The 288,358-nt window shown below is 38.5% G+C and overlaps 4 protein-coding genes across 7 annotated transcripts in view; 3 read left to right on the top strand and 1 right to left on the bottom strand.

The window, feature by feature from the left end:
• Window positions 1–15,415, top strand: part of SNCAIP (synuclein alpha interacting protein) — a 109,239-nt gene extending 93,824 nt beyond the window's left edge. For 2 of the 3 annotated variants that reach the window (XM_087926912.1, XM_026714643.2), the window contains exons 9-12: window positions 2,230–2,322; window positions 4,727–5,777; window positions 8,840–8,910; window positions 14,694–15,415. In XM_087926912.1, the coding sequence (XP_087783038.1) occupies window positions 2,230–2,322; window positions 4,727–5,777; window positions 8,840–8,910; window positions 14,694–14,778 (1,300 nt within the window). In that variant the 3' untranslated portion in view covers window positions 14,779–15,415. The remainder of the gene's footprint in view (window positions 1–2,229; window positions 2,323–4,726; window positions 5,778–8,839; window positions 8,911–14,693) is intronic. The other variant, XM_087926913.1, reaches the window with a different exon arrangement.
• A 147,217-nt stretch (window positions 15,416–162,632) lies between these two features.
• SNX2 (sorting nexin 2) lies at window positions 162,633–186,634 on the top strand. The gene is given in 16 exon segments (XM_026720417.2): window positions 162,633–162,778; window positions 166,696–166,813; window positions 169,063–169,226; window positions 171,133–171,199; window positions 171,366–171,409; window positions 171,500–171,641; window positions 175,851–175,929; window positions 178,680–178,755; window positions 179,969–180,082; window positions 180,299–180,392; window positions 181,739–181,944; window positions 183,641–183,703; window positions 183,705–183,785; window positions 185,754–185,834; window positions 185,943–186,014; window positions 186,175–186,634. Coding segments are annotated over 16 exon segments (1,560 nt in total). The 5' UTR covers window positions 162,633–162,670; the 3' UTR covers window positions 186,226–186,634.
• A 3,284-nt stretch (window positions 186,635–189,918) lies between these two features.
• On the top strand, window positions 189,919–258,796 carry SNX24 (sorting nexin 24). 2 transcript variants are annotated; one of them, XM_026720439.2, is made up of 7 exons: window positions 189,919–190,128; window positions 230,171–230,254; window positions 234,524–234,628; window positions 253,815–253,909; window positions 254,714–254,746; window positions 255,810–255,874; window positions 257,727–258,796. In XM_026720439.2, the coding sequence occupies exons 1-7, from the start codon at window positions 189,994–189,996 to the stop codon at window positions 257,795–257,797; spliced, it is 588 nt and encodes a 195-aa protein (XP_026576224.1). In that variant the 5' UTR covers window positions 189,919–189,993; the 3' UTR covers window positions 257,798–258,796. The 2 variants fall into 2 exon arrangements, with proteins under 2 accessions (XP_026576224.1, XP_026576229.1); XM_026720444.2 differs by having other exon boundaries at window positions 255,810–255,948.
• PPIC (peptidylprolyl isomerase C) lies at window positions 258,673–275,941 on the bottom strand. The gene is made up of 5 exons (XM_026720427.2): window positions 275,769–275,941; window positions 263,447–263,560; window positions 262,005–262,098; window positions 261,124–261,308; window positions 258,673–260,431 (listed from the first exon to the last, which is right to left on the bottom strand). The coding sequence occupies exons 1-5, from the start codon at window positions 275,877–275,879 to the stop codon at window positions 260,297–260,299; spliced, it is 639 nt and encodes a 212-aa protein (XP_026576212.1). The 5' UTR covers window positions 275,880–275,941; the 3' UTR covers window positions 258,673–260,296.
• Between the last annotated feature and the right edge of the window lie 12,417 nt (window positions 275,942–288,358).

Here is a 288,358-nt window from a genome sequence, read left to right as displayed (position 1 = left end):
TAATTTACTAAAGAAAAAAGTTACAAAAGACTAATTCACACACACACACGCACACACACACACAATGTTATGCAATTAAATCATTTTTAAAAATAGTCTTTTTTAACAGTAGGAAAAGGGGGAAATAAAATTAAATTCTGGCAGTAAAATCTTTGCTTAAATATAGAAAAAGTGATCACTTCTCTAGAGTATTGTATAGCTGACAGCAAAAGAAAGTCTTCCTATGATTATAGTATTGGTTCTAATTCTTGAAACAGTTGCCATTTAATGGAAAAGGGCTTTTTTTTTTTTTAAAGGGTTCATGTAGAAAGCTTGCAGTTTTATTGAACAGAAATTTTATTGGAAAGAACCAACAGATTGATTCTTCTTCTTGATTCTGTACCTGTTTCTTTTAGACCTCCAAGACATATCAAGACACCGATCTGATTGATATATGAGCATGGTGCTTTATGATAGTATGAAAAGTGAAAGTAACAGGGTTTTTTTCAGAATATGGGACGAGAATGCAAATAGTATCACGTAGCATGGACTAACCAATCAGTGCTGTGCAGAACTGGTTTCTGATACAAACTTTCTCCTCAGTACTTTGTTTTATTGAAAATGTTATGGCTGACTGGAAAGATTTGGGAACATTGCCATAGACATTTCACCAAGCAAATGAGCAGTGAAAGGATTTTATTTAAATGTCATGCTGCCTGAAAGATATAGTTAATTAGAATTGGGTACCCTGTTTGGTTTCCTCAGATGAGTTCCAATCTTCACTAAATGTGAATTATTATTATCCTTACTCTCAAAATTAAAATTATGTGTTCATAATTATTCTTGAAGTTCTGAATATATCTTTTAAATATTGTTAATGAAAGATAAAATAAGGGTCATGTTTTAAAATAAAATATATAATCTAGTATAGTGGTGGCAAACATTTTTTGGCTCCCGTGCCAATAATTGCGTGCATGCTCGTGCCAGCACCCGGAAGGCAATATGTACTGGGCCCCACAACAGCGCGCCACGCGTCTGCACATGCGTACAAGATCCCCTTGTTTCTTAACTTTTTACATTCCAAATCAGAATGGGACAACTCACTACAGCCAACCCACCACAGGACCTCATCCCAGTCAATTTCCCCTGGCCAACTCACCACAGGACCACTCCCCACAGAATAATTTAATGTGGGTAACTCAAGAGAGGCACAAGTAGAATTGCAATTCATCCCAGCTTCGAGGGCTTCTAACTTGATATGGTTCAAAACTAAAGCAAGACAAGGCTTGCTGCAATTCACTTGACCCTCTTTTGAATTATCCTGTGGTAAGTCATCCCTTGGCAAAATGGGCAGGTCAAATCGGCTGGGGTGAGTTAGCTATGACTCTTCCAAATTGTTTACATTAAAAAATATTTGGAAAGGTCCATCATTTTAAAAAGCAGGTAAAGAATTACTCACTCCATTCTGTGTACAGGTAGTCCTCGAATTACAACCGTTCAAAGTTACAATGGCACTGAAAAAAGTGACTTATGACTGTTTTTCACCCCTACGACTGTTGCACAATCCCCGTGGTCACATGATTAAAATTCAGATGCTTGGCAACTGGTTCATATTTATGACAGTTGCAGTGTCCCAGGGGCATCTGATTACCCTTTGTGACCTTGTAACAGAGTCAACGGGAAAACCAGATTCACTTTAAACAATTGTATTATGTGTTATTCAAATATTTTTTAAGTCTTTCTGCTAATATTGAAGCAAAAATTTTATAATCTGCGTTTAATAAGTAAAAAAAAATTTTTTTTAAAAATTTAAATTAACTTTTCTTTCAAGTCTTTGGAAAAAGAAAAGTACTGCCAAATTTCAGTGACTCTGGTTTAATCAGACACCAGTAAATTCCTAGCTGCAAATGCCAAAGCCCTGGCAATCCGTTGCCTAAAATTCTAATCTCACAGTTTACACCAACATCACTGCTAGTAATAAATAATATATATAATGCAGGCAACTTTCAGAAGGTTCAATAAAATGATCAAAGTGCTGTCCCAAGGATTAGAAGCAATTTGCAGAACAGAGATCTCCTTTGTGTATGTTGGCATTTGTAATATGTTCTCTCAGTGCAGCCCTTAAATTATAAATGAGCAGGGCCCTTTTTAAAGGGATGTTTACTAAAACAATTGTGCCTCCTTTAGTACATTGATGGACAGCTTTTCTTTAGGAACAAAAATAGCGTAACAATGTAATATTTCTTCCAGACAGACAGTAGAGCGTATGGGTTTGCAGAATCAGCTCCAGGAGCTTCTAGAAACTCAGAGGGCAAATGGCAAATCACAGACAACATCTTCAAGGTAACTAGGCTTATAAAAGTGGGGTTTAATTTCTGAACAGTTATTTCTCATTCTTAGCACACAACTAATTATGCTTCAACTAAAATTTTAATCTGAGTTTAAAAATGTAACAGAAATATCACACAGTAGAAATTCATATTGAATGCAAAATAGAGAAGAGGTTCTGATATGTCAAATGCAAAACTATTTTTATTTGCTTCTACAGAAATCCATAATATAAAAAAGGAAAACTTGAGAAAAGGCAGTAATTTCTTCAATATCATGTATCTGTAGCATACATAAAGTTTTGAGAAGATCCAAGCTACTAAACTGTATCTAAATCCACATTATTTGGTTTTGTAATGAGTGTAGTTAATCTGGTGAGTTTAATGTCAGGTGCAAGGAATCAGAACAACATTAAGAATTGACTAGACCAGTATGTCTATTGCTATTCACCTATTTACAAAAACCTCAGCAGACTAGCTGTAATCACTATATACCGTGTTTCTCATATAATAAGGCTGTCTTTTCGGGGGTGACTTAATTCCCCCCTGCATCCTCGGGTGGGCGGGTATCGTCAGCATGGATGTCAGCCTCGGCATCAGTGGGGCACTTCGCATCAGAAGACCTTCCGCCGCCATTGCTTTCCCTTCTGCCCGTGCCACCGCGGCATTTGCAGCATTGCCACAGTGTTTGCGCAGACACGTGGGGCTGGCCAGGGCTCCTCCCTGCAACTGGAGTGCTGCCTGAAACACTCGGCTTCAAGCGCTCTTGTCGCCGCCTTCCCAGGCATCGTTTGAAGGTAAAAGCCCATTCTTTTAAAAATGACGCCCTACTACAACAAAGCCTCCCTTGCCCAAGAGGGCAGCCCAACCCCACATGGGGAGGTGAATCTCCTGGGGCCACAGCGCAGGACCAGTCCACCCTGGGAGAAGCGCTTAGCTGCCCTCCCTGCCTGGTGCCGAGCAGAGCGTGAAGAGCCTCACCTGGGGTGCCCCATGCAGCTGACAGGCAGGCCCTCCTACCCGGCGGTGGAGCTCTGGCCAAGGCATTGGGTGCCTCCCTGCCAGGCCCTCCACTCATCCCACCAGGGCTGCGCTGGAGCCGAACGGGCTAGGCAGAGCTGGGGAAGCGAGCCATGGGTGCACGCATGCCTGCCAAGTGAAAAAGCTGGGCTGAACTGAACTTGGCTTCCCGTGTCCCTCCAGCCCGACCCTGAAGGGGCTACTGGGAGAGGCTGCCCAAGGCAGTGATAGCGCCTGCCCGTCTGCGGACAGGGAGGTGAGGCGATGGCAGTATTGCTTGCCCAGCCAGCGGGTCCGCGGCCACCCATCCTTTCTGCCCCTTGCCCAGCTCGTCCCCGTCCCCACACACCTCCAAATGTGGCGGCAGCTCCAAATGTGGCGGCGATGCTCTAAATGCCGTGGTGGCACGGGCAGAAGGGAAAGCAATGGCAGCGCAAGGTCTCCCAATACGAAGTGCCCCACCAACACTGAGGCTGACATCCATGCCAATGCCACCCGCCTGCTGACCTGGCCTGCAGGCAGCATCATACCCGGGTCTGCAGCAAAAATACTTGGCGAGAGTAGGGAGGTTGGTGGTGAGGCATGGTGTCTGCCTGCAGGGCGCTCCTAACGGCAAGCCCACTCGCCCTTCCCCCCATTTTGCATGTTTTAAAATAGGCCTAAATTTTGGGGGAGGGGCTTAACTTCATTTTATGCCTATAAAACATTCTGGGACTTGCTAATGGGGGGGGGGGTGTATTGTTGGAGAAACACAGTAGAACAACCAGATAAGCACTCCAGGGTTAGGGCGTTCTGCTCACCATCACTTCTTCTCCCCCAGGGATTCAGATTAGCCAGTCTCTTAACTCTCCCCCCACCCCATCCCACTTCAGCTGCAAATTCCACCACACCAATGTAGTTACCATCCAAAGTGTAAATTTTAATATTCTATCCAAATTCTGGTTATTGCTAAGAATTCTGACCTAATATTTGATCTGCCCATCTGGAGACACTCTATGCCAAGATGGAGAAGGCTGCTTCAGACCACTTGTTTAACCTCTTCATCTAAACTTCCTCAGAATGTTGAGAAGCAGCCTAATATGTAAAAATGGAGTGGAAATAAGTTATGCTGGCTCTCCTCATATTACATTTGAATATAATGGAGAGAAGAAGAAGCCTACTGTACAAACATCTATGGTAATATAAATGTTTATTAGAAAATTATTCTGTGGGAGATTAGCCAAAACTGGAAATAATAGATCCTAGCTTGCAAATAGACTTACATTCTTAAATGTAGCACAAATGTGCAAGGCAATAGGAATGCATAGGAAAGGGGGAGAAAATGTAATGGAAACATCGATGTTGTGTCTGTATAATTTTGATTGTGGTCTTCTGTACTAATTTTTTTTTCTCCATTGAAGTTCACCATCATCACCCATTTCTGGCAAACCTCAGTGGAAACAATATGACACAGATGATGTGACTCCACCAAAAAATAAACTGAACACTCCTGATGGGATTCAGATTCATGGCAGTGCAGGAACTCAACACCCTAATCGGCCCAAGATGAAAGAGGAGGAATCTGACAAAATCCTGCGCCAACTGCTGGGGAAAGAAATCTCTGAGAATGTCTGCATGCAGGAAAAATTGTCCTTAGAATTTCAGGATGTTCAGAATTCTTCCAAGAATACAAAGAAGGTGCCGTTGGAGAAAAAGGAACTGAAATTGGCAAGATTGAAGCATCTAATGCAGAGGTCCCTCAGTGAATCTGACACAGATTCAAATAATTCAGAAGACCAAAAGAACACACCTGTTAAAAGAATTGATAAGCCCAGGCCACGGCCTATAGTGGAAAATACTGAAAGCACTGAGAATTTGCATCTCATGATTAAGAAACATGCTTTGGCATCCGGACGCCGGTTTCCTTTTGGAATCAAAACCTCAAAATCAGTGGATGGTCACAGCCCTTCTCCCACATCTGAAAGTAGTGATCCTGATAATGAATCCCACTATCAGACTGGAAACGTGTCTCAAAGCCAGTCTGCGGGAGACCCCAGTCAAGCCAATCCTGATACCACAATTGCTCCCAAAGTAGCCACGAGTCCCAAGAGTGCCCTCAAGTCTCCCTCTTCAAAACGCAGGACTGCTCAGAATTCAAAACTCAGAGTGACATTTGAGGAGCCCGTGGTACAGTTAGAGCAAACAGAGATTGGTTTAAATGGAGAGAAGGACAAAGAGCAGAATAAATCTGTTCCACGGCCAATACCTAATGCTGACACTGGGGACCAGCAGAAACGTCCATTTGGAACATTTCGATCCATAATGGAGACACTGAGTGGCAATCAGAACAATAATAATAATTATCACTCTTCAAGTTTAATCAAGACCTCATCACCCTTTACCTCATTAGGAAGAAAAGCCACAGATAGCAAGGGAAATTCAGCAACTTCTACAAAAGGAAAAAATAAACCAGTGAGTTATTCTAAGGGTTGAGGGAATCCTTGTGCTTTCATCAATAATTTCTGCCAAAAATGAATGCCCAGAATAATGATATATGCATTGCAGCTTTAAATTAATATCAGCTCATCATCACTGGGGAAACTTAGGAGAGGTAAATGATGATGTGGGAACATCTGGAAGGAGGCAAGAAAAATTTGGAAAGGGTGTAACACAAAGATTTCTGATTCAGCTTTTTCAAAATGTGGATCATAATGCAGACTTTTGTATTTGCTTGGATGAAGTGATATCAGTAAAAGCCAGCTTGCATTCTCCAGTGCAGAGAAGAAATATTAAGGGTGTTTTGTTTTATATATAGGTCAGAGATGAAAGGAATAGCTCATCATTTTGCTTTGGTAGGAATTTAGACTAGGAATAGTTTTTATGTAGATGGTTCTTAAAATCCAAACCTCTCAGCAAAAGATAAAATATTCTATATTTCATATACACACACAGAGTGAGGTAATTGGATAAGAGTAGTAAATATTTTATTTGGAATACATTATAGAAATAATATTAGGGAGGCATAGCCATGCAATGCTGTTAAACCAGAAATAGGAATACGGCCATATGAAGAAATTCTAAACTATAAATACATGAAGCATCAGAAGACCTAAGCATGGTGTTACATTCTGTTTCCCTTACCTAAATGCTGTGCTTGGCAGCTATTATAATGTGTTAAAACATTCATATGGACTGACATGTTCCAGGTTTGAATGATTTTCTTTTCTATACAAGTGCAAACCTTTCTCTTTCAACAATTTATGCTAGGAGACAAAAAAACAAACAAAAAACCAGTCATGAAGCAAGAACACTGTCTTACTTAAAGATATATTACCAGCTGTTATATAGAATTATTAAAAATAGTTTACTTGTGTTGACCATAATGTGTAAGCCATAAAGCAACTAAGATGTCATTGGTTTACAAAGATATAAGTGATGGACAAGAATAGGGTAGTTATAAAGCATTGGGTAATGCTGCACCAGAAGTGAGGCAAAAGGATCAGAATTAGGAATCTAAGGTTCAACTTTTATTTATAAGAATGATGACTACCAGTGAAAACACTCAAATTATGGGACTTGTGGAGTATATAATTTGCTTCTAGAGATCCTAGGAAAGGGAAAACACTTCCAAATAGAATTCTGCTACAGAGAGGAAAGATATGGAAGAAAGAAAAAAGAGGTATAAAAACAAGTTTTGTCTAGAATAGAGGTGTCAATAGTGTAGGGTAAATTCAACTTGCTGGCATTCTTTCCTGGATCTCAAATCCCTATCCACCGGAAATGATAGAAGAAAAGAAAGTTCAGTATGTATTTTTTGGGGAGGGGGTGGGTGGGAGAGAATGTTGATTTTAAATAGGAAAATGGCTGATGCTTAAGGCACCTTTTTCTCTATTTAAAAAAAGCAATGTTCCCAAATCTCATGTCCATTTGAGGTCTTAGTTTCATCTATTGGCGTGCAGATCAAATAATATTTGAGCCAACAGGAGCTGCATTCTCCTGATCAGGAGTTTTGGAAGGCAGCTTTGATAAAATAACTGAGTGGATCATATTTTACAGTCCCATTCCAAGAAAAAGGCAAGAATTATATTTATATAAAGAAAGTTGTTTTTTTAAAGAATAAACTTTCACAGAAAGTCAGTGTATAGTTCATTTGGTTTCAAAAATATAAGCCCAAAGATAAGTTCCTGTAGTATTGAACTAAACATTTATATGAATGAAGTATATTCTACCTCCGTATTGGTTCTAGTAATGAAGATATATGTTAAAGGACACTACGAAGCAAAGTGTACTGAAAGGCAGGGATTAATCTATAGATTAGGATTTGTTGAAAAAATATATAAATGGTTGACAGAAGTCTTTGGTCCTAAGACTTCATCAGGCATCCAAGCACCTTTTTGTTTATGTGGTACCTCTGATAACGCATTCCAACTCTTAATTGCTGAAAATAGATGTCATGATTTTCTGAAATTTCAAGATAAGAAACATTCCCAAACTACAGCATAAATCCCAAACCAGCATTTTCTAATTTTCACAACCCCAATCTCCTCCCAAAAATCAAGAGAAGAAAAAAAGGAAAAAATCTCAGTTTGTTTGGATATGATGTGCCTACACCTATTTTGCCTCACTGATTCCGTGCCTTCAGTCATTAAAAACCTGCCCATCCTGTAATAGAGATTTAATGACAATTAAATGAGAGAAATGTCAATTTGTGGTCAGGAGAATATGTATATTTTCAAGACTGCCAAGTGAAGACCTATAATTTTTTTCTCCTTTTGAACTGGGGGAGTCTGTTTTCAGGGCATTCTGTTCTGTTTATTGTCACTATGGAATGTATTAGTGAAGCATTCCATTTTTTAAAAAAATATTTGCAACATTCATTCCTCCAAACAGCATTATTTCAAAGGTACCTGGTTTCAGCTTTATTGATGGATGTGATCCAGTGCAGCAATATTAGCATTATTTCCTTTTTTATCTAATAAAATAAAGTTGTAGACACTGTCCAATGGGATTCATCCTTGTATCCTTTTGTCACCAAGGTAGAAAATTACTATTGTGTGCCAAAGGGACATCCTGATCGCTTGGGTGCAATACAAACAGCTCTCCCTTCAACCCAGGACTCTAGTTAGACACTGAAGATTTTGCATGCCTTTTTTTTTCTTCCATTCAATCATATCCAATTTGGGGAGAATAGCCTGGACAAGTCCCTGCTGTTTTCTTGGCAAGGTTTTTCAGAAATGGTTCACCATTATCTCCTTCCTAGAGGTGAGGAAAAATTGACTGGTCCAAAGTCACCCAGCTAGCTTTGCAGCCAAGGTGGGACTGGAACTCACCATCTCCTGGTCCCTAGCCTGATGCCTTAACCACAACACTAAACTGGCTCTCTATCTGCATGCTTATTCCAATGCCAAATTGCAATATAGATGTTCAGGCCATTTGTTGATAGGCTAACCTTTTTTAATAGCTGTCTGTACATTGTGCATGTGAGAAGCTTGCTGCATGGCCCTTCAATTGACAATTGCATTGCCCTTCCTTAGGCTCTTTGTTCCAGCTACACCAGTTTTTCCACTCGCATGCTGATTGAAGACCACCTCGATAACAATGCATGGTATGTTCTGATGTAGAATGAAAACATTTTTATTGCTTTTTATTATTTTCTCATTGCATCTACAACTTATAGCTGTTCACAGCTTGAGCTAATGCAACAATTGATGATAACTATAAAAGAAAAGAAAATTTTGGTCTGCTAAAAAGATACCATAAATTCTTAAAAACCATTACTAGCATTCATAGCCGAACTAGCTTAATGGTTCCATGGCACAGTATGCATAAAAAACTCATAAATTCAAAAATGCCCCTTAGTTCAGTTTGGCATCGTGTGGCGTCTTGAATGGAAGTCAAACAGCAGATGAGGATGGAAATTAAATTTCCTCTTATGCATAGGCCAAGTCTTTCCACTTATATTCAGAGAAAGTGTGCCTCATGCTCTATTGGCTCATGTCTTTCTAACTTGTCTTTGAACTCTGATTTGCTAATGCAAAAATAATGTTAAGTAGGCCAAAATTAAAGTGTTTTTCTCTTTTCATAAATGTAAATATACTTGGTTGGAACCAGACTTGCATTTCTATGAATGAAATACTACTTCTGCTTGGAGAGGAAACCAAGGTCCAAGAAATGTTTTCTGCTGGTAAACAGTTTTTGCCAAATGTCTTTCCTCCTTGGAGTTGTCAGCCCTGCCTCTCACATGGTTTTGGAAAGTTTCTCAATTCTCCAGAGTAGTAACTATATAAATAGGCTTATTGCTGTAATCACGTCATAACAATGTAGCATAACATACAGTACAAGAAGACAAAATAAGAAAAATGATAAAAAGAATGTTAGATATAAGAAAACCGGATCAAAATAAAACCAGGACTACAGTTAAGAACTTTAGAAATGCCTTCATATATTTAATTGCCAACAAAGCAAAACAAGCAGCTTAACTACTATCAGTTAAAAATATCTGCAAGTACTTGGATGTTCAAAGACAGAGCCCTTGAGTTCCTCACCATTAATTCGACCCTGATTTTGTCATCAATGGGATAGGGAGGACACAGTGACTAATTATCTCTGCTTGACTGATATCCCAAGGGTAGGGAAAGGCATATATGTTTTTCATAGGAATTGTACCAGGATGGAAATTTAGATGACTGTACTGCAACATTGGCATCCTTTTCAAGATGTCTACTTCTATTCCAAGAGCTAAGTTCCTCCAGAGATTCTTCAGAGTAGGTTTTTAAGGCTACTATAAAATCACTGAAAAGGCTCCCACAACCTTTTTCCTCTTACATTTTAAAATTCAACTGACTACAGATCTGGATCTAACTCAGAATTTCAGTTTTTACTGGACACTCATTTGGAAAAGAGGTGAACTATTACTAAAGTTGTCCCTAAGGTTCAATGCAGCCACCAGTTTTATAGTTGTTCAGATTTTTGGAACCTAGTTATTTTAGCATTTTATCACCCAATGTAACAAAGAAGTTGGCAATGATAAAACAAGAATGGCAATAACATTAAAAATTAAATAATTTTAACAACAGATTTGGGGGTAAATGTCTTTAAGTTATGAAATGTATTATAGCTTTTTAAATCCCATACATCCTATTTGCCTTTTTTAGAGAAAAATTCATATGCAACTTTAGGATAGATATATGATGGATGGATGCATAGATAGATAGATAGATAGATAGATAGATAGATAGATAGATAGATAGATAGATAGATAGATAGATGCTGGCTGGCTGATGATAAATAGCAAGCTAGATAAATCCATCTGTTTCTCAGGGTTTAATATAGCACATACACTACATGATTAAACCCTGAGAAACAAATCCATCTCTCTCTCTCTCTCTCCCCGTCTATCTATCGTCTTATCTTTTATCTGTCTGTGTTTCTAATTATATATATAATCATCTATCATCTATTATCTGTCTGTTTCTAATTATCTATCTGCATGTTTTATCTGCGATAAGTATTTTAATCACATCTCTAATACATTTCTCACGAAAGCTATTATATTACTTTTAATATCTTTGTACTTACCACATAATGAATCTATGGGGATCAATATTTGTTGTCCTCCAAGTTAGCCTGTCCATTTTGAGAAATGAATAGACTCTTTTTTTCATTAGGTATATGTGTTCAGATTATCAATATCCATTTATTATCAGCAAGCAAACTTGGTATGAATTACTTGTAGGAAAGAAGGAAGGCTACACATGGCTACAATTTGCAGCGGGCACGATATGAACTTTGTGCTTAAATAAATGCCGCTGTGAACTATAGCATCTTTACAGAAGCTGTTATTTGTACATTACTTCACCACCACTTCCACTGAAGACAGTAGCAATCTTTTAATACACCTTCAAAGGTGTAATGAAAGATTATATATGCAGAATAGAGGCTAAGACTGTCTCTGTTTTTCCCAATATGTGAAACAACTTTTTCATTTTCTCATTCATCTAAGAGCAGCTTGTTTCCATCTCTTTAGAATTTAATGTGAGCCATAAGAACCAAGTTTACAGAGTTAGGTCAGAATTTTCACAAACAATTACTTATAGTTTGATGGGAAACACTGACTATACATTATCTTAAATGCGGAACATGCTATTCTGTAAATGAAAGGTAGCTTCTGTTTGCAGAAAGTACTTGGATCCAATGAAAGTTCTTCCAGGAGAAAGAAAGGAAAATAGTTTTTTAAAGTACAGTATGGGAAATTTAAAAAACTACTCCAAAGAATGTGATACTTTCCAAAGCCTCATGGTAGTTGGCAGCAGGATAGTTGGTAAAAATAATATCACCATTGATTTTGCGGTAGAACATCCTGTGAACAAAGTAAAATTCATTGGTAGTGTTAATTCATTTTTCAGTTTCATAACTAAATGCTTTTCCTAAAAATAGGGTAAATCTTAAGTGTAAAGGAAATTTTATTTTTAGCCTTTTGTCTGCTATCTCCAGAAACAGGACTGCAAAAAGGGGGTTTTCTTAGTTAATATCACCATCCCAAAAGTGCTTGCAAGCATTATCCCAAAATGTAATATGTGTGTCTGTGGTGTGGCTTGGAATCACAGCAAACAAAATATTTGCCAGATAGAAAACATTTGAGCAAGGATGCCTTCTCAACTAGACAAGTTTAGATCATTGTGAAGATCAGCTTAGAAAGGCCACAATTAGTTTTAAATATAGAACGGGAAATCATGGTGAGTATGAAGTATTTTTCTTGCTCAGTTACTTGAAATAGAGCAAATTGCTCTTTGAAAATGTAGTATGAAACTGGGCAAAACAACAGATTTGCTATATCCAACTCAAGCATTTCTGGGTTTATTTAGCTACAATTTCTGAATTTTGATTCCTAAAATTACCAACTTGGTGTCTATATACAAAACATTTTACATATACTCAACACAGAAAAAAAAAACACAGTTTATCTAAAAAGCTTTTAAGCTGTATGGTTGATTGTTAAAACACATACTTTGCTTGCATGAAGTTCCAGAAAGAACTGTAAAAATCTTGGAATTAGTCCTGGCTTATTGAAGTAGAAAGAACAAGGTGACCTACCCTAGTATACAGCATTTCTCATAAACATTCAAACAATAATGGAGTGGACTAGACTGAAGGGGTGAACCTTCAAAGTTGTCAATTAAAAACTATTACAATGGGGTTTATCTTACAATTATACTATATATCATATTTGCAAGGAGGTGTTATGCATATATTTATGTATAAACTTAAAATAACTGTAAGGATTTAAGCAGATAACCCTCAACTCCTTCTTTAAAAATGGCATAAAAATCACAGAACATGGAATACAAGAATTAAACTATGTTTTTTTTGTGTGACAGTTCTGACCAAAAAACAAACAAATCTCACCATAACTTTTATTTATTCCAAGAACTGATGTGTTACCATACTGGATTTCTTGCATTACTCCCATAAAATAGCAGTATATTCGTCAGGGACTGTCTATATTACATGTCTTCCTAAGCATTTTTCTGTAAAAATGATCAGGATATTTCATTTATTTGTTTTCATTTGGAAATTATCTTCAAACCAGAAACCTTGAAACTATACAGGGCTTTTTGTATTGAATATTTATGAATTTGATGCAATTGTATAGAGGCTAAAAACTGTAGTAGATGAACAGAAAGACTTTATGAAATTCATTTGAACAGTAGTCTCTTCGATATATACAAAATGGCAGGGAATCAAACATATTATTTCTTTTGTTTTACATGGTTACAATACATATACAGTATGTGTATGCTTGCTAAACTCATGATTTATTGGTAAAGTTTTAAATGTTATTTATCTTATTTATAGCTTGCCTTTTTGTGCAACTCAAGGAAGGTATACATAATGTTTCTTCCTATTTTTCTCAAAATAAAAACTTTGTAAAGTGAGTTGGGCTAAGAGAAAATGGTTGACGAATAGTTTCTGTGCCTAAGGGATGATCAGCATGCACATGCTCCCAATTTCTAATCCAGCACTTTAACCACCACATCAAACTATAGCCCAGGGATTTCCAACCTTGGCAACTATAGCAGCTTGACAACTCTAGCAGGGGTGTGGACCTCTGCTACAGAGAATACTAACTGAACACAATTCTAGGAGCTGAAGTCCACAAGGCTTAAAGTTGCCACGGTTGGACACCCCTGCTATAGACAATAGTAACTGACCACATAATCAAGCAATCAGTTTAAAGAAAAGTTAATTGAGATAATTGACAAGCATTGTTCAAATTGGGTTTTGAGAACAAAGCAAATACTATATGCAAGTTTCAGAGCCGAAATTCAGCTGTCTGTCCTATTAATGCATAGGGCAGTAGCAGTGATATTATTATTTTTTTTAAAAGAGCTTCTTGAGGCAACTTTTTGGCACACCAATGTATTCAAATTTAATTAGAGAATATGGAGAGTAAAATGGAAAGTGACAGGTTCATTAGAGATTTTATGATGTTGCAATTCTTTAAGATTGTTCTTTCTACTATCAATGCGGAAGGGAGCATGTATTGAAAGTTGCCTACTGTGAACAAATTGACCTAGCCACTTTTATGTCCAAATTGCAAAACATAAAAGTACAGAGCACTGTGTAAAGTTACTGAATATTTTCGAAATATATCATGGAAGAGGTTTTAATTTTCTTTACTTACATATTCCCCGTAGTTCCTCTATAAATGCAAATTCAATTCTTAATTAACAGCTATTTATACAGTGCAAAACCAGTTTTGCAAATATATGTATAGTATACAGTTTTTAATACTATGATTGTAGTTGAATAATATAATCTTAATGATATATGCATTGGGGGATAAACAGCATATTTTTACAATTAGCGTCTACTTAGGCAGAATAAAATTATTATGAAAAAGTCTGCTTATTATTTGCATACTTTTTCATATCCACATGCATAATAGAAGAACCTCTCATATTCAAATTTAGTTCAACGTTAGAAGATCTGTTAACTCCACATAGTTTATCATTCTGAATACTATGATGTAGGGAAAAAAATTAACTGGAATTTAAAATCATTACTCATTTCCCAATCATAGATATTTATTCCAGGCTGCTTTGGTAGAAATAAATCAATTTTTATAAAAGTTGGATTTTTCCACAAGGTAATTGCCATAGTCCAAGTGAGCACACATATAGTATGCCGTAATTGTCTCTGACAGCAGGATGGATGGAGATTGGAATACAAATAATCTCTGTGGTATTTATTAGCTATAAGATTCAAATTTGTCTACATATTGATGGTCCACCAAATGTCTGTGCCAATTTAAGACTAATGCTACTTTTGGGTTATGATTAACTACATGTTATTTGATCATAAACATTTCTCTATTTTTCTTGCTAGGCATAACAGCTACAATGAAAAACCTCAGACCGTTTACAGCAAAAACTGTTTTGAAGAACCAGAGCTGCAAGAATTGTTCCTTTGACTTAACATTTCATTGGATATCATAGTCTTCCTCCAAACATGGCCTGAAATCTTCCCTCTTGGAACTTACCCATACTAATTTCACCAGCAAAATAACAAACTCTTAGGATGCCTTAAATTTGTAGCTTTTAGACAATATACAAAAATTAATCATGTATGTGTCTATGTCACTTTTTATAAAGTGTTCTGTTTAAGGCAGGGATGAAAAAAGCCATGGATTGGAAACCCAATGATGCAAGGATCCTTCCAAATAATCATCTGACCTCCATTTTTTTACATTCTCTGTTGCATGGGTATAATGTAACGTGTCCTGTATCTCTCTTTTTCAAAACCTATTTGTGTCTGTTAAAAAAAAAGAAAGAAGATGAAAGAAAGTCTCTATAACAGGGGTCCCCAAACTTGGCAACTCTAAGACTTGTGGACTTCAACTCCCAGAATTGCTGAACTAACATGACTGGAGGAGGAATTCTGGGAGTTGAAGTCCACAAGTCTTAAAGTTGCCAAGATCTCTGCTCTATAAGTACTGATCGTCGCTGAGCCCAAGACAATGGCTCCCTCCCTCCTTTTGGTCCCTATATTTTGTCACTCTTTCTGAATGTTTGTATAAAAGAAAATAAACCAGTATTAACCAAAACAAACATGCATACATGATCACATGTATATTCTGCTTCATTTCTTTTAATTATCTTTGTGATCCAATTCATTTGAAACATTTTGCTCTTAAAAAATAATCATTGGTTGATTCTGGTTAGGACGTTTGATATTAAATCATTTTATAAGGATGCTGAAGTTTTGACCTCTGATCATCATCATTTTCACCATCAAAAAATTATATAACCTAGAATAAGGATTTGTTCCACTAGTGTTCAGACAGCTTATTGAGAAGTAGATATAGAGTCCATAAAGCAAGATAACAGCTCAAAGTACAATAACATAGAATCTATCTGAGTAGATCCTCTGTCCCAAAATCAAGTGAACGTGGTCCATTTTTCATGCAGCACCTACCTAAAACGTTAATACAGCAAGGCAGGCAAAATTAAGATTGATGTTGCATTATAATCTCTAAATACAATTTTGGATGTATGTCATAAGTAATTTGGTCTAAAAGAAATAATCTATATAGAAAGGCTTTTGTGTATTCTTTCAATTCAGAATTATCTCCTGGCAATTGCCTGGGCAAGACTTCATTTTTCTTGGTAAGATTTTTCAGAAGGGATTTGTTGTCATAGAGCTGAGAGACAATGACTAGTTCAAAGCTGCCAGTTGGCTTTGTACCTAAGGCAGGACTGGAACTCATAGTCCCCCAATTTTTAGCCTGGTGCTATAATTACACTCCAAACTGGTCTTCTTAAAACTGACTTTAAAGTCTTTGCATTATTTTACTACCCAAAGATGAAGTGATATCATAGTCTTCTCTAGTTCTTGCCGTTACTCTTCCATATTCACTATCTGAGAATTCTGCATAAGACTAGGAAAAGTGGTAGTGTCATTCAATATAAATAGTGAGTTTGATTAAAGAATTAACTCAGGTCACATATTGTAAGCCATGGTTACATCAAATTGTGGTTTATTTTCTAAATACAACTGGCTAAATTACTATTTAGACTAAGCCATAAATTTTATAGTTAGTGTTGTTTCTATAACTACAATGGGTCATTAACATACTGTAACATATTCAACTAAAACAAAAACTAAACAATGCATAACTCAATGATTGATTGGATCCAGGCATGGCATTAAATTGTGATTTTCTAACTGGTTATATTGTTGGGCACCCTGACTGATAAATTATACTAACTAATCATAAAAAGTAGTAATCTAATTATACTACACTAAACATAGATAATCATGGATTAATCATTAGGAAGATCACCTGGCTTACTTTAAGTGGCATGAAGGAGTAGTTTATCTGGACTGACTCTGCACTGAGTTTGTTTTGATTTTTCCAAAAACTTTTTGAAAAAAAATTATAACCAATATTTAAGTATGTAAATGTATTGTTTTCTTTTCTCTTTGTTTTTCCGTATTTTTTCACAAGAATTATTAAAATGTTGGGAAAATACCAAAAACTTCAATAGGATAAGATTACATCTTTTTCAACAACAAATAATATTTCATATTTATTGGACTTCATTTGTTGTTGAACTGCAATGAAATTAATCCTTTATTTAAGCACATGTTTCAACAGAGTCCAAGAATTGTTCCATTTGGGAAAGAACTCAATTTTGAAATTCAATATTTTCAGAAGTCTACATTCTTTTGAAGTTCATTCCTATCCCATCACAAGTTGACATCTGAACAAAGAAAGTCTGTTTTGGTACCCTACTTAACAGCTAAAAGTATTGTTCATATTGGGAATATAAATTTAGGACTTCCAATAGACTATAGAGCTAATGTTACCAGCAACATGTGAATCTTGTCAAAATAGATTAGCTATGGCAAATTATAATGAATTGTGATTTTTATTTTTTGAAATATTTATTGTACAACATTTATGCAAGTATGTGTTTCTGTGAGTATATGTCCTGTGTGTTTTGTTTCTTTTACTATTCGTTTCTTTCTTTGTTTTTTTATATTCAGTTCATAACAAAGATTTTTTTGAGGGGAAAAAAAGGAAAAGAAGGGGGTCAGCTATTCAGAATAACTCTGACCAACAAAGGAATTGAGCTGTGGACTGAAATTGTCAGGCTCCATAGGGGAAAGCAACCGTGTCATGCTGAGGTTTAAAATAACTGGGGCAGGAAAAGTTTGGAACATATAGTGAATTTCATGAAGGTTTAATGCATTCAGATGAAAGGCTAGCATTGTACCATGGGTCAAAATCCTGAAGGATAAATAAGAAGATTGGATGAACATGAAAAACAAATTGCTGAAAGCCTGCATGTAAATAATCCTAACAAGAAGAAAAGCGGGAAAACTTTTAAGAGGGCTATAAACAGTGAGCTCACTCTCAAGCTGAAAAGCCAAAGGGAGGTACTGTATATAAAAATGCATTCATAACAAAGGAATACAAACTGGTAGCTCAGGCTTGTAGAAATGCACTTTAGGCTGAACCTCAGAGAGAGGAGGCTGGAAAGTATCCCAAATATAGTAAAAGACTTAGGAGAAATGTGGGCAGTTAAAGAAGAGTTGAAAAGGCTGTCTGTTTTGGGGTAGAAAAGTAATCTGAAGTAATAGGATGAAGACAGAACTTCTTAACACATTACTTGGGCCTTTCATCTCTGCATAGTCTCTTACAGGATTGGAAAAAGAGAGAGCATGATTCAAGATTGATAAAAGTACATAAGCCCCACCAACTGTAAGTTCAAATCAATTTCCTGGGCCAGATTACTTACCAACCAGGATGTTAAATATGGCAGAAACATTTAGAATTGCCCACTATAATCGTTGAAAAAACCCAGAGAAATGCTAAGCAGCCAGAAGACTGGAAACGAAGAAGACATGTCAGACTAAACTTGTCTCTTATTTATGACCGAGTCTGACTAGTCTGATACACAAAGAGAATGTTGTGGGTGTAATGTGCCTTGATCTCAATCTAGCATTTGTCAGAGTTTCTTATGGTGTTGTGCAAGGCGGATCAATGTGTGCTAGAGAATAGTGCAATATGCAACTGGTTAAGCAGCCACACAGAAAGGATGTGCTTATTACAGTCATCCATCTTTGGAGAGTGCAGTGGTGTGAATGAATGTAACACCTTTCTGCAACTCCTCAAGCTAGAGAGCTCCTTCTGCAGGATGATGTAGCTAAGCTCAGCAGCTGCTGCACAATCCTGGATAAAGACGGTTTTAGTCTAAGGAGCTGCTGTATTCATATCCCTGCCTGTTTCAAGGCATATTTAACTAGTGATCCACTGACGTGCTGCTCATTTTATTTGCTATTTGGATGATATAGCATCAGTACGAAGTGCTCATTAGAGGAAGTAGGGAAAATATGACATTATACAATACAATGTCTTGTGGTATTCCAAGGGTATATTTTTGTGAAGTTTTGTGCCTGATAGTCAGTGCAGACAATGGAATGAACTGCAGACCAGAAATGCCAGTGTCAGTGGCCTCTAATTAGTTTTTGGCTGTGGTTTGCTTTCCAAGCTTGTTTCAATTCAGTTTCTGAACGTTTTGTTACCAGATGAGGTAACATCAGCAGCAGGTTATCATCATAACCTCTAATTAGTTTCTGAAACCTGAAATTCGTTTCTGGTTTTTTAATAAGGAACAGATTAAAATGGCTTCTTCTCTTTAAATATCAATGCTTATAACATGAATAACATTAACCTTAAATGTATTTTAATTAATAAAGTAGGACTAGTAAACATAACTTCTAAAATCCATTGTATTATTTTATCAGTATTGGCCATTATTGTTTTAATGCAGTTTATTTTTCTTGTTATTTTATTTTTTCATTCTTAATTTTTTCTTTCTTATTTTTTGTTCTCTAAGTTGTTTGGTATAAGACTTTCTTTTTTCTTTCTCCACTTATAGCTTTACTCTAATATCTAACTAGGTTTATGAGGGAAGGCTCTGTCTTTCCTTCTGCATAATGGAATAACTTGGTGCATTTTGTGTCCAGTGAGAATCACAGGATGAGCTGCATACATTTTGTTCTGGGACAGGTGAGAAAGTGTGCTCAGAATGGAATGGTCAATTCTATTCCGAACTGTTACCCACCTGCTTCTCTGGCAGGGATACTAGAATTTCTGTGGCATTTCCAGCCCTGATTTTACTTTTCTAATTTATTCCCCCACGTTAGAGTTCACATATGTTCATTTTTGGAGCATTATCAGGTATTGAGCAAAATCCCAAGACTCTTTATGTAATTTTTCCCAACATTCTGTTGGCTTAAAAGAATAATAAATAAATGATAAAGAATAAATAAATATCTAAATAGTAAATATGAACATATAAAAATAGAGATATAAATATTTTAATAAACAATAATACTATATAAGTTACCATGTAAAAAAATTAAAAAGAAGAAAAATAAACAGAGAGACACCCCCACATTCACTCACACTGATGATGTTACCTAGTGGGTAATGAAACAGCTGTAAGAAAACTAAGCTCAGAAAGCACTAAGAACACAGTTGTATACTATTCAACCCTGAGTTACATATTTTTTTCTCATATTGGAATAAAAATAGTTATTTGCTTTTATAACTCTACTTTGTCTAATAGTATAATCTCCAATGTTAGAGATTCTGAATCACTAACTAAAATGTTAATTCATCATGAACTTTATGGACACTAATAGTGTACCATCCTTCTGGTGGCTGAAAAGTCAATGCAAAGTCAATTTTCTTTAGAGTAGTGTTTTCAAACGTGGCAACTTTAAAATGGATGAACTTCAACTCCCAGAATTCCCCAGACAGCACTTTAATTGAAAAATATAGAGGCATATATGTATAGTAAAATTGAGATCTAAAACCAAGTAGCATACTTCTTCTCCCCGCTACCTATAAAGCAAGCCCCTATTCAGTTTCGATCTAACTTCCTCAACAAAGCTTAAAGTCAAATTAAGACAATGATTCTTTAAAATTAAGTCAGATTCCTGATGGAGTTATTGTCACTGCAACTGGAAGCTTAAAAACCTTGAGACCGTGGCTGATTTTGACAAAGTGAAACAACGTTGTACCAGATAAATACCTAAATGGGAGGCTACTGGGAAAGTCTAGGTTTGTAGGTTAGGCTGGGAAGTTACAAACCATCCCAGAAGAGAATGACAAATCACTGATTCATTGATATATTTTGCATTTCCCTATTGGTCAGCTGGAGGAAGCACTGATTGGTTCATGGTATTCTCAACTGTTTGCAGTAGGCAGAAGTAAAGATGATTGTGGGTTGGCATTAGCTAAAGTTGAACTAGTTTCTAGAATTGGCAAACTCCAATACCACAAGAAGATGAGAGAGCAGAGTGAAGTAGAGTTTCTATTCCTCTCTCCCCAAAATCTGGAAATGGGTAGTTTTTCAAAGAATCTGGCATTCATTGAGCTTCTGCCCTGATACAACAGAAAAACAGATATAACTTGAAATGATAGCTAGTAATTGCCCCCAGACATTCTGGAAAAGATAAGAAACAAACACATATATACTATAACAGAATGATGTTCCTATAAAGAATCATCAATATTTTTTTTTGCTTCAGTTCCAGCTTTTTTCAGTAATGAGAGGTTGAAAAAAACCTCTATTCTGGCAAAATATTTATAGGCCCCAAACTGGATATGCTTAACATATGTGGAATCTGTTCTGAGCAGTTTTCCAGATTAGAACCAGACTACAGCTGACATGAGCAAAGCAGATGGTGGGAGGGGGGGTGTCTGTCGATCAACCCCCTTCTGTTGGGAAGCTTCAGTGCTGTTTTCTGAGCTTGTCCAATTATTATTTTATTGGGCAACAAATGTGCATTTGTTACGTTATGTGGAATCTGAGTGCCTTTCAAACAGTTCATCTTATCTGTTGCAAAGAAATCACGTTTTCTAAATAGAATTAGGTTAGAACTGGAAAATTTTGATAAAGCCAACTGCAGCAAATTGTAGGCGGATTATAAAAATATATAATCCTTCTCACAATACTGTTTCACTTCTACAAGTGACTAAATGTATAAGGGAAAGGTTGAATCCCAACAAGATGTAGCTTTACCTCACCCCTTTCCTAAGAGGTCTGTAGGGGGCATGCATAAGTGCACCAACGTGCCTACCGTCACTGTCCTATTGTTTCTTTTTTATTCGTATCCATTTCATGTATTCATAACCATGTTTATACTTTCACCTGTTATCTAATACTTGCTTGCCAAATAAATAAAATAAAACAAGATAAATATGCAAACCCAAAGATTATGGCTTGGGCTATACATCACACAAAAACTGTAACATGGTTTGTTCATAATGTAGTATGAACTATGTACCCAGGTGTTGTGATCTCTAAATCATGGTTTAGCAAAATATATGAACATTGTTAGCTGTGTTTAGACACTTGCAGAGTCCCAGGCAGGGGTGGGATGCTACTGGTTCTGCCCGGCTCTATAGAACCAGTAGCTCTGAAGAGCAGCAGACACTGAACCGGTTCTGTGTTTGCTGATGTTTCACACACACACACACACACACACACACACACACACACACACACACACACACACACACACAGGCTCTTACCTGTTTATTTCCTGCTTTTTCAATCTCAGCACTTATCAGATGCCCGGGCGGCACAGCTTAAGATGTTTTTACATGCATGCGTGCACAAAATGTAATAACCAAATTAGTAGTAACACTGGCTGAATCCCACCCCTGGTCCCAGGGTCATGTGATTCCCCTTCTTTCAAGCAAAGTCAGTGGAGGAACCAGATTCACCCAACAAGCATATTACTAATTTAACAACTTCAGTGAAAAGTCATAAAAAGGGGAGAAACTCACTTTACAAATTTCTCACTTGGCAACAACATACATTTTGGGCTCAATTGTGGTCGTAAGTTGAGGACTACCTGTACTGTATAAAGTGGTTCCAACCTGTCTTTCCTGTAGCAATGATACCATAGTTGGTTGATGAAGAGATTATGCAAAGTTTCTTGACAATATTTAGCAGTAAAAATACTGTAATAAAATCAGAGAGCTTGATAAGAAGAAATTGTGTCTGGCCTGCAGCATCTTTGTGTAATGGCTTTTCATCAGGAATTGAGAAAAAGCACCCTACCATTAAACGACTATAACTCCAGGACCCAAATTAGGCCCTGGTTCTGTTTTATGGCATTAACAATAAAAATGAACATCACTCATTCCTCCATACAGCAAAGCCATTTGTTTTATACACCTCTTTATACATTATTTTATTCTATGGTAATATATGTTTGCTTGATACACCAAAAGATATCCCCCACCCTCTGGTTCACTTGCTAAGCAAAGTCCCAGGAAGTTCAAAAAGCAGGTGCAACTTTAAAAAGTAAATGTTTCTTGTTGCTTTTAGAAATTTTGCAGTTACCATGCTTTTTTAAATGGAGAGATTGGAAGAACTAGCAAAACATGAACAGCTATTGCATTCTTGTATTATTCTCCTGTGGCAAATAATCAGGAAAATAAATACAAGAATGTTTTTCCTCTTTCCTCTACTATGTCATTCTAAACAGCAGGGAAGACTTGGTTGAGCAAGTAGAAATAGGAAATTCAGAGGAAAATGGCTGTGTAAAAGGGTTCTGCAAAAAAATCTCAAAGTAGCATTTTGCAAAGTAAGTAGTGTAGAAAGCATTCCTCCTCCAAAAGTTGTTCTTCCAGAAGACTACCAATCTGATCTGAAAGCTGCCCCTGATTAGTAGGTGAATGTGTGCCCAGGCATAGCTAATGCTTATGTCTGTGTGGGCACGTGCCAAGGACAGCCAAGGAAAACCTTTAGAGAAACCTCATCAAGCTTTCTCAAGGATGTCACACCTTAGCAGTTTGAGCAAGGACATTCATTAGTATCAAAGTGCTTTATGAGGTGCCCTTTTCAAATACCTTGTCCGTGTTCCCTGTGCAGTTGCTTGGTTTAAGCAAAAATGAAACTGAGCATGGGACAATGCATTCCTTTGACTTCAGAAAAAATGGATGTTAACAGAGCATTAAAAGTAATATTGCATAACAGGAGGAGCCAAATGGAAAAGATGATCAAGACGGATCTTCCTAAAATAGGAGATAGAAACCTATTGGAGTAGAGCAGAAGAAGCCTACCAGCTTGCACAAAAGGAATGAAGTGAAGATTTGAGAACAAAAGAATACAAAAGGAAAAGACCAGCCAGTCACAATGGAGGGATAGATAATTAGCTCAGAAATGAAGAAGCGCATTCACTACTGAAAAATTGACAAATGATTCAAAGTGCAGATTGAGCAAAAAAAGGAGAAGAAACAATAGATCATATTCCATGCCCATGCATAGCATTGTTGTTCATTACTCTGAACAACAACAAAGAGGTAGGTAATCCAGAAATGTGAGATATAAATATAAAAATAAAATATAAACATAACACACGATTCACCGCAACTTCTTTAAAAATATCATGCACCAGTAATGGAAATTGGTGAGAATATATAGGTGAAAAAGTAGTGAAAAAATTAGCAGATTAAGGTATTGTGGAATTTCCAAATACTAACTGATAAGATCTTGGTACATAGACTTAACTGTGGTTGAAAAGAAGAAATGGATATAATGATGGCACAATACCAGTTGATACTAAATAGAAAACAAAGAATTTAGGATGTGTAGTCAAAAGGTTCTATGGTGCTGAAGCAGCCACTGCTTTTCTAAATTTCATTCCCTTGGAAGTCATGGATTCCGACATTCTGTAAGTTAGCCCATGTGAGTTTCCTTGTTTCAGTAATTTTTGCTCTACATCTTCCAAATTTTCTCAACTGAAGGTTACAAACAGATACCATAGTTTTAGGTGTGTGTGTCGGGGGGTGTATTGTAAAAAGGTTCACCAATCCAAATTAGAATGCAACATATGGAGAACATAATTGATAACTATCATTTTCATTCTGTTTCACTATTAACTTCCAATTGTCCCAGAAACCTTGATTGATTGATTGATTGAATGAATGGTTGAATTTATATGGCTGCCCATATCATAAGAAGTGACTCTGAGTGGTGTACAACAAAAATAAAACCATAAACATATCAAAAAACAGTCATATTCAAAACTTTTTTAAAAGCATGAAACACACAAGAGATTAGATTAGCAAGGAAGCCATCTTAAGATCTCACCAGATTCCTGGGACACCAAGGCCTGATGACATAGCCAGAAAATAAGTAGGGATGGAGATGACCTCATTTTGGGAGGGAGAATATTCCACAAAACAGGCACTTTGGCAGAGAAGGACCACCCCTTTGGATGTACAAAGTGTAGTTCCCTGACAGAAAGGACCCAGAATCATACTTCTCCTATCAGATCTGATGGGATGGGCAGATGTAATTGAGAAGAAGTGGTCCCTCAAATAAACCTCACACCATGAAGGGCTTTAAAAGTCAAAAACATTACCTTGAATTGGACCCAGAAGCAGACTGGCAACCAATGCATTTTGCAGAGGTATAATGTATGCTATTCTAATAACTGTCAATGCTGCTGTATTTTGCACCAGCTGAAGTTTCTTGATACTTTTCAAAGGCAGCTCCATTTAGACCACATTACAGTAATCCAATCGGGAGGTGAGCAGGGTATGATTGACTGTGAACAGAGCCTGCCAATCCAAGAACAGGTGCAACTGGTGGACAACATGAAGCTGTGCAAAGACCTCCGTAGTTACAACCTGGTCTTTGAACAGGAGTCACCAAATCTAACTAACTAAGAAGGCACATGACACCCAAGGAAACAGGGCTGGAGACAGCAGTTAGCAGATACAATAATTACTTGCAATTTTTTTTACAGTAATCAACAACTCCAGGAATAATAGCAGGAGAGTAATTCCTGGATGGAAATTAGTAGAATAGGGAAAGGTTTAAATGTCCAATCCATGTTCTTTACCTCAGTCCAGGTGGTATAAGGTCTAATTTACTTCTAATTGTGATTACAATACTAGATTATTATTTTAGGACATCAATGAAAAATAACAGCAATCATTCTGGAAGAAATACAACTGCTAACTAGCTTCTCTAACCAAGAAGGGAAAGAAGACACCAGGAAAATAGGCATCCATTTTCTCTTACCTTAGGTTTGTTTCTGAGGAGGCATCCAGAGGGTGCATCCTCTCCTCACTATGTTCCTTGGGTATGAAGATTTGGCTGCAGACCAAAAACACAAGCAATATATTTTGAGAGTATGCATTTTTAATGAACTCCTGGACTTAGAGAAAGACATGACATCACCCTCTAACTCACTGATCCAGAGAGTCCTGGTGGATTTGATCTACTTTACTCATACCGAAGATTCCTATAATGATTACAAAAGGTAATTCTCAAAAAATATCTCCATACTGAATCAACCATATGGTATATTTATTGGAAAATGTAAAGCCCCTCAGGAGCATGCTCTGTCACAACAAATGATGAATTATGTGGCTTCATAAGCACACATGTCATCAAATGCACCATTGACCTTTTTACATTTTCAGGGGGATTTTCTGCTTTGTGCAGTTTCTCTGGCTTGGAAGTGAAGCAGTTTAACAATGCCGCCCTAGAGGAAACAGCTAATCAATAATTTCAGTTTTTGTTTCTGTAAAAGGTAAATGAGCCCATTATATTTCTTGAGTAAGAAAGCAAGTGGGTGTTTAGTGAAGTTTTAATAGGAGCTGGATAAAGCACACAAACATTTCCTCAGTGCCATGGAAAAGAGGAAATAAGATAGTACATTGTCAAATAAGAATTAAAATGCCTACGGGCTTTGCAAGTTATCAACTGCCAAGAAATGCTAGCGTGTCTTGTGCCAGCTCTCATAAGCTGCACTGAAAGACATGCTTACAATTTTTCCATGAAATTTGCATATCCAGCCTTTCAAAGGGGCAGGAAAGGAGAAATAGTTCTAGATTTCCCACCAGATTGAAAAGCGCTACCGAGGCAATTTTAGAATCATGCTTGCATTTTGGTAAGCCAAACATACAATCAGAACTGCACTGAAAAATTTTCCATCAGATGTCCACATTATATTTTGAAAGGATCCATTAGGTGGTTAGAAAATTTCATCTATATAATAAACCTTTTAATTTTCTGAACAAAAATCAGGCACTAAGTCTCAGGCAGATATAAAGGCCCAGGTATCAACAGTTCCTTCCCAGTTTTCTGAACAAAATCTTATTAAGAGGGCATGAAGCAAAACTGGGACTATTCATTATTTATTAGGACGTGTTCAAGAAATATGCAACTGTTTGAAATAGAGATAAACCTTTATATTTCACACACTTGATATAGCTTCAGGAGACAACCATTTAATGGTATCCTAACTATTGTTTATAACTGACAAAATATCAGTGATTAACACAAATAGGATGTACTGCTTTATGCCTTATCTGCAGAGTCCTTCCTTTGCTTTTGATTCCTTGACTGGTATCACTTTTGGGGTACATCAGACAAGAAACATGGCCAAAATGGATCTAATTCCACTTTATTGCTAGGTTATATTAACAGAATCTTGCAATTCTGAAAATACATTTCTTCCTTACCCTGCTACCCTCTACTGCCCAAGATGCTAGAGAGAATCCCTATCCACATTCCTGCTGAGGACTAAATTATCTTTTATCTTACTGTTTCCTTGACTGCATTTCTTCTCCCTGTGTTCCAAGAGTTTCCCCACATACAATTACAATTCAACAAGAATAATGTTTGATGGAAACCTGACAAAAATCTTTAGCCTGCAGATAACCCAGTGATGGGGAAAGCAAGACGAACTGTTCTCTTGTATTACTGAATCTTGAAAGAATATCTGCTCAGGTTTGTAAAAAGTAAGAGAAATATAAATAAGGACAATAACCTAATCCTCTTGCTGTAAAAGCTGTACAAATACCCAAGCAGCTTAAGTGTATGCTATAGCCCTACTGTGAAGAACCTTGTTATCAAGTCCTTGATTTTGAGAAAATTCCTCTAACATTATATCATAGAAGGTAAATTCTTCAGGTATAGCTTATTTCACTGAAATACTACAAAATATGATATAGCAATAGCAATAGCACTTAGATTTATATACTGCTTTATAGTGCATTAAAGCCCTCTCTAAGTGGTTTACAGAGTCAGCATATTGCCCCCAAAATTTTGGGTCCTCATTTTACCCACCACGGAAGGATGGAAGGCTGAGTCAACCTTGAGTCTGGTGAGATTCAATCTGCCAAATTGCAGGCCGATGGCTACAGCAGAAGTAGCCTGCAGTATTGCACTCTAACCACTGCGCCACCCAAACTCTATAATATGGTAGTACTAATCCATAGCAGGAAAAAGGCTGGGTTATGGTTCCACCTCACACCCAATCCCACTCTAGGGCGGAGAAATCAATTATCTACCTCCAAGATGAGTGAATGCATGCATGTAGCAGAATATTGCCTTCCGTGCTGCTGTTACAGATCTAAGGAATATCTTTCTTGCATCTTAAAAAGAAAGCATTATTAGGGAAGGTGTTTTCTTGGACCTCCATAGTCTGAAAGATTTCTGTTACCATGAATATTTTAATTTCCAGAAGCCACAGAGATCTTGATTCATGGTGCTGCATAAGAGTAAGATGTGTCCATATTTCTAGAAGTATTTGCAGAATTTCTAGTGTTGATAGGGGCTTTACAACTTAATATTACCAGTGCTAGGGCTGTCATGATAAATTCTAGTTTCAAAAATCAACCAATGGAGCATTTTCACTTTGTGTGCGTGTCTTCTAGTTCATGTATCTCAAGCATGCACAGACCTTAAGACATGAAATCTCTACATTTCCACAGCCTTTCAAAGGAAGAAGACAGATGAGTAGTCAATGCCCTGAAACATCTAGTAAAGGCCTTTCTTTACATTTGCGATGCCTCAATTACTTCTCAATTAGCAACTGCTCTAAATTAATACAGGGGTGGTCAATATACTCAATCCCCTAACCCAAAATATCATGTTCAATGTTAAGTTCGGGCAATGAGAGGCTGAACCAGGGCATGGATGCAACAAATACTTTATTAGAATAATAAAGGACTGAACGTGCTTGCCAAGCCTGGAACTGGCTCGCAGCGATCAGCAACTGGTTGGACCCCGCAGCCTGCTTTTATAGCTGGCTGCTGGGGAGAACCAACCAATGAGAGAGAGGGCAACCGCCCCCACAGCACGAACGGACCTGGGTGGGAACTTCTTTAAGTTCCAGGGACATAACACCCCTTCCCCCCAGATGCGAACACGCATAGTCTTTAAGGTACGCGGGAGGCTTGTGCTGGCGCCCAGAGCGGCGCAACTCTGGGGAATTGTCTGGTAGATCAGAGTCTGCAACTGAAGGTTGGACCGGTGGGGTGTCACGAACGCGTTCCTCGGTCGGTGCCGGATCGGGGCTTGTAGGGCTGATCGTTGAGGATGTGTTTCCATTGGCTGGTTCGGACTGGTCAGCCATCAGGTGGTCACGGGTCGTGTTCGGGGTCCCCGACTCGGCTGCAGGCGTGAGCTGGTCCCTGGAATTGGTGCTGATGTGGGGTTGATGCTGTAGCCCTGCACCGGTCTGCAACCATGAGTCACTGCTAACGTGAGTGTCTTGGCGCTTCCGCAGCTGATCCAGGTGCCTTCTCCAGACCCGGCCATCCTCCAGTCTGACTCTATATGACCTGGGTCCGGTGATGGCCACGACCTCGCCCGGGATCCACAGAGGGTCTCCAGCAAAGTTCCTCGCGAACACGGGTTCCTGTAAGACAAAATGCCTAACCCCGATGTGGAAGCGAGGGAGAGTCAGGCAGTAATGTGGGTGCAGCCTGTCCAATACAGTCCGCAGGCGTCTACCCATCAGGAGTTCAGCCGGGGACTTATTAGTGACTGTGCATGGGGTTGAGTGTTGGCTCAGCAAGAAACGGGAGAGTTTGTGGTGCCAGTCTTCCTTGCTGAACCTAGCCAGAGCCTCTTTAGTGGTCCTAACGGCTCTTTCTGCCAACCCGTTACTGGCAGGATGAAAGGGAGCCGTGAAGATGTGGCGGATGCCCAGATTGGCAGCGAAGCGACTGAACTCAGCCGATGCGAACTGGGGGCCATTGTCGGAAACAATTGAGTCTGGTAGCCCGTGCGTTACGAATAGGCGAGTTAATACCTTGGTGACCGCTTGCGTGGTGGTTGTGGACAGTTGTGCCACGTCAATCCATTTAGAGTAAGAGTCCACGACCACCAGGAACATTTTGCCGTGTGTTGGGCCCGCTAGGTCGATGTGAATCCTGGACCAGGGTGCGCTGGCGCTTTCCCACTTGGTGGGGGTGGCAATTGGAGGGGATGGACGGGATTCCTGGCAGGGATGGCAGGAGCTTACCCATCTGCTGATGTCATCGTCGAGGCCGGGCCACCATACGTAGCTGCGTGCTAATGCCTTCATTCTGACGATGCCAGGGTGGCCCTCGTGCAATGCCTCCAAAACTCGGGTATGCAGTGAGGTCGGGATGACCACTCGAGTGCCCCACAGCAAACAGCCCTGCAAACTGGATAACTCCTGTAGGCGGGTCTTAAAAGGCGTGAATTTGGTTTCAACATCACTGCCCGGCCACCCCCTCCTCACCCAGTCCAGTACCTGGGCGATCGTTTTGTCTGCCTTGGATTTGGCGGCAATGTCAAGGGCAGTGATGGGGAGGTCCAGTGATTGGGTGACCTCAAAGATAGCGTGGACCGGGGCCGGATCCTCAGCTGGAGCAGGTAGGGGGCAGCGGCTGAGGGCGTCTGCGTGAGACAATGTTTTACCTGGACGGTGTATGAGTCTATACGAGTATGCTGCTAGGAAAAGAGTCCACCTCATCATTCTAGGAGACAGGACTTGAGGGGTCTGTTTGTCACCTGCTAGTAGGCCCAGGAGAGGCTTATGATCCGTGACCAGCTCGAAAAGTGGCCAAAAAGAAATTCATGGAATTTCTTCACAGCTGCGACAGCTGCTAAAGCTTCCTTATCGATTTGGCTATAGTTGCGCTCTGTTGCAGAGAGCGTCCTGGAAAAAAGCGATGGGGGCCTCGGAGCCATTGGGGAGCCTGTGGCTTAACACTGCCCCAATTCCAAAAGGGGATGCGTCCGCTGCTAGCACTAATGGAAGGTTGGGGTCAAACTGAATAAGGACCGCCTCCGACGTGAGTAGTGATTTGACTGCGCGAAAAGCTGAGTCTTCCTTGTGACCCCAATGCCAAGCCGATTTTTTATCCAAAAGTCTGTGCAGGGGTTCCGCCACAGATGCTTTATGGGGCAGGAACGACGCGTAAAAATTCAATAGCCCCAAGAAGGCCTGTAGTTCCGCTTTGGAGGTTGGAGTGGGTGCCTCGTGAATTGCCTTAACCTTGGACTCCAGGGGGTGAATGCCTGAGGCGTCAATTTTATAACCCAGAAAGTCCACCTGTCTAGTGGCAATGGCACATTTTTCTTTTTTTAATTTGAGGCCATGCTGTCTGAACCTCTCTAACACTGCTCGAACTCTCTGGAAGAGTTGGGGTCTGTCCCTGGCCGAGACTAAGATGTCGTCGAAGTAGGGTACTACAACAGGGAGGCCCTGCAAAATCCGCTCCATGAGGGATTGAAAAATGCCTGGGGCAACACTTACGCCAAATTGGAGACGCTTACACCGGAAAGCACCCCTATGGGTGACGATGGTCTGGAGTTCCGCTGTTTGGTTGTCAACAGGGAACTGTTGATACGCTTGGGACATGTCCAATTTGGCAAAAATGCTGCCAGGTTCAAAAGTGTGTAATAAATGCTGAATGACGGGCACTGGGTAAGCGCTAACTTGTAAAAACTTATTCATTGTGGTTTTGTAGTCTGAGCAAATTCTCAGGCTACCGTCTTTTTTGAGGGGTGTGACAATGGGCGTCTCCCATTTGGCGAAATCTGTTGGCTCAATGACCCCTTGTTTTAATAATTTATCCAGTTCCGCATCTAATTTAGGCCGAATAGCGAATGGGACTCTACGAGGTTTTAGCCTGATTGGGACTGCTTGGGGGTCGACTGAGAATGAGATAGGGGTACCGTTATAACACCCCAGTTCATTGCTGAATACGTCTGAGTAGTCAGCGAATAAGGAGTCAGTGTCTGAGGTTGAGACAGCATGGACTCCTGTTAACCCTAGGCCGAGATGGGGGAACCAATCAAGCCCCAAGAGTGTGGGGAGGTTACCGTTAACTACCCTAGAGGTAGGTGGCCTTTGAAAGTTTTAAAATTGACAAGAAACTTGCCTCTGCCGATTACAGGAATGTCCTTCCCCTGGTAGTCCTTCAGGCTAAACTGGCACTTCTGGAGCCGGTTTCTGGATAGATTGGGCTGTAGTCTCTTGATGGTGCTCCAAGAGATAATTGAGAGCGCTGACCCCGTGTCAACCTCCATGCGACAAGGTCTACCTTCTAACAAAACGGAGAGAGAGATTTTACTAATGGCATGGCAAGCGTGCTTAGCATGGTGGCGAGTGCGACAGTTCAATACTTGCCTTTGGGGTCCAGAATGTGAAAAGGAGGGGTGCCTTTGTGCCGAGTTGTGAGCGGCCTGGCAGACTCTAGCGATGTGCCCCTTTTGTGGCAAATGTTGCAAGTGGCTCCTTGAATTTGCAGGTGGTCCTCAGGTGAGATCCACCACAGGATAGGCACAGGGTGATGTGCTTGGGTGGACTGACGCTTTCTTGCTTGGCTCCTACCTGCGGTTGTCTGGCGTGGGCGAGGCGGTGGATGTCGGCTGCATCGCTGGGGTCCTCTTCGATGACCACCTCTTCAGAGTGGACTGAAACTGCACTTTGCTTGGAAGCAGGACCTTGGATTTCGGTGGCTGAGTGTGCTGCCAGCTCTGCTGCCAGGGCTTCCTCGACGGCTTGCGCGAGGTTGAGGTCCTTCTTAGCGAGTAGGCGCCTTTGGAGGTGAAGGTCCTTGACTCCGCAGACTAACTGGTCGAGGAGCATGTCCTCCAGGTAGGTCCCAAACCCACAATGGAGAGCTGCAGTCCTGAGGGCAGCCATGTACTGGTTGATGGTCTCTTTGTCTGATTGCTTCCTCATTCGGAAAGTGAACCGCCTGGCAATCTGTGAGGGTCTAGGAGAATAGTGGTTAGTAAGGATTTCTAACAGTTCTGTCCAGGAACGTTTTTAACTCACGTGGAGCCACGAGTGCTGTGGCAGTATCAAAGACGATGGCTCCACAGTAGATCAGGAAATATGATTTTTTCGGTGCTCCCTGCATCAGCCAACCCAATTGCATCGATGTAATGGTTAAAGCGATTCTTGTATGACTCCCACTTCTCCTCATCCGGCTTGAACGCTGGGAAAACTGGGTTGGAGTTCATGATGAAGAAAAAATCAGGTTGGATAATCTGTTGAGAAAATCTCTCTGGGGCAGCAGCAGGAAGGTTTTTTGTGCCTGTGGCAGGCAAGTGATTTCAGCTCTGGAGAGGCTTTTCACAACTCTCTCTCTCTGGGTTAACACGAGGTTAGGCTGCAACGGTCGTTGGCAGCGTTTTGAAATTCGCGCCTGCGTAGGCGTCAGTGACTTGTAATACAGCACCGCGCTGTACTTCTAGGGCGGAAATTCAAATGACAGCCGTTTGAATTTCGCGCCAAAAGAAACGAGCGGCTGCGGCTCGCAGTGCTTCACTTTCCCTGTAGCTAGGCTAACTAGCGGCTACAGACGCTTCTCACTCTCGCTGCTTGCTGACCGCTTTCTCTGGCTGCGGATCAGCGTTCGCTCTCGTTGCCTGCTGACCGCTCTCTCTGGCTGCGGATCAGCGTTTGCTCTTATCGCCTGCTGATCGTTCTCTCTGGCTACGGATCAGCGGCTAGTGATTCAGCGGTTGCGTTGTGCCTCTGGTAGCCATCCCACCTTCGTCGCCAGTGTTAAGTTCGGGTAATGAGAGGCTGAACCAGGGCATGGATGCAACAAATACTTTATTAGAATAATAAAGGACTGAACATGCTTGCCAAGCCTGGAACTGGCTCGCAGCGATCAGCAACTGGTTGGACCCCGCAGCCTGCTTTTATAGCTGGCTGCTGGGGAGAACCAACCAATGAGAGAGAGGGCAACTGCCCCCGCAGCACGAACGGACCTGGGTGGGAACTTCTTTAAGTTCCAGGGACATAACATTCAACATGAGAGAAGATCAGCATTTCCCTGTGAATGATTGTTTCTTTCTACATTGCAGCCATCCACAAAATTACCTGCACCCTAGGAAGGCAAGGGAAGAGCCCATTTGGCTTCCCCACAGTAGAATCGCTCTCTGCCTTTCCAGTCTGTTGCACAGAGCTAGGTTAATTCAGTGCAACCATGGGAGGAGGGGCACCCTGACCCATGCATCTTCCAATGATGAGAGTAAATTTGACTGATGAACTGAAAAGCTGAAATTGCTATTTAAAATGTGTTGCCTTAATGCTTTGTCTGTTTGGATATGCCCATAAAACATGCTAATGGCATCCCCACTTGTTTAACATTTATTTATCACTCTTTATCATTATTATTTATATTCTGCTTTTCAGGCTGTCTATTCTCCCAAACTACCTTATATGCAAAATGCAAAGAGCTTAAATGTTATTTAAAAACCAATAAGCATACCAAGGCAGGGCAGATGGTTAGGTGGTCCTGAGGGGAGGCAGATAATTCAACTAAGCAGGCTTCTGTGGATTGAGTTTTCAGGATCACAGAAGATTTCCTCACTACAGTAATCTCCACTTGGAAGACCTTTTGAGGCAGGCAGCCCACACTCTTGATAGAGAGAGATGAAAAACACCACAAAGTACAAAGGATTTTGTTCCATAAATTGCATTGTTTCCCTTCTCCCTTCAGATGCAATCAAAGCTGTTGGCACTGGAATATGTCATTTCATGCTTGGCTACTGTAGTCCCTGGTTACTTGTTCTCTAACCTTTGACTAGAGTCAGCTAATTGGCTAGAGCATTTCAACCCATTCATGCAATATTTCAGTAACAAGCAGCTAAAATGTTTGCTTAATAATATTAGGAGGTTGTCACATCCTGTTTTCACAGGCAAAGGAAATTCAGGAATAATAGCTCTGGCTGGAATTCAGCCATTAAATTAGAGCAGGAAGATACAAACAATCTTGTAATAAATTGTTGTTGTTTACATCAAGTAGTTTTATGTTGTTTTGTAATATCCTATGTTAAAAAAAATAATCATAAGAGGCATTTATAGAAATTACTTGCTATTTCACACAAGCTAGACTGTCATTAATAGATATTTTATTTGATTCTAAATAATTAAAAGACAAAATTATAACAGCAGTAAATAACGGGTTATTTTCATCCAGGCACTTGCAGTTTCTTATCTCATACGTGTTGGGCAAGAGCTTTCTCTCTCTGAGTTACCAAAAATGAACTAATGATTACAAAGTATTTTCCATTTTAAAAAGAAATAAGTGCATATAGAGTAATAAGTATTGAAGGTATAATTCAGCCTCAACTATGTGGTATTAAAAAGAAAATAGGGACTCCTCTGATTTGTGAAAGTGAAACAAGGCACAATTTGTTCTTACATTTTAAGAAGGTTCTAAGTTGCCCATATGACAATTTGGCTCTAAACCAGGCCTGTCAAACTCGCAGCCCGCGAGTCGAATGTGTCATGCACTGGCCATGCCCACGCCCAGTTAGTGAAGGAGAAAAAGTCGTGATATGTCACGTGATGATGGTGTGATGACACAAGTTTGACACCCCTGCTCTAAACTGTTTAAGAAAATCCTATTCTGAGTCACTGGAGCAACAATTTGTATGAAATTCAGCCTATATTGCAGGCAACCACTTTCTCCTGCTGCTATGACCTTTTCAACTTTTCATTTCAGGAAAACAATTGTGAATCATTTTCCTTCTGTGTTTGGACATATATATATTTGCATACATCCACATATATACACACATTTAAGATTAGACCATCAACATGCAGATATAGACATGTACAACTACATTTAAAATGAAAATGCCCTTCTTTCTACCTGGTTGTACTCTAATAGGCTCTAAATCTCCTCGTAACAGTGATTCTGAAATAATAAGGGACTGGGATAATAGTATATCACATAGAGGATTGCTTGTTCAAAACCCAGTAGTTATTGTTATTCTTAGCATTCGTGCTACATGGTTGCAAGATTTGCAAGGTTTTGCACTGTATTTTCTTAGATCTTACAGCAAAGCATGATTTGGTAAGGGGTTCAAAACCCCACCACTCTTTTTTTAAAATTTTCCCCAAGAAAGCAATTTGCCCTCTGGGCTATTTGAGATTTGGGAGTGAACTTTTCATATCTCAAATTGCTAAAAGATCAAGGCATGGACTTTTTTCAAAGACAAACATACAAAACCAGGAGAAACTAGCTAGCTCAGGAACATGAGAATAGCATTTTAAAGCATTTTGAAACTAGCCACTTTTACATGCTAGGCAAAGATTATAACCCCCTTATCCTTTCAACATTGTTAATAAAATGAATTATAGAGCTGGGCTTGATAAACATTGACTCTCTTGCTTTTTCTTCCTTTGAAAATTACCCAATGAACTACTGGGATTAGCCTGAAATAAACTGAAATTTTCTGCCCTAAACAGGCAGAAACACAGAAAGGCTATTTAAAGGTGGAAAAGTGTTCTTTGGAAGTGAATCAGATTAATGTTCCCCGAGGTCCCTTGACAGTACAGGGAGGATTAACGGACAGTTGGGTCCATTTCTGCCCTTCAGAAATGGATGATCCATATTCTGGTAATTGGGCCCCTGGGCACTGTGAATAAAATTCAGGACTGGTATTGCCTTCACAATAGTAGGAGTAGGAATACTTTGCCTATTTCTGTCAGTCCTTCAGGATAGACCAGATTAGGAAACCGAAATTATGCAGGCTAATGTTGCAAATGAAATAGAGACTAGACTAGACTGGACTGGACTGGACTGGACTAGACTAGACTAGACTAGACTAGAATAGAATAGAATAGAATAGAATAGAATAGAATAGAATAGAATAGAATAGAATAGAATAGAATAGAATAGAATAGAATAGAATTCTTTATTGACCAAGTGTGATTGGACCACAAGGAATTTGTGTCTGGTGCATAAGCTTACAGTGTGCAAGTAATAAATCATAAATCATAGTTACAATTGTTAATCATAAGTTACAACAACAATTGATAAATCATAATATACCAATAGGAGAAAAATAAGGAATAATAGATAATAAATAGACCCCACCCCAATCGCTTTCCTTTATATTTGTGAGAACTAAGGAGAGTCTTGTCTGAGTTGCTTACTCAATGAAAAGAGCTAGGTTTCTTTAGCTGACTGTATTTCAGTAGTGGCTGTTCCTCTTATTACTCAAGGTCATTTCTTCTACCCATTACAATTTCTAGAGTATATAGCAGAAGGTCTGATCCACAACTTGCAAATTGTAGGGTTCTCCAGCTACATTTTTATAATTCATTCCCAGAAAGTCTGATGCTGAAAATTAGCTACGTATTGGTTGTACTATCATTTTTTACATGTGGATGGTGAAGAAGAAGAAGAAGAAGAAGAAGAAGAAGAAGAAGAAGAAGAAGAAGAAGAAGAAGAAGAAGAAGAAGAAGAAGAAGAAGAAGAAGAAGAAGAAGAAGAAGAAGAAGAAGAAGAAGAAGAAGAAGAAGAAGAAGAAGAAATAGTAGTAGTTATTTGGATTTCAAAAATGCCCTCATAATTTAAGTTCAGTTCTTTTGATGATAAAATCATATCAAGTACCATTTTCGTTAACCTTTAAAGGACAACCAATCCATCAATAAATAGCTGAACGTGACTACAAAAAATCTAACTTTTTTTTTGCCTGATATACTGCTGTTTAATAGTGCCACCGTGCTAAAACAGACCTGTTCAAATAGTGTATCTGTTGTGATATGTACAGAACAACCCTTGACTAACAAGGATATGCACATGGAAACATTTATGACAGTAGTTATGAATAATTATTCAGCCACACACAGCCATATACTGAATTGAGTTAAAGTTTACTTTAAGAAATAGCACAGTCCAATAAACAGTCCAGGTCATATACGTTTTACAGTCCAAAAAGATCCAATTACAAAGTCTTCTTATCGGTTGCCTTTTTCATTTCCAGTAAACAAAAATATCAAAGTATAAGCACAGCATAAACCTTAGATAGCAACAGAATGTCAGAGATAACGCATGTCAGAGAGAGCAGAATTTCATAGAGAACAAGCCATGATCTCTAGCTCCCTCTTATGGCAATCTGCAATACAATCAACCAATCAGAAAATAGTACAAATCAATACAGTGATTTTGTCTTAAAGCTACAAACATACTTTGTTGGTTTATATATTGCCAACCCAACTAATCGGTGGACAGATTCCTAACAGTATCCATTTTATTTGGGAAACAAAATGGCCACAGGCAAGCAGTGACCATTTAGAGCAGGGAGATTTATCAGCCAGAAGTGGTTAGTCACTCAAAAATGACAAACCTTTGGGATCAATGTTTGAACTTCAGGCTTAAAACTGACCAATCTTGTCCAGTTGGGACTTTGGGAAAGGACTCTGGAGACCTGTGTCTCCTGAAATCTTTAATGAAATCCTGAAAGCTGATTTCACTGGTGCTAATGGGAACAGTGTATTGCAGAAATTATTCACTTAGCCTATTCCTGTATAACCTCTAAGGAAAACAAGCCTGATCTATTCCTGCAAAGATTTTTAAAAATCAGAATAATATAACTGAATGGAAAAGGCTTGCAGCTCATTCTGCCAAGAAATATTTTTGGCCCCACTGCATAAATGCATAAAATCCACACTTTTTACTCTCTGCAGTCATTTCATAAAGTATTTCTAATTGTTTGGAACTGCCAAAGACTAGTTGCCAAAGAGAATGTATAATTTATTCCTAAAACCTGCTCATATTTTTATGCTGGCAAGAACCAGATATATTCTCTGAGAAGGTAAGGAAAAAAAAGAGTCAAAATATCAAAAAAACAGAATTCAGCAAAAAAAAAATTAAGCATTGCATATTGCTTCAACTTTCCCTACCCAAATATTAAGCACACAAATTATTATTACCTTTATTGTCAGAGTACAACATGTATACAATGAGATTGGCTGAGCCTCCCTTCACAACTCACAGTGTGGACAGAAGTCCCTAACCCAGTCCCAATCTTATTACATTATGTCACCTTGTTGCACAATGCGCCAGCCCCACAAGTTTGTCATACTATGTTGACATGAAGTTATTTTCTGTTCAGAAGTCTTGACAGCCCATGGGTAGAAATTGTTATTTAGCCTGTTGGTGCAACTGGCTATGCTTCTATATCTCCTACCCAATGGTAGGACAGTGAAGAAGTGCTGAGGGATGTGAGTCATCCCTGAGAATTTTCTTCACTCTTTTAAGGCAGCGAGCCCTAGCAATGTTATCTAGTGGTATCAGGGAACAGCCCATGATGTTTTGTGCTGTGCTTACCACCCTCTGTAATGTCTTTCTATCCATGGCTGTCAAGCCAGCATACCACACCATAATGCAATATGTGAGGATGCTTTCTATCATGGATGGGTAAAAGGAGGTCATCAGTCGTTATTCCACTTTATTCTTTCGCAAGACCCTATGGAAATGGAGTCTCTGTTGGATCTTTCTGGCCACCTGGGTTGTGTTGATTTTCCAGGCGAGATCTTCGCTGAGGTAAATTCCCAGGAATTTAAAGGAAGAAACTCTCTCCACACAGCCCACCTCAATGTAAAGTGGGGCAGGTTCCTCTCTCTTCTTCCGGAAGTCTAACACCATCTCCTTTGTCTTGCTGATGTTTAGGTGCAGGTTTTTTTCTAGGCACCAGGAGGATAATTTTTGAACCTCACCCCTGTGCACTGTTTCGTCCCCACCTGTAATGAGACCCAATATAGTAGTATCATCTGCAAACTTAATGATCACAGTGGATGGGTCAGACAATACATAATCATGTGTGTACAGTGAGTACAGATAGGGACTGAGCGCACAGCCCTATGGGGAGCCAGTGCTATGCTTCAGGGAGGTGGACATGTCAGATCCAGCCCCCACTGTTTGTGGTCGGTCCCTCATGAAGTCTTTGATCCAGTTGCAGATGGAAGAGGGAAAATTCAAGTCAGTCAGCTTTTCGATAAGGATGCTCAGCAGGATAGTATTGAAGGCTGAGCTGTAGTCAATGAAAAACATCTTGACATAGTTTCTGGGTTTCTCCATATGGCTCACTACAGAATGTAAGGCAATAGCTATGGCATCATCTGTTGACCAGTTCCCTCTGTAGGAAAATTGATGTATGTCAAAGTCTGGTGGGAGGCATGTCCTAACATGTTGGAGAACCAGTCTTTCGAAGCATTTCATCACTACTGACGTTAACGCAATAGGTCTGTAGTCATCTAGACAGTTAATTGCTGTTTTCTTGGGGGCTGGGACAATAGTGGCTGTTTTCAAGCATGATGGAACACAGGCCACTTGCATGGAGATGTTAAAGAACTTTGTCAGGACCCCTGCTAATTGATCGGCACAAGTCTTCAACATGACCCCCAGCACCCCATCTGGACCTGCAGCTTTACTGGGATTCACAGCCTTCAGTACAGCTCTCACTTCATGTTCGTATAGGGTGAGTGGCTGGGAATCAGAAGGATGGCAGGCAGAGGTTTTGGGGCCTGGTCTTTCCACCTCATAGCGGGCAAAGAAGATGTTCAACTCCTCCCAGCAACAAGGCGTCAGCATTGACTGTGTTCCTCGTGTTGCCCTTATAGTTAGTTAGGTGCTGCAGTCCCTGCCACACTTGCTTTGGGTTGTTATCTGCTACATGGTTCTCCACCTTATATTTGTATTGTTGTTTTGCTGTCTTAATGTCTCTTCTAAGGTTTGCCCTGGCCTCTCTCTATATATCCCTGTCCCCTGCCTTAAAGGCAGAATCCCGGGCTCTCAGAACTGTTTGTACCTTGGCAGTCATCCAGGGTTTACAATTCCCATAGACTGATGCACTTGTCTGTTGTTACACTGTCAGTGCACACTTTGATGTAAGTGAGTACGGCATCAATGTATTCATGCAGGTCTTGATGTTCAAAGACACTCCACTCAGTGGTTTCAAAGCAGTCCTGCAGCTGACTGAAAGCACCCTCTATCCAGATTTTAACCATTTTCATGACTGACTGAGTTCTTTCCTTAGAGGGACATACTTCAGGCATGAGAGAAGTGAAAGACGGTCGGATGTACCCAGGTGGGGAAGGGGGATTACTCTATATGCCTGTTTCAGGTTATGATAAATGATAAATATTCAAAAGGTGTAATGGGTAAAAACAATAACTTGTTATAATAACAGGAGGAAGAGCTGCAACAAGGAGAGAAGAATGAAGACACTGATCAGATATAAAACACCTGAGTCCAGAGTCTAGGACAGAACTATAACCTGAGAAAGGATCTCAGATTAGACTCTCCCTTGTTCTCACTAAGATAAAGGGAGACATTCCTATCTTTCTATGAAATTTAGTACAATAATCACACCTTAGTATCGTGCAGTCCAAGATGATGTACCTGCAGTTATCAGATCATTACCTGTCTCCACATTTCCTGCAGTATATGGAGTTCTCCTAACATTCCACCATAACTCCGTAACTCCATGGAAAGAGGCAATTCAAGCATACCGTGGATTATAAAAGAATAGCCATCACAGGGTTGTATGTATCTGTGTAAGATACATACAAATAGTCCTATAGGCATTTTTTTTGCAGGAAAACAACCAAACAGGCTGAAGTTGGCCAAAAAAAGGTTTTAAATCATGGCCATGTGATTGTGAAATGCTGGCTATAACAGAAAGCCAGGTGCCAAGCACCTGAAATGCAGTCCTCTGACCACAGGTGTGTGTGCAGTATGAGACATCCAGAAAGTATCCATGATATCAATCACTCTGAGATGTTATCTCTCCAATTGTTTTATTAGAAACAGATCTGGCATGTCAAAAGCAATTTCCCAAGTGAAAGTTTTTTCACGTGTTACACAGACTCCACCTTCTCTCCTCCCTTCTCTCCTCCCACTTCTATATTTCATAAATCATGAGAACCAATTAACTGCAACTGGAAATTCTTAATATGACATACAAAATAACCTTGAACTTTTCAACTCCTCTAACTCTCTCTCAAAAAAAATGTTGCAGCTGAATTTCAAAGCTGACATGCAGTTGTCAGAACTTCAGAACCAGTAGCTTTCAGTGAGGGGGGTTGTCATAATTTTGGCCAGTGACAAAGCAATCCATTGTTGCTTAAAATTACTACCCGTAATTCCAACCTGCTTCCCCAGTCCTGCAGCTGTCTTTTGTTGCAGCTGGAATTCTTCTGTCTTATAACACTGGAATGGATAAAAGAATCCTCCAGCAAAAAGGTCAAAGGAAGGCACTCAACAATGCAGAAAACTTACTTTTTCGTAACTCAGCCTCTCTCAACGAGGGTGTCCCAGATGTATTCAGACTGCAGCTTCCAGAGTCCCCAGCCAAAATTTTAGGAGTTGGCAATTTTGAAAATCCAGTCCCAGCATATTTGGAAAATGCCAGATAAGGATGTGAAAAAGTCATCCAGGCCTTTAAAGAAGACAAACCGGATGAAATGAAATTTATTTCAGATGTGTAATTGAAACTGTTCAAGTTTTAAACAGATGGTTCCAAAACAAAGGAGTCCTTCAAATGCTTGATGTGTGAAACAAGAAAAAAAATAAATTTATACAAAGAAAAACAGTAGAGGGAGCTGTTGTTATGCAAGTAAAATCAGCACTGGTTATCCCCAGTCCCTGCCCCAAGCTGAATTAATTATCATCAAAATATGCTGAATTTTATGTTTCTGTTTTGTCAATGCCATTAGAATGAGATACGAAAAATCATCTGCAAAGGGCAATGTGGTATGCTAATGATGTTAATAACAGCTATCACTGAAAATGATGTACCATTCATTTCATTCAAAATATTTCAGCAAGTTTTCTTTCTGTAGAACAGAATAGAAAGAAATTTAGATGGGAGACTTAAAACAGGCTTTCTGAACCCTGGTTTACATATTTTTTAATATAAACACAATATTATGAAATATTTTAGATTTTAAAAACTGTTCTACTACTTAATCTGTTCTACTTTTCAAAAATCTGTTGATCAGGAACACTTTGAAAAAATATAATTAAGTTTGCAATATTAAATTTTGAGAGATAAGTTAGAATGGCCTATAAATATAAAATATAGACATATGATTTAAACTGATTCTATTATCTGCACTTACTTGAGATGACAAAAGTGTAGGAAATTTTAAGTAAACTAGGGTTCCAACTTGGAGCAGATTCAATAAGTCTAATATCTTTGTAAAGAATTTAAATGTTGGTGCAGTGATATGACAGTAAATGTAAACCAATGGCTTTATCTTTTCATAATCCTCACTTAGGATTCTTCTAAAACAAAAAAAAAGATGCTTTAATTTGGAAAATCTGCTTCATTTAGAAGGGGAAAAACATGCTAAATGCTACAATGATGTATTTTGTTTTTCATCATCCTTTTTCAAGCGGTATCAGACATAATAACAAAATAAATTTTCTACTCTGTATTACAAAAAGTAATATTGTTTTAATTTAATTAAGGTATATTTTGAGGGCTGAAGCTGGATAATTTCTCCAGTTTAATTTTGAGCATTTATGCTTGCTTTTGAACCTGCTTTTGTTTCATTAACCATAGCAACAAAAACTTGTAGGATTAGTTTTCAAATGAATGAATTGCCTAAATTCATTTTATATAAATTTTTATAATGTACAACATCATTCAGGTTATTTATTCTCATAAAATCATTAACAGATTGGAAGTTATGACCATTGACAATAATGCAGCTAGCTTCATTAAAAAAAAATCAGGTGGTTTGAAAGTATTTATACATGGAATCCATTGCAGGAAACTTTCCTCTTAGACCTAGCAGATTTATGAGGTATTATTTTATCAGATTAAAGCTCAACAATATTTTTCCCTTATCAACTGTAATGTAGCATTTAAAAATGACTTTTTAATCTAGCATTGTGATGAATGATGGAAAGCTCTGTTTGAAATAGAATGTAAAATATAAATTATGTGGCTTGCATACTAGTGAAGAGGTGGACAGAGATCATATCATTCTGACCATTTGGATATGGAAATTTTATGCCCCACAAAGCACTTCTTTTTAAATTTTTTCCTCTACAGCATAACTCAAAATCTCTTTCCAAATTTGCCAGTGTAGTATTATTCAATAGTTGGATGAGCATATCCATAGGCATATTGGTTGTTTCTCCTTGGTTCTAGTTTTTATATAGCATTGTAACTAATTTTAATTGATTCTATTTTTATGTTTTTAGGGCCCATTAGTTGCCCAGAGTAACTTATTGGTAAGAGTGGCAGCATATACATTTAATAAATAATATTTTAACAGTCTCCTTGAAAGGAATGTCATATTTTAAACAGCAGTGCCTGTGAAGAGATTACATAACATAAAGAAGAAGAAGAAGAAATCCAAGTTTGGTTACAGGGCATTGGTTGTGGAATTGCTGAGGAAAAAAGTTAAAAGTCAGTGTTAAAAACCTGTTTTAAAGTTAGGCTAAATACTAAGAAGTATCTTTAATATATCTAATTTATAGATTAATGTGGTGCCAAGCTAGAATACATTAAGGTGGTAAGGCGGCAAGGTCTATGGGTAAGATAATGTATTGCTTTCATTAAAAAGCAATCTGCATGGACCATATCCACTAACACTAGAAACTCGGCAGCTGTCACCTTTATCAGGGAAACTAGAGCAAGCCACTACATTTTAATCACTGGAGTTTGTCAGGAACGAAAAACAGCCAGCTTCCCACAAATCAACAGACATGTATCCTGATAAGAAGAGTGAATTGGAAAAGGACAGCTATACCCCATGCAGTACAACACCGATTCTGGTGTGATCAAAGTCCGGTAATTGTAGTCGATAAATCTCCTGAATTAGACCCCAGGAAGAAACCACTCATCTTTCTACAGACAGATAGATGTTGGCAAGGGGTAACAGTCTTGGGGTAATTATCTTATTTGGATTTTCAGGTTCTGGTTATTTTTTATTTTTTAAAAAAATATACAGGCAGAAAAAGGGAATTGTTGGGAGAACAGTGGTAGGTTGTTTATTTCACAATATCACAAGAAATTTGGTTTCCTAGTTTCATTTTAATAGAGCTCTGTGGATGGAGAGATGGAGAAAGCTTAGCTCAAATAGAAGCCCATAGGCCATGGTATTTTTCTTAACTGTTCAGTTTTGAAGGGTATGAGATAAATACATGTATTTGACTACAATCTTAAAGACTGTTGAGGGATCACTAGGGTATCCCAGAAGTATTCGTTCACCAGAAAAAATGTTTACTGGTTGGATGATATTTAGACCAGGGGTTTCCAACCTTAGCAACTTTAAGACTTGTGGATCCCAGAATTCCTGAGCTAACATGACTGGAGGAAGAATTCTGGGAGTTGAAGTCCACAAGTCTTAAAGTTGCCAAGGTTGGAGAGCCCTGATTTAGACTGTAGCCCCTTCTGCATAAATTGATGATTTATAGCCATCAAGTCACTATTAACTCATGATGATGATGATGATGATGATGATGATGATGATGATGTTATCTGTTCAGTCATGTCCGATTCTTGGCAATTCTATGGGCCCGGTCTCTCTACATCTTCCAGTCTTGCACTACTTCTTTGAATTGCTCTATGCTCCAGCTGATGTCAGCTTTGATGGCGTCCATCTACCATGTTCTCTGGTGGCCTGATTTCCTTTTACTGTTCCAAACATAATTGCTTTCTCTAGTGAACTCCCCCATATGACATGGCCAAAACTCTTAATAACCATAGAGATATTCCCCAAGTTGATTAACACCAAGTACTTCTCATCAGTTAGGATGTATGGGAAAGGTTATGGATAACAATATTTACGAAGGTACTGCAGGATATTTTAGATTTTTGCAATGTTCATTTGTGAAGCTGGGTTCTTGGCAATCTTTTGGCTGTGAACACTGTGAAAAAATTACCAAGATACCATGGGTGCCATGAACTAAGAAATTTTGAGAAGTTCTGCATTTATCACTTACTAACTCGATACCTTTGCTTCGCCATGAACTATGTGGTTAGGAATAGTTTTTGGGGAGAAAAATAAGGGGAAAAAATCTGCCTCTGCCTACCAGCATCCATCAGTATTCAACTGACTAGTGTCCTATCAGTGTGTGAGAGAGTTGGGGCTGTTTGGAAACTGAAACAGAATTTTCTGTGTGAGCAAGAAGGAGACAGCAAGGAGCCTGGGTGTGGCTTAGCTCAACTGTTCTGTACTAAAGTTGCTTGGTGCTGTGAAACTGAAACTGAAACTCCTCTCCTCTGCTTGTGGAACATTTGCATTTGGAACATTTTTCTTTTCAGGTGGGAAGGGGGAGTAGAACTCCTTAGCATTAGAGCGTGTTAATAATAATATATGAAATACTAATGTTCTGATGGTCATTTCAAAAAAATCCTTTCTTAGTGAGCACCTAGAAGCCAAGAAGAACATATGTGCCAAATTTCTAGTTTGTAGGCTTTATGGTTCTGGAGATTTTGTGATGATGTGTGAATGGTATTTCACTTTTATTGGTTGCTTGTTTAATTTATGGTCATAGGCTAAAACACACAAAAGGAAAAATGGGGAAATGTACCCTGGAGATGAAGCATAGTTTTAAAACCAGGCAAAAAGAAAAGAGATTAAATTCTTACCCAGGAGCAATTTATTTAACTTGCTGGGGCAAAATTTGAATTCTGATCATGAGAGCAGAGTAACTGCATTTGATCACTGTGAAGAATGTAGAAGCATACAGAAAAGCCAGCTGTAGTTTGGATGGTCTTTAATCCTGAAAAGCCCATTTCTATAAAAGACGCAGTATTCTACTTTTTTCATCCACTAGATCAAGGGTCTTCAAACTTGGTAAGTTTAAGACTTGTGGACTTTAACTCCCAGAATTCCTGAGCTAACATGACTGAAGGAGGAATTCTGGGAGTCGAAGTCCACAAGTCGTAAAGGTGTCAAGTTTGAAGTCCCCTGTACTAGATCATCATTGGTCACTTTAAGGACCTCTTTTAAATTTTCCTCCCAGGTTAGCAGTATACAAGGTGGCATAATGGCCCAGAATTTTAAAAAAAATCTACTTTTAGATATTCTTATATGTCTCAGTTAGCTTGCTAATTTCCACACAGGAGTGGAATTATTTAAATATGGTATTTAGGTAAGGAGGAAGAATCAGTTTGCCATTCTATGTCCAATATATGTGAGCTTCTTGTTTGGCTGCCTGATCATAAATCAGCATTGGGAGGGCTTCTTAATGGACCCCCTGCCAATGCAGTTCCTTTTCCAACGTTCCTCTCCAATGAGTGGTGGAATTATTGCTCAATGATCACAACAGAAATGCTAAAAGGTATTTTTTACTGATGCGTCTTCACGCACCATCTTGACTTTTTTTTTACTGCTCCCTGTGGAAGCCAATAACTGTTTGGATATTCCTTAACCAATACTAGGAAATATGTGCCTCTAGGTCAGGGTTCCCCAACCTGAGGGCCATGAAGGGATTGTAACCAGGCCAGCAAGCACACATGCGCACACACACATCTCCTCACTCATGCAAGCAGTCGGCAAGCGCATGCACACATGCTCCATTTATGTGAGCGGAAGGTATGCATGCATGCCGCTAGCACAGATGAAGCTGTGTGTGTGTGTGTGCTCACACTTGCCAGCCACTCATGCAGAACCATCGTTTCCCACACACACACACACACACCGTCCTGCCCCACCACCAGTCTGCAAAGCCAGAAACATTGGGGAACTCTGCCCTAGGCTGTTATGTAACATTCCCCTGGTATTGCTGTCACCACCAAATATTTTCCCAGTTTGGAAGTGTTATGTTACTTTTCCAAATGAAATGTAGAGATGGTGTAAATAGGTCCAGTTTAAACAGGAATCAAAATACCTTTTATGGTTCAACTTTAAAAATTTGCTTGAAAATTGCATTTCTCTATATTGGATAAGATAGGATGGCTGTTAACAAGGCAATGCATCTATGTCTTTGCTTCTTTTGACTGAAGTGATAGTTATTTAAAGAAGTCACTTTCTCTGTTGGCAAATAAAGTTCTCTCTGACATGTCTTTCTACCCAAACCTCAATTCCTTCTCTTCTACATGACAGTTGGAGATGTTTGGACGGCTTTCCATTCTTCATCTCCTCCCTCTGGAATTTAGCTGAAGGTGCTCTGTTGTAAAATTCATTAAGTGACAGGTTTCATTTATCCAGTCATGTCTCTCTCTCTCACACACACACACACACACACAGAGAGAGAGAGAGAGAGAGAGACAGACAGACAGACAGAGAGAGACAGAGAGAGACAGAGAGAGAATTATTTGTTAGTATGTCTGTCCATCTTTAGCTTGGGAATTATTTTATGTGTTATATTATTGAAAGTGATAGGAAGGTCAGTTAATATAATCTTTGGATAAAGCTTTACATTTTGCTTGCCGGGGGAAAAAAAGCATGGAAACAACTTATGGTAATAGAAGAATGCAATGACTGTGGCCAAGTTCAGTGAATCAATGAATCAGAGACTGCAGTTTGGAGACTAACAAGTCTGAAATGAAATGTGCATCTCCCTTTGATTAGTGTGGAAAACCATACATGGCTGCATTTCCCTGCTTTTTGTGTTACAAATATTTACAAGCACAGTAGAGGTTTCTGTGATGTAGAGAAATAACTGCTTCTACAGCAGACGCTTAGTCTAGTATTTCTGTCCTTTTCCTATCAACTTTAACCATAAAATCCTGACTGAAACACTACTATTATTAAATAGTTGCTTCTACATTTTTCTAAACTGTTCATCTCATCTTCTTTTAAAGTTTGATTTCTAGTATTTTTCCTCCCATTCTTCACTTAAAGCACAGTACAATATCAACTTGTGCAGTATTCTGCAGAACATTTTCAGGCCTGCTGTTCTTTTAATTAGAAACTTCTTTTTGTCTTGACTATTTAATTGCTTCATTTTCAGTGAAGATTCAAGACTACTGAATTGGTCCTTAATTAGCAGTTCCTGTTCTCTGCTGGTATGTATTTAATTTCTCTTTGGTTTCCATAATTCACTCTCCCTCTTGCTGTCTCTCCTAAAAATTACATCGCTTCACAGCAAAGCTTCCAGAAAACAGAAACCAATTACAGGACAATTAAATGGTAATTCATCCCTAATGCTGCTCTGTGTTGACTGATCAAAAGTTGAAACTATGAGAATCAAAATTCTATTTAATTTTCAAAGGGCTTTTATTGAGCAAGGATGAAAGATCTTGACTATTGCAATAAACGTTATTTAAAGTATAGCACTATATAGTATTTGGAAACAAAATGTTAATTTCCTTTAACATCTGACAATTGAAAATCTACCTCAATAGTACCAAAAAGTGCTATTATGTAAAAAATCTCTGTACTGTAGGTGTAAAAACTGAGGTCTGAGTCCCCTTCTGGCCGCCTTCTGTCGGCTAAAAGAACTGGTGGAACCAAAAACATAAAACCTTCCTTATGCGTTGGAGAAAGGGCCATTTTAAGAAGCAAAATTGTGGTTTTGGCCTTGAAGATTTTTAATGCTCCACTTCACCCCTTAGAATTCCTGACAGCCCCACTCCAAAGAGGGGGTCACACATGATAAACTTGCAATAGTGGTGAATAGCTTGGGTGTAGGATGAGGGTGGAGGTTTGTTCTTGAAGCTTGTGAGTTGGTTTCCAAACATTTTGTTACCAGGCTAGGTAACATCTTCAGTGGAATTTAAGAAAAGTCAGTTTCAGTGTTCCATTAGTCCACAGAAGAAGGCCAGAACGGGACTTGGGCCATTAGAACCGCAACACTGACATCCCCTGCTGAAGATGTTACCTAGCCTGGTAATGAAACATTTGGAAAACACCATACCAGAAGCTCGCAGAACGAACCTCCACCCACATGATATACTGCATAAAACCCAGGATGATCCTCAAGCTGATAGAAGTTGCAAATCTATGACAGCAAGAGAGAGCAAGCCACTTAAGTTCTTGTCCTCACAGCACTTGGAAATATAATTCAAATTATTAAATCAGATTTTTTTTCAATTGTTTCAAAAACATTTCAATTCTTAATTAATCTCATTAGAAAAGGCTTCAGAATTAGAATTGGTAGAAAAAAATATTTGGATGCAAGTGACCGAGGATTCCAAGTGCAACAGAAGATGGAATTGTCTAGAGCTGCTAGGCTGAACTTTGTGGGCAAAGAGCTCCTAAGAGGGATAGAAGAGATGGGATAGAGCCTCAGCACTGAACTCTGATAAGAGAGGACTTGGACCAGGTAAGGGGTTGCATTCAGTAAGTGGTGGGCTTGTGGGAAAATGTTCACGTGTTGATACCTGTGTGGTAGTTGCAGGGACTGGTGTTAGGTTGTGACCTTGATAGGGATTGCTGTGGCTAGTGATATTTTTTACAGATTATTGATTAACAGAGTTAGAAGGGGCCTTGTAGGTCATCTAGCCCAACCCCCCACCCAAACAAGAGACCCTACACCACTTCTGACAAATGGCAATTCAATCTCTTCTTGAAAATCTGAAGTGATGAAGCTCCTACAACTTCTGAAAGCAAGCTGTTCCATTGGTTGATTGTTCTCACTGTCAGAAAATTTCTCCTTATTTCCAGGTTAAATCTCTCCTTGTTCAGTTTCCATCCATTATTCCTTGTTTGGCCTTCAGGCACTTTGGAAAATAGCTTGACCCCTTCCTCTCTGTGGCAGCCCCTCAAATATTGGAAGACTGCTATCATGTCTCCCCTAATCCTTCTCTTCACTAGACTAGCCAAGTCCTCTAACTAGTCTTCATATGTTTTAGTCTCCAGTCCCCTAATCACCCTGGTTGCTCTTCTCTGTACTTTTTCTAGAGTCTCAACAACTTTTTTTTAGTGTGGTGACCAAAACTGGATACAGTAGTCTAGGTGTGGTCTTGTAGAGGCCTTGTAGAGTGGTATTAGTACCTCACTTGATCTTGATTGCATCCCTCTGTTAATGCAATTTAGGATTGCATTGGCTTTTTTGGCTGCTGCTGCACACTGTTGGCTCATATTTAGCTGGTTGTCCACTAAGACTCCAAAGTCCCTCTCACAGTTATTGAGCCTGGTTTCACCCAGTCTATATGTGTACTTTTGGTTTTTCTTGCCTAAGTGTGGGACTTTACTTTTCTCTACATTGAATTTCATCTTGTTAGATAGGGCCCAGTGTTCAAGTTTGTCATGATCCATCTGGATCTTGAGACTATCTTCTAGGTGTTAGCCACAGGTGGGATTCAACCGGTGTTACTACCAGTTTGGTGACTACGTTTTGCTGCGTGCATGTGTAAAAAACCATCACCTGTGCCACCTGGACAACTGAGAAGCTCTGCGCGTGAGTGCACAGTGTTTGTAAAGCCTCTTTTTACCTGCTTTTTCAACCTCAGCTGAACCATGCAAAGCAGCAGAGGCTGAAAAAGCAGGAAATAAAGGATAGGTAAGAGCCTGGGCAGGTGGGTGGGCCAAACAGCAGCAACCCCAGTTCAGTGTCTGCTACTCTTCAGAGCTACTGGTTCTATAGAACCAGACAGAACTGGTAGCATTGAGCCCTGGCGTTAGCTATTCCTGCCAACTTAGTTTCATTTGAATATTTGGTAAATTTCCCTTCTATTCCCTCATCTAGGTCATTTATGATGTTACAAGCTAAACCAATCATGAAGAAAAGTACTATGCAATGCATCTGATGGATACATGGTAAGTATTGAAATAGAATCTTATGCAGTGTGAGTCTGGACAAAGGAGTGGCACATTAACAAATTGCCTTTTTAAAAAAATAGGGACTGGAATGCAGACGTATGAAGGAGCACTTGGGAGGCCATTACCTGGGGAGAGGGATCCATACACTGTCCCACTTTCCTTCTTTTCATACAGGTCCTCAAAATTGGGCCAGTGTGGCTGAAGGTTCAGGCATCTTGGACTCAGTCTGCTGCTGGTAAATGTCAGATATAAATACATAAATAAGGTATATATTTGCAAAACTGGTATTGCAGGAGAGCCACAGCCAGGGATATATAGGCAAAATAATATATTATTCTTAACTCAGCCATTTTGTGTTGAACCCAAAACTAATATGAAGCATTCAATTAATTTTCTCAGAATTAATTTTCTGTTTCTAAAGTCTGCAGGTTTAAAGCTTGTTAGAGACAAAATACCCTTTTTAAAATAAATATTGTGGACTAATATTTCAGCAGAAAAATAACAATTAATCTGTTATTATGTGTTTCAGAAACAATTATATTCGCGTCAGCATTGCAACAACTATGTAAAGAACACTGCAATACTTTATTTGGAAAGCTCATGGAACATTTCCCCTTGGCTATCATTCTCTCTTGGACTAAAAATTCTTGTAATCCATCTTCCAGAAAATTGCTTAAAGAAAATCATCCCTACTTTGTCAGCCAAGCTAAAGGAGGCACATTGGTGTTTGGTTTTCTTCTGTTTTTCAAGAAAAGATCTGAGTATTTCATGTTGATTGCTTGATTGGCTGCAGTGGGACTCTTTAAAAATACTAAAAAAAATCAGGAATCCAGTAGAAATCAAACATAAGCTGTCATCAATCATATGCCTGGGATATTAGCTGAGGTTTTTACTCAGGAAGATGCCATTAAAAGTTGAAGAAATTAATTGGTGCCATTGAAGATAATGGTCTTTTCTGACACAGTTCCTCAAATGTACAGAAAAATTATGGATAAAGCAAATTCCTTATGGGATTTTTATAGAAGTAGGCTTTGTTCTGTTATTGTTTATTGTAAATGTTATTACTGTGATCTGTTGCCCCATGATGCTTTGTCTATACTAGAATTCCATTCAGCTTCAACAAACAACAGAGAGCCTTAATCATCAGCCAAAATAACATTTATTTTTAATTTCCTTACTTTCTATATTCCTAAAGCACTCTCCAGGCACGAATCAAGTATTTAAAATTCCATATGCAAAAACATCATGCTTTTTATAGATCACAAGGATTTTATGCCTTTTCAAACAATTCTATCTTTTGAAAGCCCCATATGTAGTGCAGCTAGGTATGAGCATGGAGCTGTCTCAACGGATAACTAAGGACTCTCCCAAACTTAGTTCAATTCCTGGTGATTTCAGATTCATATCTATGTAACCTAACGAGCAATGACATGCAAATGGTCTGCCATTTCTTTTGTAAGGAGGGAATCTGGTGATGTAGCAACCAGGAGTTCCCAGTTAGCGCAGTTTTATAAACATGTCTCAGCTACTCAAGCCCACCAAGTAAACCACTGTGCATTCATTAATTCAAATGAGTAAGAGGAAAAAGGAGCCACTTCAGTGCAGCGGTTAGGGCATCAGGCTAGAAACTAGGAGGCCATGGGATCTAGTTCCGCTTTAGGCCCAAAGCCCAGCTGGGGTGACCTTGGGCAAAGTTACTCCCTTTGCCTCCTAGGAGTTACTTCTTAAAAACCTTGCTGAGAAAATTGCAGGGACCTGTCCAGGCAATCTTTAAGAAATGGACATGATTGAACAGAAGAAATGAATGAGAAAAAAGGCTAATTTTGAAACACACTAACATCAACTTTGACATGTTTGAAATAGTCTCTGTGTGTGGCTTCAATCTTGTCTACAATGAAGAAATTCTATCTAAGTCATCTCATGAGTGTCTTCTGCCAGGTAACTCAGTTCCTGAATAAGAGGTTGTGTATCTTCAGAACATAGATTTTGTTTTGTTTGAGCAATGAGAGGCTGAACCAGAGCATGAGTGCAACAATACTTTATTTTACAATAAAGGGCTGACCGTGCTTGCCAAGCCTGGAACTGGCTCGCAGCAATCAGCTACCGGTTGGACCCCGCAGCCTGCTTTTATAGCTGGCTGCTGGGGAGAGCCAACCAATGGGAATGGGGGAAATAACGCCCACGTAAAGTGAGTGGACCTGAGTGAGAACTCCTTGAGTCCTCAGGACATAACACCCTTCCCCCAGATGCGAACATGCATAGTCCTTGAGGTAGACGGGGGGTTTGTGTTGGCGCCCGGAACGGCGCAACTCGGGAACATTGTCTGTCTGTTCGGTACCAGGCTGTGATGGTCGAGCCGGCATAGTGTCGCCAACACTCTCTCTGGACTGGGCATCCTCGGGAAACACCGGGTTGGTTACTGGGGTCGAGCTCGTGGGTTGGATCAGGCTGGTCAACTCTCTGGGCGCTGTTGTCCGAGTTTGGGCTGACCGGAACGACCGCTGGTGCAGACTGGTCGCAGGGTACGATGTGGCTGGGCGGCGGATGAGGCGGTTCCCTTCGACTGGAGACTCTGGACTCTTGTTGGCAAGGGTGCTGAGGCGCCTTCTAAGCTGGTCTATATGTCTCCTCCAGACGCGACCATCCTCCAGCCTGACCCTATACGATCTCGGCCCGGTGATGGCGATGACCTCGCCTGGAATCCAAAGTGGGTCCCCGCGAAATTCCTTGCGAATATCGGTTCCTGTAACAAAATGTCTAACCCCCGACGTAGAAGCGAGGGGAGAGTCAGGGCAGTATTGTGGGTGCAATCTGTCCAATACAGTCCTCAGGCGCCGGCCCATCAGAAGTTCCGCTGGGGACTTATTGGTGACTGCACAGGGGTTGAGTGTTGGCTCATCAGGAACCGTGCGAGTTTGTGGTGCCAGTCATCCCTGCCAAACCTAGCGAGGGCCTCTTTGGTGGTCCTGATGGCCCTTTCAGCCAACCCATTACTGGCAGGGTGAAATGGGGCTGTGAAAATGTGGCGAATGCCCAGGTTGGCAGCAAAACGGCTGAATTCTACTGATGCGAACTGTGGGCCATTATCGGAGACAATGGAGTCGGGTAGTCCATGTGTAACTAACAGGCGCAGTAACACGTTGGTGATTGCTAGTGTGGTGGTCGTGGATAGCTGCGCCACGCCTATCCATTTGGAATAAGCGCCCACGACCACTAGGAACATCTTTCCATGCACGGGCCTGCCAGATCGATATGGATTCTAGACCAAGGGGCGTTGGCGCTCCCCATCTGGTAGGGGTGGCGATGGGGGAGCAGGACGGGATTCCTGGCAAATGCTGCAGGAACTTACCCAATTGACAATGTCCTCGCCTAGACCCGCCACCACACGTAGCTGCGTGCTAACGCCTTCATTCTCACAATGCCGGGTGTCCCTCGTGCAGCGCTCCAGGACTCGGGTACGCAGCGAGGTCGGAATGACCACCGAGTGCCCCACAGTAGACAACCCTGCAAACTGGACAGCTCCTGCATGCGAGTCTTAAAGGGTGCGAATTTGTTATCGACGTTGCCTCCCGGCCACCCCCTCCTCACCCAGTCGAGCACCTGGGCGAGCGTTTGGTCTGCCTTGGTTTTAGCGGCGATGTCAAGGGCGGTGATGGGTAGGTCCAACTGAGTGATTTCAAAAATGGCGCTGACAGGAGCTGGGTCTTCAGCCGGAGCGGTAAGGGGCAGCGACTGAGAGCGTCGGCGTGATAGAGTTTTGCCCGGGCGGTGAATAAGTTTGTATGAATAGGCCGCTAGGAAAAGTGTCCACCTTGTCATTCTAGGGGAAAGGACTTGAGGTGTCTGTTTGTCGCCGGCCAGTAGGCCCAGGAGGGGCTTATGGTCGGTGACCAGTTCAAGAAATGGCCAAAAAGGAATTCGTGAAACTTTTTCACGGCTGCAACAGCTGCTAGGGCTTCCTTGTCTATTTGGCTGTAATTTCGCTCCGTGGCCGAGAGCGTCCTGGAGAAAAAGGCGATGGGGGCCTCGGCGCCATTGGGGAGTCTGTGACTAAGGACCGCCCAATTCCAAAAGGGGATGCGTCTGCTGCCAGTACTAAAGGAAGGTTGGGGTCGAATTGGATGAGCACTGCCTCTGACGTAAGTAGTGATTTGACGGCGTTAAACGCCTGGTCTTCTTTGTGCCCCCAGTGCCACGGTGACTTTTTGTCTAGTAGTCTGTGTAGGGGTTCGGCTACTGAGGCTTTATGGGGCAAGAAGGATGCATAAAAGTTTAGGAGCCCCAAGAAAGCTTGTAGCTCCGCTTTGGAGGTCGGTGTGGGAGCTTCGTGGATCGCCCTAACCTTGGACTCCAGGGGGTGAATGCCAGAGGCGCCAATTTTATAACCCAGAAAGTCCACCTGTCTAGTGGCAATGGCACATTTTTCTTTTTTTAACCTGAGGCCATGCTGTCTGAACCTCTCTAACACTGCTCGCACTCTCTGGAAGAGTTGGGGTCTGTCCCTGGCTGAGACCAAGATGTCGTCGAAGTAGGGTACTACACCAGGGAGGCCCTGTAAAATCCGCCCATGAGGGACTGAAAAATACCCGGGCAACACTTACGCCAAATTGGAGACGCTTGCATCGGAAGGCACCCCTGTGAGTGACGATGGTCTGAAGTTCCGCTGTTTGGTTATCAACAGGGAACTGTTGATATGCTTGAGACATGTCCAATTTAGCAAAAATACTGCCCGGTTCGAATGTGTGCAATAAGTGCTGAATGACGGGCACAGGGTAGGCGCTAACTTGTAAATATTTATTGATTGTTGTCTTGTAGTCCGAGCAAATTCTCAGGCTACCATCTTTTTGAGGGTGTGACAATGGGCGCCTCCCACTTGGCGAAATCTGTTGGCTCAATGACCCCTTGTTTTAGTAGCTTATCCAATTCAGCTCTAGTTTTGGTCGAATAGCAAATGGAACTCTACGTGGTTTTAATCTGATTGGGACTGCCTGGGGGTCAACGGTGAACGAGATGGGGTTCCATTATAACACCCCAGCTCCTCACTGAACACATCTGCGTAGTCAGCGAATAAGGAGTCAGTGTCTGAGGTTGAGACAGCATGGACTCCTGTTAACCCTAGGCCGAGGTGGGGAAACCAATCGAGCCCCAATAAGGTGGGTAGATTGCCGTTAACTACCACTAGAGGTAGGTGGCCTTTAAAAGCTCTAAAACTGACAAAGAACTTGCCTCTGCCGATCACGGGAATGGCCTTCCCCTGGTAGTCCTTCAGACCGAACTGGCATCTCTGAAGCCGGGTAGTAGATAGGCTGGGGTGGAGTCTCTTGAGGGTGTTCCACGAGATTATTGAGAGCGCTGACCCTGTGTCAACCTCCATGTGGCACGGTTTACCTTCTAGGGAAACGGAGAGAGAAATTTTACTAACAGAGTGGCAAGTATGCCTGGCAAGGCGGTGCGTGCGACAGTTTAATACTTGCCTCTGTGGTCCCGAGTGCGAGGACGGGGGTCTGTGTGCAGCGCTTTGAGGGGCTTGGCAGACTCTCGCAATGTGCCCCTCTTATGGCAGTTGTTGCAAACGGCTCCTTTAAACTTGCAGGTGGCCCTTTGATGTGATCCCCACAGGCTAGGCACAGAGTGATGTGCTTGGGTGGACCGGTGTATTCTTGTTTGGCCCCTACCTGCGACCGTCTGTCATTGGTGAGGCGATGGACATCGTTCTCATCGTTGTGGCCTTCCTCCGCTTCCACCTCTTCGGAATGGACTGGGAACGCTGCTAGCTTGGCGCTTGGGCCCTGAATTTCGGTGGCTGAGTTCGTTGCTAGCTCGGCTGCTAGGGCCTCCTCTACCGCTTGCGCGAGGTTGAGGTCTTTTTAGCTAGCAGTCGCCTCTGTAGGTTGAGATCCTTGACCCCACAAACTAATTGATCGAGGAGCATGTCCTCCAGGTATGTTCCAAACCCGCAGTGCAGGGCTGCTGTTCTGAGGGCGGCCATATATTGGTTGATGGTCTCCTTACTTGATTGCTTCCTCATTCGGAACGTGAACCTCCTGGCGATTTGTGAAGGCCTGGGAGCGTAGTGGTTTGTGAGGATCTCAAGCAACTCGGACCACGGAACGTTTTTCAATTCTCTCGGCGCCACGAGTGCTGCAGCGGTATCAGTAAACGGTGGCTCCGCAGTAGATTAGGAAATAGGATTTTTCCGATGCTCTCCCGCATCCGCCAGGCCGACCGCATCGATGTAATGATTGAAACGGTTCTTATACGATTCCCACTTCTCTTCGTCTGGTTTAAACGCCGGGAATACTGGATTGGAACTCATGGTGCTGGAACGGCTGGGCTACCTGCGGAAAAATCTCTCTGGGACTACGAACGCTCGTGAGTTACTAGTGATATCAGCTCTGGAGAGGTTTTTTTGCTACCCTCTCTTTCTCTCTCTCTGGTTACCACGTTGGCTGCTAGCCGTTGGAGGTGTCTTGATTCGCGCCAAAAAAGGTGGGCGTTAGTGACTCTCTACAGCGCTGTGCTGTGATTCCTACTGGCTCGAAATTCAAATGACACCCGTTTGAATTTCGCGCCAAATGCAGAGCGGCTGCGGCTCGCAGCGCTTCACTTTCCCTAGCGGGGCTAACAAGCGGCTACAGACGCTTCTAACTATTTGACTCAGACCGCTTTCTCTGGCTGCGGATCTGCGTTTGCTCTTTTGATCGCTCGTTTCGTTAGCTGACCGCTCTCTCTGGCTGCGGATCAGCGTTTCCCTTGTCGCCAGCCGATCGCTCTCTCTGGGCTGTAGATCGGTGGCTAGTGACTCAGCGGTTGCAAGGTGCTTCTGGTAGCCATCCCATCCTCGTCGCCAGTGTTTTGTTTGAGCAATGAGAGGCTGAACCAGAGCATGAGTGCAACAATACTTTATTTTACAATAAAGGGCTGACCGTGCTTGCCAAGCCTGGAACTGGCTCGCAGCAATCAGCTACCGGTTGGACCCCGCAGCCTGCTTTTATAGCTGGCTGCTGGGGAGAGCCAACCAATGGGAATGGGGAAATAACGCCCACGTAAAGTGAGTGGACCTGAGTGAGAACTCCTTGAGTCCTCAGGACATAACAGATTTATTACCAAAATCTGGTGGGAAGCTTTCTTCTTGTGGGGTTCAATTCCCAGTCTGATATACAGTCCAGGGATTTCCTTCTCATTCCTATTCAAGTAGTAAATAGGTGCTTAGCTTTCTTAGGCTCAGCTAAAATCAATAGTACAGCTATCTCTGTGACTGTCGGGACTAATAGTATGTTTACAGCATTTACCTTATATATTTACTTTGATCCTATGCTTGGTATTTCAAAGATTGCTTCCTTTCAGGAAATATATCTCTCCCAATAATCTAGTCACTAGCAGAATATGTCCTGCTCATTTTAAATAGATAAGATGCTTCTCATCTTCTGTTATGCAATCACTGTTTTATTTTCTGCATTTTATTGAAAGGTGGGAAAGTCCAAATAATGTCCTTTGTTTGTAATTATTTCAGTCTCCAGCAAAGAAGAGCTAAGAAGATGCCCTGATTGTGGTGTCAGAACAATGATGTGTTGGCTTGCCTTTCTTCACTATCCTGGTTTTGTCTGTCAAGTATCTTGTGATTTGGGAAAGAGCAGGATAATACTATATAAATTATGGTCTGGATAGGAGACAGAGTCAACATCATGGAAGTAAGCTTTGGGTGATGGTGTAAATAATTCATAAAAAACAGCCTCATTTATCCTTAAAGTGCAGAAAACTGCCAGCATATTTGCACTCCCTTGGCTGATTTCTATCCTGCCTTTATTGCCTCTGGGCGGCATGGTAGCTCAGTGATTAAGATGCTGGTCTTGTTGGCTGGAAAGACAGCAGCCCAGGTTTAAGACCCGAACACTACGCAATGGGTGAGTTCCTAACCTCGCCCCAGCTCCTGTCAACCTAGCAGTTAAAAAGCATGCAAATGAGAATAGATAAATAGATACCACTTCCGTGGAAAGGTAACAGCACTCCATGACATAATTCTGGCCACATGACTGCAGAAGTATCTTTGGATACCGCTGGCTCAAGGGCTTTGAAATGGAAATGTCCACCTCCTCTAAAGTCAGCAATGACTAGCAGAGTAAGATCCATGGAGACTCCTTTACCTTATATATATGTATATATGTGTGTGTGAAATACCTCTCATGCATCATCACAAAATCTCCAGAACAGTAAATCCTACAAACTTGAAATTTGGCACGTATATAGCTCTTGGCTTCTAGGTGCTCACTAAGAAAGGATTTTTCGAAATGACCATCAGAGCATTAGTATTTCATATATTATTATTAACACGCTCTACTCCCCCTCCCCACCTGAAAAGAAATCTGTTCCAAATGCAAAATACAAGCAGAGGAGCAGAGTTTCAGTTTCAGTTTTAGTTTCACAGCATCAAGCAGCTTTAGTACAGAATGGTTGACCTAAGCCACGCCCAGGCTCCTTGCTGTCTCCTTCTTGTTCACACAGAAAATACTGTTTCAGTTTCCAAACAGCCCTCAACTCTCTCATATACTGACAATACGCTAGCCAGATGAATACCGATGGATGCTGGTAGGCAGAGGCAGAATTTTTTTCCCCTCATTTTCCTCCACAAAACTAAGCCTAGCCACATAGTTTTGTAGTGAAGCATGGGTATCAAGCTGGTTAATAATAAAGATTAAGAGGAACTGGTAGGAAAAATGATATTACTAGGGCATGTTTGTGATGAGGATAGGTGCAATATGGAAAAGACACAGTGTCTTTCTCTTGACAATATTTGCTGCTGTCCATCTGAAAGCAAAGAATTCAACTGTTTTGAATGAATTTCTGTTTGGGACAGAATAATATGTAGTAGAGAAGTAGAGTGGAAGAAACAACTAACCTTTTCTCTGACTTCTATATTTTTTTCCCCAAAAGCAGAAAAAAATCGTGGAGAAAAGGGCTATGGAAGAAACAAATGATAGTCAGGAGAAGAAATAAATATACCCTTCAGCAACCACTTTCACCTGCACTAGTCTTTTATAACAATCTCTTGGTGATTATTTTCTTAACACACAACGTCACTTTCTTCCAGGTGTATAGCTGGTGCTCATCAGTCTCTTCTGAAGCTTCAAAGTTATGGAGGTAATTACTTTAAATTTGTAATGTATTTAATGATTGGCTGCAAAGTTTAAATTATTGTAATAAGCACAAATTAAATATTTTGAATCAAACTTCCAGAGGTCTTAGTAATTTTTTTACTCCAATTGCAATAGTACAAATGCCAGTTACAGTAAAATGTATATGTATAGTAAATATATTTTGTTTTTATTAATAAAAGTTAATACTTTTATTAATACTAATTAATACATTATTTTTTCAAAGTATTCTAAAATAATTATCCTGTAAAAAAGTAATTATTATGAATAAAATACTTTCTTTTTCTAAATGTGTCTAGATTCATTAGAAACACAGAATATTATTTCCAGGCTTTTAATTAATTCTTAATATTGGAATTTAATTCTGACTCAACTTGATCATGTATGCATTGAGTTTGCATTACAGCATACCAGTGCAAGAATTAGTGAAGAGTTAACATTTATCAAAAGGAGAAAAACTTTCTTATTTTTATATCTTTAGTGAAATAAATGAAAACTCTGACAAGGCTACAAGAAAGAAATCTCATTCTTTTCATTTTTGCTGTTGCCTTTAATATGCCTTTAATAATTTTAATCACAGCAGAGTAATAACAAGAACCTGATTTCTTGCTGAATTGTTTGAAAGATGAGGCACATGGTAATTCCTTCAGAGAAGTTTTCTGACATTTTATGCCTTTTGATGTTTGCACTATTATACAGACCTGATAAGTAGATGAATGACCGTGATAGATGGGCCTAATGAGAAAATGATAAGAATTTAGGCAACTGGCATGACTTATGTGTTTCTCATCCAGAAGGTCCAATGCCCTCACATTTATCTTATTAAATTCTTTACAAATAAAGCATACTTTCTGCTCTCTTTATCAAAGATGTCCAATAATTAATCCCGTGTTATTGTAAGATTTACTGGATATCCCTTTTAGAAGAGTTTCCCTTTCTTCTCATATTAAAAATGTGTAATGACCAATACTTAGAAGAAGTTTCAGGAAAAGGAAAAGGATATTTTATTATCATATCTCATTGACAATATCTGGAAATATCTAAGGGGATGTAATAGTATATGGGAATGATCTTGAGGTTAAAAAAAGGTAAAAGAGTCCTTGCGTATTTTACTCTGCTGTCAGGGGGCAGTGTACATCTCCATTTTAAAGCCATTGATCCTGTCCAAAGACATTTCTGCGGTCATATGGCCAGCATGATGTCACAGAGCACTATTACCCTCCCAACAAGGTGGTACCTAATCTATTCACATTTGCATGCTTTTGAACTGCTAGGTTGGCAGGAGCTGAGGTGAGGATGGGAGCTCACCCCATCATGTGTGCTCAGGTCTCAAACCTAGACTGCCAGCTTTCTAGCTGACAAGCTTAGCATCTTAACTGCTTAACTGCTGAACCACCATCAATAACCTTGAGAGACAGGAGGAAAAGCCACAGACTGGGCATCCAGCATGTAAAAGATATGTCAGTTCCTAGAAGGAGAGAGAGTTTCATGAGAGATCCTCCAAACTGTTGCAGAGACTAAAAGAAAAGAAGGGGGAGATGATTTGAGTCTTGTGAGAGGTAGTCCAGACAAGAAGCACAATAATGAATACTAACTCTACATTTATTGTAAGGTTACCCTAAGAAATAGAAAGAATATTGATACTTTTGAACTCTGTTTTGGGCAGGCTCCTGAGAATACCACAAACAGCTAAGAAAACAAACAATTGGATCATTGAACAAATCAAACCACAGTTTTCCCTTGAGGCACAAATGACTAGGCTCCAATTATCCCAGCTCAGACACATTATGTAAAGTTGTAACTCTCTGTTGAAATCTACAATGCTGAGAAAGTGGAAGGAAAGAGAATAGGACTACCAAAGAAAAATTGACTTAATTAGCCATAGGAGCATTGCTGGAAGATCTGAAAGACCATGTTGGGGACAGATTGTCATGGAGAAAAATCTATCTATGTGGTTGTTGACACCAACTTGATGGCACAAAATCAATCACATTAAGAATCTAATTAGCTGGTTTAATTAAAAATGATCTACTCTTTCCACTGTCTTTTACTCCATCGCCATATGCATCTATCTAAGTTTAATAGAATGTAAGTAGAAAGAGCCCTTCATAGTTAATACCAGTGGACCCACTATTAACTGTGTGATGAGTTTTTAAAAGTTAATCATGTAGAAAAAAGCTGTTAAGCTTTAGTGAATAAAATCATATGATTTTAGGATTCTTAAGATAAACTTACAGTAAATAATCTATTTTAGACTTAAAATTCAATGGATGTAGTATGTGAGTCCCACTAAAAACAATATATTTTAAGTAACTCATAGTCTTATGCATACTTTGTTGGGAGAAGTTCTATAATGCATTCGTATGGATGTCCTAAAATTGGGTGAGAAAATTGCAATCAAACCTTGGCAATGTAGGATATCTTATGGGTAGGTTATATTCCAAAACTGGAGAAAGGATTTGAAAGATGCAGGTATATGGACAGGTTTTAAAGAAGCTCAGAGATTGGAAATATCTCCCTTTGTTAGAGAGATAAGGTTAAGAATAACCCCCCTTTTTAGTCATTTAATAAAAGTTAATTTCTTTGTTGTGTTTTGTTAACCAAATATCTGCATTATCCTGTAACTTTTCAACATTTCAGCCATTTATGTCACCGTAGAAAGAATTTCTAAATTGTCAAAGGTGAGACCAGTACAGGTAGTCCTCAACTTATGACCACAACTGATCCCAAAATTCATGTTGTTAAGTGAGAAATCTGTTAAGTGAGTTTGTTTCATTTTATAGCTTTTTTCACACATTTGTTAAGTGAATCACTGCAGTTCTCAAATCAGTAACCCAGTTGTAAAGTGAATATGGTTTCCCCATTAACTCTGCTTGTCAGAAGGTTACAAAAGGGGATCAATGACTCCGGGACACTGCAACTGTCATAAATGTGAATAAATTGTCAAGCATCTAAATATAAGATGGGGATGCTGCAACAGTTGTAAGTGTAAAAAATGGTCATAAATCATTTTTTTCAGTGCTGTTGTAACTTTGAACAGTCACTAAATGAACTGTTGTAAGTTGAGAACTACCTGTACAGCAAGAAATAACTCACAGAGCAAGGAGGATATACTTATGGACCAAATAACCAGGAGCATTTGTTGACAATGCAATGACTCTAACCTTGCCTTCCAGCTCAGCCTATTCTTCTCCTACATCTACAAAATGTGGACAGTGTGGAGATTCTATGTATTATATTAAAAGCTGATGAGTAAGAAAGAGAATAGTTTAAAAAATCAAATAATTTCTAAGGTAATCAGAGATGACTAGCGGCTTTTTTTCAATGGAAAACCACATTTTTAAAAAGCCAAAGCTTGACTCACATCTTTATGGCTGCCATCTTGATTTTGTTGTTGTTGTTATTGTTCACATCAGCAGACACCTCAGGAAGTAAATGTTCTCAGATAGTGAATCAATTAACAATTATCGGTATAAAAGAGGGTTTTTTTAATACAGGTTTACCCACTTCTTTAAATGATCAATATCTAGTCAATATTACCCAATAATAGCCCTAAAATTACTTCTGATTTGATCTCCCTAATGGGTGGAAGCAGCCTGGCCTTTCCTCAAACCTGTCCTTCCACCTGCCTTCTCCCAAGGCCACCTCTCTATTTCTCCCCTTCTATTGGAACATAACTTAGTATCAAGCACCCATAATTGCCATCTCTTGTTTGGCAACTGTACTCCGCATCCAGCAGATGTTCACAGCTTTCTGCAATTTTCATTTTTCACATTTCTAGAAAACATGAAAAAAGTGCTACAAATTGGAGTGATGTGATGCCATTTTCATTGCTCCCTCTTTGGTTCTTTATAAAAATGATTAGAGGCTTAAACCATCCTTTTAAATTAATTCTCCACTAAAAATGGCCAGTAAATTGTTCTATTTCTTGATGGGTAGCCACAAATTTAGGAGTTCTGTTGATTGCAGAAACAGCATTTAATAATATATATCCCAGAATATTGTGCTCACCACCCTAATTTAGGAACATACAGGAGGGGTTAAGCCCAACAAAAGTATTCAAGTCATTGCATTCTTCCAAATTTTTCTCTAGATGCTTCTTAATTCTCTATATTTTATAGTCCTTTGTCCTACATCTATTAATGAGGCAATTTGCTAAGCGTGTCTACTATGTAGCCCATATAGATTTAAAGTGAGTTTCATTAAAATTGCACATGTACAGACCAAATAGCAATAGCATATATCATAAACTATAATGTTATAAATTTAATCTAACTATTTGGTTCTATTTGGTTCTCTTAACCAGAATGAATATAGCATATATATGTTGCAAGTGAATATGGAAATGTATTTCTTTAGCCAGAAGGCTTTAAAATACTGAAACCTACATTCTTTATGAGACAGGGGGTACTCTCTACTGTAATATAAAATTGTTTTATCATTTCATTGGGGCAAGGTAATGAAAAATTCATTAAAATAACATTGTGTACCTCTATGGAAGAGAAAATATTTTGTACCTTGTTCTTCCATTTAGCTTAGCTTGATCCATTTCAAGTTACGATTTGTTTACTAGAGGCATTACAATTTAGTGAGACAAATTAGGCTAAACTTTTTATCTCTGGTGGTTTGCACATGCCCTGATTGAAGTGGTATTTCTTCTAAAGATTGCCTAGGAAGATAAATGAACAGGGTGAGCAATTAGAGTAAGGAAAAACTAAAGATTGGCTGACATGATTTAAGTTTACTGCAAAGGCAGTTTGTCATTTTGTCTCTATAATCTCTATCAGAATTGACTAAAACCGTAAACATAAATCATTATACTAATTTATTTCTCCACACGATGGGCTGGGAGACAAAGATTTCATTTTTTCCCCCTACAGCCTTAGAAAATTAAAGCATTCACTCAGAACTTTTTTAATACATGAAAACATAAACCCCAATGAACCATTGATTGGTATTTAAACTACTTCAGAGCAGATTTTGGTAATAAGTCAACAAACATTCCTTACTCTCTTTTTAAGATAGTTATTTTATTTTAAAAAATGTTTTCATGTTTTATAAAAAGAAAAGTAATAATTTTATAAGAATCTATATAGTGCTACTACAATAAGTAAATTAACACCCCATATGGCAATTTCTCAGACACAACCATTTAATCAAGAAAACTCTGGAATTGCTGAATTTTTTCTGGTCAAAAACCCAACAAAATGTTCTGACTTTCAGGGAAGAAATGGTGAACTGAAGACAGCTCTATGAAAACTGGACATGACAACCACAGTGGAAAGAAGAGATAGCAATTAAACTGACTCTTCTTTGTAGTTCCTCCCGGGCAAGGAGAGAGCTTGAGATCACTATAATTGCTCCAGACATTTACTCTTCATGAGGAGACCAAGTGGATCATAGGGGTTCACATGTTAGACTGCTGCATTGACAATCAGCAAGCCCAAATTCAAAACCGAGTGCTGTTGTGTGACAGGCTGAGTTCCCATCATTCACTCCAGCCCCTGCTTACCTAGCATGCAAATGCAAGCAAATAAATAGGTAACACTTTGGTGGACATATTAAAGGAAACATGAAAGGACCCCCCAGTCAGGCATCCCCTGGGCAAAGATTAGCATCAGCTAATCCTTTCAACCCAGAAGCGTTTTGGTGCTTCTGACACAAACAGGACGAGGAGACCACAAAATAGTGGTCTTTGGTGGGTTTAGAACTCTGGGATGGAAATAGGAAGGCATAGCAAGGGAATAGCCATCTTGCTCAGACCAAAGTTGGTGCCCTTAAAAGGACACTGAGCTGACATACTTCCTTTTCTAAATGCTTTCAGAAATTGCTTGATAAATGCTTTCCAGTTATGGGAATCTTCACAAGTTTTGTAACACTGAGTGAGTTTTCTTCAATCCCAGGCAAAGGGAATTTTAAATACAAGTTTAAAACATATAAAAAATCTTTTTAAAATGGAACAAAAAGATGGTTTAAAACTACCATGTAGATGTCCAGATAAATTTGAAATAAGATTTTGGAATTAATTATAAAGAATCCTCATATGAGAAAATGCTTTTGTTTATAATTCTTTTTTAAAAATCATAAGAGTTTAAAAATTGGACGTGAGTGAGAAACAAGGCCAAAGATTACAATTAAAGGAGAAGAATGCTCAAACTTTGCTAATACAGAATGAAGTAAAATATGTTACTATTGAACATAATTGAAAGATATTTTAGAACCATGGACCCAGAAGTTAATTTTAAGAATTTATCTCGATGTTTAAAAAATGCTATGAAAGAGGAATAAATATTATCTGACATGACTGGAATTGATTTGAAAGTGGTTATTAAAATGGCAGGCTATAAGACTGACAGGGAAAAAGATGTTACACTGGACATACAAAAGAATTCAACTGATACGTTAAAAATTAAAATAGATACATACATAATAATTTTTAGAGACAGAGTGACCTGGAAAATTTCCTTACACTGTATGTGGGGAACCCCGCCCCCCAAAGGATGAAATATTTGGGGCAATATTAAAAGAAGCCGAATAATATATCTCCCCAAAGGGAGAAATAGAGAAACATGTTTTTAAAGATAGAAAGCAGACTCAGTCTTTCTTAATAGCCCCAGCAGATATTTTGTGTCCGTTAAAAAAGATTGGGCAAGCCTATTCACAAAACAAAAGACCTTCACCCTCAGGGATGGGATTAAAATTTACATTCTTCTCTATACAAATTCTAAGAACAGGACATGACCCTTTAGGACATAATAGGATTAGCCCACCACCATTTACCAAAAGACACAAGCCCCTTCATTGTACAACCCCCAGAACAGTTCAAACTTCAAAGTCACAGAAACCTATAAAGATCCATTCACTCATTCAACCATTTGGTCAGCTGCTCCAGAACCACGAGTTGGTTTCGCTCTTCAATAACCATTTTTTCCAATCAGCCTCCATTTTATTTCCAGCACCTTTCTCCCAGCTTGGAACTGAACCAGATGGATTTTCCTTCCAACAGTATTTACAAAAGAGGCTAGGGTTTTTTGTGAAAACAAAGAAAAGAATGAAAAGAAATCAAGTTCTAAGACATTATTTAAAGAGCCCAAAGATCAAGATTGCTAGAAGTAAAAGAAAAGAATATAAAATTGATTTATTTGAAATCTCTCATAATCCTTAATGGACATTTATTGAGATCAGGATTGAAATGAGAGATTTTATGGATCTGTTTATAGATAAGAGATGGGATATGGGAAAAACAGATAATTTGCTATATTTTAAGATAAGATTATAAGTTATTAAAATGTTTGTACTTTTTGTGATGTGGGGGGAAGTCAGTTCTTTACATATTTCTTCACTTTTTCTTCACTATGTTCGTGTGTGTGTGTGTGTGTGTATAGTTTTACTATTCTATTCCTTCTATTTTTTTATTTGTATTAGTTGTCATTGTTGCAAATTGTTCTACAACAATAGAAAATAGATACTCCAGTTCTTAAAGAACCACAAAAACAAAACACACACACACACAAACAAATGACAAGAGAATCCGAGCATTCCATCAAACATTTCTTGTTGGATATAGTAAACCAATACCAAATCTGACAGCATAAAAATATCACAGGATACTTTTATGACATGACAAAAAATATGAGGGAAAAATAATCAAATATTTGGTGCTCCCTAATTGTTAAAAATCACAATCCAGCAACAATAATCCCTCAAGTGCTGGTGGCAAAGTCTAATCAAACCACAAATTGATTCAGATGTTGAGACATAGACTTTAGGGACAAATGGATATAAAACATCTTGAAATGAGCAGCTTATGGTTTATTAGGGATTTAAACATCTGCAGACATGTACCTTTAAATGCTCAGTACAAAGAAAAGCCTAGGTTATTTCTGGCTGCATAAACTGTTCATTTATGTCTAGATTTAAACTGCAAATATGCAGAAGAGATCATTATTTTCTTGCAGATAAAAGTCTGATTTGGGCCTATTCTTGGATTTCAAATTACTAAATGGCAGGTTTTTTTTTTTAATTTCAGGTGAAACAGGAAACAAGAGAGGATCTGTGGAGCAAAACGAATGATATGAAAAGTTCAGAAAAGAGTAAGAAAAAAGGTTCCTGGACAATTTAATAATCAATTATTGGAAAAGTGTTTGTAGCAGAGACAAAGAATGCCTCTTGGCTAGATGTTTAAGCAGATTTCAGAAAGCAGCAGTCAGCCTACAACATTATGATAGGATTCACATAATTATGGCTTACTGAGTAAAGCATGGTTGGCTTAAAAAGTGTCTTATAGACCATAATTGGCTTCACAAATCACTCCAAGCAAGGGACTCACCTGACTGCACAGGGCTGTAGCTGTAGCTGTTATAGACAGTTCTTATACTTGCTCATTATCTTTCTTAGAAAGCAGTTAACTTTATTTATTAAAAATTATTTATTAAATTAAGAGACTACCCATCTCACATGGATGCAGTGCAGAAAGTGTTCCCGGAAGCATGCAGTATTTCAGAGTTTTGGATGCAGTTCTCTTCCCTTGTGGCTACTCACCTGCCGGTCCATCTGACTGAACAATGTAATTTTGCTGATTTTTTAAAAAAAAATCATATTTCTTCAATATACAGTACCTGATAGAAATCATATCTGACATTTGCTGTGTTCTAACTTGCCTTCATAAGCAATTTTGCTGCATCTAGAGTACTGGATAGAGATTTTAAAAACCTCTGCATGTTTAATGTATGACTATGTTGTGCGTAGTCTAGTACAGTCTCATACATAGACTATGTATATATACAAAGACAAAAAAGAGAACAACAAAAATAGCAACATTGTCATTCCATACACTACAGGAATATCTGAAAAGCTCAGGAGAATTTTCAACCATACATATAGATTTAAACCTAAGACAGAAGTTTCTCCACTCCAGGGATAAAACACCCAGACTAAAACTGAGCGATGTGATATATGCAATATATGTGGTGGGATACAAATTTTTGTACTAGCGGTTCTGTGGGCGTGGCTTGGTGGGTGTGGCATGGCTTAGTGGGTGTGGCATGGCTTGGTGGGTGTGACAGGAAGGATACTCCAAAATCCCCATTCCCTCACCACCTCATAACCTGCTTTCCAGCTCCATTCTGTGCAGGGCAACAAAAGAAGACCCAGCCAATCAATTGGGACTTGGGAGGCAGAGAATAGATGGGAGCGGGGCCAGTCAGGGGTGGTATTTTACCAGTTCTCTGAACTACTTAAATTTTCCATTACTGGTTCTCCAGAACTGGTCAGAACCTGCTGAATACCAACTCTGAATACAATGCAGTGAGATATGTGGAGATCTGTACATTGGTGAAACAAAACAATCGCATGGCACAACATAGAAGATCAAACCCATCAGGACAAGATTCAGGGGTCCATCTATGTCTGAAAGACAAAGGTCACTCTTTTGAAGACAGCAAGTCCACATTTTGGATAAAGAGAATCATTGGTTTGGAAGATTTGTAAAAAGAGGCCATTTATGTTAATACTGAGCAGTCCTCTCTCAACACAGGTGGAGAGATAAAACACCATATATCTCCAGGCTACAATGCAGCAGCAGTGCCAAGAAGATTCCACAACCAACTGCACTCTGAGAGCAAAGAATAAATACCCCCCGCAAGTGGCCTCAAGAATTCTCACAGAGAGTGCTAACAGACCAGATGACTGCAAAGAAATACAATCCTTCCATTCCCACCCACCCACTCACCCATGGCTGCCATCACAACTGATGAAGTTTCTTGGATGAGAAATGAAATGTTTTGTTCTTCTTCCTCAAAGAAAAAGCAGTCCAGTTGCCTTTTGAAATAGCACTTTTGAGACGATTATGCAGCACAGGGCTGAAACGATTACCCATCCCTGATTGATTATGTGCCATCAAATTGGTGTAGATTCTTAGCAAATACGTGGATAGATTTGTCCAGGATGATCTGTCCTCAGCCTGATCCTTCAGGTCTTTCAATAGTGCATCCATCACCATAGTAATTCAGTTTATCCACTTTGCTTGTCTTCTCTTCCCTCCCTTTTCCCCATATCTATACATGTTTCCAGAGAGCTAACCCTTTGCATGCGGGAAAAAGACGATAATTTGAGTTTGGCCATTTGTGCTTAGATTGATTTGTTCTATGATCCATTGATTTGGACTTTTTCCCATAGCATTTTCAAGAGTCTTTTCCAACACTGAAGTTCAACAGCATCAATGCTATTTCTTTCTCTTTTTTCCCCCTGCTTCTTCAAAGTTTTTTCTGAATTCTGAAAATTTCTTTGAATTCAAATTAATCCTTATCAGGCAATGCTTACTTCAAAGTGTTATTGGCTTGGTATTTCCTCCAAGGTGCTAGAATAGTTGAGCATATTCTATACTCCCAGAATTTTGTTACAAAAATTGTGGCTACCTGTGACAATCCTAAGTTATAAAAGGCAGGTATTTCCATGAATATGTAGTTTCTTATGTAATATATAATATAATATACTCCTATGTAATATAAGGCAGTTATATTATCCTTAACCAAATTACATACTGACAAGTCTATTTTGAATTGATTTTCTGTTTGCTTACCAGTTCTCCCTTTATATATTTTTAAAAATTTCATCTTGGTCTGCTGTGAAGTTTAATTTTATGCTGAAATCCTTAGTAGATTTAGTAGTCTACTAAGTCCTCCTCCATTATAAAAAAAATGAGGCAGACATATCTCGTACCTGCAATTCCTCACTTGAATTGCAAAAACAATTACTAGAAGAATGTGAGGATGAGAAGTCACTGGTACCCATAAGTGCTAATGACTTTTTCGAGTATTTGAAATAGTCCTAAGGTCAAGATAAGCATTAGCAGTTTAATGGACTGAGATTAGCTTGGTTTCTGGCTCAGTACCAAAGCAGGAATTAGTGCTTGAGATTTAAAGTACTCCAGCGTTTGTTATATAGAGCAGGAGTCTCCAATCTTGGCAACTTTAAGTCTTATGGACTTCAATCCCCAGAATTCTGGGAGTTGAAGTCTACAAGTCTTAAAGTTGGCGCAGTTGGAGACCCCTGATATAGAGGACTGGAGAAGGGCAATCTATATGGAAGGACAAAACAAAAACCACAAAGCTACTCTTGTACAGTATAAAAGCAGGTGGAGAAAGGGTTAGAAGACAGCCAAGTTTTCTGGCACTTCCTTAAGCAAAACATTTATCTCTCTCCTTCTCCCAGCACACCCAAAATATAAACGGATGAATGAAAGGGAGCGTCTTTTGAACTCGCAAGCTTATTTCAAGGCTCTAGAGGGCAGTAGCCCCTAAAAGACAAGAGGACTGAAGAGGATGAAAAAGTGCAAGGGTACTCAACCATTATTGATTGCATTAAATGTTTAACTCACGCATGGACATTTAAACTCTCTATTCAGAGTTGCTCTGAGACCTATTTGGATTAGGAAAGGTTTTCTGCAGATAGCTAAGAACAACAGTTTCAAAACTATGTCCATATCAAACCCCTCCTGCATCAGGTGGCTCAATGTTTAGCTATTAAAAGGAATTGTTTGACTCTGAGGGTCATTGTTTAACAAGAAGGATCATAAATGAAGGGAAAGGGCACCTAGTCAAGAATTTAAACCCTGGAAGCAAGGAAAGGCAAAATTTAACAGAAGTTTCTTCAGATTTCCTTAAGAAAGAGAAAGTGGGGTGGGGAGTAGGAAAGGCCAAGTAGAGGTTTGAAGGACAAGGAAGATATATAATTAGAGAGCAGAAATTGTGGTGAAACAGTGAGAACAATCCAGAAAATTGACAAGACGTAAGATTTGCCAGAGTCTTGGCTCCATTCTGAATCCCAGATAAATACAATTAGATGGGATAGGTATAGGGAAAATATTTTAGGCCACCCCCATGATGTCTATTTTGGTGAAGTGGCAGTTCTTAGAGAATAGATTCCCTCTTAAATTAAGATTTTGGGATAGATCAGGTATGTCCAACTTTGGAAACTTTAAGACCTGTGGACTTCAATTCCCAGAGTTCCTCAGCCAGCATGGAACCTTCTAGAAGTAGAAGTTCACAAGTCTTAAAGTTACCAGGATTGGACATCCCTGGGACAGAGGAAAGGAGACCCTTGTAGCCCCTTCACATCATCTAGTCAGGAGAACTGATAATTCAGGTTGCACTAGAAGGGGGAAATGGCAAAATCAGAAATGTGAGATTATTGTACAATGGCAATCAGTTTTCATATGTTCAGTCCTGCTAAGGAACCTCTGCTATACAGAGGCTCAGAAATATGTTTCTGTCTTATGCCAGGACTCAGCTTTGCTACAGGAAATAGATTCCAGATTATTATTAATGAGTTCCAGAGATTCTTTAGGACTGTTTTTAGATCTTTCTGTAGCAAATAGAAATTTGTTAAAATATAGCAAACAATAGATAAGGCAGCAATAATAATAAAACTTTGGGAACGCTTTCTACCATATACTCAATGTATATTCATTCTGCTATTGACAAGTTTATGCATAAGATGTCCTGAAAGTGGATTTATATATTACCTTTGAATTCACCTGCAACCTTAGACACTAGAACCACTAAGGAATTTATTTGTTTAATTCTGTGCTACAAATCTTGACTGAAGCCATTGACCCACAGATATTGTTCATCTTGAGGTTTGTGCCCCACTCACTTCAGACATTTCTTCATCTGAAGAAGTGAGATCTGGAGAAAGTGTCTTTTGAACCTGATCCTAAGAAAACAGGGCCTTATCTCCAGGAGTGGGATCCTACCGGTTCAGTGAGTGTGTGCAGTACTTGTAAATCAACTTCTCCTGCAAGGAATAACCTTCTTCTGCTGTCGCATGGCACTCAGCTGCGCCGCGCAAAGCAACTAAGGTTGCTTTAGCAGGGAATAAAGGACAGCCTAGAGCCCGTGCGGGCAGGTGGGCCCAAGCAAAGAAAAGAAGATCTTCGGAGAGAATCGCTTTGGTGTCAGCTGCTCTTCGGAGCTATCGATTCTATAGAACTGGGCCCAACCATTAAAATCCCACCCCTGCTTATCTCTAAGCCCTCAGCAGATTCTGCAAAATGTCTATTCTGCAGAACTAGATTCTGATTCCAGCATGGCCTTTAAGTCTGGAATAATGCTATTCCCTTGTATTTGAGAGTCAAAAGCCAGAATATTAAAGAGACCTTTGAAGAGTTCCTGGGAATAATGGGCTACTCTACAGAAGGCTAATATTCCACAATGGCCCAGTTTCTATAATCAGCTGTGCTGTAATGGAAAGCAGGACTTTTGTCTCAAGTGGAGGTCATCATTGCTAGGATGGAAGCCATTATTAGGTTCTTGAATTTCTTTGATATCTTCACTTTGATTTGTTCTTTATGAAACCCAACCATTATCTTGTGCCATTATACACTAAGATAAAATAGCACTTAGACTTATATACTGCATCAGTGCTTTACAGCCCCCTCTAAACGTTTTACAGAGTCAGCATATTGCCCCCAACAATCTGGATCCTCATTTTACCGACCTCAGAAGGATGGAGGATTGAGTCAACCTTAAGCCGCTGAGAATTGAACTGGTGGCAGTCGACAGAATTATTCTGTAATACTGCATTCTAACCACTGAGCCACCATGCAGTGGTTTATATTTAACAAAATATTCCACAAAATTTAAATATTTAAATACAAGACAACCCTAGTTGGGATCGGGGAGCTAAACTCCCTTCTTGCATCCCTTTGTATGCCACCCCCCTTGCCTTTAGGATATAATCTGTTCCAAAGACAGCCCAAGCCTGCAGCAATTCACATTTGTTTTTTATTTGTCTGCTTTCTACCTGAAGGCTTCAGTAAGATCCAATGATATATAACTATGAGCTGCATGAGTATACTTTATTCAGATACATCTTTCAGTAAGAGGCAAAAAGGCATGACAGGGAAGGGGAGGGAAACCAAGGGCTGCTAACAAGAGCCTCCTCCAACTTTCATACCACACGCTGGCAGGCCTCTCTTCACCTTCTTGGCAAATGGCACATGGAACCTTGAGACATTAGGTTTTTAAAACTGAAGTTAAACTGATAAATTAGACCTCATTTATTGAACAGCAGTTACAGCCAATTGCCCAGGGAGTCGTTTGACACCTTTGAAGAACCTGCTAACTTAATTGGTGATAGTTTGGGGGCTGAAAGAAACATTTAAGCCCGTAGCAGCAGGACACCATGCAGCATGAAAATGGAGGAGGCAAGCATTCTCCCTGACAAGGGGAGTCATGTATAGATTTTTGTGTCCATTGTTTTCGCTTATTTGTGTGTGTGCTTTACTCAGTCAATCAAATATAATTGACACCACTGGGTATGTTGTTTTGTGGATGACAGGAGCTAATGCAAGGAGAAAAAGCGGGAGCTAAGCTTCCTCTTGAAAGGCTATGAAAAGGTTTTTCCACCAGGCCTGTGACATTTTTTACTCAATTTTATTAATTGATGATGTGACAAGACAGTTGGAAAGATGATGGATACTGATCACTGGACCTCACCCCACCCACCAAGAATACAGACCCTTTTTTAAAATTAAGTCTAGCAAATTATACCTCAGTCGTAACACAATCTCTATTTTTGTTAAAGATCGGAATGTAACAGAAATGCCAAAGCAAAATTAAGGCAGCAACTGCCAGTATTTTTATTCAGAAATAAATCCTATTGAATTCATTTGCTAGAATACATTTTTAAAGAACCTGAACTTTCTGTGAATACTTTAAAAAAAAAATATGAAGCCAGGTAAAATTTGCCTTTCAGCTGAATGGCTAGCTAGGTAACAGAGCCTAGACAGGGTGGGCTGATCTTGAAAAGTCAAGATGCATCAGATGGCGTTAATGTTTGAAGAAAAGATTACCAGGGCTATAGGTTGGATTGGAAAAGAAAAAAATGAAAAGGCATACCCTTTTGCATTGCTGCCGGGAAAGCTATATGGATATGTTCATAAAATCATTAGGCATCAAACTTAAACATAAAGATGTTTACTTCCATTAAATTAATTTAATTTCCGAAAGCCTTTGATATATACGAGTGATTACGTTAATGGTGTTTTTTCGTATATGCACAACAATTCAGCAATTCACTAGACTAATATATGTACATAGAAAAAACTCACACGTTCCAGAATTCCTAAGATTTTGAATTATCTGCCCTTAGAGGGTTGTGAGCAACCGGGGGGAGTGGGGGGACCATAATTTGGCAAGAACTTGTTCCTGCTCTGCCTAGACATGTCAGCAACTCATTCAACTATGTGCAATCCTAACAAAATTTTCAATTCCCCTTAAATTTCAAACCAGGAGATTACTTAGCCAGAAGAAAACTCTGCATAACTCAAGTTCTGACAACAGTCCAGTGCTGGGTCACTGTGAAAACTGCTTCTAATATATCTAGACAAACCAGTAGGGTTTGGGGTTTTTTAAAAGTTGTTTCTATAAATAGCAAATATTGATCTAAAATAAATATTAAACAAAATATGACAATGGTTTTTCTCAAAATAAAATCCAGATGTCAGGAATAAGGCAAACTAACCAAGGGTAGCATTTCTATTAAAATGTGGTTTTAAACTTGTTTTATTGTTTATTTCCAAGAAAGATTTTATTGTTTGAATTTGCAACATTACATCATTTTATTTGCAGTACAATTTAAATGTAATTTAATTTTAATTTTGTATTAATAAACACATTAGGGTTTGCTTCAATTAGAGTTTGGAACAAAACTGAATCCAAACTTTTGGCTTGCTACTGTAATTTATAAAGAAATGTATTTGTGTACAGGATGCATTCAGAGTGAAGTTTTACTCTCAGTACGATTAAGGAAACATTAAATCAAAATTTAAAAGCTAGAAAGATTTTTAAAAATAAAACTATTAAATGGAAAAAGTATAATGCTTGGCAATTCAATTTTTTTTTTGTAGTCTTAGGAAAAGTGAAATTGTGTGCTGAAGTATTGGACATTTGTACAGGCTTTTACTGCCTGTTAATAATAAAATATTTCTGCAATACTTATTGGCTTCTGCAAGCAATGATCCTTTGAAAATATGTTATCTCCGGTTCATTTTCTGTCTAAGTGGCAATTTCTTTTTGACTGAACATTTATTATTTCTTTTATATGGTTTGTTATTTCTTTTATATGGATAATGAAGAGTGTAATGTGTTAAAGCACGTTTTAATATCTAATTAGGTTTTATTCAGCTTTTTAAAAATATATGTCATGCAACAATTATTAGATTAGGCAGTTTTCCTTGCATATGTATTGAAGCAAATTCATCTTTAAAATACTTTACTCAGTAACTTAATATAAATTGTCCAACATTGGTTATAGTATCTAACTCTAAGACTTGTGGACTTCAATTCCCACAATCTCTAGCCAAAGATTGCAACTTAGCCAACCCAGTGTCCCTTGTGATTTTGGTTTGCTTTTGATATTATAGCATGACACAAGGTGTACTCCCCTTTCTATCATCCTATTTAAAAATTAAATTATTCAACATTCATTTGTTTCAGATTTTTCTATCTTTTTCTGTGGATACACAATACCTAACCAAGAATGGCAGGGTGTCAAGCTCACATCATCACATTGTCATCACGTGAGGTATCACGACTTTTTTCCCCTTCTAAAATGGAGGTGGGCGTGGCTAGCGTATGATGCGTGAGCCATGAGTTTGACACCCTGGCATAGTTTGACAAACCATGTGAATCACGCCTGCATCAGCAACATTATTGGTTCATGTGCTGCTTTATTTTATCATTGTGTTTACATTGCTTTTAAATAAAGCAAAGTTCCTCTCTAGTATATCAAAATGCACAGCAAACTAAGAACTGAAGCCACAGAATGACATAGATTTTAAGCAAAATGTAATCTGTAAATATTTCCAGTTTTGGAACATTTGGTGCATTGAAATGCAGTACTAAAAGCTTTCTATCTCCCTGCAGATAGACAAATGGGAAAGGGATCTCAAGTATACATTTGGAGCCTATCCATTGGCATTACTATAGAGGAAGAAAATTTTTGGCAGCCAAGAATTGTACTTTTTGTTTTTAAGTAGCTTTGTGGATTAGGGTTCAGAGATACAGGCAGGGAGTAAATTAAAGTTTAGCTGTTTTATGTCTTTAAAATTTTATATAGTGCTGAATCTCATTATTTTAATCACATTAGATCTCTATTCCGAGAGATAGTTCAATACATTCACAGAGTTAAATTGTTTTTAGATATTTTTTTTAACTGCCTAGAAAAGTCATCTTTTTACAGGTTGGACTTGCAGAGAACCCCATACTCTTAGCTTCTTAGCTGGAGGACAACTATGATTCTGATTCTATTAAAAAAATGCTGCCCTTCTATATAAAAACTATACTGGATGTTTCTATTTTTTTTTACCACAGTGTTAATCTACAAAATGCATTTGTTTATCAATTATATCCTTTTCTAAAACTTTTTTCTACCATGTCGTTCAAATACCTGCTATGTAGGCCTGTATGTATCATGCAAAAGGTTTTGGTAGCCAGATTTCTAGAGACTTTATATCATTTGACTGTTGAACTTTTCTGGATTAAGGTTAATTGAAATGTGTGGAAAAATGGTTGAGCATTTATTAGGCCAGCGGCCTGCAACCCCCAGTCCCCCCAGTCACAGCATGCAAGAAACCCGGTATGATGACCCATAGTCTCTCAAAATAACTGAAAACCCAAAACATACATTAAAGTCCAGTAATGCCTTCAACTTAACTTCACTGTTTTATTAGGCACAGTTTAAAGTTACAAAAGTAAATAATGAGGCAAAAAGAAAACCAAAACAAACCGCATTGACGAGAGTTCCGAAGCAAGCCAAGATAATTAATCATACATTCCAGGAAGATAAGGGAGGAGAGCCCATGGGAAGAACGCCACCAAAGATAAACCTCTTTCAAAGAAAACATTAAACTTTGACTCCAGCAATTCTGATTATGCAGTTACAAACTTATATACATAGCTCCCAGCTGCAAGCCATGAGGAGGATCATGGTAATCTCCTCCTGAGTAGACCTCGCTTTTTCCTAATCCTCTCCTCCCTGCGTGACCTAGGATGGATAGGGGATGGGCCTGGATCCTCCTCTGATTGCTCAGCCAGCCTCTGACCTTCCCCAGCCTCCCCCACCTCCTCTGGAACCACACTGCCACTTCTTGTTGGCTGTTCCTCCTCTTCCTCAGAGTCAGTCTCCACCAGGGGCATGACACTATCACCCTTGCAGGTCCCCCTCCCCGGGACCAGGCAGACAAGGATGTTGAGGAAACTGAGTGTGAAAGTCTTGGACCAAATGAGGAGCATGAACATCACTAGCATCAACCCAGGTGAAGTCCTCTGGTCCATAACCTTTCCATGTCACCAAATACTGAAATAGGCCTCACAACTGGTGTGAATCTTGGATGCTATCCACTTCATACTCCGCCTCTCCCAGAGGGGCTACTGGGGCCGGCTGTGATGGAGCCGGTCTATGTGGACTGTCAGCCGAGGCAGGGACTAACAGGATATGATGAAAAACAGGATGGATATGCATGGTCCATGGCAGGGAGAGATGATAAGCCACAGGATTGATCACCACCTTGATTGGAAAAGGTCCCAAGTAATGGTGATCGAGCTTTTTCGATGGTTGCGTCATTGGTAAGTATTGAGTAGAGAGCCAAACCCGATCTCCTATCACTAAAGGCGGAACATCATGACAATGTCAGTCTGCAAACCATTTATAGTCCTTCTTGGCTCTCTCTAATTGACCACGTGGTGCATGGCTTTTAACTCCTGCAAGAACGTATCCACTGCCGGAACTGGGGAATCAGACGGGGCTGAAGGGAAAAGTTGTGGATGAAACCCATAGTTAGAAAAGAAAGGGGACACACAGGTGGATGCATGTTGAGCATTGTTATGAGTGAATTCTGCCACCGGCAGCACTTCCACCCAATTGTCTTGTTGAGTATTGCTGAAACAGCGGAAGTGCTGCTCCAAAATAGCATTTACTCTCTCTGTCCCCCCATCAGTTTCAGGGTGATGAGCAGACGACAAACGCTTGAACCTGCAGTTTTGCAAGTAGGGTCTGCCAGAAGCATGCCGTAAATTGTACCCCCGATCTGATACCATGCAATCTGGTAACCCATGCAACCGGAAAACATGGGAGATAAACAACTGAGCTGTTATCTTGGCCAATGGAAGACCTGCACATGGCATAAAGTGGGCCATTTTAGTCAACATATCCACAACCACCAAAATGGTTGTGGCACCATTTGATAGTGGTAACTCAACAATGAAATCCAATGAAACTGCCCCCCACTGTCGTTCTGGCCTGGGCAAAGGCTGCAAGAGACCAGGGGGTGCACCAGGAGCATACTTAGCTTGGCAACAGATCCCACAGGACGCTACATATCCTGAAACATCATGTTTAAGTCTCGGACACCAAAATGTCCTAGAGATGAGGTGCAGTGTTTTGAACACCCCAAAGTATCCCGCCGCCACACTATTATGACATTGACATAGGATAAGGCCATAAAGAGGACCTCGAGGCACATAAATGCGATCACAGAACCGCAACAGGTCCCCAATATACACCCAAGGAGTCTCTTGTCTCCCATTCTCATCCAATTCTCGACATCAAGCTGCCACAAATGGGTCCTGCTGCTGCGCCTCCTGAATACTCACTCAGAGGTCCACAGGTTCCTCGGTGGCCGCAAACTGCTCCAACGGAATCACCGTCCATGGCAAGATTTTATCCTCCCCTCAGGTATATTTGGGTTTCCGAGATAGGGCCTCGGCGCATTGATTCCCTCCACTCGGAACATAGGTCACCCAGAAATCAAAACAAGCAAAGAATAAGGACCATCTCACCTGACGCTGGTTCAATGTCTGAGCTGTACGTAGGTGTTCCAAATTGTGATGATCCAACCTAACCTCAATTCAGTGACAAGCCCCCTCCAGGTGGTGCCACCATGTCTCAAAAGCGACCTTAACTGCCAATAGCTCCTTGTCCCAAATTGAATAGTTGTGCTCTGGAGCCGACAACTTCCAGGAATAATAAGCGCACCGGAACAAAGTGCCTGCAGGAGTATAGGTCTGGAGGAGCACCGCACCAACAGCCACATCAGAAGCATCTGTTTCCACCACAAATGGCTGGCCTGGATCAGGGTGTTTGAGGATAGGCTTGGAAGCAAAGGCAACTTTCAACGCCTCGAAAGCTGCCTGCTCCTCAGCACCCCAATGGAACTTCTCCCCCTTCTTGAGCAGATTAGAAAGGGGAGCAGTCAAGGCAGCAAAGTGGGGAATAAATGTGCAGCAGTAGTTCGCAAACCCCAACAGTCGTTGCACATCCTTAACCCGCTGTGGAGGTTCCCACGCCTGCAAAGATTGTATTTTTTCCAGGTCCATTTCCACCCTGGCAGGTGAAATACGATGTCCCAAGAAGTCAATTGTGGTTTGTGCAAACTGACACTTTTTACATTTAGCAAACAGGTGGCTATCACGTAAACGTTGCAATACCAGCCGCACATGTTGCCAGTGTTCCTGCAGGGAGTCTGAGTAAATTAAAATGTCATTTAAATAAATGACCATGAATTGATCCAACAAATCACGGAAAACATCGTGCATGAAATGCATGAACAAAGCTCGGGCATTGGTTAATCCAAAAGGCATCACGGTATACTCAAAATGCCCATACCTCATCCAGAAAGCTGTTTTCCACTCATCCCCTGCACAAATGCAAACCAGATTGTAGGCCCCATGTAAGTCCAACTTCGTAAAGATCTTAGTTTGATGAAGCCGCTCAATCAGTTCAGGGATGAGGGGAAGCGGGTACCAATTCCTCACTGTGATTGCATTCAACTTGCGGTAATCACAACGTAGCTCCCCCAATTTCTGTTTGCACCGGTGCAGCCAATGGGGAAGCAGAAGGCTGGATAAACCCTTTCCAGAGGTTCTTGTCAATAAAATCCCACAACGTGGCCAACTCCAGGGAATATACCCGACCCACCAGCAATTTTGCATCAGGCAACAAATTGATTGGACAGTCATATGCCCGATGTAGAGGCAACTGATCTGCCTCCTTCTCCCTAAACACATCAACAAAGTCCACCAACTCCACAGGTAGATCCAGGTCCACGGGCATAGCCACACTCCCTGCACAGGAGTGCAAGCAATGGTTGGCACACTTCCTTTCAAGGAACTGCACAGCTCCAGATGACCAGATAATCTGTGGATCATGGGCCTGTAACCATTCCAAACCCAGCACCACCGTAAAATGAGGCACTGCGGTAACATAGAACACAGTTTTCTCCACATGCTGCCCAATACGCATGCAAAGGGGTTTGGTTGCAGCAACCACAGGTCCCGAACGAAGGAGCCAACCATCAATCATCTCTACCATTACTGGCGGGGACACCTGTTGCTGAGGAATGAACCACTGCTCTACAAAATGAGCATCCATGAAATTGGCTGTGGCCCCTGAGTTGACCAAGGCTTGGATCTCCACCGCTTCCACACCAGGCACGAACACATTTGCTGTCAGCATAAGATGCTTCACCAATAACAATTGTGGTGAAGATGTCAAAGGTGGTGAGGATAGCAAGGTTGGTAAAGATGGTGGGCCTAAGGACTTTACACACCAACCTACAGACCTCCATAGGCCGAGCAATGCTCATTTCCCGCCACCGCAGGCACCGCCACTGTGGATGTCTTAACAGGACACTTGGCTGCAAAATGGCCTCGATTGCAACAATAGAGGCATAAACCATCACGACGATGTCTATCCTTTTCTACTTGAGTCAGGCGAGGGCGGCCAGCCCTCAACTGCATGGGTTCCTCCAAAGGCACTTCCATCAAGGGCTCCGTCTTGCTGGAAACAGATATGGTCTCTGTCCATCGTCGCACTTGTCACTGCTGAAGTCTAGCATCAATACGAAGACACAGATGCATAAGCTCCTGAAGGGTGTGAGGGCATTCAGTGCACGCCAACTCATCCAGGAGCTCCGACGACAAACCCTCCTGGAACTAGTCTAATAGTGCTACCTCATTCCATTTTACAACCTGAGCAACCACCTGAAAACTAGCAATATAATCCATGAGTGAGCCACTCCCCTGCTTCAACTCTCTCAAATGTCTGTTTGCTGTTTGGCTTTGAACAGGGTCCTCAAACATGGCCTGAAACTGATGGCAAAACTCAGCGTAATTGTCCAACACCTGGTTGGGCTGGGTCAACAGAGGTGTCGCCCAACGTGCTGCAGAGCCTGACAACAAACAAATCAAAAAACCCACCTTATCCCAGTCAGTTGGAAAGTCCTCAGGCCGAAGGCTCATGTAAAGCTGGCACTGCCCAAAAAATGCTAGAAATTGGGCCAGCGAACCATCAAATTTATCTGGCACCACCACTGGGCATTTTTGGCATGGATGGGCAGCTTGCATTTGTGCCACCCGTGCAGCCAAAAGAGTCACTTGCTGGCTTAACTGGGCAATCTCTGCTCTGAGCTGATCCATGGTCACCCCATGGTCAAAAAGCAAAAATAAGTTGAAGAGGTGGCTGGAGTCAAAATGTGATGACCTGTAGTCTCTCAAAATAACTGAAAACCCAAAACATACATTAAAGTCCAGTAATGCCTTCAACTTAACTTCACTGTTTTATTAGGCTCAGTTTAAAGTCACAAAAGTAAATAATGAGGCAAAAAGAAAACCAAAACAAACCGCATTGACGAGAGTTCCAAAGCAAGCCAAGATAATTAATCATACATTCCAGGAAGATAAGGGAGGAGAGCCCATGGGAAGAACGCCACCAAAGATAAACCTCTTTCAAAGAAAACATTAAACTTTGACTCCAGCAATTCTGATTACGCAGTTACAAACTTATATACATAGCTCCCAGCTGCAAGCCATGAGGAGGATCATGGTAATCTCCTCCTGAGTAGACCTCGCTTTTCCCTGATCCTCTCCTCCCTGCGTGACCTAGGATGGATAGAGGATGGGCCTGGATCCTCCTCTGCTCAGCCAGCCTCTGCCCTTCCCCAGCCTCCTCCACCACCTCTGGAACCACACTGCCACTCCCTGTTGGCTTTTCCTCCTTTTCCTCAGAGTCAGTCTCCACCAGGGGCATGACACCCAGCTGTACAAACAAACAAAACCCCATCCATGGGATATTGGCAGTATGAGAACCCATGCCCCTTCCGGTCCATGGAAAAACCTCTCTCCACAGAACTAGTTCCTGGTGCCCAAAAGGTTGGGGGCCACTGTATTAGGACATTCCTGTGTGCATATAACAGATGTGGGAAATGAAACATCCAAAGACAGGGCTAGAGCAATGTACACACAAATGGTAACTGACCAAATACAAGTACAAATTTTATCAATGTCTAAATTGTGACAATATGAAAGGCCCAAAATTATTTTTCCGCTTTATCACTTCTGCAGATAGCCAACAAGCTCCTTTTAGGGGAAACCTTCTCCTTTTCAAGAAGGAAAAGAACGTTGTAAAAGTGTTGTGGAAAAAATTCTAGGCAGCCCACCGGATGGAAAAAAAAATCAGACCTGTTCTGAGTTTATTCTGGTTGACCAGGTTCTTGCCCTGTTATCTGCAAAGATTTTGAGTCTGTGAGTGTTGAGAAAATGGCAGATTTTTCAGGGCTGTGGATGTGACCTTCAGGATCACAATCATCTGTATTTTTAACCAGTGGTGGAATTCAACCAGTGTAACAACTGGTTTGGTGAACATGTGTGTGCAGCGTTTTAAAAACAACCATTTTCAGCTAAAATTTACCTTCTGCTGCAGCCCGGATGAGTAAATCAGCTGAGGCGTGGGAGTCCACTGTGCCACGCAAATCAGCTGGGCTTCAGAACAAAGAGATAAAGGATAGACTAGGGCAGAGTGGGTGGGGCCAACTAATCACCAGAACTGGTCCATACAGGCTGTTCTTAACCCATGTCCCCCTTGTCTGGTGAAGCCTACTCAGAAGATGATATATATAGCTGGAGGTTGTCAGGGTTGCATGGGAAAGAACAGCCTAGCCTTAACCCTAACAAGATCAAATGGCTATGACTTTATGAACTCTGTTAGTAAATTTGGTTCTTAATAGAGTTATACAGGTAGTCCTTGACTTACAGCCACAATTGAGCCTGTTGTAGAGCGATGGTAAGGAAGAGGCAGAAGCCAGAGCGTACAACTAACAAGGCTTTATTGCAGAGAATAAAGGGTTGTCGCATCTGCTTGCTAACTGGCAGACCAGTTTTATAGCCGACTGTCAAATGGAGCCAGCCAATGGGAGCGGCTGGTGCTCCCGCTCAAACAGTGGACCTGGTTGGGAACTCCAACCAGTTCCACAGACATAACACTCCTTTCCCCCAGCTGGGAACATGCATAGTCTTGTAGGTAAGTTGGCTGCCTGCACTGGCGACCAGAACGTCGCAGTTCGGGTGAACTGTTGGCTGGCGACAAGTCCAGGCCCTCGGGACATGCCTTGACGGTCGTTGGGGCATGGGCTTGCCCTGGCGCAGTGTTCTGAGAGGTCGGCGATTGCCCTTGCTCGGGCTGACCTGGGCGAGTCGCGATGTCCGGTTGGCAAACTGGCTCGCTCGGCTGCGGGGTCGGTGATCCTAGCCGGAAACTCGGGTCCTCCTGATCGACCGGGAAGACCGGGTTCCGCAGGGAGCTCTCGTCTGGCACTGGTAGGGAAACGTTGGCGCTGGCAGGTCGGGTTGGGTTGGTATCGGTCGCACTTCTCCGTCGCCTTCTGAGTTGGTCCACATGTCTCCGCCACAAACGTCCATCTTCCAGGAGGACCCTGTAGGATCTTGGACCTGTGACTGACACGATTTGACCTGGTACCCACAAAGGATCCCCCGCATAGTTCCTGGCGTACACCAGGTCTTGCAAGGCAAAGTCTCTGACCAGACTGTCAGACCCTAAAGGGGTGTCTGGGCAGTAGTGGGGGTGTAACCTGTCCAGGGTGGTTCTAAGGCATCTCCCCATTAAAAGTTCGGCTGGGGATTTGTTAGTAGTGGTGCAAGGCGTCATATGTTGGCTGAGCAGGTAATGAGACAGTTTAGAGTGCCAGTTTTCCTGGCCAAACCTGGCGAGTGCCTCCTTGGCTGACCTAACTGCTCTCTCCGCCATCCCGTTGCTAGTGGGGTGAAAGGGGGCTGTAAGGACGTGTCTGATGCCCAAATTAGCAACGTACATACTGAACTCGCATGAAGTGAACTGCGGGCCGTTGTCAGACACCAGCGTGTCTGGAAGTCCATGGGTGACAAATAAACGGGTCAGGGCCTTAACTATTGTCTGGGTGGTGGTCGTGGGAAGCAGGGCCAAGTCTATCCACTTGGAGTAGGAGTCCACGACCACCAAGAAAGTCCTGCCATGCACCGGTCCAGCCAGGTCGATGTGTAGGCGAGACCAAGGGGCACTAGCACTTTCCCACCTGGTGGGCGTGGCAGCTGGTGGGGCAGCCCTGGTTTCTTGGCAAGGTTGGCAAGAGCTTACCCAGTCGGCGATTTGGGCGTCCATGCCGGGCCACCAAACGTAGCTGCGGGCCAACGCCTTCATTCTTACGATGCCCGGATGTCCCTCGTGAAGCACCTTCAGGATGGGTACACGAAGGGTGGTTGGGATGACTACTCTTGTACCCCACAATAGACATCCCTGTAGCTTCGACAGTTCCTGCTGAAGGGTTTTAAAAGGAGCAAAGTCAACTGTACATTGAGTTTCCGGCCACCCCCTTCCCACCCAGTCCAGAACCTGGGCAATTATTTTGTCTTTTTTCGAGTGTGCCGCGATGTCCTCGGCTGTCACTGGCAGCTTGAGTTCGTTGACCTCAAAGATGGCGTGAATCGGTGCTGGGTCTTCGACTGGAACTGGCAGGGGGCAGCGACTAAGGGCATCGGCGTGACTCAAGTTCTTGCCAGGACGATGCACCAACTTGAATGAGTAAGCGGCCAGAAACAAAGTCCATCTGGTCATTCTGGGTGAAAGTACCTGCGGGGTTTGCTTATCTCCAGATAAGAGTCCTAGGAGGGGTTTATGATCAGTCACAAGTTCAAAGTGGTGGCCAAACAGGAATTCGTGGAACTTTTTAACTGCAGCAACTGCAGCCAGGGCTTCTTTATCGATTTGGCTGTAGTTCCTTTCTGCTGAGGAGAAGGTCCTAGAAAAGAAAGCAATTGGTGCCTCGGAGCCGTTGGGGAGTCTGTGGCTAAGGACAGCCCCAATCCCAAAAGGGGATGCATCAGCAGCCAGAACCAGGGGAAGATGTTGATCGAACTGAATTAAGACTGCTTCCGATGTGAGCAAGGATTTGACTGCTTTGAAAGCATCGTCTTCTTTGGGTCCCCAATGCCAGAGTGAGTCTTTATCTAATAGTCTATGCAAGGGCTCAGCGACAGATGCTTTATGCGGGAGAAATGAGGCGTAAAAGTTTAGTAGCCCCAGAAAAGCTTGTAGTTCAGTCTTGTTGGTTGGTGTGGGTGCCTCGTGGATGGCCTTCACCTTGGACTCAATTGGGTGGATTCCAGAGGCGTCAATCCTATAACCCAGAAAGTCCACCTGCCTGGTGGCGATGGCGCACTTCTCCCTTTTAAGTTTGAGGCCATGCTGCCTAAACTTCTCTAGCACTGTCCTGACCCTCTGAATGAGTTGGGGGCGGTTGGTAGCTGAGACTAAGATGTCATCGAAATAAGGAACAACTCCTGGGAGACCCTGGAGAATCCTTTCCATGAGTGACTGGAATATACCCGGGGCCACACTGACACCGAATTGGAGGCGTTTACATTTGAATGCCCCTCTATGCGTGACTATGGTTTGTAATTCAGCTGTCTGATCATCAACAGGGAACTGTTGGTATGCCTGGGACATATCTAACTTGGTGAAAATGGTGCCGGGTTCGAAAGTGTGTAACAGGTGCTGAATAATGGGGACAGGGTATGCGCTGACCTGTAAATAACGGTTGAGTGTGGTTTTGTAGTCTGCGCAGATTCTTAAACTGCCATCCTTCTTGAGTGGGGTGACTATGGGGGTCTCCCATTTGGCAAAATCAGTAGGTTCTAACACCCCTTGCTTAAGTAGCTTATCTAATTCTGCGTCCAATTTGGGATGGATGGCGAAAGGCACCCTGCGTGGCTTAAGGCAGAGAGGAATTGCCTGGTGGTCTACAGAAAACGAGATGGGGGTGCCAGAATAGCAACCTAGCTCGCTGCTAAACACATCGGAAAAATCAGAAAATAATGTATCTACGTCAGAAGTTTCGACAGCATGGATCCCCGTTACACTAAGGCCGAGGGAGGGAAACCAATCTAGCCCCAACAGGCTGGGGAGGGCACCATTAACAACCACTAAAGGCAAATGGCCTTTAAAGGCTTGGAATTGAAGGAGGAACTTGCCTTTCCCGAGGACAGGGGTGTTCTTGCCCTGGTAGTCCCGCAGTGTCAGTTGGCATCCTTGTAGCTGCTTCCTTGACAGTCTGGGCTGGATCTTCTTCAGGGTTTCCCAGGAGATGATTGAGAGCGCAGACCCTGTGTCTACCTCCATCCTGCAGGGTTTACCTTCTAGGAAAACAGAAATTTTGATTTTATCAGGGGTTTGGGAAGTATGGTTAGCATGGTAGCAGGTATAGCAGTCCTCCACTTGCCTTTGGGAATTAGAAGGTGGTGGAGGTCTTTGAGGCAAAGTGCGCCCTGCTTGGCAGACTCTAGCAAGGTGACCCTTCTTTTGGCAGTTCAGGCAGATGGCGTTTCTAAACCTGCAGGATGCCCTAGAGTGGGAGCCTCCGCAGGTTAGGCAAATGGGAGGTTGTTTGGGGGCGAAGTTGTTTCTCTGCCCCGCTCCTACCTGTGGAGGCTTCTGATGGTTGAGGCGGTTAATATCTGATGGGTCTGTGGGGTCTTCTTCACTGAGCACTTCTTCTGAATGGACTGTGGGATTGCTGGGCTTTACTGGAGTGCCTTGAATCTCAGCTGCTGATTGGGCAGAGAGCTCAGCAGCTAGGGCTTCCTCCATGGCTAAGGATAGATTCAAGTCCTTTTTTGCCAGCAAACATCTTTGGAGCCTCAGGTCTCTAACCCCACAGACGATCTGGTCTAGCAGCATGTCTTCCAAGTAGTCTTTGAAACCGCACTGCAATGCAGCTGTCCTCAGGGCTGCCATGTATTCGTTGATTGACTCACCTACTGCCTGTTTCCTAATTCTGAAGGCGTACCTTCTGGCTATCTGGGATGGTTTAGGTGAGTAGTGGTTGGAGAGTATTTCTTGTAGCTCATCCCAGGGAACGCTTCTGATGGTGCGTGGAGTGACCAACGCTGTAGCCGTGTCAAAAACGGCAGCCCCGCAATAGCTGAGGAAATAGGACTTCTTCCTATGTTCAGCAGCGTCAGCCAACCCGATGGCATTGAGGAAATGGCTGAAACGATTTTTGTAGGAGTCCCACGTCTCCTCGTTGGGCTTGAATGGCGGAAATGCTGGATTAGCATTCATCGTGAGTATGCTGGGTTCGTCTTCTTCAGGCGTCTTTTGAATTTGTGCTCTTAAAAGAGCGCAGGCTGTGACTGTCTCTCTGGGCTACGTGGCTCTTTTGAATTTCGCGCTCTTTGTGAGCGTCGGCGGCCGCGGTTACAGCGCCCGCGGCTCGCTTCAGTGAATACAGCTCAAGTAATGGCGGTTTGAATTTCGCGCTCTTAGTGAGCGTTGGCGGCTGTGGCTTCAGCGCCCGTGACTTTGCTCTTCGTGATTACGGCTCTTTGAAGCAACGCATCTGACTAGCCTTCGACCCATCCCATCCTCGTCGCCAGTGTTGTAGAGCGATGGTAAGGAAGAGGCAGAAGCCAGAGCGTACAACTAACAAGGCTTTATTGCAGAGAATAAAGGGTTGTCGCGTCTGCTTGCTAACTGGCAGACCAGCGGGCGACAACGGAGCTGGCTCTGCTCAACAGCTGGCTTTTATAGCCGACTGTCAAACGGAGCCAGCCAATGGGAGCGGCTGGTGCTCCCGCTCAAACAGCGGACCTGGTTGGGAACTCCAACCAGTTCCACAGACATAACAGAGCCCAACATTTTATGACCTTTCTTGCCACAGTTGTTAAGTGAACTATTGCAGTTGTTAAGTTAGTGACATGGTTGTTAAGTGAATCTGGCTTCCCCATTGAATTTGCTTGCCAGAAACTCACAAAAGTTGATTGTAGGACTCCAGGACACTGCAACCGACATAAATATGAACCAGTTGCCAAGCATCTGAATTTTGATCACCTGACCAAGGAGATGCTGCCATGGTTGTAAGTGTGAAAAATGGCCATAAGTTACTTTTTTCAGTGCCATTGTAATTTTGAACAGTCATTAAATGAACTGTTGCAAATCAAGGATTACCTGTACTTCGTATGATAGATCTGGCATGCAATGGGAAGTGGGATCTACTGTGTCTAACTGGACTCATGGCTTTTATTCAATGAGAAAAATCCTTCTCCCAGCTAGACTCATGTCTTGTCTGGTCTGCTGCAATGTGTTCTACCTCTGATCATTTCTTGCAGGCTACAACTGGTCCAGCATGTAACACTCTGAGTAGCTATGGGTTTACCTGCATGGCATCTCTATTTGCCAAGCTTCTTTGATATTAGTTACCTTTTGGGTGCAATTTTAGCTATGCCCTATAAAGCCTTTCATAACTCAGGACCTGAATATTTGAAGATCTGCCTCTCTGTTACTACCTAGCCTATAAGACCAGGCAAATTGGCAAGCTCCAGGTAATAACGATAAAACTGATTATGTGAATCCAAATAAGGGCCTCTCTGTAGCCATCTCCCCTCTTTGAAACAGAATTTCCTCTAATGTCTATAAAATGTGCTTATTAACTTATTGTGTATCATCTAGAATCATGGTGACTTACAAATTAAATAAATTCCGCCTACCTACTGAAATATTTTCTTTTTTTAGGCACGTAAGTATGTGTTTACATTGAAAATGACTGGAAGGATATGCTTCAGCTCTCCCATGAGCAAAGCACTTCTCTGCTGCTCATTAAAAGGCACATTGCTGATTTTTCAGCCCTTACCCCAGGCTCTTGCATGAACCTGAGAAAAAAACCTGCAGCTATTTTAGTATCTTGTGCTAGTATAGAGAGAGCCAGCCAATCACTGCTGACTTTAGCCAATTGCTTTCTTTACTACCAAAAACCTTTATGGTGCTTTGTGAATTAATGAACAGCTGTTCTCCCTCCACAGAAAGAACAGTAAATATGTTTCCAGCATTCCCACTTACATACAACAGATAGTTAATGAATTTGTCAGGGAAGAATAATTTTTGAAACTATTAACAAATTTATTGAGAAGCCTCAAAGGCCTTCAGTTTACTTGGCATTAGATCAATCTTATGGGCTGTATTCCAGCAAGCCCTCTAAAACGGGTTATCCTAGCAAATCCTGAATGTATTGTAGGGCAATGTGAGAATAGCACAGCAATAAAACCACATTCTGAGAGATTTTACTTGGCTGGATTAAACAAGATGTTACTTAAGAGTTAAGTTTGATTTAGATTTACCCGCAAATGCATGTAGGTATAACTGTGCTGCAAATGGGTTGATGGGTAAGCATAGGTAGCAGATGGTTTCAGACAGAATGCATTAAGTTACTGGGCACGGTGCACTGCACCAGTATCAAAGGATATATTATCATTTATTAATTTATATGAACAGTTAGGAAACCAATTTAGCATTAAGATGACAATGCAGAATAGAAAAAGGAAAACTGGGATTCCAAGGGCCAGTCCACTCATGCCTGCTTGCTCACTCACATACACCCACAGAGAATAAAATGATAGCAAGGTCACACAAAAGACCATTCAGATCAGTCCGTAACATAAAGAAAGAAAAGAATCCCAATGGCAACTAGTTCCATGTTTTCTGTAGATGGCTATTTTCTTCTGATTCATCAAGCTTCATTTCAGGATTGGGGTGGTTGATCCTTCCCAGGCAGATACCAGTCTGGAAAGATTGGCTCCTGCCCTGGGAAAAGATAGATGAGAAGAAGAAAGGCCCAATAGCTTCCCTCCTTCTCTTTTACAAGGTCACTTGAGAAAGGAAACACCTTTCTGATCCTGATATGTTGCAGAGAGTTTTAGTTTCTTCTACCCACTGGCTAAATTGATTTGATATCTGACCCTCTGGAAGTGTTTTCTCCCCCTTCATTCCAAAGGCAATTGCTCCAAAGGGAAAATAAAAATAAAGCTGTTGGAATTCAAGTTTCCTCTGCCACTGAAGTAAAGAAGAGAAAAATTTAAGCAGCTTTTCCAAGAAGTTGAGGAATCACAAGTTTGGGAAATTTGCAAGCTGGTTTGTAGACAACACTGTGTGATGGATGACATTACATGGAACCCCAAAGGCAGACAGAAATCACTGTCTGGAAGTGTTCCTTCTTGCACTAGAACATCATTTATGTCTACATTTTTCCATCTAACTTGTTTGCAGTAAATAGCTGCCCATTATGTCAGGTCAGGCAGGCAGCTGTGACATTATAGCTCTGTAGCTGTGATCAGTTTGCCAAGCACAGAAGTGTGTCAAACTCTGGACTGTCAAGATTCTAAGGCGCAGTTTAGAATCTTAGATATTTTCACCCAAACCACCCCCCTTCCTCCTAAAGTTTTCTCTCTCCTTTCTCTTTGTTGACAATTTACTTGAAAGAAGACAGATACTGGGTAATTTTTTTTATGTTTGCAGTAATTCCACATGGTACAACACATGAAATACAGTTCTTCCTACTCTTAAAGGCGGAAATCAAGTTTAAGACATTTCCTTCATTCTTAGTGCTATGCTTGCACTCTTGATCATATCCTGCTCACATCCCAGATCTGATTATGTCTTCTGGCCCTCTTTATGTACAAATGAAATGTATCCAAAATATACAGGAGGCTATATGAGAATAAAACAACTGTGAAGATAAGAGAACTCTGTTCTTGTATGTAATGATTTTCTTACTCCTCCTTACTTTGGCAATGCCTTTATTTGGTCCAACCTCAGCCATAAAAGAATGTGCAAGTTTTGAGTTTTCCAAAAGATGTTCATTGATCTAACAATGAAATGTAGGTAATAACACAGAGAATCAAACAGGAATAGAAGGTTTTTTTTTTTAAGTTGTAGTTTTGTTTACATTTTCAACTCAGTATCATGGTAGAGACTAAAAAAAAAGAAATGGATTTCTAACTTCTGCAGTCATAAAGGCTGATTACTTCTCCCCATCTATGATATGAAACACATTTGTTATGTATCTAAACAGTTAATGTAGAGGGCAGAAATAAATGGGAAGTTATCAACTCTGATCATATGCTAGCATAAAATAGGCAATAAAAATAAAATGCATTTAACAGTTTTGATAGTTACTTGGTTGCTTGGGCAAAATCTTAGACCAAATGGGATACCTTTGTATCTCCTTCTAAGTATGCAGTAGGAAGGGTTAGGGTCAACTCCAGCAAATGGAAATGTTCTTCTGTACTTAGGGATTATAATTTGACTTGTGTATGTAGCAGGTCTAAGGCAGGTGAATGAGCTGGTCAATATCCTTGGGAAGATCTAGATGCCAGATCTAATTAGCTATCATTATCTTTAATCTACTGCCTATTTTAAATTACTTCTGCATGTTCATACACGAATGTGTGGAACAGGATTAATGAAAAACCAAGGACCTCCAATTCTTTTCTTATTGCTTTGTGTCACGATGACAACAAAATATTAGTGGGAATCCAAGATGTCATATCTACAGGGGAAGGAATATATTTTGTGAAGAAATATGTGAAGAAGTATTATTGATTGGTTGATAATATTCTACCAAAGGAGCAATTAACAAGCATACTGATCTAGATCAACATATGAATATATAAACCACCAGACCATTCGAACAACCAATCAACAAGATAACCAATTAGCTGCTTAGAATTTAAATACAGCTCCAAATGAACAACCAAATGATCCACTGACCCATAAAACATTTATAAGCTAAGGAGAATAGGACAAGAAAACACCGCTGATAATATTACCTAGTCTGGTAATGAAACATTCAGAACCAAATGGAAACAAGCTTGGAGAGCAAACCACTGCCAAAAAATAAAAAACAATGCCCAAGTATTTAAATGATTGAACAGGCTTAATAGATTGGTTAAAGTCCAAACATGTCTCTTACTGCATTTCACAAAGACCATCACTTGTTATAGTTTATTACTAGAGCTTCAGAAATACAATAATATTGGCCAATGTTCACAGTGTTCTCTTCAACCAATCAAAGTCTGGAAAAGTAGCACCTGCCTTATCTACATAAAATAGGATTGAGATCCATTTTTTCTGCTAGCTTTGTTTGGTGATCAGAAAGGTCATTAATCGCAGCAAGTATCTGTAATCAGTGGTGGGATTCAAAAAATTATTATTGGTTCTGTGGACGTGGCTTGGTGGGCATGGCAGGGGAAGGATACTGTAAAATCTCCACTCCCTCCCCACTAACCTGCTTTCTAGCTCCGTTGTCCTGTGCAGGGCAACCAAAGAAGAACCAGCCAATCAACTGGGACTCAGGAGGCAAAGAATACATGGGGGCGGGCCAGTCAGAGGTGGTATTTGCTGCTTCTCTGAACTACTCAAATTTTCTGCTACTTGTTCTCCAGAACTGGTCAGAACCTACTGAATACCACATCTGCCTGGGATCCTTTAGAGAAGGCCATGTCCTCCACCTTAAAGTCCCATTCTAGACTACAAAGTCAACTGGTTTCATTCAAGCACTAATTTGACAAAGAATCTTCAGTATAGTTGAGATACCCTAGATTTCATTCCGATGCTATTTCCCTCATCTTTCTATGGCATGAAAAATAACTACAGCTCAATTTAAATTGTATTTTTTTTCACCTGCTTCATGATTATTTTATTGGACAACAATTGCTTGGCTGCCCTTGTCCCACCATCCAGAAACTTGATTTATGGCTATGAAAGATAATAACTTGGCTAGTAAAATGGAATGCATCCAAAATTTATGCACATAGAAACAAAACTTCTTGAATCTTGAGACCAGATCACAGTAATATCTTAAAGGTATTAAATGAACACCTTTCCCATAGAATATATTTTAAGAAATACTGGATAGAATACAAATGAAAGTTTATGAAGTATATGGTAACAACATATTTATTGGAGGAGGAGTATAGTTAGAATAGGCCCCATTGATATCAGTGGCAACTAACCCCTTGTCTCATTTATGAAGACGATGAACATCTCCAAAATAACTTTCCTCCATCCCTCAAAGATAAATAAAAATGCAGAAGATCCAACAAAGAAGAGGGCAAGGGAAGCAGGAGATGGCATAAGCCCTTTAACATGCTGTCACAGTAAGAGACTGCACAATGCAGTGCAATCAAATCTGTGACTTCATGAACAGGGAAACAAATATAACTTTTTGCTGCTTCCTAGTTTTGGGAACAAGCACCCTGGAACTTTCTTCAAAATATTAGTTTTCTATCCATTTTGAAAGCAAAGTCTTATCAGTCTTATTAGCCTATGGGTTGGGGCAGGGTGAGGGGAGAAAGGGAGAAAAAACAAGAAAATAATTTAAACATACAAAACTATAGTGATAAGGTATTTTCAGCTTTTTTTTTTTTTCATTTTGGATAAGGAATCATCAGAAAGGAATGTAAATAAATGAACATGCTTTCTTAAGAGTCATTGAAAGAAATTTCCATCAGTTATTACTGAATGTTATTATAGCTAACTGATTGACTGAAAACATAATTCTCAGTCCTGGTAAAATGTGTTGACCTAATGGATATTTTTCAAAGGTATGTCAGAGTGTTACATGATATTTCCTTATTGATTGCTGATTCTAGGTTACCTTTGGGAGCAAAAGTAGCCAAGAAGTGTTCAGAAAAAGAAAAAAAAAAGTGACCTTTTCCACAGAAACATTACAAACCTGTGTGATGCTCATATTTTAGACTATATGAAAGAGAAGAATGCCATCTTAGCTATGGAGAAATCAGAAAAGGTATGAGGTAATAATCATTTTTCTTTGAACAATATAGAGTTAGTAGACCTATTTAAATATTTTCCATGTGCAGTAAAAAAAGCTTCCCATGAATATTGGTCATGCTGCTTGTTTTATTTATTTATGTATTTATTTTATTTTGTCAAGTGATTGTTAGATAACAGGTATAAGTATAAACATGGTTATGAATACATGAAATGGATACAAATAAGAAAAAAAAGAAACAATAGGACAGGGATGGTAGGCACATCTTATGCTTGTGAAGAATAAGATTTGTAGTCGGGAGGATGGTTGATAGAAGAGGGTGGCAAAAATATAAAAAACCTTTATTTTGAGTTAACCTTATTCATCCATCCATCCATCAAACTTATATGGTGACCTCTTTTATGCATGATAACACTTGGTACCTCATAACACACACTATAAAATCAAAGTAAATATAACCCACAAAATCAAATTATAAAATCCCAGCCACTACTTATTACCAGGACTACATTTAGGATTTGTTGCAAAAAATATGAAAATGTAATAAAACCTTAACTACAAAAAAGTAAACAAAGAACAACGTAAATAAGGGCTCTTTGTTTACATTGTTATCTTAAGAAACAAGACCATTCATCTCTTGGCATGATTTGCTTGTTTTCTTAAGAAATCTTACATTGCAATTCTCCATCACTTCACCTGAGGATAAGTCAGCCTGAACAGTTGGAGCCTTCCAAAGACATTATGATGAATTATGATGCAAGATGAAGAAGGAAACTGAAGCGTAAATCGGAGCTTCCTCTATCCCTGTACCATAATTTGCTGACTGAGAGCCTCCTAGAGTTCAATCTAAGATGGACAGCTATATAAATGTTTTAAAGCAATCAATCAATCAATCAATCAATCAAATAAACTGAGAGAATAACCTCATGAGCAAAATAAGCTAATTGGCAAAACAGATTTGCATGCCTCTTTCAAGAAACTGAAGTTCAGAATTGTAAGTATATTGCTAACTGTAGCTTGCCTTTGTAAATGGACTTTAGTGAGGTTTGCTTTATATTATTTTTCCATCCCTTCAATCATGTCCAGTTCTCAGAAGTTTCATGGGAAAAAATCCTGCAGTTTTCTTGGCACTTTTTCAGAAGTGGCTTGTCATTGCCTCTTTCCTAAGGCTGAGAGAATGTCCCAAGGTCCCCAGCTGGCTTTGTACCTAAGGCAGGATTTGATCTCAAGGTCTCCAGTTTCTAGCCTGATCCTCAACCACTACACTAGATTGGTTTTCTTGCATTATTTACTATGTGCCTAGTACATTAGATATCTCTAACACCAAATGAAACAATGAATAATATAAATTAACCCAAGAAATTTACAGACATCTATGATTATATTAGCAAGACTTCAACTTGATGCAACTGATAATAATCATCCTAGAACTTGCTCTTCTAGGTATTTATGATATGAAAAAATATGCTAATCTCATCACACAATGGATTTATAAGTTTGCTTGTAAACGTAAAAGGAATAAAATTATTTATGAGTAATACAAAATAATGTAAACATCAAAAAAGGAAACAGAAGCTGTTATGTTTGAGCAATGAGAGGCTGAACCAGAGCATGAGTGCAACAATACTTTATTTTACAATAAAGGGCTGACCGTGCTTGCCACGCCTGGAACTGGCTCGCAGCAATCAGCAGCTGGTTGGACCCCGCAGCCTGCTTTTATAGCTGGCTGCTGGAGAGAACCAACCAATGGGAATGGGGGAATAACGCCCACACAAAGTGAGTGGACCTGAGTGAGAACCCCTAGAGTTCTCAGGACATAACACCCCTTCCCCCCAGATGCGAACATGCATAGTCCTTGAGGTAGACGGGGGGTTTGTGTTGGCGCCCGGAACGGCGCAGCTCGGGAACATTGTCTGTCTGTTCGGTATCAGTCTGTGACGGTTGAGCCGGCATAGTGTCGCCAACGCTCCCTCCGGACTGGGCATCATCGGAAACCACCGGGTTGGTTACTGGGGTCGAGCTCTCGTGGGTTGGATCAGGCTGGTCAACTCTCTGGGCGCTGTTGTCCGAGTTTGGGTTGACCGGAGCGACCGCTGGTGCAGACTGGTCGTTGGGTGCGATGTGGCTGGGCGGCGGATGTGGTGGTTCCTCTTCGACTGGAGACTCTGGATTCTTGTTGGCAAGGGTGCTGGGGCGCCTTCTAAGCTGGTCTATGTGTCTCCTCCAGACGCGACCATCCTCCAGCCTGACCCTATACGATCTCGGCCCGGTGACGGCGATGACCTCGCCTGGAATCCAAAGTGGGTCCCCAGCGAAATTCCTTGCGAATACTGGCTCCTGTAACATAAAATGTCTAACCCCCGAAGTAGAAGCGAGGGGAGAGTCAGGGCAGTATTGAGGGTGCAGTCTGTCCAATACAGTCCTCAGGCGCCGGCCCATCAGAAGTTCCGCTGGGAACTTATTGGTGACTGTACAGGGGGTTGAGTGCTGGCTCATCAGGAACCGTGAGAGTTTGTGGTGCCAGTCATCCCTGCCAAACCTAGCGAGGGCCTCTTTGGTGGTCCTGACGGCCCTTTCAGCCAACCCATTACTGGCAGGGTGAAATGGGGCTGTGAAAATGTGGCGAATGCCCAGGTTGGCAGCAAAACGGCTGAATTCTACTGATGCGAACTGTGGGCCATTATCGGAGACAATGGAGTCGGGTAGTCCATGTGTAACGAACAGGCGCGTTAACACGTTGGTGATTGCTAGTGTGGTGGTCGTGGATAGCTGTGCCACGTCTATCCATTTGGAATAAGCGTCCACGACCACTAGGAACATCTTTCCATGCACGGGGCCGGCCAGATCGATATGGATTCTAGACCAAGGGGTGCTGGCGCTCTCCCATCTGGTAGGGGTGGCGATGGGGGGAGCAGGACGGGATTCCTGGCAAATGCTGCAGGAACTTACCCAATTGACAATGTCCTCGTCTAGACCCGGCCACCACACGTAGCTGCGTGCTAATGACTTCATTCTCACGATGCCGGGGTGTCCCTCGTGCAACGCCTCCAGGACTCGGGTACGCAGCGAGGTCGGAATGACCACTCGAGTGCTCCACAGTAGACAACCCTGCAAACTGGACAGCTCCTGCATGCGAGTCTTAAAGGGTGCGAATTTGTTATCAACGTTGCCTCCCGGCCACCCCTCCTCACCCAGTCGAGCACCTGGGCGAGCGCTTGGTCTGCCTTGGTTTTAGCGGCGATGTCAAGGGCGGTGATGGGCAGGTCCAACTGGGTGATTTCGAAAATGGCGTTGACAGGAGCTGGGTCTTCAGCCGGAGCGGGTAAGGGGCAGCGACTGAGAGCATCGGCGTGGGATAGAGTTTTGCCCGGGCGGTGAATAAGTTTGTATGAGTAGGCCGCTAGGAAAAGTGTCCACCTTGTCATCCTACGGGAAAGGACTTGAGGTGTCTGTTTGTCGCCGGCCAGTAGGCCCAGGAGGGGCTTATGGTCGGTGACCAGTTCGAAGAAGTGGCCAAAAAGGAATTCGTGAAACTTTTTCACGGCCGCAACAGCTGCTAGGGCTTCCTTGTCTATTTGGCTGTAGTTTCGCTCCGTGGCCAAGAGCGTCCTGGAGAAAAAGGCGATGGGGGCCTCGGCGCCATTGGGGAGTCTGTGACTAAGGACCGCCCCAATTCCAAAAGGGGATGCGTCTGCTGCCAGTACTAAAGGAAGGTTGGGGTCGAATTGGATGAGCACTGCCTCTGACGTAAGTAGTGATTTGACGGCGTTAAACGCCTGGTCTTCTTTGTGCCCCCAGTGCCACGGTGACTTTTTGTCTAGTAATCTGTGTAGGGGTTCAGCTACTGAGGCTTTATGGGGCAAGAAGGATGCATAAAAGTTCAGCAGCCCCAAGAAAGCTTGTAGCTCCGTTTTGGAGGTTGGTGTGGGAGCTTCGTGGATTGCCCTAACCTTGGACTCCAGGGGTGAATGCCAGAGGCGTCAATTTTATAGCCCAGAAAGTCCACCTGTCTAGTGGCAATGGCGCATTTTTTCTTTTTTAACTTGAGGCCATGCTGTCTGAACCTCTCTAACACTGCTCGCACTCTCTGGAAGAGTTGGGGTCTGTCCCTGGCCGAGACCAAGATGTCGTCGAAGTAGGGTACTACACCAGGGAGGCCCTGTAAAATCCGCTCCATGAGGGATTGAAAAATACCCGGGGCAACACTTACGCCAAATTGGAGACGCTTGCATCGGAAGGCACCCCTGTGAGTGACGATGGTCTGAAGTTCCGCTGTTTGGTTATCAACAGGGAACTGCTGATATGCTTGAGACATGTCCAATTTAGCAAAAATACTGCCCGGCTCGAATGTGTGTAATAAGTGCTGAATGACGGGCACAGGGTAGGCGCTGACTTGTAAATATTTATTGATTGTTGTCTTGTAGTCTGAGCAAATTCTCAGGCTACCATCTTTTTTTGAGGGGTGTGACAATGGGCGTCTCCCACTTGGCGAAATCTGTTGGCTCAATGACCCCTTGTTTTAGTAGTTTATCCAATTCAGCGTCTAGTTTTGGTCGAATAGCAAATGGAACTCTACGTGGTTTTAATCTGATTGGGACTGCCTGGGGTCAACGGTGAATGAGATAGGGGTTCCATTATAACACCCCAGCTCCTCGCTGAACACATCTGCGTAGTCAGCGAATAAGGAGTCAGTGTCTGAGGTTGAGACAGCATGGACTCCTGTTAGCCCTAGGCCGAGGTGGGGAAACCAATCGAGCCCCAATAAGGTGGGTAGATTGCCGTTAACTACCACTAGAGGTAGGTGGCCTTTAAAAGCTCTAAAACTGACAAAGAACTTGCCTCTGCCGATCACGGGAATGGCCTTCCCCTGGTAGTCCTTCAGACCGAACTGGCATCTCTGAAGCCGGGTAGTAGATAGGCTGGGATGGAGTCTCTTGAGGGTGCTCCACGAGATTATTGAGAGCGCTGACCCTGTGTCAACCTCCATGTGGCACGGTTTACCTTCTAGGGAAACGGAGAGAGAAATTTTACTAACAGTGTGGCAAGTACGCCTGGCAAGGCGGTGCGTGCGACAGTTTAATACTTGCCTCTGTGGTCCCGAGTGCGAGGACGGGGTCTGTGTGTAGCGCTTTGAGGGGCTTGGCAGACTCTCGCGATGTGCCCCTCTTATGGCAGTTGTTGCAAGTGGCTCCTTTAAACTTGCAGGTGGCCCTTTGATGCGATCCCCACAGGCTAGGCACAGTGTGATGTGCTTGGGTGGACCGGTGTATTCTTGTTTGGCCCCTACCTGCGACCGTCTGTCATTGGCGCAGGCGGTGGACGTCGTTTTCATCGTTGTGGGTTTCCTCCGCTTCCACCTCTTCGGAATGGACTGGGAACGATGCCAACTTGGCACTTGGGCCCTGAATTTCGGTGGCTGAGTTCGTTGCTAGCTCGGCTGCTAGGGCCTCCTCGACCGCTTGCGCGAGGTTGAGGTCTTTTTGCTAGCAGGCGCCTCTGTAGGTTGAGATCCTTGACCCCACAAACTAATTGATCGAGGAGCATGTCCTCCAGGTATGTTCCAAACCCGCAGTGCAGGGCTGCTGTTCTGAGGCGGCCATATATTGATTGATGGTCTCCTTACTTGATTGCTTCCTCATACGGAACGTGAACCTCCTGGCGATTTGTGAAGGCCTGGGAGCGTAGTGGTTAGTGAGGATCTCAAGCAACTCGGACCACGGAACGTTTTTCAATTCTCTCGGCGCCACGAGTGCTGCGGCGGTATCGTAAACGGTGGCTCCGCAGTAGATTAGGAAATAGGATTTTTTCCAATGCTCTCCCGCATCCGCCAGGCCGACCGCATCTATGTAATGATTGAAGCGGTTCTTATACGATTCCCACTTCTCTTCGTCTGGTTTAAACGCCGGGAATACTGGGTTGGAACTCATGGTGCTGGAACGGCTGGGCTACCTGCGGAAAAAATCTCTCTGGGACAACGGGCGCTCGTGAGTTACAAGTGATATCAGCTCTGGAGAGGTTTTTTTGCTACCCTCTCTTTTTCTCTCTGGGTTACCACGTTGGCTGCTAGCCGTTGGAGGTGTCTTGATTCGCGCCAAAAAGTGGGCGTTAGTGACTTCCTACAGCGCTGTGCTGTGTCTCCTACTGGCTCGAAATTCAAATGACACCCGTTTGAATTTCGCGCCAAATACAGAGCGGCTGCGGCTCGCAGCGCTTCACTTTCCCCGTAGCGGGGCTAACAAGCGGCTACAGACGCTTCTAACTTTTTGACTCAGACCGCTTTCTCTGGCTGCGGATCAGCGTTTCCCTTATCGCCAGCCGATCGCTCTCTCTGGGCTGCGGATCGGTGGCTAGTGACTCAGCGGTTGCATGGTGCTTCTGGTAGCCATCCCATCCTCGTCGCCAGTGTTATGTTTGAGCAATGAGAGGCTGAACCAGAGCATGAGTGCAACAATACTTTATTTTTCAATAAAGGGCTGACCGTGCTTGCCACGCCTGGAACTGGCTCGCAGCAATCAGCAGCTGGTTGGACCCCGCAGCCTGCTTTTATAGCTGGCTGCTGGAGAGAACCAACCAATGGGAATGGGGGAATAACGCCCACACAAAGTGAGTGGACCTGAGTGAGAACCCTAGAGTTCTCAGGACATAACAGAAGCCTTGCTAATATAATCATAGATGTCTTGTAATTTCTTGGAGTTTATGTAATATAGCAACATTTAAAAACTCCAATTACATAAATGTAGACTTTGAGGATTGAAGCTCTAATTCCAGAAGTTTAGCCAAGGATTTGTTGCAGCTGTAATAATACTTACTAAAATAAAAAAGAAAAGTGGAGGAACCTGAAATTAGCCCAATGAATTTTTAGGAGAACCTTTGGAATGTGAAAGTTGTTTAGTTCACAGGAGGGCAGTGTCATTATACTGACATAGTAGAAATTACACATTTTATCAAACCGAGCTGTTATCTACAGAGCAGTGTTAAATAAAATAAAAACCTTTATTTTGGGTTAACCTTATTCATCCATCCATCCATCAAACATATGGTGACCTCTTTTATGCGCATGATAACACTTGGTACCTCATAACACACACTATAAAATCAAAGTAAATATAACCCACAAAATCAAATTATAAAATCCCAGCCACTACTTATTACCAGGACTACATTTAGGATTTGTTGCAAAAATATGAAAATGTAATAAAACCTTAACTACAAAAAAAGTAAACAAAGAACAACGTAAATAAGGGCTCTTTGTTTACATTGTTATCTTAAGAAACAAGACCATTCATCTCTTGGCATGATTTGCTTGTTTTCTTAAGAAATCTTACATTGCAATTCTCCATCACTTCACCTGAGGATAAGTCAGCCTGAACAGTTGGAGCCTTCCAAAGACATTATGATGAATTATGATGCAAGATGAAGAAGGAAACTGAAGCGTAAATCGGAGCTTCCTCTATCCCTGTACCATAATTTGCTGACTGAGAGCCTCCTAGAGTTCAATCTAAGATGGACAGCTATATAAATGTTTTAAAGCAATCAATCAATCAATCAATCAATCAAATAAACTGAGAGAATAACCTCATGAGCAAAATAAGCTAATTGGCAAAACAGATTTGCATGCCTCTTTCAAGAAACTGAAGTTCAGAATTGTAAGTATATTGCTAACTGTAGCTTGCCTTTGTAAATGGACTTTAGTGAGGTTTGCTTTATATTATTTTTCCATCCCTTCAATCATGTCCAGTTCTCAGAAGTTTCATGGGAAAAAATCCCTGCAGTTTTCTTGGCACTTTTTTCAGAAGTGGCTTGTCATTGCCTCTTTCCTAAGGCTGAGAGAATGTCCCAAGGTCCCCAGCTGGCTTTGTACCTAAGGCAGGATTTGATCTCAAGGTCTCCAGTTTCTAGCCTGATCCTCAACCACTACACTAGATTGGTTTTCTTGCATTATTTACTATGTGCCTAGTACATTAGATATCTCTAACACCAAATGAAACAATGAATAATATAAATTAACCCAAGAAATTTACAGACATCTATGATTATATTAGCAAGACTTCAACTTGATGCAACTGATAATAATCATCCTAGAACTTGCTCTTCTAGGTATTTATGATATGAAAAAAATATGCTAATCTCATCACACAATGGATTTATAAGTTTGCTTGTAAACGTAAAAGGAATAAAATTATTTATGAGTAATACAAAATAATGTAAACATCAAAAAAGGAAACAGAAGCTGTTATGTTTGAGCAATGAGAGGCTGAACCAGAGCATGAGTGCAACAATACTTTATTTTACAATAAAGGGCTGACCGTGCTTGCCACGCCTGGAACTGGCTCGCAGCAATCAGCAGCTGGTTGGACCCCGCAGCCTGCTTTTATAGCTGGCTGCTGGAGAGAACCAACCAATGGGAATGGGGGAATAACGCCCACACAAAGTGAGTGGACCTGAGTGAGAACCCTAGAGTTCTCAGGACATAACACCCCTTCCCCCAGATGCGAACATGCATAGTCCTTGAGGTAGACGGGGTTTGTGTTGGCGCCCGAACGGCGCAGCTCGGGAACATTGTCTGTCTGTTCGGTATCAGTCTGTGACGGTTGACCGGCATAGTGTCGCCAACGCCCTCCCTCGGACTGGGCATCCTCGAAACCACCGGGTTGGTTACTGGGGTCGAGCTCGTGGGTTGGATCAGGCTGGTCAACTCTCTGGGCGCTGTTGTCCGAGTTTGGGTTGACCGGAGCGACCGCTGGTGCAGACTGGTCGTTGGGTGCGATGTGGCTGGGCGACGGATGTGGTGGTTCCTCTTCGACTGGAGACTCTGGATTCTTGTTGGCAAGGGTGCTGGGGCGCCTTCTAAGCTGGTCTGTGTCTCCTCCAGACGCGACCATCCTCCAGCCTGACCCTATACGATCTCGGCCCGTGACGGCGATGACCTCGCCTGGAATCCAAAGTGGGTCCCCAGCGAAATTCCTTGCGAATACTGGCTCCTGTAACATAAAATGTCTAACCCCGAAGTAGAAGCGAGGGAGAGTCAGGGCAGTATTGAGGGTGCAGTCTGTCCAATACAGTCCTCAGGCGCCGGCCCATCAGAAGTTCCGCTGGGAACTTATTGGTGACTGTACAGGGGTTGAGTGCTGGCTCATCAGGAACCGTGAGAGTTTGTGGTGCCAGTCATCCCTGCCAAACCTAGCGAGGGCCTTCTTTGGTGGTCCTGACGGCCCTTTCAGCCAACCCATTACTGGCAGGGTGAAATGGGGCTGTGAAAATGTGGCGAATGCCCAGGTTGGCAGCAAAACGGCTGAATTCTACTGATGCGAACTGTGGGCCATTATCGGAGACAATGGAGTCGGGTAGTCCATGTGTAACGAACAGGCGCGTTAACACGTTGGTGATTGCTAGTGTGGTGGTCGTGGATAGCTGTGCCACGTCTATCCATTTGGAATAAGCGTCCACGACCACTAGGAACATCTTTCCATGCACGGGGCCGGCCAGATCGATATGGATTCTAGACCAAGGGGTGCTGGCGCTCTCCCATCTGGTAGGGGTGGCGATGGGGGAGCAGGACGGGATTCCTGGCAAATGCTGCAGGAACTTACCCAATTGACAATGTCCTCGTCTAGACCCGGCCACCACACGTAGCTGCGTGCTAATGACTTCATTCTCACGATGCCGGGTGTCCCTCGTGCAACGCCTCCAGGACTCGGGTACGCAGCGAGGTCGGAATGACCACTCGAGTGCTCCACAGTAGACAACCCTGCAAACTGGACAGCTCCTGCATGCGAGTCTTAAAGGGTGCGAATTTGTTATCAACGTTGCCTCCCGGCCACCCCCTCCTCACCCAGTCGAGCACCTGGGCGAGCGCTTGGTCTGCCTTGGTTTTAGCGGCGATGTCAAGGGCGGTGATGGGCAGGTCCAACTGGGTGATTTCGAAAATGGCGTTGACAGGAGCTGGGTCTTCAGCCGGAGCGGGTAAGGGGCAGCGACTGAGAGCATCGGCGTGGGATAGAGTTTTGCCCGGGCGGTGAATAAGTTTGTATGAGTAGGCCGCTAGGAAAAGTGTCCACCTTGTCATCCTACGGGAAAGGACTTGAGGTGTCTGTTTGTCGCCGCCAGTAGGCCCAGGAGGGGCTTATGGTCGGTGACCAGTTCAAGAAGTGGCCAAAAAGGAATTCGTGAAACTTTTTCACGGCCGCAACAGCTGCTAGGGCTTCCTTGTCTATTTGGCTGTAGTTTCGCTCCGTGGCCGAGAGCGTCCTGGAGAAAAAGGCGATGGGGGCCTCGGCGCCATTGGGGAGTCTGTGACTAAGGACCGCCCCAATTCCAAAAGGGGATGCGTCTGCTGCCAGTACTAAAGGAAGGTTGGGGTCGAATTGGATGAGCACTGCCTCTGACGTAAGTAGTGATTTGACGGGTGTTAAACGCCTGGTCTTCTTTGTGCCCCCAGTGCCACGGTGACTTTTTGTCTAGTAATCTGTGTAGGGGTTCAGCTACTGAGGCTTTATGGGGCAAGAAGGATGCATAAAAGTTCAGCAGCCCCAAGAAAGCTTGTAGCTCCGTTTTGGAGGTTGGTGTGGGAGCTTCGTGGATTGCCCTAACCTTGGACTCCAGGGGTGAATGCCAGAGGCGTCAATTTTATAGCCCAGAAAGTCCACCTGTCTAGTGGCAATGGCGCATTTTTCTTTTTTTAACTTGAGGCCATGCTGTCTGAACCTCTCTAACACTGCTCGCACTCTCTGGAAGAGTTGGGGTCTGTCCCTGGCCGAGACCAAGATGTCGTCGGGTAGGGTACTACACCAGGGAGGCCCTGTAAAATCCGCTCCATGAGGGATTGAAAAATACCCGGGCAACACTTACGCCAAATTGGAGACGCTTGCATCGGAAGGCACCCCTGTGAGTGACGATGGTCTGAAGTTCCGCTGTTTGGTTATCAACAGGGAACTGCTGATATGCTTGAGACATGTCCAATTTAGCAAAAATACTGCCCGGCTCGAATGTGTGTAATAAGTGCTGAATGACGGGCACAGGGTAGGCGCTAACTTGTAAATATTTATTGATTGTTGTCTTGTAGTCTGAGCAAATTCTCAGGCTACCATCTTTTTAAGGGGTGTGACAATGGGCGTCTCCCACTTGGCGAAATCTGTTGGCTCAATGACCCCTTGTTTTAGTAGTTTATCCAATTCAGCGTCTAGTTTTGGTCGAATAGCAAATGGAACTCTACGTGGTTTTAATCTGATTGGGACTGCCTGGGGTCAACGGTGAATGAGATAGGGGTTCCATTATAACACCCCAGCTCCTCGCTGAACACATCTGCGTAGTCAGCGAATAAGGAGTCAGTGTCTGAGGTTGAGACAGCATGGACTCCTGTTAGCCCTAGGCCGAGGTGGGGAAACCAATCGAGCCCCAATAAGGTGGGTAGATTGCCGTTAACTACCACTAGAGGTAGGTGGCCTTTAAAAGCTCTAAAACTGACAAAGAACTTGCCTCTGCCGATCACGGGAATGGCCTTCCCTGGTAGTCCTTCAGACCGAACTGGCATCTCTGAAGCCGGGTAGTAGATAGGCTGGGATGGAGTCTCTTGAGGGTGCTCCACGAGATTATTGAGAGCGCTGACCCTGTGTCAACCTCCATGTGGCACGGTTTACCTTCTAGGGAAACGGAGAGAGAAATTTTACTAACAGTGTGGCAAGTACGCCTGGCAAGGCGGTGCGTACGACAGTTTAATACTTGCCTCTGTGGTCCCGAGTGCGAGGACGGGGTCTGTGTGTAGCGCTTTGAGGGGCTTGGCAGACTCTCGCGATGTGCCCCCTCTTATGGCAGTTGTTGCAAGTGGCTCCTTTAAACTTGCAGGTGGCCCTTTGATGCGATCCCCCACAGGCTAGGCACAGTGTGATGTGCTTGGGTGGACCGGTGTATTCTTGTTTGGCCCCTACCTGCGACCGTCTGTCATTGGCGAGGCGGTGGACGTCGTTTTCATCGTTGTGGGTTTCCTCCGCTTCCACCTCTTCGGAATGGACTGGGAACGATGCCAACTTGGCACTTGGGCCCTGAATTTCGGTGGCTGAGTTCGTTGCTAGCTCGGCTGCTAGGGCCTCCTCGACCGCTTGCGCGAGGTTGAGGTCTTTTTTTGCTAGCAGGCGCCTCTGTAGGTTGAGATCCTTGACCCCACAAACTAATTGATCGAGGAGCATGTCCTCCAGGTATGTTCCAAACCCGCAGTGCAGGGCTGCTGTTCTGAGGGCGGCCATATATTGATTGATGGTCTCCTTACTTGATTGCTTCCTCATACGGAACGTGAACCTCCTGGCGATTTGTGAAGGCCTGGGAGCGTAGTGGTTAGTGAGGATCTCAAGCAACTCGGACCACGGAACGTTTTTCAATTCTCTCGGCGCCACGAGTGCTGCGGCGGTATCGTAAACGGTGGCTCCGCAGTAGATTAGGAAATAGGATTTTTTCCGATGCTCTCCCGCATCCGCCAGGCCGACCGCATCTATGTAATGATTGAAGCGGTTCTTATACGATTCCCACTTCTCTTCGTCTGGTTTAAACGCCGGGAATACTGGGTTGGAACTCATGGTGCTGGAACGGCTGGGCTTCCTGCGGAAAAAATCTCTCTGGGACAACGGGCGCCGTGAGTTACAAGTGATATCAGCTCTGGAGAGGTTTTTTGCTACCCTCTCTTTTTCTCTCTGGGTTACCACGTTGGCTGCTAGCCGTTGGAGGTGTCTTGATTCGCGCCAAAAAAAGTGGGCGTTAGTGACTTCCTACAGCGCTGTGCTGTGTCTCCTACTGGCTCGAAATTCAAATGACACCCGTTTGAATTTCGCGCCAAATACAGAGCGGCTGCGGCTCGCAGCGCTTCACTTTCCCAGTAAGCGGGGCTAACAAGCGGCTACAGACGCTTCTAACTTTTTGACTCAGACCGCTTTCTCTGGCTGCGGATCAGCGTTTCCCTTATCGCCAGCCGATCGCTCTCTCTGGGCTGCGGATCGGTGGCTAGTGACTCAGCGGTTGCATGGTGCTTCTGGTAGCCATCCCATCCTCGTCGCCAGTGTTATGTTTGAGCAATGAGAGGCTGAACCAGAGCATGAGTGCAACAATACTTTATTTTTCAATAAAGGGCTGACCGTGCTTGCCACGCCTGGAACTGGCTCGCAGCAATCAGCAGCTGGTTGGACCCCGCAGCCTGCTTTTATAGCTGGCTGCTGGAGAGAACCAACCAATGGGAATGGGGGAATAACGCCCACACAAAGTGAGTGGACCTGAGTGAGAACCCCTAGAGTTCTCAGGACATAACAGAAGCCTTGCTAATATAATCATAGATGTCTTGTAATTTCTTGGAGTTTATGTAATATAGCAACATTTAAAAACTCCAATTACATAAATGTAGACTTTGAGGATTGAAGCTCTAATTCCAGAAGTTTAGCCAAGGATTTGTTGCAGCTGTAATAATACTTACTAAAATAAAAAAGAAAAGTGGAGGAACCTGAAATTAGCCCAGTTTCATGAATTTTTAGGAGAACCTCATTGGAATGTGAAAGTTGTTTAGTTCACAGGACAGGGCAGTGTCATTATACTGACATAGTAGAAATTACACATTTTATCAAACCGTAGGCTGTAGCTGTTATCTACAGAGCAGTGTTAAATAAAATAAAGGGAGTGGGGGCGGACAATGCATTTGAAGCCCTGTCCCTTTAATGTATACATTGATATCACTCAGAGATCCAAAGGGACACAGGTGTGATCACATCATTGTAACTCCCACCTGATCCTGATCCCTCTCCATGGAAGAATGCAGGATTTTCTGTGGATTACCTTTTAGAATGTAAAAAAAACCACAACTTCCTCTAAACACAGAGCATGTTCTTCTGATCTAGCCTATCAAGTCTCCCGCTCTGTAATGATCCAACAGTTTGCCTCTAAAACAAAACAAAGCAGAAAGACTGGGAAAGATGAGGGACTTTAAAGATGATATCAGGTTTGTTTTGCCTTATAGAGTTCGTTTATTTTTTAAAAAAAGTTGTAACTAATGTTTCTATCAATCTCCTGCCTGATAGCATCTCTGCTGTGTAGGTTCCTGACTGAACAGGATCAGGGCATTTTTCAGAGTCACATTTTTACTTAGCTTTACAGCAAAATGTTGATAAAATCAGATTTGGTTTGGTTAGCTTACAGGAGATCACAATTTTTAAAAGTCAGGGTACATATTAATACAATAAATCTAGCACTCCGGAATCAAATTATACACTAGATAAAAATCTTATTTTTTTGTGTTCAAAAATTGCAGAATAATTTTTAGAAGTTTCTTCTACCATATTGTTATATACACAGTTGCTATAGTAAAACTAAAGAACTAGAAATGCTCTTTCCTAGAAACAACTTTTGACATGATGGAATATCTCAAATGCCATGTGGATAATTTTGGTCATCTTCATTACTTATTCTAACACTTGCAGTAAAGTCAATGAAGTGTTCTGTATTTTCAATAGTAGAGATGCCTTTTTATTTGACATCACATCGAAACAGATTAAAATTAAACCCTTCTTTTCATACATATGCAAAAATAGTTCATTGTTAGTATCAAATTGCACATTCTTTGGATAACACTCTGCAAATTATAATTTTCAATATTGTGTGTGTGTGATTATATACATAAAGAGAACCTTGTGTTACAAGGATTGGCTTTTTTAAAGGGAATAGCATAATTGCAATGAAAGAACAAATAGAACAATCAATGACTATCTATTCCCTTGAAAATAAAACCCTGAGGGATTGCTATCAAAAGGGTTTCCCATTTATCCTGGATCAGTTCCCAGATTGGGTGAAAGTTGTATTCATAGAATATGATATGGGGGTATAACTACTTTGCCCTTCAAGTTTCCTTCTTTCTTTCTTTTTCTTTCTTTCTTTCTCTTTCTTTTTCTTTCTTTCTCTCTCTCTCTCTCTCATCTATCATATCTCTCTCTGTTTGTCTGTCTCATTTATTGGCTATGTATGTGTATATGTGTATACACATTTTATTTAAAAATAAAAACACAAACACAAAGCAAAAACAGAAAGAAAAGATGCAGAAAATGACAATTAAAAGAAATAGAAATAAGCTTCTGATTTTTCAATTTTTCTAACTATCAAAATCACAAATCATGAGACCATTTCTTTCTACGGTATTAGCTTTACAACGGCTGTGTTTGCTTACAACTGCCACAGAAAAAAATGTCGTAAAATTGGATCAGTCATATTATAACCCACGTACAACTTTCCACCTTAATTCCAGTCTCAATTATGATTGTAAGTGAAGACTGTGTGTACTCTGTCAAAAGCCAGATTGGGAAATTGTCATTTTATGTATTAAATTACCTTCATAAATACAAACATAGAATGCATACCAAGCTGTGCTGTGTAATTGCTATCAGTTGCATTTCATGCACAATTATATTGCCTTGATTTTTATGCATAAAAAATAATCTGTGTATTTCAAATATAAGAATGATCCCAGAAAGAATCAATGTTCTGCTTTTGTAAACTAAATGTTAAGTGAAACCTGCACTATCATTCTCCTGATCCAGCCCCAGGGCCTGCCTATACTGAATATTGATTCAGTCAAAAGGCTCCTCAGAGAAATAAGAGTATTAAACCCACAAGTAATTACATAGTTTTGCATGGTTCGTTATTTCAGGTTATCCTGAAACATGCAGTTTCAAACTAGGGCATCCCAGCCCTTAGCTTCTCACTGTTTTCATAATAAAGACTATAATAATCCACAAAAAGTTGCAGAATTTTCAAAAATATTCATGTTTGAATTTTGGATGTAAGTTATGTCAGAACTGATTTCCCAAATCATCTTCTGGTTTTAATTCTTGACTACACAGCAATAAAAAATAATATGAATGTATAGGACTTCTGGTTTGAAGGGCTTCGGCGACAGACAGAAATCCACAATCGTGCACAGTTTCGCCGTTGAAGCGCCCTGAGCCGGCTGGTTTTGGGGCTAAGCCACCCCGTAGAGGTGGTGAAGAGGGGGGAGACCACCAGCAGGGTCCAGGAGAGCTGCATCTCTCCTCCTCAGCTGGCCATTACTCCCTTTCCCGAAGGCGGTTGCAGCGGTGGTCAGAAATGGCCACCACAAAGAAGAACTCGACCGGAAAAGAATGTGCAGGAGGAAGAAAAGAAGTGAAAGTTTTGGCTGACTGGGTTAAATTGTAAAAGCAACAACCAAGGTACCCTGGAATTTAAACTTACAAAAAATAACATTGCTCCCAAAGAAGAGTCGGAAGCTGCGAAGGAAAGTGAAAAGGGAAAGGTTTGGCTTTTTTCCCCCTTCTCTCTCTTTCCCTATACTGACAACTAAGAGACTTAAATAAGAAATCAGAAAAATCCGCTTTGACATCAATAGGCAATTAAGTTGAAAATAAAACAAAATGCCAAAGGGATAATAAAGATTTCTGGACATTAAAAACTTTCTTTTTCATAAGCAGGAAGGGAGAGAATAAGAATAAGGCCAGGATCTGGAAGAGGGAGGAGACTGCCTGGAATTAAAAAGAATATAAAGTAAAACTTCAACAAGACTTCTAAAAGATACATTTTAACTGAAACTTTGCAACTAAATAGTAACCCCAGGAAGAGAAAGTTTAAAAAAAAGAGCAAAAAAGAAACAGCTTGCATGTATTTGGATTATTTGGTGATCTTTGAAGTTTGGGTTATTATATTTGAATGACTAAAATCAATCCGGTGGTTGTTTAAAAATTTATACAATGGCACCACTTCTGGATGAATTCAAAATGGAACTTAAAAAGTACAAAGAAGATGCACAAGAAGGGAAGGGTTCTTTTCGCTTTGTTTTTCAATTCTTAGAAATGAAGATTTGGAACTATGAGAAACAACAAGACTGCAAAACAAGAAGACTGGGACAAAGAAGAAGCCATCTTTAATGAACAAGTAATTATAGGTGGGGAAGAAAAAGGAAAGGGGGGGGGAAGAGAATGGAGAATTTAAGACTTAAAAAAACAACCAAAGAAAAGAAAAATAATTCAAAAAACAAGTATAATACTGGAAAACAACAGAAAAGGGGAATACAGAAGAGAGAAATAGAGGTAGAGAGACAAGGGGGGAAAAGGGGAGAGAGAAGAAGAGAGGGAAGAAGGAAAGTAAAAGAAGTTACAAAGGACTGGAGCAAGATATAGAGAAACAGGACCTATTTAGAGATAATGGGTGAAAATCTAACTGAAAAAGGGATTCTGTAAAGGTACATAAGATTGTATTGTTATATTAGTAATAGAAATAACTTTAGAAAATTGGAAACAATTAAAATGAGGGATAAAATAGTGTAATTTAGTGAAATGTTTGTGAATAAAATAGGTGAAATAAAATAAATGAGAAAATTGAATTAGGAAGGAACGGGAACATTTTAATTAGTTAATGTTTTATAAAATATAAGTGAAGGGCTGGGAATTAACTATGGAAAGGTTATAATTGTTCTCATAGAAGTATGATATTTAATTGAAAAGTAATGTTAAAGACGTTAAGACTTTTATGAATATTAATATTAATGATAGAATTGACTTGGAATTGAATGTTGTTTTAATTATATACATTTATAATTTTGTTCTTTTTTAAAGAATACAGTGTGTATTTTAAGAATGTACCAAGCAGAATCTGAATGGAAGTTATGCATTATATTGAGTGTTACAACTTTAGGGGAAAGATAAAAAGGCGTCATACTCCAATCAGTAACTACAGGAGAAATTTTGTTTAAGGAGAAAAGATAATAGATAATTGAAACAGGACAGACAAAAAATATAAATACAATTATTTGAATTGAGATGAGATAATTAAAATAAAATTGAGAAAATTAAAAGAGGGGAGAAGCTATGCAGAAAATGTAAAATAGTAATAAGATATGGAATAGAATATAAAAATGAGCATGAACCTGAATTTGTGTCTGTACGAAGAAATGTAACCCGGGATTATGCTGCTTTCAGAAAAGATGTTTTATTTGTATTTTTTTTCTCTTTGTGAAAACTCAAATAAAATTTACAATAATAATAATAATTAATAATAATAATATGAATGTATTGTTAACTTTCTAACTTCAAATAAAAGCTTCAGACAACATATTAAGCTATTTCTTTCTTATGGAAACAATCAATCTCAACACTTTACAATACAGCTGAACAACAATGATTGCAAGTACCCTCTCCTAACTAAGAGACAAGAAGACCCCCTAGAAACATTCCTATAGTCATGTGAATTATTCTATATGCTCACCAGAAACACTGTGTGCACATCCTTTATACCACATTCCCTGAACTTAAGATCCTTGACATGGGTTAGTCTACACATCCCAGAATTCTCAGCTATATAGCCAAGGCTGTTTTAAATTACATATATATAAAAGCCTCATCCCATGATCCAGGCTTACATAGAGAGTACTGAGAGATTCATTTACTCTCATCTATCATTTTAAACAAGAATCTAGGGAGAGACTTTCTGCTTTGCTTTGTTGTTTTCGGTGTTGTATAATCCAGTTTATTATCTACTATTCTATTGAAGTATCCCATCATACAGATATTAACATAGTCCAGTTCAATTATTTTCATATGTAATTTTCTATAAAATTCTTCTTGATTTTCATTCAGAGCATAGATTGCTATCAGGAGTGTTTTTGTATTATTGTCCATTATTTCCACCATTAAAAGTCTTCTATCATCATCCGTATGGATCAATTTCGCTAGAATAGTATCTTTAATGTATAGGACCACTCCTCTTTTCTTACATTGTGTCAGAGAAGTAAATATTTTCCCTAGCTTTGGCTGTATCAATAGTTGTTCATGTTGCTTTTTAATATGTACTTCTTGTAGGCAGATTATATCAAATTTTAATTTCTCTAATTTATGGAAAGTTTTCCTTCTTTTAACAGCTGAGTTAAGTCCGTTTATGTTAATTGTAATCAGTTTTTTCTGTTCCATGATTATATTTTATAGGTAGGTTTAGCAGCTCTCGTATATCTTGGTTCACATTGTTATCTAGCTTCCACCTTTCCACCTACTGCACCTTCTTTTTCAATCACTGCTTGACAGTCCTCTTGGAATTCAATTAATGACATTTCTTTTTCTGTCTCTTCCTCTTTCCCTCCAAAGTATTCTGTATAAAATAATTCTGCTTTCTTAATTGAGTCAATTCTGTGTCTTTGTTCTTGCCAGGTAAACATTAAACCTTCTGGTATCAACCATCTATAATTCACCTCTTTTTTGAATAGTATTTTAGTCAAGAATCGATACTCTCTTCTCATCTCTCTCACTCTTCTGGGTACTTGTTTCAGAACCACCATGTCCTTATCTTTGTATTTCACTGTTTTCTCTCTTGCCACCTGTAATATTTGTGTTTAATAGCTTTCTTTGTAAATCTAATGTGAACTTCTCTTGGCAAACTATTTCTCATTGCATATCTTGTGAAAACTCAAAAAACCTCATCTATTCCATCCATCATCTTCTCTTTAGTTATTTCCAGTGGCTTAGTCAAGATTTCTACCATTGTCTCTGCCAAATTTTGTCCTTTTTCTTCCTCTATGTTTTGGAATCTAAGATAAAATTCAGATCTGTCCATCTCCCATCTCAGCATCCCACTTTTATCTTGTTCGATGACAATTAATCTGCCATCAATATCTCCAATCTTCTTATCTCTTTGCTTATCTTTTTCAATTTTTTGGAATCAGAGAGATTCATTTACTATGACAGCCTAGAAAAAATGAAAACAGATGTTTTCGTTAGCTGTTGGAACATATTGCCATCTTAATTTTACCAATTATGTCATTAGTCTCTGGCTGCAAGCACTACTCCTTACTTCGAACAAAACAGAAAGGCTTTTTTCTATGTAAATGTTGATCAGGACACATGTCACTAATTTCAAATTTTTAGGCCTACATAGGGAAAACAAACCATTGTTTCTCCCTCTCTCCCATATACATCTAAAATAGAGAAATTTTACCCAGATATAAAATTGTATTTCTTAAAGGATTTTGGAACAAGGCTGAATGTAGCTGTTAGAGACTTCCATTCCCACCCACCCACCTCCTTCTTTTGATCTATACTCTTTATTTTTCTACTTCAGATGAACACTATATCACCTCTGTATAATTCATTTAATTAACAAAACTGACTACTATACATTTTGAAATGAAAATGAATTATTAGAAAATCATCCCTAATTTTCTCTCAGAAAGATATAACTTCCCTCTGGGCATTAAGGAAATCAATAAATCTTGTCCTGTCTCTTTTTGGGTGAAAGTAATTCATGAGCTGCTTGGGAAGATTAACACACTGAATGGATGAAACAGCTTTTTCTTCTTGGTCTTCATTCCTGCTGTAAGATCCGTTTAACTGTGAAAATAGTTAATGCAAGCAGGGGCAGTTTTGAGCAGAAAATGTAGGCAATCTAAGGATAGTTTGACCAAAGAAATTGACATTTACGGATCAGGCATTGGAAAAATATCCTATAGAGCATTCCTGCCTCCATACATTTCCATAATAGCTGCATAGGCATTTCAAGTACAGGATATCAGATTCTGATTTACATTAGGGAGGTTAGCATACTGGAATATAAATCACCTTACTACTTGGTATGGCTCTGCAAATCTTTAAAGGTACAAGCAAAGCAACCTTTAAAAAATGTCACGCTTTCACTTCTAAGAGTAGAGAAAAGGCCACAGTGTGCTAAGTATCTCTAGTGCTATCTCCAGCAGCCTTCTGAAGCCTCTTCTGGCAGTTGCAAAGGGCTAGAAATGACACCTGGAAGGGACAATGTTGATGAAGAAGCCTCCTCCCAATTTGCAAGTTATTAAGTTGTATAATATATATTGTATTCATAGGTGTATGCATGGATGGAATATAAGGTTTCTCAGGAATCCATGTCACAGAGTGTGTATATGTTCAGAACATGGTTTTTGCTAAAGGATGTAATGTATTAGCAACAAAATGCTGAGATGTGATGATGCATAATCTGAGTCTATGAGTTGTTATTACAGAGATCCCGTCAGGTACAACAAATTAGAATATGTTAAATTCCAGAAGAAGATTTATTGCTCATGCCTATACACAAGAACCTAACCAACTGTCAACACTAAACTGGTGCTAGATAAAAAAAATCAAGGGGATTCAAGGGGGATAGACTTGGATCATTTGGGGGAATGCAAAAACATATGGACTACACAACTCAATCAGGGCAAAGCAATAGATGCAATCTACATAGACTTCTATAAAGCCTTTGATTCAGTGGTACATGACAAACTACTCCTAAAACTAAAATCTTACAGTATCTCTGGACACCTGCATAACTGGATAGAAGCAGTTCTGTCAAACAGACAACAAACGGTCAAAATTGGGAGCACCCTATCAAATTCTGTACCTGTCAACAGTGGTGTCCCCCAAGGCAGTGTTCTAGGACCAACTCTTTTCATACTCTATATAAATGACCTCTGTGATCATATTAAGAGCAACTGCATTCTCTTCGCTGATGATGTAAAGCTATTCAACACCACAGACAATACTGCTACCCTTCAAAAAGACCTTGACTATGTATCAGAATGGTCAAACAAATGGCAACTTCAAATCTCAACAAATAAATGCTCTGTCCTACATACTGGCAAAAAAAATCAGAAAATAAAATACAGGCTGAATAGTCAAGACTTTGTTGATGATCCAAACTCTGTCAAGGATCTTGGAGTACTCATCTCTAATGACCTAAGTGCTAGAGCCCACTGTAACTACATAGCCAAAAAGGCATTAAGAGTTGTTAACCTAATCTTACGTAGCTTTTTCTCTGATAATATTACACTATTAACTAGAGCATACAAAACATTTGCTAGACCAATACTCAAATACAGCTCATCAGTTTGGAACCCCCATTACATATCTGATATTAACACAGTTGAGAAAGTCCAGAAATATTTCACAAGAAGAGTTCTCCACTCCTCTACTCATTGCAGAATACCTTATGCTACCAGACTCAAAATTCTAGACCTAGAAAACCTAGAACTACGCTGCCTTTGGTCTGATCTAAGTATAGTATATAAAATCATACATTGCAATATCCTACCTATACTTCAGCTTCAACCATAACAATACAAGAGCAAACAATAGATACAAACTCAAGGTTAATCGCACCAAATTTGATTGCAAGAAATACAATTTCAGCAACAGAATGGTCAATATCTGGAATACCCCACCTGACTCTGTGGTTTCTTCCTCAAACCCCAAAAACTTTAACCTTAGACTGTCTACTATTGACCTCACCCCTTCCCTAAGAGGTCTGTACAGGGTGTGCATAAACGCACCAACGTGCCTACCTTCCCTGTCCGATTGTTTTTTTTTTTTTATATGTATCCACATATTCATAACTATGTTTTTACTTATACCTATTATCTTGTAAGCAATTGACATCAATCAATCAATCAATCAATCAATAATGCAACAATTCCAGACTGATTCCTCTCTTGACTCCACCCTTAGGCTCTTCCTCTTATTCTGCAGACACAAGAAATTAAAGGAAAAAACAACAAACAACTGTAATATTGTCTTCTGAAACATTTTTAACCATAGATACCTACCAGGTGAAAATAAATCAAGCATAGTCCATCAGTGACTTAGCTTGCCTTATGCTACAGAAAAGCATTGCACTAAAAGTACAGTACCATTACTTCTGGATCTCTACAGCTATGCCCCATGTTCTTATCACTCTCTGCACAGTAATGAAAAACATTCAGGGTTCATTCTGCATTCATGCTGGGCAGCTGCACAATTTGTTTCACAACCAAAAGTTGACAGAACAAATCCAAAACAACTCAGTATGCATGTTTACATGAGAAGCTATTGGCATCAACAGAGCATTTGAAGGTGGGTTGGAAGTCCCTTATGCTTTTTGTAACATTTTCAAATTTATTGCTGTCTTCAGGATGACAGGAAATTCAGGTCTGCCTCCCTCTGGGAGATCTTTATTCACAGACAAGTCAAAAACCCTTGACAAAAGGAAACCAAGGGAACTTGTTGACCTTTTAGCTGCCTGTCTAACATCAGTGCAAGTATTGCTCTGTGATAAAATGAGAAATTCAATTTAAGGGGAAATTTAGCAGGCATTTGAGTAGGTTCTTATATTATTTTGTTTCCAGGCCTGTCTTTCAAAAGAGAAAATAAATGTAAATAAATAAAACTGTGGTGTCTTCCATACCTAGCCTTGAAGATCAAACCAAGCAGATCTGTATTAAGGGATAATTCCTTTCTGTTACATCCTATATATATATATATATGTCATCTACGTCTATTGCTGATCAAATTATCCAAAAAATAAGATTGAAAAGATGTTTCCCATTTGATAGAATTATGTATTTATTTGTTAAATAGAGTGTCATTAAGTGAGCTACCAAAATGTTCTAGTTATAGTATATTTATTTTAGAGCATTATTTCGGGCATAAATGCACCTATAATAAAGACTATCCCAGCTTCTCCAACTGGACCCTACAAGATATGTTTGTTTACAGATCCTGTAATTAATGGTCAGGATACTATGAATTATAGGAGCTGTCATCTCCCGAAGCTGGAATACAATAGTTTGTTGGCTTTTTAATTTCTAGTTTCGAGATAATATTTTCCACATCAATAACTGCTGGAGAAATCTTGCATGGCTATATGAAAACGTAGCACATTCTGGAAGTTTCCAAAATGCACTCCAGGACACTCCAGAAACTTCAATGGTATTGAATGCCACAGAAATCTTGACTACATCTCAGAAATAAATGATATATCCTGGTATCACAAAAGTTTGTTCCACACTACTCATCTTTAAACCAAAATTCCAGTCTTCCTTTATGAAACTGGGGTATAAAATACCATATCACAAGAGGCTCTAATTCCAGAGTGGGGATTAGAATTTTTGCACTGTCTGTTTCTTTTTAAGTATAAATATAAATTTGATTAAAATGTAGAATGTTTTGAGGAACTTCTCATTTCTTACAAAAAATTGGATTAACAATCTTACCAAAGTTCATGAAGTCAAGCTGTGCAGATTTTGTTATTTAATGCCTAAACTCAATACAGGTAAATTTTTATCTTCCTGGAGACCCGTAGGCAGAAAAATTATGGTCTGCTAATAGTATGTCCCCATTTTTGGAAATAAAATTATTATTTTTGTAGTTTTAGCTAGTGAGCGATCTATTAGGTGAATAAACGACAAAATTAAAGTTGGCATAGATGTTTCTATAGGGAGGGGAAAAGGCAAAATAGAAAAATAGATTGGACCAAAACCATATCAACAATCAAAACAATCCCTTTTATTGCCTTCTAGGAAAAAAATATGTTTTGAAGATTTGCTTTCCTAGTTGTGAAAGTTGGTGACATGTTAAAACATTTTTTAAACAAATTAAATGTAGGAGATACTCTTTCTTTACAATGATATTGTAGTATCTTCATTTCAAGCCCCAGAAAAGAATAATCTAGAAAGAAAAAAAATGTCATTAAAAAGGTAGAAAAAGATTTTAATTTTAATGCCATTTTCTTCTCCAGAAGTTTCAATCATCCTCCTTGGCCTCTCTTTATGTCCATAGTGACTTTCAAAAAATGGTAAATAGCCATATTCTGGGCCATATTTTTGTGATATGTATTCTGTTTTGTTTTAGATCTTTTAATAGATGTCTTCACTTTCTGTTCCCAAAACCTAAGGAAAAAACTAACAAGCCAATAATCTGGATTCCATATCACACTGACATTACCACATCTCCTGCAATATCCTTCAAAGTCAGAAAGGCTAAAATTAATGATGAAAAAAAGAGGAAAAGTCCCCAGGAAAGAAAAGTTCCCAACCACTTGAGGTATACTCAGGGATGGCTCAAGAAAATAAGGATAAGGTAACTGCACAACCGAAGCTCGGCCCCTTTTGTTACATGTTTGTAATATATTCAAAAAGGGCTTTATTATCTTGACTTTTTAAAATCCTTGCCATCAATCCCTCCCTGCCATCCCTGAACTGTAGATATACTCAGCTAAGTGAGTATAGAAAAGATAAAACAATTATCTTTTCTATTTGGATTATTAAAATAAGCCACTGTACAAAATCCATGGCTAGCAAGATAATTGTGCTTCAGTGCAATGTATCTGGCAAACATGCACATTTTCACACATACATGCCAGATGCACACTGTTCCATTTCGCTCTCTCTGCTTCTGGGAGGATATGATTGAAAATGTCTCTGAGCTCAAGCATGCCACCTCAGGAGGCCACTCTTGAGACCTAAACTGCAACATATTATTGATCTACACCCTGGTAACAAAACCTACCAAGAGCTCACAACTTTTTCTGAAGACCTTTTTAAACCCCACTTTAATCACTGAAGAGAAAGCAGTAAATTAAACCAGCAGGTTCAAGCTCTGGAAGGCTTTAACAGGCAGGGTGCAGCAGGAAAACACACAGAAGGCTGAGTTATTGTATTTTGTAACCGTCCATGTTTGCCTGCAAGTCATAAATTATGGAGGGGAACATAAATGAGAATTAAATATCAGACATGTCTTTCTTCTTCCGTCCTTTTGATTATATCACTGTTTTATTTATGACTCCCTTAAGAAAGCCAAACTTCCATTATGTACTATTTCTTCTTTAAATTGTTAAAAGTCTCACAAAAATGAAATACTTCACAGCAGGTTTTTCCTCTATTGCTGCTTCCCAGTGTTACTCCATTGACAGTGTTACAGCCCTTCCTCCCTTTTCAGAAGTGTGTAAATGTTGTTTTCCGGTGACTGTAAGGACAATCTCTTATTATAGTTTACCTTGTTGTCAATCCATACTGCTGTCATAAAAATCAAGTCAAAGATAAGAATTCTCAGCAGCATAGCCAATGGGCCATTTTAGGATACAATTACATGCTTTACTCGGGGGACGAGCGGTCTGCCACCTCCAAGTGGTGTCCCCTGGATGCGCGAAGCCGTCAAACGCTGACCGTAACTGAGAGCAGACCCTCCGACGACAGGCCCACGCGACAGGCCGGCTGGAGTACTCAAATGCCGCATCAACATGGTGGAAACGTCCACTACAAAACACACGTCCAATGCTACCGCGTTCGGGGGAACCGACGGGCGCAGGAGACCATTGGCCTGCGCCAAAAATCAACGAAATGGTCCACGCGGAAAGCACGGCGCACCTGCACCGTGTGAGAAAGCTATGGCGACTGCGTCCGGGTCCGATGCGCACGGAGACTACCCGATCCGTGTGAAAAAACGCAAGCGGGGAACAGAGGACTGCCAGACGCTCAAGGTGGCCACCTGGAACGTGGATTCGCTGACTGGACGCTCGACCGAGATCGTCAGGGCCATGCGGGACAGGAAGCTGGACATCTGCTGCCTCCAGGAAACTCGCTGGAAGGGCAACAAGGCTACGACTATAGACGGCTACAAGATCATATACACCAGCTGTAAGGAAAACCGCGGCGGTGTAGCTGTGGTTGTCAGTCCAAGCTGGCAAAGCTCCGTCGCAGAAGTTAAGCGCCTCACAGAACGACTGATGATAATCGTCGTAGCGACCGAGAGGCAGCGCCTACACATCTTGTCCGCCACGCCCTCAGACCGGATGTCACGAGGAGGAGAAGGATACCTTCTGGGAACTGCTCGACATCCAACTCAGGCAGATCCCACACGAAGACGACATCATCATCTCGGGCGACCTGAATGGTCATGTAGGGCGGGACAAAAACGGACACCAGTGCCACGGTGGGCACGGCACAGGCGATACGAATGAGAATGGCCAGAGGATCCTGGACTTTGCCGACTCCCATGATATGACCATCATGAATACCTGCTTCATTAGGCGAGAATCTCAACTCCTCACCTACCATAGCAGAAACGGGAGCCACCACACACAGATCGACTACATCATCGCACGACGAAGAGCCGCTAAAACGTGCTCAACGCCAAGGTGTACCCGTAATCGAGCAGTCAGCACAGGCCGCTGATGGCGAAGATCAGGATCAGCAAGCCCAAGACCAGGATTGACAAAAGGAATGCAGACCAGCCACGAATCAAGTGGTGGAACCAGAAGAAGATGGCGGGACCCCTCATCAAACCGGAGCAGTTCCCGCAGATGGTCGACGGGCCACAGGAAGCGTGGTCCATGCTGAAGAGCACTGTTCACACTGCCGGCTGCCAACAGCTTGGTTGCACCAAGCCAGGACGGAGACGCATCGAACGAGATACATGGCTCTGGACACCGGAAGTACAAGATGCCGTACACCTGAAGAAACGGCTCTACAAGGCCTTTCTTCAGGACAAGACCAGCGAGAAGCTCTGCGAATACAAGGCGGCCAAAAAGGCAGCCAAGAAAGCAGTAGCGACAGCCAGAAGCTCCCACTACGATGACATCTACGAGAAGCTGAACACGCGAGAAGGCGAGAATGAGATCTACCGCCTAGCCAAACACAGACACAGGAAGACCCTGGACATTGACCAGTTTCATGGGATCAACGACGAAAGGGGAAATTTGATCGTCAACCCCAGAGACGCTGCGGAGAGGTGGCGGCAATACTTCGAGAAGATCTCCACCGAGGAGTTCCCACACCCACGAACCCCGCGAGGTGACCCAGTTGAAGGCCCAGTCTCAGGCATTTATGCCAGCGAGGTCGCCGACGCCATCAAGGCCATGAAAACGGTAAGGCAACAGGACCAGACGACATCCCTGCCGACTTCTGGAAAAAGGCACTACCGGGCTCGGCATTGTGGCTGTGCGAGCTGTTCAACAACATCGTCTCCACGGGAAAAGTGCCACACGACTGGTACCGCAGCACCACTGTTCCGATCTGGAAGGAAAGGGCAGCCCAGCGGACTGCTCCAACTACAGACCGGTCAGGTTACTGTCACACACTATGAAGATCTTTGAACGCGTCCTTGATAAGCGCATTCGGGACATCGTCGACATCAGCGTCAACCAGGCTGGATTCATCAAGAACTGCGGCACCACCGACGCCATCTTCGGTGTGCGGATGCTGATGGAGGCTCACAGAGAGAAGAAAATCCCGCTCCACACCGCCTTCCTAGACTTGGAAAAGGCCTTCGACCGAGTCCCGCACGATCTCATCTGGTACGCACTGCGAGATCACGGCGTGCCTGAGCTGCTCGTACAATGGGTCCAACTCCTATACAGATGTCACAAAAGCCGTGTAAAAGCGGCAGCTGGGATATCAGAGGAGTTTAATATTACCGTCGGCGTACACCAGGGCTCTGCTCTCTCACCACTGCTGTTCATTCTGGTGATGGACACAATTACACACGACCTGTACACGCCCGCCCCATGGACGCTGCTCTACGCCGATGATGTGTTCCTGGCCAACCTGTGCAAGGCTGAACTCGAGCACCGAGTCCAACAGTGGCACGACCGCCTCGAGCAGTTCGGGCTCCGGCTGAACCTAAAGAAGTCCGAATACCTGACCACTGATAATGAAATGACAGGCTCCATCCACGTGAACGGGCAGGAGCTACCGCGCGCCTCCACCTTCAAGTACCTGGGAACTACTCTTGGGGAAGAAGGCCTACTACAAACTGAGGTGGCAGCCAGGATCAATGCAGCGTGGGGCAAATGGAAGTCCGTCACGGGCGTCCTCTGTGACAAGAAGATGCCGATGCGCCTGAAGGCGAAAATCTATAACTCTGTGGTGCGCCCGTGGCCATATACGGCGCAGAGTGCTGGCCGACGACCAAAGAAGCCGAAAGCAGACTCCAGATAATGGAGATGCGAATGCTCCGATGGTCGGTAGGCCTCACCCTACTCGATCGCGTCAGGAACGAAGAAGTGCGTAGACGGTTCAACGTCGTGCCCATCCCCACGGTCATGAGGCAGTCCCGGCTACGATGGTTCGGCCACGTGAGCCGCGCCAAGGAAGAATCCATCATCAAATCTGTAATGAAGGTGACTGTCGGAGGAGCGAGACCGCGTGGTAGACCTAAACAACGCTGGATGGACACGATAAAGGCCGATCTAGAGATCGCGAAGGCAGACCCGACACACGTGGCAGACAGAGAGGTGTGGAAGCAGTACTCAAGGACATTAGCGGACCTCGCCCGAGCGCGAGACAAACGCTGAAGAAAAAGAAGAAGAAGAAGAAGAAGAATTACATGCTTTACTCCTAAATACAGAGAAATGTAATTCATAGACTAGATTAGAAGAGGAAAATGTTTAACTAATAGAATGAATCTTATACCTCATAAAGAGCATTATATTTATGTACTTGGGTTTTATGGAGATAAAACAGAAAGAAAAATTTACCAAGCCAAACCCTTAAGATGGAAGTGTTATTTCTGAATACTGTTGCCTAACATGCAAATTTGTTGTTGAGCTGTTACTAATCTGATAGGCAATTTCCTTCAACAAATGTGGGACTGACATCATTTAGCATGAATAGGAATTGGGACATGAAGTTCTACTCCACTGTCTTAACATGGTAAATCTTTGTGAAACTTGTCGCGCAGCCTCTTAGAGCAGGATGCCTTGCAAGGTACCAAAAACTCATTTCTGGTGGAGTTTGGAGAGAGAGAGAAAGACTTTTGCTGCTTTCCTTGCATGCAGCCGAAAGCAGAAGAAGAAAGAAGTGAAAAGAAGTAGCTTGGTGGCCAGGTTTGGCGTGTGGGGCAAGTTTCTCACCCCTGCCCTTTCCCCCCCTCCCCTCACTACCTCGTGTTGTTCACAATGAAAGAAATGCAAGCCTTGTGTTCCCACAGGCCATGTGGGCAGCATAGCCTTGTGTTCCCGCACAGCCTGGATTAATTGCTTTGAGGGGGACAATTCTCTGTGGACCACCAAAATTTTCTTGTGGGCCACCAGTGGTCCCTGGCCCACTGGTTGGCGACCACTGCTCTAGATGCACCTGTCTGGTCCATCCAGGTAGAAAACAAGGTGGGTTACATAATCCAATTCTTTGACACAATATAAGACAAAGATGAGTATTTTGTAACAGTTGTTACTCAGAGGGTATATAAATTAAGAGTACAAATTCATCATTCATAAATGTGTATAGGGTTAGGGTTTGGTTTGTTTCTTTGTGCCTTTCAACTAGTTTTGACTTCTAGTGACTATATAAACAAATCCAGTTTACTTAGTAGCAATTTTGCGAGTGGTCTATGTTATGTCCTGAGGACTCAAGGAGTTCTCACTCAGGTCCACTCACTTTGTGTGGGCGATATTCCCCCATTCCCATTGGTTGGTTCTCCCCAGCAGCCAGCTATAAAAGCAGGCTGCGGGGTCCAACTGGTTGCTGATTGCTGCGAGCCAGTTCCAGGCTTGGCAAGCACGGTCAGCCCTTTATTTGTAAAATAAAGTACTGTTGCACTCATGCTCTGGTTCAGCCTCTCATTGCTCAAACTTAACACTGGCGACGAGGATGGGATGGCTACCAGATGCACCTTGCAACGGCTGAGTCACTAGCCACCGATCCGCAGCCCAGAGAGAGCGATCGGCTGGCGATAAGGGAAACGCTGATCCGCAGCCAGAGAGAGCGGTCAGCTAACAAAACGAGCGATCAAAAGAGCAAACGCAGATCCGCAGCCAGAGAAAGCGGTCTGAGTCAAAAGTTAGAAGCGTCTGTAGCCGCTTGTTAGCCCCGCTACGGGGAAAGTGAAGCGCTGCGAGCCGCAGCCGCTCTGCATTTGGCGCGAAATTCAAACGGGTGTCATTTGAATTTCGAGCCAGTAGGAATCACAGCACAGCGCTGTAGAGAGTCACTAACGCCCACTTTTTTTGGCGCGAATCTAGACACCTCCAACGGCTAGCAGCCAATGTGGTAACCCAGAGAGAGAAAGAGAGGTTAGCAAAAAACCTCTCCAGAGCTGATTTCACTAGTAACTCACGAGCGCTCGTAGTCCCAGAGAGATTTTTTCCGCAGGTAGCCCAGCCGTTCCAGCACCATGAGTTCCAACCCAGTATTCCCAGTGTTTAAACCAGACGAAGAGAAGTTGGAATCGTATAAGAACCGTTTCAATCATTACATCGATGCGGTCGGCCTGGCGGATGCGGGAGAGCATCGGAAAAAATCCTATTTCTTAATCTACTGCGGAGCCACTGTTTACGATACCGCCGCAGCACTCGTAGCGCCGAGAGAATTAAAAAACGTTCCGTGGTCCGAGTTGCTTGAGATCCTCACTAACCACTACGCTCCCAGACCTTCACAAATCGCCAGGAGGTTCACGTTCCGTATGAGGAAGCAATCAAGTAAGGAGACCATCAATCAATATATGGCCGCCCTCAGAACAGCAGCCCTGCACTGCGGGTTTGGAACATACCTGGAGGACATGCTCCTCGATCAATTAGTTTGTGGGGTCAAGGATCTCAACCTACAGAGGCGACTGCTAGCTAAAAAAGACCTCAACCTTGCGCAAGCGGTAGAGGAGGCCCTAGCAGCCGAGCTAGCAACGAACTCAGCCACCGAAATTCAGGGCCCAAGTGCCAAGCTAGCATCGTTCCCAGTCCATTCCGAAGAGGTGGAAGCGGAGGAAGCCCACAACGATGAGAACGATGTCCATCGCCTCACCAATGACAGACGGTCGCAGGTAGGGGCCAAACAAGAATACACCGGTCCACCCAAGCACATCACGCTGTGCCTAGCCTGTGGGGGATCACATCAAAGGGCCACCTGCAAGTTTAAAGGAGCCGTTTGCAACAACTGCCATAAGAGGGGGCACATTGCGAGAGTCTGCCAAGCCCCCAAAGCGCTGCACACAGACCCCGTCCTCGCACTCGGGACCACAGAGGCAAGTATTAAACTGTCGCACGCACTGCCTTGCCAGGCGTACTGGCCACACTGTTAGTAAAATTTCTCTCTCCGTTTCCCTAGAAGGTAAACCGTGCCACACATGGAGGTTGACACAGGGTCAGCGCTCTCAATAATCTCGTGGAACACCCTCAAGAGACTCCACCCCAGCCTATCTACTACCCGGCTTCAGAGATGCCAGTTCGGTCTGAAGGACTACCAGGGAAGGCCATTCCCTGATCGGCAGAGGCAAGTTCTTTGTCAGTTTTAGAGCTTTTAAAGGCCACCTACCTCTAGTGGTAGTTAACGGCAATCTACCCACCTTATTGGGGCTCGATTGGTTTCCCCACCTCGGCCTAGGGTTAACAGGAGTCCATGCTGTCTCAACCTCAGACACTGACTCCTTATTCGCTGACTACGCAGATGTGTTCAGCGAAGAGCAGGGGTGTTATAATGGAACCCCATCTCCTTCACCGTTGACCCCCAGGCAGTCCCAATCAGATTAAAACCACGTAGAGTTCCATTTGCTATTCGACCAAAACTAGACGCTGAATTGGATAAACTACTAAAACAAGGGGTCATTGAGCCAACAGATTTCGCCAAGTGGGAGACGCCCATTGTCACACCCTCAAAAAGATGGTAGCCTGAGAATTTGCTCGGACTACAAGACAACAATCAATAAATATTTACAAGTTAGCGCCTACCCTGTGCCCGTCATTCAGCACTTATTGCACACATTCGAACCGGGCAGTATTTTTGCTAAATTGGACATGTCTCAAGCATATCAACAGTTCCCTGTTGATAACCAAACAGCGAACTTCAGACCATCGTCACTCACAGGGGTGCCTTCCGATGCAAGCGTCTCCAATTTGGCGTGAAGTGTTGCCCCGGTATTTTTCAGTCCCTCATGGAGCGGATTTTACAGGGCCTCCCTGGTGTAGTACCCTACTTCGACGACATCTTGGTCTCGGCCAGGGACAGACCCCAACTCTTCCAGAGAGTGCGAGCAGTGTTAGAGAGGTTCAGACAGCATGGCCTCAAGTTAAAAAAAGAAAATGCGCCATTGCCACTAGACAGGTGGACTTTCTGGGTTATAAAATTGACGCCTCTGGCATTCACCCCCTGGAGTCCAAGGTTAGGGCGATCCACGAAGCTCCCACACCGACCTCCAAAACGGAGCTACAAGCTTTCTTGGGGCTCCTAAACTTTTATGCATCCTTCTTGCCCCATAAAGCCTCAGTAGCCGAACCCCTACACAGATTACTAGACAAAAAGTCACCGTGGCACTGGGGGCACAAAGAAGACCAGGCGTTTAATGCCGTCAAATCACTACTTACGCCAGAGGCAGTGCTCATCCAATTCGACCCCAACCTTCCTTTAGTACTGGCAGCAGACGCATCCCCTTTTGGAATTGGGGCGGTCCTTAGTCACCGACTCGCCAATGGCGCCGAGGCCCCCATCGCCTTTTTCTCCAGGACGCTCTCGGCCACGGAGCGAAATTACAGCCAAATTGACAAGGAAGCCCTAGCAGCTGTTGCAGCCGTGAAAAAGTTTCACGAATTCCTTTTGGCCACTTCTTGAACTGGTCACCGACCATAAGCCCCTTCTGGGCCTACTGGCGGCGACAAACAGACACCTCAAGTCCTCTCCCCTCGGATGACACGGTGGACACTTTTCCTAGCGGCCTACTCATACAAACTTATCCACCGCCCAGGCAAAACCCTATCCCACGCTGACGCGCTCAGTCGCTGCCCCTTACCCGCTCCGGCTGAAGACCCAGCTCCTGTCAATGCCATTTTTGAAATCACACAGTTGGACCTGCCCATCACCGCCCTTGACATCGCCGCCAAAACCAAGGCAGACCAAACGCTCGCCCAGGTGCTCGACTGGGTGAGGAGGGGGTGGCCGGGAGGCAACGTTGATAACAAATTCACACCCTTTAAGACTCGCATGCAGGAGCTGTCCAGTTTGCAGGGTTGTCTTCTGTGGGGCACTCGAGTGGTCATTCCGACCTCGCTGCGTACCCGAGTCCTGGAGGCGTTGCACGAGGGACACCCGGCATTGTGAGAATGAAGGCGTTGGCACGCAGCTATGTGTGGTGGCCGGGTCTAGACGAGGACATTGTCAATTGGGTAAGTTCCTGCAGCATTTGCCAGGAATCCCGTCCTGCTCCCCCATCGCCACCCCTACCAGATGGGAGAGCGCCAGCGCCCTTGGTCTAGAATCCATATCGATCTGGCCGGCCCGTGCATGGAAAGATGTTCCTAGTGGTCGTGGACGCTTATTCCAAGTGGATAGACGTGGCACAGCTATCCACGACCACCACACTAGCAATCACCAACTTGTTAACGCGCCTGTTCGTTACACATGGACTACCCGACTCCTTGGTCTCCGATAATGGCCCACAGTTCGCATCAGTAGAATTCAGCCGTTTTGCAGCCAACCTTGGCATTCGCCACATTTTCACAGCCCCATTTCACCCTGCGAGTAATGGGTTGGCTGAAAGGGCCGTCAGGACCACCAAAGAGGCCCTCGCTAGGTTTGGCAGAGATGACTGGCACCACAAACTCTCACGGTTCCTGATGAGCCAGCACTCAACTCCCTGTGCAGTCACCAATAAGTCCCCAGCGGAACCTCTGATGGGCCGGCGCCTGAGGACTGTATTAGATAGACTGCACCCACAATACTGCCTGACTCTCCCCTCACTTCCACTTCGGGGTTAGACATTTTATGTTACAGGAGCCGTGTATTCGCAAGGAATTTTGCTGGGGACCCGCTTTGGATTCCGGGCGAGGTCATCGCCGTCACCGGGCCGAGATCATATAGAGTCAGGCTGGAGGATGGTCGCGTCTGGAGGAGGCACATAGACCAACTCAGAAGGCGCCTCAGCAACCTCGCAAACAAGAATCCAGAGCCTCCAGTCGAAGGGGAACCGTCTCATCCGCCGCCCAGCCACACCGCACCCAGCGACCAGTCTGCGCCAGCGGTCGCTCCGGTCAGCCCAAACTCGGACAACAGCGCCCAGAGAGTTGACCAACCTGGTCCAACCCACGAGAGCTCGACCCCAGAAACCAACCCGGTGGTTCCCGAGGATGCCCAGTCCAGAGAGAGTGTTGGCGACACTATGCCAGCTCAACCGTCACAGACTGATACCGAACAGACAGACAATGTTCCCGAGTTGCGCCGCTCCGGGCGCCAACACAAACCCCCCGTCTACCTCAAGGACTATGCGTGTTCGCATCTGGGGGAAGGGGTGTTATGTCCTGAGGACTCAAGGAGTTCTCACTCAGGTCCACTCACTTTGTGTGGGCGATATTCCCCCATTCCCATTGGTTGGTTCTCCCCAGCAGCCAGCTATAAAAGCAGGCTGCGGGGTCCAACTGGTTGCTGATTGCTGCGAGCCAGTTCCAGGCTTGGCAAGCACGGTCAGCCCTTTATTTGTAAAATAAAGTACTGTTGCACTCATGCTCTGGTTCAGCCTCTCATTGCTCAAACTTAACAGTCTACCACTGCCTTCTTTCTATGACTGAGACAAAATGACCTTCCCCAAAGTACCCACTTGTCTTCATACCCAACACAGGACTAGAAGTCACAATCTCCTCACTTCTTGGTTCAATAGTAGAGCATAAGACATGTCAAGTCAATTATTATTATTATTTTAAAAATAACATTTTTATACCATTAGAGGCCTTTGCTAAGTTATTACTAGCATTTCAAGTGATCAAAACATTTCTTGAAAATCTGTCCCAGGAACTGCACTGTTATGATTTTTGCAATGAATGTTGACTATAAGAGGATTTTTATACAGTCTTGGATTGACCACAAAACATTTCTCATAAGCACCTGCAACTGTTTAAAATTTGGCACATGCTACCTTTGAGAAATAGAAACCTGATGCCAAAATATTAAGGGAAGATATGTATACATATTGCTCATTCAAAATACTACTCTACAGTTGCATGCCCTGTTGTTATGTGCAATAAGGATAGGTGAAGGGGAGGTAGGGAAGTAGAGTCATCATCTGCAAATATGATCTCAGTATATTTTGGATGCACATCCATAATTCATCCAAACTGCCATGCACACCTAGGGGGAGGAGATGATTTCACATTCACAAATGCAGCTTTGCACGTGGACTTGCCATCACTTCCGCAGTCCAGTTCTGAACGGCTGCAGCCCAGCACCAGACCTGCAGCCCAGCACCAGAGGGTTGGGAACCCCGGTCCAAAGGATTTGTTCACCCTGATGTCTCAATGAGGCCACTTCAGAGTGCAGAATTAGAGTCTCCTTATACTTGAGAAAATTACCATATTATCTCTTTGGAAATCTCTGGAATGGGATCATTTATGGCTACAACTTGAACCCCGCTGAAAGGAAACTTTTTTTCCATTCCTTGCCGGATGTGTAGACTAGGCTATAACTTTCTGTGGGATGGATGCCTCCTGCAGCACTCTGATGGCCGAAAAAGGGCTGTGTGGCCTATTTTCAAGCTGTGTTGGTCCATTTTTCAGCCCGTTTTGGGCCTGTTTTTCAGCCCATTTTAGGCCCATTTTCAGCTCACTTTCTGGCCCGTTGTTTGGCCTGTTTTCGGCTGGCAGAGTGCTGCAGGAGATAATGGAGGGTGAAAATGAGGCATGGGGGGGGGACTGCATGCAGCCCATTTTAGCTACCAGAGGCACCACAGGCTAGTCCCTTGATATTTCCAGGATGGCCCCACGGGCCAGATTTAAGTACCCTGCAGGCTGGATCTGGCCCACAGGCCTTTAGTTTGACACCCTTGATCTAAGCAATCTCCTTTTAAGATGCTGAAGCATACTTTTATATCACAAATATGTTGCGATTAGTTTATGTTTAACTAAATTTATGATTTTTAAACATAAAACTGTGTTTTTTAAAAACTAGGAAAGATCATTTCTGCCATAAATATATTCTGCTAAGGAATAGACAGCTTTTTCATATGCAGAGATGTAGTATTTATCTGCAATTTTAAAATAATAAATCATTTTCTATTGCAAGAATAGGTTTTATGTTTTAATGTGTTTAATTCAACAAGCAATTCTGTTCCTAAATCTGTAGGGAAGATTAAAGTGTAGGGGTAGGGGGAAGGAAATCAGAGTAAAATATTTAAGAGCAAAATTTCTGTTCTTCGTTTAGAGATGTTAGGAAATATTTTATCCAACCAATCAAAACAAGGTGACACTCTTTCAAAAAATGAATTGTGGTTAGAGACTGAGTGTTTTGTAATTTTTGCCATCACTTTGAGTTTGTTGTTAAATAGGACTTGTTCAGATGTCACACTTTGACACAGAGTATATGTGTCAACATTGTAGAGAAACTAATTGGATTCCTATCTTGGACAAGTTTTCAAATTGCTAGGTTATATCTAGGTTTTTTCCAATAAATTCTTCAGCACTGGTCAAAGTAAAAGGAATTAAAGTGACAGATTTAATATCTAGAATCAGTTATTAACTACAAGGATACTTAAAACAGCATACTGTAGAAAACTAAGAAATCTATAATTCCCCCTTTTAAGTTTAAGAAATGTTTCTTGGGACAAAATAGTTATTGCTTCATTATATGGTAGTTTTAAAATAAATTAATAATATACAGACAAAATAGAAAAGAATCATCTTGGCTGTTATTATACAATTTGGAGGTAAAACTAGTGGAATATGTACTACATCCAAAAGAGCAGAAATATTAGCATGTATTTATGCTATAATTATTAGAATTTGTTAAATGAGAGAAATATTGAACTTCACATATTCAACTCAGTTCAAAAGAATTAAAGTAGCTGAATTTCTCATTAGTTATTAGGTTTTCTATTAAGTTTTCTATTAAGCTTTCTGTGGTTGTTATATTACATTATGTTCCTAATGTATGTCAATCAATCAATCAACCAATATAATTATTTCTTGGGTTAATTATTTCATTATCATTTAAAAAAATAAATGAAAATCTTATTATATTCAATGTAGTTTTTTTCAACAAATCCACTAAAACTTTTTTTTCCAATTATTCAATAATGGAAATTAAGTCTTTTATGTTGTTGGGTGGAGGGGTTGTTTTTTGTTGGTTTGGTTTGGTTTGGTTTCAAGGGGGTGATTTTTACAGTGCTAATAACTATGTTAGTATTTTCCAGCAAAAAACAACAGCTTTCTGCCACAGTTAAGATCAACGTTATAATATCAACTGTTCATATAATCTCTAAAAGTCAAACTAGACTTGAGGCATTTTTGCTTTTATAGTCAATATTTTCTCATAGTATTTTATGGAATGGAATGGATTGGAATCTATAAAAGGTTGAGTAATAAATAAAGCATAACAAACCTTTAAAAGGCAACATGTATTTTTACCCATCTTCCATTAAACTTCAATGAGATCTAAGACCATAAAGAAGATAATGATGTTCCAAATTTTTCAGTGAGACACATGTTTGTTTGGAAAAATAAGTATTGGTATAAGTTTAGCCTAAAGCTTAATTTGTTTTTTGTAGTATTAAATCAGTTCTATCTTAAAGCTACTGCAAAGCTCATCATTTTATATTTTATATGTCTTCCCAAATACAACAAGCTATTTCAGAGAGATCTGAAACATAGCCAGAAGATAGGCTTAAGACTCAGATGAATTTCAACAGATTTAAACATGGGGCCCTATCTAACAAAATAAAATTCAATGGAGAGAAAAATAAGGTTCAATACTTAAGACAAGAAATATCAAATGTACAGGTACAGATTAGGTGAAACTTGGCTCAACGGCAGTAACTGTGAGAGGGATCTTGGAATCCTTGTGAACAATCACTTAAATATGAGTCAACATATGTGCAGCAGCAGCCAAAAAAGCCAATGCAATCCTAGCCTGCATTAAAAGAAGGATAGAATCAAGATCACATGAAGTATTAATATAGTATAAAGCCTTAGTAACACACACTTGGAATACTGCATCCACTTTTGGTCACCAAAATATAAAAAGATGTTTGGCTTTGGAAAGAGTTCAGAGAAGAGCAACAAAGATGATTAGGGCCCTAGGAGGAATGGTTGCAGGATTTGGGTATGATTAGTGTAGTTGAAAAAAAGGATTAGCGGGTGACGTGTTAGACGTTCCAATATCTGAGAGGCTGCCACAAAGAAGAGAAGAATCAACTTATCTTCCAAAGCTCCAGAAGGCAAGACAAGAAATAACACGTAGAAATTAATCAAGGAAACAAGCAACCTAGAACTAAGAAGAAAATTCCTAACAGTGAGAACTATTAACCAATGGAACAATTGACCTTCAGAAGTTGTAGGTGTTCCATCACTGGAAGCTTTTAAGATGAGACTGGCCAGCCATTTGTCTGAAACAGTATAGGGTCTCCTACTTGAGCAGGGTTGGATCCCTAAGGTCCCTTCCAATCTGTTCTTTTCTTATTTTGGAAAGCCTAAATGTTACACAGGGACAAACAAATTTGTAGCTAATCAAATCTTTGTCTGAAGTGAACAATTTCCCCAAAGTGGTCTAAAATGAACTAGGCTTACTAGTCAGTATCTAAATTAAGCCACATGAACAACTGCTTCATATAACATATAGATTGAATTCTTATGTTACGTTCAGCCACAATATGTATATTGCATGAATAGCATGATTGGAGAAAATTATTATAGAATATTAGAAAGCAAAGTCTACACCTGACTGGCTGCAATTTTTATCACATAACTTTTAAGGCCCTTCCTCCAAGGACATTTTTCTTTTTTTATTGTGATATTTTTTTTTTTAGTTTTGAAGTTGATAATATAGGTGTACGTATTTATCAGGGGTCTGCTACAAATCACAACCATGAAGAATTGATAAAACTGTGTCAATAAACCAACATCAATATACCAGCCTTTCATACTTGCGTCATGATGTTATATATAAATATATCTGGCATTATTTGTCTTGATTTGTCATGATGTATATTTCATCATTTGCCCTCTGTGTTCCCTACTCTGCCCGTGGGCATCTTTAATTGATATCTTTTTCATATGTAAATTAGCATAATAAAATAAGAAAGCTTTCACCTCTCACATATAAATGCACTTTCTTAATCATAGACAGATAAAGGATCTGTCATAAGGTGCAATCAAGACCTCATTAATTTAATGTCAGTGATAAATTTAGAATTCCTATGCTTTTAGATCTGCAGACTTCACCTATTGTGAAGCTTTTAACTAGACTACTATAGCATATGAATTTATTTTTCCTCTTACATTTATATCTTATTTCTTGTCATTCTGTCTTACGAGCCTAAAAGGGCCTTTATGAGAACATTTTCATAAAACCTCCAAATCTCAGTTTTGTGACAGGTTCATCAGGACAGATATAATTTCTCATGTAGCCATCCATTAAACTGTCATGTCTTCAACCTTTTAATGATAATTTGGGTCCATAAACAATCAGAAGTCAATGCACATTTAGAAATGGTGTACCATTGGTCTTTCAATTCAAAACAGCCTAAGTCAGTTTAAACCGAACAACTTATTTCATTGTATTTACCAATTCCATTTATACATCACTGTGCATTTTGCATACATCTTTCATTCTATGTCTGCAGAGATATCCTTCTTGAATATACATACAGGAATATACATCTTTCGGTATATTTCCTCCATGCAGTTAAAGAAGTATACACTATATCATGTAATATCATATTTTGCACAATTGAAAATTATCATGCATAACATGAATAAAGTATTATCTAATTGTGATATCACCAAGGCATGGCTGACTGCTGCCAAATCTGACTGTATAAAAGATTTAAATGTTCATTCTGATAATCACAAAGTAAATTATTAAAACGAACACTACTGAGGCATAATGAAAATGCGAAACTTCTGAACATGTCTGACTCCTTACAAGTCAGACCTGTGATGTTACTGAAAGAAAGCTCCATTGGATTTCATGCATATATTTAAACTACAGGGTCTTTTGTGTGTACAGATGTACATATTTTTGCCTCAATATGAACTAACTGACCTTAATTAATATCAGATTGTGAAGCAGGACTCCTGGCTAACTATCATAGTATCTCTTGTTTTAATAAAATCAAAAGAGGCCTTATTGCATTCAGACCTATCTAAGCCATTCCAAACATTTCCAAATAAGCAATGAAAGATAAATTTGGGGAATAAATGTATTGCTATTAAATAGTAATATGTTTGTTTAAAATAAACATATTCTTTAGCTTTTTTAATTGAATATTTTTTCTCAGAATTTGTATTTATTCAAAAGATTCATGATATCAAATCTACCCTACAGAAAGTGCAACACTTTTCTAATGATAAGAGCCTACTTTGTATAAATTAAAATTGCTACGCACTAAAAGCCCCAAGTTTTAATCATTAAAATAACAGAGCTTTGAGACAGATTGCATTTGAGTTTCTTCTCATATCCATTTGATGTATTAGAGGTGATTTCCATGATGTCATTCTGAAAGCTAAATAAACTGTTTGTGTAGAAGGTTAACAAGCTCTGGTGGCAAGCAGTCTGTGTGGGATTAGGGTGAGTTGATTTGATCAATTACTTTTCTTACCAGAAGTCTCTGGATGAACACAATCCAGAGTTCGTACTTTGGCAGATGAAGAATCCATGGAGTCAACACATACCATGGAAATAATGAGCATTCTTTCAAACTTCATTTTTCATCCCAAGAGAAGGCAAGTATTTCAAGTCATTGGGGCTCATATATCAGCAAAAATGATAACTAGAGATTAAATAAGCAAGCAAATCAACTGTAGAAAAGTAATAGAAAGGTATCATGGATTATTATTATAAACACACACACATGAAATCATGAATACATTTTCTACTGGAGATGTGCAAATGATTCAGAAGAATTATTTTGGGCCTATCTGCTACTAATTAAGGTAACATTTTCTTTTTTAGACTTCTATGACTCTCATTTCAGGACTCAGGTTATTAAAGTGACTCTTGAGAAAGGATCTTTTTTTCAGGTCCAAAGCGGGGGGAAAGTGGCAGCAGCTTTAATGAATAGCAGAGGTGTTCTTTTAAAACCATTTTAAAGCACACACAATGCTGTATTCTACTATGCTATACCTTCATCCTGGTTGGGTTGAAGTCTGAAAATATCTGGGTATGTCACAAGTTCAAAATGGAAATGTCGCTAATACATTTTTCTTTACCATTTCAAAAGAAAAAAGTTTTAAACGCATCTATGCAAAACACACTTATTCCATTTGTTCTTTCTGATATTCAAACTTTTGAAAGGTTCATTCTGACAGTTCAAACAAGGCTTCATGTGTAGTATGGAAGAAGAAATGTTGAACAGATTCATAAGAATAATTTAATATATGTGTGTCAAGATTTTCACTATAGAAGGATTTACAGCACCACTCTTTAAAAGTGTTTTGCCTTTGACAATTCTCTAGCTTTTTTTTACTTCCATTCTAGTATATAGTGCTGAACTTTCCTGATGATTTCCCTCCTAAATATTTGCCATATTGATCACAGTTAGCATTCTTTAGCTCTTCAAAGTTAAACATCTTGAAATGAGGCAATGACAAACCACTGCCATATTGTTCCCAAGATAATTGCATGAATGCGTCCATGAAGTCATAGGGACAGGTATTTGGCCAGAGAGTTCAAACATGGAAAGAAAAGAGACTGAAATGAAAAAGCCAAAGCACATGACCTGATATTAGTTTTGGAAGAACCTTTAAAGAGAATTGAAACATTAATCAGCAATTTTTTTAAAAAGTGCATTAGCAGGCTTAAAGATGATCAAACAGGAGATAAAGATATTAACAAAAAATGTAAAGATACAACATCAAACAGAATTAATTGCTATAAAATGGGTTTCAAGATTGAGAATAAGGTAAAATATTTGGATATAATTCTGACAAATATGAACTATATGATATTTCAAATTAACTATGTGGAGACATCGAATGGAATTTAAAAAGATAAGAGAGGAGAAAATACAACTGTCATTGCTGGAGAGAATTTCTGTAACTAAAATAAATGTTTCACCTAAAGTGTTGCTTTTTTTTTTCAGACAATACATGTTTTGAAAACTGATGCACCATCTAAAGAATGGCAGAAGGATATGCTTTATCTATATTTGTGTGACAGGAATTAAAAATAAGGGGGTTACAAGATACAAATGTGGATTTACCTGGTTTAAGATTGTATTTTGCAGTTTTCTACCTGTTTATATGAAATAGTGAGTGTTGTGAGAAACAGAAAGCTTCTGGAACTAGAAGGACACAACCTGAGACTTGAGTGGTATGAATGTTTGTAATATGATAAAGCAGGGGTGTCAAACTCAAAGCCCGCAGGCCGGATCCGGTCTGCAGGGTGCTCAGATCTGGCCCAGGGGGCTGCCCTGGAAACAGCAAAGGACTGGCCCTTGGTACCTCTGCCAGAGAAAAAAGAGCTCAGGAGGGCCACATGCAGCCCTCCCAGGCTCCATTTTTGCTAACAGAGGGTTGCAAGAGGCCCTTGTGACTGAAAATCATCACTGCCAGGGGGGCTAGCAAAACAAACTAAAAGCAAAGCAAAACAAAAGGTGAAATATTTCCCTTTTTGCATTTGAGCATCCAAGAAGAGACAGGAAATGAGAAAGGGAAAGAGGAAAGAAAAAGAAAAAGAAAAAGAAGGAATGATGGGAAGATAGAAAGGAAGGAAAAAGAAAGAGGAGAAGGAAGAAGAAAGGAGAATGAAGAGGGAAGGAAAAAGAAGAAAAGGGAAGGAGGGAGGGAAAGAAGGAGGGAGGGAGGAAGATTTTGAGGGAGGGATGATCTCAGGGATGTCCTGCCTTAGCACTTGGCCACCAGCAGTCCTGCTGTCCTTTCACCATCCCTTTGTCTTGTCCTCCTGACCTCTCCTATCACCAAGGATGTTTGGTTACAAAGACAGGTCTCCTTGCGTGAAAAGGCAGTGGGTCTCCCCCTGATTCGCATACTTTGCCTTCCTGCACACACCATGAGCAACCTGGCCAAGGAGAGTATCATTAACAACAGCCTCTAGGAGGAGGTAAGTGCAGCCAGGCAACCCCTCCGGGAAACAGGGCTGGGCTGGGTTGTGGGATTCCGGTGCCCTGAGAGCTCAAGGGCTGGGCTAGATGCCTGCCCTCTGCTGCCTAGGTCTCTGGACAGCCTGCGCTGCCATCCGGGCATCCTCCATGTGGCCTGACAGGGACAGTGAGACTCTTCTGGAGGACAAGGTTTTGGTGCTCTCCCTGGTGTCACCTTCCTCCACTGGAGACAATGGATCCCCTCAACCCCACTTGGGCCACCACAGATGCCCCCAACATGTCTTCGAGCTGGCCACGCTCACCCAGCTACATGCCCACCTGGGCCCCAAGGTCAACCCTGATGCAGCCCTCAATGAAATTGAGTTAGACACCCCTGTGATAAAATTAAGATTATTGTAGATTTTAAAAACTATTATGTTAGCTGTGCTATATCAGAAAGTTACAAATCCAGGTTGTGCTTGAAAACACCTGAATTGGATGCATTGGATAAGAAATAACAGGAAAATACAAATGACTAACTTACTGTGAAATGCTATAATTTTTTAAAGAAAAACGTAAAATAAAAACAAGAGAAAATTTGACGACAGAAGGATATGTTTGTTTTAACCTTTTATACTTGCTTTATCCTTTAGTTTTCTTATTTACAGTTATTAGAAAGATTTAGACAAAATAAATGTATGGTTTTTTGTTTTTTTTAAATAAAGTTTTATTTGGGTTTTCACACAAACAAAATACAAGTAAAACATCTTTTTTGAAAATAGCATGGTCCCTGGTTGAACTTCTTTATACAGACACAAAACTCAATTTCATGCTCCTTTTTGTATTCTATTCCATATCTTATACTATTTTACATTTTCTATATAGTTTTTCCCCTCTTTTAATTTTCTCAATTTTATTTGGATTATCTCATCTCAATTCAAATCATTATATTTATACTTTTGTCTGTTCTGTTTCAATTTCATATTATCTTTTCTCATTAAACAAATTTTCTCCTGTAGTTACTAATTGGAGTATGACACCTTTATATCTTTTAATTACATCCATTCAACTCTTATTTAAACTTCAATATATACCTTAAGTTTATGACCTTCAATATAATACATAATACATAACTTCCAATCAAATTCTGCTTGGTACATTCTTATAATACACACCATATTCTTTTTTTTTAAAAGAAAGATTGTAAATATATGTAATTATAAACCCTCATTCCATTCCAGTTCAGTTCTATTATTAATAATCATTAAAATCTTAACATCTTTAACACTTTTCAATTAAATATCATACTTCCTTAAAAACACATATAATCTCCATAATTAATTTTCCCTTATTTCTCTTCACATATGTTTTATAAATCATTAAATATACCTTTTGTTACATTTATTTATTGACAAGCATTCCACTGAATTACGATAACTATTTTATCAGACATTTTAATCATACATTGTTTCATATTTTCTAAAATTATTTCTGCTTCTAATATAACCATACTATCTTATGTACCTTTGCAGAATCCCTTTTTCCATTAAGTTTTCACCCATTATCTCTAAATAGGCCCTGTTTCTCTATATTTTGCTTCTGTCCTTTCTTTCTTTTCCTTTCTTTCTTCCCTCTCATCTTCTCCCTCCCCTTTTTACCCCCTTGCCTCTCTACTTCTAATTCTCTCTTTTGCATTTCCCTCTTCTGTTGCTTTCTGATTTTATACTTATTTTTCACTTTATTTTTTTTGGGGGGGGATTGTTTTTCCCAATCTTAAACTTTCCATTCTCTTTCCCCACCTTTCCTTTTTTCCCCCCAACTAAGATTACTTGTTCATTAAAGATGGCTTCTCCTTTGTCGCAATCTTCTTGTTCTGCAGGCATTTCTTGTTGTTTTCATAATTCCAAATCTCCATTTCTAAAAACTGAAATACGAAGCCAAAAGAACCGCTCCCTTCTTGTGCATCTTCTTTGTACTTTTTAAGTTCCATTTTCAGTTCTTCTAAAAGTGGAGCCATTTTAAACAGTTTTAAACAACCACCCGATTGATTTTAGTCATTCAAAACACTAACCAAGAATCCAGAAATTATCAAGTAATCCAGATAGTCCTGAGTTATATCTTCTTATTTCTTTTTCGACTTTCTCTTCCTGGGGTTTTTGTTGCGATATTTCAGTTAGAATGTATCTTTTGGAAGTCTTGTTGAGATTTTGCTGTAAGTTCTTTTTTAATTCCAGGCAGTCCCTTCCAGATCCTACCCTTTTATTCTTTTTCTCTCCTTTCCTGTTTTCAAAAGCTTTTAATTATCCAGAAATCTTTATAAGACATAAGACATAAGAATTTATTTGTCATTACACTCGCAAGCAGGTGCAACGAAATGAGGTGCTCTTCCACAAGTAAAACTGGACAACACCATTGAAAGAAAAATAAAACTAAACACAACAGACCATACAATAATCTCTATACAGTTTAAAAATGTAAATACCCCATTACTATTTTACTTTACTTTATTATCCCTTTGACTTTTTATTTTCAGCATTAAATGCCTATTGATGTCAAAGTGGATTTTTTTCCAATTTCTTGCTTAAGTCTCTTAGCTGTCAGTATAGGAAAAAGAGAAAACCAAATCTTTTCCCTTTTCTCTCTCCTTCACAGCTTAAAAATCTTCTTAGGGAACAATGTTATTGTTTTTAACAGTTTCAGTTCCAGGGTACCTTATTTGTTGCTTTTGCTGTTTGACCCAGTCAACCAAAACTTTCTCTTCTTATCTTCCTCCTGCACATTCTTTTCCAGTCGAGTTCTTCTTTGTGGTGGCCATTACTGACCACCGTTAGAACCGCCTTCGGGAAAGGGAGTAATGGCACACTGGGGAGGAGAGATGCAGCTCTCCTCAACCCTGCTGGCAGCCTCCCCCCTCTTCACCACCTCTAAGGGGTGGCTTAGCCCTGAAACCAGCTGGCTCCAGCCTCGCAGAGATGAGGTTTCGGTCTGTCGCTGAAGAAGCTCAAACCGGAAGTCTCCAAAATAAATGTATGGTTTTGAAGATTGTAAGACTGAGTTTGAAATAAAAACAAATGATGAACATGTAATTGCTAAAAAGTATAAACTCTTGCTGAAATTTAAAACTGAAAAACAAGTGAAAGAATGTTTGAAAATTTTGATTTTAATATACAAATGGAACAATGGGAAAATATGTATGAAAAGATTTAAATGTATACTATTATTATCCTAAAAAGATTTTTTTTAATAAAATGATACATTATTGATATTTTTATGAGAGAAACTGTCTAGAATGTTTAAAATTATTTCAAAATTATGTTAAAATGTGAACAAGAAGGGACATCTTTTTTCATGCTTTGTAAATGTGTAAAAAGGCCAGAAAGTGTTGAATTCAAATACATATATTGATCCCAAGGATTGTAAAGTTTAATATACAATTTAAAACAGTCTTTTCTTTTGGGACTAATAGACAAACAGCTGGAAAAAATCATGGAACTTTTATACATGAAAACTTCAAAGATATTATTGTATGCACAAAGATGGAAAGACCTGGTATTTCCCACAATGAAGGAAAAGTTGGTGAAAATGATGGAACTTGCCAAATCGACTTTTTTGATCAGAGAAAAAAAAATTTTATTTTTGATTGGAAATGTTTATAAAACCCTGTATTGCTTAAAACAAAAAAATGAACTTATGATTTATGGTTTTGATTAGGAAGAATAAACCAAAGGAAACAAGTTATTTGTAACTATAGAGCAAGAGATAATTTTATCATTGTCCTTATATCTGCTGTAAAAAAAATTGGAAGCTTCTTTGTATCTCTGTTTTTTTTCCTTTGCTTTTGCATTTTTATCTCTTTCTTTGAATTTTTTTTCTTATTTTATATTAGTTTCTGTTCATTTTTATCTTTCTTAATTTTTTTCAGTGAAAGACTCTTGAATAGTTGATGATAATTACCGCTACTTCCTCACCGCTACTTCCCAAGTGCTGTTGATTGTCTTTCGGAGCATTGCTTTCTACTAAGTTATTTGAGGACACTTTAGAGCTGTTGGTTTTCATGTTTTAAGTTCTTCATGACAAGAGGCCAGATTATCCGAGGGACTCTCCCCATTGCATTTACTGATATCTTCAGATCCAGCAGGAGAGACATGTTAAGGAGTTCTTTCTGATGGAACCTAGGAGATGAGCCTTTTCTGCTACGCACCCTCCCTCTGGGACATCAAGCCCCCTAAAGTGAGGTTGGTCCCAACCCTTATAGCTTTTCAAAAAGCCCTTAAAATATGGCAGCAAAGAGCCCCATATATGGGTTGCACCAGTAAAACTTCTTAATTTAACCTCCTTGCAATTTTGTTTTTACTCATATTAATTATTTACTCATGTTATTTGATTTTAACCATTTAAACTTGTTTTATAGGTTGGTTTTATTGTACACATCCAGGGTCATCTTCTGAGAGGTGGGTGTCCATATAAATTTGATAAATAAAATAAATGTTCAAGGGAACACCACAGAAAAGTTGTCATGCGTGTTTGTACCATGGTTAAGTAGAGGTGAAAAAAGGCCCTTAGCCTGAGTCAAGTACTTTAAATATCCTCTTGTATGAAAACAGACTAATTGGTATCTAGTAAGTCCAGCAAAGTGATAGGCTAGGGATCCTGTGAAGAAAGAGGAAAAGGAAATAAAATGGACACATATTCTCCACTTTTTCTACTTTTGTGATGCTGTTCCTTTTTAATTTCCTTTGTCACATATATTTTGGTTTTGGCTTTGGCTTTTAAGAATTAGACTCTTAATTGTATGTTTTGGTATGACATTCCAAAGGCTATTCACATTTTGGCCTGGTTTGTTTGGTAAACTCAGCCCATGTGATTAATTTATATTTCATAATGTCATGTAAACCCAGAAGACTCAGATAATTGCATAAGCCCTGGTTACAGTAACCAAGTGTTGTATGAAGCTAGCTGGTGGGGATAGTATTTGTTAAGAATTATCTTTAATTGTTCTATCCTATTCATTCTTGGTTATCATTAAAACCAATACAACTTTCACATTCTGAATGATCAAGGTGAGAGATTATATTTGTCTATTTTAAAACGTTATGCTTTTTATCTTTTCACTGGGAAAGGTAGGAGAAGCCAATCAGTGCTTATTCGGCTTAGTTTGCAGAAGCAGAGGAACAAATGGGTTGGTGGGTAGATTTATAGGCTTTCTCTGCAGGATCTCAAGATATCTTACATGGGTGTCTCCTTTCATTTTATTCTCACAACAAACCTATTAGATAGGTTGAGTTACAAGAAAAACAACCACCCCTAAGTTATCCAGTGACCTTCCGTGGATGAATGTATCTCCTTAATTCTTAATTGCTAAACCACATTGTCAGTTGGTTTTTCTATGGAGTGGAACTAGGATCTCCTTCCTTCATTCCAAAGAGATTTTCAAGACACTAGAGAAAAATATTACTAATTTATTCCAGAGCATTTCAAATGTGCATTACTTACTGTGATTTATCAATCTGCTTGCAGTTTCCATTTCAAAACAATTTAGTAACATCTCTAGAAATGAATTAAATAATTCATGATGGCTCAAATAATTTATCTGCAGTTGACACCAAAACCACACTAATTATTTTCTAATGCATATTATGTACTTCAAAATTAAAATGAGATGGCTATCTTACTAAACCTGTACAGCTATGCTATGTGGATGCTAACATACAACTGACAATACTGAAATAAAAACAAATATAAACATGAGATCTATCTGCTACCAGTGTGAGTAACACTTATTTCTTTTCTGTTGTTACAAATTTTGGGAAGTGATATATGCTTACAGCCTACAAAGTAGGCTGTAAGCTAGCATCAGTCATTTTTAATGAGAGAAGCTCAGTAACAAGAGAGTAACAAGAGAGCAAATACTGTATAAAATCTGTCTTCCATTTATGCCATCCACAAAATAAAAAAAAAAGTCAACAGTTTCCATGGGGACTGAGTAAATTAAAAAGAATAAGGTTTGCAATAATAACAAGAAAACTCTTCACACTTCTCCTGGAAAGAAAAGTCTATATTTTGTTGCATGGTTATTACCTTGGTAAAATTAGAATCATGAAAAGAATCATGAAAAAAAGTGATTGCTTGGAGATTGTAGTTGAGCAACCTCCATCTTTTTCTACAGGACCTTGGATAGAGATTCCATGCAGGTCTGTTGCAAATGAATGGTAGTTAGCCAATAGTAGTGCGTGTGAGTTCAGTATGATTATCCATTCTCAGAACTGATTTTTCATCCAAGAAGAATGGAACTCACATTCTTCATGCAAATTCAGCAGTGAAAAAGCTGCTCCTACTCTACAGTTCCTTAATTCCTTTGCTGTCACAAGACACTTTCCAGACACAAATATTTTCAACCCGGTTTATTTTGTTCTTGTAGCAGCTGCATATCTAAAATAAGGTTTTTGACAATGGCTTAGAAAGGATATGCGGTCAGAGGTGTGGAATCTGCACTCCTCAAATGTTAACTGCTTTCTAATATCACACATCATTTATTGCATATGCAGATCAAAAGATAGAGCAAAGTGCAATGAGCTGGCAATTTGTTATGCTTTGCTATGACTTCTTCAAGCTGCTCTGTCAGTAAACTCAAGTACTTATCTGATTTCAGGTAGCATAACATTATTTCTCTTCTTGCCCTAAGGTTTTTAGAAAGAGTAATTAGGAGAAATTCATTTATTGAAGAGAGATCTATATACTGCACACTAGACTGTAGATGTCATTACTTCAAATTGGACTGTACCACAAAAAGCTTTATTAACCTTATCTGCTGATCAAGCCAATGTTTCATTGCTCAGGGGCCTGCACTCAGAAGTCTGCAGTTTTATGAGCTTTTTTTCCTCCAGAAAACAAAATTGCTCATAGTCTACTGAATGAGCAAACGTAAAAAGCAAAAATCTACCAGTTAATACAACATGCTTATCAAGGCCTGCTAAACTATATTGTGAAGCTGCTAATATAATTTGAAAACTGTCTTATTTCTTCCTTACCTTGTTCTTAAAATCTATTGTAAATGCAGTAATCTCTGTTACAGAACTGCTACAGAACTACAATACCAAAGCATGATACAGCCAGTATTTTTTTTAAAAAAATTAAATTTTATTGTGAGGGAATGAAGCAATAGGACATATAGACTTTTGGGGGCAAAATAAATTGGGTTTTAAAAAATATTACTCTTGAGTTGGGTTAGTAGACTTTGACAAATATGATTCACTACGGGAACACAATTCATACCAGACTAACTTAGGGAAAACCTGTTTGGTTCTCAAGAGGAAACAATTGCATTGAGTATGCTGCTTCACTGGTTCTTGTCAATCATAAATCTACTCCCATACTCACTTTCTCCAAAGTCTGGCTATGAAGAGCATTAATTGAATGGCATCTGTGTCAATCATAACACTATTTCTTTTATTCTTGAAGAAATGAAGTTTCAAAGCTCTAAAGAAGACAAAATGTACTGCAAAATCTAGGAAGAAAAATAAACAAGACATATTATTAAAAGATTGGCAATGTATATAACATTGGATCCAGAAGCTATATGCGTGACACTGCAGAAATGAAGAAAACAGAGGTCACCTTAAGGGGATCTGGTAGTTTGATTCTATAGTTCTTAAGATGACAACATTATCCATGTTTAATATCTCTAATGTGAGCCAGATGTATGGAACAACAGCTCCCAGAATTCTCAACTGGCATGACTACTGATATTCTACTAAAGAGGCTGCATTTCTTGCTGCTTCTATTAATAAAGCTGAAGGATGTTAGATGTGCAAATCATAAATTTTATTTTTAGTTTATTGGCTGATGTAACTTCAAATAAAGACAATTGGCATTATGTTTTTAATTACCATTTTAAAAATTGTTTGAGTCTATTTTCTTCAGATATGGCTAACATTAAATTCATGAAGTGTAGATAAAGGAAAAACAGACCAGTTTTATTTGTGTCATTCAAAAGTGGTGATTACCAAATGCTTCTCATGCTACATTTCTAATACTAAATTTTCACAAGTTATGAAGAGAGAAAAGCATTCCACAAACAGGCTTCCTGATAAGCATGTCACGTAAGTCTGTGAAATTAGATTCATGAAATGGCTCACTATTTAAGTTTACCTTCTGCTCACATTTCAGTGTGAGAAATTATCCTCTTCTATCTGCAACTTATGAAAAATAGGATTGTTGGGGACCATTTGATGCTAATAAAAATGTATTCAAATTAACAGCTTCTAATACAAGAGCTTGATCTTCAGATATGAATGTCCTGAGAACCTGATGTCCTCTAGATTGAAGTTTAGTTCCCTGAATTCCCAGGAATACTGGCTAGAAATTCTGGGACTGGAATTCAAGTCATTGGAAAGGCACAAGATTGAGAGGCCACATTAAAAAACAGCAGATGTTGTTTTTTCCTTTCAAAAAAAACTTTTATTATTTCTTTATTATTCAAATGTATATTGGAGTTCTTTACAATTGTAAAAGTAGATGATTGTTCCTTTCCTTTCTTTTCACATTTTCTATTTCAAAGAAAAATGCCATGAAAAACAACATTCCCTGTAATTGTCTGACAACGTACATCAAGAGATAGAAGCTGTTAACCCTAGCATAAAAATCATATTCCTAGAAAATGGAAAAAAAGACTAGAATCCTTGGAAGGAAGTTATCAAACCTTAGAGACAAAAGTTTAGATTCTACTGTTTCATGGTGACATGAAATCACAAGCTGGTTTATTATTTTTCTTTCCAGAACCTGGGAGATTATTCTGAAGTTCCGATTTGATTGGTGCAAGTCTTATAACTGCCTGAAGCAAGACAGAATGCAAATGGATTATCCTGACATACACACAGATTTTAATTCAACATTCTGAAAGAATTTTCTGCACCGTTCAAACAGCAATTCCTGCTTTCATCTGTTCCCTCTCACCAAGGATAGCAGGTCATTTAAACCTACTACATGATATGGTTGGCTTTGACTGAGGATTGATATAAGGAATTTCTGCGTCTTCTGCACTTCTGCTTATCCTGGCTGCAGCAGGGCTATCATAAGCTGTTCACAAAAGCATCAATAAAATGCAAGATACAGTTTGGAAGGGATGGCTTTCCCAGCTCTGCATTTCTATTCTCTAATTGATCTTACAGAAAGGCAAAAGTGATGGCCACCACCATGGTTTCCGCCACCCTTTATTAAAGGTTGGGCTGGTAGCTTTAATGGTTGCATAATAAGAGATTTTTTAAAAAATAAATGAACTTCTCCTCTCACATTACTATACTTCGCATAGTGTGAAAAGCTTTACATGAGCATTTCTGCCTGTTGTTAAAGAAATTTTATCTGCTGAATAAAATGATCCTATCTCTTTGTTTTCAAGATGTATTTCCTAGGCTATTCTCTTTCAACACAAATTGAACCTTAAAGAGATTCCCAGTCTACAAAGACATATTAATTCCATAACTTGGGACTCTTTTTGCACTCAAAAAAAGTTAATGATTCATTACCAGTCATTATTTACTCATTATTATCTTTTAGTTGGACATCTGTGTATAGCATTGAAATGGAATCAGAGGACTGCAGACACCAAACTCTAATGTTTCTTGAAATAATGTAGTGGCGATTGTTCCTCCATGGCAGAGGTCTCCAAATTTGGCAACTTTAAGACTTGTGGACTTGGACTTCCAGCTAACATCACAACGAGTCCAGAGGCAGCAAACGGAAGTTTCCATTCCTGTGCTGGCTTCTTGCTGTTTGTGGACTCCAACGAAGCCGAAAGCTGCCTTGGAGGGGTAGCAAAGCTAAGGAGAGGCACCCGGTGAGGTTCCAGGGGAGAATGCAACTCCCCTGTAGAAACCCCGAGCTTGCTCTCTATGCCACGATGGAGAGAAGAACATGTCAAGATGGCCGCTACAAAGTTGAGGCAGTTGAGGAGCGCAACACTGGAGATTGGGAATGGTGTTTGGAGAAGGGTGAGAAGAATTTACTTTATTTGTACTATTTCAAAAGACTATTACAGAGAAGAATAAAGAATTGTGTTAGCGGCAGATGGGAGATAGAAGAAATTGGGAAATATAAAGAGTTCTGAAAAAAAACTTCAAATTTGAAAAGGAATTAATTTGGAATTGGTGATTGGACAGGATTTGGCATTGAAAGGCATTAATTTGAATGCTGTAAACAATTGTTTTAAAGAGAAATAATATTTGATTTTTAAAATTGGTGAAGCTAAACAAAGAAATGGAAAAAAGTGGCTGTGAAACTGGACTAAAAGCACCACTTGTTGATGAAAGAATCCTGTAGATCCCTTCAAACTAATGACCTTGTCAAAGGAAGAAATTAAAAAAGGAATAAAATAAAGATATTATAATAAGACCCCTGAAAGTTGAAATATATTACAATCAAAGAGTAAGGATACAAGCGGATACCTCTGGAACTATCGGTGACTTGGACTGATTAACATTGGGATACAAAGATTTCTGGACATTGACATTTTAAAATAAAAAGAAGACACTGATTCAAATAAAATAAAATATACTGGATACTGGACAATTGGAATAATAAGCAATATAAAGATGAGTGATATATGCAAAGAAATAAAGATGGACATTCAAGCTGTGAATGAGATGTGGGACAGAATGTTGGATTTATACACTAAAATACAGAATATAGAAGAAAATTCAGCAATGGCAACGGTAGTAGAAGAAGAAAGAGAAAGAACAAAGAAGGAGGAGCCAGAAGAAAGAAGAACAAATTGGACAAAAGGAACAACAAATAATACAAAAGAAGAAAAAATAAGTTGAACATGAGATATTAATGATAGATATAATAAATAAGGGGGGCGATATTGAGATTGGAATGCTGATAAGTGAAATGGTTAGGGAAATACAGAGAGGAGATCAAAAGAAGTGGGGGAAACTTTGTGAAATGGGAGAGAAAATATAAGAAAATGATGATAAATAGAGGGATTAAGGGAAAAAGCCAAAAGATGATAGTAAATGGTAAGCAAGCAAAGAAATGATAAATTAATATAAAAGAAAGACTTAGAAATAATGGTTAGAAATAGAAAGGAGAGAGACTCCACATGAAGAGGTATATTTGTAATAAAATATATATAATAGATTTTGAGGAATTGGGATTAAGAATAAGAACAAGAAGGAGTAATGTTACAGTGATGAAAATAAGAATTTATAATGGATTAATTAAGTAAGATAGAAATGTTTATATAGGATGTAAATGATTAATAGTTAAGATATTCTAATCATGAAAAAATACATTATCATATGCAAGCCTACATTCCACTAAGATTTATAATCTATTAAATATAAAAGAAAATATAAAGTATTTTTTATTTCAATGTTTTTTTTAGTTCTTATTTTTTGTTCTGAAGGTACAGTTGTAGATACAAAATCTGTTTTCCATATAAAAGCACATCATTGGCTGCTTTTTGTTCTCGAACATTTCAATCAACGGGTGTTACAGTAACCATTGAAGCCACTAGATGTCACTGCATAGCCTGCTGACATAAAACTCAAGAGGTGTTGCTAGTTACATGTTGAAGAAAGCAGAAGCATTAAGATGAATCCTACAATGCTCAAGGGCACTCCAACTATTACATAAACATTAGGGTACTTGAATAGAATATTTTATTGGCCAAGTGTGATTGGACACACAAGGAAGTTGTCTTGGTGTAAATACTCTCAGTATACATAAAAGAAAAGGTGCATTCATTAAGAATCAAGAATCATAACGTACAACACTTAATGATAGTCATAGGGTACAATCAACAATCAAATCATACAAGGAAGCAGTCAAGTGAGAGGGGATGGGTGATAAGGAGTGGTGAGAAGATTAACAGTAATAGTAGTTGCTGATTTTCTGACACTTTTTACAATGGTCATCAAGTGAATTACCGTGGTCCCAAAAGAATGGCACAATTACTAAGCAGACCCATTCTTCCTAATGGGTATTTTTTGCTAGAAAGCAGTGAAAAGCATTGCAAATTGTAGTCACATGACAGTTTTAAATGCAAACCAGTTGCCAAACAGTCAAAGCGTGGTCATGTGACCATAGTGTGTATGGATGAAACATTTTTTGATGGCTGTTGTAACTTCAGTCATAAAATGACCAGTTGTAAGTTGAGGGTTACCTGTATTGTAATTAATTAATTAATCATTTTATATATACCTTCCTTAATATTTGTTGATTTTCTGTTTTTCTTATTACTTGGCTTTTTTCTCCTTTGTTTTCTTTGCTTTCCCTATTCTCTTTAATATGTCACTTTATGCCAGCTTCTCTCAACTTTGCTGGTGTTCACTAGACTTACAGTATTTATATATTAAACACTTTTATAAAGTGTCCCATTTACTTGAAGTAACTCTGTGTGGCAAATGAAATAACAGAACTGGCCTTGGTATTTTCACATTCATCTATCAAGCAACCACCATATGCCAACTTCATCAACATCCTGGTCACAGTGCCTGGTCTTCATTGCCTTCCTAAAGAACAAGGCTGGGTATCTGGTCACAGTGCTTAGCCATCCTAGCAGAGACTTACAGGAATATTGGTCCATAGCTCTGGAGGATAGCAATTTAGCACAGGTTATGTCATGCACATACAGTGGTACCTTGTATTTGTCATTCATTGTTCCAGGAGGCTCAACGAGCACTAAAAATGACAGCTGCCAATCACATGACTTAGTGACTCTTTGTTTCGGGTGAGAAGGACCCCCTATCTGTCCCTTTGTCTATGTCAGTTGACATGGCCAATCTTCTGCCTGCCCTCTGCAGCTGTCGGCTTCTTCCTTTTGCAGCAATCTTGCTGACATAGTCAACTTCCTATCTGTTTTCCAAGGCCATCCTCCTTTTCCTATCATAGCACACTGGGTACCAAACAAACAATGAATAGTGGGACATTTCATGTCAAAATGTATCCAGTATCAAAGTCAATGAGTTTTGAAGCAGTCAAATCCTGAGGTACCACTATAAAATGTTGAAAGCTTAAATTTCTTCATCCTTAAATTTGGAGACCCATAACCTTATATGAACTCTTCAACTGTTGTTTTTAAAATATATTTCTACACACATGTCCTGTTTATCATGACCTTTTGTTCCTAAAGTATATGTATTATCTGTTTTTATTCCTAGCAGGAAACCTAGATCTGAAATCTGTTTCCTTTTTAGTTCTGTTTCCCTGCTTTTGCATATTTTGTTCCAGTCTTGCTTAGAGCTATGCTTAGTGTCTTGGAACACCACAGACTCTGTAGCAACACAGCCCAGACAGACTCCATATCTACAATTAAACAAATAGGTAGCTATATCATGGCTGGTAAAAAAAAATATCTTTGCCTGATATTTGGAAAGCTCCCAAGAATAAGGCAGAAAAAGAGCAGCTAAGGAAACAAAATCTTTAAAAAAAACTTCAAATACTATAAACAATTGGCTGGTTTTTATTAGCGCAACCATGCACTTTCTAAGTGGGTAGTTGCTATAATAGCTAGACTTTTGTCTGTTTCCAGGTAATAAAAGGATCCAGGTGATATTGTATTCCATTTATAATTTCTTCCACATCTTATTATCAGAAAACAACCAATTAGAAAGGAAAGGATAAAGTAGTTCTGTTTTATTGGTAGCCTCTGTACTTGTCTTCTAGGTAGCATCTTTATTGTCTAATTCAGTTTCAACAGGCTTAGTCAACAGACATCATTTTGGTCAGGGGTGGGATTCAAATTTTTAACAATCAGTTCTGTGGGCATGGCTTAGGTGGTGGGTGTGGCTTGGTGGTCATGTGACTGGGTGGACATGGCTTGGTGGTCATGTTATTGGCTGGGTGTGGCCAACTCAATATCACTCACATCGAGGCATGCATCTCCTCACCTGGCCTCTCATGACTGTGGAGATGCTGCAACAGTCGTAAGTGTGAAAAATGGTCATAAGTCACTTTTTTCAGTGCCATTGTAACTTGGAATGGTCATTCCACACAAGCAAAGTACCAGCAAAGGAGGGGAAAAAACTCCAGAGATGGTCCTAAGACAGGAAATCTAGTCCTGCAAAGAATGTAATAAGGGTTAATGGAGAGGCAGTTTCCTGTAAGCAACACCAGAATGTTTCCTTTCTGCCTTCCTTACAGGATTAGGCCAGTAATTTCTTCTAACAACTGGTTCTCTGAACTGCTTAGAATGTTAACAACCGGTTCTAGCAAATAGGTGTGAACTGGTAGAATCCCACTCCTGATTTTGGTCCTTCTGGTTGATCCTCTATGCCCAAAGAAAGATTAGAACTGTATGAATATTTATTTTTCTAAGCTTCTCTGTGAATCAGTACTAATGAGTATCATATTTTTATGGACTGGTTATCCTAGTATCCTAGCTAACTCTGAAATGTAGTTCTGGGTTATTAGTGCTCATCTCTTAGGCATTTTGTCCCCATGTTACTTAATGTATTTTTGAAATACTGGAATAAAGTATCATATACACAGGCATTATCTATATTTCTTTCTTCCTATTCTTTATCTGTAAAATGCCTAATATCAGATTCTTCTTCTCAGGTGTTACTCTCTGATTGCTATCCAGATAGCAGTAGTAGCTAAGTACTAGTCTTTATTTATCCTTAGTTTGAATTTCCTTAAACAAACCATATATTTTACAGTCCTTCCCATCCTAGTTCCAAAGGATTTTGGATGGCATATAATATCAAACAACATAACAAGGGAGAAAGAGATACTGAAAAGGTGAATAAGGAACAACAAAAACAACAAAAATTAGCAACAAAAACAAAATATAACCACCAAAAGGCCAAGGATAAAATTTAAACTATAAATCTGTGTAACCAACACTTTCTTACTAAGGTAGATCCCTACCCAAAGAACAGCCTTGACTACATCCTATCAGAATAGTGTCATTTTCAAAGCACAGGTCATTGATGATTTTTTTCTCCAATTTTAAAATACTCAAATCTTCTTGTTATCCAGATTCCCTCAAAATATATTTAAGCTTTTATTTATGGTTTAAATAAGTATGGGATAAGTATGGATCCTTGTCTCATGTGTTTGCCCAACTAGAGCCATTCTGCTTCAGTATTTCTGCCCTTACTGATGCTTCCTGACTTGTAATCTGCCCAACTTATTCAGAGAAATGGGTGGCGTATAAATTTGGTTAATAAATAAATAAAAATAAGTAAAATATAGATTTGCATGAGAACAATGAGATGCTCTGAGATTCCCATTTTTAAAGCACATTCCACAGATTGACATCATTGATACAATCAAATGCCTTTTTATAATCAATATAGCACATACTGCCTTTTTTGGCTTTTGTTGAATTAGTAATAATGTCTTAATTATTTTGGCTTTTCCTAAAGTTAAGTTGAATATCTGGATCTCTTTTTCCATGCAGTGTTTTAAGATGCATTGGATGATCCCAACCACTATTTTGTTAGCACATGAAACTAAGGATATTGTATAATAATTTGCACAGTTACATCTCCTTTTCTTTTCTCCTTTTTTGGGGAAGTGAAACGTAGATTAACCTTTTCCAATCTGTTGATCACTTTGTAATTCTCCAGATTTGATTAGAACCTTTGCTGATTCATCTTCTGTGGATTGCCATAATTCCCTGGGTAGCATTTGAATTTGGTGAAGACCGGATTGCTGATATAATTTCATCTTCTGGATCTAGAGGTTCTTGTAAATATGGAATATTTTCTAAAGCACCATGTATGTTGACACCTTTGCCATACAATATTTCAGTATAATCCTTCAATCTTTCTTTGATTTTCTCTGAATCAATTACTTGTTCATTGATGTCTTTTAGCATATTAATTCATAGTTGGAACCTCCTTCTGAGTTCAGAGATCTTTTGGAAGACTTTATTTATTTTACTCTATGTCTATTTACATATTCATATCTTTACATCTTTCACTGTAAGACTCTTCTTGTCTTTTCTAACAGCTTTCTTAAACACATTTTTAAGTTCCTTCCTGAGATTTTTTACTTTGGCTTCTTTTTTCTTCTTCACAATTTCCAAGAATTGATTGGATTGAGATGGGCAGCTGTAGAAATGAAATAAATAAAGTTCACTATTTGTTCTGACATACTGTCAGATCATACTATGGAAATTGGTTGGCTTTCTTCTTCTACCTTAGCTTAATTTGGAGTTTGCACATGAACAGTTTGCAATCTGTTTCATAGTCAACACCTGGCCATGCTTTTGATTCTATAACTGAGCTCCTCTACATCCTTTTAGCAATAATGTTGTCTATTTGATTTCTATAAATTCCATGTGAAGAAATCATTGGAGTGGCAGAAATTGTTAATGCTTCTCCTGCTTCATTTTGGTTTCTTAAGTCATACAATCCAATTACATTTTCCTCCTTAATTTTGGCACGCAAGTCTAGCTTACAAGCAGCACATCTAGCTTGCGTGTTCAGTTGATTTCAGATTGGATCTGATCATAAAATTAATCAAACTTTTCTGCATTGCATCAGTGGTTGGAACATAAAACTTGGAAACTGTCATATTAAAGAACTATAATCTAATTGATATCATGTATTCATTGATTTCTTCATAGCTAAGTTCTGTTCTTGCTATATTATTCCTGACTATAAAAATAATAACTCCTTCTGTTTTTCATGTACTAAATAAACAGTACAATCTTCTGACTGAAAATGTCTGATCTCATGTATCTCAATTACTGATACCTAAGATGTCAATTTGTAGTGGTTTCATTCCATTTTTCACTATATTAAGATTTCCCATGTTCATGCTTCTTACAGTCCATATTCCCATTGTAATTCTCTCTTTGCAGCTTTGGGTTTTCTCTTCCTTTGAGGCAACCCCATCAATTACATGTCTTGAAAATTTTAATGTAACCACATTCATACTCCAAAAGATCCTCATTTCTTCCTCAGCAATATGTTGATAAAACAAAGCATTGAAAAGTAAGCAAATACACAACCCCAGAAATATATTGTTATTAAGCAGGGAGCTCATCAAAGAAGCTGCAAGTCTCTCTTTGTATGGACTGATTTTACTTTATTCAATCATTCAACATTATAACAAGCAAGAGAATACTACAAACAAATGTGTGATTCACTGATGTACTGTCAGTTATTTTACTAATTCACATTTCTTTTTCATACAATGTATGGGGTACAAGTGATTAAGAAATTACTATAGCCACTTATATCTCCCACTGGGACTAATTTGCAGCCTGGTGTGCTTTCTTTAGAATTAGCAAGTTTTTAGAAAGTTGATAATGTATTCCTTTCTTTCTTTCTTTCTCAGGTTTCTGTGGCACTTCAATCAGTCAACTTTGATCAGTTTATGAAATGTAAGCTATAAGAAATAAACTGAATCCATTCTCTAAAAGGCCTTTAATGATATTGCACCAATTTCTGCTAATTAGCTTCCTTGTGGCAGTCAGATTAAAGAATGTTGTAAGAAAAATTCTTTGAAACTGGCAATGTTACATAACCACAATAACTCTTTTATGTTCCAAGTTTTGTGTTAGTGGATCCTTGATATTGTTTCTATTTAATATCCTTTGCAGTGAACCTCTTATATCCTGTTTCTATTAGCATGAACTCATGCTCAGTTTTGCACAGGAAGGAAGAAAGGCAGGCAGACAAGATGATCTGAAGCTTCTCTTTAGATGCTCTATATCTCTTGACATTTTGCCAAGCAAGAAAAGGAGAAGCCTATGAGAAGCCACGCAAGAAGCCAAACCAAAATCACAGCAACAATTTTGAATGGCTCAGATGCAGGCTTAAAAACTGAAGATGAAAATCTTGAGGCTCAGCAGAAGACAGTTGTATATAAATTATGAATGAATAACAATGACTCCATTTAGTTTCTATGTGCCTGATGAGGTTTACTGTCTACATATGCAAGAAGGAAATATATTGCAGACATTTTACCAGGGGAGGGGTGAGAGAGGCGGGGCTGGGTAGGTGGGCCAGTCAAGGGTGGGATTTGGTGGTTCGCCAAACCAGCCACAACATTAGCAATGGGTCTGCCCGAACCCAGGCAACCCGTAGCAGCCCACCCCTGCATTTTACCATGTTACATAGGAACAGATACCTATGAGATAAATTTGAGTCATTTGCTCCTCCTGAACACTCAAAACTGACAATGGTATGGAAAATAGATTTTTTGTGTACAAATCAGTTTAAGATTGAAGGAAATTTTGAAAGGAAAATAAAGATGTCATAGAATTAATATGAAGCATCCAAACTGTTGTTCATGAGATCTGTAATAGTAAAGTAAATTCATTCAAACTCAAACTATACTATCGCTTAGCATGGTATGTGAACTAGATCAGAGAACAAATAATAGATCAAAGCTGACATGATATGACTTCATTATGTAAGCCAATGAACCACATAAATTAACCAATAATATGTTTAGAAAATGGCTGAGTTATATAAATACAGATCATACAATTAGTTTATATTTGTATATAGCCACAATTCCTGAACCTGTGAGAAGAGTTATCTGAATATCATGCCCTAATATCATTCATTTCTTAAGACATATCCTCAATTGCACTTAACCAAGCCAAAAACAAGTCCTGGCAACAATGCTGAGTGCTCATGAGACAGGCTCAACTGCCCTTAGCTGTATTATAGATTTCTGTTTACTCCAACATCATCCAAGGGCAGCCTCAAGGTATTTAAAATCAATTCAGATTGTATCATATATTATCTTGGAAGGAAGTCAAAATACAAAGACCATAGAATAGGATACAGATTGATAATGAGGACAAGAAGAAGGATGATTGGAGTGCTGCTTCTGCTACTAATGTTGCCATTGCCTCCATGAGATCTCAGCTACAGGACCCTGAAGAACCTTTGCCAGATGCAAGTCACTAAGAGATAAGTCTGCAATGTCACATTCCACTTCCCACTTGGGGTTTGCACAACTATGCTTGAGTTGCTGGCTCTGTCTTCCCTCACTCGACAATGCCAGCTTCCCTTGTGTGACACTGCTCCTGTTTCTCCTGCACCTTTGGCCTTTTTTCCTTCCCACCATGGGACTTTGCAACAAGGTCCACTACATCTAGTTTCGCTATGCTGTGATCCAGAAGGAGGCAGCAACTCTGGGCTGAATCATAAAATCTCTCATTCCCTGGTCAGAAGAGAGGCAAACACAGCTGCTATGGGAAATTACTCCCAAATATCAAGCAATAACCACTTTGGGCAGTAGCTGAGGGAGGAGACAAACTGTTGGGTTTCCACATGGCAGCAGGTATAGAAACTGTGCTCATAACCAAGACAGCAATGTGGACAACATGGATGGAAAATTTAGCCAAAGCACATGCCTTTCATCTCTTCTATGCAACCAGCTGCTGTCATGTTGCATTTCCTTCCAACCAGCAAGCCCTACAGAGGAAAACAGTTTGCATGGCCATCTTTCATGGAACCAACAGATTCCACCTTGACTTTCCCATCTTTAGACAATAGCATTGGATGGGAACTCCTGAAAAGATTTGACATATCTCTCAGACCAAAATTAGATTCCTGACTCATCAAAGCTGGGGACTTATGGCAGCATGGAGATATGGCCCTATCTGTCAAGCCCCAAGAACCAACCTGTGGAGTTACTTAAGAATAGTTTCCCTTATTTTCTTCATCTATACACAGAATGTTGCCAAACTAAAGCAACTATTTGCATAATTACAAATATATTCTGGGAAAAGCAAGAAAGAAGCCATCCTAGCTCTCTCCAAACTTTCCAAACTCCACTTCCTCTTTGACCTCTGGAAAGCAGCCTCCTTTCTGGAAATCCAGACTATATTCCACCACGACTGAATACTTACATACCAGTACTCAAGGTCTAGTTTAGTGAGTCTCCACTAAACCCAAGAGACCTGGAGGTTATGGTAGAAGAGATACTCCTGAGACAGGTCATTGTAACCTGCATAAATCAGCTCTATTTGCTCAACTTTCACAGTAGCTTATCCAGTGGTGGGATTCAAATTGTTTTACCTCCGGATTGGTGGGCGTGGCTTGGTGTTTTGCCTAACGCCGGTGCGCAGCTTTCCCTAAACCAGGTGAGACCTGCAACACCAATCAGCTGAGAGGCTAAAGAAGAGAAAGGCTCAGGGGTAGGTGGGAGGGCCTCTCCTGCGCTTTTCTCTTCTTTTTCCTCTCAGCTGATTGTCAAAGGATTTTTTTTTCCTCCTCTCAGCTGATCGTCAGCTTTTTTTTACTACCGGTTCCGGGTCTGAACTGGTAGCATACCACCACTGAGCTTATCCATGAATATGCCCAAGACACTGCTAATATCACTGTGTTCACCAGGAAAACAACAGTCCACATTCCATGCTTCAAACATTACCATATATATTTAGTTATCACATTGTATAAGAAGAAACTAACTTGGTGTTTCCTAAAATCATTTTTTAAATGATTATCTATCTATCCGTCCATCCTTTACAGTGTTGTTATGAGCCAGTAGCAGTTATGGCAAATGAAATGGGTAGCTATATAACTCGATTAAATAAATAAATGCTCTTTAGAGAAGGGCTATCATCTATATGGACGACTACTGCTGAGTAAGAGCACAGGTGCTTTGCAAATTTTGAGGAATGCTTTCTCCTAGGTTAGGGGAAATGTGATTCAGCAGAAATGCTATGTGCCCCACCTGCAATACATTCTTCAGCTTGCATAAATCTTCTAGCAGCAGAAAATCAACCATCACTTGTGGTTAGACTGCTGCAATAATGGGAGATAAGATATAAATGGAGAACCTTCCACCCTTTGATTGGCCAAGTCAAGGAAATTGAGGCCTCTGGAACAGAGATACAGGTGAAACTCAAAAAATTAGAATATTGTGCAAAAGTTCATTTATTTCAGTAATGCAACTTAAAAGGTGAAACATATATATAAGATAGACTCATTACATGCAAAGCAAGATAGTTCAAGCCGTGATGTGTCATAATTGTGATGATTATGGCTTACAGCTCATGAAAACCCCAAATCCACAATCTCAGAAAATTAGAATATTACATGCAATCAATAAAACAAGGATTGTACATGGAACAATATTGGACCTCTGAAAAGTATAAGCATGCATATGTACTCAGTACTTGGTTTGGGCCCCTTTTGCAGCAATTACTGCCTCAATGCGGCATGGCATGGAAGTTATCAACCTGTGGCACTGCTGAGGTGTTATGGAAGACCAGGTTGCTTCAATAGTGGCCTTCAGCTCTTCTGCACTGTTCGGACTCATGTCTCTCATCTTTCTCTTGGCAATGCCCCATAGATTCTCTATGGGGTTCAGGTCAGGCAAGTTTGCTGGCCAATCAAGCACAGTAATCCCACGGTCATTGAACCAGATTTTGGTGCTTTTGGCAGTGTGGGCAGGTGCCAAGTCCTGCTGGAAAATGAAGTCAGCATCCCCATAAAGCTCGCCTGTGGAAGGAAGCATGAAGTGCTCCAAAATCTCCTGGTAAATGGCTGCGTTGAACCTGGGCTTAATGAAGCACAGTGGACCAACACCAGCAGATGACATGGCTCCCCAAATCAACACAGATTGTGGAAAATTCACACTGGACTTCAAGCATCTTGAAGTGTGTGCCTCTCCATTCTTCCTCCAGACTCTGGGTCCTTGGTTTCCAAATGAGATGCAAAAGTTGCTCTCATCAGAAAAGAGGACTTTGGACCACTGAGCAACAGGCCAGTTCTGTTTTTCTTTAGCTCAGGTAAGACGCTTCTGATGTTGTTTGTTGTTCAGGAGCGGCTTGACAAGAGGAATACGACATTTGAAGCCAATGTCCAGGATCTGTCTGTGTGTGGTGGCTCTTGATGCACTGACTCCAGCCTCAGTCCATTCCTTGTGAAAGTTCCCAACACTTTTGAATAGCCTTTTCCTGACAATCCTCTCCAGGCTGCGGTCATCCCTGCTGCTTGTGCACCTTTTTCTCCCACTTTTCCCTTCCACATAACTTTCTATTAATGTGCTTTGGTACAGCACTTTGGGAACATCCAACTTCGTTTGCAATTACCTTTTGAGGCTTTCCCTCCTTATGGAGGGTGTCAATGATGGTTTTCTGCACAACTGTCAGGTCAGCAGTCTTTCCCATGATTGTGATTCCCTTTGCAGGTGTTATGGCTTCATTGGCTGATTAGAGTGGGACACTTTGTACCTAGAATATTGAACCTTTTCACAATATTCTAATTTTCTGAGATTGTGCATTTGGGGTTTTCATGAGCTATAAGCCATAGTCATCTCAATTATGACACATCACAGCTTGAACTATCTTGCTTTGCATGTAATGAGTCTATCTCATATATTAGGTTCACCTTTTAAGTTGCATTCCTGAAATAAATGAACTTTTGCACAATATTCTAATTTTTTGAGTTTCACCTGTATAGTGACAAATAACAAAATCTTAAAAGCTTGTCAGAGTTCCCATCTGACTTTGTATGCCTTCCGCCAATGACTGGATAAGACCCTATATTTTTTTGGAAATATTTTTTTTTGGGGGGGGGGATGATTTTAATTACAATAGTAAAAGCGAATGCACACACTAAACTCAGAAAAAGAAATAGAAAGAATAAAAAGTGAAAAAAGATTGCTTTTTCAAAAGAAAGCGGCTTATATCCCACAGGGATGCTTTTGGGGAATGAAAAACAACAGGAGATTTAGTCTGTCGAGATTCTCAGTCATCCAGGTCATGGGTATGCCAAAGGTGTTTTTTCAGAAGACACTTTATTTTTTTTCTTAGAAGACCTTTCATTTGTGATCCAAGAAGCTTTTTCAGTTCTGACTGGATGGTGGAGAATGGAAGGATTCATTCAATCCAGTCAGAGCCAAACAAGTTCTTGGAGAAGCAAAAACGTCTTCAAAGACAAAACAAAGTCCAGTTGCCTCCTAAAAAGCACCTTTGGGACAACCATGACCTGGATGAATGAAAATCTCTACCAAGACTTTTAGCTATGCAATTTGGGATGAATACCTTTGGAATGGTGGAGTAGGAATGGATTCCCCCCACACACACACACAAATGCAAAGTACAGGAACCAGGACCACTTCTCAGGTGACCCTGGGGACACAGATAAAACCTCCAAGTGCTTCAACTATCCTCTAAAACAGGGGTCTTCAAATTTGACAGTTTTAAGACTTGTGGACTTCAACTCCCAGAATTCTTCTTCCAGTCATGGTAGCTCAGGAATTCTGGGAGTTGAAGTCCACAAGTCTTAAAACTCGCCAAGTTTGAAGACCCTTGCTCTAAAAGGATGCAAATGACCAGCTGTCTGCAAGAAATATAAATCCTTCCATTTCCCACCGTCGGAGTTGGATAAGAAGCGAAAGGTCCTGAAAAAAAGCACTTGTGGGATAACAGGTGATTTACACGTCACAAGCCAAGTTCTTCGCACCCAGAAGAAGAGCAATAGCGGCTTTTTCCCTCTCCCGCCTCCGCGTTGTTACCGCTCTGACTTCCACAACGGCGTTCTCGCCCTCCCCGCCCCATGCTCCTCCCTTCGGTTCTACCAGCTTGTCGCTCACCGTTCCCTAGAAGCTCCGCCCCTCCCGGCCTCGTGTAGGGAAGGAGGATCTCACGCATCGGGTCACAGCGGCCGTCACGTGTGAGGGAAGAAAAGGGGGCGTAGTTTATCGTCGTCATCTGACTGGCTGTAGCTTGCCGGAAATCTCGCGCCTCGAGAAGAGTGGGGTTTGTGGGGGGGAGAGCGGGGAAAGATGGCGACAGAAAGGGAGCCCCCTCCGTTTGGGGACGGCAAGCCGACAGAGTTCGAGGAGCTAGAGGACGGGGAGGACCTTTTCATCAGCACCGTGTCCACCCTGGAGGTAAGGAGGAAGGAGTTGCGGTTTCTCCCACTTTTCTCTCTTCTTGGAACTCCTTATTCCTTCTCCCAGGGCAGCTGCTGTTGGGTTTGTCACGACTGTCCCCCCCCCCCTCCGTCCGAGAGGTTTTGACTTAATTGGGGGGGCGGGGCTTCCTCAAACCTGGGCTTACTCCTGCGAGTGGCACCTGCCTCCTCTTTCCCAGCCATTCCCTGGGCTGGGGTTCGCCAACCAGAATTGCAGCAGCCAGCTCTGGGTTTATTCCCAGCTGTGACTCTTTTCTAAAAAAGCACTTAGCAGTAGCACTTAGACTTATATACGGCTTCACGGTGTTTTTACTGCCCTCTTTGAGTGGTTACTGAATCAACATATCTGGGTCCTTAAACAAGCAATTTAATTTTCCCCACTTTGGGCAAGGACGTATAATAGCCACTGAGTGGATTTCCTTCAGTAGGTTTCCCAAGTAGTGGGCTGTGTCTGGAGAATGAGGTCTGAAAGTGCCAATTGTTTGAGGGTGAGCATATTCCTTGCATTGCTGCATAAAGAAAACATCTGCTAAAAATGGCTTTCTATGAATGTATACAGGTAGTCCTTGACTTACAACAGTTCATTTAGTGACTGTTTGAAGTTTACAACGGCACTGAAAAAAAGTGACATGACCATTTTTTCACACTTATGACCATTGCAGCATCCCCACAGTCACATGACTTATATTCGGATGCTATTGATAACTGACTTGTATTTATGATGGTTGCACTGTCCTGGGGTCATGTGATCACTTTTTGTGACCTTCTGACAAGCAAAGTCAATGGAGAAACCAGATTCACTTAACAACCATGATACCACAACTGCAATGATTCACTTAACATACATGGCAAGAAAACTCGTAAAATGGGGCTAAACTCACTTAACATATTTCTTAGCAGCATAAAGTTTGGGCTCAACTGTGGTCGTAAGTCAAGGACTACCTGTATTTGAATATTCCTGAGCTATTTTTGCTGTTTCAAATGTTTCTCGGTTGTTACAGTCATAACTGCTACGGGGGCTGCTAATTGGGGAATACTGGAAAATGTTACTGGAAAATGTTCAAATACTTCTGAAGTTTTGCTGGGAGTGCCACCCAGTGAAGTCAATGGATTAACTTTTTAGTTAGTGTATAGATGGTTCTGCTATAAACCTACTGATAAATTGAAGGCGAGTAGTACACAGTGTGTATTTTTCAATATAGGATTTTATTTGTTTCCTTATTGAGTACTCATGTTCTGCACCATTGATGAAAATTTAATTAGGTCAGGCACTGGTGTATCTTGAATGCAACTATTAAATTTAATAAAAGAAACTTGATAGTGGCTGTTCTCATGTTAATCTTTATAGATCTAACACAACATATAAATCAAAATGTTCTAATTTGTAAACAACCACATTTAGTATCTGTTTGCCATATATGATACATAAAAACATTTAATAAACCTTCTCCCACAGGAAGGAAGTACTGAAGCTTTGCTGGCTGTTTCCTAAACTTACTTGCACCTTTTTATGCTGAGTCAGTAGTATTTTTCCTCCTTGTGAAAAACATAGGCAAAATATGCAATAAGCTTTCAAAAAATTGAATATAATATTCCTGCCTTTCTAAATGGCTCAGTTTAAATATATAACACTATAAACAAGACAACCAGAAATAATTTGTTGGTATTAGATCTAATTATATAGATATTCATATTTCTCGTACATTTCAGTTTGACCTCTTAGAATGTACTCTTGTGAATGAAACTATCAGCCAAAGTAGCTTTTACAGGAACAAAGATTGAAACAGCAGAAATTGTGTATATGCATGCATAAAATCAATGTACATTGAGTTGTATATTAATGTGAAATTAGTAGTTCTAAATAAGATTTGATATTTTGATTTCATAACTAAATTGTAGGTTTAATTTTGTAATTTGTAAGAAGTCACTAATTTTTGAGCCCAACAACTCAATGTATGAGAGATGAATGTGGATCTTTGGTTAAAATCTTTGCTACATAACAAAGTTACTATAACAAGTTTTATCTCTACAACCATGGGACACTGCTGTTTATCAGAGTATGTTGTACAATATTCTGATATAACTAAGAGCCCTATTTTGTTTCATTGAGTTATTGAAAGTTCAGTGCTCAAATAACTACAGAATTATAGCAGCTTTAGGTTTTTTTTTTTAAGTAACCATTTCCCCTGGATTTGGTTCCATTTAACAATTAAGAAGCATATCTGTATCCTGCAGTATTAACAGGCATGGGTTGGTGATGTCACAGAGAGAATGAAAATATTAATATCTAAAAGAGTTACACTATAGTTGCATTGAAAGTATCTTATCAGTTTCTCCTGTCTCAGCATTGTTTCCTCTGTCTGATAAATACATAAATGCTCAGATGCATTATCTGTAATATAAATACAAAGCCTTGCATGTAATTTAAATCAACACTAATCTCTCCAGGGAATCTCCCTATTATATGTAATCACCCCAGGGAAATTAGTACAGGTGTGGAAAATATTTTTACTTAAGAATTCCTTGTTTTGAACTACTAGAATCTTATAGGTGATCAATACATTTTGCAGACCTCTATTTAGGATAGGTAGCTTTGGCATGTTTTTTATCTGAATAGCTTATGTTTGTTACCCAAAGTTTGGTTTATATTTTTTTTTCTGATTATATGTGCCATTATTGTATATTCAAAATCTGACTTTCGAGTGCTCTATTGGTAGACTATGGGTTCATGTAGTAAAATGAATGGGCAGTAATGGAATCCACAACCACAAAATGTTCATGACTTCTAGTTTGGTAGCTTTAGTTTGCAGTTGAAATAGTTTTGAATCTTAAACAAGTAAATAAGAATGACTTGCTGACAACAAACTGGTGATCAGTTTGTACTCTCCTGCCCATCTAATTTCCAACTGTACTTAGTCACCCCTTATTGGAGTGAACAAACGAAAGAGCGGCCCTTCCAGACTCTGGGTTATTTTACTCCTTTTGTATTATATATGTAATAACTAAATAGAATCTCATTGTTCAGCAGTATTGCTATGTCTCTGTGGTGATTAGCTTTTAGTCATTTATCCTGATAGATATTTGTTGAATAGATAAGCCTGTTCTGTTAGGCCTTATTTTATATCCATGAAATGTTTTTATCTAATTGTCCAATGGGTATTTTAAATGTTGGTCAAAATAGCTAGACTACCTTAGAGGTGCTCTAGCCTAGCTTCATAGGAATTTACATTACTAGTCTTTTATGTTTCATTCATTGGCAGCCCATTTCTTAACTTATTTTGCTTCATTTGGCAATGTGTAAAATTTAAGTATTTGATGTTTTTACATTTTGTTTATGATAATCCGTGTTAGCCCATTGCACAGTCACTTAGAAACTATTGTCTTTTTTTAAGTTTTGAAACTTTAAGCTACCACAACTTACAAATATTTTTTGAAATATTTACTGATATATATAAATTAATTCAGAAGTTCAACTGTATTAAATGATATTTAATATAATTAAGCCTTCATATGGTTATAATTTTAAAAGCTTTTTAAGTTTGGATATACTTTCATCAACCTCTTTTTATTACTCGGCAAAATTATTTCCTATTATAGGAGCTTTAAAAGTCTACAATATTACCATATTTAAGTTGGATTAACAAATATGAATTAAATTTTAGACTGATATATGAGTGCGTACAAATGAAGAGTATAGTGAATATCACAAAGTGAAAACATTAGCTAAGGTATCCTGCTAAACAATAATTAATGGTTTCTTAGTGTGTTATTCTACAGCTTTTAGGAAATGGAAAGTGCTGACATGAGTAAATATATTCTCTGCTTGTGAATGTTAATTTAAAAAATCATAGTGTAAATACTGACTGTTTCTCAACTCATTGTTCCTTTCTCTAGTCAAGCCCTTCATCTCCAGAACCAGCCAGTCTTCCAGCAGAGGACATCAGTACAAATTCAAATGGTCCTAAACCTACAGAAATCTTATTAGATGATGACAGGGAAGACCTTTTTGCTGGTAATTTCTTTCCCATTTTTAGACCAGTTATTTACTGGAGAAACTTTATACTTTCTTTTTCAATATATAATTTTAGTGATCTATTTTGCATTCTTTATCATCATTTAGTTGCTATTAAATACATCGGAACAATTTTTAACATTTAAACAAAATTGGTCTGAATAACTATAACATAGCAAGTATAGCATTGCAGGGGACAACAAGCAAATATCTCCTGTGTAAAATTATGATATATTAAAAGATCAGGCCTTTGCCAGCATTAATACATACTGTTTTCTTTGTATATACAGAGTAGAGATTGAAAGATTAAAAGTTCATTCTTCTCTCTTTTTTGCATATTAACAGCTTCCTATTATGTTTCATCTTGGGAAATCATGCTTTGACCTAAGTTTAACAAGGCAAGCCATAATTCCTATATTCAGTCTCTCTTGGCTTAAACTATAACACAGAACATGTTTTATTGAAACTGTTTCGGTAACTGAAGCATGAAGGACATAGTTGAATTAAATTAGCTTCATTTGTGCATATGTACTGACAGGCATGGTTTTATAAATGACGTTCAAGAAAGGGTCATTCAGTTGCATGACATTAATTCAGTTCTCCTACTTCAGTTCTCCTTAGAGCAGAAGTTACAACTTTTGGGCTTCCCTTTTTTCTTTATCATGTACTGGATTGTTTTGTAAGAAAATACAACCAATGTGAACACATTTCTGAGAATCCTGCAGTATAAATTATGTAGCAATTGCTCTCCAAGATCAAACAACTGATGTATTTCATCTTTATGACATTTTGTTCTTTAAAGCAGAATATAATCAAGGTTACACATTGTATGAGAAGCTTGTTCACATGGCTACTTATACAATTAAATGAGTATTTCTATTCAGTTACTTTTAGCATTTTTATTAATTTGCTATTTCTATTCAGTTGCTTTTAGGGGAGGTTTGATGCTAATTTCTGGGATAAGTTACATTGATTATTTAACTTGGATTGTGACCTCTAGCAGACTAAATAACTGCAAGAATTTCAAGAGCCAATATAGAATTCCTTGAGAGTTGGGAACAGCAACTTAAAAATGTAAACAGTGCTTGTTTAAAAAAATGTAAAATGTTTGCTCTAGCCACACCTTATTAATGCTTTTTCATAAGGTATCAATTTTTCATTGAAAAAGAAACTGCAGAAAAATCTATGACTAAGTAAAAAACAAATTCAGTACAAGCTTGATTGATCTTGAAAAGCTAATGTTATTGTTTGTATTTGTGGGATGGACAGGAAAAGCCAGGGCCATTGGTAAATTAAATTTAAAAAAAAAAACCTAGGATAAGGAAATGGCAAGCCACTTCTGATTGTTATCTAGCAATGAGTAATGAAGTTACCAGAAGCTGATCTAAAGACAGCTTTATGTTGAATTATAACAATCAAAGTGATATAAAAATACATTCGATCAGCAGCTCTCTCTTGCATACCATCCAAGCAGTTCACTGTTCATAAGATACTTGGAATGTCCTGGATCCAAGGACATATAGAATATATCCACTCTAGGATGCTTTAAGATTTTATCACTAAAGTACTATGTTATACTTATTGTAAATATTTACTCATTTAACAACTATAACTATTTGGTTATATACATTTTAAGTGAAGAAATGTACTTTGAAATATATTTTTACTTCATTTCTCTATCTGATCTCTTCATAATTTAGATGTATATATTAAAACAGATAAATATTATAATTATATTCATAATGCCTGAAATTATGGCTTAACTTTTGCTAAGAGGGCAGCTTGTAGAAAGAAGTTGTTATTAAACTGCCTGTGTGTTATCTGCTTGGCCTTAGAAGCCCACCAAACTTACAGGCAGTACTTAGGCTAAGAAAAAGGTTCATTTCCTAACTTTGTCTTTCACCCATATTTGTATTTAAATGATGGATGATAGTAAAATGTGTATTCAGTATGGATTCCATTCCTTTTAGTAGTATGCTGATTACTTTTGCAAGTGATTTTAATTTGCATTAACATACGTTTCTGTTACTTGTTCTGTTAATTGTAACTACTAAGTACAGAAGTACAGAATGTGTTACAAATATTAATCATGCAATATATAATTTAAATTAAGCTTGCTCTGAATTCTAGACTTTTCACAATTATATTGAGGATCAGTGATCCGTACAGGAGTAAATGAAAGATAAATCTTTCTCACTGTATACAAAAATATCCAGACTAAAGTATGAATGGATCTCTTTTTTTTCTAGAAGCAACAGAAGAAGTTTCTTTGGATAGTCCAGAAAGGGAACCAATACTTTCTTCAGACTCTACTCCAGCTATAACTCCTGTTACCCCAACAACACTAATAGCACCAAGATTGGAATCAAAAACAGTAGTGACCCCAGTGGATTTTGATATATGCAGAGAAGAGGTATTAATGAAGTTAATAAGGCAATTTTCAAGCTGGGTCTGGGTACACAACATATAATCAAAGTAAATGTGAATATATTGGCTGTGTACACAATAAAATTCTCTAGCAATAAAGAAATAATTAACTTGCTTTAGAAATTGATATTTATTCTAATGATAAATTTATGCATGGAACTGGTTTTATAATTCCTACAATTATGGTCACGTCCACAGGGAATGCTGTCTTGTTTTCTATTAATTGTATATAAGTAGTTGGAGCCTTTTTGATTGAATATTGGAATAAATATTTTAACACAGTGGCTAATTCCAATTATGAAAACTTGGAAAGCTTTAAATGATTTTGCAATTATCTACTTAATATCCTGACTTTATTTTTTTCAGTCATAATTACTCAACATTTCAGTCATAGTTACTCAACATTAATCATATTTACAATATTCTTCAGAATTAGGAAGATTGCGCTTTATTTTGTTTAATCTTAATTCAATTTTGTTGTAAACCACCCAGAATCATTGGATACAAGATGGGCAGCAAATAAATTTGATAAATACTATGTCTCTGCCAACTTAGAAACACCTAAATAGATACACTGATCTCTAAGTTGGCAGAAACATATTTATTAATTTATCAAAATTATTTGCTGCCCATCTTGTAGCCAATAACTCTGGATCCTTACAACATAAAAAAATTGAAAAACATCAACGTTATTGACTCTAAAAACTCAGCAAGTAAAAACATTATCAGATAAAATCAAGGAGCCAGGATGGTAAAGAACGGAGCCAAACACATGGGGGTGGAGAGGTAGCATTGAGTTTTAACTAGTCAACCACCTCTAGTATAAAGATCCCCCATTGGGTCCCCAAACCACCTGGCAGAGTCACGTCTTGAGGCTCTTTTGAAACATCAGGGGAGTGGGAATCAATCTCACCTCGGGATAAGATGTTCCAGAGGCAGGAACCAGGGCAGAGAAGGCTCTCCTCTGGATCCCAGCAGCCAAAATTCCTTGGCTGATGAGACCCACAGTATGCTCCCTCTGTTGGCACAGGTGGGGCTGACCCATTGGGGTGAGAAGATTCCTCAAATAGCCTGAATCCTTGCCAGTACTGTATTTATTCTCCCTATTCTTATATTTATCCTCCAGTAAGCATGCTGAACTCAGTATGGATTTAAACTAGTTAAATTTTCTATTAAGAATTCACTAGATTGGAACATCTAGTTTATTTTGATCATAAATTTCATAGTTCACCATTAAGATTTTGGGTTCTTTGTAGCATGCTAAGAACAGAAAAATACGACGACATCTTTGGCTGGTCCATATCTTATCTATCTTTGTTTATATCAAGGGATTATTTTAGTAAAAATTATGTGAGGTCCTTAGTGCTCTCTGAGTTTGGTTGTTTTCTTGTAGATATTTTATTTCCGAACTAGGTAACTTCATCAGTGCTTAGAAAGGAGCGGGGTTTGCTCTCTCCTTAATGATGATAAGAAAAATATTTATAGAAATGCCAATTTTTTGCAATTTTTGTCATAATTAGTTGTACTATATTGGGATAATTTATTGGAATAGTTTTTATCAAGATACAAGTAGCCTTTATTCTCAGTGCTAAAAAAGTGTTTTATTGCTGATAAATCTTTTTATTTTTTGTATGAAAACTTTTCAGTCATGGTTGCTCAACATTAATTGTATTCATAATATTCTTCAGAATTAGCAAGGATTGTGCTTTTTCTTTTCTAATCTTAATTGTTCAAATGACTGCTGTATTGAAAATCTAGTGAGCTATGATTGGGCTTTTGATATTTCTTGAACTACAGAGAAGAAAGTGTGTTGCTTAATCTTTTAGAATTTGTAATGACATTAAATTTAGATTCTTGAAAAGATTACTTAATGTTTAATATGCTTTTTTTAGATTGAAGAAGAAGCAAATGGGGATGCATTTGATATTGAAATTAATGTGTCAGATCCAGAAAAAGTTGGTAAGTTTGTAACTTACTATATTAATTAAAGAAATATTACTTTATTTTATAGTTAAAGTTTGATATACCTAAGTCACATGTATAAAAACTCTAATGTTAATAAATTATATAAATGGATAAATCTAAATTGTTAATAAATGTGTGTATTTATTCATGTACCATGCAGGGGATGGCATGAATGCTTACATGGCATACAGAGTCACTACAAAGGTACCTATTATATGATAAATAATCAAATATTTAATGTTCAGCACTATATAAATGTGGTATATTTTACAAATGCCTTTTTTGTTTCTTTAGACTTCCCTAACTATGTTTCACAAAAATGAATTCTCTGTTAAAAGAAGATTCAGTGATTTTCTTGGTTTGTATGGCAAGTTAGCATCAAAATACCTTCATGTTGGTTACATTGTACCACCAGCTCCAGAAAAGAGTATTGTAGGTAAGTGTGACTAATGAATCATGGCATTCATCTTCCAAAGTGTAACTCTTGCCCTGACAGTAAAACTTATGTTGCATCACATAAATCTATTTTTACATCTATTTGACAAATTCTACATTTAAAGCAGGGATTATTAACCTTGTATCAATAGACCTGCAAGAGATCTGTATTTAGATGTCCAGAGGTCTGTGAACTTGGGGGGCAGGAAAAATATATTTTCTTCATTTTCGCTAACCTCTAACCATGACTAAATTGCTTATTTAGAGACTAGAGAAGATAAAGAAAATAGTTATCTTATTAGTGAAATTTATTTTCACTGACCTCTAACTGAAACTTAGCTTGTCTTCTTGATAATGGAATAATGAAGTACATATATTATTATGTTACATATTGTTCTTTGTAATATTTCAATAACTGAATTTAAACTTAATAGGTTTGCTTTGCATTACAGTCAATATATATTTGTTGTGTTTAAACACAATTTTCTAAGAAGGGGTCAGTAGTTTCGCTGCATTTCCAAAGGAGGAAATAAAGCTGGTATGGGGCCAGGTTACCTACAGATCCATCTTCATCCCATTATACCAGCCCATCCTACCTGATTAGGTAGGAGAGAGATGTCACAAACCTGTCAGTTAAAGAATTCTGACTGGCAGGGTCTAGAAAGAGAGTCTTTTCTGCCATTGCTGGCTTTGGAACATTCTGTCCCTAGAAGCAAGCTTAACCTCCAGTCTCATAGCCTTTCGGAAATGTCTAAAAATCTGGTTCTGTTATCTCACTATAAGCTTACAGAAGAGCATGCATCCTGCCTTTTAATTGACTTTTTAATATTAAGTTTTAAGCATCTTTGTATCTTACTTAAATTTATATCTTCAATTTTTTAAAAATATTTTATTTCTATACCACCCAAAGTTCCTCTGTGAAGGAGGTGGGTAGTTTTTGCAATAAACTTGATAAAGGAAGCCTTGCTATTGAGATTTTTTTAAAAAGAAAATACGTAAGAACTAAATTAACATACTTTTGAAAGAAACGTACACTTTGTTTGAATGACAAAATGTATTTTCCATGTTCTATTTAGTTGTCCCTTAGTCTTGGAACATTTAACTACTGTTTCAATTTTATGGTAAATCTCTATTAATCACATACTGATCGCCAGTATGCTGATGATACTCAGCTTTACAGCTCTGCTCTAGGCCACATGAGTGAGGCTGTTAAAGTCTTGTCTTAGGATCCAGAGGTTGTGCAGACCCAGATTGAATCCTAGCAGGACACAATTACTGTTTCTCATCAGGCTCTTCAGATTCTCCAGTGGTATTTGTCAATGTGGGGGACCAATACCCTGAAGAAGTAGGTCTGATTTGAGTACCATCCTAGATGCACAGGTCCTGCTTCATTAGAAGTTAGAAACCATAACCAAAGTGGTTGGAAGTTAGATTAGTGACCATATGCAAGCAGTTGGAGCTCTTCCAGAGGGTATTTGGGACTCATTTGCATTTTATGTCTTTTGTATTTTATTGGATCATAATGTTTTTAATGTTTGCATTTCTGTAAAGTTACGTGGAATCATGACCAGTTATAAATGCAATAAGTAAAAACCCTGGTTATTCTCCCAGGCCTTGGATTAGAATGAAGGTTGAACCCTTATGGTTTGTTGTTGTCTAGTCTTTGGTTATTGTCTTCTATTCGGTTGTTTTTTTCTTGATATATTTTATGTTATTTTTTTATTTGTAAGCATGTCAGAGTTATTGTGGAGTTATTTATTGATTTATACCCTGCCTTGATTATTTTTACAAACTTAAGGCGGTGAACATATCCAAAATATCTTCCTCTTCCTATTTTCACCACATAACAACCCTGTGAAGTGGGTTGGTGAGAAAGTGACTGGCTCCAGGTCATCCAGCTGGCTTTCATAGCTAAGGTGGGACTAGAGCGCACAGACTCCCACTTTCTAGTCTGATGCCTTAGCCACTTGATCCAACTGGCTCTATATATTTAGAGAGAAAGTAGGTGCACATCTGAAGTTATTTTTTGGTTTGTACTGTATATCCATTAAACTTTGATGTTCAACTGTTCTTAATTGAAGAAAGCTTTATTCATTTTTGTATAGGATAATAATAAGTGTAAAGTTGTAGAAACAATTCTTTCAACTCTTTGGAATAGTGTTCAAATTAATCAAGGGAATTAGTATCTCTAAAAATGAACATGAATAATTTCCCAGGAGAAATGAAATAGACTAACGAGAAACAATATTGTGCATTGATAGCGAGAATACTAATACTTGGTTTGAAAAAACGTGAGCAGAATTGTGACAGAAGTGTTCTATTGTTTGATTAGTTGATTGTGTCAGGTTGATGGCTGCATATTCCAAAAATAATTTGAAAGACGTGTTTTGGACATTGCGAAAGTACAGCACTTTCTGTTACTCACTAAATTGCCTGATTTTTTTTGTCAAGCTTCAATATAAGTTGAGTCTGAAAAAAGAGCTGCTGCTATTTTAAGAGTTACATTGATTTTTGAGAAGTGCTATACTTCTACCAGGGTCAAAAGCACACTTTCCAATTTGTTTTTGCAGTATCCACAGCCGTAGACTGGGGCTGACTGTTTTTTCCCTTTGGATTTCAGGAATGTTCTTTGAAATACTCTTACTTTTCATTGCTTATTCAACAGATGAACATATTATATGTAAATCTAAATGTTTGTGCTGATTCAGTGATAGCTGAATGAGCTTTATCTATGAAAAAGTCTATTCATGTTTAAAATTCATTTGATTTTATATAATGTTTACTCCAGATAAGTAGAAATTAATCTAGACTAAGACTGCTAGGGTAGGTAGAATAGCTTGGCTGAGAGAAAAACTCATTGGTGCTACTTATTCAGCTGATTGCAAATATGATGGTTGACTTACTTTACATGGTCTCTTTGATCCTAGTGTTTTATGCTTCTGAAATGACTTTCCTCAGGTTCTATGGATGAATGCAAGAGGACAAAAATAACACCTTTTGTTTCACTATAGTCCCTCCTCCCTTCTGTAGGCTACTGAAAAAGTAACCAATACCCTGTCCTTTTTAAATCAGTGGGCCTATTTGGAACTTTGGAAGAATGTCATGGATATTCTCCCCAAATAGCAATGTCTGCAATGTATGAATCAGCAATGAAAACACATCCATTTCCCAGAAGCCTAGTATTTGAATGAATTGTCAGTTATCTTTTTAATCTCCCAATATACTCTTACCACCTCAATTTATCTTTTGGTTTTTTGGAAGGTAAATGAAATAATTTCTAAATAAAACCTAAGAGTGCAGTTAGTACCATTTATATTTTCAAGGAAAATATAATTATTGAGGTTCCTGTTTTGCTTTGCAATATGTTGGCTTTTAACTTTTTTTAATTAAAAGAATAAAATCAAGTGAAGCATGAAACCTGGTAGATTTCAAGGAAAATAATTATTGAGCATATTAATTTCTGCACTGGACACTAAGTCTTAAGAGTAAAGTGAAAACATCTCACTCTTTCATCTGAACAATGATGTTTAGATGAAGGAAAATAATTAAATAAAACTAGCCAGCTCAGCTCTCTCCACATTACTATAATACAGTTCATATAAGTAAGTTCATACTTAACAGAAGAAAAAATCATGATGTTCAAATTATACAAAATTAAAATGTATTTATGTGATCTTAAGGTATTTTAATGAATATTTTTTATTAAAATAAGATTTTGCAAAGATAATAAAACCTACAGAAACTTTAAAAAATGCAAAAAGAAAAAGTTTATAAAAGGATAAAAAAAATGAAGAAGAATAAAAAAAAAGATCATAAAAGCAACTTCAGATCTTGTTTGAAGTAGTTACAAATATAGCCCTTCCACATTACATATCATAGTTCTTCACAAAAGCAAACCTTTTTAATCAATAAATCCCCAAATTGATTCATTTTATCAATTTTTAAAACCTATAAAAGGTAGCTGAATTCCTTCTTTAATCTACAAGTCTGTTTAGCTATTTCTGCAAACTCTTGTCATCTTCACAAAATGCTCTTCTAGTTCTTCTATTATTGGTGTTTCTATAGTCTTTCATCTTTGTACATATAATCTCACAGCAGTTACCATATTTGTGACCTCATTCTATTAATATACTGAACATTTAGATATGAACTTTACAAAGTTCAGAATTTTATCAGGTTAAAAAATGAATTTATGTCGCTTTCTTCAAAGGCATGACGAAGGTAAAAGTAGGCAAGGAAGATTCCTCATCTACAGAATTTGTAGAAAAAAGAAGAGCAGCGTTAGAAAGGTAATTGATTAGCTATACTATTGTTAAATGAATGTGCAGTGAATTATACAATTTTATTTGCTTCTCAGTCTACTTATTTTACATGCTAAACAGTTTAAAAGAAACCGTTCAGAATAAAATCTGAAGTTAATGTTAAATTGTTTATATAACAATGGTATATTTCAGTATGAATATCATGTTGAAATATATATGTGTATTTGTATGTGTATATAGACAGAAAATATATTTGCTCTCAAAAAGGTTGCTTGGCATGCTAAAGATAGCTGCATCTGGTCAGAATCAAATATAATTCAAAATCCAGCATTTAAACATCTGTTTTAAATATTGCTTCGATTTTAATGTGGCACCTGGAAGAATTTCAAGTTAGTTTACAATGATCTAGATTTCAATTTCTAGATTTCATTCTTGAGTGCTTCTGCAAGTGACAGCCACTATGAAAGTGTTTGTGATTTATTCATAAAAGACAGGGCTTTTAATGCCATCCTTCTATGCTGTCTTTATTACTATGTATGAAAAATCATAATGTGTCAAAATGTTTCCATGTAGCAGTTACTTAAGGGCAGCTTTTTTTCCCCAAGACTTGTCACCAGCATATCAGTATTCCAGGACTGATCTTTTGTTTGAGAAATTATCTAGTATCATTTTAACTTCTCAAAGTAATATTTGGCTTCCCCTGAATATCGTATTCCAAACTAAATCATTTTTCAAACCTTTTCCCACCAATAGAATAGAATGAATATATGTAGCCCAGGTTGAACTGTGGAATACTTGCTGCTTGGGTGTTTGCTGGCAAATGCTTTGCTACCTTCCTAGGATAGTTACCCAACTAGGATCTGAAGAGATTAACAAAACGTCTGCAGGCAGACAACCAAGCTCAGATAGCATCAAGTACTTCACAGTAATACTGTTAAATGTTTTTAGGATGTTACTAGAATAATCCACTTTATGTCATGCCCATCTGATGCATGAATGATTTTTTTCCTATATTGGAAAAAGATTTATATGACCTGAATTTGTTTTACATAAAGCTAATCAAAATTGTCATAGCTACACTCCTGGCAATTCTTCCTTTGACATGGAGCAACTTTCCAACAACTTAGCCTTGTAGATATGATAATGGTGGTGTTGGTGTTGGTATTCCATATTTAGGGCAAGAGGATTGAGGTTCTCCATGATTATGTTCCTAAGAATAATAAAAGATAAAAAGATAAATAAATACAGGGGTTTTTGTGTGGGGCTGAGATTAAGTCTGATTTTTGCACAATAAATAGATTTTGATATCTTCATGAAAATATTTCTTAGTTACCTATGATTCAAAGACGGATTCTATTTTCTCTATTTGTTAGGCCAGCTTTAGTGGATGAGTGGCCTACATACAGGCATATATCCATATAATGTAGAAATGATTCTTGTAATATTCCAGTAAATTGCTTGCTACTAAGCATACAATAAGATAATAATTTATCAGTTAAAATCCTTACTAAAGTTGTGAGATTATACTGAGTATGCATACATTTTATATAAATTTATTATATACATTTTCTTGATTATTGGGTGGTTCTATAATGGAAGCCATTATTTTAGTTAAGTGGTAAAGCAATAATAAAACATAAACTTGATGATATGCAGGTGTCTTCGGAACAGAACATGAAAAGGATATTTGCCTAATCTACCATATCAGGTAGAGTAGATAAGCCCCAGTTTCCCCCCACCTTCTGTGTTACCTTTTAGTGGGACCTAGGAAGTGTGCCTTTTCCATAGCAGCCCATGTGGAATGTGCTTTTCCCTAGAGATTAGTCAGGCATCCCTTATCTTAACCTCCCAAAAGGCCATAAAGAGCTGCCTCTTCTCCCAAGTGTAGGTATAGAGTGAACTTGGAGTCTGAAGATGGTGGAGATTGGTTGTGGTGCCTGAGATTTTTTGTTTTGTGTTGTGTTTTTATTGTATTTAATTCTATGCTATTGCTATTTGCCAGCTGGAGTTGTGTCTCTTAAGATGGGTGGCCATATGAATAAATAAATGTTGGCAGTAAAATGCATTTTACTGAGAAATCTAAAAGAGCTGGTGTGACAGGGCTTGTTTTCTAAAGGTATAGTAATTTGCCTAGTTGCATTTTCTTATCTGTGATTCCCACTAAACTCCTGGATCACACAGATTCTTGTGAATTGGAACTAATGTCCTAACTAATGTTTAGCAGAAAGGGAGAATCAGGGAGAATAAATAGTAAAGTCAGCACATACATTCTTTTTTTTAACCACAGGATAGTAAAGATGAAACACATTATTGTTTTATTAATATGTTAAAATAATGGTAAATATATCATAAAGTGTTATAGGAGTGATCACTGATATGAAAGGACATTGTTGATCAAATTACACCCATTTCTAACAAAAATTAGAATTATTAAACTTCTTCCAGGAGGAACAGCTTCACACATTGGAATAGTTCTGGTCTTTGGTTAATTTTTCATATAAACTGGAAACTCTAGCTTTTGTCAAATGAACAAGCTAGTTTACACAGTTTTGCTTCCATTCTAGATTCCATAAACATTGATATTAAATTAGTTGTTTTAGTAAAAAGAAATGATGTTAAAAGCTTTTATTGAGACTGAATTATCCTATACATTTTTTAATACAAATTTTAAGATACACTATCTTTCCTGATTGTTTTAGCATATATTGATTCTGTGTATGGCAATTTTTAAAATATTATCAAGAACTCTAAATGTTCTCTAACTTTAAAAATTGTAGGTACCTACAGCGAACAGTAAAGCATCCAACCTTATTACAAGATCCTGATTTAAGACAGTTCTTGGAATGTTCTGAGGTATTTAATTCTATTTTCCCATTTATTTAGTTTTACATATTCCTTACCAAACAATTATATGTGGACATCTGGCTTTGTGTATAACTAGAGTACTATTAACAAACTTCCATTATTTAAAATTAGAGCAAGTGAAATCCTCTTTTCTTGCTGGCATTCGATAAGTAATCTGATTAACTCTGCAAACACTATTGTGTCTGTTTCAAAATGTGATAGTTGATATCGGATTACATCTTTGTATTACAAGAACAAAAAAGCTTGCAATCATTTAATTCCCTGGTAGAGGACTTCAGTCACCAATGCTGTCAATTTGACACTTTTCATTTAAAAGTAGAAAATTATCTTCAGAAAAATTCCTTGCTGGATTAATATACAGCTGATGTAATTTTCCTGCTGATAAATGTTACATATTTCAAAATACTGTAATTCAGTGTGTCCTAAGATGGTACTGTAAAGCCTAACATTGCTGCTGTTTGATGAAAGAAAATGCTGGAATGTTAGCTAGTCATTAACATATGTTAACCGTGGAAACTTGATTCAGGTTCCCAAACCCCTTTTCTTGCTGTTCAAAGAAATCATCTATTGTGACTTCTATGTATAAATGTATAACTAAACTCTTTTAATAATACACCTATGGAGGTTGTAATAGTTCTGCAGCCAACTGTCTCTCCTCTCTCTTTCTGTGTCTATGTGGGTGCAGGGAAAGACAAATCTTCTATGGAAAGGTGCATGTGCATAATTAGGGTTTGAAGTTAATGTTCACATAATTAAACGTTAGCTCATTATCTATCTACCTCCCTCCCTCCCTCCCTCCCTCTCTCTCCATAAGATACATTATAGCCTAGTTGAACAACAAAAAAGTTGTCAGTGCATTTGTTATCTGGAAGCAGTAGCATAGCATTGCCCTTAAAAGCTCCACTGCTGTTGGTATACGAGTAGCCAGTTAAAGCATTTTGTGGTAGTGTAACAACTTTTGACAAATGGTCTCTGTGTTCCATCTAAATGTAAAGGTGCAGAAGAAAAGCAAATTGAAACTCTATTTTTTTAAGTTTTCCTCTGAGGATGTAAAAGTAGTAAATTTAAGAAATTAGGTTCCACTATATTGAAATGTATGAGGGGGAAGAAAACACTACATCCTTTTCAGTCCCTTTGGTGCCCAGTTAAACCTCTAGGCTTTTAACCAGTTTGTTTGCCCTTATTTGTCATTCAATTCCAGCTGCCGAGAGCAGTTAACACCCAGGCTCTGAGTGGGGCAGGAATATTGAGGATGGTAAACAAGGCTGCCGACGCTGTCAACAAAATGACGATCAAGATGAATGAATCGGATGCAGTAAGAGCTGATTTTTCGACTTGAATAATGAGATGAATTAATGAGGTTCAACAGTTGCATTTTAAAACCATAGGAGTAGAAAATGAGATATTAATTTACTTATTGGCTTGGATTATCAATTGCCTCATACTGAGTTAATTTCTTGCCTTAGGAAAGGAATTGTAGTTTGCAATATAGCATAAATTGTAAAGGTTTGTTTGTTTTTCATTTTGCCAGTGGTTTGAGGAAAAGCAACAACAATTTGAGAATCTCGATCAGCAACTTCGGAAACTTCATAGTAGTGTAGAAGCTTTGGTCTGTCACAGAAAAGGTAGATGCGTTAATTAGATTTTTACTTTTTTAAAAGTTAAACATGAATTAATGTTTCTAAAATCTCTTCTGATCAGAAACCTTAAATAATTTCAAGACAAGAAACTAGTTAAATGCTGAACTATGCAGCCTACAATGCATCCCATGCAAAAATGTTGATCGTTTTTAGAAACTGGGAAACCATTTTTTCAATGGATATTTCTTACCAAATAATTTCACTGTGTAAAGTAACTGAACATTTGGGATTCTTAGATCTCTGCTTATAAATACATTAATGTTGCATTAAGTGGATTAGTTGAATCTCTTCTTTTGCAATTTACTTATAAGGAAAGTGATTTTTTTAAAATAAAAGGAACTGGATGAATAATGCTAGAGAGTAAAAGCTGATATCTATGTATATAAAAATTTTAATATCTGTGATTGAAGTATGATATAGTATGCTTTCCCAAGACCTATTATATAACTGTACAGCACCATTAAAATGGGAAATTTAAGAAAGAAAACTAACATAGTTAATTGGAAATTTGTCAGTTGCAGGAGTCTTTCCTAATTTCATAGAAATGGATAGAAAGGGGTGAATCAAGGTTGGAGCTAATCAGGTGCCTAAATCAGGTACATAAATCTTCCAGTGCAATCAATGGGATATGTGTAAGATAGAGAATGGAGTTCTTCTTGACATTTGTCCTCTTTTTGTATTAGATCAATACAATGTTCAGGGTTTTTTTTAATGCCCTAAACTGAAGATATTGAAGATTCTCATCTCATCTATAGTGCAGGATATAATCTTTTTATAAGGAGATAGTAAATTACACAAGCATCCAAATTCTTACATGTTTTGCATTATAATACACACGACTAAACTTATTTTACTGACATTTGCTTCGTTGGCAGCAATTTCCCAATACTTTGCTATATAAACTTTAGAAGTGTTTGTCTTTAACAGAGATTGTAGTAATATAACAGGTTTTTACTCTGAAATGATTCTACTGATACACAAGATTACTTTATATCATGCACACTATCGTTTCAGGAGTAACAAAGTTCATGTGATTTTAGCATATGCTTAGTAGCAGAATTTGTAATCTCTTAAAAATGGTTGAAATAATAGATAAAATAGAATTGAGTATTGGTATAGAACAGGGGTGTCAAAACTCGTCATGGCATTGTCGTGTGATATTGCATGATAATGGCATTGTCATCATGGCATTGTCATGTGATATATCATGACTTTTTCCCCCTTCGCTAAGCCAGGCATGGTCAGGCCAGAGCGTGGCGCATCCGGCCCACAAGGTGCGAGTTTAGTACTCCTGGTGAGGAGATTAATATGAGTTTGTTTGTTTGTTTCAGAACTGTCTGTAAATACAGCTGCCTTTGCTAAAAGTGCTGCTATGTTAGGGAACTCAGAAGACCATACTGCTTTATCAAGAGCTTTGTCTCAGCTTGCTGAGGTTGAAGAAAAAATAGACCAGTTGCATCAAGAACAAGCTTTTGCTGATTTCTATGTATTCTCTGAGTTACTCAGTGATTATATTCGTCTTATTGGTGCTGTAAAAGTAAGCCTACATTTGAATCTATACAAATGTTCATATATAGGTACTCCTCACTTAATGACCTTTCTTTAGTGATTGTTTGAAATATGTTGCTGAAAACAGTGATTTCAGATTGGATCTCGCATGACTATTGCAATATCCCCACAATCATATGATCACCATTTGCAAACTTCACAGCCAGCTTCCAATAGCGGCAAGATTGATGAGGAATCTGGCAGGCAGTCACAAACTCACAAAATGAGGACTACTTGTGATGCAGAATTTATATTCAGTGCCATGACATTTGCCATTATATTTTGTGAACCCAAGGTAGATCTCATGCGAAAGGGGGGATAGAACTGAAATTGTCCTGGTTTCTTAATCATTATACCAAGGGGGCTCTCATACAAGTTCTTGAAACTTTTCTGAATATGGTCTTTAAAAACTAATCAGGATGAGGTCTGGTTAGTATTTTGATGGGGCAACATTAGACAATTTTATTGCAGACTAAACTGACCTGTAAAAAAAATTCCTGGAAAAATGAAAATTGCATAAATGGAAGTTCTCATGAAGTTAAGGATACAGATAAACCTTTCTTGCCAACTGCCTCATTTATAGTGACCATTCAAGTGACAATGGTGCTGAAGAAAAGTAACTTCATGAGTAATGCCCGGAGTTACAGCTTTCACAGCATCTTTCAGTCACACAATTGCCATTATAGTCAGTACATGCAGGGGTGGGATTCTACAGGTTAGCACCTATTCACTAGAACTGGTTGTTAACATTCTAAGCAGTTCAAGGAATTGGTTGTTAGAAGAAATTACTGGCCTAATCCTGTAAGGAAGGCAGAAAGGAAACATTCTGGTGTTGCTTGCAGAAACTGCCTCTCTGTTAACCCTTATTACATTCTTGGCAGGACTAGACTTCCTGTCTCTGGAACTTCTCTGGAGTTTTTTTCCCACTTTTGCTGGTACTTTGCTTGTATGGAATGACCATTCAAAGTTACAATGGCACTGAAAAAAGTGACTTATGACCATTTTTCACACTTACGACTGTTGCAGCATCCCCACAGTCCTGAGAGGCCAAGCGAGGAGCTGTGTGCCTCGATGCGAGTGATATTGAGCTGGCCATGCCCAGCCAATAACATGACCACCAAGCCACATCCACCAACTAAACCACACCCAAAGAACCGGTTGTTAAAAAATTTGAATCCCACCCGAGTACATGCTGTCCTGTGCCTGTCTTGTTATCTATCCTTCCTTCCTTCCTTCCTTCCTAACTCTAACCCCAGTAAAACAGAAAGATCAATGAAGAAGTAATTGCAGGACAGTAACCACTAAAAAAAAAGTCACAGGAGGCATTGATCCCAGATATCATTTATATTTATATTTCTTTTTTCCCCACTCACTTCTTTTTTTCATTCTACTCATAGAGTGGAGAGATTGGACAGTAAGGGATTACGAGAGAGTAAGGAGACATATGTGGGTCATCCTGGGCTTCCAGTCCCAAGCACAAGCCTTATACATTAAAGGCAACAGCTGGCAAGGTTAAAGACTTCTTTAGATTCAAGTTATTTTGTAAATGGTTAACTATAGGCTTTTAAGCTAAGCATTTGATAATGATCAGAGCTCTTTTTAATTAAGATGCAAAACTTTTTTCTTGAAATGTCAGATTTTGAATAAGTATACTCTCATCTTTTTTTTAACCACGTTGTTTATAGGGTGTATTTGATCATCGAATGAAATGTTGGCAGAAATGGCAAGATGCTCAAGTCATGTTACAGAAAAAAACGAGAGGCTGAAGCTAAACTTCAGCTTGCCAACAAACCTGACAAATTACAGCAAGCTAAAGATGAAATCAGAGAGGTAAATTTTATAATGCGGTGCCTTTTTAATTAAAAAACCTTTTTGTTCTTCATATTCTTTGGCTTTAATGCATTTCAAATATAGTTTTAATCATCATTAATTCAATTATTAGAATAATTTCGTACATTTTCTTAAATGTACATTCATATTTGTGTTTTACAAACTGAATGCCACTTTTTAAAATAAAAAGTTAAAGCATTCAAACTGAGGCAATTTATATTCTGCTATATGAAACACTCATTTCCAAAATATAAATTTCTGACTGTCAGATTTACAATTGCACATACATATTTTTCACTTGTATAGCATAATCTATCATCAATAGAATGTTAAAAGAGCTAGAGAGTATCATAATCATAACCTCTGCACTTTTTTCTGTCATGCTTCATCAAGGAAATCGAAGAGGTAGGAGAACATGCTTCCTGTTCTTATTTCTTATATTGAATAAGAATTATTAATATTCATTAACAAGCAAATCCACCTATACATTTTTCTTAAATACTAGTCATACTTTTTTTTAACAAAGTAGCACATTGTTACAAAGTAGCACATTGTTACAAAGTAGCACAGTTTACTGAAAACGTTTTACATGTAATTTCATAAAATTGGCTGCTGTTTGCATTATCAGATTATTGAATGGCACAGAAAACTAACATATCTGTAAAAATGTTTGCTGCTTTTCTTAAATGACTCAGCTTTTCTTAAATGACTCAGCTACTGTAAAATTAAGGACCTATGGTGCCTAAAATTTTAATTCTGCAGAGTCAGTTCTTTATTAATACAATCCATAAATTTGATAAATCAGTAACTGCAGGCTATTTTTAAAAGTCTGATATTGAAATTTAACAGAGTAACTTCTTTTTTAAATGAATTTGGATTTAAACTGCTTTTGTCAGGTTTTCTGCATATCGACTTTCTTCTATATATTGTCACCGGGCTTTTTTTTTTTCAAATGCTTCCATAATGACATTTGAGTTGGAAACTTTTAATAGTCAATTTGACATATTCACTGCAATCGCTATATTCTTTAATTGATCTTTAATTTTATGTAGAAATTCTGTTTAGTGGAAGGAGCTTTTTTAGGGATGATAGTTCCAAATGCACGACTGTCTGTTGATTCATATACAAGTTATTCAAATAGAATGTAAGATGTAGGTCTAGGGCAGGGATGTCAAACTCATGGCCCACGGGCCAGATGCGTCACGTGCTGGCCTGCCTCCAGCTGGTTTAGCAAAGGGGGGGGGAGTCCTGATACATCATGTGATGCTGCCATGATGACACAAGTTTGATACCCCTAGTCTAGGGTATCTAACTCCAAGACTACTATAGTTTCTGTAGAGTATTTCATACTATGGGCTGAGAATAACATACATGAATGGCTGACTTAAATATTAAATGCTCCTAAATCTAAGAATAATTAATCCTTTTAAGCATATCTAGACATAGAATTTATGCTATAGGTCAGTGGTCCAGTAGTGTGGCAGAAGAGGGTTCCGTATGTGCGCCCCTTGCACAAATGCACTTTCGTACACTCACCTGCCACTTGCACGGCCTGGTTCCCAACAGGATGGCACTGGGCCACAGAGGTTGGAGATCCACGCTATAGGTCCATTATTATACTATTATTATAGTTGTTTACAGGAAATTGAACAACATATTCTGGAACTATAATTAGAATTTAAAAATTAAAACCAAAAGAACTATTAATTTTGAAAGGGAAAGTGTTTTGAATAGTACTACCTGGGAAAGTCTTCATATTATATTGTTGGAAGGTACGTATGCTATCATTTTCTATTAAAAATAAAGAATAATCACAATCATTATCCCGAAGATGATAGGTACAATAGAAGATATACTTTGAATAAGAAAAGTTTAGATTACATTGGTATTCATTGTTATATTCACTCTTTTAAAAAATAATATGCTTAATTATATGTGTTTAAATTATATGCATTTTTTAACTTTTAGTGGGAAACAAAAGTTCAACAAGGAGAGAGGGATTTTGAACAAATCTCCAAAGCAATACGCAAAGAAGTAGGAAGATTTGAGGCATGTATACGGGCTGTTGTGGGAAAAAAATATTAAATGGATCTTAATGAAATAAACTTTTGCAAGGTTGTTCAGTGAGTAAATACCTTAATTTTCTTTTACTCTCAGAAAGAACGCGTAAAAGACTTCAAAACCGTTATAATCAAGTACTTGGAATCATTAGTGCAAACACAACAGCAGGTAAGATTATTTTCAAATAATCATAACACATTGTAGAGTTTTACTCGATGAAATGCATTAGATGTTTACATTGAAAGAATTTTGGATAGTCACGTATGTGTGTGTATGCATTTGTATATATGAAATGTTGTTTACTATTGTCTCTTTTTTTTCCTCCCAGATGATAAAATACTGGGAAGCATTCCTACCTGAAGCCAAAGCCATTGCCTAGAAAAGATGACTTTCCAATATGAAGATTCTTTGGATGTTGTCCCGGTTGAATTAGATTCCACAATGAAATCACTTTAAAATCATCCAAATAAACCACTATATATTTTATGAATTTAACATGTGGCTTTTTATATACTATAGCATCTTATTAACAGCTGCATGTCCTGACCCTCTTTGGACTGTGGCATGACATTCTGCAATACTTGCGAATTGAACACGATTGTGTCTTAATATTTGCACTAAGATGTGCAATGCAAGGCCAGAACGTTATTTTTGTTCTTTACTATAAGTTCTGTCTACTTGATCTTTATGAAAGAAAATGCATTTATTAATGTTCACATACACATTCCTGTAAATAATCAAGATTTTGTGATTACAGTAATAAAGGGATGTATCTTGTGCAACATTAATCATCAGCTGTGTAATTTTGTTCTTCACTAATTGATTATAAACTATAAACCCTGGTAAAGTAATTGGTATTTAGTAGTTCTATCAGTTTTATGCTTATGAAAAGTATTTTAAAAATTAAACCATTGCACTTAAATGCTGTTTATTTGGCCTTAACAAAAACCTTGGATACTAAACCATAAAACTGTAACAATTTATAAATCAATTTGTTTGGATTGTTTCAAATTGTTATCATTCTAGTAACAAGGCTCCTTGATCCAATGAAGATTTCTGTCAGGGAATAAAACTGAAGATTCAACATGCTTCTATTTAAATTGTTATGATTTTCTAAGGAGTTTCCTGTTTTAAAATCACATTTACACAGTAAAAAAAGACAGTGCTGAAATTCTGTAGAGTCAATTGTTCAGTTGGATAACATCCAGATATCTATTTTAGGTTTTTTAAGTCACTATAGAATTTGGAAAAATGGCATATCATTAAAAAAAATCTGTGATTATTTTCATGTTCCTGAAAGATATTTAAATTCTATGGTTGGAATTTTTGTCTCAGTGGAAACATGCATTTTGCCACCTCTACTTCCTCTGAAAAAAATATGGTGTTGGTTCTAGCTGTATATAGCTAGCAGGTATTTTGGCAACTTTAGTTGTATTATTTCCAGGGCTGCAGGGCTTAATTCATTCTCATGAGATAAATTTACACATGCATGCAACAATTGCTTGAATATTTTATGAATCAGTCCTAAAATGGAAATCCCACATAGAAGGTAACCAAACATCCCAGTCAGTTCTATAATTTGGATGCATTTTCCTATTAATGGATAGAGAATTTACATGCTTGTTCTATGAAAAAGTATTAAAGTAATCATTGTGTTGTTACACAACAGCTTTTTTTCCTAATGTTATTGTTCAATGGCGATAATTACCTGCATGATTTACTGCTGCAATATTGCAGCAAATTTTTGCCCTTTTTGAATTAACTGGTGGAATAGCCAAGGTAGGTGATGGCATTACATTGTTTGGAATGGTAAAACAAGGGATTACAAAGAGGTCCAAAGGGATTCCCACACATTAGAGAACTGGATATCAAAGATTTCATTCAATGTGAGCAAGTGTAAAACGATGCACATTGGTGCCATCCAACTAACTATTCATGCAAACTAATAGGATCAGAGTTACACCACATGTAATCAAACTTGGAATTTACTACCACAAGATATGGGGTTGGCTAGCAACTTAGCTTATTTCAAAAATGGTTAGACCAAGTCATGGAAGACATGGGGATCAGTGGCTATTAGCCTTGATGTCAGTGTAACTGTCTCTGAAGGCTTATTGCAGGGAGACATGTATGCTTCCTTGGGTAGTTGATCGGCCACTAGGAGAATAGACTCTGAACTCAGTGAATGCAGGGGAATATTTCCATTACTCGTTTATCAGAGTTTCATGTAAGTCATACTAATATACTATATAAAAGGAATCTTAAGTAAACGAATAAAATTTGTTGCTTATTCATAAAGCCATCCAATATGTGGTATGTTAGTGTAAAAAAAGTAATCTCCATCTCACTCTGCTTTCAAGCAATTCAAAGGAAAAACTAGCACCAATTTTGTGAGTATTTAATTAAATAAATGGGCTGATTTGGATTGATCTTCTCTAACTCTCATCAAACTTTGGCCCCTCGTCACAGGTGAAGTTTTCAATGTACATTATTTCTCACCCAAAATAAATTTGTAAAGATCTCCTTTAAAACTGGAACTGTGAAAACATTAGGACTTCACTAATCTAGAGTCCCAGATATCATTTGGAATCGAGATTTGAGGCAAAAACAGTTTTTTCTGAAAAATCACTTCACATTCTGTCAAAATAACTTCAAGAATACAGCATAAAATAATCCAGGAAGTAATAACTCCAGGGTAATGTTTTGGAATCCATATGGCTACTGACAATGGTTCATGAAAAGCACTGCTAAAGTGAGACTCATGAAAAAGTATAAGATGACTCCTGTAGATGCCTAGGATAATTAATGCTTCCCTCAAATTTGCCAAAATCACTTGGATGACTTCTATAGAAACATGATGTAGACTGGTGATTCAAAAGTGGAACTTTTCATACCATGGTCAATGTACTGAAGGGCATTAAGAAATCAAGCAGAGCAATGGATACATAACCTCCATCCTGCTCCCACTGTAGATCATTCAAAAGTGCAATCGATGCCATTTCCATTCAAAATCCAGTTCTGAATCTTGAGTGAAAGGGCTTCATATCCATCAGCCTGAGGAGCAGTTTTCCTGAAAGTCTTTTTTTTTGTCCAGGATATGATCAGCACTAAGGCTGAGTCCAGACAAGGTCTTTAAATGCCATTTCAATTTCCTTGAAATATAAGATGTTACAAATGCAGCTTCTAAATACATTTTTGAATTGGCTTAAAATGTTAGGTTTGTCTATGGATATTAATGTGTAAAGACCTACTATAATGCCTTGAAATTTAAAATCGTGATAGTTACGTTTTCTCCCACAGCAGTACTGTACTGTCTGTAGCTGCAAGAACAGAATTTCAGACTATACACAATCCTATTTCATATGTATTTAGCTTCAAACAAATCATTTATATAGGAGAGAGAAAAATCTCTCCTTAAATAAAGCATCTCCTTAAATAGAGAGCAATATTCGAGTTCAAGTAAACAGAAGGCAGCAAAGAATGAGTCCAAAGAATCGAGGAGTCTGCAATTTTTAAGCATGTCAAGAGCGCATCTTTTGCAATCTAACTGTCTCCGAAGTTAGAAAATTTGCATTTTATTTTACAAACTTGCAGCCATTGTAGTATTTTTTTTTTCTTCCTTCTGTTTACGGTCTAGCAGCTAGCCTATCTATTAATATTACTACTGGGTGACATTTCAGATTGCGCATTCCAAAACAGGCGTTCCCCTTACTCAGTACTGCCTAATGCGTCAACTTACAATTAAACAGGGGGCGGGGACACTTAAGGGCTGCCCTTATCCCACATTGCTGCAACCGCTTTAATGAAAGTATGAATAATGCCTGTGGCCGAAACTGTCGCAACCTCCAGCAGGAGCAAAGATAACATTTCCCCTGGCGCACAAGAACGCCCTCCCTATCACCCAAGACCAGGAGAGCTGGGAGTACCCTCTCCCTCCCCTCCTCCTCCTTCCCAGTCCATCTTGCACCAGGAATCACGTGGAGGAAGAGCGGAGACTGGTGTTCCCATAGAGATAGGGAAAAAAAAAAGGGGGTTGCCTTTGCCAGTCATGTGATTTGCACTGGCCCACGGCTCCTTCCGCCAGGCTTTGCGCTGCCTGGGGGACGTAGAGCGCCCCCTCCCCTCCCCTCGCCTCCCCTTTCCACGAATGCCTCTCCTCTCCACCCCCCCAACCCACCGTGGCGAATCCGTCCAGGGGCTGCGCTCGCGCACCGACCGTACCATGGAGATTTTTATTCCTTCGTTCCGCTATGAGGAGAGCGAATTGGAAAGGGGCTACACGGTGAGTGGTGGGCAAAGCGAAGGAGCTAGTGACTCTCTTCCCACCCCCCCTCGCCTTCCCCCTGCAGAGGATGGGATGGTACAGCTCGGGGCTGGGCGCTTGTTTGCTTTCTCCCGGAGGAGCGCGCGCAGACGGTGCCCCTGAATAGAAGGGATTTGCAGGGCTGGTTCGTTGGGCTAGCTGCCAGGTCGCCGACAAGAAGGCGAAAGAGTTTAGTGCTAAATTTATTTCGCAGGATCCAATCGGGGTCGGTCACCGGGATCAGTCTTAGGCTTAAGCTGACGTGCTTTGGGACTCCTGCTGGAGCCTATCCTCAGGGAACTTCTTTTCTAGCAAGAGTGTGTGCGCTTTGGACCAGGGGTCTCCAACCTTGGCAACTTTAAGCCTGGAGGACTTCTGGCTGGGGAATTCTGGGAGTTGAAGTCCTCCAGGCTTAAAGTTGCCAAGGTTGGAGACCCCTGCTTTGGACTATTTTGTGTGTGGTACTCATGGGGTGCCTGATGGTGTGTTGTACAATTAACAAGTCGCACACAACCTGGCACCATTTCAATAGCACAAGCTAAAGAGACCAAAGTGCACACACTGCTAGACAGAAGTTCTCTGAGGATGGGCTACAGCACCAGTCTGAAAGCTCGGAAGATAAAACCTATGATCCTGATCAACCCAGATTGGATTCTACAACATTATCTTGGGACACATATATTCGACTTAATTCATAAACATATTTAGAGTATAGTGTAAATCTAGTGAATGATTGGGTTGCCATTTCAACTGGTCATTCTATAACATTGCAAACCTAGCTACCTGACGACCTAAGGACATTCTAAGTGGGCTCTGATGGAAGATTTGGATCAGATTTTACTCTTGATTAAAAAAATTCTGGGTCTTAGGACAATTTATCTTCGAGCATGTGTGAAATGTTCCCTAGAGATACATAACGCCACACAAAAGGCAGCGGGTACCAAAGCAGATACAAATTGTATTTATGAAAAAAAAATGCTTTTTCCCTTGTCTGGAGTCCTCCAAAGTGCACTAATTGAAGTGTGGCCTGCTATTTTTGGCCCTTGCTCCACACAGTGGAGTGCATGTGTCTGTTTTAAAGTTGTAGCTCTTTCTCTTAAGTGAAGAAGCAGTGGTTTTTGTCAGAGTAAAATATTTAGGGTTACTTAACCTGTAGCCTAATTATTAAATTTGATTGTCCAACATCAGTTCCTGCCAAATGTCCAACTAACAAATACTAATTCTGCTGTGTGGTTCCTCACAAATCATGAGTTAAATATAGATGGAAACTGTTTTACGATCCCATATTGACCAAACTAGAATTAACTTCCATTCTTCACTTCTCTCTGCAACATGTGAACTAATGCTAAGAGACAAGCTGTTGAATCTGACTTTAAATGGGGGGAGGGGGTTTGTCTCACTTATTCATAAAGAATATGAATTAAGTCTTATATATAATTCAAACAAGATAGAGGTGTCACTTATGAGGAGCCTGCAATAAGAACTGAGTTTGGATGGGATGCTTACTCTCAAAACATCAAATTTCCTTTTGGATGCTTCTGGATTCTGTTTTGCATTTGGGGACTTGTCTGAAGGTGGAAGTACCTTTACCTGATTTAAGGCAATGATACATAGAATGCATATGAATTAGACCTGCCTCTGCCTTAGTTAAGTTAAACTGGATTGGTGCAATACACATTACTTGGGGTTTCTATTTGGAAAATATAGTTGGTCTAAAAGAATGCTAATGGGCAAATGTTTGAGATGGAACCGTAACGTACAACTCCATTGATTACTGTGGCTCCTTCTCTAGTTCACTTTGCCTGATTTAGGGCACAATTCAAAGTTACAGTACAGGTAATCCTTGACTTACAACAGTTCATTTAGTGATCATTTAAAGTTACAACGGCACTAAAAAAAGAAATTTATGACTGTTTTTCACACTTAAAACTGTTGCAGCATCCCATGGTCACATGAACAAAATTCAAACACTTGATAACTGATTCACATTTCTGATGTCCCAGGGTCAAGTGGTCAGTTTGTGCAACCTTCTGACAAGCAAAGTCAATGGTCGTGTTACTAACTTAACTGCATTGATTCACTTAACATCTGTGGCAAGACAAGTCATAAAATGGCTTAAAAAATTCACTTAACAAGCATTTCACTTTGCTACAGAAATGTTGGGCTCAATTGTGGTCATAAGTTGAGGACTACCTCCAGTTACCTTGAATCTTTAGTTCTAGGATAGCTTGAGATCTTTTCATATTATGCTCCCTAACATTTATTACAGTATTACAGTATTCTCTACCCTAAAATCTGATGAAAAGTCTGTTCTCTTGGCAGAGGCAGGAGTGATGAAGACAATAGAAAGAGGTACTCAGTGGCTACATTTAAACTCTGGACCTCTGTGCCTCAGGAAGCCACACCAGAACTTTCTCCAGTAGTCTTTCATCAGTTGGTTAAGAACTTTTATTTATAAGATTACCAGATCTGGGCTAGAAAACTGCAAGTGGCCTGGAAAAGCCAGAGATTTTTGTACTTTTTGACTGCCATCTCCAGTCATAGACTTAGTAACCCTATTATTTAGGAAAACATTTGTTTTTCAGATAAGTGTAAATTTCATTTGATAATTTCCTCTGTATTTGTCTGCTTTATAGGAAAATCTTACTGCACTTGTTTACTACACATTTTTCATTTTGCACTAGTTTCAGTTTTTGTTAGTCTTCATGATAGAAGGATAGCATAAATTTTCATTAAAATAAAATAACATTAACTAGCCTTTTCTTTATTATCTGGCATTAACATTTCTGGGAGTGGTAGATTTGAGTTCCCAAATAGAGGACTTGTCAGAACTAATTTCTTTGAGTAGAAACTAACTTTACAGGAAAATCACAGTTAAATATTTTCCAAATTTAGTAACATGCATTCAACTCTCTCATCTCATTATTTTTGTTAGTGGAGTTATTTTTTATCCCACCTTTGTCTTTATAAATAATTCAAGGTGGGAAATATATCTTCCGGTAGTAGTTCTAGTATTCCTAATTTCCACACAAGAACCCTGTGCGGTGAATTGGGCTAACAGAGAGTGACTGGCCCAAAGTCACCCAACTGTCTTGCATGTCTAAGGCAGAACTAGAACTTACAGACTCCTGGTTGCTAGCTGGCCTGATGCCTTTTAAAGTCTTCAACCAATTCATACTATTATTGATTTATCAGTCTATCATTGTTTTATAATGAAATTTAACCCAACATTTAAAAGCAATATGCAGTATATGTATAAGATTTGAGTACACTACTTTCTATCATTTTTTTTTGAACAAAACAAGCACTAATGTTGGGCATTTTCAGTATCATTACAGCAATATAACTTTATAGAGAAGTGGTTTTGGTGCCTTTTCATTTGACAGTGGGATTCTATTCAGACTTTCTAAGGATATTAGATATCTATTGTATATGGAAAGATTGCTCAGTGATATATTTTCTTCAAATCATGCTGGTCAACATTTAAACTTTTTACTAACACTTTAAATTGATGAGTGGATCTCCAAACTATTGATTTCTCTGTTTAAAAATGCAACAGTTGTTCATAATTTGGTAGTGAATAACCTTTAAATGTAGACATTTTGTGAACATATCCTTGGGGAACAATTTAACTTTAAAATGACACCCATGAGCACTTGTTATCATTTAAGTATGATTCTTTTGCCAATGATAGAAGAGCAAATACTAGATAGATTTCTAATGTTCATTCCAGTATGAGGAAACCACCTGAATAAATTAATTTGTGCTTGATTCATATTGATCAGAAATGTTAACAGGTATGTTATAGGTCAAGGTGACATATGTTTAAGTAGATCAAAGTGCAAAGGGCATATTTGACAGACAGGCTTAGAGTGTTCTTAATTACGGTTCCCCCCATCCTACTAGCTTTTAATGCTGTCTTAAAACACTTTTTAAAAAGATAAGTTTACCCATCCTTAGTCTTACTCTTGCCACTTGTCTTCTCTCATAAAGATAAGTTAATTATACTTAATTATAAAGTAAGTGTAGCTCTTCACAGTCTAATGGAACATCATGTACAGATTAATAACAAAATATCTTTAAAAGTATTTGGAATGTGTTTTTATTCTTTTGTAGCACTCTTCTACATTATTAATATAGAAGTGGTACATAATATACAGTAAATTATTATCTCTCTTTTAATTTTGAAATGTTTGGTCTAGTTCATTAAGTTCTTTTGTGAATGAAGCAATACATGGAATAGAGTTTAAAAAAATACTCTACCAATGATATTTGGCTTATTTTAAAATTTTTAGCTAGCAAAACTGTACTTAAATTGAAGACTACAATTATTAATACCAATTATTTTATTAATAACATAGTCATTGAAGTTAAAAAAACCTGTTCTAAACAAATGAACTATCTGTTGTTGTTTAAAAGAATAAATGTTTGTTCCAAAAGCAAAATAATCCAGCAGTGCTTATATGCAGTTTTTTAGGCTGTCCTAAGGAAAACATATCAACTTAGAAAAATTCATGAAAATAGATGTATTGAGTGAATGTGCATGAACATGCATGTATAAATCACATAAGCTCCACATACTACACATGCACACACACAAAGAGAGCGGGGGAGAGTGGGAGGGAATTGAAGGTTTTCTGTCCCAAAATGAAGGTCTATTTTGGGGCCTGAAAAAAAATCCAATATTTGCTTTCAATTCTGCAGTAGATATTCACACTGCACAGATATAACTTACTGCTTTAAATGTTGGACCTCCCCATATAGTTGACATAGGTAATTTCTTGAAAATATGTAGCTATCTTTAAATAAAATTTCCAGTATAAAACATTAATTATTCCTGTTTAGCTGTTTTGGTAATAAAAGTATTATTTAAAAGCACAGTTTAAAAGCCATGTAGACAAATATTAATATGCTGTAATGGTACTTCAGAATGGAGGAAAATGAAATCCAATGTCTCCTCATCATTCCATTCATAATCTCAAAATAAGGAGCTTGATTATGTGGTGAAATAATCAATAAGATAGCTGTAAGTATATATTGATCAGGAAAATTGCTTTTATAACATGTAAACAAATTTCACTCCAGCTGACTTGGTTTCTTCTTTCTTCCTGCATTCAAATGGGTTTTCTTAGGTTCTGTGATTGAGAAATACATTAAGATGAGTAGAATCTACTTTTAATGGTGTTTAAGATCTCAATATATTTATTTTAGCGCTAATGTTATTACTTTAGTAATGTAACCTATATGTGCTTTACGTAGTATCTAAATATCTTCTAATAATGTTAGATGCTATTATGTCTTGTAACTCATGGTATCTATTTTCATGTTATACTACTTATTTTCATCATAATATATTCATGAAAATTTCAAACAATGATCAGTTGATTGATATTTCTTTTCCAGTACATTGTTTTACAATAAGTTTAGAGCAGTTTTTCCAAATAGTAACAGGTATATTTAAGTTTTTAGATTGAAATACTTAGAAGCTGTTTAACAGTAACAATAACAGAGTTGTAAGGGACCTTGGAGGTCATCTAGTCCAACCCCTTCTCTCGCAGGAGACGTTTACTATTTCTGATAAATGGTTGTCCAGTTACTTCTTAAAAGCCTGCAGTGATGGCCATTTTTGTTGCTCTTCTATGAATTTTTTCCAAAGTCTCCCTATTTTTTTATTGAAATAATACCAGACAAAAGCAGAGTCAGTACTGTACAGGCAGGAAAGAGACCAGATACCTCAAAGGTCAATCCTCATAAAAATGCATAGCAAGGCAAAAAAACAATAGCAATGGCATTAATGCTTCTCATATTACTCACAGTTCTGTAAGTTTCCTGTTTTTTCCACTTATTTTTGAATAAAATGTTTTTTTTAATTCTGTGTATTGTCAGAATAAGTACCATACATGACGAGTTAGCAAAACTGTGGTCTGCTACTAACAAATGAAGCCGGCAGAATTAGTGATGATTCAGTCCCATGTTCAATTCAGTGGAGAAATTATATGAATTACAGTATTAAAAGGAATAGGTGGAACAGTAAGGTCAGTTCTACAGAAGAACATAGCCTCCATTTATATTACCAGTTATTCTTTTTATATGAAAGGAAAGTTTTGTCCAAATCTGAACTAGAAAGTTGTGTAAAACCTTCATAATGGGTCAGAGAATGTTTATTTGGTAGGCTTCATTTGAGCCAATAATGATTAAACTGCTTCTCTTGGTGCCACTGAGATTGTACAAGATAGCAAAGAATTGGACTTTGAATTAGAATTCTTTATTGGCCAAGTGTAATTAGACACACAAGGACTTTGTCTCCGGTGCGTAAGCTCTGAGTGTACATGTAACAATAGTGATAGATCATAATCATAATCATTGTAAAAACACATTCATCATAAAGCATTAGATACAACACTTAGTGATATTCATAGATACTAAATAAGCAATCAACATAAGTTATACTAAGATACTAAGTAAGCAATATAAATAAGATAAAAGCAATAAAATTATAGTCATAAGGAGATAGGGAACAGGGAAGATGAGAATAATGATGGTAATACTGTCTTTCTAGATAGTTTGACAGTGTTATGGGAATTAGTTGTTTAGCAGAGTGATGGCATGGGGGGAAAACTGTCCTTGTGTCTAGTTGGTCTGGTGTGCAGTGCCCTATAGAGTCATTTTGAGGGTAGAAGTTGAAACAGTTTCTGTCCAGGATGTGAGGGGTCTGTAGATATTTTCACAGCCCTGTTTCTGGCTCATGCAGTATACAGGTCCTCAATGGAAGGCATAATATGTTTGCTGCTTTTTCTACAATTCTGAAGACCTGGCTCTCTTGGCTGATTCAGTTAGAATGACTTAGATGCTCTCTGTCCAAAGTACTTTTAATCAAGGGCCTCACGTCCTCAATTTATGATCAGTCATTTAATGGCCATTTGAAGTTATGACTAATCGTCCCACACTTTAGTTGTCATACATACATCTTCCGCTCTCATGGGGTGTGCATTGCACTTTGCACTTTGGCAACCAGCTCATCTTTATAGCCATTTGTAGCATCCTGCAATCACATGACTATAATTTGTGACACATTTTGCCACTTTCCAGCATTTACTTCCAGTTCAAAAAAAAAAAAACCCACCCCAGGGGGAGCATTGATTTGCTTAACCATGGTATTCATCCATCGTAAAGAAAGTAAAATAAATTGGATTTCATTATGTGATGCTTTGACTGCAACACCTTATGACTGTAATTCCAAGCTCAGTTATGGTCATTTTGAGGATTGCCTGTATGTTAAGGAAATAAACTTTCTACATTTTAAAAGTTGAAAGCTGTAGAAGTGTTAATGAACCTCAGGCTGCTATTTCATTCCATCTGCCTCAGTTGCTACAGTGAAGCTAAAATCATATTTAGTTCTGTAAATGGTGAATTCAAATTATTATTGAGTGAACATTAAAGCAAATAGTTTAGAAAGTTGCCCTAACTTTTAACTTTTGCTTTTGGTATGTTTCAAGAGAAAGTATTGGACATAATAAACTGGAAAAATTATCCTGAATTTTAGATTTAATTTTTTTAGTTACAAGGAAAAGCACGAGCTTTTTCTAATCCTGAAAAAACATCAGCTTCATTTAGCAGCAGAATATTTAACTGAAAACATTGGCTGGTATTTCATCTGTAATAAATTTATGTTAAAGCTATACAAAACACTTTGTTAGAAGCACTATAATGTGTTTAATATATTCATTGTAGCAACTTCAAAAACAGTAGATGACCTTGCCTGGAAAGGATGCTCTGTGTTATTTCATTCAATTCAATTTAGATGCTGCCTGAATTCAAACTAATTATAAATGGTGAAAATTTTGTACACATTGGTGGCATAAACTTCTGTAGCAACTCCTCCTCTTGAAAAATAATTTCATTAGGACATTCTTAACTATATCTGTGTTTTCTACAGAAGATCTTAGAAAGACTTAAGATCACACTGTTGTACTGGCAATTGTAGTGGTAAATGAACACATTTGTTTTTCATAAGCTTTTGATCCAGGATGCTAATTCTGTTAATATTATATTGATTTATATTTTTTAGTCTCTGTAACAAATGCAGTAGATTAACTTTTTCATGTTACTTAGATTTTTTTTTGCAAGTATTTTTTTATACAGCATTTTTCTGCTGCCTTTAAGGAACAATAATTTTGTAAAACAGAATAATTCCAAATCTTAGATGTAAAATAGTACTTCTGTATAAAAATGAATCTCGGTGGAAATTGAAACATAAGTCCTCAATACAGATAATGATGAAGTATAAATAATTTATATAGCTTACTTTTTCATGATCAAGTAATATACAGGTGTTTTCAAAACTATTTGCAAAACATAAAAAATATTTCAGGGTACACTACTTCTTCAATTCTTTGGAATTTGGCCTCAAAACTAAGGTGTGATTAATCATGCAATCTAAATACCACACTTACCTTTTAAACTGACCCAACAGAGATAACACTCAGGAATGGAGTGGGAGGAATAGAACATACAAGCAAAATAAACAGATCGTTGTTAGTTCTACATTCATTCAGCTAATTGCACATAGGCTATTAGTGAAACAGTTCCATTTACAGAAGTGGGAAAAGAATCCAGCTATGACATGTAAGCTAGAATTAAAAAGCATTAGACTTCACATATTGTGTACCCTTGCATATCAGTACATACATTTGCCTTGATATGAATAAAGACTTGTATTTTATAATATACTAAATCTTTCAAAATATTGATTTAGGTTTAAAATATTAAAAGAATAATTTTCTTTATATAGGCTGAATGCGTTGTAAGTAAAGTTAGACTATTTGATGGGACCAAAAAATAAACAATTACTGGCAAACATAAAATAGAATGAGAAATATTTCATAAAATTTTTTTCATGGAATCTTAGAGTTGAGTGAAATAGTTAACATTCTTACCACTTGGTTGTAGGCAAAAGAACAAACCAAACTTTCATTATCTTCTGGTTGCATTGGTATTACAGTTCTCATAATTCTGAGAGTTGTAATCTTAACATACCTGTAATGTACTAGAGGTAAATCAGAAATAGATTATAAAGCAAAAATAGAAAAAAATAGAGTTTCTGTTTGAAAACAGGAAAAATAAGGTTATTGAGTTTGCTTTGACTTTTCCTATTACTCTGAACTGCAGGAATTATCAGAAAGTTACTTTAAAGTCTGTGTTAATAATTTCAATATGGTCTATCATGCCTTTGGAGATCATTGTTAGTTACTGGAAATGTTTCACAAGTGTTCAGTAGACAGATTACTGATTTCGTAAGAACAACTGACAGCAAACAGAAGATTCTCAACCTTTTTAAATTACTTGTAATCTGAATTGTCAAAACTGGCTGCTTTAAAAGGGAAACTCTACTAAAATAATCTCCAGATAGCTTTATCTGTTGGGGGCTATGAACTCAATGCCTTGTTTCTAAAATATCACTTTTTTCCAGTTTACTAGAAAGCTGAATAACCTTCTTAAGTGAAGAGCTCATGAACCCACTTCCATGAATATTTCTAGTCTCAGCTCTTCTTCCTAGGTCACCAGTTACTTTTGTTTATAGAAGTAGACAATAGATCCGATAAAAATGGCTAGTCTCTTGGCCTTCGTTTTATTTATAAAATCAGAAAAGAACAATGTTTTGCTATCCTGTGGTCAAAATAAGAGCCACCTTGCTTGTTCACAAGTGTTCAAATTCTAGAGATAAGAAGGATAAAATAATAGGGTACAATGGAAAGAGTGCAGTGTAATTATTTGTGGCTTGTCAAGGGACGCCCTTTCAGGCCCCAAGTGATTCAAATCTGGGAACTCTGTACAATTCTCTAAGCTCAGCCTGGCCAGCATCTCAGAAATCTCGCCCCATTTCTTCGACAGTGCTGAAATTGCATCAGTTTGTCATGCACTGAGCATGCCAACTCTATACAATATCATTTGCTTGCAAATCGGCCTGGCCCCAAAGCTCTGATACACATTCTTTGGTATCTGACTCTTGGCCTGTGATTTGTCATGTCTCTAGTACTATCAGTTTGAGGTAATTTTAATAGGTTCTGATGGTTTGCTTCTGGGAATAAAGAATGCATATAGCTTGCTTTACTTTGGGCCTCTTACTGTGTTGTGCAACTGAGGCATCATGTTGGTGGTACTTATTTAAATAATTGCAAAGGAAATGAAACTATTATGTGTGTACTTTTGCATTAACAAATGCAATGTCAGCTGTGACAAATATTGAGAAATTTCAAGACTTATTATTCCCATTTCTGAAATTCAGCATTCCTTTTAAATAGTTTTGTCATTTTCTGCTGTAATGTAGTAATATGACATAGTTTCTATTTATTAAAAAGGGAAACACTTGTTAGAATCATATGAGTTTAGTTACATTTCATTTTTTTCTGATTAACTGTCTACATTGTGATCTTGAAGAGTTTGCTTGTTTTTCTAAATACAGTTATATAAAAGAAGTTCCATAAACCTCAATGTAAATTTTCTCTTGAAATGTATAGAATTCTGCTATTAATATTAACTGAATAGATCAAAAGATTTTCAGACATCTTGACCAAAATATATATTTAATATCTTATTACAGATGATATCCCATTTTCATTTAAACATCTTTAAAAACAAGTATTTCTATTAGGTAATCAGTAATTTAATAGTTGGTAAATAGATGTTATTGTCTAGAAAAGTGGTGTGTGGCTACCTTAGCAAAATAATTCAGCTATGTTATGAAATAAATGCCATATTTTACTCTTCTTTTGACACCATAAAATGAGATTGTTTTATTGTTGACATCTCTGATCTTTGCATCATTTTTAACTGACTCTCTTAATTGATTACTTCTGTGATATCAGAGCCTGCAGCATAGCTCTCTAAAATTCTGCTGACATTAATCGATTACCATAAAGGTGTTAATGTTTGCTATTTCATCTAAGAAACATTCAAAATTATAGATAAAAGCTGTCAGAGAAGAAAACTCATCATATTTTGAATTACTGTTGATTTATCAAGAAGTGTTTTAGGGATGTGTTAATGAATTTTTGGGGAAGCAACTAATCATTGAATATTGAATTGGTGTGGATTTTAATATTTTAATTGTAGCTTTCTTTTTAAAAAAATGCTTTCTTTTAATATTTAATCTCTATGGAGTTTTCACAAAAAGATTACTGAATTTCTTTTTACTGGACTTTGGAACTATTTGCTTTGGAGTATCTTTTGTTTAAAATATTTTTCCTATACAAACATGTACACAGGTAAATTCAGACTAGTGTAGACGTTATGTAAGAAAATGTTGTATTCAGACATAATATATGAATGTTTTATTTTTAAGATTTTGCTTGGGAAATACAATAAATATATTGAACTTTTAAGAATTAAAGGGATAATTCAGCTTCTAAAATAACCTTGCTTCATTATTCCTAAACATATTACTGTATCTACAGGAGTATTGGGACTGGAGAAGGCTCCATGTTGTATCTGCCTGCCATGTAGAAGTTAAAATATGAGACTTCTATCAGAATTTTTAAAAATGGCCTGTTAATTCAGAATCACACATGTGATTTGCTGCATAGAAATTCAAACCCAGACACTTAAAAGCTCAGTCACAATATATATTAACACAATGCCATTGGATTCCAAGACATGTAACTAATGCTCCAAAATTAAAAATTGCTGAAATCTTAGACTGGGATACCTAGGGCTCCAAAATGTTACAGACCTGAAAGATAATCCCTCAACCATCTTTCTGAGATAATTGAAATAATTGCATCCCGAGTGATGTCAGAATACACAAGATCTTTCTCCAAATCAGTGGGATGTTGGTGATAGTAGAGCTTGCAAGGTAATCTCTAGCTTGGATATTGTAATTTATCCTCTTACTTAAGGGAAATTGGGTTTTGATTGTATTTGTGGCCAAAATCTCCCAAGACAGATAAGACCTTTTTTTTTACCCTTAGCAGAGAATGCTAAATATTGCATGGCTATGACTGAAGATGTAAGCTAGTCTACAGCTTTGTCTTGTTAAAAAGGCTTATGTGAAAGTCTTGATTGACCAAAGTCTTGATGGGCAGCAGAGTTCAGTCATCTAGTTATGACTACAGCATATTGAAGCTTGTGATTTGCAGTGCAAGAGAAATAAATAATAAAGAACATGAAATAAATTAAATGCGGTGGGATAGATTTATTAAATGTTTGTGAAACTAAAAGAAAGGGAAAGTTGGTAATAGATCCTGAATGAAAATCGTCTGATCTTGTAAAATGAAGCTGATAAATGCATGTTAGGAAGTGAAAATGTAGGTTAATTATTTATCAGACAGCCAAAATGCTTGTCAGGAAAAATATATATCATTCCTTAAGATCTGGCTATATCACCTGGGGAATCTCCTTTTGTGGTGTTGTATATTTTAATTTTTTATAATATTTTGTTTCAGATAAAGACTTTTTATTTTTATAATGATTGCTTTTATATATTTGTTTTTTTTATTAATTGTGATACACCACCTAGAATTGCTTTCTGTGAGATCAGTGGCCATATACATGAGATAAATGAATAAAACTATTCTGTTCATGACAAATTTGTATCAATGGGAGCAATATGAGAGTGTACAACAAAATGTTTGGGGCTATTCAGAGACCAAAGAATGAATAAGAATGCTACTATCTGGTGAAAAGTCACCAAACACATCAAAGAGATGCTTGTTTTTGAATAAATGGGTTTAACATATAATACCCATGCATGCAAAATAGATGTATTGTTATAATTGAGTTGTTTATTTACTATGAAGAAATGAGAGAATTGGTGAGGAATAAAAGGGTGATAAAAAGTTCCGAATGTGTTAAGCGTGTTCAGTAGTGTCAAGAGTAGAATCGTGTGTTATAGACTGAGAACCCAAAATTTAACAGCAAATGTTATATAGATCATATGATGCATTATGAGTATAAATCTGAAAATCAGTATATCAAATAAAAAGCAAGTAGTGTTCAGCAAAGAAAATACAGAATACTTCTGTGTAAAAGATTTTAAAAGAAAAGAGCAAGTAGCTAAATTTGTATACCTTGATAGAACACTTAATAAACTTCAGAAACAAAGAAATTTTAAGATTGCAAATGTTGGTGTTGTATACAGTCCATTGTAAGAAATAAATTTTGTCAAAAATATTTGGCTGTGTTTCAAGGCATATTTCTGCCCTCTTTGTTACTCATTTTATATGAGAAGTATAAAAAAATAAATTGAATATGAAATTGGATAAAGTATGTGTGGTAAAGCAGTAAAAGTAACTGATTAAAATATAGTTTGATATAAAGTAAATATTGCTTTCCTTGTTTCTTTCCTATTTCTTTTTTGTTTCATACCATTAATTTACATGACCTATTATTTCTTATTTCATGTATGTATTCATGTAGTTGCCTAATTTGCAGTGGTAACTCTTCCAGATCTAATGGGACAAGCTGATACAACTGGAGACAAACAGCCCGACAGATTACTCATGCCTGTGTTATAAAGGGTTTTATGGGTAATAAGAGGAATCTTGAATTGTACCCAGAACTCTATAGGATGAGAGTGTTGCTCAGAAAGTAATTAAGTGAGTGTATTGTGATGTGCCCCTAAGTACCCATGCTATTATACAACCGAGTGCATTTTAATTAGATCTTCAAGGGCAGCTCCATGTAAAACTCATTACTGCAGCCAAGCAGATCTATCATTTAGTGATAGATAATATGAGAGTTGGTTTCTCTTAAAAATTATTGATCAGTATAATTATCCACTATATCTACATTTGTACTGGAATGAATAAGTAAGCTTAAATTGTGTTTTAACTGGTTATGTATACATATATATAAACACATATACATGTGTCTGTATGTGTAATATATATGTATACATATATGATATAAACAATATAATCAGTATAAATACAATTTAAACTTACTTATTCATTCCAGTAAAAGTGTAGTACATCTCCAAAAACATTAGAAACTTTATTGCAGAACAGTGCAATATTGATGATGCTATAGTAGTAGCTTATATGATCCAGTGTTCTCTATGTCTATTTAAAAATTCAAATTTGCTCCCTTATGGTCAACATCACTGCTCTCTAAATCCTTCTATTTCTAGCAAAATTATTGTTTAAAATTCTTCCTCAAAATATTTATGTGTGCCAATATGGAACAGCACTTCATGTATTTGTTGAAGACTTACCTAGAAAAATTACTCCTGTTCTAAATATGTAAGTCTCTTCCTCTGTATGGTTTCCTAAGTCTCTGCTCTTTTGAAAGTAATTGGCAAGATGAACTCTCTGGAAACTGTCATACAATCTATGCTTTCAGAAGTGGATTAACTACATATCCCAGTTGGTATTAGGTAGACAGAATATTCCTAACTACGTGTGTTTGGGGGAAAGCTTTATGTTAATATATAATTTCTTACTGAATGTTAATCAAGACTGAATCATGATAAAAATCAGTGCCAACAAAAATGCTAATAAATATACAAAGAAAATTAAGAAAAACATTTCATCTAAATGTAACATATTTGTTTGAAATTCCCCAAGAACCTATGTCTTTTATACATGTTAATTTCCTGGGAAATATTATTTTTAAAGGATGATTTATTAGTCGTTTTATGTTTTGTTACAGTTATTTGATGATCCTGCAATGCAATGAAAAATGAATTCTACAATTTTGTATAATTTATGTTCCAACAATTATTTTGAATCCTAATTCAAAATTATGCAATTAGGAGTGAAAGAACTGGGTAATTACTGTCAACTTCATTATAAACTGCAAATGCTCACATTTCTACTTATCAATTCCCTTCTCCCCCTCTCCCCAAAAGCTTAACAAATGTATTTCAAGACTGACCTGGTTAATTAGTTTTACACTACAGTGAATCAATTACCAAGTTGGATTGTCATTGCTTTTACTTGGATATCCAACATGTATAACAGTAGGGGTCACTGTATGCATTTAATATGAGATGTCATTTTAAAATTAACTTTAAAGACTTGCATGTCCAGGAAAGACTTTTTTTTAAAAAAAGAAAGAAAAACAAATGATAACTGATTATTCAAAATTATTTTTAATAAATAAGATGAAAATGCCCACATTGTTTCAAAATGAATGGAATAAAAATATAACTAATGTATTTTAGGGATTCCCCCCCCCCGCCATATGACCTCGTTGACATCCGATGCAACTATCTGACTCATCCACAATAACTTTCTTACAAAAAAGGGAACATTAAAAAAAATAGGTTAACATTGATAATTTTAGCTATGAACGGTATTCAAAAAAAAAAAAAACCTAGCATGAGGATACAGCAATTACAAATAATGGGAAAGTAAGAAAATTGTACAACAGATAAAAGTATAAACTGTGGCTTAATTAAAGGCTAATGTTTGGAACTATTGAGAGTAATTTTAGCTTGGATATGTTGGTTTTGATGTTAGTAATTCTCACTTTGAAAGGACAGTTGTTTCCTGCCATTCTTAGCTTCCTGATAGTCTTCAAATGATAACTGGTAGATTTTTGATAGGAACATAATTGTAACTTTTATATGTCCAACAAAATATTCTCATTTTGCAAATGATTTAGATATTAGTTAACAAGTATCTTTTGACATTAGTTAACAAAGATCTTATATTATTCAGTATCTTTGTGACACTACTTGGAATCTGCATTTATTCTAGATATTCGGTACTTTAACTTTTTGACAGTACTTTAGAGTTTTGACAGGAACATAATCGTAACTGTTATATGTGCAACAAAATATTCTCATTTTGCAAGACATAAGTTAATAGGTTTCTTCTGACATTAGTTTATAAATTTCTTATACTCTATTATTCAGTATCTTTTTGACACTGTGCTTGGCCTCTGCATTTATTCTAGATATTCAGTACCCTAGCATAATCACAGCTTTCCCCCCCTCTTTTCCCTCCGAGCCTTCCAGTTTCTTTTGTTATAGTCTGTTGAAAAATTTAAATCTTTCCTTTTCTTGACATGGCTGCATTAATCTCCCTGACAGCTACAGAATGGAAACAGGTCCAAAATCTTCATATTTTGATTCATGCTGAATTACACGCAGTAGTATTGAAGTAAATAGTGCATAAAATGGATTTATGTATCGGTCACTTCTTATTGGTATATATTTTTTAAAAATCAGAACCAAAAAAGGCATGCTAATCAGTCTAGAGCTCTACAGTCTGCTGTTCTGTTCCTTCTAAAAGCCAATTATTTCTGGTTAAATCAGCAGAGATCTAGATTCAACCACTGAAATCATTCTCTCAGGCCAAACTAGTTTTTTCTAATTGTCCCCTGTCTCCACCCCGAGTTTTCAAATAAGAGGTGGGATATAATCATTCCTCAGCAGAGGGCAGCACCTAGCTGAACTTGGTCAATCTTAATATTTAAACAGAATTAGATGAGGTTAGTTCTTAGGTGGGAGACCAACTGGAAATGCCACAGTTCTTGACTAAATGGGGAAGTTAACAAACGTACCGGGGAAAAGGAAGCTACTTTGTAACACTGCCAAGTAATCTGAGAATCAAATTGGAAGTTGAGCTTGAGTTAAAAGCATCTACTTTATCATCCTATTCAAAGGATAGAATTAGTCCTTCTAGCTTTTCCTTCTTTTCATTGATTTAGTCTCTTTTCAAAGCCATCCATGCTTAGTCGATTTCTCTACATCTCATGGCAGCAAGGATGGGAAATCATTGATTTTTTTTTTTAGTATTGTTCATTGTTGGACTTGTTACATTTTTATTCAAATAAGTGCCGCCTTATTCAAAATAATGGCAACTGCAGTTTGGCTCCATCCTTTTGCTAAAAGTAACACTAAATTGTGAAATTGAAGGTAGATTTCTCAGTTTGGGTGAAACACATTTGAAGACTTGAACTTATATTCAAATAAACATTCATTGTCCCTGTTCTATATGATCAAGTCTTACTAATGAGTATACTTCAGGCATTCGTTTAAAGTACCTTAAGGGTGCTAGAAAAGTTATGCAAGCATGCAACCTTTTTTCTTCATTATTATTACATTTATCGTCAGAGTACAACATGTGTACAATGAGATTGACTGAGCCTCCCTTCATGCACCACCCCAACCCAACTCACAGTGAGGACAGAAGTCCCATACCCAATCCCAATCTTATTACACTAATAAGATATATACAACCCAGAGTGCATTGTGGCAATACAAACCATTCCTGAATATGATTGAATTTAACAGGGAGTGCCTCTCTAATGTTTAGAAAATATTGTTTTGACTAAGGCTATTATGCAGATTAATATAATTAAACAACTGCAAAAATATTTTAGGGGAAAGATGAAAATTGCAATGTTGTTGCAAATGCAGTTAGTAGCACGTTACCTTCTATGTTTCTTATCTGTTGAGTTCAAATATGTTCTTTCTTTCCTGGAATTCTTTAAAAAATAAATAAATCTGTATAACTTCAAAAGATCAATCCCAGTTCACAGCAGCGATTGATAAATCCACCCAACTATATTATCAAAAACATGACTGGTCTCTAGAACAGTTTTGTATTTTTTGGAAGAGTTAAATTTTGATTTTTTTTATTGACTGGGTAAATGCACAAACCTGGAGGCAACACTTTTGAAAAAATAATAAAGAGAAAATTAAGGGCCAGTTTGACATGTGGTAGGAGGGCAAAATCAAATAACTATAGTTGATAACACCTATCATTTAATTAGTGAATTAATTACTGGGTATAGGCAGGTGGAAGCAGACTTCAATTCCACTTTAATAACTCACCGTGAGCAATTTTCTCCATTACAGCATTAGTTAGAATGTTGATTTTATTTCCATTTAGGCAGTGGCCTTTGAAATATAGATGTGGAGGTTTATTTTTTAAACCACATCAATTTTATTTGCGCTAAAACTAAAACAACTAGTTTTCAAAGCATTAGGTGCTCACCTCCTTTCCCATGAATTGGTGCATTGGCGAAAACTTTAGAACCTAATCAAAATAATTCTCAGCCATTTTACCCATTATATTAGTATTTGTAAACTCAGTTTGTTGTGAGATGGGACAAAATAAATTCTAACGCATGGCCAACAGCAATTCTAGATGAGAGACTTCTTTTTTCCTTTGTGGCAGACGAGGAGGAAGAAAAGCACATCCTTTGTGTGCTGCTTCATTCAGCTTTATGGCAGAGATGCTGCTACAGTATCTTTCCCTCCACAGCATGATTGCTCTCCCACTCCCTCACAGCTTAGGTGTTCGGCACCTTAACTGGGGAGACATTTAAAATATGCATCCTAAAGGCTTTCAAAAGTCTTCTGGACACATGTCATCTTAATAACATGGGAGACCCTTGGCATGTGTTTAAGATGTCCCACCCTGGCTGTAATGCCAAACCTTGGAGGAGGTGCACACTTGCCAGCACCCATAAGGCAAAACACACGGGGGGCTCCATGCCCTCTGCGCATATGCACATGACCCCCTGTGCATGTGCTGTGCATCTGCGCATGCGAGCCCCCTGTGTACCGTGTTTCTGCGCATGCGCATGCATCTCCAGAGCACCCCCGCACATGCGTGGCAGCTACCCAACGATCAGCTGGCAGATGGGCTGTGCATGCACCTGCACAGTGGACCTGCTCTGGGGTGACAGCTTGAGTGCCAGTGGCATGCATGCCATAGGTTCGCCCTCACTGCTCTGCAGTTACAACTTGCCCTCCTTGGGTCGTAAGGAGAGCAACATACAGCCTGCAGAGCAGTCATTTTGCAGTGGGAAGGAGAGCTAGGTGAAGCAGCTCTGCAGCAGAAAAAGATAGATGAAAAGACCCATCTTCCCTGGTGTTTTTCCCACTTTGCCTACCTCTTATGACAAGGAAAGCTGGGTTGGGGGAAGAAAAGGAATCCCAAGGAAAGTATTCTCCACTTTTCATCCTTTCCTGGGCTCTCAGTATAGACTGAAGCCAAGAAATGTTTGTGTAGGCACCTATACTTGATAAGAATATTTTAGTGCTGCTGTGAGTTGTTCATTGGCTGGGGATGAGATGAATACAGTGTACAGCAACAGGGAGAAAAATTTTCCAAGATATATTTGTGCCATAGTTCCCCAAAACTCCATATCCTGCCTCATTAGCTTTTGCTATGGTAGCAAAAGATGGGAGTGCTGTACCATGCCAGCTTGAGAAGGCATTTTTCTCCCACATACAGGGGTGGAGATTCATTGGCCTCTTCCAAATATGAAACTTCACAAAACTAACTCTTCTATTAAATAACTAATAATAGCTAACATTTTTGTTGATGGGTGTAATAGTAAACATGATACTATTATTTTCACTCATTTGGATCTCAGAAAAACTCAGTTCCAGTTACTGATTTTATTCCCCGAAGAAGTAATAGTCATGCTACAGGCACGCTTAGAGCACTGTCTCAGTTATTTACCCAGTTCACATATTCCTGTCAAAAAGAGTCAGTTTCTGCTCTTCTGAAACCCAAGATATTACCCTGTAAATCTTGAAGTGTATTATATTTTTCCCCAGCAAAAACAATAAATATTTATATCTTATTGCTGATTAATAATTAATCGGGAATAGTCTTAAATACAAGATGACCATTTGGATCACCTTTCATTGATGCTTATTTGGGAGGGGGAAATGAATTAAAATTTAGTTGGATCCTAGAAACTGCAAGTTGTCAATGAGAGATTTCCTTTACAATCTAAAAATGATAAAATATGAAGAGACAGGCGCCCACTTTACACCTGCAACTTCCACTTCTCTTATATACTTTTCCAGGTAGCATCCCTACAAAAGGAGGGAAAACCCTGCTTACCTGGTTCAAACCCCAATATCTCCCCAATAGAAATTATTCCTAAAACTCCATCCAACACAAAATGTTGCTTTCTGCTTAAAAAGAATTGACTAAACTTGAGCACTAACAACTGCAAATTAAAACCTCTCTACATAAAAACTGTACTGCATGTAACTTTTTTTAAAAAAATCAAAATACACAACGCTGCTTACTATTTGTAGAAAGGCATTTTAAGGGATGCAGGTAATAAGCATTTCTGTTTTGTAAATTCTTGAAACTATTATTTGTGCCTAATTCCAATTAATAATATAAGGAGGCAAGATACAGTTGTATTGATTATATCTTTTGTCTTGTTAGGTTATTAATTAATTGTATCATTTTGTCTTTTTTGTTGTATAAATGACCATTATTGGACAGGGCAGTTCTGAAAGTGGAAATAACAGTAGTTATTTTTTTACATTTTGTCTGAGCTCTGAAAGTATATTATTCCTTGTTTTCTCCTGCTAATAGTGGTGCTTCTAAAGCTTGAGAGACTTAATTCCAAGATTCCACAGCTGAAGAGCCTTCAAAATTCAGAAATATTTAAATGTATATTATTAAGAATTGAGATGCACTATTCTCCCACACCTCCAGAACTTGCTGTTTCGTTTTGTGCTCTTCTGTGCAAGGTGAAAGGACGGGAAAAAACAGAGAATGGAAAGAAAGAGAGGATTATGTCTAGTAATGCTACTGCCTGGCAATAATGGTAAACCAGTGTATGTACTAAGCAGTGGAAAAGTTTTTAAAAGTATCCTGCTGAGAGGTTGTGCCTCACTAAATTGTAAGTTACCAGCATTTTTTTAAATGGGGGGAGGAAAAGGTCAGCTCAATAAGCCTTTGGCACGATTACAATGTCAGTACCAGTCTGATATATTCGTCTTGGCAAGTTAGCCAGCCATTTGCAAAGGTTTATGAGCAAATGCAGTTAGTAGTACGTTGATACCAGCACAGAAAGATTGTCCTCAGCTCTACGTAGACAAAGCAATCAGGAAATCTAGGCAATGTTTTAAGCACTAGTGGCATGATATAATGAAGTTGTATGCTATTAAACACTTGTATATGGGGAACCAAATGTCATCACCTGAGTGTAGCTGCAATTCAGTAATACAACATCATCTGTTCCATCAACTAGTTTTGCTCTGATCAATAAGCAGTTTTCTGTGGCCTTTCACTATTGTCAGTTATCATTGAATGATGTAAATACACATCAGAAACTAGAAACTTGACAGCTCACCCAGACTAAGGAGGGAGAGGAAGACCAGTGCAATTGACAAAGATGACAGTTGACATCTGCTGTGTATAAATTATTTGTTGTTACCACACAGAAGAGCCCTATAGTCTGTGAACATCCCACTAAATTGTTATTACCTGAGAAAAGCCCAAGCATGTGATAATTTTACTGCAAAATTCATAACCAGATTCATTTTAAAAAAGAACATTTGGTAATATAATATTCAGGGAATTCTAGTAACTGTTAAGAAACAAAAATATTCCAGAAATTTTCTCTAAATATACTTCAGTTTTAAATTGACTCGATAATGATTCAGGAACCCCAAAAGTTTACCCACCACTGTTCTAAGCGTTTTATAGCAAAGCTAGCAAAAGTTCTGACCATATTTACTTTCTGTAAAATGATCGTCCTGCACAGTTTCTTGGGAAAATAGGACACTGCAATGGGATGTCCACTGTGATTCTCCTCAACGCTGCTGTGAAAGCCCAGGATGGGTTAGACTCCTCCTGATGATGTCATCGAGCTGAGTCTGTCTTATATAAAAGGACAGCCTGTGGGACTCTCCCCAGCTTTGACTCAGTTCCTTTAGTCAGTGAGCTCGTGTCTTTGAAAGCACTGTGTTCTTAGCTAATTCGATCTTCAGTAAGTCTGAAAAACAAGAGATCAGGCTTCTGACACAGCTCCCGGGGACCCGATGAAGCTGTGCTTTCAGGAGAGCAGGGCTCTGTTCTCCTGCAACACCAAGGATTCGATGTTGCTGGCTAGGGACTGTAAGTACGGGAGTGACCATTTGGCTTCCCCTGCCATGAAATCGGGCTGCTATGATCTCAGACAAAGTGCCGGCCAGCTGAATTTCCTTACTGTGGCTGCCTTTCACTTCTGATTTAACCGCTTGGGGCTCCTTTGAAGCCTAAAGGGTGGAGGCCTAGAGTTGGTGACTGGAGCACGTGCGGGTGGCCATTTTCAAGCATAGATCTTCATGCACGTGGCAGGCAGCCATTTTAAGTGGCCATAAGACTGATTTGCTGGTCCCAAAGCAGTCATCTTCAACCACAACAGAGACAGGCCCCTGCAATAGACAGCACATATTGAGGGTTGTTCCCAGCCCTTTTTGTGCTTTACTTATTTCCATTATGGAAGAAGATAAGGCCCAGCAGAACTTTTGGGTCTAAAGGATCATGGCCTTCAGCCGGCCAGGAGAAAGAGACGCAGGCAGTGCACCCAATCAGCGCAAAGGGAAGTGGTAGCCAAAATCAGAGCCAAGGTACTGGCCCCAAGAAAATGTCCCAGGCCAACTTAAAGCTGAAAAGCGAAGGCATGCTGCCTTGGAGAGACAATATAACAAAACTATAGAGCAGATGAGAGGACAACTGCAACAGGCTTCCCAACCAGAAGCCCCCCAGGTTTGCCAGGATGAGCCTCCCAGAGGGGTGGGGGAGATTCCAGTAGCTTTCAGCCACCTTCAATCCTGATCCCCAGAGACGCTTGAGAATCAATTCGGCCCTGAGGACTTAAGCAGGTCAGGCCCAATTTCAAACAGGCCTCTTGGGGCCTTGTTCCCTCCCTGGCCCCTATAGTCCAAGATAGCTCATGGCCTAGACCTGAGGCTACCTTTACCCCCTCTGCTGTGGCATTCTCTCCACCAATCCATCCAGGAGTGGTAGACCCAGTGAGATTCAGGATGTCACTGCCATCAGAAAAGGCCTAGCAGAAGGGTTTCAACAGATCCTTCAACCTTTAGAGAGGGCCCAGTCTCTTTTTCCAGCCTACTCCCAGGTTCATGTTCCTCAACAGAGGGGATTCTCCCAACCTCAGGAGCACAGGTCCCTTTCTATCCATCCAGAATGGGGAGATTTTGAACAGAGAGACTACACAAACCCATCTGAGCATAGCCACTCTTCTGAATCTGATCAGGAAGAGGGAGAGATCTGGGACCCCAACCTATCAGAGGAGGAGGAAGATCTGTGGCCCAACCAACCCTCCTCAGCTGCAGTCTTTAAACCTGCCTTATTCAAACTCCTCCTTCACAAGGGACTGGTCACAGCCCAGTTGTCCCCTGAGGAGGTTGCTCCTGAACCACAAGGGGAACCTTCGGGACATGGAGACACCCTCTTCTCCAAGCCTGTAGTCCACATGGAGGTCCTACCTTCACCTCTACTATTTCTTGACTTGGTCAAGGAGCAATGTGTCTTCTCTGCCGCAGGCCCCTGAACATCGTCACATGATAGACAGTTTTACAGTGTAGACCCTTCCCTTGCTACCACTCTTGCAGTGCCCTCCGTAGATCCTCCAGTCGTGGCCTCTTTCTCCTCAGGCACTCCCACCGAGCCAGAGGACATACTCGAGGCCGAGGACAAGCACTCCAAGTAGACACTAAAACGCAATCACCAAGCCTTGGCTTGGACTCTCTGGGCCTCGACTGCTGCATCATTTTTCATGAGGTCTTCACTCCACTGACTGCACCAACTACAAGACCGCATACGTCCATCATTTTAGATCGCACCAAGATCTAAACAAGATTATTGCAGCAGCGGAATTTACAGCGGATGCTACCCTTAATTCTGCCAAATTCACCTCCAGAGCCATGGCCTCCTCGGTGGCAGCGAGAAGACTTTTATGGCTATGAAATTGGCAGGCGGGACCTCATCATAAGTGGAAACTGGCTTCGGCGCCCTGTGCAGGCAAAAAGCTCTTCAGCAACATGCTAGAACAATACCTTGTCGAAACCAGGGACAAAAGGAAGGTTCTTTCGTTGACGGGAAAGAGAACAGACTACCGCCCAGCTCCTTACCGTCCACCTTCCTTTTGGGCTGAAGCTACCCCCCAATTTTCCAGGCCACAGAGGGTGTATTCACAGTGCTAAGAGCAGCGTTCTGATGCACCCAGCAGACAACACCATACTGCGGTTAAATGGCTCTTTCATGGAGGTGGGGGCCATTCCTTCCATCGCTCTAAGTAATCCCTCATTCTCCCCACCCATCAGAGGTTGTTTGGCCTTCTTTGCCTCCAGATGGGAGGAGTCAATGACGGATGCCTGGGTACTCAATACAGTGAGGTCAGGTTTACAGCTAGAATTTCTCTCACCTCCCCCAGAAAACTCTGTTCTGTCCCATTTTGCAGGACAGTTCAAAAAGGGTCCTTATGGAATTAGCCATCCAACACCTAGTGGACATAAGGGCCATTCAACCAGTCCCCGAATATCAATGGGGGTGTGGCTTTTATTCTCAGCCTTTCATGTTCCCTAAAGCCTCGTGGGGGATGGCGAGCCACTCTCGACCTAAAATTTTTGAATGAGTTTATCCCATACAGGCATTTCAAAATGCAGACTCTGTATTCTATTCTAGAGAGCATTTGGGAGGGCAATCTCCTCTCCTCCATTGACCTTACAGAGGCTTACCTTCATATTCCCATCTGTCCTCTTCATCGCCAATTTCTCCATTTCTGTTACCAGAATTTCCCTTCCAGTATCAAGCCCTTCCCTTCGGGCTTGCATCGGCTCCAAGGGTCTTCATGAAGATCCTAGCGGCATTGGTGGCTTCACTCTGTTCCATTCCAGTGAGGATCCAATGCTACCTGGACATCATTTTGATACAGTCGTCCTCCATCCACTCTGCCCATTGAGACCTACAAATTACACTTTGCTGTCTTCAGAACCACAGCTTGTCCATCAACACCAGGAAAAGCCATCTCCTTCCCACAACCAGATTGCTCCACCTGGGAGCTGTCATTGACACAACTCTGTGCCAAGTCTTTCTGTTTCCAGATTGGGGGAAAAACCTTACTGAGATCATCTGTCAGGTTCAACATCAACACACTGTCCCCCTGTCACTGCTGTCCAAACTATTGGGGAAGATGATCTCATGCATTGGCATTGTTCCATGGGCATGGCTTCACTCCCAATCTGCACAATGGTTCCTGCTTCCCTTTCAATGAGCAGGAACCAGCCACACATCGGTCAGGGTCCAGCTTACTCCACAGATCTGGCATTTCTTCAGGTGGTGGCTTTATCTGGTCCTCTGGAAGGGGCACCCATTCAAAGAAACAGACAGACTTCTGCTCACCACGGACACAAGTCTTCTGGGTAGGGGGGTCCATATGGATGGAAAAATAGCTCAAGGGATTTGGTCCTGGATACACAGGACCTGCCCCATAAACTGGCTGGAGCTCAGAGCCATATCCCTGGCACTGAAGCACTTTAGGGCCACGATAGCTGGTTCCCATGTACTAGTGTTGATGGACAACATGGCTGCAAAGGTGCACGTCAACAGACAAGGGATGAGATCCAGGACCCTGAGGAACGCCAAACATTTGGGAAGGTGGTCGGAGAGACACCTGCTGTCCATAACGGCAGACCACATCTCTGAGGTTGACAACTCCCAAGCCAATTGGCTGAGCAAGAGCCCGCAGAATGGTTCTTCACCAGGTTTCCTTGTCAGGGAGAGGATGGGATCAATGCACTTCGGACCAGATGGCCCAGGTGTCTCTTCTACGCCTTTCCCCCTCTTCCCATCATTCTGACAGGGCAGCCAGCTGGTGGGCAACAGCTGATGCCATTTGACAGCTCCCTTTTATAGTCAGCTATCAAACAGCATCAGCCAATAGGAGCGGTCCATGTTCCTGCTGGAAGCACGGACCGGAGTGAAAACTTCCGCTCAGTCCTCTCAGAATGCAATAATAGCCATGTCTGAAGAAGTAGTATCTACCATATCAAGTAGTTTCATTGCTACTATAAAATGTTTGTACTGAATGCGTGTTCAGTAAAATGCTACTTGCTTGTTAGATCAATGTAACTGAAATCTTGTTAATGAATTACAAGGATGTAAAAATTTTTTTCAAGAATGCAACTTTTCTAAAAGTTCTTGTCCATCCAGGATGGACGCCAGAGGCTTTTCTAAATTGTTTGGTTTTTCTGTTTTAAAAAAGAAGTGGGGAGGGCTTTAAGGGATTTTGTCAAAATCTATTAAGTGTCAAAAAAAAAAAAAAAAGGAGAAACGTAGACCTTTTATTAAAGTCACTGGAAGAATATCTTCAGGTAAAAGATAGATTCAATCTTAGTCTCTAAGGCAGAGAAATTTTTAGGGAAAAAACATGTAGAATAAGTTTGGGATGAATATGTAGAGAAGTTTTATTAAATCTTATTCCATGTTGCCTTTTATTTCTCTCAGTTTTATCATTCTTTGGAAATTATAGACCAATGGTAATTTTAAAAACAGAATTCTATCTGGAACTCACATGGGAATGTGGATGAATACAGGGGTTATGCAAGATCACTACATGTTTTTAGAACTTCTTTCCACAACTATTCCATTTTAATAAACAGAACTGAGTAACCTACTGGGCTAAAGTGAGAAAACTGTTTCCTGTTTACAGATTTCTTGCTCAGCTGACAAAAAAACAGGCTATAGAACTGACCCTCTATCAGCCTGTAGAAAATAGCTCAGAATATCTGTTTTACAAACAGTCATCCAGATTTTATATTGATTATCAATTTTTGATGTTTACATAGCGAACAAAAAGAACAAAATTTCTTGGGAAATAGTGGTAATGGTTTTATTAATTACCATTAATTGGACACAATAGTTATTCCTACTTAACTGTACTATTTTAACTATTTTGCACATGGTGGGTACTAATTTAGCTAATTTTCACAGTCTACTGCCATGGTTGCATCCCCTCATACAATTTCAAATATTATTGTGGCTCTTAAAGAGCATGTTAAAGTATGCAAAGGTTGCATTGAGGGAAAATAGTGTGGCAAAAAACAAGTGTTTTACTTATATATATTGAGATCGGAAACATTTACAGAACATTATAGAAAAAGAACTTTGTGGTATAAATGTGGTCTAGAGAATTACTTTAGATCTGCCCCAAAATTTTCAAATGTTCTCAGGAATACATATTCAACATCAGGCTGGGAGAGAAAATGTTTGTTACCTTTATGGCAAGGTATATGCATTTTAAAGTAGAAACAGAGAAGGCGGTATCTTCTTAGGTTCTCCAATCTGTTTTGTGTGTTTTAAATACCCTTGACAACTATCTTTTCCAACACTGTATCTGGAGCAAGATAACTGTTGATGGATAATGTTGCAAAACTTTGAAGTAACTTCAAAATCTACTTAAAGGGGAAAACTTTAAAATGTGAAAACATATGCTATCCTAGTTCACTGAAATTTATTTGATTTCTCCAATCTGTGTTGAAGAAAGCTTTTTCAAAAATTGTGTTAAGGTTATGTTATTGTAGATTATGTAATCTACAATAATGTATTGTCGATGTGCAATGTGGATGTGTAGAGAAAGGCTGCAATACAGCAGCGTTCCTCTTCCTCGTCCTTTAAATTTTCACGTTACATCATGAAATCATTACTTTTCAAAGATCTCCCAGTTTCAAAAACAATTAATCTCAAAGGTAAAGTATCATGTGGATATAAAGAGCTGCTTTACATTAACACAGAGATGCATAAATTAACTGTCTAGTTCTTTGAATCCCATGTAAATAAATACCATACATTGCCACTAATAACCCAACTGTCTACTTGAAGATACCCAAAAATTAAAGGCCTCATTCAGAGTACTGCTTAGTAGTATCTATTCATGGTTTTTCTTTTTCACCAACAGCAAGCACTCTATCCCATAAAATAGCTCAGACAAAGAAAAATTGAAGTTTCAGAAGCAGCTCTGAACTTAGAACTATTTTGTAAAATGTCTGATTATGAGGAAGATGATGATGGAGAATTTGATTTTAAACATTCCTGGCACTTTGGTGGTTTACTTCTTATTAAGACTTCAGAGATACAAACCAGTAGCTCAGTAATTGCTTTCTTGAATCTGCCTTTAATAATTACATTTAGTAAAGCTGTATTGAAAATTAGAAAGGCAGAGACTAATGGAAAACTAGATTTTTCACTGAATTAGAAAGCAAGACAATCTATATATTGACAACATTTCAAGTTGAAACAGATCAGGAAAACTGTTTTGGACTGTCCACGCAAAGAGTCAAATACAGGCCTGATATGCAGTGGCATCTACATTTTAGACCAACAGAGAAACTATACAAGATTTCATGTGAATTGCTGTCTTGAAAAGCTAATACAATTCCAATTTGAATGAAGTCATTTAAATCTTTGTGAGGTGGGGATTATTGCAGGATTTTCTGTTTGACATGTCACAAAACAAAGAATTGTGTTAATGAAGTGACTGTGTCTTTAAATTAGAAATGAAAAAATAGATATTCAAAAGTAAGGAGAGGCACGGGATAAAGAATTAAAATGCTATGTATAAATCAATGGAATACCATTTGGGCATCTATGTCATTCTTCTGATTAATTCAAAGAATATTGTTTTATATGATAAAATATCAATCATATTTGTGATACATTTTTAAATGTTCAGTTGACTGAGTTTCATGTTTAATGAATAGAAGTTTATAATAATAATAATTCCTTTTCTGGATAAAAGTTGTTTCACATATTAATTTTGGTCTTGAACTTTCATTGATATTTAGGGTGCTTGTGTTGTTTTCCATGATATGCCAACAGTTTGGAAACTATTATGAAAACAATAAAAATGGATATTGCAAGCATTTATAGTTACAAAAAAATTAATACTATAGGGTTAGATGAACATACTCTCAGTTTATGGTGGTCTTAAAAATACATATCTCTTTGTATATTTGAATAAGCATTTTGCTACTATTGTTTGGAAGATCCTTTTAGAATAGGTTAAATGTTTAATTCTTTAATTTATGTTTTCCCCTTTCCCTTTTATTGATGTTTCATTAAAAAAAACTTACACAGAAAAAAAAACAATTAAGTAATATACATTAATTACTATTAAGTAAATGCTTAAAGTGGCATATAATTTTAAATATTTTGTCAATGTAGCTTGTCACATTATAAAATCTGTACTTAGTATTACGTAGTATTTATTATATTCAATAAAGTAGTAATAAAATGCAGTCACTCTTTCTCCCCGCCACCCCAAAAAACCCTCTTTGGGTTGAATTAGAATGAGATGGGGACAAATACATGTCTTTAGCTTCAGCAGGGCAAATTCTTCAATATGTATCATTTTCTTTTTTTTTCTTTCAAAATAGCACCTAAATTACAGAATTGAAATTGGAGGACATTTTAGAACATCTGGTCTGGAAGTGACTAAATCTGTGAGAAACAGAAACAGTAGAGAATTAATATTTAGCTGCTTGAATGACAATTAGAACAGGTGGGCAAGTAGGCAAAATGTATCAATATTATCATGTTTCTCACATATCTCCTATTTCATTGAATCCAACAATATTTTTAATATTTCTGTTATATTTGGCAGTGTGTATTTGTTTATGGTACAAAACAGTGGTATCCTTTTTTATTGTACCATAATTAAGTTCAATTTACTTAAAAAGGCTTGCTTGTTTCTCATCACTTAGCTACATTCTGCTATGTTTCTTCAGTTGTTATTAGATAAAATGTGTTGGGCTAGAGCCCTGTTTAAGTCTCCATGAGAAATTTTGGTCTAAAGGGAATTGTTTGTGATGTTAGGCAATGGATACAGGTGGCCAATAAAAATGCAGATTAACTTCATTAGTATTCAGCCAAGATGTAGTAAAGTTGAGTAAAGTTCATTTGCAAACAATTAATTGCTTGGTACACTGGGTACACCTCTACTGATAACTTATTTTTGTTATTTTTATTTGAGTTTGAAATACAGATATGTTTTTAGTTTTTAAACATTTCAGTATATTTGTACTGTATACGGAGCACAAATATACAAATGTGATCTTCTCCTTCTCCTTTCTCCTCCTCCTCCTCCTCCTGAACCTCCACCTCCCTTGGCCTTAACTCCAAATAAGAGTTTAAAAATGTTTAAAGATGTTAAAGATGTTGTTTTGTACAAGAGTATTAGGAGATAGATTGCTTTTCAAATTTTCTATTGTTTATAGTGTATTTATTATAATACTTCGTAATGCATTTATTATAGTGGATAGTCAGACAATGATTTACTATTCTGTGTTCAATATTCACTTTAAATGAAGACATCTGTTAAATATATTTATCAAAACCTATAAAAATTTTGCTATGATTTCTCATAAATAATTTTTCAAATAGGACTTTAATTTAATAGGTCTCAGTATTTCTTCTCCATCTTTTGATAGTTATGAGATAAAATGTCCTATTTTAGGCACGTTAATCTGAGAAAACTCTCTGTTCTTCATTTATATGAGTTAAATGGGTAATTATTTTCACTATCAACTATTGGTTCCATGTAGGAGAAAATTGTTGAGAACTGAATGCACTTTTATTGTGGTGAAAGAGAAAGAACATTCATTTGACTGCCAAAAAATTATAAATATAATCTGTTCTATCTGCTGCATTTACAAAGTATACCTTTAAAAGCAGAATGCATAGTAATTGAAGTTCTATATTCCTTACTAAAAGAGCCAAATTATATAATGGGTTAAATATGTGCATACCCATCATGAATGCTTCATCCTCCAACTTTAAGATGACATATATTAATGGAGAGAGAAATGAATGTGGTTTGAAAGATACATTTGTATGTGTTTGTTGTTAATAGATTTTCTTTGCCATGCCACAAGCTGTGATTTTTCTTGGGAATAAAAGTTATAAAAAGCATATTTAAGGCAAAGAAAAAAATAGCTTTGGTATAGTGGGAAAATATTTCACTCCTCCGCAACATACTGCTTAAATTGAAAATAACATAAGAAACATATAAATTATAAAATGGCTTCTTTAAATTTTGGCTTAGTGTGTTCTGAGAACTTAACCAAATGTAGTTTATTCTGTAAGAACTTGATGTATTGTGTGAACCAAATCTCTGTAGTCCTGATTCTCAAGTCACTATTTTAAATGAGGCTGCATATTATATTCATACAGTAACTTTTTTTGTTCCAAAATTGTAAAATGGAAGTGGTTATGGGTCATTGTTAGTCTTTATGCATTGCTATATCGACAATGTATTTTTTTCAGATATGATAGTGAACGTGCAAGGAACAAACCAATTTTCATTTTAGATCAGAAAATGTATGAATATCAAAAACACATAAATAATCATGAATGATATTTCTTAGTGTGGCATTTCCTTCTTCCTCTCATATCATTCTTAAAGAACTAAATAGTTCTTTATAAAATTCACTGAAATTGCAATAAACTATTTTATCATTTTGAGAAATAGTTGCTGCAACTTGTACTTCAACAGCAATCTATAATGTTGTGTTTATGAAATTGTGCATACTTGTTCAAAAGTAGAAACATTTTCTTTTGGTACAGATCTTCCAAATATATAATTTCATTTGCAAAGATCTCAGCATGTGACTTGATTACAACTGCTGGATCTTATTTTTTCAAGGTCCAGGTAATTGAACATTCTTTGATTTGATGTCTTTATTTAACATGTGGCCAAATCTAAAACTCTTGAAGTATGTAGTTTTCAGTATGACCAGTATTTTAAGATGCCCTAAAGCTCATTTTAATTGTTCTTGGCAAGCATACCACAATTCTGAAGAATTATAATAATAAAATTGCAATAAAGGTGTATTGTCTGTTGAAAAACAAACTCTATGGTTGCTAATTTAATAAGAGAAACAATGTTCATATATCACACTAAGCCATGGCTTGTTTTACTGCTGGGTTTTTAAAGAAACCACAATTGACTCAATTTATAAAACATACTAAATTATAACTAATTATTATTACTAGATTCACATAACACCAAAGCCAAATAAACTACATTATGACTTTATATAGTATATGAAGTCTACAAGCTGAATGCAATTAGTTTAGAGTTTTGAAAAGTAAAATATCTCAGATATAGAGTTTAGTAGCATATAGGTAATAGTACTGTATTTAAGGCATATCTTTTCTGGAAAACAACCCCTGACATACAGAAACTTCAGACCATACATACAATATGGACATCCAAAATTATCTTCCAACTTAAAAAATGTTCATGAACTTTGATCATTGATCCTGAATGTTAATAAAGAGTTTTTCATCTCCATTCTCCCCAAAAAAAGGTTTATTATATCTTACTTCCTTGGTTCAAAAGCCATACCTATATAAAGAAAACCAGCCTTCTCTAGATTGAGCTTCTATTTACTAGGTAATCACTTGATGCCACCTACTTACCACTATACTACCTGGATAACTTTATTGTTCCAGTTCACTCATAATTACTAATGTTAGGTTTGGGAAAAGAGAGGCTGAACCAGAGCATGAGTGCAACAATACTTTATTATAACAATAAGGGCTGACCGTGCTTGCCAAGCCGGGAACTGGCTCGCAGCGATCAGCGACTGGTTGGACCCCGCAGCCTGCTTTTATAGCTGGCTGCTGGGGAGAACCAACCAATGAATGAAGGGGAAGAACGCCCCCGCAAAGTGAATGGACCTGAGTGAGAACTCCTAGGGTTCTCAGAACATAACACCCCTTCCCCCCAGATGCGAACACGCATAGTCTTTGAGGTAGGCAGGAGGTTTATGTTGGCGCCCGGAACGGCGCAGCTCTGGAACGCTGTCTGTCCGTTCAGGGTCTGTCTGGGAAAGCAGAGCCGGTAAAGTGTCACCAACGTGCCCCTCGGTTCGGGCAGGTCCGGGACTCGTAGGGTTGGTCACTGGGGACGTGCTCCCGTCGACTGGATCGGACTGGTCAGCCGTCTGGGCGCCGCTGTCCGCGTTCGGGCTTTCTGGAATGGCTGCTGGTGTAGACTGGTCGCCGGGAAGGATGTGGATGTGGGGTTGATGTTGAGGCCTCCCTTCGTTTTGTAATTCTGGGTCCCTGCTAGCGATGGTGCTGAGATGCCTACGCAGCTGGTCTAGGTGCCTTCTCCAGACACGGCCGTCCTCCAGTTTGACTCGATACGACCTGGGTCCGGTGATGGCCACGATCTCACCCAGAATCCACAGGGGGTCTCCAGCGAAGTTCCTCGCGAATACTGGCTCCTGTAAGATAAAATGTCTAACCCCCGATGTGGAAGCGAGGGGAGAGTCAGGGCAGTATTGTGGGTGCAGTCTGTCCAATACAGTCCTCAGGCGCCTGCCCATCAGGAGCTCAGCTGGGGACTTATTGGTGACTGAACATGGAGTTGAGTGCTGGCTCATCAGGAAACGCGCGAGTTTGTGGTGCCAATCATCCTTACTGAACCTCGCCAGGGCTTCTTTAGTGGTCCTGACGGCCCTTTCAGCCAATCCGTTACTGGCAGGATGAAATGGGGCTGTGAAAATGTGGCGGATACCCAGGTTAGCAGCAAAACAGCTGAACTCGGTTGATGCGAACTGTGGGCCGTTGTCGGAGACAATGGAGTCGGGTAGCCCGTGTGTTACAAACAGGCGAGTTAATACTTTGGTAATTGCTTGTGTGGTGGTCGTGGATAGCTGTGCTACATCAATCCATTTAGAATAGGAGTCCACGACCACTAGGAACATTTTCCCATGCAAGGGGCCAGCCAGGTCGATGTGAATTCTGGACCACGGAGCGCTGGCGCTCTCCCATTTAGTAGGGGTGGCAATAGGAGGAGCAGGACGGGATTCCTGGCAAATGTTGCAGGAACTTACCCATCTGACGATGTCCTCGTCGAGGCCCGGCCACCATACGTAGCTGCGTGCTAATGCCTTCATTCTAACGATGCCAGGGTGTCCCTCGTGCAACGCCTCCAGAACTCGGGTGCGCAGTGAGGTCGGGATGACCACTCGAGTGCCCCACAGTAGACAGCCCTGCAAACTGGACAATTCCTGCATGCGGGTCTTGAAAGGTGTGAATTTGTTTTCAACATTATAACCCAGCCACCCCCTCCTCACCCAGTCGAGCACCTGGGCGAGCGTTTTGTCTGCCTTGGTTTTAGCAGCAATGTCAAGGGCAGTGATGGGGAGGTCCAGTTGGGTGACCTCAAAAATAGCGTGGACAGGAGCAGGGTCTTCAGCTGGAGCCGGCAAGGGACAGCGGCTGAGAGCATCAGCGTGGGACAATGTTTTACCTGGGCGGTGTATGAGTCTGTAGGAGTAGGCTGCAAGGAAGAGGGTCCATCTCGTCATTCTAGGAGAAAGGACCTGAGGGGTCTGTTTGTCCCCAGCTAGTAGACCCAGGAGGGGCTTGTGGTCCGTGACCAGCTCGAAAAAATGGCCAAAAAGGAACTCGTGAAATTTTTTCACTGCTGCAACAGCTGCTAGAGCTTCCTTATCGATCTGGCTGTAATTGCGCTCTGTTGTAGAGAGCGTCCTGGAGAAAAAAGCAATGGGAGCCTCGGCGCCATTGGGAAGCCTGTGACTTAATACTGCCCCGATTCCAAAGGGAGATGCGTCTGCTGCCAGCACTAATGGAAGGTTGGGGTCGAATTGAATAAGTACCGCCTCTGACGTGAGTAGTGATTTGACAGCGTGAAAAGCAGTGTCTTCTTTGTGCCCCCAGTGCCAAGGTGATTTTTTATCCAGTAATCTGTGTAGGGGTTCAGCTACTGATGCTTTATGGGGCAAGAAGGAGGCGTAAAAGTTCAATAGCCCCAAGAAGGGCTGTAGTTCAGTTTTGGAGGTTGGAGTGGGTGCCTCGTGAATTGCCTTAACCTTGGACTCCAGGGGGTGAATGCCTGAGGCGTCAATTTTATAACCCAGAAAGTCCACCTGTCTAGTGGCAATGGCTCATTTTTCTTTTTTCAATTTGAGGCCATGCTGTCTGAACCTCTCTAACACTGCTCTGACTCTCTGGAAGAGTTGGGGTCTGTCCCTGGCCGAGACTAAGATGTCGTCAAGTAGGGTACTACACCAGGGAGGCCCTGCAAAATCCGCTCCATGAGGGATTGAAAAATACCTGGGGCAACACTTACGCCAAATTGGAGACGCTTGCATCGGAAAGCACCCCTGTGAGTGACAATGGTCTGAGTTCCGCTGTTTGCTTGTCAACAGGGAACTGTTGATACGCTTGAGACATGTCCAATTTGGCAAAAATGCTGCCGGGTTCAAAAGTGTGTAATAAATGCTGAATGACGGGCACTGGGTAAGCGCTGACTTGTAGAAACTTATTGATTGTGGTCTTGTAGTCCGAGCAAATTCTCAGGCTACCGTCTTTTTGAGGGGTGTGACAATGGGCGTCTCCCATTTGGCGAAATCTGTTGGCTCAATGACCCCTTGTTTTAACAGTTTATCCAATTCCGCATCTAGTTTTGGCCGAATAGCGAATGGGACCCTCCGCGGTTTTAGTCTGATTGGGACTGCCTGGGGGTCGACTGAGAATGAGATAGGGGTACCGTTATAACACCCCAGCTCATCGCTGAATACATCTGAGTAATCAGCGAATAAGGAGTCAGTGTCAGAGGTTGAGACAGCATGGACTCCTGTTAGCCCTAGGCCGAGATGGGGAAACCAATCGAGCCCCAATAAAGTAGGGAGATTGCCGTTAACTACCACTAGAGGTAGGTGACCTTTAAAAGCTCTAAAATTGACAAGGAACTTGCCTCTGCCGATTACAGGAATGGTCCTCCCCTGGTAGTCCTTCAGGCTAAACTGGCACTTCTGGAGCCGGCTAGTTGATAGGCTGGGCTGGAGCCTCTTGAGGGTGTTCCACGAGATAATTGAGAGCGCTGACCCTGTGTCAACCTCCATGCGGCACGGTTTACCTTCTAAGTAAACGGAGAGAGAGATTTTACTAACAGTGTGGCACGTGTGCTTGGCATGGTGGTGAGTGCGACAGTTCAATACTTGCCTCTGCGGTCCAGAGTGTGAGAAAGGGGTGTGCCTTTGTGCTGAGTTTTGAGGGGCTTGGCAGACTCTCGCAATGTGCCCCCTTTTATGGCAGTTATTGCAGGTAGCTCCTTTGAACTTGCAGGTGGCCCTCAGATGAGATCCACCACAGGCTAGGCACAGGTTGATGTGCTTGGGCGGACCGATGTTTTCTTGTTTGGCTCCTACCTGCGGCCGTCTGGCGTTGGAGAGGCGGTGGACGTCGTTTTCATCACTAGGGGCTTCTGCTGCCACCTCCTCGGAGTGGACTGGAACTGTCGTTAACTTTGCAGTTGGGCCATGGATTTCGGTGGCTGAGTGCGCTGCCAGTTCTGCTGCCAAGGCCTCCTCGACGGCTTGTGCTAGGTTGAGGTCCTTTTTAGCGAGAAGGCGCCTCTGAAGGTGGAGGTCCTTGACCCCGCAGACTAGTTGATCGAGGAGCATGTCCTCCAGGTAGGTTCCAAACCCACAATGCAGTGCTGCTGTTCTGAGGGCGGCCATGTACTGATTGATGGTCTCCTTGTCCGATTGCTTCCTCATACGGAAGGTGAATCTCCTGGCAATCTGTGAGGGCCTGGGAGAATAGTGGTTAGTGAGGATCTCAAGTAGTTCAGACCAAGGAACGTTTTTCAACTCACGTGGAGCCACGAGGGCTGTGGCAGTATCGAAACGATGGCTCCACAGTAGATCAGGAAATACGATTTTTCCGATGCTCCCCAGCATCAGCCAGCCCGATTGCATCGATATAATGGTTGAAGCGGTTCTTGTATGATTCCCACTTCTCCTCATCCGGTTTGAACGCTGGGAAGACTGGATTGGAATTCATGGTGATGGGACCGTGGAACAACCTGTGGACAAAATCTCTCTGGGGCAGCGGCAAAAGGTTCTAGTGCCTGTGGCAGGCAAGTGATTTCAGCTCTGGAGAGGCTTTTCGCAATCCTCTCTCTCTCTCTGGGCTAGCACACGGTTTGGCTATCAGCCGTTGGCAGCGTTTGAATCGCGCCTGTGTGGGCATCAGTGACTTGACTACAGCACCGCGCTGTACCTTTAGGTTTGAAATTCAAATGACAGCCGTTTGAATTTCGCGCCTAAACAAACGAGCGGCTGCGGCTCGCAGCGCTTCACTTTTTCTGTAGCTGGGCTAACAAGCGGCTACAGATGCTTCTAACTTTCGATTCTGACCGCTCTCTCTGGCTGCGGATCAGCGTTCGCTTCTTAGTGCTTGCTGACCGCTTTCTCTGTCAGCGGATCAGCGTTCGCTCTTTTTGCTTGCTGACCGCTCTATCTGGCTGCGGATCAGCGTTGCTCTTATCGCCGGCCGATCGCTCTCTCTCTGGCTGCGGATCGGCGGCTAGTGACTCAGCGGTTGCATGGTGCTTCTGGTAGCCATCCCATCCTCGTCGCCAGTGTTAGGTTTGGGAAAAGAGAGGCTGAACCAGAGCATGAGTGCAACAATACTTTATTATAACAATAAGGGCTGACCGTGCTTGCCAAGCCGGGAACTGGCTCGCAGCGATCAGCGACTGGTTGGACCCCGCAGCCTGCTTTTATAGCTGGCTTCTGGGGAGAACCAACCAATGAATGAAGGGGAAGAACGCCCCCGCAAAGTGAATGGACCTGAGTGAGAACTCCTAGGGTTCTCAGAACATAACAACTAAGTTGTGCTTGTATAATGTGTTTTATGTCTGGATTCATCAATAATGTTAAATCATAAATGTCCAACTAATTGGGCTGGATTCATATAATACACCAAGCTATAATCAAATCATACTACAGCCTATTGCATTGTGTAAATTTGCTAATTTGCTATAGATATGAAATGGTTTAAAGGCAAAATAAAGTTGCAAATTTTCACATAAGTGCATTTCACCAAAATTCATTCTTTTAAAAATACTTTAAATATATATATATATTCTTTCTACTATTGTTCCCTATCTCATGATTGAAATTGTGTTAGAAATATTAGTCATGCAGAACAAGGATCAAATCCACAAATGATGGAGGTAACCTTCAAGGAAGTCTTGTCCACTTCCTTGAGACAACAAGCTTGAATGCATTCCAAGTAACATTGCAGGTTATTGGCTGTCAATCTCTCAGCTGGATTCCATTGCCAAGTAAATGCCCAGATATCAGTAACAGACAAAGTTACATAGTTCTCTTTTTTGGAAAATTTCCTAACATTATTCCACAAATTCATTTTTTTTAAAAAAGTATGCTTAACACAGTTTTAGACTTAGAAATCTCATGCATCGATTAATAGAATAGAATACAAGCAATACAATACAATACAATACAATACAATACAATACAATACAATACAATACCTTTATTGTCATTGCATTCTACAGATACAATGAAATTTGAAAGCTACTCCAGCACAGTGCCCCAAACACCACATCACAATCACACTACAGAGAATAATAATAATAATAATAATAATAATAATAATAATAATAATAATAATAATAATAATAATAACCTAGTCTAAAACCTATCTAAAACATATAGTAAATTAGATAGTTTAAAAATGCCACTTTATACATAGGACTAGATCAAAAATTGTCTTGATTCAAGACAATTATTGCCTTGGAAAAGAAACTGTTTCTCAGTCTATTACTCCTCATTTTAAGACACCTATAACGTCTTCCTGATGGTAACAGTTCGAAATATGAATAACCAGGATGAGAACGGTCTGTAGAGATTTTTAGTGCTCTAGAGAGGAGTCTGGTCTTCGCAATCTCTTCTAAAGAAGAAAGAGAGCAACTGATGATTTTTTGTGCTGTGTTTATAACACTCTGGAGCATCTTTTATCCACGACAGAGCATCCAGCATACCACACAGTATGACAAAATGCTCTCGATGGTAAAAAGTAACCAGCAATTTCTCACCCATTCTTTTTCAGCAGCCTCAGAAAGTGCAGGCGCCATTGGGCCTTCTTTGCAGTGGCCATAGTGTAGACCGACCAAGTAAGGCTGTTGGAAATAAGAGTTCCTAGAAATTTAAAACTATGAATTCTTTCCACACAATCTCCATTGATATATAGTGGGAGAGGTTCTGCTTTGCATCATCTAAAGTCTATAATCAATTCTTTGGTTTTTTGATGCTCAGGGCGAGGTTATGACTCTTGCACCACAAGACCAGTCTGAGAACTTCTGACCTATAGGACGTCTCGTCTTCTTCTGATATGAGTCCCACCAACGTGGGACTGCAAATTTTATTATAGAGTTAATGGGACAAGAGGGAGTGCAGTCATAGGTGTAGAGTGAATATAAAAGCACACAACCCTGTGGAGCACACAACCCTGTGGAGAGCCAGTGCTGAGAGCAAGAGTGGAGGAAAAATAGCTATTATTATTATTATTAGTATTAGTATTAGTATTATTATTATTATTATTAACTGTCTCAATCTATTTTTCTTTTTTTTTCTGAAGGTAAGAATATTTACTCATTGTAAATAGATTGTCTTATTATGCAATTTTGATCTTGGTTTCACTAGGTTGTGTTTTCATGAGCAATGAGATATTTCTTGTCACCTGCCCTAAAGATTTGACCTAGTGACCTGGAAATCAAGAAAATGTCATGTTAGTGGCTACTAATTAGCGTATCTACAGAGCTGCTTCATCTGGCCTTTCAACCTTGTACAGACAGCATCCAAAGCTGTCATACTCATCATGCTAAGAAAACAAGTCAGCATCACATTTTTTAAAGTAGTTTAAATACAAAAAAAAGGTCCAGCTGAGACTAAACATGAGTATATAGGTTAGGGCAGAAATTAACCTATGATGTAATATTTATATTTATATCTCATGCAGTAAAGATACAACAAAGTAGAGTAGCCTGCAGGACACCTATCACTATATGTTGTGAATGTACCGTGTATAATACATGAATCAAAAAAACCACAAATGTTTCTCACTTATTTTTCACTTTAAAATTAAGTTCCATCACCGTATTGCCTGTGGGATAAAATATTCAGTTGCAAATGCAGATAATGTCTAGGAATAAGAGTAGGGAATAAAATAGACTTTTTAGGCACAAGACATTTTAATCCTTAGATGGATTTAAAGAAACACTTGGTTAAAGGCATCAGAGTGCTCGTTAATCAATGTTGCATCCTGGTATCTCCCGAGTGTTGTGGGGTTTTAGAGGTAGAAAAAGATTGGCTACAGTAATTAAAGCAAAGAAATTGATCACAAAACAAACATATCAGGAAATACATAAAAGTAATCTTTTATTTTCACAGGTCTTTAAGATAGAAGTATTAATGAATGGAAGAAAGCATTTTGTTGAAAAAAGATATAGTGAATTCCATGCTCTCCATAAAAAAGTAAGTATAGTGTATAAATTATTCAAGTAATACTGTCTGTAGCCAATTTCCATTCATTCCCAAGTAATGACTGCGCTTGATTTCTGAATATGATAAGGAAGCTTATACTTTACCTACATTACTGTCCACTTTTTAAAAATTAAAGGTAAGTAGTAGATAGTAGATAGGTAGGGTCCAGAAATACCCTTTCTGAACAGAGAAAGTAAGGTATTCCATTCTTTTCTGATCAAGCATGGGGTACTACTCTTTTTATATAGCAGTCCACTGACCCAGATAAAATTAAGTTCAGGCCTTCACCCAAAGGTGGGTGATGGGCTAAACTTAGGCAAAGGAATAAAAATAACAAACAAATAAAAATAAAAATTACAGTAAGTGGAAGTTGGTAATTCCCTCTATCCAGTCTTTTTTGGGCAAAATCAAGTGGCAGAAAGATTATCCACCTTTTTTTTCCAGAGGGAAAGGCTAGGTAGGGGTAAGAGTTATCCTCAGGTACCATGCCACTTTTCCTAACTCTACTAGGTAGAGGTATTGATCTTGAGCAATCCACTTGAAGTTTCATCCTCTAGCCAGCCTGACAAGCTGAAATTTTCCAGAAATTGCTTTGCAAAGTGGAATTTGCAGCAAAATACTGTAGTTTAGTTATACTTCATTTTAATCCTTTTTTCTTCTTCTTCACCAACCATTGTTTTATGCTGACTGATCAAATCCAGATTTTCTAGGTTATATGGAAGTTCTTCCCATTATATTTTATTTCTGCTTATCTAATTTGGCTTGCTGCTAATTCCCTTTTTTGAACTGTGTTTTATCCTAACCTGAGGGAAAATTCACACTGCCTGCTTGCCCTAATGCCTTTCCCTATAGTACAATGTTCTTTTGCAGCCGAGGCAGCTTAAAAGTTCCACATACGAGAAGAGGTGTTTTCCCTAATTTCCCATAGTCAAAATGATGTATCCAGCAAATGCAGGGCATGCATTTGCAATTAGGTATTCTATATCAGCAGTCTCTTGGGCCCAGTTGTTTCTGCAGGTTTCCTGTGGAATTTTTCCCCTTTGATCTTATTTTTATCTGTTCTTTATTTCTTTCTTGACTGCCAAAAAAACACAACTGTAATTTCTGCAGCTTTTTTATGTCAGTTGGTCAGCTGGTTGACCTCTGTAACATGGATACCCTTCAATCTTGTCCTTTAGAAAGTTGCACATTAAAAAAGTATGGGCAACAGCACATCACAGACCCATTCTGGAAATTCAGCAAAAATGCACAAGATGGCAGCAAGATTTAAGGACATGTGATTTCCTGCCAGCTCTAGGATGACAGAGAAGCATAATAAAGAACTTATGCTGAGTTGGTCTAAGTTGTGATGTTAAATATATTTAACTCAATTATTTAAACTTAAATTTTAATTACTGTCATATATGATGTTTGATTTGTCCAGCATTTGTAGCATTGTGGTTTAAGAAATACATTACTAAAAGCGCAAATAAAGTTTTTATTAAAGCGCAAATCCAGAAGAATTAAAATCTATGCCAGAAAATTCTAGGCTTTCCCTGTATGAATCACCAGTTTCCATATTTAAAGAGAGCCATAGATTGATTATGCTGATTGTTCCTCAATCATGATCTTTTACAAATTCAGACCTGCTTAAGGTTATCAGAACATGGGATCATGTTGGAGCTTTCCACATGCCTATCAGAAATAATAGTTGTAGCACAACACCAGATTATGGAAGCCTGGTTTAAACAAGCAATTGTAAATTGGCATCTGTGAACTCCTTCCTGAACAGTAGACTTTCTTTTCTTTGATATTCAAATCTCATGACTTGAAACATTTGTTGACACAGCTTTTAGTCAGATGACATCTCCTCAGGATGAAAGATGAAATGTAAATTACTCTACTCCTGTGGGCATTACATGTCAAAGTCGAGTTTGAATGTCCTTTTGATTTTGATCTCCACCCCTTCACACAATTTTTGTACTGATAAAATACCTGGAGAGTACCACTTCTTATTTAAACTATAGGTAAACTGTACTTGTCATCTTTCTTTTTATTTTATTTTTTATTTTTAATGCAGCCTGTTTTGTGTGTTAAATGAGTTAATCATACCCTTTATTGGAATCCTGATAGCTAAGTATTATTTTTGCTAATGAGACAAAGGAAGTAAAGGTCTCTCATCTACAGTAAAAAAAAAGATAATTTATCCAAGGGCACGTAAAAGCCACAATTGCCAAGATATACCACAATCACTAGAGATCCCTTACAGATTTTTGGAGAGGAATTGATTTTGTTAATATTCATATCCCGCTTTCCCATTTTAAAAACATCAATAAACTCTGGACAGGAATATTCACTTATCAATCTGGCTATAAATCAGCCAAAACAAAGCCATAATTTTGTAGTTGTAGAAGATTCTTTCATACTTAAGCCAATCATAATTTTTGCACTTTGAGGTGCCCAGTAGATAGCCACAAATAATTAACATTTTATTTTTATTTTTTCTTTTTCTTTGTTGCTGTCTTCCAGTTGTCTAAATTTTTGCAGGTCAGATCTGATGGTCCTAGAACAGTGATGGCAAATCTTTTGGGCTTAGCAGGTCAAAAATTCAGAAAATACCTAACTTTTTTCTGCTGGCAAATGAGACACACACACACACACACACACACACACACACACACAACAACTGCTGGTATCTCCAGGTCATCTAGATCTCACTGAACTCACTATGTGGCAGTGCCAAAGCTGGGCCTAAAGTAGAGAAGGCCTCAACTTCAGTCTTCCAGGGCTTTGGCATCTCAGGCCTCAATTCAAAAAGGCCACCTTGTGATATTCCCCAAGTGTGTGATTGTCTTGCAGCCCACTGTTTCCCATTATCTGCCGCTTGCCACTTATCTCCAAGTAGTATTTGCTTTCTGTTAACAGGCCCTGCAACCTACACAAGGCTGCTCCAGGACACACAAGGCCTTTGTTTTTGAAGTGGCTTTGTAAAATGCCCTTTCGCAGCCTCCGCAGCCTCCAGAACTGCATGAAAGCACATCCCATTCCTGCTGAATTTACACAGGCTCCAGAGGCCATGCAAGAACATGGCCCTCTTGCTTGACCTCTAGAAGTTGTACAAGATCACAATTCATCCACAGCCCCTGAAAATCACACAAAAAATGGGATGTGCTTTTAAGTAATTGTTGGGTTTTGGTGAACAATGGCATGTCACCCAAGATGTAGTGGCGTGTTACCTAAGACACACATCAAACATTTTCCATTCCTGTTGTCAGCTGACACCTGTGCTATCACATCTTGGAGAATAAGCAGATTCCTTGTTACTTTGCTACAAAAATACGAATTTGAATACTACCCAGAAAATTGGAAAGTATGTTCTTTAAAAGTGACTTTCTTTTGCTTTGAGATTAATATTTTTTGTCTCCGTAATCTGTGTCAATTTTACAAATTTTGGAAATGCACACTTTGCTTATTGGCTAATGATTTTGACTATCATTTGAACCTGAAATCTGTGAACATAATCCATACAATAAAAGAACTCGCTTTGGTTTTTTTTTTTACTTTTATATTCAGCTACTTTTTCAATTCTGTCAAATTATGAAGACTAAAAGGAAAATCACAGTTGTTTCATTTTAATAATTTCCACTGCCAGAAAGGGAGAGGAATAATAATATATACTCATACACATTGCTACCATTCAGTCTGCCTTTCCTGTAATTTCTGAGACTTAGTTCATTCATTTTTTGTGGTCTCCTTATTTTTTAGATTTTGTAATTCTTGCCATAAGATGTTCTCTCAAAACGAAACCATTTGTATTTTCATAGACAATTCATTTGTCTGTATTTGCTGTTTTCTAAATTGCCCATCCTGCAAGAAAAGAAAAGCATTTTGACCATATAGTACAGTTTTTAAGATTATGTTTTTAAACTTAATGCTCAGGAGTACATGCTAAAGTAAGAGTTAAACTCCATTCTTTAGGATTTATTAGAGTTGTATATTGGTTAGTTAGTATTTAGCTGACATACCAAAATGTTTAGTTCCCAGCTTAAGAAATTGCCCAGTCTGTTAGCTGTTACAAGTGTTTATTTCAAATTTGCAGCACCAATATCTTTTGTAATTGAATAAGCCCATTTACCGTCATAGAGGTTTTTCATAACAACACTTAGTTTATTGATTTTTTGTCTTCTTTCCCAATTTGTTTATTTCTCATGTTGTAAGTTTTTATTTTTAAAGAATCTGTTATATTGATCGGACAGTTTATTTCTTTGCTCATATTTTTAGCTTAAAAAATTCATAAGAACTCCAGAAATCCCTTCAAAGCATGTGAGGAACTGGGTGCCCAAAGTTTTGGAACAGCGTCGGCAAGGATTAGAATTTTATTTACAGGTAAGCTATTTGTAACAATGAACAGACAAATCTTTCCTCACAAGCAATATCACAATTTTGAATGCCAGGTGCTTTAAGCTGTACTTAAAAGTGATCATTGAAGTCTGTTGTTATTTTACACACAACCACGCTAGCAATATATTATTTGTGTCTCTCTAAAATATTTATATCTGAGCTTTTTACAAATATATTGTTTTAAAGGCAGTCCCAATTGTCATTTGCAAAGGACAAAGACATAGTTATAGCAAAGAGAAAAACTTGGTTTAAATAAATAGCATTGATTCAGGTTGTTCTATGTTTATCTAATACTCTTTATCCACTGTAACTTTAATATTAAAATGTTCTGTTTAACATATAAAGAAACCGAAGGTGCTTGGAGAAATAATATAGAAGGAAAGCATTATTCTGCTCAAATTTCTTGTTGCCTTCTATTCTTGGATAGTTTCTGTGATTTTACAATCGTAGTTTGCTTGTATTCTAAAAACTTGGACAGAGCATCTAAAACGGGTGTCAAACTCACGTCGTCATGGCAACATCACATGATGTATAATGACTTTTTTCCCTTTGCTAAACTGGGAGTGGATGTGGCAAGGGTGTGACACATTCAGGCCACAAGCCATGAGTTTGACAGGCCTGATCTAAAGGATAGAAGTTCTCCCCTACAGTCATGTAGTAAACAATGAAAAATCACTAGTATCTGTAGGAAAGCAAATGACAGTATGTATATTATGTCATGTGCATGTCTAATGTTCTTGTGTTGAATGCCATTTGTGTAGGGACATTAAGCTATGTAAGTTGTCAGTCTGATACTATTGTGGTCTGCTCCAGGTATGTGGAATGAAAGAAAGAATCAGCTAGTTCATTTCTGATGTGTTATTTTTATTCATGAGATCTAGAAGTAAATGTTTCAACAACACAGTATTTTAAAGAGTTATTTTAAAAGTCCTTGCATAGTCCTTGTAGATAGGGAAATAAATTAAAGAGAAATTCCTTCTTCTACCATTTTCCCAATTTTAACAACACAGTTGGTAAAACAAAACTTAAAATAAAGTGAAGAGTAGTCTCTTGGGGTCAGAATGGTTCATATTGGCTACAAGTTGTAGATTCATACCTTAGAAAGCTACTAGGTTAATCTAGTTTGGCACTGTTTGGATAAACATGAGAATTCACACTCCCCATCTTTTAAGTTGTGTTCAGAATTTATTCAAGAATTTTCTTACTCCTGGAAGGGAAAAAAATAACCCCATCAGTCATTGTCAGTGCTTCAAGGATCTGAAGAAAGCTTTTATTTTCCTTTCATCTAAATCCTGTTTAGACTTATTCACGTAAATAAAATGAAATTTTATTTTCTATTCAGAAATTACCTTCCTCAGTTTAAGAGGAAAAAATTATAATTCATTTTCCACCTCGTTTCCCTGTTTCCCAATGATTTTGCATGGTTATTAATACATATATTTTCTAACTTAATGAAGTTCCATATATACTTCTATCACCAATAAATATTGTAATTGTAACATTTTCTATGTCACCAAACCTAGAACTTAGGAATATACTATTTCAACTAACAATATATTAGCCTTTCTCAACCAGATACTGAACAAAATATGTTGGACTTATAGTAAAAGCTTCTGAGGGTTTTTATTTGTTGTATTAGGAAATAAATATCTGGAAATGGGCTTTCTGATGGTGTAAACTATAGAAATTTACTCAGAATATATGCAAATATATTTAACTTCAGTTTTATTTTATTTTTTTAAGAAAGCCACTGAGGACTTCTATTAATCACACAGAAAACTTAGCAGAAATTATTCAGTGTCCTTGACTCTCTGAAACCCTGATTAGTTTTAAATGATCACTTTTGTGTTTTATTTATACAGATCTCTGGGAAGAGCAGTATGATAAGTGTGAAGAACCAAAATGTTCTTTATCCTCATTAAAGATTGTGAGGAGTGTGTTAAATAATATTAATGGCTAGGATTGTCAGTGGTTAACAGTACTTTCCTAGTGCAAGTGATTTTATTGATCAATGCAAACTCAATGTAACAGGGCAGATTATTTTACTGATTTTATTGAAACCTTAACTAAATTTGTTAGTGCACCACATATCTTTAAATGGGTCTAGATGATGATGAAGATTAAGAAAAGCAGAAGAACATCCATCTTTTTTGATTTGTTAATAACTTAAATCCATCATTGTTGGTAAGAGTATAAATGAAGGATATATAGTACATCAACAAAGCTTCATTAAGTATTTATTTTAACTATCTGATAACATATAACAATGCTTTTTCAACAGGAGAAACAGCAAATTCTGCTAATAATAGAAATATCAATTATTTTCACTTAACTCTGAGGGAAATTCCTGCAGAATCAAACTCAAAATCTTTTTTTGTTTTTATTTTTTTTAAAATATCTTTTAAAAACAATGTACAGATTACAAGATGTCTAAAGTATTAAAGATTAAACAGTGGACTCTGCAGCAAACATGGAGTATTTCTGAGCTGTGGTTGAAGGAAGTACAAAATGAAGGTTATTTGAAAATGAGATAGTGAACTACTTTTGCTCTAGACTTAGCTTAGTTGGAGGTTTTTTTTAATGTTTGGGAATAGGGCCTATGTTGGAAACTGATAAGTCTTTTGCCACCAATCTATGCTTTGGAGGTGGCTGGATAATATAGTCAATTAGCAACCAATTCTCAATACCTTCTCCAAAATAGGAATAAAGTTGTATTTTCTGTTTGTCTCACATGGAAGAGTAGACTGAAATAGTTTTAGTGCAAAACTTAAATTGAAAACTAGATTGTACTTTATTGAGATGATTGATGTCATTGTTGCACTTTGAGTTAGAAAATGATCGGGTACATCTTTACAATAATGGATGATAAACTTATATTTCAAAAGAATATTGTGTTTCATTTTATTCTATTTGATGAGAAATGAAATCCTTGTTTTGTTGTTCTCTTTGTTGGGACCTGAAGTTTTCTAATTCTGTTCAGTGTTGTAGTCAACTTACATTCTTCTTGTTATAAGAATTAGATAAGCAGGAGCAAATTTCAGTTGTTATACTTCACACTACATTAGCAAGAAATATAGAAATTATTTTAAAAGGTGGATAAAATCTGTATGTATTGAGAAAAAAAATCAGTCATACAGTTAGTCTTTCTTAAATATCATCTATGTTATCAATGCTAAATTATACAAAAGTCTTCAACATTTTAATATTTTACTAACTTGGATTTAGTATGTTTTGCTGAAGGCATGTTAGACTTTCATTATAACTCACAAAAAGTACTTTGATTCTATTGTTGATATGGAAAGAAACAAGGAATAGTAAGAATGAATGCCAATAAGAAAGATGCTTTTCTTTTATTCTCTTGCATGTGCTCCATTTTCATTGCCTTCTTGAATATTCTTGATCTACAGGTGAAATTCCTAAAGTTTGCATAAACTAAAATAAAGCATGAAGTAGATCTGGCACTTTAATTTCATTAAACACCTTGTAACTGGTGAAGATTAATGTATATATCTCTTGCTAATTCTTTCCAATTACCTAGTTCATATAAATTCCCAAGCTTGGTTAATTATGCCGAAGTCAAGAGGTAATTTTTTAACAGTATTTCCACAACAAGGGAATTTTCCCAGCGTAACCTTGCCCTCTAGTAGAAACTCTCAGCAGATTAGGCTCTCTGACTTAAGTCCATTCATTTTCTGCTCAAGCCTAATTGCTGCCGACTAGCTGCCACAGGTACCTGGCTATTGTACACATGAAGAATGTTGCTCTTTCTGAGAACAAATAAGGAAAGATTAATTGTTTGTTTCATTTCATCCCCAGAGAAATGTGGGTCCTTAATCAAGAAAAATAATTTCTCCTGTTGATTTGGCTTATTTGGAGCGGTGCATAATTGTGGAAAAGAACGTGGTGGACATGCATTTTGTAAGAAATGTAGCCATGTGCTTTGCTCAGGAGACAAAGATAAAATGAAATAAATATAAGACAATGCTGAAATGGATGGGGATGGCTCACATTTCTCATAGTAAGTAATTCGGCTGTTGGGCTTTTATTTGAACCAATATTGCCAGGTAGTATTGTCATTTCTTTTGTCTACTTCTTTGGAAATCTAATCAAGGAGACAATAGTGCAAGTGGGGGGAGAACCCCTTCTCCAAATTGTCCTTAATTGCTAGAACACAAAGTGAGCTAAACACTCTGGTGTTTCCAATTAAAGAATCTGTTTCAAGCAAGCACCATTAAATCTATCTTTCCCTGTCTGATAAATAAGCTATCAAAGACTGGAAGAGATTAATTGAGAGCAATTAATTCAAGGCTTAGTATAAAAGTCAGACAAAACCAATGCTGTCAATGACGACAAATGTGACATAAAATAAATTATTTCTTGGATTAGAAACATTTTAGACCTTACCATCTCATTACCCTAGTCAGCAAAACACACAAGAGAACACAGGTCAATTTTCTGCAATTCCAGTGTAGGTTCTGTACATTTGATTCTGGCCAAACTCTTTATAGTTGCTTTCATTGACAATGGTGCAACAGGAGTAGTTTGAGTACTTTATCTGTTTTCTTTGGTAATGAATAGTATGTGAGAAGGCAAAACAAAAATCATTGATTATTTCTCCATATGTATATACCTAGAATTAAATGCATGGACATATTCTATAGACAGATGGACAGGCAGCTAGATACTTTTGAGAGAAACCTTGCTTTGAAAATCTCATGAATGTTGTCTCTTGTAATCCAATAGTGAGTTTCCAAACCTGTTGCCACTAAATATGTTGGAATTACAATCTCCAGGTTTCTCAGTTTTCTATGTCAGTTGGTTGTTCTAAAAGATACAATTCAACACATACGGAAATGCTTTCCTAGACATATATTCAACTTTAAATTAATATTCTCTATTTTCACTAATCCATCTCACATCTTTTTTTGTTAATAAACTTTATTAAAGGTTAAAAAACAAAGTATGACGTTTTGTTGCAAATGAAATCAATATGAAAAACTTAATGAATAAACATAATATATTATATTTCTACTCCATTAGACGGTGTGTTCTTTTCTTGAAAACAATTTTACTAATATTCATTTCCTGTTTCTGGTAAATACTCTTAATCTAACCAGTTTTTCCATTCCTTATTTTTTCATTCCCTGGTTTTTATCCTTAATCCAATTGTACCATTTTTCCCAAACTGTACTATATTTTGAATCTAACTCATCCTTTAATTTTTGGGTAAGTACATCCATTTCAGTGCAATCAAGAACCTTCTGAATTATCAAATTGTCTGTTGTCATTTGTTCACCCTTCCAGCATTGTGCCCATGCAATTCTTGCTGCCATAATTATATGGAGAATTAAATATTTCATTTCTTTTGCATGGTCACCTTTTATCATTCCCAATAAAAATACTTCAGCCTTAAATTCTAATTGAATGTTTGTAATTTTTTTTATCCAAATTCTAATGTTTACCAGTATTTTTTACTTTTTGGGCAAAGCCACCAAGCATAGAAGAAGGTACCCCTCATTTGCTTACATTTCCAGCAAAGCAAACTTAAATTTGGGTACATATTAGCCAGCCTTGAGGGTGCCAGGTACCAATGGTAACACATTTTGTATTGATTTTCTTTATAGACCGCCAATTTTGTAATTTTATAATTTTGCTTCTCACACCTTCTATAGTTTTCAATATTTTATTATAATTAATTTCAAGGACCCTAACTTTCATAAGTAGGACAACGAAGGCTTCAGGATAGATCGGTACTATACTGCCCTGCTCCCCACATACACACATAGATACAGCAAGAGTTCTATGGGTGTTTATTCAAACCTTCCATAGAGGTCCTCAGAAAGCACCCCTGTTCCACAGGTCCAGATTCTGAGCTCAGTATGTCAGGAGTCACTGGGTAACGGAGTCCCATAGGCATATGTGAAGTCCAGGAAAACAATCCACAAGTTGAACGAGTCAGGATAGATAGCACAAGCAGACAAGGTACAGAACTGGACATGTTGCTCCAACAACATTCAAGTCCTCAGGGCGGGATTAAGTAGGAGACGCTGGTGCAGCCCTGTATGAGAGGTGAGGTCACTTCCTTGCAAATACTCTAGCTACCCACCAGTGTGCCTGTCTCCTTTCTGCTCTGTGTGTCCTTGGATCAGGAGAAGGTGTGGACTCACCTCCTCCTCATTGCTAATGGACGACAGCTATTTCCAGTCCTTACCTGGGGGCTCCTGGCCAACTTGCTGAAGCTGTTGCTTGCCTCAGTCAGTCTCAGCCTGTTGCTCAGCTGATCAAGGCTGGTCCATTAGGCCAGCACTCTCCGAGCCCCAATCCTGACCAACACTCATCTCCGCATTTTCCTCTGCCAAATCAAACTCACCCTCCTCCTCTGAACTTGCATCCAGAGAGTGGTCCGGGGGTGGATCCATGACAGGTCTACATAGAGATTGCTGAAAATGGGTGCTTTACTTAAAGATAAATGTAAATACTCATTTTCTTCACACATGATTATATGTACTCTAGTCATTTCTCTCCTCAGATGCTTTCCAAATTGAATAATCCCAGACTGTACAGGTACTCCTTGTTTAAGGACCACTCGAACATCAACCATTCTAATTCATGATGGTGCTGAATTAGGACACTTAAGAAAGAAGTAAAGGAGCTAGGGATAGATAAAGATTTACAAAAATTGGACCAAATCTTGACAGGCAAGAATATAAAATTTATAACACAAACATATAATTATTTACTGGAGGTAGAACTAGATGAGGAAATTGTTAAGGGACCAATGATTGCCTGGGTGAGAAATGTGGGTCATAATATAAATTTGGATGAGTGGGAAAAGACTTGGACCGAGAACTGGAAGCTGACTTTGTTGATTGCATTCAAAGAAAATCAATATAAAATGTTTTGTAGATGGCACTTAGTGCCGGCACAACTGGCAAAAATGTATCCAACCTTGAAATCAGAATGCTGGAAGTGCAAACAAAAGAAAGGAACATTTTTCCATATGTGGTGGCAATGTATAGAGGTCAAAAAATACTGGAAGAAAATACAGAGATGGCTTTTTGAGATTACAAAATACAGTACAAATAGAATTTGGAACCCAAAATGTTTTATTAGGTACGATCAAAGGGAATTCGAGTAAAGATAAAAGATATCTTATTGTACACATCTTAACTGCAGCAAGAATCACGTTAGCACAAAATTGGAAGAGTGATAAAATACCAACAGATGAAGTTTTGATTCAAAAAATAATGGACTGTGCTGAACTAGATAAATTCACTATGGAACTGAAAGGCAAAGAGGATCGAGAATACTATGCGACATGGGAGAAGTGGTATGAATGGGTGAAGAATAAGGATAAAAATAATGTATAGTCACAAAATAAGAAACATGTATATACAATGATACAATAACTGCTAATGGAAATGAGATTTTTGTATTTTTTGTTTTTAAAGAATTTTTTTTTTAAAAAAAAGGACACTTATGACTGGTCCTTGTAGATGCAGTAATCACAGCATCGATACAGTCATGTGATTGTGATTTAGGTAACTGGCAATTGGCATACAATTAAGATAATTGCAGTTTCTTGTGGTCATATACTCACAACTTGTGACCTTTCCTGTCAGCTTCTGACAAAAAAAATCAATGGGGAAGCAGATAGGAAATCTAAAATGTTGCACTTTGTGACTGCATTGCTTAGTGACAGAGTTGTAAATCCCAAAAGTATGTATTGGCCATTTTTTCTTAGGAACATATATACACAGAGAGAGAGATAATTTTGATTGCTGTCTTCTGCTCTTTTCCCCAAGGCCTATTGTATGATTTTTGAAATATGCCAATCAGAACCATGCACAATATTCCAGATGCAGAAGTCCAACAGATTTCTATAAAGGCATTTAATATTGACAGTTTTATTTTCAATTACTTTCCTAGTAATTCCTTACATGGAATCTAATATAAATATTCAAAGCAAGGTAGTTTCCTAGAAAGAAAGATTTTAGTTGATTGACTTGAAATTTCTATTGAGTGTCTGTAAAGGCATTGGGATCATTCAAAACTTGACCTACTTGAGATAGCAAAATTTTAACCCAAATTGATTGGGAATGAACATTTAGCTTGAATTCCAGGCTATTTATATCTAGTTGGGAAAAGCTATGGAAGGCCTTGGCATAGAACATGAGATATAATACATTCTCATTGATAGCCTTTTTCATAATTAGGAACATGGTGTGTTTGTGACACATTTCTAGAAATATTATTAAAGGTAATAGTTCTGTAAGACTGCTGATTTGGTAATTAAATCATTCCCAAGACTAAATTGTAAGGAAATAACAGGAAATACAGTAGCAAAAAAGAGAAGATTATATAAAATTGGGAGTTACTTCAAGTAAGTTCTCATTCTCCCTCATCCCCCACCTCCACCCCATTCTTCCTCAATACAATGTTAGTTATTCAGCCAGTTTTAAGGAATAGTTCACTTGTCTTATTCTAAGGAAGGGGAAAGGGAAAGAATTTAGATGGTATCAGGGAAAAATGTTGCTTGTCTTTGTAATCAGAGGTTTGTCAGTCTTTAGAAAAAATCCATTACACCATCATGGCTATATCTTGACATTTTTTAACCATATCCTGCAACACTCTTATATGGATCTCTTAAATTGGTACTTTCATTTTCTTGTTTTTAACACAAAATCCTTCATATATAAAATTAGGAAGTGCAAGTTCTAGAAATGAAATACTTTTGATTGAGCAAGAATTACACTGCTCAATTCATTCTGTTTCAAATTAATCAGTTTGTCACCCAAATAAATGATTAGACCACATAAAACGTGGAGCTAGGTGATCCCTTAGAAGAAAATCAATTGAAGATCATTTGTCATGGGCAGGGGTGGGATTCAGATTTTTTAACAACTGGTTCTGTGGGTGTGGCTTAGTTGGTAGGTGTGGCTTGGTGGTCATGTGACTGGCTGGGCATGGCCAACTCAATATCACTCACATTGAGGCACGCATCTCCTCACCTGGCCTCTCAAGACTGTGGGGATGCTGCAACAGTAGTAAGTGTGAAAAATGGTCATGTCACTTTTTTCAGTGCCATTGTAACTTTGAATGGTCACTCCACACAAGCAAAGTACCAGCAAAAGAGGGGGAAAAATACTCCAGAAAAGTTCCAGAGACAGGAAGTTCTAGTCCTGCCAAGAATGTAATAAGGGTTAACAGAGAGGCAGTTTCTGTAAGCAACACCAAAATGTTTCCTGCCCTCCTTACAGGATTAGGCCAGTAATTTCTTCTAACAACCGGTTCTCCAAACTGCTTAGAATTTTAACAACCGGCTCTAGTGAATAGGTGCGAACTGGTAGAATGCCACCCCTGGTCATGGGTATATAATTGTTGGTGGAACAGATCACATTTTTAAAAATAAAAATACTTCATTATTATAAATAATTCCTATTTATAATAGTGATGCAGTTGAGGATTGTTATTGTCTGCCTTATTTTATAAACAATAAAGTCAGATTTTCATATACTGTTCATCATTCTGTATTTGAGCTTAGTTAAAAATATTTCAGGCATATCTATAATGCTTGAGATTTCTCCAACTTTGACAACGAAAGAAAGATTTTTCTGTGAAGTTATCAGTTTGTTAGAAGTTGAGCCCACAAAGAGGGGCTCTTTTTAGGCAATCCTTTTCCATCAAGGAGACAACATATCTTGCTTCTCTAAAAGCAAAAGCAACATTTTGAAATTGTCTTCTTTATTATTATTTTTTTCCACCTCTTCTTTCAGTCTGATTTTCTTTTTACAAAGCTGTTGGAAGATTCCTATCCCACTGTGGACTGAGATGTCATATAGATAGAGAAAATGCCGCTCACTTTATGGATTACTGTTAGGTCAACAAAACTTTGGCAGCATTGATTAACTTGACAGTGAGTACAGCAGTACATTTATCACTTATGGCTGTGCTGTAGAAAATCTAATAAGAGGCAAACAATTCCCCTTAGAGTAGTAACAGGTTCACTGTGCCTAACAGTGCATGCACTGGAAATTTCTGCCTTTAAATTATACTCTTCCTGCTAGTTGGGTCATTGACTTGAAGCTACTGCATTTCCCATGAACCATGTTCTATATTATTTATTTGATCAAAAGCATGTGGTTTATAGAGCTATGGTTACATAGAAGTTGGCTCTGGAGTTGAAGAAGTAATAATTGATAGTAAAAAAATAGCCTGTTAAAAGTTTGTTGTGCTTTGCTATATAAAAGCTGGTTGCCTACTTTTTTGAAGCTTGAACAATTCCCAAATAATCACAAGGAACATTAACAGAGAATGATATAAATCAGCATATGCAATAGATATAACACACATTTTTAAAAGAAAGGCTTTTCATAGATTTGATCAGCAGTGATGTGTAAAATACATGCATATTGGATGTATGATACTGCATTGTATTGTAACATTATACTATTTTACTATACTATACTATACTATACTATACTATACTATACTATACTATACTATACTATACTATACTATACTATACTATACTATACTATACTAATATTGGAATTTGAAAGGCTAACTTGCATAATGTGTGGAAGCATTATTGAAATCTTCGAAATAGAATAACAATGAATGTTCAAAACAAACTGACTCTATACTGTTTAGAAAAAAATCACACTTCTTAGTATCTTATTCATGTAAAGAATCAGAGGATGTGCAATTTTATCAGGTTTTACATAGAGAAATCATCTTTTACTCATCTGAATATTCTCCAGGTTTACTTAAATATAGTCTTGGACATATTCGAGATTGATGTTATATGTCCCCACTCCTTCCTATATGTAGATTTTTTTTTTGTTATTGCTGATCATGACTAACAATGAATAACAATGCCCTATTTTCATTTTTAAATACTGAAATATTGAAATACTGAAGCTCCAAGACTATTTGAAATCTAGGATGTCTAATACATTTAATATTTATCTTCTAACCACTGTGGATCATTGTTGCTGTTTTCAAATATTTCCAATTTCTGATTGTACTCTTAAATATCTATGTACTTCAAGGAAGTTGAAACTGAATAAGGGTGAATTCTCAGCAATCAGACTTATTCAAGTTCAGTTTAGCATAAAAACATATTGACTGTGATAACATATCTTATTAGGCTATTAAGCCTGGTTTCCGCAGTAGTTGAATTCATATGTCCTCTAAGCAATAAATGAACCTCATGCTTCTTGTAATGTTGGAAAACACTATTTTTGAAAACAGTTTTTATATGTTTAACTTTATTTTAGGAAAGAGTTTTAATTTTTGAAATGTATTTTTCCAAAACATATTGTATATAAGATATCTTTTTCATTATCAGGTAAGAATTATTTTATTTTATTTGAATAAAATATAAAAGAGCCTTATAATGTAATAAAACAATTTGTAGAGTATTTTTTTAATGCAGTGTAAAGATAATACGGTACCCTCAGATACTGGTTTTAGCAGGAACCTAAAAGCCAACCCAGAGAAGACGTACTTGATCATTCAAAGAACAAGAAACAATATGGTGCATCCTAATTCTTTTTCTTTTGTTAAATATAAATAAACGGTGGGGTCCATCTTGCTTTAGAAAGAGCAGTAGTCACCTCCTAAATTCATGGATTTGTATAAAGGGAGTCCTCCCAACATTTGCCTTCTTAAGTGTGAAGACCTGAATATTGATTAACTATCACACTGGCATCAGAACTACTCTTAGGATTCAATTTTTTGTTGTTGTTTTGCATATTTTATTGATCAAAAGTGGTAAATGAGCATCAAGCGTGCAAGAAGACGATGAATTGTTTACTTGCATAAAATAACCTTTCAATAAGGGAAGATGCATTGCTCACACTTTTGGTGCTGATCTGCTGCCCAAAGCAGATGGCATTCAGCTGCTATTGATTGGCTCCTATAGTTACAGAACAGCACGTAACTAAGTATACTTGTTTCAGGTGGGTTTTGGTGTGATGTCGTGCACTGTTTCCACCACACTTTTTTTGCCCCATTTATAAACAGAGATACAGACAGTGTCCTTGTTTTTAAAAAGGGGGACAAATTTAACTTGAAAATTAATTCACTAACTGTGCAAGAAAAATTAGCTTAAATGTAAAAACAAATCAGATGAAGGTTTCAGTTATTTTGGTTCAGGAATACAAACATTAGTTGCTAAGTGACCATCTAGAATTGTCACATCTATAAATTTAAAAATAAGTTCCTTAAGGACAATAAAATACTTCTTTGTAATTTATTATATACACATACATCAAAATAACTCTGTGTATCCTTTTAAAGGATGTGAATGTATGTCTGTCAAACATACTTCCTTGTCTTGTGTATATGATGGATTTCATTAAAATCCTAGGTTTGCTAGTTTTCTATAATTCTCAAGATGTGTGTGCTGATGCGGGTGGGAGCGGGTGACAGCAATTGCTATACACCTTTGTTCTTCTGGAGTGTCATTTGACAGATCTGCTCAATTAGGATACTCCCATATGGCATGCAGCAGCCAAACTTTACATGGCTTCCAGCTATGTATTTCAGGCCATCAAATTCTTGATAAATTTTTATGATCTGCGGCTGTTTCTTAGGTTCTCCTAACTTCATTTCTCCAGTCTTGTGAATGGTGATGATTCTCTGTCCACAGATAATAGATATCATGAAATTGTTGATCTCTGAAGTTGACTTAAGCTCTTATTAACCATGACCATTGACCATATTGGATGGGTCAATGGGATTTAGAATCCTTCTTCTGAAAAGCCACAACTGGAGACATGATACTTGTGAGCTACATTAACCAAGTTCTGTAGATTTAATCTTCTGTAGCTCTTTCTTGCAGAAGAAAATGGGTCTACATCTTATTTTCCATTGGCATGAAGATAATATTATGAACTAACTTTTAACTCTTAACATTTCTTAATTTTCCAAAATATTATAAAGTTAGATTACATTCAGGACAAACTTATAATTTAGGGAAAATCAGAAAGGTGATGCAGTATAAAGATTAAACGTGGTACACCTTCTTGAAGTCAGCTTTTAATTTTTTTCATATATATGACTGTGACACTTTGGACATCTGTATGAATATTATCCTGATTATAAAGTTCCCCCCTCCTTTATCACAGAAAATATAAACTGGAATGTATACAAAGAGGCAAGAAGCAAACACTATGAACACCAAAAAATAGAAAATATCAACGGTCATCAGATTTCAGTCTGAAAGAAAAAGTGATGCCCATTCAATGATCCTGTGAAGCTTTTTTTTATTATTCCTGCTATAGATAAATTCCAATTTATTTATTTACTTAGGTTTGTGCGCTCCTCTAATACATGTAGATTTAGGGTAGCTTACAAAATCCTCTTCAGTATAAAGATTAAACATGGTACATCAAGTTAATAAAAAAAAAAGTCATTATATGTTCCCACTCCCAGCTCTTTGTAATAGCTAGGCTGTAATGGCTCTCCAGAATGTTAGTAGGCAAGAAGTTAATCTAATTTGCTGAATGATGTTGGCCCAAATAAAAGCAGCCATCACTGAAAAAAACAAAATCAGGTTCCCTGCAGATGGCATTTTGTTAAAGGATTAATTCCAAAGGTGCCACCTTCTAATCTTATCAGGAGGTGGTCTAAAAGAACTGACTCAGGAAGGAAAGGAAAGAAACATAAACTGAAATATGGGCAACTTAAAGGGATATTTGAATCTCTGTAGCCTTCTCTCCCTCCCTTCTGTCAGCATAAACATGGCCAGTAGCATGTGATAATATTTTCTGTATGGGTGTTTTGATTGTCTTCTTAAACTGTGAAGAAAATAAGGATATAGCAGACAACTAACAGAATCTTAAAACACCATTGAAGAAATGAGAATAAAGTTTTTTTTTTTTTCAAATACAATCCTATTCTGAGAAAGAACAAAACTGGTATGAATTAGGAAGGCACACATCTATTGTTCCTTTTTCTAAAGAAAAAACCTCATACAAAGCAGAAGGTTCATTCTTGGGTTAAAATCATTCCAGACTGCTTCTTGATTTTCCAATGGGTGATATTCTTTTGCTAACTTTTTCTTTTATCATTGTTAGAGCCCTTTAAGCGACTGCCATAGACAAGGCAAACAGGAATATATACTACAAAATGCTCTATAAAGACTGCAGGTTGAAGTCCCAGTGGAGGCTGATGCTCCTGCTTTCTTACTGTAGCTAGAATGTATTGATTTTTTTTCTCCCCCATTTTAGCTGCGCCGCTGAATTAGATATTGTGAAGCATCTTTCCTTGTGAAGACAGGAAAAACTGTCATGAACTTTTTCACCCTAACAATAGGGCATTTCAGACGAAAAGATTGCAATAACGATTGAAGCCTTCAAAAACAAAGCTTCTTAATGTATCCCACACTGAGTATTCTGCCCAAAAGATAGCTGTAGATCTTGAGGAAATAGGATGGCAGATTGGGGGAGGGCAGCATGAATTTTTAGAGCTGTTTTGTGTGTTAAAAAGAAAATCAATTGATGAAAACAATGCAGTCCTCTGGTGCGTTCTCAGGTTAGCACAGTGGTCTCGTCCAAGTTCTCAGCAAGCTGTTCAGTTACTGTTATAATTGGCTGATGAGTAGGTTTGGACCTAACTAGAATGCCAGAGTTCGATTTCATGGTGTCCTCTGTGAAGATGTGTCATCATTTAATCCTAGCTTTAGTGACATTTTTTTTTAAATAAAGGAAACTCACGGGAAATCATTATGCTGTTTATATGTCTCCCATCCTGGAGAGCATTATCCTATGATATTTGAGCACTGTTTTCTAGTGCATGATGGTATCTAGCGAAGGTTAAGGCAGAACAAGTCCCTTTGCAATTTTGTGACTATATTTCACTTACTGAAGGAGAAAGGATAACTGACAATTAAGAATTCAGAATGTCACTAGGAAACATGTTCAGCTGACCAACAAATCCTCCGGGAGGATGCTTTTTATGAACCTAAGAAGATAGAAAAATTGGGATATTATGGTTTTGTTATATAATAGCCTTTCTTAAGGCTGTATTGTTTCTAGTAAACATGTAGATTTAAAAAAAAATACTCGGTATAGTTAAAATAAAAGAAGCAATGAAAACTTCACATAAACAATATTTTGATTTCTTTGAAGTTTATGTATTATCTTCAAGTTTATGTAATCACTTCATTTTTACATGTATCTTTTTAATTGGATCCTGACTTACCAAAATCAGACTTTCTAAAGCAGTGTTTCCAGGATAGAATTTGAAATCCCATTCCCTTCACCTCACCCAAAGCTTTCTTTGAAATATCTGGAATTTTAGAAATATTTTGGAAAGTATAGCTTGTTTGCTTTTCTATAATACCCTACCAAATTCATTCCCACTTTTCTGCCAGATTTTATCCCTAAATATTATAATTCTAACACTACTTTTTACTTATCTAAGGATTATTTAAGCATCATCATATTTTGTTTCAAAATCCAGGCTAGACAGTGTTTTATTACTGATTGGGTGATGTTGGACCATTCACTCTCTCTCATCCCAACTCAACTAACAGCAATATTGTTGTGAAAAAAAATAGGAGGAGGAAGCAATATTAGGAAAGTTCACTGCCTCAAATTATTTATAAAAATTATAAAGGTGAAATACCATTTTTTCTCACATCTGGACTAAGGATTGACCCTCCCTTTGTCTGCTACTTTCAACAGCTGTTACTGATGCTGCTACTAATGCATTAGTGTGTGAGAGGAGGGGGTTTAATACCACAGAATGAAAAATTTGCTGATTATGAAAACAATTTTTGATGTAGAAATATTTTGTACAAGTATTTATATATGTATTTATGTCTTGCCACCTCTGATGGCCAGGTTTTCAAAATAATATATAATACAGGTAGTGCTCGACTTACAACCTTTCATTTAGTGTCTGTTTAAAGTCACAACAGCACTGAAAATTGACTCCTGATCATTTTTCACACAACAGTTGCAGAATTCCCATGGTCACATGATCAAAATTCAGATCTTGGCAACTAGTTTATTTATGATGATTGCAAGATCCTGGAGCCCTGTGAACACTTTTTATAACCTTCTGACAAGTGAAATTAGGGGGGCAACAAGATTCACTTGACAACTGTATTACTAACTTAACTGCAGTGAATCACTTAACTACTATAGCAAGAAAAATCATAAAATGGGAAAAAACTCACTTAACAACTGTCCTGCTTTGTAGCAGAAATTTAGGGCTCAATTGTGGTTGTAAATCAAGGGCGACCTATATGACAAAAAAGTTGACAAATAAATATTCCTAAAGTTTAGGAAAAGTAATTGAAATGATTGCATAAAGCAAAAAGAAACCAGCCCAAAGCATTGATATAAATATGTGAGTTGCTTTAATGGGTGTGTTTTGAAAACAAGAGTGTTTGGAAGGGCCCAGATAAGTTATTTCTAAAATACCATTAATGTGCATGAATGTCAAACCACAACTGCCATAATGCCTAAGCATTAGCCATTCTGTCAATGGCTGCTGGGAACTGAAGTCTGAGAAAATTTGGAGTGCTTGAGTCCCCAATTCTTCTTACAGAGACAAGCCAATATCAAAATCCATAATTTCAGATCTATAATTTCAACTAAATCAAATATTCCAAACTTTTAAAGTCTACAGTTCTTCAAAGGTTTCATCACAGCTTCCCTAGTCTCTCCTAATGCAGCTGCCAAATCACAACATTGACTATAAAATAAAAAAGTCATTTTTATATACATAGGTAGCAATCATGTTCATTTTATTTATTTATTTATTATATTTTATTAATTTAATTCTGCATAATTGTTTTTCCTGATTCTTCTTGATATGACCTTTGGCATACCATGATTTCCCTCCCCCTGCCCCGAGTTACCATAAAATTTAACCAGGGAGCTATATGCTATAATATCAGAGTTAATTAAAAACAAAATCCAAAGTTGATGCTTTTAAGTCATCTTTGGAAGACAAGAAAGGAAAACTTGAGGTCCGTTCATAGAATGCTGAAGTAGAATGTAGGATTAGCACTGAAGTCAGCCAATAAAAAGATATTAATAGTGACTTTGTAGCCCAGATACACTCCAATAGATCTAAATGACCTACAGAGAAAAGCTTTTCTCTCACTGTATTAAAAGTGTATTTAATTGCCTGCAAAGCTTTTTCAATATTTTCCCTCAATACCTAGATTAGTGACTATTAGGACTTTGTTTTGCTTGGGTTAACAGTCTGTATTGTTATTCAGTTCACATATCCTTTAACTTACAACCCCCATCACCCCTCCTTCTGTGAATAACTAAAATGCAAAGCAAGATGAATTTTGTAGCAGTAGAGTGCTGATTTTACAAAATGCAAATGAAAAAGACATTTAATGTAGAATTATCATGTAAAGGTGAACTGAAAGGCTTTCTAAATACCAGAAAATAAGAGTTTAAACTAGGGTGGTCAGCATATAATATGAGATGCAACTCAGCCTACCAATACCTGCGGACCTGGAAGAAGCTATCCAATGACTGTTGGCATGTCCAGATAAAGCACAGCCAACAATCTGGAGCAGCTGGCTGTGTATTTCAAGAACACTGGGAATGGATGGTAATAATGGAAATATATTCCAAAATTGTCTGCTTGCTTTTTAAATTTTATTTGTCTTTGGCAAACCTACCAGGTTAGCATCAGATTGGCTAACTGGCAGGGAACTATATACACAACAGATCTGGATGGTTTCAGGTTGGGGAAAAATATATATACACTTTTCTTTCCAACTCATCGTTTTGAAACAATTACCTGATCTTCCTTAAAAAAATTAAAGCTTGGGTTTAGTTCTATGCAAGAGTTAAGACATTACAAAACAATACTGATTTCATCTCTTATTTTCTTTCTTTTTAAATTGAGATGTATTTGCTATTTTGAGCATATTTTTGTTGTGGCACCCAACCAAACAATGGCCTTATGGATTGTTATAGTAGTGACTTAGTATAGGTGGTGTGAACAAAAGGCTCTTATTCTTTAAGCAGCAGTATACTTTGACTGCATTGATCAAGACTGCCTACTATTACTTCATTACTATTGCTCTTGACTTTGTTTTCTCATCCAAAATCAATATGATATGCTTCAGGATAAACCTTTTTCATTAGATGATTTCCTTTCTGTGAGCATATAAATTAAAAAAAACCATTCCTCTGGTTTTTTATAAAAACACTTATAAAAACACAGGACTTACACTGATCCTAAAACAGATAAATGATAAATGAGTATTTTGATAAATCAGTATTTAACTACTTTAGACAAGCTTGTGATAAAAATGCTGGACTAGAATCAGGGAGTATGAAGTTCTCTGCAGCTATGGAAAGTCACTGAATGACTAGGGCAGCTATTTTTCAGCCAATTTACCTTATAACATTGCTGTGGTGAAAAATGGGTGTTCTAACGGCCATTTTGAACTTCCAAAGAAAAGGCAAGACATAAATCTAGTAAGTGCTGTATTTTGTGGAAAGAGTAAAACATATAAAGATGGTCTAAACTTCCCAATGAAAGGCTGTTTTTTTTTTCTTTTCAATATTTACTTTGTGCCAGGGCCCTTTTTCTATTATCTGTTGCAGCCCTTGAATTAGGTTGAGCTGATCTCTTGGTCTATCAGAATCTTAACTCAAACCTGTCTATCAAATTACGTATAGTAATAGTACCATTAGTAAGAAAGGATAACATTTGATTGTAACATTCCCAAATTAGAAATCTGTTAGAAAATGTTTGATAAATGAGTATTTAACAACTATAGACAGCTTTAAATATATTGCTAATTGCTTTCTTATAAAATGATTGAGTTACATCATCAATTATTTCTTATGAAACATATGGATTTAATCTCCACTGAACTTTGCATTGTCACTTGGACAGGTGAGCTTGCACTTAGTCAAGGTGTTAGAGAAGAATCTGTGTGTCGTATGCTGATCTATCAAATCAAACACTTTCCTGTCCTTGTTAAGACACACCAAATCTTTCATTAATAAAGCCAGCTAGACTCCCAGATAATCAGAAGACTTTTCCCTGGCTGCTGTGATGGATGAATGTCTTTCAGTTTCCACTAGCAAAATGACTACTGGATGTAATTGTATTAAACTAAGTGCATTATTATTATTGTTATTGTTATTGTTATTATTATTATTTATAGAGTATTGTTTTAGAAAATGAAGAGCTTCCCAAGATGTTTCTAGATTTTCTCAACGTTCGTCATTTTCCTTCTCTCCCAAAAGCAGAAAGTTGTGGGTAAGAATTTTAACCAAACAGTTCAAAATACAACAAAATACAATAAATTTAAATTTCCCTTTATTAATTAAAATTTTATTCACAATTTGTCTCAAAAATGTCAGGCTATTTCCTCTATTGCACTTAAAGAAATTCTTCAGTGATTCTATCTTGCATATAAAACAAGAAAATTCTTATTTAATGTGTTTTTGGCATAACCATGCTGAGACAAAGAATTTGACTTATATCTAAGCATTTAATATAATTTTGCATTAGTCTGATTCAGTAATTGATCCAGGTTTAGAACCTCTGCTGACAATGCAAGTCCCTTCTTTAGAAAGCTTTCATTTATTTCAGTAGAAGGAGCTTATGTGTATCTATATTCTTTGGAAAAAAGACCATTTTACTGTACATACTAAAAATCCTTTGGGACATTTGAACATACATGACCTCTGAAATAGTAATGAAATGACACTAAAGAAATTAGGTGCGTAGGGTTAAACAGTCATTATCAAAAAATGGAAAACAGTTGGCATTAAAATAGAAATCATTTTAAAAATATTTATATTAGAATAATTTTAAAAATAATTTGGATAGCTGCTGGGATGTCTTCGGGGAAAGGATCATAAAAGTTCAGGTGGCATCCACAATATGCAATTGAGCCTCCTTTTTATGTGGATTTTGAACATCCTTGGACGGCTGGCTACAGGAAGGCATAAGGCTGTGCTAAAATCTGTTTTAAAGAGAGAAAGTTTCACCATTTCCTTTTTTGGAATATATATTTTAAATTTATATATTCTAATATTTTAACAAATTATATTCCAGTTCTTTTGAAGAAACAGAGTCTGAAGAATCAAGGTAAGACATTGGTTATGATATATTCTTAAGAAGTATTTTTATATGTATTATATAATTAATGTGAGATAATTAAGAAAAAGATCTGTGCATTGCAGTAGATATGAACATATACCCTTTTTATTTTTTATTTTTAACAAGCAGCGTGTTGACAAAGATTTTAGGAGCCGCTATTTTGTATTGTTCTTTTGAATTGAAAAGGATTTTAAACTGCTTATATTGAAGTTAATCAGACATTTAACATTGCATAGTTAAATGTACTCTTCCTCACAAAGATAATTTTGAAAGGGAGCTTAATAGGATATTTTAAAGAGCATTTATATGTTACAACCTCATTGTGTTGATATTGGCTCTTATCTGTCAGCTTCTTTATCTTATGTGAATTAATAGTTTTGCATTACAATTAGATTTCCTTTTTCCATATTTCCTCTGTAGGCATTACTGAACCAGAAAAACCTAGACTTCCCTATATGCTGTCTACTGTTATAGCAATTCTGGTTTTGATGCCTAGAGATTAAATTTAAATCAGGTTTTCCTGCCCACAGATCTATATGATGATATGGGTTCTCCTTTTTTTTTACATATTTTGTGTAAAGCTGGGAAGGAAAATTATTAATACTTTCTTTAAGTGTCCTAAATCCATACAAGGTCTAGCAGCTGAAATAAATTAATGTTGAAGTCTTAAGAAAAGAAGGAATTGAAGTTGCTGACAACTGCAATCTTGAACTACTTGCTTTATCCTGAGATTATTTCCAGGCAAACGATATAACAACCAAACTAGTTTTAGTACCATGATCATTGGTTCTCTTGTGAGAAATTAAACCTCTCTGGACTCAGCTGGATTAGGTTCTGAGTAAATATACCTATTCCTCGAATTGTATGTGATCTTCTACATGTAAGCATTATTCCTTGATGATGGATTTTTTTCCTTTCCCATAAAACTAATTTATATATATAAAAGCAGTATTACTAACCAGTTCTGCTGCCTTACTTTATCAAAGCTAGTTTGTAATGTATTTGGTTTAGTGTCCCTCGATGCTGATATTCCTGTTCTTGACCTTTACAGCAAACTGTCCCACCAGCCTGCGTTGCTGTTCCTAAGGGATCCATATGTCTTGCCTACAGCCAATGGTAATCAGACCTGTCATCTATTAACAGCTCTTTACTGATCTGCCCCATACCACAAAAACCACATAGTTATAAATGTATGTTGAGCTCAAATTCTAATAATTTGGCAATGCATCAGGAGTTTTTTTAATGCTGTTTATAGTAATTGCTGAGAAATGAACTTTTTTGCAGACAGCCCTCCTACAAATAAAAATTAAAAAGATATTGTTATCTTGGCTCTCCTACATCAATAGCAAAGCTCTTGGAAGTGAATTTAAAATGGAATGGAATCTTGTAGCACTGCTAATATTTTGATAAGAATTATAAAACAAATAGTTGGATGAAAAATCTTTTTTGTGTTCTTATATGTGTTATCTTTTTATTAGTTTACGATATTTCACATAATCTTTGCTAGTTTCCCCCACTCCCCAAATATTCCCAATATCCAGTGATATCATGAATTAGACCGTGAAGTGAGAAAAATTAGATGTCTCCAATACATCTTATCTTCAAACTAAGTCTTAAACTCCCTTCCTCTTTGAGGTATAAAATGTACTTGCTGTTGTGATTGATATGGGCTGGGACATAGTGCAAAAGAAAGGGTATTTAATTATTCACTCTTGTGATAGTTCTTTTGGTTAGATTAATCTTGCTAGTTACTGTTAACTGTGGAAAGTAAAGCCCACTGAAAAGGGCCTTTGGAAAAGAAATAGAATTTGAATTGGGATTATTAATATGTAATAATTGATTCTCTGGCTCATATAAAGTCCCTGTCCTTACCAAATCATGCTATATTGAGTGCTTTTTGTAAACTTAAGATTACAGTCAAACAGAAAATAAGGTACTAGCACAGTATAAAAATTTGTGTACAATAAAGCCAACTGCTTACTTTCTAAGATCCATATTTATATTTTTAATTTCTAGTCCATAAATGAAGAAATAAGAAATTACTTTGCATGCCACCATTTTAATAATTTTTACCTTGGAAATGTAAGAATCTCCCTACCCTTCTCCAACTTACAGTATTTGTGAATGGAATAGTTGAAGTGTTTTTCCATTTCAGGCAAGACCTTACTAAATTTAATTCATGTCATTGGATTTAAAATCCAGAAGACAATGAACAGCTGAATATTGGAGTAATATTAAATATAGGGGGTATTTCTTCATTCTAGCCATAAAAATTAAGAATGTATACAACATTGAAAAATATTATCTCTCAGCACCAAAGATAAAATAAACTTCAGGCATGTTTTTTTTAACTGAAATTTTCCTTCTTATGAATATTTTGTTTTAATTCCTATATCTGTTATAGTGATTGACTTTGCTTAACTTCTTTCTAGGGCTTTTCCCAAAAGTTCTTAAGTTCCTTTATTTTTTAAAACTAAAAACTTTGTCATTTTACTGCTCTAGAGATGTTTGTGCGACAGCATTAAGCCTCTTCCAGTCAACTTAGACAAAACTGTTCTGTAAACTATAGTGGAAAAACTGCTGCGGACTATTCCCAGTAGAAATCTTGGAATTCCTTCAAGTGTATTGAGATTTTTGTTAGAAATTGAATTGCCAGTGTAATCCATCTTCCTTGTGAGAAAAGATTCAGATAAAGAGCTGGAGCCTAGCAGCATTAAGTATTAGAACATCCCTTTAAATCAATAAGCTACAAATCTGGCAGGGCATTCAAGCAATGCCCAGTGCTACACTAAAGTGGGTTCCTGCTGAAACAGCATTACTAATAACAAATTCTGAGCACAGATAAAGAGGGTGCTGATGCAATATCCTAAATTATATCAGGCTTTGCCTTGTTAGGTTCTACAAAAACATTTATATTGTATTGACATATGTAAGAAAGCAGTTTTTCTTCTCTCTCTTTTTTCCCCAGATGACTTTCCAAATGTAGTTGTTGAAGGCATTCTCCATGGATTGTTTTATCCTCACCTACAACCCAGGTAGAAAATGGGTTTCAATGGAAAATAATCGGAGTAAATTCAAATTATGTTCCTCAATGCAAAGTTTTGGAGGCATTTTCTTTTTAAAAAGTAAAAGTCAAAATACTGAAGCATGACATCCATACACGAAGATGGAACTTTTGGGGATTTTTTAATTGTATCACTAAAAATGGCTGCTTTTCAAGATTATGAATGGGGGGAAAATGCTACTCGGTTGAGCCTGTATACTAAACTCTGAATACTTAAATTTTAAAACAGCTGACAAATGCCAAATTACACTAACTTTCATCATGTATTTATAATTTTTGTGTCGGTGATAAATCATTATCCTAATTCTTTTGTCTCAGCATTGTATCCACTGCTGGCAGCGGATACATAAAATATAATAGCATGTATGACTACAAATGTAAGTTAAAAAATAACTACCAAAACTGGAGATGCAATATAAGCTCAGTGTATCAGTATTTCTGATGTTATATCACATGAGTATTATTTTAGGAATAGAGATGGGTATATTCTAGCAGTTTGGTTCAGTTTTAATTTATGTGATAAACTCAAGTGCAATGCTTTTATTAGCCTATGCTTAATATCATTTTGAAAATTTAATGTCTAACCTTTTGTAATAGAAATAATAATGAACATGATTAATAAAAATAATTAGCCAGTCCAAGGGCAGTTCAACTTCACTATCCTTTTTACAGCTCCTGGAATTTCCCCTAATTTTATGTGCTAAAAATTGAGCAATTTTCCGAAAGTTTGAGATGGAAGCACATAAAAAATGTACTCAAAACTATACCAATATACATTAACATAATTTAAGAATAAGAAACCATTAGCAGACCAGAGGAAAAAAATGAAAATAATGCTTCTGCCCAAATGTATGTTAAAAATCTGTCAATTTTAATTTCATCCCCAAAGGTTTGTCTATACTATCAACTGTGCAAATGAACATTGTTTCTCAACATGTGAAATTCAGAATAAAACCAAAAACACAGTGAAATAATGCACGTCTCTAAAAATGCTAATTTGTTGGTCATATGTCCATCCACCACTTTGTCAGTTTTGAGTATTTGTGCCGTAGCTGGGTAATATTGAGGATGGACCTGTAACATACTACACTGTTTAACATGGGGGATTCATGTCTAGTATAGCAATTATTACTCTGTGCCAATGGGTAGTTGGCATAGCAGAGCATGTTCTGGTTATCCCCTTCGAATACAGTTGCAGTCAAAGGTGTTTTCGTATCTCTCAGTTGTCCTGGCAGATCATTCTTGGGGCAGCGTTAGATTGGCCACTGGTATGAACTTTAACCAATGTTAAAATGACTTCCTGTGCCATTGGGGATTTTCCATCTTCTCTGTCAGCGATACTGTCAAACCTTATCAAGCAGTAGATATTATTGCTCAGAGAGGCAACAGCAGGTGCAGACAGTACATTCACATCCTCTTCAAAGCAGCTTTCCTGCCTTGGCTCCAAATACTGTGAACCTGTCAAGAAGAGACTTCTTAAAAATACCTTCATTTTTTGAAGTCCATTTGCCTGTTACCCAGGAGAGAATTTTCTCCAATGCTGAATAAAATTCAATTCCCCGTTTCGTTCAATCCCAACATTTTTCCACTGTCTTAAAACAAGTCTAGACTTTTATGATCAAGCCTTTCATTCTGAATTGGTTTAATAGTGATAGATTCATGTTTTTCTCCTTATTGTTAGCTGTAATGAATATGGGCAGAAATATGGAAAATAATTTATGACAATAAATGATACTCTTGTCTTCATTTATATTATTACTATTGTGTTAGGTATAGAAAATGAAAATATATTTACATCTTTTAAAACTAATTGGTCTGGATTAGTAAAAAAATATGCATGACAAAATAGAGCATTGCTTAAAACAGGTGGTTTTCACCGGTAGTTTAATATTTGTACATAAGGTAAGTAAACAAGACTTAAATGATAAAATTATAAAAATATGTAACTATAATAATGACATATTTTGCATTTTGACAAATTCAAACCAAAATTGGAAATGAAGTATTTTAATAAATGATATCTATGTATTGTTGAAAGGTATTTGTTATGTCAGTATAATTTGTTCAATTACATAGTAATTCTTTCTTGTCTATTTTCATATTAATAAATTAGGAAATCCACACAATATGTGCTAAAGAAGTGCCAGTTGAATTAGGAAGGTTTTTGTTCAGTTTTAAAATTACTATGCAAAGACATTAAAAATATTCATAAGACAAATGCTAATAAACAAAGAACAAGGGGCTATAAACAATTGTAGTATATACTGTAAAAACATCTCCGTGTCAATCTCTTTAAATCAACACTTATGAAATGTTTTACCCTAGAAAGGCAATAGCATAGCATTTCTTCATTTAATACGCACGTATTTTCTGTTACCTGCAAGGTCAAGTTGTACAGCTGCAAAGTATTTTCTGATAGAAGCCTCACACAATGATAACCAGACATGATTGCAGCTCAGTTGCTCCTATTTCTGTCAACTTCTCCAATCATCTACTTCAACCACAAAAGGTTCTTTTACATCTATTTTTCCACTGTTAATGATCATACAGTCCTGAAGAGGCTGGTCATAGTCATCTGTTGCCTGAAGTTCAATATCATGTACTACGGACTAAAGAGAGTGTGGCTTTTAATGAAAAGGAAAAACTAGGTATGAAACACAACAATAAATAAAACAGGTGCTACATTCTAAATTTTGTGATATTTTTCACTTTGGAGGTTTTAAATCTACATGCTCATCACCATGCAATCTATTTTTCTGTCCTAATTATTTCTACAACAAAGTAAACAGAAAGAAAGGGAATAAAAAAAGAAAAATAAAACAACTCCTTTACAATAAATTCCTCATTTCAAAGTTGTTTACATAAATGGCCTTTCAGTCAAAAAATCAACTCTGCATCACAGCTATGATCAGATGTAATGATAAGGCTTACATTCTAGAAGAAACTTAATATGAGAGAAAGCTGTCTCCTTTGCTGTAGCTCTGTACAACTTCTGAATCATTAAAAGAATATAAACACTATACGACCTACAATCTTATTGACAAATAAAACTAAAACCCTTCTTGGTATTTTGCAAAGGGAAGAAGGATAAGAAATTCTTTCTTGATTATGAAAATAAAACAACAGGTAATTATCACTAACTAGGAAATTACACAATCCTTGTTCCATCAATAAGATGCTTCTAAGCATTGTTAACTTTTCATTGGAAGTATGCAGTTGATACACTTTTAGAACCAAAGAAACTTACACTCAGAACAGTATTCTATTTCTAATAAATAAAACCATTTAAGATTTCACCCACCATTCCATCAATGACTTTTCCAAATACTACATGTTTTCCATCTAACCAGCCAGGCTTTGTTACAGCAATGAAGAACTGGGAGCCGTTAGTGTCTGGGCCGGAATTAGCCATGCTGACCCAACCAATGCCATAGTGCTTCAGTTTGAAGTTTTCATCAGGAAACCTATCTCCGTAGATGCTTCTTCCTAGATGAAAAAATACTGGTTTTCCTCAGAAGCAAGGCTATTAAAAGCATTGTTTAGAAAGTTTTACAATACAGGACTCTCACTGGTAGAGCTATGCAAAATGTATTCAACAGTGTAGTCAAATTAGCTTAAGGGAAATCGCTGCTAAGCAAACATTTAACAGTATGAGTAGATAGATATATGTGTGCAGATGTGTGTTTTAATACATACTGCATGATGTATGTACAGGATGATGCCCAGTTCAAAACTTTTATAGTATGTTATATTTAAAGAGAAATGTTTTTATTATTATAATATGCCATAGATAGATGGGTGGGTGGATGGATGGATGGATGAACAATAAGAGTGCATATGATATAGCTTGTTTATTCATTTATTTATATTTCATTGCTGTAGCCTTCCATCTCAATCAAGTGACTCTGACAGCAAACAGTGCAAAAACAATGAAAAACTGTCAAAAATAAACATACACAGCAATCAAGAGAATTATAACAATTGTCAGTAAAGCCAAGAAATGAGGCCCTTAATTCAGGACCAGATGGCTATATTTTTAAAGCCTCATGACAGGCCAATAAAGTTGAGCCTATTCTAATCTGTGAAGGATGGTCCAAAAGGCTGGGTCTACAACAGTCAAGACACATTTTCTAGTATTTGGACCTGGCAACATGAATATTTTCTTTAAAAAAGCAGTGTTACCTCCAGTGCCATCTCCAGCTGTAAAGTCACCACCTTGAATCATAAAATCTTTGATTACGCGATGAAATTTGCTTCCTTTATAACCAATTCCTTTCTAGAATTTAAAATGACACAGTTGCAGTTCAGCAAAGTTACTACAATTAATGATGGATGCAATTAAATATTTAACAAGACAAGTAGATTTAAATGAGTGGGAAAAATCAGAACATCCGGTTAGTGATAGTCAGATCTACCCACCCAAAGCTTAATTTTGACCAACTCTTTCTATATGAGATTCATTATTTTTCATCATTGTATTTTATTACATTTGGATGGCCGCTTGACTCTGTAACTTGGTAAATTGAATGCTGTGCCTTTGAACAGCCAACACTTTTCTCAAAAAGGTCAGATCACGGTTCTTTCAGTAAGAAGGGGTTTGTTTCCAAAAGAGGCCACCCAAAATCAACATTTATAATATTATAAACATATAATGATACTGCTGCTTGATGCTATGATGTATGATCTCTTTAGATTTTTTTTAAAGATCAAGCTCTAGAAAGTTTGAATTTTTGAATGACTGTTGTATAACTGCTTGTTTGAGACCAACAAAGGAGAACATTTGTAGCTCAGGGTTGAAATGAGGGAACCTTGGTGCTCTCTGAGGTTGTTTTCTTGCAGATGTTTCATTACCCAAACTAGATAATATCATCAGATAATATCATCTGATATTACCTAGTTTGGGTAATGAAACATCTGCAAGAAAACAACCAACCTCAGAGAGCACCAAGGACCGCTGCTTGTTTGAGAATCAAGTATGGGAACAAAACCTAATACGCACTCCAGACTGAACAACGAATCCTGCCATCAAAGAAAATCTTAGCAAATAATTATCTAGAGCAAAATCTTGAGAATTTGGGCTGGCTGTGTTGAGCAGCTTTTGCACATTCTAAGACTTCAACTTTTTAACTTCATATGTGTCTCTACATGAGGTCACACGAGACCCCCCCCCACTTTCCCACTGTAAATTTAGTACTGACAGATTTAGCTGGAGATCATCACAAGTCTCCAAACTTAAGAAAGATAAAAGAATTGTTCCTCACAGTAACTTGCTAAGGAACCCAATGCAATGACCAAATATGACAACCATTCATTGAAACTGAAGGGAAAGGCTTACTTTTTTTCTGATGATTATACTGCCATAACAAACCAGTTTCCACTTCTATTTACAAAGATTGAAATTTGGGGTTCGACAGACTAGCTTGCTATCCCCATGCATCAAACCAGTCAGGCCTGGACGATTTTCAAGACATCAACTCTGAACTGAAAAGAAAACCTTGAACTCTTGCTAGAAAATTATGGATCAGTCACTTCTAACATTAGATAAATAAGAACATTACTACTACTAAGCACATATATTTCTTTTCTCTTTTATATAAAAATTAAGCTTTTAAAAAAGCTCTTGCCTCTCCAGTTGCAAGTTTAATGAAGTTTTCTACTGTCTTCGGTACTACTTTTCCAAATAAGCCGATTACAATTCTTCCAGCATTTCTGTCACCAATCTGTATATCAAAAAAAACCTGGAAATTTTCAAAAGTGGAAAAAAGAATGTCAATATGATATATCATCATTAGGCTAGCCTATTTATATTAGTTATTTACTAGAAGATAAACAGCTGCATTCTAATGTGCTTTTCAGGATATAGAAGGAACTTTTCTAATCTTTGAGCAGCAAAAAGCTTTTTGGTTTATCATTTCTCCATATTTTCTCCCACTTCTCTGGACTATATTCATAGCATGGAGAATGTCCACTCTATCAGTCTCATGCTACCTATTTCTGAATGTAAAGAAATATTAGCTAAACTTGTTTTCCATCTTAACTATACATGTATGTAACCAAGGCTTATACTTTTATAACCTTCCTATATTATGACCTCAGGGCTGTGCTAGATGGATTACAAGTTAAGAAATATAACTATAAGTAAGCCATAGAGCCAAATGTAACAATTCCTGACTCCCTAACATAAATACTCTTCAATATCTAGCCATGCTTCCCAATACTCTAAGCTGTAAATCCTTTCCTTTATTTTTTTAAGTTTCTAATGAAGATTCAAAACTATGTGTCTATTCAGAACATTCAATTCTCACTGGACTGTGTTTGGGTAGTAAAGGGTTTTTTTGTTTATCCACTTAACAGAGTTTTAAAGAACAAACTTTTTCAAACTTCATTTGCATCAAAAGTTGCTATTTCTCAATGTTTCTCAGTGGTTCCATTTTGGTTCCTATCAGTAGTCAAGCTGTCCAAGTTCACTATTAAAGGAAAATGTCAGCCTTCAAGATTTTCTCCCTTTGCTTTGCATCTTTCGGCTGTCATAAGTAACAGGGGGAGGAGGGTGCAATGGTCATGGGAAGTGAGCTGGAGGTGTTACAAATCAGAACTGTATAAGCTGGGGGAGTAGATTCTTGCTTAGGTTTCTATCCTATGCTATGTGCAACTGCAACTCTTTATCAAAATATGTCAAGGTCAACGGAGACATGCCTCATCACCACCTGGAGATACCCACATGATGATATACGCAACTTTTAATTGGATGAGCCAATTGAACTATTGGGGGTGGAAACGTTGCCATTGCTTTGTATAGGTGATTTACGCACCCATTTTCTCAGATTCAGAATTCTTTTGTTGCTACTACTTGATTTCCAGGTATCTTTTCTCTGATTAAAGAAGTCTAAGTATTTCTATCTTGGATTTTGAATGGAGCACCAGCTGACATTATTCTGAATCTCCCCATTACCAGCCCACCCGGAGAATTAATAAATTTTCTTCCGAGGGGATCTGAACACAATGTCAAATCCAGCCAGCAACCAAGAAGACCTGGGAGCAGCTGGAGGACAAGATTCTTTGCTGTTAGAGGCAGCAGGGAAGCTGACTTGTTAGCAGAATTAAGTCTTGGCGAAAAACCCAAATGGTCTCTGGGAGTCGGCTGGAAGGATCCTGAGGAAAAGCCTCCTCCAGGAGTGACCACTATCCGTCAGCGTGGAAGAGAGGAACCATGGCAAGAGAAGGAAAGGAAGAATTTTCTACTAACTCAAGCCTTGCATCTTCTAAATGAAGCTATCGGAGAACCTCAAACTGATCAAAGGTATGAGGGAGAGAAGGGGGAGGCAACCCCAGCCAGAAGAATTAGAGCAGCCACCCCATAAATCAACCTGGGCTAACGCAACAGGCGGCAGCAGCCCAGGGGCCCCCAGTGGGGGGGAGTAATTGCCAGAAGACGTAGAACTCCAAAGGTGCCTCCATTGGAAGAAAATATGGGGGGGAGGGATCCCAAGGAGTTAGGATTTTTCCAGGTACAAGTCTGGAGTCATATAGAGGAATATGGAGGGGATTTTTCCTCAGAACCAGCCAAAATTAGATGTGTTACCAGGGCTCTGGAGGGAACAGCTGCAAAGTGGATAGTGACTTTGCATAATGATAATGCCCCTCAGCTAATGAATTATGATCTGTTCATGACTGCGCTGCGGGCCAGGTTTGAAGACCCACTTGCTGAACACAAGGCCAGGATTAGGATGAAGACCATAAATCGGGGCAGAGATCAGTGGCCAGCTACACCCAGAAATTTAGAGAGCTGGCGTGTCATATTCGAGGCTGGTCCCAGGGAGCCCTGATAGAAGCCTTTAAAGAGGGGTTGAATGAAGAGGTATATCAAAGCTGTATTGCCAGAAGAGACCCCAGTGAGCTGCAGCTGTGGTACGTGCTGGCAGCAGAGGTGGAAATTGATCTGACCTGAAAAAGACGCCGGGGGGCCTTGGTTGGAGCAAGTCCTCCCCCATCAGCTCTCGATAAGCCTCAAAACCTCAAAAGGGAGGAATGGCAGCAAAACCCAAGACCACTGCATGCTTCCGATGTGGGAAGGAAGGCCACCAGGCTGCAGACTGCTGTGGCAAGCTAGAGCCAAAGGGGGCGCCAGGAAGAGGAAGAAAACTTGAAAAAAAAACCAGCAAAGCCTTACGAAACGGCACTTAAAGTAGAGGAGGTTTTAGAGATCGCCCCTCCGAAAGGAGAGGAGCTGGGACCTCCCAATTTCCTCTGAAGAGAGTGAATCTGAATCGGAAGACAATTCACTTGTAAGTCCAAACAAGGGCCCTATGACCATTCCAGTGAGATTAAGGGTACCCACGTCGGGAGCTAAAGGGGAAATGCTGGCCTTGTTAGACTCTGGGTGCACAAGGTGGGTAATCAGCTCGGAGGTAGTAGAGAAAATGGGCTTAAGGCTCAAGACTTTAAAAACGGCCATAGCCTTTTGCCAGCTGGATGGATCGGTAGATGGGGACGGCCCTGCACATTTCATAACGGAACCAATAGAAATGACGATGGAGAAGCATAGAGAGACTTTGTGTTTTGTGTCTCCTGGGATGGAGCGCCCCCTAATACTGGGTTTGCCCTGGCTCCGGAAATGGAACCCTCACGTCGATTGGAGGAGAAGGTCATTGCGCATACATACTGACCAATGCCCAGAAGGGGAGGGGCAATCTCAACCGAAACTCAAGAATTCCACTGAGCTGGCCTCCACTGGCACCAGGAGCCTGAAGCGGGAGGAGAAAATTCCAGAGGAATATTGGGACTTAAAGGAAGTATTCAGTGAAAAGGTCTTGGATGAGCTTCCTCCCATCGCTCAACAGATTGTAGTATTGAAATTTTACCCGGGGTGAAACTCCCAAAACCGAAACTGTACTCGATGACACCGCAGGAGCTAGAAGAGCTGCAGTCATTTATCGATAAGAATTTGAGACGTGGTTTCATCCAACCTGCTAGACCCTGGGTAGCAGCCCCAGTATTGTTCCATGAAAAGACAGATGGCTCCCTTTGTTTATGTGTTGACTGCAGAAACCTCAACGCCATTTCGGTAGAGAACGTGTACCCCCTCCCCTTAATGAAGGATATGTTGGCCCACTTGGCCAAAGGGAAAATTTTTACAAAACTCGACTTGAGAAAAGCATACTACCGAGTTCGAATTAAGAAAGGGGATGAATGGAAAACTGCTTTTAACTGCCCCATGGGTTGTTCCCAATTCAACGTTCTTCCATTTGGCCTACAGGAGGCGCCTGCAGTATTCATGCAAATGATCAATCAGGTGTTGCATGAACATCTATACAAAGAGGTGTTGGTTTATCTTGATGATATTCTTATCTACATGGAGACTCGTGATGAACATGTGAAACTAGTGTGGTCAGTTCTGGAAAAACTTTGAGCTGCTGAGCTGTATGCAAAGTTGTCCAAGTGTGAATTCCACCAGGAAAAAATTGACTATTTAGGCTATCGCATCTCACATAATGGCATAGAAATGGATCTGGGGAAGGTTTGTGTCATTTTGGAATGGGCCCCTCCCCGCATCAGGAAACAACTCCAAAGTTTCTTGGGATTTGCTAATTTTTACCGTCAATTTATCCCTGCTTTTGCGAAGATTGCAATGCCTTTTGTAATCCAAGCCAATGCAAGTGACGTAGCAGTTGGGGCGGTTACCACAAGCAAACGAGACGGGGACTCTGCAACCGTGTGCATATACTTCCCGTAAACTAACTGAAACCGAAAGAAGACGGGCCATCTGGGAAAAAGAAGCTTTTGCAGTTCACTGGGCTCTGTTAACCTGGAGGCATTTCTTAGAAGGGGCGAAACACCCATTTGAGGTGTGGACGGATCATAAAAATTTGGAGGCTTTAAAAACGCCTCAGAAGTTGTCTCCCAAGCAAGTTTGCTGGGCTCAGTACTTTAAACGCTTTAATTTTTCATTGAAGTCCATTCCAGGGGAGAAGAACTTCATGGCGGATGCTTTATCTAGATTACCTCAATATAATACTGCTCGCCAAGAAGTAGTACGGCTTATTGTCCCAGCCAAACAGTTGGCAGCTCCAGTGGTTACCAGAGCCCAGAAGAAGAAGGAGGTTGATTTATCAAATGATTTGACTGCACAATTAAGAGATGCTCAAAAACTTGATGATTGGTTCCTTGCTCACTCAAATAACTATATGGTTAGAGATGGATTGGCATGGGTGGGGGCCAAATTATATGTGCCAGCGAAGCTGAGAAACCAAATATTACAGCAAACTCATGACTCTAAAGCTGCTGGACATTTTGGATTCGTGAAAATCTTAACAGTTGGTTAAAAGGCAGTTTTGGTGGCCTACCTTGAAAAAGGACATTGAGACTTATGTGGTTAGCTGTCCTATCTGTGCGTCAGCCAAACGGCCTCCTGGTAAACCAGCAGGCTTACTACAAAATGTGGCAAGACCAACGGCTCCATGGAAGGAAATTTCTATGGATTTTATAGTGGAATTACCTGAAAGTGGGGGGAATACATTTGGGTAGTAACCGATTTGTTTTCCAAACAAGTACATTTCATACCTTGTCCGAAAATCCCATCTGCAAAAACGTTGGCTAAACTGTTTATTTTACATATCTACAGGTTACATGGGCTTCCTGAATGCATAATCTCAGACAGGGGTGTCCAGTTTACCTCAAACTTTTGGAAGGAGTTCCTGAAGTTATTGGGCTCCGCCCAGGGCTTAAGCTCCGCCCACCACCCACAAACCAATGGGGCTTGTGAGAGGACTAACTCGGTGTTGGAACAATATCTTCGATGTTATATAAATTATCAGCAAGATAATTGGGCTGACTTATTGCCATTCGCTGAGGTGGCATATAATAATTCGGTACATAGTAGTACTGGGTTTACTCTGTTTAAAGTGGCTTCGGGACAAGACTTTGTACCCATACCTGAGCTTCCACGGGAGAAACCTAACATTCAGTCATTAGATGAATGGATAACACAGTTCCAGCTTACCTGGCCAATTACCTGTAAAGCATTAGATGATGCTCATCAAGCTCATAAAAAATTTGTAGACAAAAAGAGAACTCCACAAAAACCATATCAAGTGGGTGACAAGGTCTTTTTATCCATCAGATATTTGCAGACCACACAAATGTCAAAAAAGCTTGGACCTAAGTATATTGGACCCTTCTTGATTGAACGAATTGTGAACCCTGTGGCAGTCCAACCAAAAACTCTTCGACGGATCCACCCTGTTTTCCATGTTAGTTTATTAAAACCTAAACATACCTCTGACTTGAGACCAACTCAGGTTAAGCGCTCTGTACCATTACTAATTGAAGCTGAACAACATTTTGAAGTTAAAGAAATTTTGGATTCTCGAAAACGAAGGGGTCGACTCCAATATTTGCTTGCTTGAAACATTTTCCTCCTTCCCAGGCTGAGTGGGTGAATGAGAAGGATGTTAGAGCTCCTACACTTATCAAGGCATTTTGTACTAAATATCCTGATAAACCCTAAAAATTAGCATGATGCTGTTACATATGTATTTTCTATTACCTTCTATTTTTACCTTTTTTTAAGACTAACGTCTCTTTTTTAGGAGGGCCGAATGCCAGCCTTCAAGATTTTCTCCCTTTGCTTTGCATCTTTCGGCTGTCATAAGTAACAGGGGGAGGAGGGGGCAATGGTCATGGGAAGTGAGCTGGAGGTGTTACAAAGCAGAACTGTATAAGCTGGGGGGGGTAGATTCTTGCTTAGGTTTCTATCCTATGCTATGTGCAGCTGCAACTCTTTATCAAAATATGTCAAGGTCAACAGAGGCCTCATCACCAGCTGGAGATACCCACATGATGATATACACAACTTTTAATTGGGTGAGCCAATTGAACTTTTGGGGGTGGGAACGTTGCCATTGCTTTGTATAGGTGATTTACGCACCCATTTTCTCAGATTCAGAATTCTTTTGTTGCTACCACTTGATTTCCAGATATCTTTTCTCTGATTAAAGGAGTCTTAAGTATTTCTTTCTTGGATTTTGAATGGAGCACCAGCTGACAGAAACAATATTCAGTTATTTCAGTTATTATAAAAGATCACAATTGAGCCCAAAATTTATGCTGTTAAGTGAGACATTTGTTATGTGAGTTTTGCCCCATTTTACAATCTTTCTTGCCACAATTGCTAAGTGAATCACTGCAGTTGTTAAATTAGTAACACAGTTGTTAAGTAACTCTGGCTTCCCCATTGGCTTTGCCTGTCAGAAGTTTGCAAAAGCTGATTACATGACCCAGGACATGGCAACTCTCATAAATATGAACCAGTTGCCAAGCATCTGAATTTTGATCACAAAACCCCGGGGGCTGCTGCAGTGCCCGGAAGTGTGAAAAAATGGTCATAAGTCACTTTTTTTCAGTGCTGTTCACTAAACAAACTGTTGTAAATCGAGGACTACCTGTATTAAGTGACAATGATTTTTCACTTAACACACAACTACTTAGTTTAAATGTTATGATTTAGAGAGGGAAAACACTACAAGTTTTTCCTTTAAAAATAAATTAAAACGGCAATTAAAAACCACACTGTTACCTAGTGAATACATATCCTACCCAACTACACAGGATGTTGCACATAATTTTATTTCTCAAAACTACCTGCCTTTCCTACACATCATGGTCCTAGCAAAAGCTAAGAAGTTACCTGAGGAGCCATCTTGTCCCAATTACCTCAGTAGATCCCATCAGGCAGACAGGAGTATTTAGGTACCTCATCAATTTAATATTTTTTACTGGTGGGGTCTCTGCCACTGCCCCACCCCCATGCAATATCTTTCCCCCAGAGGTGTGGTTGGTACTCATTTCTTTTGATTTTCTGAAAGAGCGGGAAGACTTGGCCCTGCCCTTTGGCATAAGGATCGAAGACGGGGTTCATGAAGACCTCCCACTGGGATGCTTAAGGGCTGAAGGCACTCCCTACCATCTTTTAACTTGAATGGTTTTTATTCTGTTCTTCACTTTGTTTTAATTTAGTTTTTAATTATGTCTCTTTTATACAGTTTTATGGATTCTATTTGTAAACTGCCCAGAGTCATTTGGATGGTGAGATCGGCTGTATTTTAAAGTATTTATAAAATGAGATTCAAGCTTCACTGACTGTCCATTGGCTAGAAAGCAATACACTGAAGAATATTAAGCCATGATGGATGAGCTTTGTTAATTGATACCAGAATGTCAATCTTTTTAAGATCATGGTTTCCACTGGGGTATGATCTCATAATGTCTGTCCTAAGCTCTCTTTCAGAAATATGTTAGGAAAGCAGAACAGGAAGGAGGGGTGGCAAAGCAGAGAAATGATTCAGGTTTCAGGACTCCAGAATTAGAACCTGGAGTTAAAAGTAGGGGCTCTTGAGTTTGGAAGCACAGATGGTTATATGATTACATTAACTGCATATGCTGCAACACAGGTATAAACATTAAGTGATATTAAAGAATGCATAAATATATCCATGATTCTATTATGCTTTTCTTTTAAATGTCTACTTCAAGAAAAATCAGGATTCCTCATCAACTGGTCTTGATCTGATACCTATTGAAGCTTACTATTTATTATAGTGACTAACTCTACACAGTAAGGGAATTACAAATCCTCCTATCATCTGTGGATTGTCAAATGTTAGAACACACCTGGCTTTTGTTCTTTTTTGCTCCAGCTAAATAACCAAGGCATAATGGTATCCCATATTTCTACATAAAATAAAACTACTGCCCAATGGACTAATTAAATAATATAAATATTGAGAATAATATAAATATTTAGACAATTAGTAAAAAAAAAAAAAGCCTGCTACTTCAGGTCTCTTTACCAAGGTTTGTTAATAACAAGAAATATATTTGTCTTTATATATTCAATTTCTATAGCACACCATCTCAACAAAGAAACTATGGGTTGCTTACATTATGTTTGCGTTATCTCATTTTTAATTAAAAAAACCACTAGTGTAATTTTTTTAATAATTAATTTAACAGCATTGTATTATACAAGGGTGACACCAAGCAGTAAAAGATTTTCACTAAGCATGATTATGAACAGAAGCAATGAATAACCTATGGCAGTGGTGGCTAACCTTTCTGGGCTCCTGTGGCAAAAATTGTGAATGTACTTGCATGTTCATCTTTGCATGCCAGCACTCAGAAGGCAATGCGTGCATCCCACCCTCCCTATGCATGTGTGTGCAATCCCCATCCCACCCCTCCAGCCGCTCCCTTACCTGCACTGCGCTTCAGCTGATTTTCGGCCGGCTTGAGGCCTTATTCAGCCTCCCAGAGGCTTGAGGAAGGCTTCTGCAGGCAGAAACTAGGCCCGTTTCATCACTTCTGGTATTTCCGGAAAAACAGAAAGTGATGAAACAGGCCTAGTTTTTGGCCTGAAAAACCTGCAGAAGCCTTCCTCCTCAAGCCTCCAAGAGGCCGAAAAAGGCCTCAAACCGGCCAAAAATCAGCTGTGAGGCATGTACATGCGCAGTGAGGTAAGTTTGCAGCTTGTGCACCAGCACAAATGGCTCTGCATGCCACCTGTGACATGCATGCCATAGGTTCGCCATCACAGACCTATGGGCTTAAAATATAAAAATATATTTTGAAACCATACTTGCTATTGGCTTCATGAGCATAGGCAAATAGGAACAAATTTTTGTATATTCTTTTTGGCGCTCCATTCACACTCTATCCAATCCACTGAGATACAAAGCAAGAGCAGTTAAGAGAAAAGTAGCAAATATTACTTTGCTTCGTTGCAAACTTTTTTTTTTGGCAAATACTATACACTTCTAGAGAAGTGGATAATAAATACATAATCCATGCAGGACCAGAGTCACTTCTTGTCTAAAATTCTCCTCTTCTACCATGAAATTTAATAAAGTAAAAACAAATTGACAGGAAACTACTCTTTCAGGGCAAACAAATTTTAAGAAAAACCAAGAATAGTATTTTTTTAAGTGGTAAGGTTAGAAACCTATCTTTGGGAGGTAGGGCTGCTCAAGATTTTTCCTTGCTTCTTGTTCTTAACATGTAAAAACATTCTGTAGAAGTATATGAAGAGACACATCTTAAGAAATAATTTGAAAGCATGAAAGCAAAAAGGCTTGTTCCTTTCATCTTGTTAAGCAGCCGTCACTAAACACTGTTAACAAATTATATTGATAAATCTTGGTGTGGGTTCCTCTGTTCATATACACACATGCACACTGAAAGAATAATCTGAGACAAGTAAATTTAAAATTATTGACCTTACATTTACCTATTTTCTTCATAATTATATTGTCTTCTTTAAATTTTAAGGGATGTGCATTTAAGGGATAAATCTTCCAGTCACAATTTCCAATGTTGTATGGCCTTAAGAAAGTCTACAGTCTTTAACCCAAATTCGACTGTAAGGTCACAGTATAACTACTACATGCCTCCAGAAGATTGATGCTTTAAAACAGATCAATGATATGTATCCAACAACGATCTTCCTCTAACTATAAAAACTTGATTCTTCCTCTATAGGAAGTATTTATCTCAAGTTCATTCCAGTTCCTTCATCCACAAACATATTCACACAGGGTCCTCACTACTGACTTCAAGTGTCATTTGACTTCAAGTATCAGCCATTACTAAAGCAATGTATAATGTAACGTAAATAATTATAAAAAAGATGTTGAGACTCTAGAATAAGTGCAGAGAAGAGCAACCAGGATGATTAAGGGACTGGATACTAAGGCATATGAAGAACGGTTATAGGAACTGGGCTTGGCTAGTCTAGGGAAGAGAAGGACCAGTGGAAACATGATAGCAGTCTTTCAATATTTGACAGGCTGCCACAGAGAGGAAGGAGTCAAGCTATTTTCTAAAGCGCCTGTAGGCCAGACAAGGAATAATGGATGGAAACTGAACAAGGAGAAGTTTAATCTGGAAATAAGGAGAAACTTTCTGACAGTTAGAACAACCAACCAATGGAACAGCTTGCCCTCGGAAGTTGTGGGAGTGTCATCACTTGAGACCTTCAAGAAGAGATTGGACTGCCATTTGTCAGAAATGGTGTAGGGTCTCCCACTTGGGGGGGGGGGGTTGGACTAGATGACCTAAAAGGTCCCTTCCAACTCTGATTATCTGTATCTAATGTAAAGCCTGCCCTCGTTAATGTTATTTCAGTGGAACAATACTTTAATGCTTCTAGAATGTACTAAAGCTCATTCTCTCTATCCACTAATTGCAGTACAAAAAAAATACCACAGACATGGCCAACATTTATCTTTAGCTATTTTGGATGTAAGTCTTAATGTATGAACATTGTATAACATATCATTAATAAAACAGATGATGACAAAATTATGGACTGGAATCTTTCCAGCTCTTACTGACCAAGTTGTAGCCCTTTGTTTTGGAAATGGGAATAGCTCTTTCTGCATGGAAAATTAAGTTAAACTGGAGGGTGGGGGAGACTGGACTGTACCAACTGTCTATTAGTGGTTCTGACACTAATCAGTGTGCTATAGTTCTTTCTACTGTTCCTGATAACAAGCATCAGATGACTCCATTTATATTATTTTTGGGGTGGAGTACTCCATTTTGAATACTCCATGGGCTACCTCAGATACTGATTGCTATAGCTTTTTCCTGCCAACTGTCCTTCCTTGCAATAGATATGATTTGAAAGTGTATGTGAAATTGGCAAGATGTTTGCCAATTTCCTATTCTAGCCCTAGCAAAAGGAAGATAAGTAGACCTGTGTACAAAGAGATCTCATCCTATAGGCCAGTAGGATGGAGGACACACTCTGGAATGAAGCAAGAGGGTGTTATCTTAGCATAGTCCTTCTCACTTATTCTACACCCCTCTTCTGTTCCACTGACCTGGTCAGCTATACTATTTTTTGACACATCTATACTGTTCTTCCAGTAAGCGGAAATAGCCCAGGTACCTATAACCTTAACAAAGATATGCAGGAACTGTTAAGAAAGAAAAAAAAAGAGAACTTGGTTCTGAGAGAGAGGAAAGCCTAAGAAATTAAAAATAATCCTTACTCTGTTTGATGTGAAGGAGAACAAAGAAAAACTTTGGCAAACTACAAAATTCTGTGGCTGTTGTTTACAAGAACAAAGTACAGGTAGTCCTCGAGTTATGACCACAACTGAACCCAAAAGTTATGTCAGCCAATCTTTAAAAAGTCTAATGCCTCCATTCTGGTGTCCCATGCTCTTCCAAATCATTCTACTACATCTTGAGGACAGCAGTACTGACCTTACACAAAAGCAGTACTGCATTACACAAAAGCAAAAGTTACCCATTACTGGGAAGATGGTGGTCAAATGACAAAGTCAATGAAGGCACAAGAGGGATGGGCAGAGAGGAATATAAAATTGGTGCAGATAAGATCACCTTTATTGTCATTTTTTACAGTGGGCACCCTGGCACATATTAAAAGTGAAATTCTGTTGCCTGTTCTCAAAATGCTCACATATACATAACACACATTTAGACATGCTATGTACATACATACGTATATATATATCTACACCCATACATACAAATACATACAAATCCTGGTCCATCTTGAATGCTCAGCGGAAAGAGAAAGCCTGAGAGTTCATAAGGTTGATACTGCATGGAAGGGGAAAAAAACAAACCTGCATGCTACTGTCCAGGTTTCTGCAATTCAAGCGGGGTTTTGCAGTTGCCTCTACAAAACCTTACAGATCGTGAATGAGGAATAAGGCCGGGGGAGGGTGGGGGGAGTAAAAGAAACAAGCCAGAATGGGGAAACGCCTCGGAAACCGTCGAGGCGAAGCACACCGCACGGCAGAAAGGCTTTAAGCTCCCAAAGTTAACTTTTCAACCTCTGCAACGAGAAGGGAGATGGGAAGGGGAGGGACCGATCCCTCCTGCACTCTCCTGATCCTCTCACTTCAGGGCGATAGTCACCTTAGCGGTCACGGTTGGTCCTCGCTTTCGGACGGCGTCGGCCCCCGGAAGGCGCTCCCAGGCGCCCCAGAAAAGACACAGGAGCAGCAATCGCGGCGCCAAGCGGCCCATCCTCCAGTCCTCTCCGCGACGGGCCAGCGCCTGCGCGGCTCTCCCTCGCGGCTGACACTGTGGCAGGGGCGGAGCAGTGCGGAGGGAAAGGCGGGGATGGTGCCTCCAGTTGCGAAGGGGCCGGTTCCCATGCTTTCTGTTCCGCGGGGGGCTGCGGCAGATGGCCTATGTGCCTGGCCTAGGGGAGTGGGGTCCCGGTGGTTGCCGGCTGAGGGTGCGCGTGTGGAGCTCCGGCGTTCAGCTTTGAACGTCTTTCAAATGCCATGTTAGCTGCGGGTGGGGGGACGGGGGGGGTGACGACTTGTGGATCTGAGGATTAAAATTATTAGAGCTAGAATTAGGGAATGAATTAGAATAGAGGTAGAAGGGACTTTGAAGGTCTTCTAGTCCAGCCCCCTGCCCAAGTAGGAGAACCTATACTATTTCAGACAAGTGACTGTCCAGTCTCTTCTTAAAAGCTTCCAGTGATGGAGGGCCAACGATTTCTGAAGACAAGCTATTCAAGATGGAGAACTTACAGGATGGTCCTAACCCCCTGATTTTGGAATGAAATAAATGGGCCTTATTGCCTTTTTTTCCCCTTTTGCCCGAAACAAATTGGATGTTATTCAGAAGCAATTATTTATTGTGTTTTATCCTAAATATTAGCTGATGCAAGATAAAAATACAACGAATTTCTCCTATAATTTAAAATATTTTAATGTAATATAACATGCATTTAAGGTTTGTGTAAAACCTACTGCAGCTTATATTACAGTGTGGACTGTTCCTATCCAGCCTAGGGAGGAAATCCTATCTTATTTCAGAATAATGCTTTAGTTTGCTCATCACAAAAGATCCTCAGCATGCCAAGAACGGATTCCAAACCTCTGGAATTGATTCTGGCATTTTATTTTTAGCACACAGCTTTCTCCTACAAACTCTCTCTCTCTCTCTCTCTCTCTGTGTGTGTGTGTGTGTGTGTGTGTGTGTGTGTGTGTGTGTGCATGAGGATCTGTTTTTAGAAGTGGTTTGTTATTGCCTTCTTCCTGGGGCTGACGGAAAGTGACTGGCTCAAGATCATCCAGCTGTCTTTGTGCCCAAGGCAGGACTCATGCTGTTTTGGTTTCTAACCTGATACATTAATCACTACAACAAACGATCTTTCTTTATATTGTTAGTCTCCTAAACCCAGTCAAGGTCCTAAAGGCAAATTAAACATTAAAAAAATGTTTTGTTTCTTGGTTATATGATTTTGGCTTCCTAGTTAAAATTCAGTACCTGAATTTATTAGATGGAGAGAGAGAAAGAGAAACCTGAAGCATTGTTAAATAAATGTTGCTGATTGGGATTTTTACCCAATTTATATCACATTAATTAGGCTATAGCATATTGCAAGATCTGAACAATCAAAAGGATGATTACCAGGGTGACTGGAGTAACATTTTAAAAACAGGAAATGTTGAAAGAAATCAATGTCAACCAGATGGTACCTTCTAATCAGTAACAGCTATGGTTTTAAGCCAGATTTTATTTTAGTTAACTATCATAGATTCTCTCACAGGAGTTGGCCCTTTGCTTACAGGCCTTGACAGGCAGGGGTGGGATTCAAATTTTTTAACAACTGGTGAGCATGGCTTAGTTGGTGGGCATGGCTTGGTGGTCATGTGACTGGCTGGGCATGGCCAACTCAATATCACATTGAGGCATGCATCTCCTTGCCTGGCGCCTCATGACTGGGGATGCTGCAACAGTCGTAAGTGTGAAAAACAGTCATAAGTCACTTTTTTCAGTGCCATTGTAACTTTGAATGGTCACTTCACACAAGCAAAGTACCAGCAAAGGAGAGAAAAAAACTCCAGAGAAGTTCCAGAGACAGGAAGCCTAGTCATGCCAAGAATGTAATAAGGGTTAACAGAGAGGCAGTTTCTGTAAGCAACACCAGAATGTTTCCTTCCTGCCTTCCTTACAGGATTAGGCCAGTAATTTCTTCTAACAACCAGTTCTTTGAACTGCTTAAAATGTTAACAATAGGTTCTAGCGAATAGGTGCCAACCTGTAGAATCCCACCCCTGATGACAGGCAAACAAGTTACAAGTAAACTTAATACACTTGTTGTTGTGATATATAATATTAGCATATAAACCCTGAAAAGTTTAATGTAAACATGGGCCACAATTTAGAAGCAATTCAACACTTACTGTAGAATAGACAAAAAGAACTGGATGTTGAAGTCTTTGCAAAACTGGATCATCTTCTAATATTCTTTGCAGATATTTTCCTGGCATCTTTTTCTTAAAAACTTTTTTCTCTTTTTTGCTCTTTTTTATCAGTTTGACATACAAATAAATTATAATTACTTATTGACAGTTGCTATTTTAACAGATGACACTGATAGATTTTGTAACACTTTGAAATTGAATAAAGTATAAAGAAAGGGTATGTTTAACATATAATGATGCTATGTTCTGCTTTGTGTGAAATAAATAATATTTCCATTAAACACTTTTGAACATGTCTCTGTGCTGCAATTTATCTTATAGATAAAGAAATATTTCAACGGCAAACTAGTAATATATTATATCCTTCCCATAAAAATACCATGACTGTGACACAGTAATTCTGTTCAACTTTTCTAACTGCCAACATAATGTTAAGCTGTAAGTCTTCTTAGCAAAATCTTTTATTTGTCCTTATTCATCAGGCATTCATAAAGCTATAGTGGGGTAAATGAAGGGCAGAGGAGTTTCAGAGTAAATAAACATTCCTTCGTGGAAGGCAAGTGGGCCACACTACTGTTTATCTTACATGCATGCAATGGTACATAATTGCCCTTCTGCCCAGAAGTGTCTAGTGGGGGCGGGGGGCAGGGGGTAAATAATACAATAAGGTTTTTTGTATCTGCATTGGGATTATTCACATTGCTTTCATCTTGATGAAAATATTGGCTCCTATGGACACCTGATTTTATCATATAGCCAGTGGGTGGGTCCATGATGCACTTAATTTATTAAATGATTATTACATGAATGATCTGGTTTTGCATTATGCACTGAACTGACAGGTTTATATAAGGCAACAAAAAACTGAAAAATGTAATCAGGTCTGATTAAGAAAATTGAGTGAACCAGTCCATGGGATCAGAAATTAACTTCAGGGTTTAAAATATATATATATATTATCCAATTACTTGTCATTAAATATTTTTCTGCTTCATATCTATCTGTTCAGAAAGCAATAGAGCTTCATAAATCACACTTCTTTTTCAACAATGATGGTTGTGCAGTCTGATGTTTTTAGGTTTACTGGTTATATCAGACATGCAGAATGGCAAAATTATATTGACAGAAAAGGCACTAGAGCCCCAAATAACCAAAACTGAACAAAAATGTGTAAGTTATCCTTTTTTAAAAAAATGTTTAAAATTAAATCAGTCAAAATTTAATCTAAATTGCTAAAACTTAAGTTAATCAAATATAACTTTCTCTTTGGCATGGTTTTCATAGTATTTTACAAGAACATAAATTCTATGCACAATTTGATATATTATTGCATGATGAAGTGGACGTAAGATATACAAGTGATTAATATTAATTTAGAATATTGTTTAGATTTGCTTTTTAGTTCTTTCATTTTTCATTTTATTTCTATAATTTAATAACTGACTAATTTGTCAGGTATTATTGTTATTTTTATTTTGTTTTATATATTTTGTTTTTTCTACATTTCTTTTTTAAAATTGCAGTAAAATTAAAAGCAAAGAATGATTCTGAACATCAAAGAAGCATCATTGTCATGATCATGATTTCTTTGTGTCTAAGGCAGGCCTAGAAATTTACAGTGCCCTGGATTCAAGGCCAACACCTTAACCACTGAACTATATGTGCTCTCTTAAAAACTGTCTAAAATCCTTGGCTTCCACATCCCATCTCCAATTAGAGAAGCCACCATCCCAGAATGTTTTTGTTAATGGTCATCACTTTAAGAAAAGCAAGTTATTAGGCCAAGTTCATCAACACATCCAAGGGATGGTTGAGGCCATTGACACTGATAAAAAACTGATTGGAAATCATAGTCCTTTAGGATTCAAATCAGATATTTGGAAGAGAGTGATTCTCTACTATGAACCTGCTCAGACTTTCACTATTCTGCTATCAATTGAAAAATCTTTGTTTTGAGCATAAAAAAAATTCTTTTGGCTGCTGTTTTCAGGTTCTGCTAAGATTCTGCTAAGAGTTATTATACTCTTCCATCAGTAGGCAAAGCATTTTATTGAAAACAGTATTTCCTAACTTAAGAGAAGTAAACTTCCAACTCCCTGAATGGCTGCAATGCTGGTTGGGGAATTCTGGGGGTTAGTCTACCTATCTTAAAATTGCCAAGGTTGAGAAATACTGATCTAGACAGACTTTAAGTATATAAAGAAGGCCGGATGCTGAAATTAATTGCAATTGTTTGGTTGTTGCTACTTTTATTGATGCATTTTAAAAGTTCAATATGTTTTTATTTGTGTTTTTAGGTTTTTTTAACAATCTGACTATTGCGTGCCACGATGTAAATTTAACAAATAAATAATTGCACTAATTACTCAGTGTCAGAGGAATTTAGAGGCAAGCTTGGGTTCAAATGCCTCTGAACATGGAGATTAGTTATAATGTCAAACAGCTGTTAATAAACTTAACCCCTTCACAATAGGACTTTTTTACTTTTGAGCAACACCAGCTGGGAACATGGTTCTATGCTTTAAAAACATGTTTGACCTGTTTTTCAGATTTGACTTACCATCGCTATTTTATTTATGCATAACATTTTCTCCAATATTTACTCTATTGTAAATCAAATTCAAATAGACCTACGTAATAATTCTGTTAGGACTAGTCCTTTTAAATGAATATGGTGGTCCTAAAATGTTATTATTGTAGATAGTTATGTGTTTTGAAACTCAGTATAAATGTTTTTTAAGCATCAATAATAATTGTTTATTATATAGTAATGATCTTCAGAGGCATAATGAAATATTAGTTTTTTTCCAGATTAACTTTTCAGAGCATATGCATTCAAATGAAAACTTTAAACTTAAAGAGATTGATTGAAAGAGATTTTTTTTTGTGAACAGGCTAACACTACGTTTAATACACCGTGAAGAACTGTGTATATAACAGTTGCAATTCACAAATGGGTATTTATAGGCAAGTAAGCCTATAAATTTTACAAAGTTCTAACAACCCTCAACCATTCTTCCCTTCAGCAATTAATGATTTATAACAAGTTGGAAGTTTGGAAAAAAATACCTGAATTTTATTTTACTGTGAAAGCTTTACATTTATTATAGCATTAAGGAATCAAGGCCATATCAAATCTGCTTAGAAGAACTATCATTCTCTGATGTCTTACAATTCTTTTTTCCCCTTTCAAAATATAGCTTTGGGTATTCAAACACAGGTTTTAAATGTCTACCTGTGTATGATTTATTCAAATCCATTCCTGCATATGTCTGAATACGTCCCTGGTTTCTAGCAGCAGCAATCGTAGCCTGAAAGCCATGCAGATGTTTCTTTGATTATATCTAGGGAGATGTCAATGATATCCTTAGAAGTAGAAAGATTGGCTTGGCAAGACAACTGGTGGCATTCTTCTTCCCATTAAAACATCAGCTTGATAAAGTCCATATTGCATTATGCTTCAAACCATTCAGGCTTTGTTAAACATTAACATTCTAATCATTTGTACTGCACCCATTACAGGAACCGACTTCTAGCCGATTAGCTTTTACCAAATTCTTCCTTTAACATTTTTTTCTTCCATCAAGTTGACAAGTGAGAAAAAAAGTCATTCTTAAGATTGCCAGTCCTGCGTGCTTATGAGACAAGGAGGTTATGATGAACTGTTAAGTAAACTAGTCAATTACTCCACTGCCCTCTTGGGCTTAGGTCCTGATTCACTGTTCTTTTGAAGACAATCCAGTCTTTTCTCAGTGTAAGTGATGTTCTTTGTCAAGATCTACTAATGGTGGACAACATTAGCAACCCAATGACAGCTTTATATCTGTCTTTTGGTAGGAAAAATATTCACAATTGTTATGAGAAAGGAAAATCATAAAATCAAGCTGATGCAATACACAAAGGGCTAAGAATTGTTTGTACTACTAATACACAGACTTAAAAGAGTATTTTTTTAAAAAAAAATTGGAGCTCTAATTGCCAGTCCCTTCGCAAACATCCTGGTAATATGTTTATGTTTTAAGCAATCAGTATCCTTAAGATAAACATTTGTCATCCCCCAAATTGTTGTTTTTTAAAAAAATAAAATAAGGAACACATTATAGTGTCATTAATTAGAAAATTAAATTCAAACAATGGTAAGATCAAAATGAATGGCCCATTTTTATTTTATTTTTTTTGTAATGGCCCCTTTGTCTTTGTCAGGCTCTTGTATGATTTTAAAATGTGGTTACCAAAAAAGAATTATTCAGCTGGCACTTACACATTTGTTGCAATGCAATATCTCATAACAGAAAAGATATAGAAGGGATAACTTCTCTATAAATATTTTCTTCTTCTTCACGTAATCTATGCCAGTGGCAGGAGAAGGGGCAGAAAAATTGACACTTGTGGAAATGTGAAAGATATCTCTGCTTTTTGCATTCTGCTTTTTGTCAGAATGCAAAAAGTGATACAATAATCCCAGCATAGAAAATGGAGGTAAAAGCAAGAACATCATCAAAGTTGGTCACCCCTGAATATTCCTTCTTTTTTCCTGGGATAGATTTATGTTTTTAAAGCACACCTCCTCCAAGTCCGCACAACCTCCCCCACCCACAGGTATTAGGTTTCCTATCTCTAAAAGGCAAGACTCCACACCTCCAATGAATCTGTAAAGAATAAAAGGTATTGGAGGTATTGTTCTTGCTAGTTACATTGGTTACTGTTGTGTTTCTGGGTCAATGTTATTGTTTATTTAATTTAATTAATTTAATTTACTGTGTATGCCATTCATCTTACTCCCCAGAGCATACTGGCTTACAAGACAATAAAATTATAAATGTTAAGAACAGCTTTAAGCATAAAAACGAATTAAAAATTACCACAGTTAAATGCAGACTAAAAACCAAGTGCTCGGGAAGAATGGAGCTGGTTGTTTCTTCTTCTTCTTCTTCTTCTTCTTCTTCTTCTTCTTCTTCTTCTTCTTCTTCTTCTTCTTCTTCTTCTTCTTCTTCTTCTTCTTCTTCTTCTTCTTCTTCTTCTTCCTCCTCCTCCTCCTCCTGCTCCTCCTCCTCCTCCTCCTCCTCCTTCTCCTCTTCCTCTTCCTCTTCCTCCCCCTCCTCTTCTCCTCCCCCGCCTTTCTCCAAACTGGAGCACTTCCATCAAGGCTCCAAGCCAACTGGCAGAGCCAGATTTTAAGACTCTTCTGGAAGGCCAGATGTTGCCAGTAATACCTTTTAAAATAGGGATGGGTAACCTGCACCTCCAAATTTCTTATTATTGTGACATTGCTTAAGAACAAAAATAGGATTTATGACTAATTTTGGCAGAAAAGTAAATAAAATCAATATGTATGCAAATAAAATGGCTCTGTATATTTTAAACACACACATACACATTCTCTCGTTAAAAAAAAGCACAAATAAATCTGAAAATTCCAACCCTAATTATTCCCTGGATGCTTCCGATTATCAAAAGCCTGTCTATACTGCTGTAAATGATTTGGGACAGATTACCTTATGCACCATCTTCATCCATTTGAAACACATATGCTAAAATCCATACTACATACTTGCTAGTAAAGTGGGTTAAATTGGTGAGCTCAAGAAACTGATCGTTTGCAGGGATGACTCCAGAGTTAAGGAATTCCCTTTCATGTCCTTTATACTTTCCCTCATCTGTGCAGTTTTTTTTTGAAAATTTTCAAAATTTTACCTCTTTGGTTTCTCTCTTCAAAATGTAAAATGCAAAAATCCTCTTCTCATAGTAGTAATTTTTATACACAAATTGACTGTGTGCAAATACTATATTTCATACATAATTCCTCCTAAGAGTCTGTTCCTAAAGATGTCCTAACACTGGTAGCATTTTCAAAATAACAATGAGATACAACCTCATTATTCTACCTCATTGTTTAATACCAATCACTTGAAAACAACATACTAGAATTATATGCTTATGTCACCGAAGTAAATATTTATTGAAAAGCAATGAATGGAAAAACAAAGTAGAACCAAATGCAATCCAATTCAGTTGTATGAATAATGACTCTAAAATTAGATCAGATTTGCTCTGTCTCCTTATTTAAGATATTGATAGCGATGGCAAAAATGTTAAACGATTACTTTTATTTTCTTTGTATGCAATCTAACGTATAACTTGAGAATTGGAATTTTCTTTTTTGTATAGGTCAGTAATATAGTTTATAGTGCTAGGTCCTGATATAAAGTAATGTGAATTAGTTGGAGTAAAAATACAGGCTCTAGTGTTATGTTAAATAGATTTGTCATGACTTTGTAACTTCTAGAACTCTTCTCCCAGAATCATTGTTATACAGTATTTTGGATAAGGATCATTTATATTTTGTTATGCTATAACTGTTTCCCAGAACGTAACAGTTTTAACCAATATTTTTAATTTGTAAGAATTGAATATACAAATTTATTTATATTTTCATTTATTTAACTTGTATGTCAACCATCTCGCCAAGGTGACTCTTAATGAAGCATTTTTTTTATCTTGCTAGCATTCCAATTATTATGCCTCAATATACATTGTCATAAGGGTGATTTATTATGAAGGGCAAGAAACCTTACAAAGCTAGTTTAACAGAAACTACACTGTGTTCTTTTTTTTTTCCTCATCATTAATTTGAGCCTTCAATTCTCAGAACTAGGAATAGTTTGGAGTCATGGGCATATTTTTTTAAGCAATTGGCTTTAGGTTTTTTGATTGATTGATTCCGATTTCCAAAGAAGGAAAAACAACACCTCAGGAGTTGTAGAAGTTGCTCCTAGCAATAGAATGTAAAAAAGGAAAGTTTTAAATGGTAAATGCACCAGCTGAAAGAAAGAAACATGAAAGCAACCAAATGCCTTAAGGTGCACAAAGGCCCAAAGTTATTAACACTAATAAATATTAACCAAAATATTTGAATTTTGTGTAATAAAATCCTTCTGAAACATGATACTGAGAAATATGCACTGGTGGAAAAAATACAAATCACATAATGCTTTTATTTAACCATTCACATTTTGTTTTTATTCTGATAATGTGTAATTAAATAAAACAGTATCAGATGGAGAGATCATGTTATTCCCACATTATGGGACTGATATGGGAACTTTTCATTTCATTTACATATACTAAGCTGTTTTGGGATCTGAACCCAAACCCAGTCACCCTACTTCCAAAGGCCACAGATAAGCAGAAAAATGTTTGTCTATGAAATATCTGAGTTTTGAGTACATAGATAAGAAATGGATTTAGCCTATGCTAAGAAGAGTTAGAACTAAAGCAAGTTAAATTTGGAACACTGAGGAATAATATCATGTTATGACTTTAGTCATGTATATTGAACAATGGGTTGGTGTAGATAGCCTCTGAGGTCACTCACAATTTTACTTTTCTATTACATATTATTCATGATGGACACAGCGATATCCAGAAAAAGTTTCAACCACTATTACTGCTATAAGACATAGAAAAGTTTCTTAATGACCATTAAAACCATGTGCAATTAGGTGAGTTATCTAATTTCCTCTAGTATAATTTGTTGATTAAAAAAAGCAATTGTGTTAATTATATTTTAAGATGTGAAAAGAAATTCTAGTCTCCTTAAATAGCCACTATAAAATTCCTGTAGAAATTATACTGGGATTTTTTAAAAACTATAAGAAATTATACCAAGATTAAACATTTTTCAAATTAATTTAAAGCATTGTAATAGGTTAATTGTTGTCCTTTAAAATGTCTGCTGATTTTTATTTTTTTTTGGAGTAGCAATACAGAGAGAATTGTGATAGAATTTGTCTGGTAACATTTAGTGTAATGGTTAAGGCATCAGGCTAGAAAACTGGAATCTAAATCCCACCTTAACCATGAAAGACAGCTTGGTGACCTTGAGCCAGTCACTTTTTGTCAGCCCAATTTATCACATAGGGTTGCTGTTGTGGATAAAATAGGAAAATAAGGTGTATTAGATATGTTGGTCACCTTGAGTTATTTGTAAAAATAATAAAGGAGAGATACAAATAAATAAATAATAAAATGTACTTACTGAGGGAATGGTGCTTGGTAGATGGTGAAGATACATTATTGAGGAATAAAGGATCAAAATGTATCTATTTTCTGTTTCTAGGTTGTTCATTCCATCCTTTTTTTAACCCACACTATTACATCCTTTTTAAATAATTTACTAAAGTAACAAGTTTATCACAATAATTTTCTTTCTTCAATTCATGGTTCTTTCCTCGTATAATTAAGATTTGATCTGGTTTAACCAGTCATGGAACTTTAATGCTAAATTATTCTTCCATTGGCAATAAAATTGAGAAATAATCTGAAATCTCCAAATAATAATGCGACTACAGTTATTTTTACTCACTTCCAGGACAAGTTTGCAACTCTTATGGATACGCTTGAACACTAGATTGTAAAATGAACCTGCTATTAAGTAACTGTCTCTTCTGAAGGCAGAGCTTAAAACATAGTTGGACTCAGGAGGTAGTAATCCTTCAATCATTGCTTGGACTTTGTACAACTAATCAAATATCCACTATTATTCTAGTTATTGGCAGTGACTTCAATGTTCTCATCATGATGCATTGGAAGCCATTAAAGATTATGCTTACGTACCATAAGTTAAATGCCATTTTTGAGTTTTGAGACATATAAATGTGTAGAGGCAGATTTGAAATAAGCCAGATACACTTACTCTTCCAACTAATTGCCAAATGGGCAGACTGCCCTGCTCTCTTGCAACTGTTCACTGTAGGGAAACAGCCTAATCTGGCTTTTCCTTTTTCAGCAGAGATTTATGTACTGTTCATATCCCTCTGCTAGTATAAAATCAAGATTATTGATGCAGAAAATTCTGATATGCAATGCTTATATTAAAAATAATTTGCAGTTAATATGGTCTGGACATGAAACTCCCATTATGTCTTGAAAACCACCATTTCCTGGATTGAGAGCTATTCTTTCTTATGAAAAGGCTGCATGTAGCTAAGTGAATAACACCAGTTAAAAGAAATAACCACGCGTATTTCATTTGTGTAAGCTCTGGATCAACTTGGTTTACAGATATTTAGAGCTTGCTAAAGTTTATATTGCTGCCAGATTTTTGCTCTGTACTCTGTATATGTCTCATATTGCAGTGGGAAATATGTTGTTCTTCATGTATATTTCCTAGCAGATTATTATATATTAGGAAATGATTTTTCAATTTGCTTAAGTTCTTAAAACCTAACACAAAATGTTTTTGAATTCTAAGAAAAAGGACAAACAATATTTTCAACTGCTTTCTTGAAAGCTATGGCTTATATTCATGATACATTAATTTTGCATTTGAAGGACATTTAACTTGCCTTTAGCTTAATGTTATATGAACAATTCATAAATATTGTGTTTTTGTGCATTTTTTTTATAAACATAATGTGCACTCTTGTATAAAAAAAGTTGCTTATTCTGGGTTAGCACTAATTTTCCAACCAAAAATGTTTATGGAATTATATACCTCTCCTATTCAGGTCATAAAATTATTTTGATTATTAGAACCTAATTATAATCTACAGCATAAAGAACCCAATTTGTGAATTAGGGCTTAATTCATTGTTGCAGAAGAGAGATGAAAGAGATAGATATATGAGATAGGTAAGTAGGTAGGTAGGTAGATAGATGATAGATACAATTAGATAGAGAGAAAGAGCAATGTAGATATAATATATTTCAACATTAGTTTAAAAGCAAGTGTACTGGAATTTAGGTTTTATCCGAAGAGCAGATGAAAAGTAGTTTTATGACTGCTGTTGACAAGCCAACTTAATGTGATTCCTTCAGTATAGAAATATGATAGTTTTACAAATACACTGCTGATTTCATGGTCTATATTTGTGTTGCGTCCATTAGATTTTAAGGTTAAAGGCAAGGTCAATGTTTTTGTTGCTTCTGATTATATGTAGCATCTTTAAAAGTATTTTTTTCAGAGTAAAAACACATTTTAAAATGAATCAAAAGAGCTTGACACTTTGTACACCTAGGTGCATATATGAAAGAAATAGAAAGAGGGAGTTTTTGATATATGTGTTTTTATCAACATACCCATATACTATTTGTACAGCAAAATGTTAAGATTTAATAAATCAAATATTATGGAGTTGCTTTTAGAACCAAAATATCTGAAGATTAATAATACTCCTTACTTATTCATATCCCATTTGTTCATTTACATTCTATTGATAAAATAAATCATTAATATCTCCACTTAAATATTTTTATCCAATGACATCTGGTTACTTT

This window comes from Pseudonaja textilis, chromosome 2 (genome assembly GCF_049901715.1).
Source record: "Pseudonaja textilis isolate UNSWEBS1 chromosome 2, rPseTex1.2, whole genome shotgun sequence".
NCBI classification, from domain to species: Eukaryota; Metazoa; Chordata; class Lepidosauria; order Squamata; family Elapidae; genus Pseudonaja; species Pseudonaja textilis.
The sequence above is the reverse complement of the archived record's forward strand: the minus strand, read 5'-3'. Positions and strand labels throughout refer to the sequence as shown.

Excerpts from the sequence above, each read along its gene's own strand:
- SNX24 (XM_026720439.2), top strand. The coding sequence starts at position 189,994 with ATGCCTCTCCTCTCCACCCCCCCAACCCACCGTGGCGAATCCGTCCAG. Across the intron at positions 190,129-230,170 it reads AATTGGAAAGGGGCTACACG|GTCTTTAAGATAGAAGTATT; the intron begins GTGAGTGGTGGG and ends TTATTTTCACAG. Across the intron at positions 255,875-257,726 it reads TGTCTTGCCTACAGCCAATG|ATGACTTTCCAAATGTAGTT; the intron begins GTAATCAGACCT and ends TTTTTTCCCCAG.
- PPIC (XM_026720427.2), bottom strand. The coding sequence starts at position 275,879 with ATGGGCCGCTTGGCGCCGCGATTGCTGCTCCTGTGTCTTTTCTGGGGC. Across the intron at positions 263,561-275,768 it reads GACCAACCGTGACCGCTAAG|GTTTTTTTTGATATACAGAT; the intron begins GTGACTATCGCC and ends GAAAATTTCCAG. Across the intron at positions 262,099-263,446 it reads TTAAACTTGCAACTGGAGAG|AAAGGAATTGGTTATAAAGG; the intron begins GCAAGAGCTTTT and ends TTTAAATTCTAG.